At 42.4% G+C, this 251,803-nt stretch overlaps 1 protein-coding gene across 6 annotated transcripts; it reads left to right on the plus strand.

Annotated features, from left to right (window-relative positions):
- Positions 1 to 7,557: 7,557 nt before the first annotated feature.
- On the plus strand, positions 7,558 to 228,669 carry SLC24A2 (solute carrier family 24 member 2). 6 transcript variants are annotated; one of them, XR_012071914.1, is made up of 11 exons: positions 8,311 to 8,396; positions 9,534 to 10,622; positions 141,190 to 141,228; positions 143,804 to 143,912; positions 186,041 to 186,139; positions 189,021 to 189,139; positions 207,541 to 207,681; positions 215,539 to 215,628; positions 220,409 to 220,575; positions 224,671 to 225,182; positions 228,099 to 228,669. XR_012071914.1 is itself a non-coding variant. In XM_031677005.2 (10 exons), the coding sequence occupies exons 2-10, from the start codon at positions 9,690 to 9,692 to the stop codon at positions 224,918 to 224,920; spliced, it is 1,947 nt and encodes a 648-aa protein (XP_031532865.1). In that variant the 5' UTR covers positions 7,558 to 7,660; positions 9,534 to 9,689; the 3' UTR covers positions 224,921 to 225,292. The 6 variants fall into 6 exon arrangements, 5 of the variants coding, with proteins under 5 accessions (XP_031532865.1, XP_072815442.1, XP_072815439.1 ...); XM_031677005.2 differs by lacking the exons at positions 8,311 to 8,396; positions 228,099 to 228,669 and adding an exon at positions 7,558 to 7,660 and having other exon boundaries at positions 224,671 to 225,292; XM_072959341.1 differs by lacking the exon at positions 228,099 to 228,669 and having other exon boundaries at positions 8,311 to 8,405; positions 224,671 to 225,292.
- Positions 228,670 to 251,803: the final 23,134 nt, after the last annotated feature.

Raw genomic sequence — 251,803 nt, forward strand, 5'->3', positions numbered from 1 at the left:
ATATTCTCATTCATTCAAATATATTTATCAAATGCTTATTATACTTAGCACTCATTGTTCTAGGTGTTGAACCATAGTGAACAAAGCAGAAAAAGCCCATGGCCTCATGAAGCTTACTGTGTCCCAGAGAGAGAAGAGAAGCCACCAGACCTAAGTAATAAAAACAGGAAACTATATGTAAAAGAAATGTGCAAAGAACAAGATAGAATTTTTAAAAATTAAAAATAAAATAAGCTGAAATTTTTTTTAACACTAGAAGGGTTAAATGATAATGTTGAGAATCTCCCAAGAGAAGGACAAATGGAGGGAAAAAATGTCTTAATTAGAAGATCAGATAAAGAAGGTCAAAATCAAAATAACAGAGGTTCCAGAAAAGGTAGAGATAATTGAGAAAAGAAAATTATTTTTTAAATTTACACAAAAGTAATTTTCCCAGGTGTGTATGTGTTTCAAGAGCAGAAAATAATGAATGACAAAAGATCCACCCCAGAGCACATTATCGTGAAGTTTTACAATACCATGAGGAAAGGGACAGTCCTAAAATCTTCTCTAAAGAAAAACTAGACCCCATCAAAAAGGACCAGAATCTGAATGCATCAGGCTTCTCTATGGCAACAATGAAACATCCAAGACAGGGAAAGAAAGAAAGGCCTTAAAAATCCAAGGGAAGATAATTTCTAACCTAGGAATTTACACAAAGCCAGACTTCGAACAGAGAATGAGAGGAGAAGACAGACATTACAGACACACAAGTACTCAAAAAGTCTCCTCCCACTTCCCCTTCTGAGGAAGATACTGGAGGCTGTGCCCTAGTAAGCAGGAAAGTAAATATGAAAGAGGATTGAGGAAACAGGGCTTTAAACGCAAAACTAGTGGTAAAGAGAATTCCCAGGATGCCACGCAAACAACAGGCCTAGACAGCTGTCAGTCCACGTGGCCACGGGGCTCCAAGAGTGATGTCTTCCGAGGGGGAACCCCTGAAACCCGTAGATCAGCTGTTATTCCCTTTGTCTGAAAATACTGAGGGGAACTGTACAGTTCTGTCAGAGTTTGAGGAGAATTAGTATACTCTGCAGCTCAACCAATGATTATGTTTGCATAATTCAAAGGACATATTAATTAAAGGATGTGACCATTAATTTATTCAAAATGGCAACACAACTGTACTGAAAGGTTGGGGAGAGGGTTACGTGGAGATGAGCGCTTCAGGGAGTTGCCAGGGGGCAGATATTGTAAGAGGAAGAAATCTTTGTCTTCCATAATAGGAATTTAATAGCTAATATTCAAATCAGAAAAATCAAGTGATAATAAAATGAGCCTACCACCTTGAAAGACAGTGATAAATACCAGGGGAGAAAAATAAGACACCTTAACCCTTTGAAAATGGTTACTTCTAGGGACCAGGAAGCAGGAGTTGTGGGGAGGAAAAAAATGCAGTTTTTCAATATAAGATTTGTAGTAATATTTGGAGTATTTGAGGGGCTCAATATATATCATTTGTCTTCCATCTTGATTCTGAACAAACTGAGAAATACGCGAAAAGGAGTGACAGGTGGAAGAGAAACTATCACTATTACTATCAGTAAAGGCTAATCTGGGGAAATGGTGAGCATGAGCCCCAAACAGACGTACTGACTGAATCCCAGTGTTGGGACAGGGCAGGCCTTGCTGTGGTATCAGGACCCCTCCCCACCACTACACACGCAGACATTATTTGGAGGGGCATGGGTGTTGCTGAACGGACCAGCTTGAGACCCCTGAGCTGGGGAAATGACTAGTGACATTCATTTTACTTTTATGAAGTGAATAAAACAGGTATTTTACTTCAGTATTCAACACCAAAAACACAGGAGCATATTCCTACTGGCTCAAGGCACAGTTCTCTTCTATCCCAATATTTTAATGAAATTCTGAGCCAGAGATAGGTACAGAGAGAATGCAGTTTAAGGAGGAAAGCAGCAGGAGCACAATTTTTAAAGCTGTTAGAAAAAGTGCTCCTTGCTTGCCCTCTGAATGGACTGTCTTGAATCTACGCCTCTTCCCCAGCGAGTCTCCTTTTACAGGTATTATTTTCTTTATTTCCTTGCTGATGCTGCTCTAAGAGACAGAGGGGCACTGCAGAGGTCGCTCAGGAAGTCCCTGCTGGAATCAGGAAGACAGCCAGAGTTTTAGACTGCAGGCCCCTTGATGAAATTGATGACCTGTGCCTCTCATACTCCTCTGAGCCCAGCCTCAGCACTGCACCCACCTTGGTGCCCAGGAACCCTGAGCTGAGCTGCTGTTGCAAAGAGAAACTCAATTTTTGTGCTTCCTGAGCATTTGAGCCTGGAAAAAATTCCTGTTCCTAATGTAAAAATAACAGGCATCCATCATTTCATCTCCTAAATAGATACAAAAAAAGAAGAAGGAAGGAAGAAAGAAAGGGCAGTGATTTGGTGTGTTGCTTTACGTGCTACTGCACAAACCACTGTCAAAAGCAAAGAAGCCTGTACTTGCATCCCTCAACCCTACAGATATTATTTTCTGCTTTCATGGTTCTCATTGAACTGGAAGGGGAGAGCCACCAGCCCCCCTCCGCCCCCCCAAAAAAGAGCAAAATGCAAAGGAAAACAAGATCAGCTCAGGGCTGGGGACCTGAGAACATTTTTTAGAGAACACCAGGATTTTATTTTGATATTTACACCTGTGTGGCTTTTAAATGAGCAAAACGGATCCTCTTAGGAAATAGTTATCCTAGATTGTAGACCAGCTGGTGGTAGAAAAAAATCCACAGGAATCACCTAAGCATGTAACCCCAACAGGAAAAATGCAACTAACTCTTAGTTAGGCAGGGACCAAAAACCTCAGTACTATACATTAATGATTAGTAGAAAGGACTTGGGCTTTGAAGCCAATATTGGGAGTAAATGAGAGCTGCTTAATATTGTGAAACCTACTGAACCTCACTGAGCCTCAGTTTATTCATCTGTAAAATGGGAATAGTAATAGTGCTAAAACTCGTGAGATTGAAAAGAAATAGGTGAAAGCTTCCAGTTCTTGGTAGGTGCATAACATATGTGAGTTCCTTTTTTTTGTTCCAGTTGTCCATCGTGATAGTCATTAATGCTGGCCACCAAACCTTTCCACTCTTCTCGTAGAGCACGTAGAGCAACTGCACTTTCTTGCTCCCCTGAAGATAGATGTGGCCATGCTTTTTGCTTTAGCCAATGAAATTTGAGTAGCCGTAATGCATCGCTTCCAAGCTGAAGCTTTAAAAGCAAGTACGAGATTTGCCATGCATCTTTTCTTTATGACAGCAACTGGCAATGTTCTAGATGGTGATCAACTTGGGGACAGGAGTGAGGATGACACAGCAAAATTCACAGAGGACAGGTAATGTGAGAAACAAAAACCTGTGTTGTTTTAAGGCACTGTGAATTTTTGAGCTCCTCATTACTGCAGCATAACCTGCACCCTCCTGATTGACCCACTCTCCTTAAGGAACTGCATCTGCCGACAACTCATTAATTCATTCCACAGATGGGTACTGGATAGATGCCAAGCACCATGCTAGATGCTGGGAAATGCATGATACTGATTCTTGCTCTCAAGCAGCTCATAAAAAGGGAAAAAGAAGAGGGTCGTTGTCAGGAATCTTTTAAAAATATTCCCCATCGATTCTAATGTTTAACAAGAGTCAAGGTTGAGAACTGCTCCTTTTGTGCACATTGAATCCTCCATATATGTTCTGATTGCCTGCAGATATTGATAACAGAGAAGCTAGAGATTATAACAGAAAGGAGAAAAAAATGTAGTGTGTCAGGGAAGATTGAAAAAAGAGGTGCTTATACTAACAAAGTAAAATCTAAATACTTCAGCTTGTCCCTTTGTTGCCTACAACCTCCTGACTCAACTTTCTCTCTCCCACCTTCCCATCATGAAAAGTTACTAGGATTTTCTTTTTCTTTAGACTAAATGTCAAGTCAAAAACAATGTAAAGTTACTTATTATCACTATCACTCTATAACTAGACCCACTTACTTCTTTTAAAAATCCGAAAGATATAAAATTTAAAAAGCCCAAACAACAAATTTCTAATGGTAGAATTATAGGCACAGTGCCAACCAGGGATATCATTTTGAATGAGGGCACAGGATCCTTCCCAGCCCTACCTGAAAACATGTTATCCTATGCTTCCTTGTGAAAATGATAGTAACTTATTAACTAGTATCCCTTTGGCAGTTTTCATTAAGGTTTTTTCCTGAGGTTTTATCTAGTTTTTTTGTTTGGAACATATTCCTGTTTCTTCATTTTGCTTGATTCTCTGTGTTGTTTCTCTGCATTGGATAAAATAGCCACCTCTCCCAGTCTTGAAGGAGTGGCCTCATGTGGGAGATGAAACTGATCACTTCAGCCCTTCTCTAGCTCTTGGTCGATTGAAGTTTTGTGATTGTCCAAGCAGCCTGTTTATTTTTCAATGGTTCTCAGTAGTTGAGGATGTGCCAAGATTTGTCGGTGTCCCAAAGGGAAGAATCTCAGTCAGCTCCTAGATTTAGGCCGATCCTCAGGTAACAGCTTTTAAAGTAAACAAATATATACAGTCCTATGGGACCACAAGTACAAGCCCTCCTGGCTACCAGTGCCAGGTGATCAAGAGATGTCCCCTGGAAATAGTCACAAAAATTGGGGCTACAGAGGAGTGAATAAGTCCCTACCTGGGAGATCCTGGTGAGCTGTAGCCAGCCAGAGGGAGAGCACACAGACAGCGTGCACTGGCCTGCTTCCCTGAGAACATGTCTGCAGATCCTAGATGTGCACCATACCTGAAGCCAGCCCCTCAGGTTGAAGCTCCAGAACAAGCAAGTAGGGCTCTTCCACAGGAAGACTGGGGAGTGTTTCAGTCTGCTCTCTGTGCAGGGTCCTCAGGGTAGCAGTTTGCCAAGAACCACCTCTCCAATTGTTACAGCCCCATGGGAGCCAGGAACGCAAGGCTCCCTGGCCACCAGAGCCAGGTGATCAAGGGGCATCTCCTGGGTGGCTGACTGGGCACCAGAGGTAAAAACCGGGACACCAGACACGTGTAAAAGGTCTCCTCTAAGAGATGCTGGCGCCCAGGGGCGAGACATAGGGACAGTGTAGAGATGGTGTCCACTAAGGAAGAGAGAAGGAAGAAAGACGTAAAGAAAGAGGGAGGAAGGAAAGAAGGATGAGAGAAAGGGAGAAAGGAAGAGCCTAGAGTTTAAAAAAAAGAAGAAAAAGTAAAAGATGACTCACTGGCTGGAGCAAGGCAGAGGGAGAGTGAAAAGATGGTGCCCATCAGTCTCTGTGGGCAGAAAGCATCCCAGCAGGCCCCCAAATGTATGGCAGTTCACATGCCTGCCCCTAAGGCCAACACTCTAAGACAAGCCAATAGGCTTCTCCCACACAAAGTCTGGGCGCCCTTGCATCAGCCATTTCAGGGCCCTGGGGCAGGTGAGTCCGAGTGCACAAGCCCTTATAAAGGAATTTCTCTGATCACAACAGCTCTGTTGGTTTTCAAAGCTAAATGTTGTGGGGGCTCGTCTCTCAGGTTCTCGTCTTAAAAGTTGGAAGTGCCCAATGTGGGGGTCAAACCCTTCGCTTCTCAGGGAGACTCTCTGGGTTGAGTTCCCTACTGACTGTGGGTCACCACACTGAGGGTATAACTAAAATAAATAAAAAATATATATAAATAATATATATATATATATATACATATATATATATATATATATATATATAATCTTTTTCTTTTAAGTGGGACCTTGTATATAAGAGCTTCTCTCTGCAGATAGCCAGAGGCATCACTGTATCAGGGAAGATGAGGATTGTTAGGCTAGGGAAGCAAAGGCAAGGACAGCGGAAAAGTAAAGCTTAATTGGTTACTCTGAAGTCCATTTTATACAGAAAAGGCAGATTAAATGCATGCTTGTTTTCTTTTTTCTAAAACAATTTCAAAATAATGAGTTAATTCACTCTTGCCCATCAACAGTGACCAATCAACTGAGTTACTTTAGAATCATTGTGAACTTATAGATATAATCATATTTGATATGTTTGAAACAATTGCAATTCTTAGCAATTTTTGGTGCTCAGATTGCTCCATCCTTGTCTAGTGGGAGCCTATTTAAATCGGCTCCTTAGTCTTTCTAAGACACAGACCTAGAAGTAGTTGATAGCTTCTTTACTTTCTGTAAATATTTACAGATAAAAGAATACTATGTCTGGGATTTGCTTTAAAATAATGGCACAGGAACAAGGGATATAGATGAAATACAACTGACTGTGAGTTGATAGTTGTTCAAGCTGAGTGATGGCCCCAGGGAGGGCCCCATACTGTGCTCTTATATTTGAAATGTCTGGAATTTTCCAAAATGAAAAGTAAAGATAAAAAATGTTCAGACTATGATTTCCGAAATGGGACCCTGAAATCCTTAGCAAAACAATAGTCTTAAGTGTCTGTCTTTGGTGGGAGAAAAAGAGACTTCTATTTTCTCAAGACTTCTCTCCACATATCAAGAGGAAGTGTCGAGGTCGAAGTATAGTTTCAGCTGAAGTCAGAGGTAGTGAGCTTTCCAGATATGACTGACATTCCCCAAGTCCCAGGAAAGCATAAAGAAACCCTCCCTAAATGGAAAACAGGAGGAAGCAGGAAGGTAAGGAGAGCAGAAAACGTTTGTTGAAAGGTTTCCGGTCGTGGGACCCTCAGTAGTTCTGGTAGTGGTCACGGGGTGGGGGTGCGGGGGTGGGATAAAAGGGGACTTTCCCCAGGAACCAATCTGCCTCATCTCCACCCACTCTTTGGCCCATATTCTTGTCTCCAATTCCCAAAAAGCCTGACTCAATTTCTTGTGGTCAAGGGGATCTTGCTTTCCTGACAGGGCAGGGAAAAGCGCTGGGCTCAGAGTCCAGAGGCCAGCACACGAACGCTGTCTATGACTCAAAATGACACTATCTTGGGTCTCAGCTTCATCATTCGTGAAATTAAAAGGTCAGCCTGCAAGACTAAAGATCCTTCAGTGTCCCAGCCATCCAAAGCCGAGACCTCAGAAACCCTGGGCCTGAACAAACAATCCTGCAAGCCTTCTGGCCTTTTCTCGGATCCTCTTTCCCACCAGTACGCATTACATGGCCTCCTAAAGAAATATGTGACTGCTGTCACTTTTCGCAGATAATTGGAGAGGAGGTGCCCAGCATAGATGACCCCAAAGTTGGCAGTACTTTCAGGCTTTAGGTATCAGGCGCGTCACCGACCTGTAAAATTTCTCCTCTCTGTCCTTGCTCGCCTGCAAATCCTGACCCCCGACCTCACTGCGGAGCAATCTCCTAAGAGACGGCTTCCCGCGTCGCCTCTGCGCGGAGGAGGCGTGGAGCAGAGGGCGCGGGAGCAGAGCACGCTGCGGCCACGCTCCCCGCGCAGAGCCGGGAGGGAGGGGCGGTGGGGGCTGGGGGGCCGGGCAGCACCAGAGGCGGCGCGCGGGGCTCGCGGCGGCTCAGTCTCTTCCCGAGCCCAGCCCCGGCCGGTGAGAGCGGCGGCGAGCGCGAGCCGGAGCCGGAGCCCGGGCCTCGGAGCGAGGAGGCAGAGGGCCGGAGAAGGCGGAGGACCGGAGCGACGGGCCGCGTTCTGGACCCCGTCGTGTTCGCGTCCTCCTGGCGGATCCCGGTAAGTGCGGGCGGCCGAGCCCGGGCCAGCCGCCAGGCTTGGTGGCCGCAGTGGTCGTTGTCCCCGGGTCCCGGTTGCGCCCATTCCGCTGCTGCGCTGCAGGCTCACAGGTGGCTCCGCGGTGGACATGGGTGCCCCAGGCCCCGAAAGGAGTTAGCTAACTCTCTTCCCTCTGGGGCGCGGTTTCCAAGCCCCTGTTTCTCCCACCCCAACCGCCCCTGCTCCCGGCTCGGGCCTACAGTCGGGGAGACTCGAAGAGGGGCGCTCCCCTTCCCCAGCCACCTACCAGTGTTTGGGAAGATGCCCCAAGCCCCTCCCCAAGCTGAATCCCAGTTCCTGGCTCGCTGGTGGGGCGTCTGTCCTTTAGTTTTATTTTCCTATTAACCCTCCCGGGAAAGTTTGAGACCACACAAGGCAAAGTTGGGGCGCAGCTGAGGGTGCACTTCGCCGGCGGAGGCAGCTCTAGTGGAGTGGAGCGGTGGGTTTGCTGGTCGAGCTTGGCTGGGGCTGGAGCTGATAGCGCACCCTGGGAGTTGAGCCGGTCCCTGCCGTTTGCCCCGGCCAGCATTGTGACGATCCCCGGAGCGCAGTGAGTCGCTTAATCGTTCACGCTAAGCATAGACATCTGCCAGCCAGCCAGAAATCTCTGATGGGTTAGGTTTATCTCAGGAGTAACAGCGTCTCAGCCTGATTTTACTTGTGCTCCCTCTGCAAACCTGAGTTCCAGCTAATCTCTGTAACTAGCGTGTGTTTAATTAGCTTAGTTTACACTTGAGATGATCTCAGCGAATGTCTCTAAAATGAAATCGTTGGTTCAAGAAAAAAACCAAAACCAAAACCAAAAAAAACACCAGTGCAGTGTTTTTCAAGAAAATTTAAAAGGGGAAACTTCGGAATATCAACTGTCACTTCTGGATATTTTACTCTTCTCTTCTGTAAAAGAATGAAAACTGCTTGGGTATCTAACCTACTAGAGAGTAGAGTGTTGGGGGCTATTTTTGGTAGATTTTGTAAACAGAGGTCTTACTGCAGCTTGCATATTATTTATGAAATACACATTTGATCTTTTCAAATAGCCTTCTTGTTAGGAGTTGTTTGATTTACTAAGTTGTTTAAAATATGACTAAAGGTTGTTTTTTTTAAAATAAGCTTTAGCTGAAAACAATGTCTTGATGTTTAAGGAAGACAGTTTGTTCATGTCATCAGAACATTATTTAGTAAACAAATTTTTAAAGGGCTACTTTTCTGCATCTGATCTAGGAGAGGCTTTTCATGAAAAAAAAAAAAGATCCTGAGATCTTTATGTATACAGGAAAAGAGTGCTACCTGCTCCAATACTCAACCCTCCCCAAGTGATAGATTAAGTCAGAAAAGTGTGCCTGCAGCTGGAATTATATAATTGCACCAAAAGAAAATACAGTGAATAATTGTTGGTTGTCAAATAGGTAGATAATTCTAAAGGAAGTGGTATCTTTTTTTAGCACTGGGAATTTATTTACATGATTTGAGGTGGGCTAAACATAGATTTTCATCTACATCTATAAAATTTTTATTCTTAACATAGTCTACATCTAATACTGGATTTACCAAAATGTTTGCCTTTGTACATTCATTATCATAAGTGTCTAATATGTGTTGCATCCCACTCTTAATGCTTCGTGTATTTTAACTCATCTTATCCTCAATTGAATGCTTGGTGGTAAGCGGCTATAATTGTCCTAATTTTTAAAACAGAGAAACTGAGGCACAATAGAATTAAGTAACTTACCCAAGGTCATACAGCCATAGAACAGGACTTTTTCATATGTGCAAAGTTCTTTTGTAAAAAAAAAAAAACATGATTTACTTATCCTTGTGTTTATTTTTATTTAAGCATAAATGTTGAAAATATTTCCTGTGAAGCATAAGAACCTGTGATTGTGGAAGCACCCCCACAAGCACCATTAACTGTCAAGGGAGGAAAAGTATGAAAGAGGCATCCAGTTGATTCTACAATTTGAAGACCACCGCATCCTCCAGAGTATCCAGGATGGATCTGCACCGAAGCACCACCGTCACTTTCCTTGAGAAATGGTGTTCTGATAGGTCACCATCTGGCTGCAGGAGACATTATAATATCAGGAAAAAACTGAAGTTAATTCGAATCTTAGGCCTTTTCATGGGCCTGGTAGCCATTAGCACTGTCCCATTTTCAATCAGTGCCTTTTCTGAGACAGAGACACAGAGCCCAGGAGAGGCCAGTGGTGCCAGTGGCCCTAGGGTAGCACACAGTTACCATCAGAGAACTCTCCTAGATTTAAATGACAATATTCAAGACTACACTCCACAGCCACCTCTTTCTCAGGAAGGCAAATCTGAGAACAGTACTGCAGATCATGCCCAAGGAGACTACCCAAGAGACATCTTTTCCCTCGAGCAGCGCAGAAAGGGCGCCATCATTCTCCATGTCATTGGAATGATCTATATGTTCATAGCCTTAGCCATTGTCTGCGATGAGTTCTTTGTTCCTTCTTTGACTGTCATCACTGAGAAGCTGGGCATCTCTGATGATGTGGCTGGAGCCACCTTTATGGCTGCCGGGGGCTCGGCCCCAGAACTTTTCACATCTCTCATAGGGGTGTTTATTGCTCACAGCAATGTTGGCATTGGCACAATTGTGGGCTCAGCGGTGTTCAATATCCTCTTTGTCATTGGCATGTGTGCTCTGTTTTCTAGAGAAATCTTAAACCTGACATGGTGGCCACTCTTTCGGGATGTGTCCTTTTACATCATTGACTTGATCATGCTGATCATATTTTTCCTGGATAATTTTATCATGTGGTGGGAAAGCTTGCTTCTCTTGACAGCTTACTTTGGCTATGTGGTTTTCATGAAATTCAACGTCCAAGTAGAAAGATGGGTGAAGCAAATGATAAATCGCAACAAGGTCGTCAAGGTGACAGCACCAGAGGCCCAAGCAAAGGTTGGTGGTTGTGGTTGTTTATTGAATGTTCTTCTTGACCATAGCTCTGAATTATGTTTTTGAGATCTACTTTTTTTTTTAATGGGATGGTGTTTGGGGCTGTAATGGAGAGCAGATTGTTTTCTGCAGTTCTTGGATGGCCAGACTAACGTAACCATGGGAAGAACAACTGGAGGGTATTCTGGGGAATGTCTAGTAAGTTCTCAAGCTACTTGCCTCAGAGTAAAGTAAACATAGGTTACATAAGCTTCACAGAGCAGACTCAGCAGTTACTTGTCTCTCATTTTCTGAAGGTAGGCATAATGATTTTGTGAACAGTCTGATTTTCATGGGAAAGTGTGCATGTGCCTTGTAAGTTGCAGGGCTTTTTTTTTTTTTATATATAATGGACATGTGACAGTTATCAAGAATGCTCTCTTTAAAGATGCTTAGAGAAGAAAGTTTATTTCGGTCACCAGAGCTATACCTTTAAGTCAGCAGCCTAGATCCTCTCAGGACTGGTCATCTGAGTGGATCACGGCCATGCTTCTTGGTCCACACAATGATACGTGAGACCTTGACCAGGAACTGATCAGGATCTGTAAAAGAGAATCATAGGAAGCCCTGCCGCCTGCCTCTGGAGCTCGATGGCTCATTTTGCACACCATGATAAACATGACCCCAAATATTTTTTATAGTAGAATTTGAGGGAGTTTTAATGACAGTAGTGGCCATCCTGCTACTGACGTAGGAAGCAAATGGGTAATGAGCTTGGAAAAAACTGATCTGCAAAAACAGAAATTAATTTTTTAAGATAATCAATGGGCAACATCAATAAAATTTTATATTAAGTCAGGTAATGCAGTTCTGATTTTTTTCCTAACATTGGAAGGTCATCTCTGAATGTGATTTTAAACAGAAAACCAAAATACCTATGCAGACTCTTCATACTAACACCTGGGAAAATTCTCATGTATGCAAAAAACAGATGTTGAGTGAAGGGTGAGATGTTTTGTCCAGAATGAAAGAAAATGATATTAATTTAGCATAATTCCTTTATGTTCAAGTTTGATGACCATCCATCATTTCTGTAGCAGCCTTGAAATGGAAGCAAAGCACAGCTGATAAACCCACTAGTAATAGTTCTGTTTATTCAAAAGAGAAGTGTTTCATACTGTGTGTTTTCTAACATTTCACTTAATGTATGGTGGTTTGTTAGAAACTGTAGCAAAAAAAAAAAAGTCATGGTAAATAAGCTCTCAGCTATCCTTGAAGACATAGACACGGTCATCACTGAAGCCCCCTCCCTGATCTAATTTTGTAGCCAAAAGGATGATCCCTCAAGCTGTCTCCTCAAGCCTGACTGCCAGTTTGAGTGGTTTGTATTAGTCTATGTGTTTATTTGAATTAGAATGCTGAGCAATTGCCAAGGGAAAGGCGTATTTTTTAGAGGAAAGGGAATAATTTGGTGGCTTATAAATATCCCAGGCACATCAAGGATAAAAAGTCTTCTTAAGAACTCAATACTTTTTCGTTTTGTTATGCCACAGTGAAACTTCATTAATACAGACTCGGCTAAAGGTTATGTTGGCAATAAGTATGAAACAGAAACTTGCAGAGCAGTTCAATGGTATATTGAAGATTGCAAGGGGATTTATTCTGATGGTGGCGGGGCAGGGGTGGGAGGAGCAGATTTTGTGCATTTAGTAATAACTTTTTAAATATGGTTTACAGACAGTATTTAATCAATTATAAGTCACTCATTAAATCAGCTCTTGGAAGATTTTTTTGTACTGTTTTAGATGACTGTCATGTCATTTTCATAATAATTTAAAACTCAATAACTTAGGCTGATATCCCTTAACAGTTGTTATTCATATCCATAATTTTTGCAGTGCTTAATGGTGTGCATTTTTAAAATTTGGGAATTCTGAATTTACATAATGAGAAAGGAAAGATTATATTTATGACTGTATCTCCTGTTTCTGATTTACCCCAAAAATATGTTAATTGCATTATTTTCCTTTGAGCACCAGATAGCTTTAGTTTATTCCATTTAATCATTATCATTTATTTTGGCATTCTATTACTAGATTGAACTATAAATTATCATGGGACCAGAATTTTTTTTAAACATAGCTATGTGTTGTTTGGCATTCCTCAAAAATGTTAGAACACAGATGTTTTTAGGTGGCATTGTGCATAATGATGTGTGATTTCCTTTAGGAAATTTCACCTTACCAATTTCATTTTTGAATTACTGTTGGAAAAAAATTTTTTCAGCAGTTGATCTTCATCAGATGCCTGATTTCAGAATCTTACAGAGATTTTGCTCTCTAAGCACTGAACGTAAGGTGTCCCAAGGAAGGATAAGTCCTTGAGCATGGCTGTCTCCTCTGATCTGCGAAGTTGCTTTCTGGCTGTATACGCCACCTTACCTACCAAAGTCAGTGCTTCTGTAATATCATCAGAACACTGAGAAAAAGGACCCTAAGCCAAAGGCAGCCGTTGATGGAGTCTTCATAGAGAGAAATGTACTATACAAGATTTCAAGAAGCAAAGTACTAAACACATTTTTAGACAGAACTACCTCATTGTCTTATTTGCACAGTTATGGAGCAGGGGAGTATGGGAAAGTAGAGGAAACATGTTTTATATATTTTTATACTAGTCATCAATGGTTCTTGCTAAAAATTCATCAATTCTGCTGGGCTGTAGGCAATGAAATATCTTTTAAACTACTTGGTTCATAGACAAGTTGAAAGTCTTAATTTGGTTCCATTGTTGATGGTGGAGCATAGAAAAATAGAAAATGTGAACATTTTTCTCATAGTTAAAGCAATAGTTTCCCACTTTATTTAACTGTTACACCTTGTATATGGTTTTTTATTTGATATTATTATTATTATTATTATTATTTCCTTTAGTGATATTATTATCCTTTTAAAAATGTCATGTAGTCATGACTTGGTAAAGAGACTCTGGGCTTTGATTCAGGGAAAAAAGATTTTCACCCAGGTGTGTAATAAGCCCTGTGACCTCAGGGAAGTCACATAAACTCTCTGAACCTCAGTTCACTAATTTGGAAAATGAAAATAATAATACCTACTTCGTAAAGTTGGGAAAATTATTAAATGAAGAAATGAATGGTAAGCAGCTAACGTAGTCCTTGGCAAATGTGGGTTGTTCACTAAGTGTTAGTTCCCTTCCTTTCATCTTTCATTCTTAATTTATCCCGATTTGCTTTTCATTTATTTCAAATTTGAGAATTTCAAAACATTTCTTGAAGATTTTAATTCATGCCAGTCAATCATTGAGTTAAGCAGGCCATTATCTCCCTTAGGGGTGTATGATGTTTGTCATATTGTAATACTTACAAGCCAAGTTCATATACAGTGAATATATACACAGAAGATATTATTACAAACTCCAAGAAAACCTTCAAATGCCTTTGTTGTCCTGAAGTTTTATTTGTAGAATTTTGTTTGAAGTAAGTAGGCCATTGACTTGGGTTTGGAAATATCTATGCTAAGCAGAGATTTTTGTTTTAAGGATATTTTTATTTATAAGTGATTGGGACTCACTTCTAAAAACCTCCCCATAGCTGGTTAGGAATTAATTTGAATCCTGCAGGATGGGAAGCAGTGGAGTTTCAGGGCATCTGGCGTGTTTTGCTGTGTGCCTGGCCCAGCTCCTGAGGTCCGTTGATCTGCTATGGTGTTAAGGCTGTCATTGGCCTAGAAAGCAGCTGTCCATGGTATTTAACTTCTTCTTAGACTTGGCACTGTAATCTGACAGCAAGTCAGCCCAGTTCAAATGAAGGGAATGGTCTAAATAAAGATGCTTAAAGCTGGATAGTTGAAGGCAGGCTACTTAGTTTTAGGTGTGCCTTGCTTTATTCATTTTGTGTGTTCGTGAAAAGTTGTTTGTCAACAGAGTGTTTGCAATGCAATTTGTTATTAATATTCATGGAAAAATTGAAACGGGAACCATGTTATAAATATTCCTTATAAAGTAAAGTTCCTCTGGCAAAATGCTAATAATTATATAAATACAATGTGTAGTCCCAAGCTTGCTTAAGGCGCAGAATGTAAGTTCAATCTTTGTTCCCTCTCCATACCTAGTAGGTAAACAGTAAAATTTGCCAATTAATGTACGAATTTCAAGGAAGGTAAGGTAAGATTATCCTTACAATGAATAAAAGGATATTATTAATTGACAGACTTAGAAACTCTCTCAAAAGAAAGAAAATATAGGCATTAAAATTCTTAACTGTGTAGATACCTGTGATTGTAGTATTCTTTTGAATTCCTGGACCCAATTCCAACATGGGTAGGGGTGGGAGATGCTTCCCATATACCACCAAAAAATTCTCAGACACCAGCAGGGTGTCCAAGAATTTAACTCAGTTCTAACACTGTCTACCCAAAGATAGCATCGGATTCCACAGGTTAAGAGTTCAATCCTGCAAGACTGTGCCCCCCACTACCCCCACTTCAGACGCAAGTCACAAGCCCAGGTTGTTACCTGTACTTCCGGCTATAAGTCAGAGATTCCAATGACCCCCTCCTCAGGCTCAATTAATTTGCTAGAGCATCTCACAAAACTCAGAGAAACATTTTACTTGCTAGATCACTGGTTCATTATAAAAGCATATAACTCAGGAGCAGCCAGCTGGAAGATATGCATAGGGTGAGGCATGGGGAAAGTTCATGGAGCCTCCATGCCCTCTCCAGGCTTGCCACTCTCTCAGTACCTCCATGTGTTCACCCTATCCAGAAGCGCTCCGAACTCTGTCATTTGAGGGGGTTTTATGGAGGCTTCATTACATAGGTATGGTTGATCAAATCATTGGCCATGGGCAAATTGATTTGACCTCTAGCACCTCTCTCCTCCCCCGAGGCCTGGGTTGGGGCGGGAGGGTGGTGGGTAGTTCCAACCCCTTTAATCACACAGTTAGTGCCATTAGCAACCAGCCGCCTTCCTTAGGTACTTTCCAAAAGTCACCTCGTTACCATAACAAAAGATACCTTTATTCCTCGCAACACAGGAAATCCCAGGGGTCTTGAGAACCTTGAGCCAGGAATTGTGAATGAAGACCAAATATGTATGAGAATTATATTCTGATCATCTGAATGACCAAGTATATATTTCTTATAAATCACAGTATCACAAGTGTGTTTGTTGATCTAGGAATACAGTATGGTGCTATTTTCCTTGTTTTGTTTCCCTCTACTTTTGTTAAAAGCAAACCCTTCAGTTATTGAATATGGTTCAGAGAGTCAAGGAGGCACTTTGAGAGACTCAGAAAGCCTAGTGGATTTCAGTACACAGAGGTCAGATTGTCCTTGGCTCTTCCCCTTGCTGCTGTGGCTTCTCCAGCAAGAGTGGACCTAAATGTGAATCCTTGTGGCAGTGTTGAGAGCAAGAAATTATCACATCTCTTCCTCTCTCCTTTTCCCCTCCTCTATCTCCATTTCGTTCTCCTTTTTTTTTTTTTTTTTTTTTTTGGTAGCACTAGGTAATTTGTATTTTAACTGTAACAAGGAATGAGATTGTTATGTTAAGCTGCTCTCTGGCAGTGGAGGGGGGAAGTACATCTCCAGTGTGGATTTGACTGGTTTAGTTTTTCCACTCTTTCATTTTAAACCTTCTTTTGTTTTAAATAAGTCTCTAGTAAATAGGATATAGCAGCATGTTGTTTAATTCAGTTTGACAATCATTATCTTTTACCTGCAAAGTTTAGTTTATTTATACTGATTGTGATAACTATTACATTTGGATTCGTTTCTATCACCCTATTTTATACTTTCTGTTTGTTCTGATCTTTCTGTTTCTTTTTATGATTCTTTCTTGCCTTTTTTGTTTTGGATTAATTTTTTCCCCGAAATCTTCTTTTCCCATTAATAGTTTGGAATTTATACATCCTATTTCTATTTGAGTGTTTACCCTAAAAATTTTAATGTGTATATTTAATTCAACAGAGTATAAAATTAATTAATATCTTTACACTCCTGCTGAACAACCTAAGGGCCTTAGAACATTTTAATTCAATTACCTCTTCCCATTGTATATGATTTGAAGTCTACAATTGAAGTTTTACCTTGATGTTTTATAACGGCATTATTGAAGTATGATCTTCACTTTTTTAACCCTATGAATTAGACATTTCGTTATACCATCAATGTTTTTAGATGTATCTACATTTTTGCCAGTTTTTTCCTTTCTCATTTCTTTTCTCACATCAGACCATTTTTCTATGATTTTTTTTCTTATACTGGCTTACATTCTTTATAAGTTCCTTTACCAAGAATCTGTTAATAGTCTATGCTCCTGATTTTCATTTGCTTAGAGATCGATTTTACTTCTGTTCTTGAAGGATAGTTTTGGTGGGTAGAAAATTTTCTCATTCCACTTTGAAATTATAATAATAATAGTTCCACTGTCTCTGACTTCCATTTTTGCTGTTGAAAAGACTGCTATTGGTGTGAATAGTGCTCCTTTGTAATATGTTTGTCTTTTCTCCTGATTGCTTTTAAGATTTTCTGTTTGTTTCTGGCATTCAGTGTTTTTCTTATGCTTTGCCAGGTGTGGTTTTCTCACTTATTTACCCCTTATTTGGGATTCAGTAGACTTTCTGAATTTGAGGATTAGTGCCTACCACCAGTTGTGCCTCTACCTCATTCTTCCCCTAATGTTCTAAAATTCTGATTGGATATATATTGTACTGTCTCAGCCTGTCCTCCATGTCTTTTAACTACTCATCTTTTTCTGTGTTCCTCATCTGATCATTTCTTTATATCTGCCTTCTACTTTTTAAATTTCTCTTCGATTTTGTCTAATCTGGTCCAGAAATTAGCTGTTTAGTTTCTAATTTTAATTCTATTTTTCATTTCTAGAGGTTTCTTGCGGCTCTTTTTCACCCCCTGTCAAGTTGATTTTCATTGAACTTTACCTGTAGGGTGTCACTGAGGCCTGAGTTCTAAATGTCTTCCAACAGAGTAGACTTTATTTGCTCTTCTGTCAAGTGCCTGTGAGTCCAACCAACCTGGAACCATTCTAACCAAAATGTTGGACTTTTTCTACTCAGGTAGTGTGTGAATTCAGACTCCAAACCCATGGGTGAGCCTGTGGTTAGAAATTCTTAAGGGAGACTTTTCCTTGCGTTTTCTTTTTCAGTATCACTTAAAACCAAGACCAAAATAGGCGCATTCTACTATTTCCCTTTGCTAAGCAGATTTTTTTTTTCCTTATCCACCCACTAAGTGTCAGTCCTTCAGGATTTCTAGCTTACTGGGAGTCGAGGTCCCTAAAATTCCTCCTTCCTATCTAGCCTCATGTTTGTAGCTTCCGTAGTCCTAGTCTCTAGCCACCCCAGCATAGCAGATATCTCAGAGACAAAGCAACACAGACCCCTCTGGATTTGTACTTAGTTGGTGTTCTGGGTTCTAAGTAATCCCTACTTCCTCACTAACATAGTTGGATAATTCTGAAATATATTAAAAAATATATTACCTAACACTTTGAGATATGTAGACTGAAAATGGCTTCTCTGAATGCTTAATCCATCAGATTGCTTGCTGAAAAAATATGTTTCAGACTACTTTGGATTTGTCAAATGACAGTGCATATAACAAAGGATGTTAGCATGTATTTCAATTGTACACTTTCAGAATGTTTGCTACACCCTGACCATTGTAATAAAGCTCCCATCAGCAGATCCTACCAATGGCAAATTTTGAGTCAAATCAGATCTAAGAGGCAATTCTAACAGAAAGTTATATGGGGCCACTTTAAATTGTAGATTTGCCTTTTAAGCAATATTTTTACCATATACTGAAAGTCTATAAAACCACATCAAAATACAAAAAAGAAAATTTAAAATAGTCTGTAATCTTTCCATTGCACCAAAAAAAAATCTGTGCACATTTTTGCATGTATTCTTCAAGACTTTTCACATACACACACACACACACACACACACACTCACACATACACACACATGCACATACATATCTATAAATAAGTTGGAATGATATTAGATATACACAACTTTAAACTTTTATTGACCATATGCCATTTGAATAGTTTTTAACTTAGTTAATTATGGGCATTTCTTCATATCATTAAATGTTTTTCTAAAATATTATTCATTGTTTAGCACTATCATTAAATAGAAAGTCATTTTCATGTTATATTTCACTACTATTAAAAATGCTATAACTAACAGCCTTACACATGAATTTCTGATTTTGGAGAAGCCGAAATTCTGGATCAAAGTATATGAGCTTTTTAAAGTTTCTGCTATATTGCTACATCCTTGATAATGTTGACTATTGTAATTTTAATAGTTTCCAGTTTCATAGGTGAAACAGCATTTCATTGTTTTCATTTGCGTTTCTTTGAGAGGTTGAAAAATACATTTTTTGAGAATTAAATTTTTCATTTATAGGTTGTCAGTTTCCTTTGTGTCCTTTGTGTCAATTTTAAAGTTTGCTGTGATGACTCAAAGATCTCTTACAAACATATGCAGAGAATCACTAACTTTAGCTTTCATCTCTCCCCACATTTCCACACCTAAATCAAGGCAGGAGGTTTTTGCAGTTTTTGTTTTAAACGATGAGTTATTCTGAAGAAGGAGGCCTCGTGACCTAGGAGTTAAGGAATGAGGTTCCCAGGGACTGGGATGTGTCCCAGCCATGTGACCTTTGTGGATCCTGTACCTCCTAGGACCCCTGCCTCCAAATCTGGAAAATGGGAGATTTGACCCACATGACCTAAAAGATTACTTTCAGCTTGTCATTTCTGTCCTCAGAGGCTCTCATAATTACAATGTGGCATACGCTAATCAGGTCAAAGTAACAGTCTAACACGTTTACTGAAAACAAAAGACCAGATTCTAACCATTCCCACAGCACCAAACACTTTTCCTAACTTAGCTTGCATGTAGTACTTTCACTCAAATGATTTAATTGACTTGGCTAAACAGTAATTTTAGCTCAAGCATGCCGTGGGAAGTAGTTCTTCCAGGCAGACAGGAGAACAACTTGCACGGGAGAGGATGGTTTAAAGTTTACTGCAGGACTCTACACCCCCTCAGCTTTGTGGCTTTGGGCAGTGGAAACCCTCCGTGGCAGCTGAATGTGTGTCCCTGGACCGCTGGTCTCTGCTGGTCTCTCCAAAGTCAAGAGAAAAAAGAGATCTGAAAACTGATCTCATGGTTAATACCAAGTCTTTACCACATCACCACTCAGAAATAGATCCTATCTCTACCTGCAGATCAAGAATCTGAGGACCAGAAAACAGAAATGATTGCCTAAGGCCCAAATTTAGTGGTATTAAACTGAATTTGAACTTGGGCCTGTCTGGCTCCTAAATGCGTGCTAGTTCTCATAGTGCTTCCCACTGGACAGCTGGGAATAAAGACAAAGCAAACCTTCCAAATGAGATGCACATTTCATATTAGACTCAGTAAAGTCAATGACTTTCAAATATTTTTTAACCATGACCCCTGCTAAGAAATATATTTCAAATCTCAACCCAGTATATATACACACACGTACCTACACATACATATGTATGTTTACATATAAAATAAATAAAATCTGCTCGAGACATTTATATTTCTTATATTTTTCTATTCTATTAGAAATGCTAGTTTCAACCCTAAAATAATTTTACAACCCACTAATGAGCTGTGACCTGAGTTTTACAATACACTGTGTTAAGAAATTCCCTTTTCATCCTTCTTGCTCTTACCAGGATTGCCCTGTAAGCCTGTGCTAGCTTACTGCACAAGGGCATCTATCTGGTCAAGGGGGTGAACAGGGACAGAAATCCAGACATCAGTCTACTGGGCAAGCTGTGTGTCTGGTGTAGGAATGCAGCTGCCCAGAGAAATAGGTGCCTTTTCTTAATTCCACAAAGGTGCCCTTTAAGCTGGGAGTGGCTTTGCTTCTTACGCTCTCTGGCTCCGACATAGACTGATTGCAGGGTCAGAAAAGTGCAGATCAAAGCATGATGTGCTCTCTGAGGCTTGACTTATCCTTGGTTCCCAATGAGCTTGTCATTGAGTGGGAAAGAAATGTGGTTGAAATAGGGAGGTAAGAAGCAGAGCCCTGACAAGAAGACTGATGCTGCATTTCAATTAGGTTGGTTACCTTTTAGGTTGGATTTGTAAACCAAATGATGCAGACACGGTTCTTGTCCTGGTCAAAAGTGATGATTTTGGAAAGGGTCTGGGCACCAGGCTTTATTAAGGCCTTGTTTACGGCCTTCAAGGATGCACTCAGAATCCTTCTTTGACAGAAACTGGGCCTGGAGAGATGGAGTCCCTTTCATCCCACCCACTGGCTGTCTTTTCCTGGTCCAGGCACTTTCCCTCAAGTGTCTTCTCTGAAAATGAAGGGGCTAGTGTATCTACAGAGTCCCCACTAGCTCTGAAAATTCTGTGCTTCTCTGGTAATGGGACACAAACAAGTATATGTCTGTAATTATGGGCTGCCCAGTAGAAGGGGTGGTCAGGTAATGAAGCCCTGAATTGATCTCCTTCCAAGTACTTTGCCAATTAAGAAGTCCAATTAAAGGGGATTAGTTCCTTCGGAGGGATAACAAGGGCTTCTTTACCCGTCCATAGGACCTTCTTGAAAAGGGTCAAGGTTTCCGGTGCTCTATAAGTAACTTTCTCTTTTCCTACTTGATGGACATTGAGCTGAGCAAGCAGGTTACAGGTAGAAATACTGGTTTCCCCTTCGGCAGCCCAGTCCTCCCACTTAAACTGTCATCTGTTGCCCTAACCACTCAAGCAGGCTGAGCCAGTTTCATTTTTCCCTGCCACCTGAGAGCAATGAAAAAGATGTCGAACCACTTCTGTTATTTTAGGCGTATGGTAGGCACTGAGCATTGGCACTTTGCAGGAACCTGTGACTGTTTTCTGAGAGGGAGGCTGACGGTTAAGGGTTAACACAATAGAATTATAATTCAAGCCTGGGATAGAGTGTGACCCTCTTGGCTGTGTGATCTTGGGCAAGTTACTGAACCTCTCTGGGCTAATTTTTGTTTATTCATAAATTAAAAAGAAAATAGCCTTCCCTGATAGGGAGGCTGAATTTCGATGCAATTGCACAGGAAAAGTGATTAGCAGAATACAGTCCCACATACCCACATATATTCTATTCCTTGTTTCTTTACCTCTGAGTCCCTCCCATGTGCTATTACCCTACCCTCCCCAAGTCCTTTTTCAGGACCTCACCTCACTCCCTAGGCCCTCTTCTCTCTGCCTCCCATGCAGCCAGATGAAGGTACAGTTCTCCAACTAATCCTCAACTAATAGTCAAATCCTCCGTGTTCGGACTTGAACCTGCTTTCCCTCTGTTCTTGCAGAGGATTAAGAGAGAAGCAGTTTCCCTGTTATGAGACTGAACCTCACTCAAGTATGAAATTCTCTCGAGCCCTCCTGTCACTGCCCTGTAAATGTATTTACTCTTTTCTTACATATGTTATCAATATTTAATCTTAGCCTGTCACATCTCCATCCAGTCATGGCTGGGCCTTATGTTGATTTGCCAGCATCAGTTTTTATTGCCTTGAATTCAGTCACTCCCCTTGACTCAGGGACTAACCGCACATGCAGTATTTGGTGTTTGGCTTGGTACCAAGGGTAGAAAGGAAAAGGGCACTGAATGCCCTTCGAGAAGTTGATAATGGTGGTGGTGAGTGTTCATGATAAAAAGTCTGGGCCTGAATCAATCATAAAATATAGTGGCTTATAAACTAAAGTCAAGTGGCAAACAAGTTTCTGATTTAAGAAACAGAATCCGGTAGACATTCTCCAGTCCCCTCAGGTTGCAGGTGTGAGCATCAGGGCAGGTAAAGGCCCTTAATTCTAAAAGCCAGATCACTCCAGCTGTGGCCTCGAAATAGCTCTCTTTACCTTCTAGCATTATATAGTGTTTCTCTCTATTGACTTTTTTATAGCAGTTTTTTTGAGATATGATTCACTCAATAGAATTCCCCCGAAGTGTGCAGTTCACTGGTTTTTCATATATTCAGAGTTGTAACGCCATCACCACTCATTTTAGAATGTGTTCATCACCTCCAAAAAGAAACCCTGTATCTGTTAATAGTCACTCCTCATTCCTTTTTCTACCCCTGTCCCTGGTAGCCCCAATCTCCTTTCAGTTGCTAGAGATTGCCTATTGTGGACATTTCCTATGAATAGTATCACCCAATATGTGGCCTCTTGTGTCTGGCTTCTTTCACTTAGCATGTTTTCAAGGTTCATCCATGTTGTTGCCTTTTTATGGCCAAATATTCCACTGTATGAATACACCATAGTTTGTTGATTCATTCATCAGTTGATGGACACTTGGGTTACTTCCACTTTGGGGCCTTCATGAACAATGCTGCTATGAACATTTGCTTACAAGTTTTTGTATGAATATGTATTTTCAGTTCTCTTCGGTACATACTTAGGAGTAGAATTGCTGGGCTGTATGCTCACTGTATGTTTAACATTTTAGGGAACTGCCAAACTGTTTTCCAAAGTGGCTGTACCGTTTGGCATTCCTACCAGCAATGTGTGAAGGTTCCAATTTTTCTACATCTTTGCTAACATTTGCTATTATGTGTCTGATTATGCCCATCCTAGTGGAGGTGAAGTAGTATCTCATCATGATTTTGATTTGCATTTCCTTGAAGGATGCTGATGTTGAACATCTTTTCATGAGTTTATTGGCCATTTGTATATCTTCTTTGAGAAATGTCTTCATGTTTGCCTGCTTAAAAACTGGGTTATTTGCCTTATTGTTAAGAATTCTTTATATGTTCTGGATGCAAGTTCCTTTCCATATATATGATTTGCAAATATGTTCTCCTTTTCTGTGGAGTAAGGAATAATCTCCTTAGATGGGCAGTTCCTAGACTGGGAACCCCCAGGTCTCCAAGCTGTTCCATATTGTTCTCTAGGCATCCTTCTATCTAGAGTGATTTGGAATCTCTGGATCAACCCTAAAGCTGCCTCTTTCCTTGAGTTGGTCTTGGGAAAAAATTGATCCCCTTGAAGCTAAGGACTGGAGGAAGACTTAGGGGTTGTTTGAGGTCCAGGACTTGTTGCTTATAGCGAATGTGGGAACGGGAGTCTACTTGAACATCAGACCCAGGATATCTGTTGTCTGGGTGCTCCATCACCCTTTTTCACCCCCTCTCAATTCTTCTCTGTATTACCTAAGAGAGTTTCTTGTCATCGAACCCCCTTCCCAACTTACTGTCCAAAAGCCTTGCCAGGAAAGCAGTAGGGCCACAGCCCTTCACTCCCAGATGTGAACTTTGCCGATGTTGCCATCTGGACTTTGGCACTTAACTTTATACATCTTGGTTGTGGGCCAGTCCTGCCCATCCATGCCCGCTGCCCCAAAACAGCCTTTCCCACTCCGGGTTCTAGGAACATCTGCATTCATTTTGAGCAAAGCTTTGCAAGTGTATGAAGCCACACGTAGTGAATAATAACAATACCAGTAATGATCTAGTCTGACATTGTCTAGCATAAATAGTAATTGCACAAACCTGATTAACGAGCACACTCGGAGGGAAAAGAGAGCTCAGCCATGCACTCCTGCTGTGTACAAAAATGTGCAATTGGTTCAGATCTCCAGTGATTTCCAGGGGGTTCAGGAAACAATCGTCTCTCTCGCTGCTAGCTTGCTCCAGCCGCACAGTAACGTGTGGCGTGGTAGACGGAGGTTTGGGGCCCTGAACAAGAGGCTGATTTATTTAAATAAGTTCAGATGTGCCAGGCTGCTCGTTTGATGCCTACTTTGGAGGGCCATTACAAATCTGCTGTTTTCTGCTGCCTATTATTTTAAGTCCAATTAAGTGGATAGCCACAAATAACTCTGACCTTGAGAGTCTCAGCGAAGGTGAGAAGTGAGAACAGGCTTAGGAAACATATGTTTTGGCGTCTTAATGCTCTGCAAGTCACACACACTTAAGGAAAATAAATAGAACAGGACAAGATAGTGTTGTGCTTTAGGAGGAAGCGTTTAAATGCCCTGGGAAGTAGCACCACATGCTTCACTGGTGCGTAGTCATAAACTGTGCTAAAAATTCATCTAACTCTATCTCATTTCGCTGTGTGGCTCTGAGAGACCAGCCCCAGATGAGCGGTATTGCCGGTGACGTTCAGCACATAATCACCCTGGGTTGGCATCTTCGCCAGACACCTCTCCTGAGGGCTGCTTCCTTCCTCTCGGCAGCCCCAATACATGCTTTTGGTTATTTGCTTTTAGTAAAACAGTGCTGAGAGTATCATACCACCATTTCAGTTCAGTTTCTTGCAAATGTGGATCACAAAACAAACCTGCAGTTGAATAGCTCGTTTTAGATATTATCAGTGTGGGGCTTCTTATTTAAATTCTTAAAGTCCTAGAATTGGGTTATAGAGGTTTAAAGAGGTTTTTCTTTAAGCCACCTGCAAAAATCATATTAAGTATTTTGTGATGTGCTACGAGCTCCCCTTCTCTCTTTTTAATCTTAACCTAACCAGTCCAGGACTAAAAGATGCTTGTCTGAGAATCTTACTGACTCACTAGATGGTCATTGTGAAGTTTTCATTTCTATACACCTATTTTTAAATATTTTATGTTTCTACTACCTCACTAAATGCTCCAACATTTCATGAGTTGTATGCATTGATCTGTCCCCAATTTTTTACGTCAAGAAATGGGAGCAGATGGCTTTTCCCACGTCTCATGAGATAGTGTGATAATTAATGAGGTGATGGGAATGGACCACTGTCTGAGCCCACATTCGAGTGAAACCGCAGACACGAACACAGTGGCAGTGCTGAATGAGAACATTAGAAAATGGGATCAGAATGATTTCAAACACATTTTTAGTGTAGGGTTCAAATGAATTGTCTTTATAGAAAGGATTGCTCTCATGTGAATCTCCTGAAATATATTCATGGAGCCAGCTTGAGAGATTAAAGTGCTTTCTGGCAATCTCTATTTGTGGATGTTTGCAGTCCCATAAACTTGGAAGTCCAGTATCCAGACGTCCAGAACAGAACCATGATTCAAAGTCTATGCCAGAAGATCCGTGTTCTAAATTTCAGACACTCAATCATACAGCAACTTCTGGAGACTCTTTATAAGAGTCTGTTTACTTATATCATATACAAAATTCAAGCAAATCAGGCTGCCTGGTTTTCCAGGCCCTAAAGAATTTAGACACAGCAAATGTGATCTCTATGGGGTGTGGGATGGGCAGAGTTCTGAGTTGGGGCAGACCCTTGTGTGCACACTGATAGCCAGGTATGCTACTGGCCTATTCAGTGTCTTTAAGCAGGTTAAAGAAAACTCCCTGCTCTGAGCAGACCAATTAGAAAAGGCACACACACACCCTTCAAGTGTAGACAGCTCCAGAGGTGCAGGACGTGATGAGCGGAAGACATGTTTGTGCAAAGAGAAAGGCGCCATCTCCTGTGGGTGTGCTGATGCAGTGCCCACCAGGACTCATGTCGTGGTGGGGAACAGCTGGTCCACTTACCCCTCCACCGTGCACCTCTGGGCAGTGCACACACACACAGTGTGTGCTGCTACCCCATAGATCACATCGGTAAGACAGCCAGTGTCAACAAGAGACCAGATAAACGATAAAACCATACACAAATAGATCTGTCTGGGGTAACTGCAGGTTCAAAACACAGTACCTCACCTTCTCATGGCACCTGTGGACTTGAAAATGATGTGGCAATTAACGTTGATAATAATCCACAGAAACACTGAGAGCCTGAATTGTGTTCAGTGTGCCTTGTGCTAGAGGCAGTGGAGCTGCTGAGACAGGCTGTAGGATGGAGAGGAATGACCTCCATGATTGCATAATGGGTGACATGGCCCAGGCTGGTGATGACAGTGGCCTGGCCGGGGTGGTCACAACAGAGGCAGTGAGAAGTGATCCAAGTCTGGACCTCTTTTTGAAGGTAATGCAAAAAGCATTTGCTGATGGATTAGATGCAGGGTGCAATAAAGAGAGGAAAATCAAAGGTGATACCGAGATTTTTGACATAAGTAACTGGATGAGTGGAATCCATTAGTTGAGATGGGGAGACTTCAGGGGAGCAGGTTTCAAGTCAAAGATAGGAGTTAAATTTTGGATTTAAGTTTGGGACCTAAATGGTTACACATCTAAATGGGGGTGTTGAGTAGGCAGTTGGAGATGAGTCTGGAACTCAGAGTAGAAATGAAATACAAGTTCAGAAATCATGAGACTCTCGGTGGTATGTAAAGCCGTGGGACTGAATGATGTCACCCGGGACTGAGTGTAGATGAAGAGCAGAGATTGTGAAGGCCTGAGTCCAAGGTTTACAGCATTGAGACAGAAGGAAAACAAGGAGGAGACAGCAAAGGAGCCCAAGGAGTGGCAGCTACTGAGGAGGGAAGGAAACCTGGAGAACGAGGAAGCCAGGTGAAGCAAGCACCTGAGAGAAAAGGGAGTGATTGTGTCAGGTGGTGACCAAGTAGTGTGAGGACAGAGAATTGAACATCAGATTTAGCCATGGTCATGGTCATGGTCATGGGTGATTTAACAAGACCGGTTTTGGTGGAGTGGGTGGGGTGAAAACCAAGGTAAAGTGGGTTCAAGGAATGGGAGAATGGAAATTAGAGATACCTGCAAAGGGGAACAAACAATGGGTACAACCCCGGGGACAATGTAGGGTCTTTTTTTTTTAATTTTTGAGAAAGTGCTGGGGAGTGAACCCAGAGTCTCGTGCATGCTGAGTATGTGTTCTACTACTGAGCGATTCCCCCCATCCCAAGAGTTTTTGTAAGTGGAAGAAATAATAGCACATTTGTGTGGTAATGGGGATGACACAACCAAGTGGGAAGATGCGATGGCGCACAGAGGGGAGAATTGTTGCAGCAGAGTCCCTGAGTTAGTGGGGAAGGGATGGGAGATTCTGGGTGCAAATGGAAGGGCTGGCTTGGATGAGCACCACCTAGTAAGGGTGAAGCCAGGTAATGGCACCGCTGCAGGTAATGGATGAGTGTGTTAGAGGGATTTGTGCAAGTTCTCTTTTTGTTTCTGTTTCCACAGTAAAATCAGAAGCAACAGATTTCCAAAATTCGATTGAAAAGTGCTCTGATGAGTAATAAAAATCATCTGTCGATCACCTCGACATTCAACAAAATGATGTTGTGTGGCTCAGAATGAATTACAAAAATCTGTCCTGCTTGGGAAGCCAAGAAGCAGAGTGATAAACATTAACTCATCTTATCTTAACAGACCACATTATTTTTTTGACAACAGGATATAGCAGGGCATTTATCTGCAATTCAGTGGCCTAAAGGGTAACTTTCTTACTCCCTCAGGAGTTTATGGTTTATGGTACATGGTGTATGGTAGAAACATAGAAGTCAGCGAAATATAACCTTCGACAGGACCGGAGTTTATTTTGTTCACACGTGAATCCCTACTACCTAGAAGAGTACCTGGCAAATAGTAGGTGCTCAGTAAACAATTACTGGATGAATGATTGATGCCAAAACAAGGGCAACCCAAGTATTTTTGCACTTAAAAAGATAGTTGCCAATTATTTTAAGTGATCCGTTTCCACATTCTCAATTTTCATCTTTCAAGTGAGAGTGTCCATATGGCAACGTTGCTGCCTTTTTTCTCCCAACACTTTATTCTTGAGAACTGCCTGCAGAATATTACTTATAGCTCTGTTTTTATGGGATAATTTCAGAGGCGTTTACTCCATAAATTCACTTTGCAGTTGAAAAGCCAGCAGAATCTCTGTGCAGAATGAAAATCTGCTCTCTGATCTTATCTGGTCCAATCTCATTATTAAATGGTTATGGAGATCATAGAGTTGAATGGGTAAAATGCCGGGCACCATCTGTTGGCGAGTTGGACACCTACACTGGGAAGCCAGATCTGGTCGTGGAATTTCAAAACAAGGTCCTCTGGTATTTAAGTTATGCCAACTTGCTACCATGTGGCAGGCATAGTGAGAATCAGGAGCTACGGAGAAGTCTTGTGCTTTGTATTCCAGGTCTGGGTGCCTATTGTAGTTGTCTTTTGTTTGATATCCTTTATAAACAGTAGGATCTCAAAGGAAGCTCATTGTTCTTGATTTCCCTTTGGTTGGCAAGATGAGCATTTTGACATAAATCAATAGGCTGCATCCCGAATGCTGTGCAATCTTGACACAAAATGCTGTGCGAGCACTTTTTGCACTCTTGTCTCAGGAGCCTCAGAGGAAAGGTGCATTGCAGGGTGGGGTGAGCTATTGAGTCAAGGAGAAGAGATGATTTTACCTTGGTAGAACCAGAGGATGTATTATAGTTCCAACTAGCCTGATCAGCAGGAATTATCGACAGACCCCAGTGATTGATGAATAAAATAAATTTTCCTGAAGTATTGAATTGTAGTGCTCTTTAAGAGCAATCACCTTCCTTACTAAAAACAAACCAAACCTGACAAGGGTCTCCCTCCCCTTGGGCCCTCGCGTGCACAACCCAACCCCACTGAACAACCTGAAAGATATAAACTACTCCCATGGGATCTTCTGGTTCCCAAGGCCAACAGAGGGGAACTAGTCTCTCTTGTTCCTTTTTAGCAAGGAGAATTTATTTTCCAAGGAATGTTATATTTTAACTCTTAGGTTTGTTTGGTTTTTAATTAAAGGCTAATGGAAACAAACAAGGGAAGATCAGAATTTCATATGAAATGGTCCCAATTGCAGATTCCAGTACAGCTTTCTGACTCTGCCATCAGGTTATTTATGGTTGTTCTTACCCGCCCCCTTCCAGAAGAGGGCTCAGGTCATATTCATGAGGACAAACAAAGGGTGATGGGAACTGGGGTTGATGGGCCCTGCCTGTATCTGTCTTCTTCACCTGCCTAGTTCAGGCAAAAGGCTGGACTTCTTGTCTGTGGGCACATCATAGGTTCTTTTCTTTCATGCTCTGTAAATGAGTTCTTCCTGTTTGATGTGGAAATTACCTTAACATAGACTCAGTAGTGAAATCTCTTAAGTTTCCCTGATTGGTATGTCTAGATCTTTGTTAAGGTCTTTACTTGGTTGTATGTGATTTTAAGACTAGGAAATTCCAGTGGCTTATTGGGGTATTTTGGATGTTTATTTTAGTTCTGAGCTTCACCTTTTCTTCAAGCTAGTTCTTAACTATCCAGGAGATATTTCTGTTTTGCATCTGTTTTCTAACAGAGAAAAAAATAACCTTTTAGAATTTTAGGTGATTATTATTTAAAGCAAGAAGAAGAGGAAAGAGAGGAGGAGAAACAGAAGAAACCAAATAAAAGAAATTGCTTTAGAAGTTTTTCCTTTCCTCTTTGTAACTAAATTTATGAATCAGTGAAATTTTCTAAGTATTGATAACTTTTTTTTTAATGCAGCCATATATTTTGCTGCGATGCTTCGTTCATCCAAAACTCTCAAATTTATCAACATAGAGTGTGCAAAACTCAGGCCAGACCGCATGCTTGGCTCTCAGGGTACAGAGATAAATGAGATACAACCCTTGCCCTCAAGGAATTCCCAGGTTACCATCATTTGGCCAGTCAGTTGTTTCCAATGTGAGTTGACAAACTGAACACACTGACTCCAGAATTTTGAGGTAAGCATTTCTGTTTTTTAGAGGCTGTAGTGGAAGCCTGGGGCATGGATTCCAAGCTCTAGTTTTGTGCATTTCTGATTGCACAGAAATGCCATTGCCCACTCCCCCCGAAGTCTCCCCTGAAGTTGAGCATTTCCTAGGAGGATACTAGAAATATGGCCTCCTTCTGCATGAAATGAGCAGACTTAGGTTAAGACCTCTTTCAAAGCACATAGTCTGAAATAAAACCAGATGAAATCTGGTTTTCTAGTTGCAGAATCATCTGGAACTCTAGTGTAATCTTTAGTGCTTACCAGAGGTGAAATTCGTTGTCACATAATAACATGGTTGCCCAAGCTGAGAACCTCTCTGAGCCATACTGTGCCGAGACTCCTGACCTGTGGAAACTGAGAGGGAATAAATGGATGTTGTTGTAAGCCTCGATGCTTATGGTAATTTGTTATACAGCAGTAGAAAGCTAATCCACCCACGATAGCAACGTGATATAAATAGCTATCCAAAAGTGTTGGAATATCAATAGCTAAGCTTTGAGTATTTTCAAAGAATCACCATAGAATATTTAAACCCATGATTTTCCTCTTGTTGGAGTCCCTTTGGAATTTTCTTTTTCTCTTCACTTCTATAGTTTAAAAAAAAAGGCTCCTCTGCAGAAGGACGTATCCATTTGTTTATGGATTTGTGCATCAAGTATTTATTATGTATCAACTATGTATGTGCCTGGCACTCAGTTGGGCATTTGGAGATAAAATATGACTGAAACATGGTCAGTGCACACCAGGAGCTCACACAGACATGAAAGCAGATCATTGCACACAGTCTGGATGCTCAAGTTTGAAGGTTATAGCTGATGACACCGGGCACCGGAAGCAGATAGCATTTACCTCCGTGAATTTGCCACGGGCAGGAGCCTGGCTATCAGCCCAGTGGACTCATAACCCTGATTGTAATGGCCCATTGCAAAGGACTTGTCTCTCAGAGGTGGACTTGTATTGCCCAAGCTCATTGTGACTGCTGTCTATTAATACAAATCCAATTAGAGCCCATTAAAATACAATGAGAGCTATATCTCTAAAATCGAAAGGAAAGCCCAAATCAGCAAATCAGAACCTTATTATGCCTCAGTAGACAAGTACATGGAAAACCAAATTATCATAATCAGGGTGACAATCTATTAATTTACAATGAGGAATTAAACTGTCAAGCTGACGGGCCTGACCAGCACATGGACTCTGTCTAGATAACAAAATGGGAAGCCAGATGATAGCATCACTGTGGACTCAAGAAGTGTGGCTTTGCCAAAATGCTTGACAGACTGTCACCACAGCAGGGATGACCTTACTGAGGAAAGAGGGACACTTGCTCAGCCAAGATTTCCTCTACCCTTGAGAGCCCTTGGACAGACCTGGCCAGCTCTGTCTCATTGCTGCACTTAGGTCTCTTGGCTGTATTTCCATACCTGACCACCTGTTTACACGGTATCTCCATGACAGAGTACGGTATAGACTCTAATGTTTCCACTTAGTCAATTGTCATCACTTTTCAGTTCACCTTATTTATGGTTACTTTCTTTTCAATTTGGGATAGTCCTATACTCTTTATTCTAAACTACATTCCAGACGGTCCTCTGGGTTTGTGTTCAGAGATGGCTAATCGGTACAAGTTCTGGAACAGAGATGTGCAGAGGGTTCTACAGGAACTTGGAGCATGAAGAAACTAACACTTATTGAATCCCTACTAAGGACCAAGGACTGTGGCAAGCCTTCTACTCGTATTATTCACGTGATCCGCAATAACCCCATTGTGTAGGAATTGGAGATTAAGGAACTTGCTCGTAGTTAGAGAGCGGGCAAGAAGCAGGGCCAGGGTTTAAGCTCAGGCCATCTGAGCCCAGAGCTTATGTTCTTAACTGCTGTGTTTTGCTGCCGCCCCTTAGTCGTTCGGTCCTCACACCCACTCTGAAGGTTGGAGAGGCGTGTCAGTCTGGGCTTAGTTGCAGAAAATAAAAACCAGTCTATTATCTACGAAAGAGAGGGTTTTAGTGGAGGAAATGGGTGCTTACAAAATCACTGGGAGGGCAGGATGTGCAGGCCGCGTCTCCAGGAATGACTCCCGAACCACACATTAAGATTGACCTGCCAGGATTACTGCTGCTTCTGCCTCGGTCAGGAAGGTGAGGGATCAGGAAGCTGCCATGGGAACTGTGGCATTCTGGCACAAGCTGCCAGTGCCCTGCCTCTCAGTACTTATGATCCGACTCACTAAACACCCAGGTTAATTAAAAAAAGAATTGTCCCCCTGATTGCCAGAAATCATGATTGCCATGATGGCATAGCCTCCACTCTCACCTTCCCCTTCTGAATCTAGTTTGAAAGTCTCTGCTTGGCTAAACCTAAATAGCACCCTGCATCCTAGCTGCAAGGAAGGCTGGAAATGTCATTGTTTCTGACCTCTGCAGTTCAGGAAGGCAGACTAGAAGGAAGGTGGCACGGATCCTAATCACCAGTCCCTTTGTCACTGAGGTGTCCCAGGCTCAGGGAAGGATGTGCCCAAGGTCACACAGTGAGAAAGATGGCTGGCCAAGCTCTCACTGAATTTGTCACACTCCAAGCTCTGTGTTCTTAGTCCTCTCCACTGCCTAACTCAGCCTAGTTGGGGAAGGAGTGTTTACAGGGATGTCTTCATGGAGAAACTGGGTCTTGAAGGAGGAGTGGACTGTGGTTCTGGAAAGACACAGTGAGACGGGGTCTTTGGGAGCAGGTGAATCCGTCCTCTTACTCTGCCACTGATGGTGTGACCCTTTTTTCAGAATTTCAGGAATCAGTGCTGGGGCTTACTGGGGTATTAAAGCTAAGTGGTGAGCTTTCTCACCTATGTAATGTACTTTAAATTGTTCATATTGTGGAAAGGGTTGGGGGCTCCAGTTTCTCCCGTATTTTTTTAAAGCGTGTCTTTCTTGCATGCATGTTCAAATATACGATTTAATTAATCACTTACATACCTTTGTTGCTAGGAAGACTATTTGGTTCTCTCAGAAAAGCTCGGTGGTTGATGTAGGTGGGAGATGCTAGAAGATGCCAGTTGTTAGAATCAGAAAGGACTTGTGAGGAGCCTCTCCTGCCCTTTCAGCAAATCTAGCAAGAGATTCACTCTCCCCATCAAATCTGCATTCAGATGCCACAGGGTGCCTATCCGGATGTAGCCTGGGTTTCTCACTAGGACATACCTTTGCTAGGATAGTAGTTTTGAAGGAATAACATTCTCAAAAGGTGGCTGAGTAGGCAAATACTGTGCTTGGTGGAAAAAATGAGAAAATACTAAAGCCAGGATACGAAATATAAATACTAATACAAATACTGAATGATACAAATACTAAAGGATACTTGAAACTTGGAGGTTCAAATTCCCCTATTACAGTAATGTAATTTAATTCATTCCTTAAAAATAGAGGTGAATACAACATTATAGGAAGGTGGTAGTTTAAAAATAAAGATTGGTTTTGTGCCAGTCTAAGTGATAAGCACCCCATTGTATAGGAAATGGACAAAGTACTTGGGAATGTTAATAGTTTAAGGTCATTAGTTTTTTTTCCACCATGTTCTTAGCTCTGCTCACCAGCACTGAGAACTCTACAGAATAAAGCTATCTCTGTTCTTAAAAGCCTTATTGATTGTCAGCACAGATAATATCCAGGGTTTCAAAAATGCTGGGACTTGGGAATCTGAGAAATCAGGACAGCTGCCTTGGGGGGGCATCAGTTGAGTTGAGACGTGGTTAGATGAGACTGATTCGGCCGTGTGCTCTTGTCCTCGCTGCCTGCTGAGTCGGGACTCACTGGTGGTCTGAGGACATCAAAAGGTGCCCTTTGTGTCCTCATACAGAGCTCTTCTCCAGCTAGCCAGAGTGTGCACAGACAAGGAGAGAATGTGATAAAAAAAAAAAAGTTAATGTAGGTCTAAATCCTGCTCCTAGCACCTGAGGGAGTAGGGGACTCCTCCTTTGAAAGCTGAAATATAGGGATTCTGGCATTTCCATTTTTCTGGCATTTGACATTTGTTCTCATTTATTCTGCTAATACATATAGAGAATTTTGAGCGTAGTACAGCACTTAGGAGCCCAGATTCTGGTGCTGGATTGCCTTGGTTCAGAATCTAGCTTAGCCACATACTATCTACATGAACTTGGGGAAGTCAATTTCTCTGTTTCTCAGTTTCCTCATCTGTAAAATGGGCATAATATTAGTACCTACTTCCTAGGGTGGTTGTGAAGTTTAAATGAATAGGTTGCTTATACACACACACACACACACTCTCACAGCCCCTCTAGAAGTATTAGCTATTATTGTGGATCTGAATTCTTCATTTCTTCCTTCCCACAACTGCATGAAGTAGGTCTTTATTAAGAGTATTTTGCATGTGAGGAGACAGACTTAGTAAGTTTAAGGAGTTTGCCCAAAGTGGCAGAGCTTATAAGGGGCTGAGCCAGGGTCCAACTGCCCGGGACTGCATGACTGCACAGCCTGTGCCAAACAGCGTCTTCAATCACCGTGATGATCATTCTGACATGCTTAACCGCTGAAGACACGACCATGATTTTTTGTCAGCCATAGGGAATCCTCGTCCTTTCTCATTGGGATCCGTCTGTAACCCCTCAGTTCCTGGGCCAGAATTGATCTCTCCTTCAACTGTCTGACCCCACTGTGGCCCCACGTGTGGTTTCTGCTAATACTTCTACAGTAACTCACCTTTCCTACGTCTTTTTTATCTGCCCCGCAAAATCCCCTGCCTTCTTATCCCCATCCTGGGTCAAGTCCTCATTCTTTCTGTGTCAAATTTCTCTGGTTTCCATTCCTTCTTATTTCTTCCCTGGCAAGCAGCTAGCACTGATGTCACATAACCAAATACCTGTCAGGCACACATCAAATAAACGGTTTTAAGGTCAAATTCTGCCTTTTGAAAACTTTCTGACTACATAGCAAGTGGTTTCTGCATTACACATTCTAATTTTGGCAAGGGAATGATTGCAGAGAAGCAGCTGGTGCACCGAGAGAAACAGGACCAGTTCTGTCTTTAGAGAAGATTAGGTGGACTCATAGTGCATGTGCTCAGAAATGTCTAATGCAGCCAGAGCCTTCCTCTGTTGCCTGGTAAAGTGCATGTCCAGGTTGCAAAGGAGCCATCTCCACCGCCCTTGCCACCCCTTATCTCAAGCCATGCGTGAGCTAAGGAAAGAACCGTGGTCCTCCCTTCAGTGCAACATGTCAGGTGGGCCTGGCACAGGGCTCATCTGCAGGAGTCTAATGCTTGATAGGGGACTTAGGGGCAGAGCTATGGGGCCTCCACCGTCAGAGTCTGGGTCCCTCCCTTCCCCAAACTCTGTGGCTTCTCTGCCTCCAACATTGGTTCAGGTTTCTTAGAATGAAGCAAGTAGATCAGTGACCATCAAAGCTGGCTGTACGTTAGAATCACCTGGGAAGTTTTAATAAGCTCCTCCAGGTCCCAGCCCACCAAAGATTCCGAGTCATTGGTTCTTGGTGGGCCTGAGCATCAATATTTTTAAGACGTTTCTCAGCGGCTTATACTTTGCACCAATTTACTAGCCACCGTGCTTTGGCTAGCCCTTCATGTCTTGGCCTCAGTTTCTCCTATCACATGGAGGTAATAATAATACCGGGCTCATCGGGTTGTTATTAGAAGTAAATAGGTAAAATAAAGGGCCTAGAAAGTTGCCCAGCACATAAACACTTCGCCAGTGTTAGCCATACTTTACTGCTGTAATTATTGTAGACAGTGCTTGTGCAAAATCCCAGGTATTCAAAGTGAGGAAAGCAAGTCTCTGACCCTGAAGGTCATAATCCTCCTGGGAAGACAGGCCTGCGGCTCCTACACTCAAGGCACAGGGAGCCCCGGAGTGAAGGCAGGTCCCCGTGCGGTGCGGGCGCGCAGACCAGGGAGCAGCTGAGTCTGCAGTGCAGAAGGAAGCAGCTTACCAGAAGCAGGCCTCCCCCTTGAGCAGGGTGGAGCAGGACACATTTGCCAGACAAAAGCAGGGTAGATGGAAAACATTCCAGGTAAAGGAAAGGTCTGTACAAAGCCCTCCTGACCTGAAAAAGCATCAGGTGACAGACAACTGGCCAGTGGTTTGGACCCATCTGTTGGGGGGGGCGGCAGGGGTGGGGGGATGTGCTTGTTGAGAGGCTGAAAACAAGGACCACTGCCAAACCCTGAAGGACCTGTGTGCCTGCCTGGAGGCAGTTTGGCTTTTATTCTCCAGGCATGAAGAGCCATTTAGGTTTTGAAGAAATGGACAAACATCCTCAAAATTGCACTTTAGAAAGGTATCTCATACAGCAATAAAAAGAGGAGATAAAAACAGGAAATGGCTGTGGGGTGGGGGGCTCATTAAGATCTTTTTGCTGACAGCTTGAACTAAGGGAGGGGGACTCGGGAGGGTACTTGAGAGACATCTCAGAGACAGCCTCACCAGGAGTTGGCATTTGACTGCCGTGGGGTGAAGGAGGCTGCCTGGGGCCATTGGAGTCTTTGTGGGCAGGCTGTAGTTGAGGCAGGAATTATGGGAGGTTGGGGTGTGGTGGTGGGGCGGGTGTGGAGAATAAGAAAGTGAAGTAGGTGTCGAGCATGTTGTGTATGTGAGCCTTCTGGGTTATCCAGGTTGGGAATGTTTAGGTAGAGTGTTCACTGGGCAGCGGGGAGGAAAGAGGGATTGCTGTGCCTCCAGCCTTTCCCGTCTTCCCAGTTAATCTTCCCGTCTTCTGGACATCTGTTCAAACATTTTCCTCCAACCGGCTCCACAAACTTGAAATCAGAGTCATTGTCAAAGATGCCTTCCTTTAAACCGCACTTCCCAACACCGGTCTACACCAGCAGCATCCAACAACAGATCCCCCTTGTCTGAGAGGGAAACTGCGATTCCTCTTGTCTTTGGCTTGAGTGCCTAGAGGGTCTAGCATCGCTCCCCAAATTAGTATCCTTCCCCACTGGGCTTGATGGCAAAGGGTGATCTCAGTTGGGAAAATTTGGTTTCTGGTCCCTATAGCAGAATGTACTGCAGTGCAGCCCAGACTTGATACCGTGAAAGAAGAATGTTGCCAAGTGCCAAGTTCATGGGCACATGAACCAGCTGCTGCTGCATGACCCTGAACCCTAGGGAGCCTCACTTAATTAGGATTGCTAGGTAAAATATAGGACAGTGCATTCAGTTTGAATTTTAGGTAAACAATGAATCACTTCCCAGATACGTGGGACAAACTTATACCAAAAATGACTCTGTATCTGCAATACAAATTTAACTGAGCATCTTGGATTTTTATTTGCTAAATCTGACTACCCTAAATCCAGCCTACCTCAGCTATTTCTTGTAATGTGTAGACTCTCTTCTAATAAGAGAAGATAAGAGAAGTGTTCCCTTCAGCACAGGGAGACCTGGGTCTCCCTTGTACTACATGCGATAAACTCAGCTTTGTTTTGTTCTGTTTTTTAAATCTCTGGTGGTGGTGGTTTTATCTGTTCAAAACACACACACACACACACACACAGACACACACACACACACACACACACACCCCTTAAAAAAAAGACACCCAACTAAATACAAAAATACAGCCAAAATTCAGAAAGGGACATAAACCAGAAGAAATATGTGCTTTTTCTCTATCTCCTTTAGACAAAATCAGTGAATATCAGTGTTTTGCTGGGAATTCTGGGGACCTGGATTGAGTTTATTGTTTATTTTTGTTTCTGTGTATTTAACCTTTCTCACCTAAGTAACCCGAGCTGAGGGCAAGGAACAGAGGTGAGCTGCGTCAGTGTCTGGAAGGCACACGCCGGTCTTGCTGATGCAGGAGAATCTTAAGAGCTTATTGATGGCATCTGGAAATAACTCTGGAGGCTGGCTGTGCCAATCCAACGTGTCTCATCCTGTACCGCAAGGTCTCGGGAGAGGGAGGTAGCACAATCTGGTGCAGCAGCCTGTTTGAGACAGGAGCAGGTCTTGTTCTAATTTGACACAAACCCGCTTCCTCCTGCGCTCTCTCCCTTTGAAATGAAGGGTGGCTCTCACTCTCTCGTGATACTTCCTCCCTTCTGCACCTACGGATGCTTTATTCCTGAGGGCAAGGCCAGCGACATCAGGAAGCTGGGAAGACGTTTTTGAGCTGGGTTGTTTAAAAAAACAAAAAGGAACAACAAAAAATAATTGGGTCTAGACTGCCTAAAGAGGTTGACCAATATTGCTGAAAAATTCCATTAAATTATAGGGGTCATAATTTTGATACTAACTGGCCACATCTAGCATCCCTCATGCAAAGTCCTAACTGCTCAGCTGTGACTGTGCAGAGTTTGAATTCAACATGGTCACAAAGGTACGTCAAAAGTTTTTTCTACCACTTGCCACACTGCATCAACAGAGGACCAATCAGTCTTAAAAATTCCTATGTCGTTCCTTCATGTACTTTTAGAGGGAAAAGAATGATGGCTTGTTGTTTTGCTGAGCATAAAGAAACCAGTGTTTCATGACAAAGAGGGAAATCCGCCTGCTTGTTTGTGAGGACTGGTGGGAGCCAGGGAGCCGAAACCTCAGATCTGCTCCCCTGCACAACGTATTTATATCTGCTTTAGCCGAGCTGAGTGTGAGCCACTGTCTAATGCTAATGGCTTGAGGTATTTGTTTTTAGTAAATAATTCAATAAATACCTTGGGAAGCGCGCATGAAGTTCGCTGTTGCGTATCTCTTTTGTGAACATGCAGCTTTTGTTAAAACAGAAAATAGAGAAACCTATGCAGGCTAAGAAGGAGAGAAGCAGCCGAGTGTCAGCCCTGAGCACAGGCTCAGGAACTAGACGTCTGGAATTCAGCATCCCCTGCCATCTCTGTGCTGTCCGGCTTTGATTAACCTCTTTGTGCCTCAGTTGCCTCACTCATGAAATACATAGAGTTGCGTGCTTGAAATGAATTAATTCAGAGAAGCTCCAGTCGGTACCTGGTGCACAGTTAACCTTCATGCACATGGTGTGTGTGTATGTATGTCCGTGCTGTCATGTGTTCAGTCAGCCTCTGGTGCTGCGCTTGTTTGATCTGTCCTGGGGTCATGTGAAGTAAGTAGAAATCTGAGAGTTTATGGAAGATGTTTTTAACAGAAGTTAATTTCTAGATAAGGCAAGAAGAATTTGCTTTGACTAATCTCGTGAAAGGCAGCTCGGTATGTCAGGTAGTAATGAAATGTTTGTAATTAACTTCTATCAAAGACCTATTACGTGCTGGCCACCGTGCTAGCACTTTATCAGAATCATTTAGTCTTTCTGTACGTAGTGTTACTATCCTTCTCTGACAGAGGAGGGAATTGAGACTCTTAGAGGTTAAGTATATGTGGATCAACTTGCATAATGCAACACAGGGCCATAAAAAGCAAGTTGCACATGTCTATTATGAAACCACTTATGGAAATGTTTTAGACATAGACATATGCATATATGCACATAATGGGAGAGAGAGAACGTAAAGGTGTAAAAAAGTGCACGGGAATGATGAATAGCCAAGGGGGTGAGGAAAGGAGAGAGGTGAATGGGATAGGGGAGGGCATACAGATCGGCATCAACTTTGCCTATAATGTATTTCTTTCAAAGAAGCATCAGTATGGCAGAATATTAAAATCTAAGTCAGGCGGTGGATTCACAGGTGATTATTATATTTGCTTCTTGAATGTCTAAAATATTTCATAATTTTAGAAAGAGGTGGTGTCGGTGACCTGGGGCGTGCCAGCATGGTCCCGGCACACAGCTGACATTGGGCACATGGCATTGTTGTTAGGAGGCTCTTTTCCCAATAAACGCTGTTCTGAAATAAAACTGTTGATTTCACTGTTGGAATTACATTCTGAAGTGAAGACCTAGCAGGTTGGGAAGTCTTACGAGAACCCCAAAGGGGAACTCCGAACACCTCTGCAGACGTTCTTGTTAACCAACGAGATAAACAAGTGTGACTAAATAAGTGTCTATAAATGGACTAAAACAGTGTTCTTCGTTAGAAAGAGCACTTAGCTTGGCCTCCCCGTGAATCTTCTTTAGGCTCTTGGGCCTTCACTTTTAAAATTCCTTTGTGAGTTAAAGAAGTGAGGAAAGGAATACTGGATTTCAGAGGAATGGCAGAATCAGGGAAAAATAATTCTCTGGGTCAGTAAAAACTTTGAAGTTTCCCATTCCATGTCCTTGGGTATATTTTATAATTTTTGACCTGTTGCAGGAGCAGTGTCAGCTGTATTGACACACTACACTGTAATGGTAATGAAGGGTGTTTTTGTTACTGGATTCTATTCCAATCAGTCACAGTGAGCCTACACATTCTCTCTGCCGCGGACGTTGCCTGCGGCACCCGTAATAGCATAGAGATATTGAATATTTTCATATCAGGATTAGCAATTTCCCCTGTCTGTCATGGCGACTAGAAAAATCAGCGAAGCTGATTTCATTTCATTTAGGCTTTGCATCTCCTTTCAGAGTTACTTACAACTTTGATGAACAATAAATAAATAATTCTTTAAATCTTCCATTTGTGGTACCCCCGGAAAGTTGGCACAGGCTCTGAGAACAGGGGAGCTGCTTAACTCCTGACGATGCTGTGGGGTGGAAAAGAGGGCTGCACCTGCACTTAAGTAAAAAGGGTAAAGAAAATGCACAATAACAGATGGCGGAATTCCGGGTAATTTTTTTTATTTTCTTCTGTTGTCTTTTCTGTACTCACCAGCTTTTCTGCAACTAATATAGTTGACTCTTACAAGTAGGGAAAAAAATGTTATTTCTGAAACACAGAAAAAAAGAAAAGGCTGTGATTTCTGTCAGGAAGCCAGATGAATAATCTTAACTCTGACATTGTACTAACTGCGATTTTAAGAAAATCATTTTAACTTCTTATTGCTAGTTTTCACATTTATAAGATGGCCAGATGGTGATAATAAACCCACTTGGTTTGCTCTGCCTAACACATAGGATTCCTATATGCAGAAAGGAGGTGATAAAATGTGAAAATCCTTTAATAGAGAGTGCTCCATCAATGCAGGGACTTTCCCTGGAATGTAGAAGAGGCACTTAAGCTGTAGTACCCACTACCAAAAGCTGGATCAATCCCCATCAGCCAGAATTCTTCCTCCTCCATGGAGTCACCGGCAGGTGTATAATAGGGCAGTGGCTTTCAGACGTACAGGCATCACAGTCACCTGGGGGGCTTGCTAATGCGAACATTGCTGGATTCACCTGAAGAGTTTCTGATTTAGCAGGTCTTGAGAGGGGCATGAGATTTGCATTTCTAGAAGGTTCCGGGTGATGCTGGGATCACTTTGAGAACCACTGTTTTAAGGATATACACACAGTATTCCAGAGTATTCGGTGACTAGAAGCTTCCTGGTGACCTTCAGGAGTACGCTTTCAGCAGAGTGGAAAACATAGAAGTTGGCTGAGGAGAGAGTCATGGACGTGGAAAAGCAGTCAACAGTAAGAGGCTACATGTTTACAAAGTTCTGAGAGCTAAATAACACTTAAATGGGAAGCAGAGTCATATGTTTAAATGAGAGGTTACAGTTGGGGCCCCCGAGGTATTTGACCCACTCAACTCATCTTTTGAGTCATTCAGTCTTTTTAATTAGTGGCCACCATGTAAATGTTACCAGATTTCATATGGAAATCCAATTTCCTGTCTGCTTTTTAAAAATAAGATGTGGTCTGTATTCCCACATGACAGCAGTCGGCTGAACCAAGTGATAGCTGCTCCTTTTACCTGAGGCATATGCCTTGGGGTTAATCAGGTCCCATCTAGCCCTCCCCTCTCTTAAATGACCAGCGAGATCTCTATGAGCCGATGAGTTTGCAGCTGCAAAATTCAATAAAATAAACCTGCATGCTCCTAGCCTGAGGACAGAGAATAGGAGATGCTGTCAAGTTATGATCATGACAGAAGGAAGGTCCAGCAAGGAGGAGATGGAATCAAGGACACAAGTGGGAAGGTTGGCTTGGGGAAGGAATGGGAACATCCATCCTCCGATACATTAAGGACGAAAGGAGAGAAGATGGAAGTAAAGAAAGTGGTATTTTGAATTCAAGATGGTGGCCTTGATCTTCTCAGTGGTAGACAGATCTTCTCAGTAACATGGACAAGACCCTCGAAGGTTTGGCTGGGCTGCTATTCAGTGTGCTGGCCAGTTGGCATGAGGGAGGAAAACATCGCAGCGCAGCTCTCTGAGCCCATTTGGAATGAAGTACCCCATGACTTTCCCCTCCAGCAGCATTGTGCTGCACGGGTACTGAGGTAGTGATCAGGACTGGGGATTAGAACTGAAGAGGGTGAAGCCAGTTTTTCATTTTAAAACACTGAAGAATCAAGCACAACCCTACAGTTTAGGGATGGGTTAATAAAGTTAGGAAGTATCCTCCTTATCTGCAGTCCTCCAAAACAAGATAGCATTCCATTCATGCTGTGGTCCCATGTGCCCTGTAGAGCAAGCATTTTTAGAGCGCCAAGAACTACTGTGTCTGAGTTTCCACGTTTTTTAATTAGAAGAGGCAGTGGTGTGCCTCAGGATAAACAGAACCCTAGAATCTGAGCATAATTTTCCTGATAGGTGTTTTAGAGAGCAGCGGCAGTTAAATAATTTACCTAGCAAGTAATTTAGAACATTTTTATGTTATCAAAACAAGAGCAGATTATGGGATGCAAAAATCCCTCTCTCTTTGTTGGACGTTAACACAGATCTCAGAGAAACTGTGCTTCACAGGAACTGTTCTGGGCTACACACCTCCACTCAGCCCCCACCCTCACCCACCCTGTCCTCTGCTCTGGGACAATGGCAGAGTTCCAGAAATGCTGCTGAAGGAAAATACTTCTCTCTTCTAAATTAATCTCAGAGCACAGTAAATGATAGTTTTTAAAAATGTAGAAAATTGGTGTCACCTGTATTTCAAATACTGTCGCCCTAAAAAGCAGCTGATTAAAATTCAGTATAATTTGTAAGGTGAATTACAAATCAGTGCATGATCAACTTCCCATGAACAGAAGTGATGAAGTGATTGACCCTGTGACATAACCGTAGCAGTAATTACCCAGCCCCGCTCTCACTGCTCTCTTAGCCCCATACCGATTTTGACTTTTTAATTTTGACATGCTGTTGCTTCGAAAGAGAGATGTTAAACACAGAATTCCTCTACTTTTCAAAATGACAGATTGTTCTCAGACATATGAAAAAAAAATCAGAGACATTTAACAAACTTTAAATGTTTTTAAGCCTTTCATTGAAATGAAAGCATTCTCTGGTTTTAATTGGAAATTCCCACGTCCTGTTGGGAATTCCATCTGTTGATAAATGGTCTCAATTTCCTTCCAAAAGCAGCAAGATAATTCCATGAAGCACCTAGAAAAGGTTCCAGCCTCCTTGTGCTTTAAGTCTAGATCATGGGTACAGAGGAGGGAGCAGAGAGCCGGGTAGACATGCTACAGCTCTATTCCATGAGACTGCTATAGGGATTCAGGGGGATGCTCTTGGGAAGGGAGGGATCTTATACACAAATGTCACATATTGTTTAGTAGAATAACTAAGATGGCTGTGTTGAGGATATGTCTCAGAAGTTCACTCAGAGAAGATTTTTTTACACAAAGCATTGATTGGATTTGACCACCCTGTGGTCTAACAAAACTAGAAAAACGAGTTCTTCCATTCCACAGTTCCTAATTCAGGGGAATATCAATCTGTTGCCTTAAGAAGGCTCTAAGATAATTTCTAAACTATTGAGGGCTTCATTTACTGGTTTTACACCTTCTGAAAAGATGGGCCACTAAGAACAGACTGCTGATACGAAGTAGATGAGCCGCCTATTTCTTGTCTTTCATACCCTAGTCCAGGTGAATTTACTAGATTTTTTTTCCTTAGGATAATATCCCACAGCACATTTTGACTACATTCCCAATAAGTTGCTCTCTGTTCTCAGCAGCACTTGTTCATATAATATGCAATTTTCCACTCATCTCCCTTTAAATTAAGTACCTACCGTATAGCTTCCATACACCTATGACATCAGCACTTTGACGGCAGTTGTTTCTGAGATGGAATTTGGCTTTTCTGCGTCTGAATTTCAGTACTGCCATATCAGTTTCATCCACAGTGGGTAGCTTTAAGAGAAATACTGTAAACATGTGAGAGACATGTGGCTTAAAAGCATAGATACATGCTGTCAAAAATTAGCCCATTATACACTGTGCTAATGACTGTATTAAGGCAAAACTCAATTATTTAATTTTCAGTAGTCGTTTAAAAAAGAATTGAGGTAGCTGAATACTCAGATAGTTGAAATTGTTGTTCTGCTTACCTGGGGTGAAAGAGGGAAGGAGAAGAGTTTATTGATTTGTTGTTGTTGTTGTTAAATAAATGTATGCTCAGTAAGAGAAAATCAGTATTTTTATGTCAAGCACAGAGGCAGCAAGGACAGAGCATAACTCTGGAAAGGTTGTATCAGTCAGGATCCAGTAGGAGGCAGAAATCTCAACTGATATTTGAACAGAGCGAGGTTGACATAAAGAATGGTTAACTAGGCAGAAAGTTAATTACCTAAAGTGTAAGAGAACTGTTTAAGGCACCAGGGAGGTAGAATTTCAGGAAGCAGCTGCCACTCCTAGGACTGGGGAAACAAGGGGAAGAGGCTGGAATTATTAAAACTTAGACACTGGGAGGAGGGGGCTGCTGCCCTGGTGTTCCCGTTTTTGAGCAGAGGGCGGTGAGCCTGGTTCTTTGAGAAAGATTCAGCTGCTGGAAAGGGAAGGGACTGCCACCTCTGCTGTGAAACTCGAAGGATTAGGAAACAGACGGGAAGTGCCCAGGAAGTGGGAAGGGAGGAGCAAGTCCCTTCTTCCTTCTTCCTCTTCCAGATTTCCAGTCTCCCTCCTGGTGCCCCTTTTTGGCAGAATCAGAGGGCCAGCTGGCGCATCAGAAGCATGGTTTGCAGAGCCCCATCCACAACTTCAGAAAGCCAGAATATAGAAGGGCAGGTTTGAACTGAATGGTAAACAGCTTAATCACTGGCACAAAATTTTTCAGACAGGGTAAGCTGATGGCAGCAGCAGAAACCAAACCTGTGAGCTCTTAGAAGGAGTGAGGCAGCAGTTGGTGCCAGAAAAGGCAAACGAAACATAGCATCATCTTATTGTCCTCACATGACATTCAGCTTTATCAGTGTAGATTTGAACTGATAAAGATAGAACTATGATTCAGTCAGAGAGGGCAGTAAACCACCAGGAGGCTGTTGTAGGTCTCAATGAATAGTTCTTTTTTTTTTCTGGCCCTTTTTATAATGGAAAATTTTAAATGTACCTGAAGTACAAAGAGTGGTACAATGAACGCCCATATACCCAACACTCAACTATAACAATCATAATTATTTGGCTACTTAGGTTTTATTTAGCCCACTACACCGCCTCTCCATGCCCCCATCTTCCCATTGAACTCTGTAATTTCATTTGCAGTAATTCAGTATGTTTACTTACAGCTTGATGAATTTCCAAAGTCCAACATGCTCATGTAAACCCCACCTAGTTCAGAGAAAAAGACTACTACAAGTATTTGGGCCCTTTTACAGGACGTTCCCAGGTCCTCGCCCCACCCTTTCCCCACCTGTTTTGAACTTTATGTATGTGGGCTCATAGCGTATGTCCTTTTTTGAGTTTGGCTTCTTTTGCTATACATTGTTGGTGAGATTTACCCATGTTGCATATAGCCATAGTTCATTTATTTTCATGACTGTAGGAATTTATTGTATGACTATACCACAGTTTATTCATTCATTCTGCCATTCATATACAGCTGAGTTGTCTCCAGTTTGGGGGCTATTACAAGTGAGGTGTTGCTATGAATATTCTTCTGCATGACTTTTGGTACACACTGGTATTTGTTTCTCTTGGGTATATATCAAGAAAGGAATTTTGGGGGCTTATAATATGCATAGATCCAATTTTAATAAATACCGCCTAACAGTTTTTCAAAGCAATGAGGCCAGTTCTCCTCCTGTACCAGTTCCAGTTACTCATTTCAGATCCTTGCCTGCACTTGACATTGTATTTTTCACTTTAAACATTCTGTCATGGTGTTTCATTATCACTTTAAGTGCCATTCCCTTGATGAACACATTTTCTGATGCTTAATTGGCTATTTGGATGTATTTTGTAAAGAGTCTCTTCAGGTCTCTTGCCTGCATTTATTGAGTTGTCTGCCATTTTTCTTACTGATCTATAGGAGATATACATATATATACTGGATACAGTCTGTTGTCAGACATAAACCTGGCAGATGTCTTCTCCCACTGTAGCCTGCCATTTCATTCTCTTAATGGTGTCTTTGGTAATAAAAGTTCTTGGCTTTAGTGCAGTCCTGCTTATCAGACTTTTTCTTTATAGTTAGTGTTCTTGTGTCTTGTTTAGGAAACTTTCACCTATCCCAGTGTGATAAAGATATTCTCCTATGTTATATTCTAGAAGTTTGTTTGTTTAATCTTTCACATTTAGGTCTATAATCCACCTGCAATTGAACTTTGTTGATAATGTAAGGGTCAAGATTGTTTTATTTCTCTTATTTCCATATATGAATGTACAGTTCACCTAGCACCATTTTTGAAAGGATTATTATTTCCTCACTGCACTATGGTTTCATCTTTGTCATCAATCAAGTGATGGTATGAATATGTGGTTTTTTATTTGTATATCCTTGTGCAAATACTGTATTATTTTGATTGTAATAAGGATTAAGACATCTAATGGTGTGCATTCTTGAACTTTGTTCTTCAGAACTTTCATGGTTATTCTTGGCCTTTTATACTTGCATAAAAATTTTAAATTAGCTTATCAATTTCCAAACTATGTGATAGAATTTTATTAGAATTGCATTCAATCTGTAATTTAATTTGAGTAAAAATGACTTCTTCACAACATAAAATCTTCTCTTCATAGCATTTTGTATCTCTACATTGATTTAGACTTTTTAATTTCTCTAAATAATTTCATTTTCTTTGTAGAGGCTTTGCACATCTTTTATTGGCTTTATTCCTAGGTACATGATTTTTATAGATTCATGCCATTCTGAATGGAATAATTTTTAGATTGTGTGTGTGTGTGTGTGTGTGTGTGTGTGTGTGTGTGTGTGTGATTATATGGAAATGTAATTGATTTGCTAAGTCCAGCTATTAATTCAAATAGTTTCTTTGAATAAATTTTCCTGTATGTACAATTACGTTGTCTGCAAATAATGACAGCTTTGTTTCTTCCCTTTTGATCTGTAAACCTTTTATTTGTTTTTCTTACTTTATTGCACTGGTTAAGACCAATACCTCTTTTAGACCGGCATATCACAAATATATGCTGAACATAATAAACTTATTTTAAAATGCATGGGCCACTCTCTTACTTGGGATCTGTTCCCCTAAATATTCACTTTTACCCTAACGTCATCCATCCTCCAAAAAAAATGGTTTTCCACATCTTTTGCATTGTCTTTGAAGCAAAGGTGATGGCATCCAGATTTGGCAGTTTGTGAATTGTGTTCATGTTTATGAGGGGATCAAACACTGCTTTGCAGTGAGAGGTGGTTGGCATGGCAAAAGCACTTAGGTAAAAGCAGACTAACTTGACAAATCATTCCTCTTAGATAGCATTAATATATAGATTCCTTGTATAATGAAGTATTGTTTCCCATTCTTTGGGCTTCTGTTTTCTTATTTCTCTTGTGCTATTATTTGTAATTCTGGAGAATAGCAAGTTATGCATAAATTAGCAACATTTTTGCAGCAATTGTTCATCCCAGCTGAGGAACATTTTACGTAAGTAGGAAACCATATATATTACTCTTAAATTTGCACACATTTAAGTCTAGACCTAACATATGTGATGCCTCATACTAATTCATTTACTGGCAATATACAATGATACTGAATGCTAGAATAGAAAATATTTTACATGTATAACAATATTTAATGAAATTTAAATTTTCAAAAATTAAATGATAAAATATCACATTTCTTAAGTAATTTTGATTTAAAAATTGAGATTTATTTATTTGTATCTTGGCTTAAGTTTTAATATATAATTTTGCATATTTTAGAAGAAAAGCAGTATTTTTGAAAACAATTTTTTTGATATTTTACATTTTCTTATTTTTATAAAAATATGTTCACTTATGCACTTTGAATACAATTGCATATTAGTTTTTAATCCTTTAAATCATTACTGTCAAGCGTACCAATTGTATGAAAATCTTGACTATAGCAACACAAAAAATTTACTAAAATAAAGGTATAAAGATCATTTTATGGAGTAAATATGTGATAATTGATGGATAGTTCATACCTTTATTTTATGACTTGGTCAAACATGACCAGCTGATCAATAGAGCACCTGATACATGCTATAATCATTCAATTTAATCATCTTTGATATTTTGCCAGTTTTAATTCATGTATAAATATTAGTTTTATACCTTTTTGTCGTTTAAAGGTTTATTTGTCAGGGTAGGAGGACAGGACTATTTTGACAGTTTCACAACTTGATTTGTAATTTTTGCATGTTTATATATGGGGAATGTAAGCCTCCATTTGTCCTCTTACCCTTGTGGCTGCAAATAAGCCTGGGTAAGTCTGGCTGAGACCTCAGGTGCAATGCAGTATAGAGGAAAAGACAGCAGGCATCCTTGTTTATCACAGTCTTCAAATGTTCAGTTAGTTCAGTACTGATTTTTTTGTCTTCTCTTTCTATCATTTGCAGGGAGAAGTACCTTAAAATCTCCCACTATGGTTGTAGTTTCTTGGTTTCTCTGTTTACTTCCGTTCATTTTTGCTTTATATATTTTGAAGCTGTGTTATTCAACACACAAATTGAGCATTGTTACATCATCATGCTGAGATAACACTTTCATTCTTGTAAAATGGCCATCTTGATTTCTAGTAATTCTTCTAGCTTTAAAGTCTACATTGTCTAATTTTAATATGGCTATATCATTCTTCTTCTGGTTAACTTTTGTCTGCAGTTTTCTACCCTTTGCTTTCAATCTTTTCATTCCTTTATACTCAAAGTATGTCCCTAGTAAGCTATGTCTGATGGGATTTTATTTGCAATCATTTGTTTATAATCTTTGTCTCTTAATTTGAGTATGTAGTCAATGTATATTTGATGTAATTATGAATATATTTAGGTTTAAATCCATCATACTATTTTCTATATGTTTTTCCAATCAAATATTCTTTTTTGTCTCTTTTTTGTCTCTTTTTTGCTACTTTTTGGATTAATTATTATCATTGCATTCCTTTTCCTTCCTCTGTTTTATTTTTCTTCTCTTAAAACTATAGATACTACATCATGTGTGCTTAATTTACCAAAGTCCAATATAAATGAGTACTTTTACCACTTTCTGGACAACATTTATTAAGAGCCTTAGACTATTTTAATCAATTTAATACCCTCCTATTTTTTGTGTTCCCACTGTCATGTATTTTAATTCTGAAGACATTTTTACATGACTCAAACTGTCTGGCAGACTTCTGTACAGCCTCTACTCAAATGTCACTTCCTCTGAGAGCCTTGCCTGTATCATCCTAATTCAGATAACCTTGCCCTACGCTTTTCCTCTCCATTCCCTTACTTTCTTTGGTTTTCCTTTATGGACTTATCACCTGAAATGAGATATTTATTTCATTTTTTTTTCTGTCTCTCTCATGAGAATATAAGCTTCAGAAAGTCAGGGGCTGTCTACCTTCCTCACCAGAACTTGGCTCCGTAAATCCATGTTGACTCACAAACATAGGTCAGAGATGCTCACTGGAGACCACAGCCACTGACTCTCAGGAGTGAAGAAAGCAGGGGCCCCCATGGCTTTGGAGAACTGCTATGAACCACACGTCAGAGGATTTTTCTACTAAGAAAACTGGGGAGGGATACTAGGATCACTCCAGAAATAACTCAGTGGAACAATTTCCTCTCTCCGTGGTTTTTGTTCATAACACTTCCTGAACAGTTGTTCAAATCTGGGCACCAAGCTGGGTGCTGAGGACTGTGCTGGACTCCGTGCTGTGGGCAGCAGGCAGCATCCTCTGTAAGATTCTCTCAGGGGTCATCGTGGGAAACGAGACCTGGCCAAAAGGTGTGAGGGCCTGATGGGCTGGATGACTGGAGAGAAGGTTGCAATGAAAGGGAATGGAGATTGTCTTGCTGGTGAGGCACTTAGGGGGCTGAGGGACATCAGGACTTCGGTCCTGCTGCCCTCAGGTCAGCAGTGTTGAGACGTGGTGCGAGAGGGCATCTACAGAGAAGGCACCAAGAACTGGTCCAAGAAAATTCTAAATCCAAAGGTTCTCACTTTATACTGTCCTGATTTCTTCATTGCTGAGACTCAAGAACCAGAGGTCATCAACCCTGGAACTTGGACCAGGGTACCACCCGGAGAGCAGCTCAGATGCGCAATATTTCCTTGGAGCCATATTAGCCGTTTTTATTTTTTAAACACCAGTCACATCTTAAGACTTCCAAAATGTTCCATCCTTATGTGACTTTTGAGTCACTATTTTCTTCCTCTGGAGTGGCTGGGCCTGTGATGGTATAAGGGAAACTTCTCTCTGGCCTTTGCCCATGTCTTAAAAAAACAAAGAGGTCACAGGTTAATTCCTAGGTTTTACTCACAGAATGACAACTGAAAAAAAAAATCACGATTTTTTTTAATAGTTCGGGCTGTATCATTTTCACATTTTCCAGCTCTCGGCCTTTTCTCCAGCCTAACAGGCAGATGGGAGGGCAGCTGGGCCTGCAATAAAAAGTGACCCTGGCGGTCAGTCCTTCTGTTTCATGGTCAGCCCAGGTTGTGTGTATGAAATACAGTTGGCATTTGCAGGCAGAGTAGCTGCAGAGGAAGACGCCGCACAGCTTTGAGAAAGAGATGGGTCTCGGGTTATGATGTTGGGGTTATATCCGAACACAGACCCAACGTTGCCGAAGGCTCTTCATGAGGCTGCCAGCCTGAAGGAGTTCCATGGATGGCTGTGCTCACACCATTAAACAGCCAGTATTTCTAGCATTTCTGCAAGAGCGGGTCTCGAGGTACCCTGTCGCCATTCTTCTAGAAGCTATTTGGACTGTTGGGAGATGAATCCCACAACCCACACCTCTTTAGGGCCAGCTAGTGGAGCTGGAATGTTTATTTGGGCAGCAGACATAACTGGGTGCCCTCTGGGGAGGTCAAGCCCTGGGCTGAGTATAACTAGACAGGTACTCACCCTTATGACCTCATTTAACCTTAGCTAGTTCATCATAGGCTGTATCTTCAAATGCACCACACTGGGGGTTGGAGCTTAGATTGGGGAGAATACAGACAGTCTGCTTGTAATGCTATGTAAAGTCCTCATAAGACACACGTTTTACAGATAAAGAGACTGAGGCTCAGAGAAAGTAAGTCCAACTGAGGGCAGAGATGGAATTCACACTAAGACCTGACTTTAAAATCCATACCTTTTCCAACAGCTAGACCACTTCCTAAACTTGATGCAATGGCTCAATATTGAGATAATAGATAAACGACAAGAATAGTTAAACTTCATTTACCAGTTGCCTTATGTACTATACTGGTTTGTTTTGCACTGGCTTGTTTTAAAATATGTACCTCCAGATGAATCAGTACCACTCAGCATTTGATTATAAAGCAAAATGGACTGAAAAGCATGGCAATTTTAAATATAGTCAAGTGCTTGAAAGATAAGTATCCTTTTTCACAATGTCAGAAGCTTTTATTATCAAAGATAAAAAATAGCCTATGGAATATAGTACTTAAGTGTAGGAAGGAGTAGGAGTGATGGTTTAAAACACTGTTAAGTGTGAATTTAAATGCAGTCATATATGTTTAGAAAAGATATGCACCAAATAATATCTTAAATGTGTTTAAAATATTTAATGTAAAGGTAATATATCCATATTTGAAGTAATTCAAGCAATGGAAAATGTACATATAAATATACAGGTACATATTTTTTAAACATAAATGACTTATGCAACTTGTTTTTTTCATTTAACAGATAAGTCAGATACATTTTCCTGTTGCTACATACAGATTTGCCTCATTCTGTGACACAGTGGCCTGGCATGCCAGAGTCAAGTCGTAACATCACTCATTTAAATGTTCACCCTATTGGTGAACATTAAGATTTTTTTCTACCATCACAGAATTGTAGCCTTAGACATCTCTGCACATCTTTATCCATATGGACAGATACATTATGTAATTTGTCTTGAGGATAAAAGCATGCACATGTTGACAGATATTGGCAAATTACTTTCAAGATACATTTTCACACTTAACCTTTCCAAGACATACCCTGCGTCAATTGTGATGAAATGTTGTCAGAGTTCTCCCTGCACTGCATACCACCTCTCCGGTGACATTTGATCTGAGGCTTGAAGGAAGAGGGGGAGATCACCATGCTGCTGTGGAAATGTTCTCAAAAACAACAGTCCATTGAGTTTACCTGTGAGGTAAACTGATGTTTTACCTGTATTGTTTACCTATAAGGTGAACTGACGTTCACTCAGTGAAATGGGAGTTCTCGTCTCCTTCTCAGTCCTGCGGTTCATTCCACAGACATTTACTGAGTGTCTACTGTGTGGACGGCAAGGTGATGGGCACTAAGGTTGTTCAGGAGCTAAGTGAGACAGATGATCTACCCCAGACGTGTGTGTTTTACTTGTCCTTTCTTTGGTAAGCTTTTTTTTTTTTTCTGGAGAACCTTGACTAATGCATCCTCAGCACGTAAAAGTGTACAGTTTCTTCCACCCCCTTAAAAACTGGATAGTATCACTCTCCCTACTTTTTAAACCAGATTTAAAGGTACTGGGAAGAAAACCTTTCTCCTGCTTTGCAGTCTTCTGAACTCCACAGTGGGCTACTCAGCCCTCTTTCCTCTGGGTTCCCTCCTCCTGTCGTAGTCTGAAGCAATTTAAGGAACCCTAGGTCTGTGGCTCAAGGATTTAGCACCAAATCACGTTGTGCTGCTGATCGGTTGGGCGATTATTTCAATTTATTTTTAAATTTACACACAGCAAAGTTCACTCCTTGGTGTACTGCTTTGCTTTTTTAATCCAAGTCTCCACTCAAACAAACGAGAACAACAAATTGTTGCTATTGAATATGCCTTTAGCTATGGTTTCAATGTCCGTTTCCCTCAAAAGTTCATATGTTGAAATCCTAATGCCCAAGGTGATGGTAGTTTAGGAGGCGGGACCTTTGGGAGGTACTTACATTATGAGGGTGGAGCCCTCATGAATGGCATTATTGCTCTGATAAAAGAGACCCCACCAAGCTCCCTAGCCCCTCCGACCACGTGAGGTTACAAGGAGAAATCTGTGACCCAGGAGAGAAATCCCCTGACCCTGCTGGCATCCTGAGCTCAGACTGCCAGCCTCCAGAACTGTGAGAAATAAATTTCTGTTGTTTATAAGCCACCCAGTCCCCTGGTATTTTTCTTATAGCAGCCTGGACAAACTGAGACACTCTATCCTGTAAGTGAATAAAGTCAGCTAGCCTAGCGTTCTTTGGGCCACTGACAGTACAGAAATTGAGGAACCTTCCAATATCCAGAGTTTCCTAAATCAACAGTCTCTATAATTACACTTATTTTTTAATGTAAATTGTTGGTTACAGCTGTCTCTGTTTTGTATTGAGGTAAGCATTATGTGGCCTTTGAAATTCTTGCCTGCCTCTTCTGAACCTTTCTCCCCTGAGAGTTGAGAACCTTCTATAAACGTTACATGTGACAACTTAAGACTTTTTTTATTGCAACAAAGCAGAATGAATAGAAGAATTTTAATGAAAGGTGTAGTCTTCTGAGCTGAAATGACATTACTTGTCTGAAGCCCTGGAAAATGCTAATACTCGATATATTAAAAGGACAGCCATCTTAACCTCCTTAATGCCCATTTGCCTGAATTTATGAGATATCATTCTTTTCAGTTTGGTATTTTTGAAATTATCCAGCTGGGAGTGAGTCAAATTTTTTTTTCTGTCACTAACTCGTTAAAAATGTCAGTCGTACAAAGCAACTCAAGTGGGACCATCTGCCTTTCAGAAAACCTTAAAAACGCAAAGAGCAAGAGGGACTATACTCTTTGGACCTGAACCAGGACTGAGGAGCTTAGAAAGGAGGGCACGGTGGCTTCCAAGCCCAGCTCCCATGACCCCACTCCATCTCCCCACTTCCTCACCTGGTGAGAATTTGAACCATTTAGGGCCTGGGCTATTTCACTCAGAAAGGGTTAATGATTTTGTCCTCTTAGGACTATTGAGGCACTTCGGGTTAACTTGCTTTCTTTCCCTCTTATGAACTCCCAGAGGTGCCCGTGAAGACTAGAGGCAGCCTGTTTACCCACTGAGAAAGAATTGGGAGTGATCTTGGCTTATGATTTCTGGTTTCAGTACTAAAGGACCATGTTTTCTAATAAATGTAAAACTGATCTGATCTTTGCTTAGAGGCATGTAAGGTAAATTATTATAGGGTAGTTTTTCAGATAGATTCTTCTTTTCCATCCTAAGATAAGTGAATTTTTTAAATTATGTCTTTCAAAAAAGAGTTACAGTAAAATTACCTGAATGCTTAAAAAATAGTTGGAGGAAGTGTGAAAGATGTAGTATTTATTCATCCGACATACAGGTACAGATGTCTGCTGCGTTGTAGCCATTGTTCTAAGAGTTTAGGCTCCTGCAGGGAACAAAGCCCACCCAAATCCCCGCCCTCTTGGAGCTTACCTTCTGGTGGAGGAGACAAGCAGTACAATAGAATAAACAAATGATTGTTTATTTGCATGGGAGGGTGCAAAGTCTATGGAGCAAAATAAATAAGAGAAGGAGGAGGGGAAGTTAAAGTCAAACTCTAATGTGGAAAAGAAATGCCGATTATGAGCAAAGCATGTGATACAAGTTATTTAAGGCCACTTTTCAAAATCTGGATTGCATCGAAAACATTCTGTTTTGGTTTCCTGAGGTAGTGACAAAAATGTCACTGTGTAGAGATCCCTCTCTTGTTTGATTTTACCCACATAAAAATGTCAGATATTTATACCAACTTAAACTAGGATTATATAGCATTAAATCTCAGCAGATTTACTTGATGAGAAGAACCCAGGAGTGGTAAAGCCTGCAGGTACAGAATTGCTGGTTTTACTTTCCCTATAAATAAAGTGATGCGATCTTTGCTTCTTCAATGCTGAAAAAGTTTCACCCCAAATTATTTCAGTGCCTGAATGAAATGGGTACAAGTAGTAAATCTGGGACTGACTTCCCAGAGGCATCCAGCAGGATGATGACCTGCTGTGTACCACCAAACAATAAAATGTCATCTTCTTGACGTGAAGAAAAACCCCACCTGTACCAGAGCATTCATTATAACCTTAAAGCTAAGCGGGAAACTTTCCTTGGTTTGAAAGAAAGGAAAGGCTCTATAATAGACCGGGTTGAATTTGCCTTCGGGTAAACAGATCAATTCTACAGGATGTAAAACTATTCTATAGAACAGTTGGTAAATGGCAGATGAAATGAACTGAGTTAACATATGTGAATTACGCGATCCTGCAATGATTTTAAGTGAGTCATCTGCATGACAACTAGAAGATATGTAATGCCAAATGGTCGTATTAGCCAAGAGGAGTTCGGTAATCATCCTAAAGAGAACAGAATCACATTTCACACTCTGTTCAGTTTGGAGAAGGTCACTGAGATCTCAGGGCTCCAGTACAGCCTTCTCTTTAATTTCTCCTGTGTTAGGAGGAGCGCTGTGCCTTCTGATTGCTGCTTGGAAGCAATAAAACATACTGCAATTTTATTTGCTTTCATACTAAAACAAAATACAACGAATAAACAAAAACAATATACCTGAGAGTAACATGGATTCATGCTAATACACAGAGGAAGATTATCATACTGTTTATGCTTCTGGATTTTACCTTCTTTTTACCTGTTTGGTTGGATATAAGATATTCTTAAAGTTATATTCTCTTCCAGGCAATTAGAATATTTTTATAGCAGTAAGGAAACTGCCTGTTGAGAGGATGTATAATCCTATGCCATGTTTAATGTGAATACCTCACAATACCTCACAGGCCTGAATACAGAAGGGCCAGAGCATAGCAAGAATTGGACTTTCCTTTCCAAACTGGTGTACCTGTACCCTGGAGGGAAATATGAGCAGCTGCTTTGTATCCTGGGAGTAAAGGGAAGACTTCCTTAAGATACGCTCCATCCAGTGCTGATCTGTGGGACCACATCCATTCAGTTCTGCACCTTTAGGAACATGAAGGAGGAGTACATGCTAGCCATCCCCCCAAACTCTCACCCCTGCAACACCACAGTAACAGTGGCCTTCGTGTGTGTTTTAATGCTGCACTCTTCACTCATACAGTCATTTCCTCATATTCTCGTACATACTTCTTTTAAAATGACAAAAATAAATGTGCACATAAAATGCTATGGTATGTATAAATGAAGCCCTGGAAAGATAGTTTATTTGTAGACAGATTACCTCCAAATCTGAGAGCTTTTATCAAAAACATTCAACAGAGTTTGTATGCATTTCATCCTAGCCAAAATAAAGCAAAAATAAAATGTTGAGCCACATTTTCTTACCTAAACAATTTGTTTATTCTGAAGGAAGCATGTTTGGATTGGCATTTACTTGTTTTAGCTACTAAAGAAACAGGCGAGTTGTGTGGAATCACCACATGCAGTATGAAATTAACCATTCATCAGATATACAATGTGCAGGGTCTTCTCCATGGTTTCTCATCCCGGCCACTGTCGACGTTTAAGGCTGGCTCTTCTTTGTTGTGGGCTACTGTGCTGGGCACTGTAGAATGTTGAGCAGCATTCCTGGCCTCTGCCCACTGGATGCCCCTAGCCCCTCCCTAACCCCCACCTGGTACAACCAAATATGCCTCTCAACATTGCAGAATGCCCTCTGCGGGATAAAATCACCCCACCAGTAATATACTACAGTGAATAAGTATAACTACAGTGTAAGACAGAGGTTTTGCAGAGGTTTTGAATGATGCAAACCAGGGCTGTAAGAGTTGTGGCAGAAGATAAGGAGCAAGCTCTTCTAGTGGGGAAGACTAGAGAGACTACCAGGGAGATGTGAGATTTAGCAGCCTCTTGAAGTTTCTGTAGGATTTTAAATTTCATCTGTGGCTTGCTTATTGGTTTCCCTATAGTGGTATCTTTTGCAACTGGTGTTTGTGTTTGAAATATGCCCTATTGGTTTCAAAGATGTTAAAATTGCTAAGTATGCCAAAAGTATAATTGTACATTAATTAAAAATTGACAAAATTCAAGTAATTTTTTAAACTAAGACTGAATTCTCCTCGAACTTAATAATGTGGTGCTTTTGGAATTAGAGCATCTGGAGATAATTGGGTTGGGCAAAAACTTGCTGTTTTCCATTTACAAATGCCACCAAAAAAGCCACTTGGCATTGTTTTACTGAAAGGGAACTAATATAACAGATCTTGTATTAGTAATGTTACTTTTTGGCAGGACCTCAAAGCATGTCAGGTCATTTAGACATCTTATCCTGCCCCAGACTCATCTTTTATAGATCAAAATTCTGCACACTTACCTTTCAAATATTTGTTGAATCTTCAATGTAGTTTTAACTTTGAAGACATCGCCTTTCTCGAAGGAAATGACTTGCTCACACTGTGTCATGTTTGAACAACAGATGTTATCACGTGCTGCTGTGTCAGAATGTCATTCTCTTTGTCATAGCATCGCTCGTTAAGTCTGAATGAGCAACAGTCAGTTACGCATTTAACCAAATGTGTGAGATTAGTCATGATTCTATGTTCACCAAACTTTGTGGCTCTGAGTTTCCAAAAAAGAAGTTGTCTAGGAAGACTTGCTCTTAAATTCTTCTTCAAATGAATTACCGTTCTCTCCCAGGTATAATAATTGTGTCGTATCAATATCACTGCATAGCAAATTAAATTATAAGACTATGGCAGAAGTTGTGTTTGGATATTAACCTTACGTAGTTGTACTGCAAATCATATTATATTATGAGTTAGGTTACTTCATCAGTCAGACATCTAAATAGTTCAATACATTCAACCCATGTAAATTTATAAGTTGCAAAAACTCAATGTGGCCAAATGCCCACATTATCAGAGATATACCTTGTAAAGGAGCCAGTACTTAATAAGTTCTCAAGAAACATTTGTTGAATTAAGCTGTCTATGTTAATTTCTGTCCTGAAGTATGGTGTACAGAAGACTTTTTGGACTGTAAATTTTGCTTCAGTGGTTTGCTCTCACTTTGGCCCTGGGCTTCTTATTATTAATTTTTAACAGAAATTCTCTTAAAATTAGTTTTCAAGGGGAATTCCACGAACAGGACAGTAAATGATCTATCTCTATGTGATTCTGCTCTACTGGAAGGCAAGGTAATAGCCCTAATATTTCTTAGGGTCCCTTCTAGTGCTATACTTGGCCCTAAAGTCACATGGCAAACATTGCCTATTTCAAAGTCTATGTTGTCACAATGATAAGATGAAAGATTCAGTTTATGGCTTTCGATAGAGTTTAAGGGGAGGAAACTTTAACTGTAAATTAAATGGAAGGTGCTAGAATGTTTGGAACGAAAACACCTGTATTAAATATTATTTTTAAATAGGGGAGGAGTACCAGATGTTCTGTGGGTTCATTCTTTTTTGGTGCATCTTATTTCTCTTTGTTGTTAGCAAAAATATGAAGTAAATTAAAATTCCTTCATGTCTATGCAACAAAAATAGAAAAAGAGAGCAAACGGCATGATTGATAAAGCAGCACCTAAAATAATTGCCGTTAGGTTATTTGGAGGTGTATTGTGAATTAGACTGCAGGAATGTGCAGGGTAAAATTGGCATCTGTCATTTAAAAACAATATAACTTATTTAAAAATGGATCCAAGTGCACTGCTTAGATTGACAGGTCTTTAAATTTTGATGATAATTTTATCACTACCACCCCCAAGCCCCAGTATTTTATGTGCCATTTGCTTTGGGATTTTCCTTGAATTAAAAATTGAACAATCTTATTGCAGTGCAGAGAGGATTTCATTACTTTCAGAGGTGACCTTCCAGATTCTATTAGGACAAGAAAATAGCCTTTAACACCGTCACTCAAAACTTATCTTCCCGTACTGACTTCACCTCTTTCTAGCACCTCCAAATACTCTAGAAACTCTTTGACATTTCTCCTTCCCTCTGCCCTTCCTGTGCAAAGTCAGTAATGCATGTTAAGGCTGTTGGGAAGTCTTCTTTATCATTTTGTTGCATGTGATTCTGCCACTTGCATTTTGTTGCCTCAGCTCTTTAAGTTGAGAGTTAATACCTTGAAGACAGGGATTGAATATCCTATTCCTATATAATTTTCTGGAGAGCTTAATTCAGACCCCTGTACCTAATGGGCATCCATAATATTAACTGGTTCTTTCTGATGAAACATCCCGTGACTCCTTTAAAGACTGTCCTGACTTACCATGGGCATTTTAGCTGGTCATAAGAACTGCAGACTGAATATTAATCAGCTAGTCATGGCTCTCCTGTTGAAGAGGTAATAGTGCCAAAGAAGACAAGCCTTTTAGTCATGTTACTATATAACAAGTCATAATATCTTTTTATTTTAAAGTGATACCAAAATGTGTCCAACCCAACATTTTCAGCTCAGCTCAATTAACTTCTCTGAGGACTCATATTTTTATTGTTTCAATAGAATTCCTAATCTCATAAGCTTTCCTAGGGAACATTCTTGAAAACAGTATTTGCTCTAGGATTTCTTAATCTGGTTTTTTTAGCCTAAATGAGTTTATTTGTACCCACCTCTTGTTGTACATGAAACTGCTTAAATACTGTTCCCTATAATTGCCATTTTAATTTAAGCAAAGTCATGTAAAAAGCACATACAAAAAATATAATAGCGTTTCGCAAGTAGTTTCTGAAATGCTTTTTTCCTCTCAGGAGGGGTTGTATGACCAGTGGGATGTGAGGAATTTGGAAACGTATCATGCAAAATAACCTTGTATTAGAAAATAGAGAGTGAAAGGCACACAAAATGAGCCTGAAGAATGAGGTCTGCTTATCTGAAAAAAGAGCAACAAAGCCTCACTAATTTAGTGACTGTTTTTCAGTTATTTGAGGAATAATGACCAATATTTTCTCCATGAATGTGCAGACAGAGATGTTTTAAAAAGGAAATAGGCTTTAGGTGGCAAAGATTAAGATTAAATAGGATGAAAATATCCTCCAAATGAAGGCTGTTATGTTTTAGAATGATTTAGTTAGGAGGACTGTGGAATTGTTTCGTTAGGAAGTCATAAGAATGAAGAAGACACACTGAAATGATGGGGACTAAATGACATTTTAAAGGGCCTCCTACTTTAATGATTTTTAAGATTTCTTTCCATTTATTATTTAATTTCTTTATTAACTTCCCTGATTCCATCATATTTATCATCTCATGATTAAACCTTTTTAAACCTTCATTGTGAAAGAAGGGAGAAGACGTTAATGTTTGGTTTTTTTTGTTGGAACACATATTTCTGTCCCTTTTAGGTTTTTTTGTTTTTTTTTTTTTGCCATTGTCACTCCAACCGAGGCAAACTACTAGCTCCAAAATAAAAAAATAATAACAATTCCAAATTTGCACAAAAACTCCTCTAGGCGGTGTCAGCATAGGGTCAACATTTCAAAATATTTATAGTGGGAAAGGGTGATTGTCACTGAAATCCAGCAGATCTCATTTTGCTCTGGGTCTTTATGAACATGCAGAATTGCTGTTTTGATTTCAAAATAAGCCAGGTGAATGATATTTTAAAAGTGGGATTTTCAGAGTGAAAAATTTGCTGAATTAGATGCTGTTTTCAACCTCCTTTTAAAAAAAAAATTCTTTTTTTTTTTCGTTCCTTAAGTGTATTGTGAAGAATTTTGCATTCCCACCACTTTGGGACAACAGCAATTTCTCTTAAATTTATAGAGGGGAATAGTTGCCAAGGAGTGAAACTTGCAGGATAAAGGATCGGAAATTGGCATTCCTATAGCACAGAACTACACACTCCAGAGTAGAATTACTGGTACCTAAACTAAACAGTTACTTTTATCGAGCCACTGTACTTTGGAAACTTAGAGAATCAAGTCAGGATAATATTAACATCAGGGGAATATGTGATGCTGGTAGAAGCTTTCAAAGATATAACACACACACACACACACACACACACAAACACAAACACAAACACATATACACACACCCCATCCACCCTACAGACAAAAGTTGTTTCAGAACTACAGAAAGAAAATCGAGGACATGGGTTTCTATTTAAATGTTTGCTACGAGTTGAGTCAAGAATACATCGGATCCTCTTGGGCCACACTGAGATGATTTTTTTTTTTTTTAACACACAGTATGTTCCGTATAAAGTATCCCCGTACCACAGACTCTGAGAAGAGGCTCCAGCTTTGTGGAGAATTCTTAAGCACCATGGACAGCTGCAGGTTTCTTCCTGCAATTCTGTAGTTTACCACTTAGGGACCAGTTAACAAACTCAGGGCTCATAATCCATGTGTTCACTGTGAAATTTCACCCTTGCATTTTCCAACAAGGTTGTCTCAGGTGGGCACTTCAATCTTCAAAGGGGCCTTTCCTACTTCCTTGTTGAACAGTTTGGGTACCATCTTCTGCAGGTCCTTTTGCAATATCTAGTAAATTTTTATAGATTCTCAGAGTTGACTTGATGTCCCCAGATCCCCAAATCAGCCACATTCGGTTTTGTTTGGCACACACAGAGGTTTTTAGGATACAGTATAGCAAGGCAAGAGATGCTTATATTGGTCGGTCATGATACTATCAACATAGCTTCTGCAGGTTTATCTCCAGCCTGCTTCACTCTTTTATGTTACGTCCTTGGCCCCTAGAGGAATTTGATTATATGAGCCATATCATAGCTTTCCAGTAGAATTTGGGGGAAATTTAGAGTTGTCTGAAAGACTAGGGACCCTGAAAGATGACCCTTGCATGCTTGAAGTCACATAATGTTGTATGTTTATATGCATGCATTGCTAAACAAAGTTCTGGGTGTGATTGACTCTTTTCTGTGCAGAAGGGGAACCCAAAGGGAGAATAATCCAGCTGGATAATAAAATGAGACAAAATATTCTGAGTCTTTGAGGTGGTTATATGAATTTGTTGAGGTTTGAAGTCCATTTTACTTAATCAGTGAACTTTCTGGTGTTCTTCTAAGAACTTAAGATTTGACCTTAACTGAGCATGAAACTTTCCATAAACCCTTAATTCAAGCCAGGCTGGTTCCTGTCTTTCTCTGCTCTAATTCTCCCTTTCTGGACCCTTTCTCTTCTGCCATTAATGGAGATTTTAGGTGCACATCCTTAAGTACTCTGTTCCTCTCATTCCTCAGCCTCAGCTCTTACCCTGCACAACAAAAGTGTGAGAACTAAGATGTAAAGGTATCTCGAGAGCACTGAGCATCACCTGAGAACACTGTGAAGAACTCAGATAAAACAACCACATCAAAAAGTCTGAGTTCAATGTGAAATAGAATAATAGTGCTGAAGAGATGAGTACCAGGTAACAAACCGTATACAAGGTTTTACGATGTTAGCTACACTTCCTCTCCCACTAATTTGGTGACAGGACTGTTGCAGTAGGTCCCCCTGAGGAATAGTGAGACTCTCCTGACCCCAAGTTTGATGCTGGTAACCAAGGAAAAGCATATCTTATGACTGCAAGCACCAGGAAACTGTGCCTCGGAAACCACCTTCAAACAATCAAGTCTTAGCAGTACATGCCCAGAAGGAAGATTCCTCAGGAACCTTGGCATTTTGGATATTGTGTGAAGAGGAGGTGGAAGGGAGCTGGTGAGACTTTGCAGAGGACTTGATTACTTTCTGCCAATATTCCATGTGACAGCTTATTGCAGACGGGTTTCTCTTTCCTGTACAGCTTGAAATGTGTCAAGGGAAATGTGTCCCACTTTCCTCAGACCAGCTCTAAAATTTCAAAAGGCAAGACACCGGTATAAATTCAGAGAGAGTCATGAGGGAAATAAGTTGATACCACACTTTATAGTTCCAGAAGTTGAAGAGGATCGAAAATGGGTCATCTTTTAATGAGCTAATAGAAAGATGTTCCCACAGTGGGAACTGTTGACCCAAGTATTTGAACATGCCTGAGGTTTATTTCCAGTCCTAGGCATTCGATGACCCTGACACAGGACCGACCGTAAGCCTTGCTGGCAGTAAGGGCCACAGATGCCAGTCTAAGTAACACAGTGAGGCTTCACGGTGTGAAGTCACCAAGTTGTGGCCATTGTCTTCATCGGTCCCACTCTGATTAGATCTTAAAAAATGCATGCATTGTTTTTCTGTAACTGAAGTTTTGAGTGGAATTTTCACATAGTTGAGTCATTGAAAAACAAATTCTTTGACCCTTTTGTGGGAAAGCCTTATCCAGTGTAATTATTGCAGGAGGCTTCCGATGAGTTTAGTCACAGAAAAGAGGAAAAGCTGTACCAAGCAACTGAGAAAACAATTTAAGAGCCAGGTAAAAAATTCAGAATCTCTATCAATATATTGAACCCAGATTAGATGAGCTGGTATTATATAACTTTAGTGGCCATTAGGTTAACTTTCAAATTTAGATGACTTTGTATAGAATTCCACTTTTCTAGAATTCTTAAAAAAAATCAAATAGGCTTTTTGGGGGTTGCTGTTACAATGTTCTTAATGACCTCTGAGGCAAGTATTTTCGCAGCAAGCATCTTTTTATTGATAAACTAATTCCGTCTTCATTCTTTAAAAGTTAGAAGTCCATGGATGGTGCATATGACAATCCTTGGTTAATCAAAGAATCAAATTTACCTAATCATTTTATTCTACCACCATTTCCAACTAAACTGGAGTGTACTGGGCTACTTAACAGGGCACCTCTCTCCCATGGAACCTCTGTGTAGGTCTCTTTCTGATCTAACATTCCCATTTTCTTTTCTAAAAACTTGAGAATAGTGAGTCAGTGCAGTCTGTCCAAGGTTGCAAGGAAATATACTGTGAAGCTTAGAGCCCTTTGGCCTGTTTTCCAGGGTGCTGTTCATTAGCTCTTACCTTCTGATACGGCTTTTACATTTTGTCAAATGATGTGAGTGTACCTCCTGTCTCAGGAAAAGCTCTCACTGTCTCTGGCAAAGTCAACCACTGTAGTTCATCCATTATCCAGAACTCAGATGGCAGATGGCAGACAACTTGAAGCCTTTGGAATAGCACCAAACCAGGTTTTATGGGAGAGAGGGAACAGTGTTGGGAACAGATAAATGTGTGTTTTAAAGAATTCTCTGTCCAGACTTTGAGCAGACAAAAGTCACAATAGTAGTAACTAAGGAGACTTGGAAACCTGGAGATTATAGCCGGATCATTGACCGTCTGGCCAGACGGAGACCATGAACACAGAAGCATGAAGACATGACTGAGGCAAAAGAAAAAAGTTAATGGAAGCAGAGAATATATAACAAACTACAGGCTGGGAAAAGAAAAGAGACTGTGTGGAGGAGAGAGGACATGGTGGCTAAAAGATATAAACACCAAGAGCCTGTGAGAAAGAAAGGATCAAATAGAGGAGGCCAGCAAAGAGATTTATCAAAGACATTTATAGATCTCAGCTGTCTCTCAAGATATGGTTGGCTAAAGGTAGATATCGAGCATCAGCTCTAGGATAACACTGCTGTGGTGAGGAGGATCACATTTAATATAGGGATAAGTCAGATCACCCCAGAGACCACACAGGGGTGTCATTGCATGTGCAATTTACTAGAGGCTTTCACACATACAATGCAGTAGTGGCCAGTGACCATGAGGTCAGGGGCCAACACGTTGCCCGGCATATCGTAGGCCCACGATATGTATGCTGAATGCAGCAGGAGGTGAACTGTCATCACTGTCACCGGGTAGAGTCTTTGGCTGTGGAACATTGGAAGCACGTGTGGTTGGATTGAGGGTGAGTGTGTAATAGGTGGTGCCCTGCATTATGGACTGGGAAAGGCAAAGGGAGACAGAACCTGGGAGTGCCTTGAAGTGAGCGGACCCGGGAAACTAGCCTGATACGTATGTCATTCAGGTGTTGTAGAACTTGTTTAAAAAGGGATTCTCTTCACAAGCCTTCTGATTTTGTAACTGGGTCATACATTCTGTTGATGTACTGTGCAAGTCAATATGCTTGGCTGAATAGAGATACCTCTTTTCTTTCAGTATTTCTCAATAGAAAGAGAGAATGCCTTTCCCTCTTCCACCCCCCTCAATGACCTGCAACCAAAACAATGTGAGAAGACAAATTTTGAAGAGCAAATGAGAAAAAGAATAGATTCTTATTAGTTGACTAAGGCGTAGGTACTTTGGTTTTAACTTTTATCAACAGCCAGCATATAATGCAGCTATATAAAAGTTGTTTGCTATTTATTCTTCAGAGAACACATTTGTAAATAGACTCCCACCCTCTGAGTAACATATAATAGCGTGCTTGGTCACATTTGCCAGCTTCCCTGTGGACCGTGCCTCATTTCAAACACAATGAGGGCAAGTTGACTGTGCCTTCAGGAGCTAGTCTTGGAAATTCTGGAAAATAAAACCTTTATCTTTTAGGGAAAAAGTCCTTAGCACAGAGCTTTCAGAGGAGTCTCGGTTTGATTCCAGAGGACAAACTAATGCACAGATGGATGAATAATACTTCCCAAGAGATTCCATCATTTTTAGTACCATCAGTGAAAGATTATTTCAAATCTGGGTCATACTTGAGATGCTTCAGCTCCTCTCCAGCGAGGCAATTATGGCTCTAACCCTGAAGAGGTGGCGTTGCTGTCTTCAATTATCTTTCTGCCTGCCCATGTATCAACTCGGGTGTTATTCAGAAAGTAAAATGTTCTTATGAAAGAAAATACAAGAAGAATTTGATATGCCCCACAAAAACAGTAGAAAACATTCAAACTTACTGTTCATTAAAATGCATCTTGTAGGTGTCGAGCATTCTGTCCAAACATTGAGGAATGCTTTAAGAAAAATGAAATCTGGCATTATATCTCTGAAAGTAGTCATTTTCTGATGATGGTGATGATGGGGATCGGGATGGGGAGGGGATGAGGCAACTTAGGTGTAGGTTTTCCCCACGTCTTACATAAATTCTTGGAATGATAATTAGGAATTATTCTCCGTACATCTAGTGAAAAGGACATAGATGAGTGATGTGGGTTGCCAAGAGGGCTGACGATAGAGATCACAAACCAGGTTTGGAAGGTTATGATAAGACCCTAGAAAAACAGTAAAGGAGATGATGATTTTTTTTTTCACCCCAGGATGGAAAGGCTACTTTCCATCTTTGATTTCAGCAGTCAGTGTTGTAAAAGGCAGGCTATCGCCATCATGTTTCTGCATGTGCTGCACTCCACCGTGGGAGGAAGTCAGTCCCAGGGCTGCTCTCAGGGACCTGATCCTGAAACCATGACACCTATACTCACCCTTGCTAGTACTTATGCACAGCTTCACAAAGGGACTCCTGTTCATTAGGAAGACCTCAGGTCACTAAAATACACACACACAGTGTTACAGATAGTCTGTCATAAAGAAGAAGGAAGTATTGTGTGTTTTAGAAAGACTTTAATCAGTGAAAACTTGGAAAATGTCAAAGTAGAATTATTTAATTTTTAAAAGTTCTATTTAACGTATTCAGAAGTTATTCCCTGGAGATTCTTGGGAGCTGAAGTGTTATGGAACTTCACTTAATAGCTGACTGGATTCAGGTTTTATTCTGACCATTTAAAAGGATCTACCAGCAGTCAGGAGCTATCTTTACCTCCTTCTCCAAAATGTGTAATTTTCTTGGCCCTTATAATGTCTCTCGAATACTTGCAGTTCTTTCCAGAAGAAAGTCAGCATCTTAGAAGTCAGCCTAATGTATCTTAAGGAATTCAGAAAGAATATAACAGATTTTCAGGAAACTTAAAAAAACATTCAATCTTACAATTAAGTAAAGACTTCACTACATGAATAAACTTAACTAGGGCTGGAATCAGGGTAACACCCACTGAATTGATGGGTCTACATAGTAATGCTAATAAAAGCCTCTTCAGGACACATTTGCAACTTATATGTGTGAAGGACAAGTGCAGGTCTTTAATCAGGCACTTTTCTAATTGTGAGAATGCTTTTTGCTCAATGCAAGCAGATATCAATGCTTATAATGAGTGAGAACATAGGTTCTTGATGGTGTGAAATGACTGTAATTTTAGGTCTCAGAAGTGCATACTACTCATAAATGTGGCTGACAGATACATTCTAAATGTTTTATTTCTGCATTCAAAGCATCCTTATAGAGAAAGTGAGTAAAAGTGTGCCCATTATTAGGAAATTCCCTGAAGCCTCATCACTGCTGTGTATAACAGGCAGTGACGATGTTAATAGCTAAACAGAGTGGAAGCCTTTCTGTTGGTGGCGTGTCTATATTCCCCCAGGATGAGAATATCCTGTCTCTCTTCCAGCTTTCCACAGGGTACCTTCCTCCTTCCTTCTTTCGTTCAACAAATATTTGTAAAGCATCTACTGATTGTCTAGGTTCCAGGTGCTAGGGTTACAGCAGTGAAGGCAGACAATAAACAAAGAACTATCTAATTTAATATTAGTTGGTGGTAAATACTGTGAGGAGAAACAAAACAGGGAAAGGGAACAGAGCAAGACAGGGTTTCTGTTTTAGCCTGGGTTGTGAAAAAGTTTCCCTAGAGGGGCATTTGAGTACAGGCCTAAATTGAGCGAGGAAGTGAATCATGCCGATATCTAGGGCAGTGATTCCTAACCGGGGGTGATTTTTGCCTCCCATGGGATATTTGGCATCTGGAGATGTGTTGGGTTGTCACAGCCTGGTCTGAGGGTGGGAAGGTGCTACTGGCATCTCGTAGGTAGAGGCCAGAGATACTGCTAAACATCCTACAGTGGTTTAGGAAACCCCCGTCTAGAAAAAGAATATTTCCGGCTAAGAAGGAAGTTAATAACCACAGACTTCGAGACAGAAACTTGCCTGGCACGTTTGAGGAAGAACTAGGAGGCTTGTGTGTGACTACAGCACAGTGACAAAGGATATTTGCCAAGAAGAGAATCTGAAAGATAGCTCACAGCCAGGTCACATGGGTAACAGTTAAGACCTCAGCTTTTCTGTTCTCTGCTTCTGCTTCCCACTCTACTAAGCTCCTATTCCACAACTCTCTAAGGAGAACTAGCCAGCTTTGCTAGCAGTTGTCCTAGGAAACTAACCCTGGGTTTTTGTGGGAGAAAAGGGTTTCACCTACTTGTTTACCTAAAAAATGAGTTCTCCCTAGCTGTCTTGTCCAGTGTTGAAAGATCTTAGAGTTGGCTATGCAAAGATCGGGAGGATCAGCTCACAAAAGGTCTAGAATTGAGATAGGGTAGTTACTAGTCTTGTGTGACTATTTGAATTTAAATTGACAACAATGAAATAAAATTAAAAATTCAGTTCTTCAAACATACTGGCCCACATCACAAGCGCTCAGTAGCCACATGCAGCTCTGGCTGCCATATTGGACCTCCCAGGCATGGAGTGTTTCCATGGGCAGTACTGTTTTCAAATCATTAAATGTTAATGATATAGGGAACCTTTGAACTGAGTGGTTATTCTGTTTGTGGGAGATAAGGAAGCTAGAACCAAGAAAGATTAACTGACATGCCTCAGGTAACTGTGTCAATTAACTTTTTGTCCCGTAAAAAGCACCTGAAAACTAAGTAGCAGCTTGAAATAGATCATTCGTTTAGCTTACAGTTCTGTGGCTCAGCAGTTTGGGCTGGACTCAGCGTGGCAGTTCTTCTGGTTTGGGTTGGCTTCATTTATGGGACTGCTGGGTCAACTGCTGAGTTGGTTGGGGGTGGTTGGTCTCAGGTGGCCTCAGCCATGATGCTCATTTTCTGTTCTACGTGTCTGGCATCTCTAGCCAACAATTTTGTTCTGGTTCACGTGGTGGTTATGGGAGGGCTCACAAGAACAAGAGCCAAAAGCCGGGTTTGGAACTCCCACAGCGTTGCTTCTGCTCCATTGTAACGGCCAAAGCAAATCAAACACCAGCACAGATTCAAAAGGTAGAGAAATTGACCCATGATGAGAGAAGCTGCAAAAAATTGTGGCCATTTTTTTAAGTGTACTACTATCCTATAGCTAATAAGTTGGAAATTGGAACTCAAACCCATGTCTTGTATGTCTCGTGGTGGTGTTCTGAGTTTCTTCAGGGTTTTTCCAGTCCGCTTTCTCTGACACTTTCTGAATCTTGTTCCATTAAAACTTATGTCTTTGATTTCCCAGCCATTTAGAAATTTTAAAAAAGCAAAACAAAAACCTTGGATTCTAGCAAATGGTATACTCAATTAGCATTCAGCACACTCTGTCCTATTACCGTATACAGGAAAATGACAGATAATTTCAAGTAAATAAAGAATAGTTTATTTTATACAATATATAGGAAGAATTTTGAGAAAATGTTTCAAACTGTCAGTACAGATAGTAACCAAGAAAATGATCATCTAAAGCAGAGCCTAATTTTGGAAATGGAAACACATCGAGGGAAATCAGGCTAAGAGGCTGGAGCACCTAAACACAAGAGACACTCAGAGTAGGGACAGAATAAGGACTTAGGGTCAGTGCTGCTGTGGTAGGTAGAGGAAGATTGTAGAAGATTACAGCCCCAGGTATACAGCACAGGTAATCAGGCGGACTTAGTCAGCATGGCCACAATCAGTGCTTTCTTGTGCTAGGAATCTCTTTAAAAATTATATTGAAAATCCTTATGAAAATTTGAACAACCTTGTTTGAAAGTAGGTTGGCAGAATTCATTAAGGGACTTAAAAACATTACCACAGTTTTCTCAGAATTTCCATTTCAAGGAGTTCCATCTAAACAAATGCTCAGATAATACACTAACACAGAATGTCCATGAATGTTAATTCCAGTGATGTTATTAAGTATGAAAAATTGGTGGTAATCTAATTGACTGACAATAAAGCAATCAGTAAATCAATTATCATAATCACTAAAAATTAAGTTTTTTACTTTTTTTTCATTAAGCAGCAAAATCTTTACAATGTTAAGTGGAAAAAATGGTCTAATCAGCATAGATAGCTTTATTCTAATTTTTAAATAAATTTAAAAATATTTTTACAATGAAACACAGTTTTTGAATCAGAAAATTTTAAAATTTACTTCATGTCATATAAAATGTTTGAAAACCATTCACTTCTGAGCAGCGTTAGAGTTAAATGCTGTTGCTTTTAGCAAAAGGTCATAAATTTACAGAGGAATAAACAGATTCAAAGTAATTTATGAACTTATCTAAATCCTTCCTAAAGTACTTCTTAAGGATGGTAAATTGATAAAAATGTTTTATTTACTAAATAGAGTTCTATTTAATTTTTTTTAAGTCAAAATAAATCCTGAATCAATCTTTTTCAGAAACTTCAGGGACAGGCTTCAGTTTTATAATCCAAGATGAGAAAATATCCACCCCTTTGAGGATTCGTATTTTTTAGTCATGAGTCATTCTTAATCTTCTTAGATTTACCCACTAATGAATCCAATTTTTTTACATTCACATTTTTCATTTTCATTGTAGCTTTTTTATTACTTGAAAAACTCTACATAGTTAAAATTTTTTAACAGTACAAAAATGGACACAATGAAAAATGTCTCCCAACCCAGAGCACGAGTCCCCCACTATCCCTTCTCACAGGGACACTATTATTTTGTTTCTGATGTACTCTTCCATCAGTAGCCTACTTTGCTTATAAGAGATGATTTCCTATTAGCACTTAGAGATCTCTCAAGCTTCCTAAGAACCTTATGGAGTCCTGGTCTTAAGTCTTGAGCTCGAACTGCTCTCCGTGTCCTGGACTATTTTTCTGTGTTGCTCTTATCCTGACCTCCCCCAGGCTGTTTATGCTGAGACTTTCAGGGACCTCCTGGAAGGGCAGGCTCCCTGGGATTCTTCAGGAGTACAATAAAGTTTCCTTTATTGTCCCCAGACCTTTGGGATGGCAAGGAGGTGACTGCCGGATTTATGCTCGATTAGATTTTTTCAACAAGTGGTCCACAGGGGATCCTAAAACCCTCCCGGGGTGGAGACTTGAGTTTGGAGCTGCTGGTTCTGAGTCTGGTTTGCATCATTTCTCCTCACTGTGTTATTCTCCACTTGCCCACACTGCAGCTTCTATTTTCCTTTTCTGCCCACACACCAGAGATCTTGTTCTAAGCTATGAGTATTCCTCAGTGACGTTGTTTTCTAACTTTAAAAACAAGTTTAAAGAACAAAGTATCTCCAGAATCGCAGAATACAGATTTCGTATTTCTACTTAGTGCGCTGTATGTTACGTGCTTTGATTTCCTTGGTTAGACGCCATCTAAAAGCCCAGGAATCGTCCTTACGTTTCATAGGCAATGGCCCTGATAAGAACTAAGCTCTTTGTAAGTAGAGTTCACCCTTCCTCATAAATTTGCTGAGCTCTTGGTAGTGGATGCCTTAAAAATGTTCTTTAAATGCTGATGGCGAGGGCTGTCAAATTTTGTGGTCTCAAGTCCCCTTTACACTCTTACCAATTACTGAGGACCCCAAGAGCTTTTGTTATGTGGTTATTATCTTTCTGTATTTACCATATTCAGAATTAAAACTGATAAAAATTTAAAGCCCAAGAAAATTCATGCACATAAAACATTAGCCATCAGAGCCATTGCCTCACTCCTGACACTTAGCCTTAACTCCACTGTATGTCTGTGAGAATAAGAACAAAAAAGTTAAATACTGTCTTTTTCTTATTGTGAAAATAATTTTGACCTCATGGATCCCCCGATGGAAATGCAGAGACCCTCATGGATCCCTAGGCTTCACTTTGAGAACTGCTAGCCTGTTGTATAAATTTGAAAGGACTACTGTTTAAGGACAGCTGGATATTTTGAGTCCAGGAAATACTTTTTCCATTGTCAGTGAGTTAATCTTCCCTTGGCCTGAAGTGGCCCGTAGATCTCCATGGAGAGGACAGGGAGGAAGTAAGCATTTATTAAGTGCATTCTCACTGCCTCTTCCATCATCCCCCACTTCCAGTTAATCACCAGTCTCATTCCATTTACAGTCATCCATTTCCACTGACATTGGCCTAGTTCAGACTAGGATCATCTCTCACCTGCTTTAATGCAGTAGCCCTCTAGGTGACCTCCAGTCCTCCTGTCCTTCCTCCTCACTGTGGCCAGAGCGTTCTCCCTAAAACCCCAGACAGACCATGTCTGACCCTGAAGTTCTCCTCTGGAGGGAGTTAAACTTCCTCCTAGTGGTTTACAAGGCCCGTTCATGACTGGGCTTCACTGCCCCCTCCAGTGTCACTTCCCTTCTTTCTCTTGCCCCCGCCCTCTACCCCAAATTCGTATCCTAACCATTTGAATTTTACGAGCAGCTGAACATGCTTGCTCTTTCTCACTCTTGAGCCTGCTTTCTGGAACCTCCCAGCCTCTCCTGGCTAAGACCCACTGGTCCATCAGCTCTCGGTTAAATATCACTTCCTCCAAGAAGACTTCCTCACCACCCCCACCACCCTCCCCTGTGGTTGGGTCAGATACTTCTCGTATTCCCGCGATATCAGGTCCTCTCCCTGTTGTAGCCCTTGTTGTGCTGTAGAGTAATTGTGTTTCCTTGGTTATATCCCTTGAGCCTAAAAGCACCCTGAGGTAAGGGAACTTGTCTGGGATCATTTACTTCCTCTGCGCTCAGCAATTTTCAGCATATGATGGACACACAGTACCCAGTTGTTGAATAAGGAACGAATGAATGAGTCAGTTAGTTCAGTGAGTTTTTTAAGTACTTCCTAATAAATGCTCTTTAATAAATGCTTTCTGTGCATTTAATCCTCTTAACTAAAGGAGATACCATTTCCCTTAGTTTTGTGTTAAAGGAATTTGGACTGTTACTTCTGTTGCCTGAACATCCCTGAAGCTAGGAAATAGTGAAGCTGAGATTTGAATTATTTTCCTACCACAATATGCTGGAAGAAAGGGATCACCAAAATGAGGGGAAACGGAGAGAAATGAATAAAGTTTAAGGTAAATTTTCCAAGAGAGAATTCAGGCAAAGAATCATTCTGACAAAGCAGCTGGATCCTCTTTCAACTTCCAGCTTGCATGGCTGGAATCTCCCCAACCAGAACTCAGAAGAAAGCCACTGAAAATACTTGTTAAGGGAAACTGATCTGTCTCATCATAAGAGGACCTTCCCAGCTGGCAGTCTTGAAAATGTCTGTGCTCTTATAGCTTTATAGTCTTGTTTTATAAAAAAAAAAAAAATTTTTTTTTGACGTATCCCAAGAGCTCCAGGGACTACAACGTGAAGGTTGCACAGACTTATTTCACACCTAGTGGAAAATTCTTATCATTTAATTCTTTCTCTTCTGACAGCACCTTGTCACACTGATTAAACCCCTGTGGGCGGCGTTCTTCCAGTTCAGCCTGTTGGTTCATGTTTATTTTTCCGGAAAGAAGTCAGTGAAATTCTGAAAACAGAAAAGGAATTAAGAATAGTTTTATTGCTTTAATATTTTAAAGAGGTGTGTTCATAGTAGAAAATACAGATAAGCAAACAGAAGAAAATTTAAATCTCCTTTAATTCCACTGCTGCTGGGATTTTGCTAAATACTCTTCTTATCGGTCCTGCTAGCTTGCGCTCAAGCTCTTGCTCTCCCTGTCTCTGTGTGTGTGTGTGTGTGTGTGTGTGTATGAGAGAGAGTTTTAAAATTTACCAATGTAGTGTCATACAGAACCAATTCTTGTGAAATCAGCCTGTTGAATGCCCATTTAATTGCAAACAGCTTTCCATGCCACTAATCATCTACCTCAGTGCTTCTTTTAATGCATTGTGAGTCATTGGTGAACGGTTAGAATCTGGAATCTTAGACCTGGCGCTCCAGACCTACCTCCAGAAACCGCACTTTAACAAATTGCAGGTGAAGGTGATGGGTTGGTTCAAGGACCACATTTCAGTAGCAAAGATTGGCATCCTTTCTGAAGACTTCCAGGACCCCAGTGTTAATGTGTCAAAGTTGATGTAACTAAGGCCCATGTTGTAAACATCAGTTTCCCTGTAAGGATGAGGCACATCCTTGTAAGTATTAGCCCACATCCATCATTATACCCTTAGGAAAAAATTCTGTAAGTAGTTTGCCAAATCAAATGTATTTTTAAGAGAAATAATTTGTTTTTCAAGAGTCCAAGACAGTAATTAATTCCACCTCATAGTACATAAGACTAAAGTGTAGCCGTGGTATTTCCAATCATGTCTGCATTTTCCCCCCCTGCAGTGAACCCAGACCGAGCTTTCTTTGATATTTTTGGTAATTGTGATCACAGTGTTCCTATTCTTTGAAATGTGTTCCCGCTGTCTTCTCTTCAGTTCATCTAATTTTATCCACCCTTTAACACGCAGTTTCAATCTCACTTTCTCCAGAAAGCCTTCCCTAACAGTCCAACTCACAGTGAACTCGCTAAATATTTTCATCGTTTTTCTCTGGGCCACTGAAGTTATCTCAAAGCACACTTATTTACTTTCTTTTGATGCCATTTAAATATATTACTTGGCATCTGTTATCTCCAGGACTAGATTATGAACTGCCTGAGGGAATGCACCTTGCACGTGCTTCACCCAAGTCCTCTGCGACACCTCTCGCAGGCATTTACACCAGGAGGGATTCTGGTGTAGTAGAAAGAGCCACAGTTTGGAACGAGAAGCTCTGTGTTTGAGACCCAGCTCCATCATTTATCAAGTGTGATCAAGGAGCAAGTCCTATATCCTCTCTGAGTAAATGGAAAGAGTATCTGTGCTGCTTACTCAACAGATCACTTAACAAGGTTGCTTGTTGTGCAAATTAAGAGTACAACTTATTATATCATTTCCCAAAATTTAAATACTTCCCTAGAAAAAGAAATCTCAGTTTGAAGCTTACTTGTCTCTAAACTTTATCTCATACATACAGATCTCTTTTGTTCACTTTCCATCTCGAGCTCAAAGACCTTCACCCAACCACAGTACCCAGTAGGAGTTAAGCAGCATTGTCTTGTTTTCACTGCATTTTTTACTTTCGATTTATGGCAAGCAGTATTGGTTTTCTAGTTACAGTAGTAATACAAAGTTCACTTTTTAAATAAACTTACTTAAGTTAAAAAAAAAAGGCAAGTCAGTATGAAGTTAAATGGTTGGTAAATAGTAGAGCATAAGTTAGGAAAACATGCCAAAATCTCATGCTGATGTTATAAAAATGAAGTTTGAGAAGCATCTGACTGTAGGAGGCCAAATTCCAGCTGTAAAGCGATATACATGGATGTCGGGTGTTATTTCAGCTGTTATTAGGTGAACTGTTGCAAGACCAGTTCTGTGGGTGCTTCTCCAACAGACCACTAGGCATAATAAATTCTCAATAAAAATTACCTAGGTGTGATTAAGAATAGACCAAAAAGTCAGCTCTTCTGTTACTTGACATATGACGATTGTTTCAGCGTGCAGAAATAGCCGAAGTACATAGAGAAGAGAGTTTGTTTCTGGTAGAGGAGATACATATAGATGTATAAGTGTAAAAGTTTCTGATAAAGAAGATAGATATAAAAGTAACTGGGTGGCTCCACAGATACCAGTTACAATTCAGAGAAAGTAGAGAAGATGTTACTTGACAATGATCCATTTCTTCTCTTATCAAAAACAATAAATATTCAAGGAGCACCAATTGTACAGAGGATACTTTGCTTGGAAAGATTCAACCAAAGCCTGCATTCATGGGAAAAACAAAAGATTTACTGTGTCCTGAATTAACATAATTACTGCTATTGTATTAGAACTCAAAACAAGTTTACATAGAATTTTTCAGTTAACACTATGACATCTCTCAAAGAAAGAACAGGTCCGTTAATTATGCCTCTATGTAAACAAAGGACATTTGTCAGAGATTAGACTAAATAAGTGATTAGACTAAGATCATACAGTTATTTATAGCCAAAATGAAAAATGAAAGGTTCTGACTCTGTGGATCTCATAGTTTCATCATTGATTTCCATCCAGGGTGGGCTTCTCGGATGCTTTATCTTCTTGCTGCTCTGGGGAGAGTAAATGATTTGACTCAGTGGTTCTAGACATGGACTGTGCGACAGTGGGATTAAACTAAATCATGGGATAAAGATGAGCTCTGGTGTATTGGTTTGAAGACAGCAGAGAGAAATGAACCTTCAGTGTGAAGGATGATGACCAAGCTTCTAATGCAAGTAGATCAGGTTGTGGGCGTGAGACCTGAAGGAGCCTTCTTGAATTTCTCTTCTTTTTAAAATTTAAAAAAAAGGAAAGAAAAAAGCAGGAGAATGCAGTGATTAAAATCTGAAGCTTTGAAGTTGAACCAGCTTCCAGATTCTGCCTCCAACATTTTCCATAGGATCTTAGACAAGTTACTTGATGTCACTGATCTTTAGTCCAACTATAAAATGGGAAGAATAATAGTAATTATCTCACGTGCTTATAACAAGGATTTAATATGGTGGGGGGGAAAAAAAAGAACGTGTTTAGAATCGTGCCTGCCTGTGGTATAGAAGGCCCTCACTAAGAAGATGAAAAGGATCTCTGAAAGGGAAAGTATGAGCTCATGTTTTAGACATTTCAGGCTCCTCTGGGGTTTACAGTCCTGTGTCTGGAATGGAAGTTACTTCAAATGACGGCAGTGCCCTTTAGATCTCATTATTTCTTTGACAAATTGTTATTATCAAAAAAGTTCTGTGCACAACATTTTCCTTCCTGTCTCAAAGACTTCACTCATAGGAGACACCCTACCCCTTTAACTGGCATTCCCACTTTGTCGTCCTAATGTCACATCGGCTAAAACAGAACTCAGTGTCTTTCCCTTAACTCAGCTCCCCTTCTGACTCCCCATTGTTATTCTCCCATCATGGCCCAGCCCATCTTTCTTGACTCCTCCTTCCATCTCTACTACTGTTGGCTTCTCCCCTCATAATATTTAAGTTTTGGTTCCCCTGGAAGCAGACCCCAAGATAAGGCTTTGAATGCAAGTAGTTTACTTGGTCGGTTCAGAAAACACTGATAGGAGATTGAGGTGGGAAGCAGGCAAATAAAAATGAGTAATGAAGCCACCACCTTGGGGATGATTAGAGCTTATTCCTTGGGGGAAGACTCTAGGAGATGATGTAAAACACATGTGGTAGCCCAAACAATGCCTCCTAAAGGTGCCTGTTCCCTAATCACCAGAACCAGTGAGTATATTATCTTGTATGGTAAAAGAGACTTCGCCCCATGACTAAATTAAGGATCTTGAGATGGGAAGAGTATCCTGGATTATCCAAGTGGACCCAAAGTAATCTAAGTGGACTTTATAGGAGGGAGGCAGCAGGGTCAGAGTCAGAAAGAAATTGGAAGTTGGAAAATTGCTGGCTTTGAAGATGGAGGAAGGGGCCATGGGTCAAGGAATGTAGGCAGCATCTAGAAGCTGGAAAAGCAAGGAAATAGATTCTCCCCTAGAGCTCCCAGAAACAACCCGCTCCACTGACACCTTGATTTTAGCCTCTTTTGGACCAAGATTCATTCTGGAGTTCTGATCTCCAGAACTGTTTGATAATAAATTTGTGTTTCTTTAAGCCTCTATCATTTGGTAATTTTTTATAGCAGCAGTAGGAAACGAACACACCACCCAAAGGGCAAGGTGTTTATGTGTTCACTCCCGTGAATCACTGGTGGAGGGCTTCTGGGCATGAGGGTGTTAATTCTTCAGCTCTCAGGTAAAGGGAAGTACAGGCAGGCAGTTCAGAGTCAACCAGAGCACAGCAGAGTGCTAAGATTCCAGGGAAATGGACTTTGGGCCAACAGAGTCAGCCAAAATGTGCCCTTCACCTGCTTTCCTGTCTAATCTGCCTCCATAGTCTTCTTCCTTGCAGGTTAGCCTTTCCAGTCAATCTCCCAGCGTTTTACAGATGAATCTTCCTAGAATAAGCAAGACCTTAAGTGGGTTGCTTCCTTTCTCAAACACCTGCAATGCTTTCATAATGGAAGAGCCTCACAAAAGGAAGCCCAGAGGCCAGGAAATGACTTGCAGTGGATCCCCTGAGCTTTAATCTTGGTCCTTGAACTTTTAAATGTGGGTGTGCAGAAGAAACAGCAGGTGCGCTTGAATATCTATTTGTGGACAGAGTCCCAGGCTTGGCATTCGAAACCTTTGTAGCCTTGAAACATGGATCCCTTAGGTCTGCATTCCTTAGAATAGCAGTAACACCATGAGGAAGTGAGAAAATTGATTTGAAAATGGAGAAGGTTAATTAAAGGAAACATTTAAGACGTGCGGTTGTCAATTGACACCAGAGAAACTGCGCCTGAGAAATTCTGAGTTCTGCACATTTACAGAATGTCACATGTCTATTTAGATAAACCCAGAGTCCAAGGAGACATACTACGCTGAAATTACTTCAGCGCACCAAAAGAAAGGACATTCACCCTTCCTACTCTGCCTGCCCTGATGGGAAGTGCTTAAAATTCCAGAGCCTTTGTATGGCAGACGTCAGGTTCAAATGGCTCCCTTAAAATGTGTCCCCAGTCCTCACACTGATTTGCCCAAGCTGTGCTGACTTTGGACTGCCTGTTGGTCCACACCACTAAAAGGCAGAGAAACAAAGAAGAGAGTCTGTATGTTTTAAACACATCAAAAATAAATATGCTTTAAAATTAGAACAGATAGTTGCTGATGCTGGTTTTTTGTTTGTTTGTGTTAATCCTTGTTCCAGAGTAAGGGTGGGTTGGTGAAAGGTGGAGCCTAAGAAAGGAAGGACACTTACTAACATTGCCCAAGGCGTTCAGTTCACAGTAACCCTCTGAAGAAGGCGGTAATAGTCCCACTTGACGAATGATACGGCTCAGGTTCCAAGAGTGTATGTGATTTGACTCATGTCATGAAACTGAGAAGTCCGTCACTTGGGACTGAGTGTCACTCTGGTTCTGACGTCTGTCCTCTATTCTGTCTCTCGTGTAAGACAGAACTTGTATTTATATAGTGCTTTTCAAAGCATTTTTCTTACGTTCTCTTCAAAGTTCATCTGTGGGGCAAATATCAGTTTCCACATTTTCCAGGTAAAATTACAAAGGTTCAAAACTGTTTTCCCCAAAGATTCAGCCAGTAAAACAAGGAAAGAGGTCTGGGTTGTGAGGTCTTTCCAGACAATTGTGTCCAGACCACAAGGGCTGTGGCTGGGTGACCTGAAACCAGCTGGTAGCAGGCGGTTCATTTCAGAGAATCAGTCTGGTCCAAAGAAAACTAAAAAACACTTAAATGTTCTTTTTTTCCTAATTAATTAATGGAGTCTGCTTACCCCAAATTTGGACAATACAGAATAGAAGAAAATGAAAATTGCCTGTAGTATCACCACCAAGAAATAATCCCAAGTATTATTTTGGTACATTTCCTTCCAGAAAGTGTATTACAGGTGTATTTGCCTACTGTATTCTTAGAAACGTGGGATCATGTTGTGTACAGCTTAATATCCTGGTTTTCTAACTAACATGAGATGATGAGTATTTCCCCAGGTCATTACATAATCTTAAGAAACTGCCTCATATACCATAATATGGCATGAACATAAACTTAATTTACTTAAGCATTCACTTCCTGTTGAACATAGAAATCATTCCTGGTTGTAAACTAGTACACATGATGCTGTGGTTTTTGGTATCTAAACATAAAATTTACATCTCCAATAGCAGTGGGTGAGGCGGCCAATTTCTCCATCTTTAGTGTTGTTACTTTTAAATTTTTGCAAGATTGATAGGTGAAAAAAAATTCTTCTAATTTGCATTTTACAAATGGCAGCCAAGCTGAACTTGCTTCCCCACCTATACTTATCAGGTGTTCTAATCCACACCCAGTAGCAGCAGGTTGGTTTCTGTGCTGCCTCAATCCTCAGAGACCCAGCAGTAGATACCTGGACAATCCAGTATTAAAATAATCCCCAGAACTCCCATGTCGTGCCAGTGCCGGCATGGAAGTGTAAGCACCTCTGGGCAGGAACTGGCTCTTATAATCATCTTTCTTGTCCCTAATTCCTGGCTCTGAGCCAGACACCTGGCAGGGTCTCAACACGTTTGTTGCAAACATTGCAGCAGAACATATGTTCTAATTTTGGCCTTCTGACTTGCTCTATGACTTCTCAACAAGTTAGGTCACCTCTTTTTGTCTCCTTGTGTTCACCAATAAATGGATGAAAGTGTTAGGTAACGTGCTACGTGAAATAAATGCTGGAGGAATGCTGCATCTTCCATGCAAAGAGCTGTGTGTGTGTGTGTGCGTGCATGCGCGCACGCCTGTCACCTGGGCAAGATTCCTTTCCTTCTCCCAGGGTGGAGAATTCCGTGTATATTACAAGCGTGGGTTTTTAGTTCCCTTCCACTTCTCATGCTGATGGAGCCCATTTCATTTTGTTTTTCTTTCCGTTCTCAGAGTTTAGCACAGTGCATGACACATAGGAAGTATCTGGAAGGGAGGAGGAAGAAAGGAAGCCAGGAAGTCATTAATGATGAAAGGATGAATGAATGAAGTATTAGAGCGGGAGGAGATCTTCCAGATCTCATTTTCAAGGTCATCTTCTCGGTTACCATTTTATTTTTGTAAACACGGCTACATTAACACCCTCACCTTATAGGCACTTGCTAGAATAAATTTAAATCACTAGCCAGGGAATTTTAATTTGATAAAAAAATTATCCATATTAAACACTTCCTTGGGTTTTGCTTTGTTTTGTTACTAGTCATGGTCTTAATATAAATATAAAGTCAAGAAGTACAGAGTTTTCACTTTTAGTGGAAGCACACCATGTATGAAACAATGATTAGATTACAAATTTATGTTTTATGTGAATTTTTCAACCATATCAAAAAAAATGATGAAGTTATCATTTCAGTTTCCAAAGATAATTTAAATGAGTACTTAGGAAGCCAATGAAACTAATAATATAAATTATGTCTTTGAAGATCTCTTTTTCCCAAATAACGAACATGCTTATTTTAACCTGCTAAATATGCGTGTTTTTTAATGTTTTACTACTTGCTATATAATATTTCTAAAATGATGAAATACTTTTAGCAAAGCCACTGTAAGGAAGTTACAACTAATCCACTCACAATTTTTCTTGTATCATTTATTTATACGATTTAAAAATGACAGGCTTTTTGTGCTTTTCTCAATTCCCAAATGATTTCCCTAGTTAGAACAAATTAGTGCCAAAGAAAAAGACATTTGTTACATAATTGCAGAAGTTATTATGACAATTGTAAGAGCCTTTGATGCAACCACTTATCTGAGGAACTTAATTCACTGATGAAATCTTAAAACATTGACAAACATGTTGATTTTTAGTTTCTTAGAATTTTTATTGCAGATTATAACTACTAAATGCCTAAAATATAATCATCTTTTTCTTCTTTAGAGATTAGTAATTTTCCTCAATAAGTTAGAAGGAAATAACTGGACATGGCATGTGACCTTTGAGACCCATCTATAAAACTTTGCAAATGGGTGGATGACTCAATTTTCTCATATGCTCTATTATTAGAACAGAAAAACTCAATTCACTTTAGAATGATGCTATAGAGGTTAAATTTAAATTATGTATTTGAAATTAAATTACAGATATTTTTAAAGAAAGCCTATACTTTTTAATTTTCTATTTTAAAGCATGTAATAACTTGAGAGCACATTAAGTTTTCTTAGAACAACTGTATTTTTAGAATTTAATTCCTACTTCATAAATGAGACTCATTACTTTTTACTGGATGCAATATTTTATTTTATCTTTCTGAAGATGTTTCAACAATTTTATGTAATATAATTTGAAACATACCAAAGTCGTAAAAGAACAATAAGCAACTAAACCCCAAATGCAGCTTTCGAAGTAAAACATTATAAAGTGGAAATTCTTTTGTGTATCCCTCCCAGTCACATTTCCTTCCTATCCACCTTCTAGAAGGAATCTCCATCTTGCAGATAGATACTAACTTGCGCTGCTTTACTGATTTAGGCGACAGGTAGGAATCCTTAAAGGATGTATAGTAAAGTTTTAGATGTTTCTAAACTTTATATAAATAGTATCTGAATGAATGGGGTCTTCTGCAGTGTGCTTATTTTAGTCAATATATAATATTGTATTTGTGAACTGTATCTATATTGAAATATACAACTCTGTATCACACATTTTAAGCAATGTATGGCTTTTCAGTTATATGAATAGACTGCTGTCAGTCTGTCCATTCTCTTTTTGGTGAATAGTCAGACTGTTTGTAGGGGTTTTTTGCGCAGGAAAATGGGGCGAGAGAGGATGGTCATGTCCCAGATCCCAGGCAAGTCCCTGGGACGCACCCCATCAAGTGAGAGTCCTTGGCTTCACCAAGGAAAGAATTCAAGACTGAGCCACAGTTGAGTGAAAGTAGATTTACTGAGAGAGACACATACTCCATAGACAGAGTGTAAGCAGTCTCAGTAGGCCAGACGAAGGCCACAAGGTGCAGGGTTGGGTGTTTAGTTTAAAGTAAAAGTGGGTACACATTCCATAGAGTGCAGGCGTCCCCAAAGGCCAGGCGTGGTGTTGCTGGTGTTTATGGGCACGGTTATTTCATGTGCTGACAAGTGGGAGGAGTATTCCAGCTACTTTGGAGAAGGGACCGGGATTGCCAGGAACTGGGCCATCACCCACTTTTTGACCTTTTTTGGGTAGCCTCGGAACTGTCCTGGTGCCTGTGGGAGGGCCATTTGCCGTGCTAATGTATTACGATGAGCGTATAATGAAGCTCAGGGTCTACGGGGAGTTGAGTCTCCCTCCGTCTTGGTGCTGACTGCTGCGTCATTCCTTTAATGGCTGTGCCCTGCCCTCTGCCCTCCAGTCCCACTAACAAACAATGCTGCTGTGAATGATCTGTGCATCTCTCCCCATCACACATGCAGGAGTTTCTCTGAGATAAATCCCTACAAGTGGAATTGCTGGGTCAGTTTGTTCAGCTTTACCCTTTCTGGATATCGCCAAATTGCTTTTCAGGGTTGGTTCTACCGATTATAGTTTTTTTAAGTTTTTGGCATAGTCTCTGTTTCTTCCAATCTTTTTCTCTTATTGGGTGATTTTTCTTATTAGGTGAATGCTTGTTTTCGTCTCTTTTATTGTGGGGCTTTTGTCAAATGTGTGGTGAAGAACCAGCCATCCATATTTGAGGAAGAAGTCCAAAAGTTCATCCTTTGAAGCCAGTTGAAGTCTTACGTGAGTGATGTAGACAGGGACAGGTGTAAACTGTGGGCTTTACTCTAAGATAAGGTTCAACAGCAGCATTACTGGCATTTGGAGCTGGGTAAGTCATTGTTGTGGGGGCTTTTATGTGCCTTGTAGGATGTCTGGTAATTTCCCTGGTCTCTCCCCACTAGACACCAGTAGCATTACTCACCTGTAGTCATATCAAAAATGTCTCCATATGTCCCCTGGGAATGATCCCCTTCAACCCCCCAAGTTGATAACCACTGCTCTAGAATACATAAGGGGCTGGCTGGGCTTTTTATTTGCTTCAAATTTAGGTCTCTAGAAGCCATTTCTCTGGGCTCACTCCCTTTCTCCAGAAGGGCTCCTCCAGTCTCCTGTCCTTGATGGAGGAGAAGCAGAGAATAAAGGCCTGGTACAGCCACTTACTCAGTCCTCTATTTTCACTCAGTGCACCATTACTGAGGCATTTAAACTGAGTGGGAAGTCACTGAACCAATTGCTAGGATAATACTCCATAGGAATACCTTTAACCTATTGGTTGAGATTTCATCATTTATTATTTTCCTGTTTTAATAGGCCATTACTTTCCTAATTTTTTTAAAGATGTTTATTTAGAATAAAAGTTGTAACGATTCAGAATTTTTTTTTAGACTGTCTTGGTTAACCATGTTTATGGGCAATTCTTACAGTTCAACCAATTCATTTTGCCTTAGTGGTATCTTAGTGGTGCAATTCTAATTGGAAATGATTTAATAATGTACATAAATTTTCTAAGAAAGCTTCTATTGACCATTTTTTCTCCCTCTGACATACTTATTTTTTGAAATATTTATCTTATATGAAGAAGACAACCAAAAAAATGTTAATTCTAGTTAATGAATAAAGACACTTGAGTGAGGGGAGGGAGAGGCGAGGAGGGGTGGAAGGCAGGAAGGGAGGGTGGGGGGATGGGGCTAAAAAAAAAAAAAAGGAGGAAGGAAGGAAGAAGCACCTAGGAAATCACCTTTCTAAAACTCAAATTCTTCCTTTCCCTAACACTGTTTTCGGTATGTGAGAAGCATCTTAAGAACCAAACTGACCTTTGAAGAGGGAGAGAAAAAACAGTTCCAGTGCTTATCAGTCTTGTCAGTGTCCTGTTCGTTTTTTGTCCTCTAAATGGACTTGATGCGGGAGAAGAGTTTTGAAGCCTCCTCCTAGTGTAGAGATGTAAAGGGTGCATGAAGGCAGTGCTTTCCTCTGTTGACTTCTTAGCTTTGGATGGGGACACCAGGCAGGCAATACAGTAGCTCAGGAAACTGAGTTGTCTGGCAGCTCCAGGTATGGCTGGGTCTAAGACCGCATCAGGCAAGACCCTTGGGCTTCGCCTGTCTCTGTGTACCTCTTGCCTTCAACATCGCTTTTCTGTCGTCTTCAGTCGTGGGCTCTTTGCACTGTAAACAAGAAGGGCACCAGCAGCTCTGCGTTTTCACTGCATCAGCTCAGCACCCCTGTCTTAGTCCATTCAGCAGCTGTAACAAAATATCAGGGACAGGCTAGCTTATAAATTTATTTCTCAGAGTTCTGGAGGCTGGGGAGTTGAAAATCAAGATGCTAGCAGTTTCCGTGTCTGGTGAGAGCTCAATTCCCGATTCGTTAACAGCACCTCTCGCTGTTTCCTCACTTGGTAGAGGGTTAGGAAGCTCTGTGGGGTCTCCTTTATAAGACAGTAATTGTCATTTATGAGGGATCCACCCTCATGACCTAGGCACCTCCCAAAGGCCCCACCTCCTAACACCACCACATAGAGCTTTAAAATTCCAACATGTGAATTTGGTGGGGTGGGGGACACTAGCATGCAGGACATAGCAACCCTCAAAGGAAAGACAGCTCCTCTTTTCCGGTGGTTCCTCCATCAATTCCAGCATGTAACCAGCTCATTGAAGCTATGGCCAGGAGGTGAGGTACACCGTCTGAACCAGCCTGAGTCACCTGGTCCCATGAAGCTGAGGATGGGGTTCCTCCCCTCCCGAATCAAATCAACTCACAATGGAAGAGAAAGGGGTCCTCCAAGACCGCCAAGGTGCTGCTCCCAGAAAGAGCAGCAGTGGATGCTGGATGAGAAAACATCAGAGCTCGTATAAGGACTTGCACATAAGAGGTGGCCAGAGTAGAAGGCTTTGCTTGTAATGAAGATTCCACCGGTTGTGCCACACTGACACGTCATTTCCCCTTCACGTCAGGGTCTGTGGCATTTACTTCCTGAGAACTATGACAAACATGATGTCATGTATCACACTACCATACTCTGTGATTGAACAAATATTCTGAGCATTACTCAGGTATGTTGAAAGAAGTTCCCAACAATTCCTTAACAACCAGATCTCTCTCACTAGCTCCCCTAACTAGCGAGAATGTCAGCTCAACAGAGCTGTAGCAGCCTTGTTGAGACTAAGCTGAGTAATCTAAGAACCTGACCTTTTGAGAAAAGCTCAAACCTTAAAAAAAAAGAATTGTAGAATAAGTGACTGATGTAGTTGCAGTTTTCCCTTCTTCGGGAAGTCCTAGTGTTGCCACGAGGTTTCTCTCTGGGGAAAAGGTCACTAGCTGGAGCATCAGGAAAGCTGTACCATTTAGGGCTCGGACCACTTAACTAGCTCATGTAATTAAACCACTCAGTGAGCCTCAGTTACCTCATCTGTAAAACGGCAACAATGACGATTGTTTTATTAGATTGTGTTGAAAATGTGATGAAGTAATAATAAGTAAAATGAGCAGGAAAACAGCTGATGTCAATGCAGTCCCTGGTATGTGTTCCTTTTCCTCCATCTCGGTAAGGGCTCTTTCACTGTAGATTTATAGTTTTAATTAAGGTACATTAATTTGTTTCAGAGAATTTAAAGTCTTAAATTTATGTAAGATTAGAACCAAACTACAGTTGATCCTTGAACAACACAGGCTTGAACTCTGCAGGTCCATTTATTCATGAAGTTTTTTCAAAAGTGAATACTACAGTAACTACACAATCTGAGGTTGGTTGGAACGACAGATATGGAGGAACAGGGGCTACAGAGGAACCACATGTATGGAACCACATGTACAGAGGGCCAACTAGAAGTTATACACAGATTTTCAACTGTGTAGAGGGTCAAACTCCCTAATTTCCATGCAGTTCAAGTGTCAACTGTAGTTTATATTATGTACTCAGAGGTAACCCTAACGATTTGCAGTTTAACCTTATGTAAAAGCACTATATGTATTCAAAATAACAGACTAAGGGAATTTAAATTCTGGGATCTTCAAGTCTGGCATTGGGACACGCAAAATAAAAATCTTAGAGAAGGCCATGTATGTTGAGGACAGATAAGAAACCCAGAATCGGTGAAATGATAAAAAAATTTTCTACAACTGCACTCTTAGTGTATTTCCTTAATGAAAGTTATTCACCAGGAACACATTCTGATTTGTATCTTTAAAGTGAAGATAAAAACACAACTTGTTCTAGGGAAATTTGCTTTCTAGTCAGCTGAAGTGCAACTTTTTTAAAACCGGAAAATTCCCCAGTGATTTCCCTCCGCCACTATTTGCAGTCACTTTTAGGAGTAGCTTTCAAATTCAGATTTAACAAAAATGCAATCAGCGTACCAAAAGGGCCCTGGCATCTTATTAGCAATAATTTTGTGTGTTCTTTTATTTTGGTTTTACCATCATTCAGAGAGAGGGATGTTATTCCCTCATTTCACATTCCAAGAAACTGAGTTTCTCGAAAAGTTACGTGACTTACCTAAAACCACACAAGCAGGAAGCCAGAAAGCCCAGATTATCAAGCCCAGGTTTGCCCTGTTGTAAATCCAGGGCTCTCTTCCCAGAGTACTCGTCGAATACTCCACCCTAAAATGAAGTTTTTGATTTTTCACATTTAATAGCACCTTCTTCATCAAGATTTCTACAAGCTGAACAAATTGATTTGCGAGTTATTTATAGAAATCATTTCACCCATCACTGAAAGCAGCCTTCACAGAGCTTTTCAAAAGCATACAAAAATATTGCCTAGCAGGTTAATGAAATGGAAAAAGGGAAAAGAAATTATTGGAAGCTACAGAGTGTTTATGCATAAACACTGGAAGACACAACAGGGGGGTATGGGGGTGACTCCTTACTGAGTTGCCATGGCTGAATAACAGTTAAGTAACTTGGGATTTTTTAGTCATTGTCCAGGTCCTCTCAAGAGGTCTAGGCACCTGCCTGGAGAATCTGTCACTCAAATTACAGGGTCCAAAAACCAGTCCTCTAACATGGGGTATCAATCAAGACAGCCAAAAGAAGTAACTGGTGGGAAACTGAGTCAGACGAGGAGCAAAGGTCAAAGCCAGAGAGCAAGAGCTAAAGTCACGTGAGAGGGGGAGAGAGAACCCCAAACTACAAAGGGAGCCATGAGATGAAAACCTGGATGCTCCAGGACGAGTTGAGAACATGGTGTGGGACACATTGGAGCAGCTGTTTCTGAATGAAGAATGCAGCCAGCGTGAGGAAGTCAGAAGCCCTTTTCTGTCACACCCACTGCCTGATGTGTGGCACCACCCACGCAGGTGAAAGGAATTTGCTTTTCTGTTTGCTTCCTTGTGGATGCTACCTTCAAGTCTTCCACATAAATTGCGACAGACTTTCATAATGGCTTGTAAAACCTAATTAACTTAGGACTGCACACAGAGGTAAAGAATGTCCCATTTTACATGTTCCATACCCCAAACACAGCAACTTGGTTAACTCATCCAGGCTACCATGATGGAGCCAATGTGGAACTAGGTTAGAACTCAGGTCTGCAGTGCCGCTATCTTGTCATCTTCAAGGATGGGTTTTTCCAGATTTCTTATACACCTACCCTTCTCACCATTTGGGTTCCCTAGTGAGAAGAACGATATTCTGGACATCAACAAATATAGAAGAAACTCACCACCCTGGAACCTTCAAAATATAAAAAGCTCACCTTTGCTGTCCGATATACTCAGGGTTTCACCTTCCTTCATTTTTGGTGCTGTCGTGCTCAGTTACAGTGTGAGTCTGTCAACCCTTCGCAGCCACACATGCTGATGGCTTGAGGATATGTGAACGTCTCTCCTTGACCATCACAGACACTGGATTAGACCATCTTGGTCAAAAGGCATCATCGATGCTTCCTGAGTGGAGTTTCTCTCTAAGGACGTCACCCTGGTTCTAGACGGAGACCCTGTGGAGAGGGGGTCCTCTTCCCTTAGGCTCAGCATCCTGATTTCCATGGAGGGGAGGGATCCATGCTTCTTCTAGCACAGATCACGAGGCTAAAGGGAGACTCCCTGCCTATCTCCTGGGCCTTAGATATTTGAGTGAGATGATACAAAAACAGAAAAAGAAAAAAAAAAAAACTTGGGACCTATTGACCTTGTAGAGAGACTGCCCATCAGTTTCTGCTACTGGGAACCCCAGATGCCTATTGTTTCTAAACTTGATTCCTGATTTTCTTTCAATCCAGTGAGTTCTCCCATTCCTTTCCAATAAGTTCCCCTTTTCATGTTAACAAGGAGTTTCTTTTTTGCTTGTAACCATAGTCCTAAGGACTACCCCCCAAGAGGGACATGATAAGGAGCCATAGACCCAGGGAGGAACAGCCAGGAGATTCGAGAAAGCAAAGAGGTATATGGTGCCCACATGCCCACAGCGCATGGCTCCCTGCCTGGTGTCCTAGGCATCAGATCACCCACAGCATTCTTTAATGTTTCCCCCTAAAATGTTTCTTAACTCCTCCATTTAACCATAGGAAAGCTGCTCTGTCTATATAAAATCTCAGTTGTTCGCCCTTAGCTAGATTCCCATCACCCAATACAGTCATCCTTGCTACTTCAAAAGCTGTAATTGGAAGCCTCCAATTAATAGAAGTGGAGAAACGTACTAAACATTGTTTAATTAATGAAGCTTGATTGGCCACATCTTTCGTAAAAAAAATAAAAAGACATTTCGTGGAGACTTTTTAATAGTTCAGAGCGCAATTTCCAATCGGAATGTTGGCTGCTGAGTGTGTGACGCATGTCACTTGATCAGAATGGCTGCATGTGACCAGACCAAATGACCATCACATTCTCCAGACCCTACCATTTCCAGAAAGACAGTGAAATCCTCTGCACCCTTCAAAATACAATTCAACATCTTTGTTGTCTCCCTGAAATCTTCTCAATTCCCTCTGCCGAGGCATCACTCCTTAGCTTTCTCCATTTGCACTGAAGACCTGTATCTCCTGCTTTCTAGTTTTGTCAGTATTCTTATTCATCCATCTCTCCCACTAAACTCTGAATTCCTTGCCTGGGGGAGCTTTACTTTCAGTGTTTTCACCCCAGCGCTTATTATAGTGTCTGACTTACAGTGAACACTCGGCTAATGTTCTTTAAAGGGATTTGCTCTCCTCTCTTTGGCAGATGCCCTGCGCTAGAGCTTTGCCTCGATGTTTGCTAGGAACGAGGCTTGTGAAACTGAACATTCATTGTGGATCCTTGACTTTACTACAACTTCAGTTTGTCTGCGTTTTTTACCATACTTTTTTTTTTAAACCACTGATAACCAGTTTTGTTTTGTTTTTTAATCCATCTCACTCCAAGACAGTCCAACCAATCAATAGAGAAAGTAAACAGAAGGGAAAATGGATGAAAGCCGTTACGTTTTTTGGAGTTTCCCTTTGGGCCCCATCTTCAAAAACCTTCCACATCGTCCATCATTTGCTTAGAATAAGTACAAGTTAGTTTTAGCGATTATGTATTGAAGATCAACTGTAGATGTGTCTCTTTGACCTCAAATTAAAGATGCCTTGCGGTTTCATACGGTGCATTCGTGTGCTTGTGTTTGCTGTGTTCCTCCTGCTCCCTGTACCGCGGCTGGGTCACACGAGACACTGTGCTGGTTCTACTTTGCCACGGGAGCACGCCTTGCCTTTGCGGTTTTCTGCACATTGGGGTTGAGACTGTTTCACTCCTGGGGTTTGGTATTGAAGTTTTTTCCCCTTTTGACATTTTAGTTAAAATTCATAGGAAGGGAAAACAGCTCTAAAGGAGAGGATTACTATTACAGAAAACTGACATCTTTATTCCTTTGAATATTATTAGCAATTTTTTATTGACATACAGTCGATTTACAATGTTTGTCAATTTCTGGTGTACAGTATAATGTTTCAGTCATACATATACATATATATTCCTTTTCATATTCTTTTCATATTCATTATAGGTTACTATAAGAAATTAGCTATCATTCCCTGTGCTGTCCAGTAGAAACTTGTAGTTTATCTATTTTATATATAGTAGTCAGTGTCTGCAAATCTTGATTTGATTTCAGGTGGTGTTTTTCCCATTTTGGTTGACAGAATGGCCCAAGGTTTGCACTTGGCTACCTCAGTCCTGTGTGCACCTCTCTCCTACCAGTCCCAAAAGGAGCGCTGAACGTAATTTTGTGTGTGTTGCCTTACCCATTGAGAATCTTACTCCCGGCCCAGTGAACATTTCTTGATGTCATCTCCGTAAGCCAGCGTTGTTAAAATTAGAACCTCAGGTCAGTAAGTGCTCACATAACGCACAGCCATGATGCAGGATAATGAGCTTCAGAGGCCCCTAGCTAGGTCCCAATTCCAATTAACCTGTGGCAGAGAGATCTGCATAAGAAATGTCAACAATGAAACGAAGCGGGTGGATTTGGGCAGGAGAAATGGTGATAAATTACCCTGGTGGAAGCCATCCATCAGTGCCTGTATCTGTTGCGTGAAGGAACTGTTTTTGCAAACTGGTGTTTGTCACGCCCCTCTCCAATATTCTGTGAACATAATATACTGTTTCTCAGACAAAGGTTGACGGAATGAGTCCCTAGAGAGTAAATAATCTCCCCACTCATTAATCTATAGATCCTTAATGCGTGTTTGTAATGCTCCTGTTGACTGAGAACAGAGGTAGCAGCCAAACTTGCTCCCGTTACATTAGCAGCTTCTGTTACTGCCCACCGCTTTGCATTTTATGGTTGTGCTACATAGAGAGTGTCTTGACTCAGAAACTTTCTTAGCTGAACAGTATGAACCAGGGACAGAGGGAAATGGAGACACCAGGATCCCAGAAAGACCCCATTTCTCTACTGGACCACAGATGGTTCACTTTCTGCACCATGGCCCAGACTGCAGCAGGATCCGGCTGAGGGGTATGGAAGTGAACAAAGGAGACAATAATTCGTGCCCTCGTGGAGATTACATTCTAGAGGAGGAAGCCAGAAAATAAATTAGGATGTTAGCAGGTGAGGAGGACTATGGAGACCCATGAAGCAGAGATGAGAGGCAGGGCTTGCTGGAGGGCAGGGAGGGTGCAATTTGAAATAAGGTGGTCAGGGAAGGCCTCCTTGGAAAGAGTGACATTTGAGCAAAGATTTGAAGGAAGGGAGAGAGATCTGAGATATGCTGGATGCCTGGGGTGAAAAGCATTCCAAGGAGAAGGAGCGAAGTCGGGACTCTGAAGTGTAGCTGGAGAAACGTGAGCAAGGACAGGTGGTGTAAGAGAGGTGATCTGGACCCTCAAACAACTGAAGGGTCTCTGGAAGGGCTTCTGCTCCTGCTCTGAGATAGGAAGCCACCTGGAAGGTTTTCAGCAGAAGAGAGACACGCTCTGACAACACTTTGTACAGGGTCACTCTGCCTGCTCTGCTGAGAACCGGCTAAGATGGGGCAGGAGGAGGGAACCAGGAGACCAGTAAATAATTCAAAGGCTATTGCACTTCTAGGCAGAAAGTGATGGGTCAGGTAGGAGCTGTAAAGTCCTCAAGAAAAGTTCGGATTCTATAAGCATGATGAAATGCGTGCACACGCACACACACACACACACACACACCCCGTATGTTCAGAGTGTTTCACGTCAGCAAAAGTTTCTGAGCATTTATTATGTCAGCTCTTGATAGGAAAGTTTGTCATTAGCTGTACTTATGAGCTTCTCAACATTGTGAAATTGAGGAGTTTTCAGACGTTTTGAAGGCGCGGATCTTTGCCTTAAAATAAGAAAATGAGTCGTGTGAAAGATTGTAGGGGTAAAGGAACCCCAAAGTGGAATTTATCTTCTCATCATTTTAGCTATAAAAATTATGTACGGAAAACTGTCTTTATTTCTCATAATGTTTAAGAAAGTGCAATTAAAGCGTTATTGCTAACTCAGTCACCTTGATGAACAAAATCACGCAAAGAAACTAGGATTTTCAGCAGAACTTCATGAACCTCGGAGAAGTCACTGCAGCAGCATCAGACCTTCTAAGTGGTCTACTTCCTTCATTTCATCGCTGTCCTCAGCCCGTGGGCAGTGGGTTTGCCTGGTTTGGGCCACTCTCTTCTCTCAGTGTGCCCTGACACTTTCTGCATCTGTGCCTTTGTGTGCCTGTGGCTTCACCTGGAGTGCCCAGTTCTCCTCCACTACCATCAGCCTTCAAGACTCAACCCAGTAACCCCCCTTCTGGTAGGGTTGGATCTTCTCCTTTGCTTCCATTACTCCCAGCCACAGCCCCACCCCCCCTGCATCATAGTACTTCTCAGTGTTAATGGATTTCTGTGTCTTGTCTTTCCCTCTAGACTGTGAACTCCCTAAAGGCAGAAACTGTGGGTATCCTTTTTGGGGGGTCCCAGTGCTAGAATAATATTGCCTGGCACACAGTACTATAGGTTGAATTGATGTTTGGCTGAGAGAGCCCATAGTAGCTAATCATTTTATGTTAGTTGCATCTGCAGGAACCAATTAAGGTTCCTACCTGTGGTAATAAGGATAACAACCATTTATTACAAGTATGCGATGTCCCCAGTCCTGAGCTAGGCACGTTGCAAATGTTACCTCATTCAGCCTCCAGCAACCCCATGAAGAGGGATTTTTGTCCCTATTTTCTGGGGATACAGTCCTTAGAAATGACAAAATGGATAATCTAGAGAACCTCAGGACACTACTTCCCTCTGATATATGTAGATAAGTGTGCTGTAAATCTACAACCTATTGGGTTAAAATCTGCCATAATCTGGCCTGTAACAACACAAACTCCAATAACCAGGTGGGTGATTACCCCGACCCTCTGCTGGCCCCTGTGCTCAGTGGGGAGGCTACACTCTTCTCTTGTGGGCGTCAGGGCAGAATTAGGGCATAATTGCCTAGAAGCTCAGTGTACCGCCATTTGTGCAAGTGTTACTGCCTTTACTTATGTAGATTTTGTGACAGCACAGACTGACAAAAATGTGTTATTTTTCATTAACCTCCTAATTCACAACTCCGTATTTTACACAATTGATTTTCATATCCCACTTATCGTATTATGATGCGGCATTCTGTATTCAATTACTTGTAAGAACTAAGAATTTACAGCATCACTTAATAGTCAATTCATATCAATTCTGTGAAGAACAAGGAGGTATTTAGGAGAAAACCATTGTAGTTTCTCTAAAGTAGGCAGTCTCCTAATCCCAGGCATTTCTGTAAATTTTGTTTTAGTGCAGGCAAACATGAGCTATTTAGCAGGAATTAGTTGAAAAGACAAAATATCTGTATTTGTTCATTATAAGGAGATCTCTAGATGCCTTCTTGACGTGCTGTGGTGATGCCTTTGATTTCCTTTGACTAAAAAGTATAATTTAAGAAATGAGAGCAAAAAAAAAAAAAGAACCTTCAGTGTCTATTAAATAAAAATAAAGTATCACACTAGACAGCCAAGTTAGAGAGAAATCAAAAGGCAAGTGCTTTGCTTGGTTGCCTTAATCACTTCACAGGTTTACCTGCCCAGGCTGCTTAGGACATACTGAAGCCTGCAGATGCCCGCAAGCTGGGTGCACATTCTGGTTTGGAAATCCTCCTTCTGAGTCGAATGCCCGCCACAGAACGGGGTGCAATGCTTCTTACCAGAAATAGATGTAGGAGAGGTTACTGAGAACTCCATAGACTGGTGCCTTTGGGTGGTATGGTGCAAAGAGCACAGAAGTTAGGGTCAGAATAACAAATGGAGGCAGAAGCTGAAGGAGTTTCCCATTACTGAATCCTGACTCTGTGCTGGGACTGCCACCTACATCACCTCTTTTCATCTTCCTAACAACCCTGGGAGTCAGTATTATGAGCCCATTATTAGTGATAAGGAAAGAGACTCAAAGAGGTTGAGTCTCATGTGAGTTACAAAGCTCATGTGAGGGAGGGGACTTGAGACCAGGACTGTCTGGTTGAAGCCCCACATGCTTCTTTCTATGGCACAGTGCTGCTTGGGGCCTGGCTCTGTCATGACTGCTCATTGGTTTTTTTCATGTGCATGCGTGTGCGTGTGCGTGCGTGTGTGGTGTGTGTGTTTGTATTTTATGTTTATACCTTTATATACTTGTTTACATACGTTTGTATGTTATACGTATCTATTTGTTTATGTAACTATACTATATAGCCAAACTTATTGTGTCTATTTATACATTTATACTGTAGCATATAATAGATAAAATATAGTCTAGAATGTGTACTATGTGTGATATATACCATATATAATTGAGTACAGTATTTATATAGACATATAAATACGTTTATCTAGGTAATTGCCGAAATACCTGAGACTTGAAGGTTTTATTCACTTTAATTTGGATTTTTCTATAAAAAAACTTTTTAATGTTGTGATATTTATAAAGAAGTCCCTTGGGTTGAGAAATTAATATTATATAGTAAAGTCATTTCTCTGTAAAGCCAAACCTGTTCTTCCTATTACATACCTTAATAGAGGACAAAGTTTTATCTGTTTTATTTGAGATTTTAATCAGAATGAGATTGCTAATAGTAAAATTTCCATTAATCAAGAGCTCGTTTATCTTGTTTTATTTGCTTCATTTAGTCTTTATCTTACTAACCTAATTTCTAATGAAAAATTATTTTCAGAAACTTTCCCCACTAGGTAAAATATACACATGAAAAAAGCATCTTCATTGTGGAGGAAAAAATAGAGAATACAGATAAACAAACAAAAATTACCTATGATTTTACCACCCAGAGATGATCATCACTCATGCAAGAAATACAGACTTCCATGTTTTTAAAGCGTCTAATTTTTAAATGCTATTTTCACTCATTCATACATTCAACAAGTAATTATTGAGCACAATAATTAATAAAGACCATTGTTTAGGAAAACTCCTCGAAAAAGGATCTAAGTTTCTTTTTATTATCAAAACTCCCTGGACACAGTGGATAACTTTTAATGATTGCAGAATTAACCACATTCTAATCTGAGTACTTTAGGCTAATTAGTTTGAGGCCTTGCCGCTGATGGGTGAGTTAAGAGTTTTTATCAGGGATATCAGAAGTGTTTCTTAGAAAGCTGTAAAGTTTATCCAGTGCAGATAAAGTAGGCTTTGCTCTACCACCTGGTGACCTAGGCAGTGAAGGACAGTCTACAGAGCACACAGTACAGTTATCCTCATCCTGAGACATACAAAAGGCTGGGCAGTGTCTGCCTCTTCTCCCCTCCAACCCATTTTTGTGGGCCTGGGCACATTCTAGAGGCCAGCAGAGTCATGATCACATCCTGGCTGTGTTTATTTGCTATATGCTCTTGGACAAATAATGTAATCTTTCTGTGCCTCAATTTGCTCACCTATAAAATGGGAATAAAGTGCACAGGATTGTCATAAGGAACAAACAAAATCTGGTGCAAATAAGCATCTGGCACTTTTTAATGGTAGCCATAATAACTATAGTTATTATTTAAGGAACAAAATCATGCAGGGGAGACCATGAGTTCTTCTCACTTCCTGGGTTCATAGAAAATGTGATTGTTTTAGGGAGTTGGTTTCTATAAGATTACCTTAGTCATAAATAGCTGTTAATAAGTTGTTTTGTGGTCACACTTGGAAGCTCCTATCAGTATCAATATTAGGAACTAGAAGATCAAAAAACCTAACTTATTATGTTTATTTTATATAACCTAATTATATAACATGCCTCCCTATGACCTTAATTCTCACCTGTGCTTAACACCTACAGCTGTAAATGAGGAGGGATCTCAGGACTGGGATCTGATGTTCCTGGTGGTTTCCAGTGGTACCACAAGGAGTGGGAAGGAATGCTGAGGTGTTGGGCTTCTGCGAATGGAGTGATACTTACACTGGGTGCTGAGAATTTAACTGGCGTGTTTACCTTTTGGAGCTCTCTGGGTTTGGACCATCTCCTGAGTGCCTGTCTTCAGGGCAACCCATGTAACACAGAAGATAATCACCAATGACCAGCAAGTGTGGGGTTTTCTCCAGTGTTTCTCAGTGGGGGGCTCTGTGATGGCAGAATAATGACCACCAAAGATGTCCACATCCTAATCCCTGCAACCTGTAAATCTGTTGTGTTGCATAGCAAAGGGGAGTTACGGTTGCAAATGGAATTAAGGTTGCTAATCAGCTGACCATGAGTTGGGGAAGTTACCCGGGCTTCTCCATATGGGACTAATGTAATCATAAGCATTTAAAAGTGGAAACAGGAGGCAGACGAAGAGATTGGAGTGATGCATAGGAGAGGGTCTCAGGCTACTATTGCTGGCTTTGAAGATAGAGGAAGGAGGCCACAAGCCAAGGGATGTGGGTGACCTATAGAAGCTGGGAAAGGCAAGGAAATAGATTATTCTCTAAAGCTTTTGGACAGGTATCAGCCCTGCTGATACTTTGATTTTAGCTCAGTGAGACTCACATGAGACTCCTGACCTACAGGATTGTAACATAAATTTGTGTGAAGTCTCTAAGCTTTTGATAGTTTGTTACAGCAGCAGTAAAAAACAGATACAGGTACCATAAGCATTTTGGACAGCACAGTTCTCCATTACGTGGGACTGCCCAGTGCATTCCAGGGCTGGTACTATCTCAGTGGGCTCTGCCCACTAATGCTAGTGCTGCACCCAGCCATTGAGTCATCCAGCCACCCCCCTGCCCTGCCACACACACACACATACACACGTACAGACACACACAGGCACACACATACATGCACATGCTTTGCATGCACCATAGGAGAGTATACCACTCCTGGTTGAGAGCAGTCTCCTGAACAACAATTCATTCTGTCCATCTTTCTTCTCCTGATTTTGGATCTCAGGGACTCAGACCTGAAGTCCCAGATTACATGTGCCTTCCCCCTTCCTATGGTCTCCTCCTTCTCTCAAACTATGAAGAACAATTATGCTGTATGAGATGCAGTATTTACAGTTGAGCCGGATACATGTTAAGATATTTATTTTCAGGTTACTGTAGTAAGGACATTTAGAAAGCCCCCCATTCTCAGATAGATGTAGAGCAATGACATGAACACTCGTTCACTTATTCACTCAGCCCAAATATACTAAATATCTTTTGTATGCACAACATCGTTTGGGGGCTGGGGCCAAACAAAGATGGAAAAGATCTGCTCCCTGCACTAAAGGTACTCCAGCTTAATTCAGGGAAAAGTCTTGCAGAAATACACATTATGGGAACTGGAAAATTAACCAAAGCCATGGAAGAGAAGGGGTAGCACTGGGCGTGTGTATGTGTTTGTGTGTATGTGTGTGAGAGACAGAAAGAGACAATACTGTAGGTTGCACAGGAGGGGAAACATTATTTCAAACTGGCAGGAGCAGAAAATGTTTCACGAAGTCAGTGGTATTTGCATTAGACCTTAAAGCGAGAATAGGACTTTCACAAGTAGAGGAGAGAAGGGCCTTTTAGGGAGAAGGCGAAGAATGAGCACAGACATGGGGAGATGAATCGTTTTATGCTTTGAAGAAATGGCTCCCAATCTACTGCTTCTGTCCTAGGAAAGTAGCAGAGGGTAGCGCTGGAGCATCTGTGATCTCACACAGCTCTGGGGTCAAATCCTGACTCTTACTTACTGGCAGTGTGATATTAGGAATGGCTTACATGCTCTGAGCCTCACTTTCCCCATCTACAAAATGCAGGGAGATAAGAGTCTGGTGAGATTAGAAAATACAGCAGTCTGGGAGGATGTCAGTTGGAAAGAGATGATACTGAAAAGTAGTCACGGTGGGATGCTGACAGTGAGCAACAGGGATCATAAATCACGTCAGTAGTTGATGGGGCACTTCAGTGGTTGTCCAGGCTCTACGCTGCAGGCTGAGGCATCAGAGGTGAATTAGTGACTGTCTCCACTCCAAGGAGCTGCCACTGTGGCCATGAGGATAGATGCATAAATTAAAACATTATAAATACAGTGGGAAATGTACAAGAATAGAATTAGGGTCCAAGTACCTCGAGGGTACTGAGGTGGCAGTGGATGAGAAGGAAAGGTTCCAGAAGGCTTCCTGGAGGAGGCACTGTCAGAACTAGCAGTGGGTTTAAGGATAGTTCTCTCGGGTCACAAGGTGGAGAACAACGTTTTCAGGCAGAGGGAGCAGCATGATGTGGCTGGTAGACCACAGGCAGCATGGAACAGCTGAGATACTAGTTGCTGGCTGGGCCGGGAGGAGTCTGGTAGGAGGTTCCACAGGAGGAAGAGGTCATTCTGGCAGACTTTCCAGGCTACTCCAGGGAGCTGACACAACAGTCTGTAGGTCTCAGGGCCAGTGAAGGGCGTCACCCAGGAAGAGAGAAAATTTATAAAGCTCATTGGACCACAGTGGAGGATGAATGAAGGACTCCAGAGCCAGAGGCAAGGATACCCTTAAAGAGGCGATTCCAGAAGTTCAGGAACACTTGGTCCAAGGGTCAAACTTGGGGATGGAGAGAAGGAAGGAGATGGAGATGGAGCAATGATCGGGAGGCATCACCTCCAGGCTGTGGTGACCAGTCAGACCTGGGCAGTGAGTGTGGAGGCCCAGGATGGCTCCACGCTTCTGGCTGGATGATGGAATCATTAACCAAGAAAGAGAATGTGGGGGAAAGATCAGGTCTGGATGGGGGAGGAGAAAGGGTAACTCACAGCGTGTTCACTTTTGAACCTTTTTCATTTTGAAACATCTGAGGGAAATACAGAGGGAAATAACCAGGTCGGAGAAGGAATGGCTTTGGCAAGATTTCTGTCATTATTTTAGTCAGTTCTTCCTTTCATTACGACTCTTGAGATTTTATTTTGTCTTTTTATATGCTAACTCATTTAGGCTGTGTTTTTAAATAGCAGGGAAATCGAGTTACACCTCACTAGTAGAGGCATTGAGATTTATCAGTTTCTCAAGCTGAAAGAGCAGATCCCAAGTACACAAATATAAAGCTGCCTGCTCTTTATTAGTTTGTACAGAGTGTTTTATTTTAGATATTTTAAGAAAAGAGTGAATTGTTTGTGTAGCTCTGAGAATGTGCACATAAATTGCACCCATCATGATGGACACACTGTGCTGTGGAACAGATACACGTTCTGGACAAAGAACAGACCCCCACTTAGGGAGCAGTTTACGTCTGAAACCGTGAAAGGCACCACGTAATATAACCTCAGGGAAAAAGACAAGATGCCCTGCATTGAACAAAACTTAATGGCTTTAGTAGCCCTTTAGAGTAGAAAAAAATTTGTTAAGGAAGAGAAAGTGCTATTTTATTACTGGTACATGCTGTTCCCATGAATTGTTGGAAATTAAATATATATCCTCTATACTGCTTGGCTTTAATTCATTTCCATCCCCTTTTAAATCAAAAATGTTCAAATCTCTGCACTAAAAATGATAGATACTTTACAGTATGGACATGGATAAACAGAGCTGGAAACAATTGTTATTTTCTTATGACATTAGAGGGAGCTTGCACAGGTCCTTAACCACTGTATACCACACAGTTAACTCAGATTTTTCTCACGTTTAATTGAGGAAATTAAAACAAGTTCCCCTGTACCTCATTTGAAAATAATGAGAACTAATAAGATGTGTTCAAAGAAGAAAGCATTCTGTTAATTATAAAATATCTTATAAAAGCTAGCCATTCATCATGTGCTTATTACCATTGCTCTGTACATATTTATTTTGTAATTTTTAATTTCCTTTATTTTTCTTAAAACATATTTTGAATCAAAAAATACATATGCATAGTTTTTAAAAATCAACTAAGTGTATGACAAGGTTAAAAAAAGAAGATAATCTTCTGCCCTGCCCTCACCAGCCCTGATTCCATTCCCCAAAGGCAACTACTATTTTAGCTGGTTTTTGGTCCCTGACATTTCCGTCTATGTTTTGACCAATACAGATAACCTATTTTAAAAATTGCAGTAGGGAGGCATATAAACAACAGAAATTTATTTCTCACAACTCTAGAGGCTAGAAAGTCCAATAATAATTTTTTTTTCATTTCAAACCACTTCATTACTTCACTTTTTCTGAACAACAATGGTAAAATCCGTGAAATGGGTCAATAGGAGTAGTATTGTTTCACAAATAAAGAAATGGACAAATAGATGACCTCAGACTATAGTTATGTAGTCAGTGATTGGAGATTGGATTCTGCCTGGGACCTCTCTATTTAATCTAGTGCTTTTGCCACTGGACCTCGCTGCTACTCATTTAAGTGTAAAGTGGCCCACCCCGTCCCCCCAGCCTCAGTACAACCACAGTATCTTTTACTCACTGCTCCCTCATTTCTTTTTCTCTAAATTGATGTATAGTTGATGTAGAATATTATATAAGTAATAGGTATACAATATAGTGATTCACAATTTTTAAAGGTTGGACTCTATATATAGCTATTATAAAATATTGGCTACACTCCCTATATTGTCTCTACATGTAGTAACTCAGCATCATCCTCACTTTTCACAGGTGAGAAAACAGTCATGAGGGAGGTTAAATGATTTGCCCAGTATCTCGTAGCTAGCGTATTGCCAGTCCAGGGTTCGTACTTACTTTTGCCTGATGCCCGTAGAGAATTCTACAACCAGGCCATCTCAGTTTGAGTCCGTCAAGGCTAGATCACTCACAGAGAACTGTTCCCTTCTTCTCTCTGGGGCTTCACCACCCACCCAGTTCCCCCGCCAGAAACCTCGGCCTCCCCACTGCTCGCCCCTCACGCTTACCCCAGCGCCAATGTGTCAGCCGTCCTACAAGTCTGCCTTCCCAGCACGTCTCCGGGTCATCCATCTCTGCTCATTCCTGCTGCCACCATGAGTCCACGCCCCCTCCCTTTCTCCTTGGACAACAGCAGCACGTCTCAACAGTCTCCCCTTGCGCCTTTCCCTGAGGCCACGTTTAGGAAACTCATGTCTGATAGATTGTCACATTGCCCTGCCTACAGTCTTTCGCTGGCTTTCCTGGAGAGCGAGCAGTCAGATGTAGATTCGATTGAGGGCCTGCGATGTCACTAACCCCACGCCACTCAGCCTTGACGTTCTGGGAGGAGGACGGCTTATCTTTAGCACCAGAGAACCTAGGGTTTGCATCCCAGGGGTGTTAGTTTCCTCCACACACTGTGGGGCTGTAAACAACAGAAATGAATTTTCTCACAGTTTTACAGGCTAAAAGTCTGAAATCAAGGTATCAGGGCTTCCTCTGAAGACTCTAGGGACGTGTCCCTCCTTGCCACTTCCTAGCCTCGGGTGGTCGTTGAGAATTGTTAGCATTCCTTGGCTGAAAGCTGCATCACTTCAGTCTCTGCCTTCATCATCATATGGCCGCCACCTCTGTGTGTGTGTTTGTCTGTGTGTATGTGTGTGTGTGTGTGTGTGTGTGTGTGTGTCCTCTGAGTCCAGATCTCTATCTCCTTAAGAGGACATCAGCCTTTGGATATAGGGCCCACCCTAATCCCGTATGACCTCACCCTAACCTGAGTACACCTGCAAAGACCCCATCCCAAATAAAGTCACCCTCACGGGTACCAGGGATTAGGACTTCAGGTTATCTTTTGGGGGGAAACAGCTCAACTCACTATATCACGTTTGCCCCCTGACTTTGCACTTCTTTGACCTTTAGATTTCTCATTTATACAACAGGAATGGCAAATATCTAATTTCTAGGGTTACTGTGAGCAGTAATTGAGATAATGCATGTAAAGTGTTTATCACAGTCTGTCTCACAGAGACTACTCAGTAAATGGCAGCTGTGATTTACTGCCGGACTTTTTCCTCTAAAAAATTATCTGTAAACTAAGCCCTGTTCTAAGTGCACCAAGGAAACTTGCCATTAAAAGAAACCCTGCATCAGACCTCCTGTGAAACAAAGCAAATATTTGTCTCTCATTTATGTTGTTATTCTGATTTCTGTATGTTGACTTTCCTTGTGATAGGATAGATACATGGTCTGTCATTAAAAAAAAAAAATTCAAACTCAAAACATTTACCCACGGGTGCTAATCTGTGTGTGATGTGAGTTCAGACTAAGCCTGCAGAGAAACGGGTTGAGAAAATCCATCTATCCCGCTGTGGGGTCATGATTCTTCTAGGGGAGGAGCCACAGCACTCAGGACAGCAGATGCTTCTAAGGGCAGCCCTGCCAATCTCTTTTGTTTCCAGCTGTCCAGCTGCTTATTAGAAGGGGAGATGGGAGACTGGAAGGGAAATCATCCCTGTTTGCAACTTCAGATATGTACCCAGTACTCTGCTTGCCACCAGGTTTGTTGCTAGAAGCTTCAGTGCCTTGCAGGAGACCTCAGCAGCCCTGGGATTGCCTGTGACAGCACCGACCATGGTGCCAGGCATATGTGCACACAGTTTAATCTGTGCAATTGGGTGACGTGTAGGCAGACTCCAGTACAGAGGATGGTACGGGATTGCTTAATGAGAGAGAAAACAAGAGCCTCGTTGGAAAGCAGGTTGGGCACGGTAAAGGTGTTTCTCACACTCAGAAGCTGGAATTGACTCTTGCCCTCCGACAGCTGGTGGGATGTAGACCCAGGGCTTTTCTACTGGTCTGATCCATCCCTGTGTCCCCAAGAGTCTATTCTGCTGCCAAGTCAGGATGCATCTTCTGTCACTGCCTATTGTGTTTGACAGGGTGGGGCGGGGGAAGATTATCCCAGAGGGGGAATGGAATTAACAGAGATGCCTGCCTGTGCGCCATGCTCTCCTCCGTGATCTGTGGAAAGAGGCCACCTGTGCTTGGGTTTGTTTGAAGCCATCAGAAGGCTACTGCTCTAGAACTTTGTTGTAACTAGGACACCAGCACGAAGATCAGCTTCACAGACAGATCTGGACTGATCCCTCTTCAGGAACTCACTAGCTGTGTGGCCTTGGACAAGTCTTTTGAGCTTTCTGAGCTTCTATTTTCTCATCTGTGAAATGAGGGTAGTGATGCTTCTCTTTTGGATTGTCATGCTTGGTGATGTTGGATTCCATCTTTCCTTTAACCTTTCCAGGGACTCAGCCAATATTGAACACTTAATCATTTACCTGCTTTGTAGGTGATAAATGCAGATTATATCTTAAGTCAGAAACCTGTTTTGTTTCAAAATTATGAAGATAAATTAATACTTTGTCTAGCATATACTCTGTATTGTTCCTCAACTAGTGTTATAGGTGTGATGTTTGATATTAGTGATCTAAAACCAGTAAGACCTGGAACACACACATACACACACAAAACAGCTCATAGGGTGGTTAATGAAACCAATAAGCACATTGATTGTGAGTGTACAATGTAAATCCTGATAAAAGATGTTCAGAAGTAGGCATTAAATCCAATTGATGGATTATCTTTAGCGCCAGAGAACCTAGGGTTTGCATCCCAGGGGTGCCTGGGGCACCAGGGGCAGGGTGCTTTTTGAGAACAGGTGTTATTTTTTAAAGGAGAAGTGGAAGGAGCATTCGGGCAGGAGTAACAGCCTGTACCAAGCCAAGGCAATGTGGAGTGGGTCACCAGGTTCGGGGACTCCAGGCAGCTCAGTGTACTCTGTGGGAGAATCAAAGTGTAGCCCTTAATCTCTGCCCGAGGGCTGGTAGATTAGTTGAGGAGATGTGCACATGCCATGGAGGTTTTACCAGCACAGGGAGCCGTGATCATCACAAACTGAGCAAAACAGACAGAAGTGTATCTCAAAGAGAGAGAACTTGAGCAACAGGCATGACTCTTACTGTGTGCCAGGCGCTACGCTTGTGTCCTCAGAAATCACACAGCTCGTGCTGCACTGCCCAGTCCATGTCTCTGCTGAGCCCTTGAAATGTGGCGAGTCCAGCTGATATGTGCTGTAAGTATAAAATATACTCTAGTTTTTTAAAAAATGTAAATATCTCATTACTAATTTTATTTACATGTTGAGATTATACTAATGTGGATATACTGGGTTAAGTAAACTATATGATTAGAAGTAATCTTACCTATTTCTTATTATTTTGTTTTTTGAATTATCTTTTTTTAACATGTTTGCATCTTTTAATAAAAATCATAAATATTTAATATATACAAGATGATAACTTGATATATATATATATATGTACATAGTGAAATGATTACTACCATCGAGCTAATTAACATATCAGCTCCTCACATGGATACCATCTTTTATGTGATCAGTATGCCTGACATCTACTCTCAGCATTTTTCCAGTGTTTGATACAGTATTATTAAGTAGAGCCATCATTCCTGTTCTTGTTACTTTTTTAATGTGACTACTAGAAAATTTACAGTTACAAATGCAGCTCATGTGATATTTCTGTTGCACAGCATTGGTCTTGAGAGTGAAAGATCTTGGCCTGGGGTAGCAGGGAAGGACGTGGTGCTCTAACACTACCGTGGAAAATGAGGAGGGTTCAGGTGCACATGAAGAGAGGAAGGATTTGTCAGAAGGAGGATGGTGAGTGTGCAGGGTGTGCGTAGGGAATCGCAAGCAGGCCACGCGAGTGGAGCAGGTGAAACGCTCTCATGGTGTTTTGATAAAGTGACTTACGCTGGTCATGCACACTCAGATATGTTGAGATGCTTCATATGAGTGATAAACAGGAAGAAGTGTCTGTCACTGGCAGGAACAATGGAAATTTACAATAAGAGGCTCCCTGATTTTTCACTTTGGTTGGTTTTGTCGTCAAGGGTTGCCCTAGAGGACATTAAAGTTTTATTTTGTGATTAAAGTTTTGGGAAAAAATGAAGGGATTGATGATTCTTGTCATATCCTTTCTTTGAACTTCCTCAGCATAGTGACTTGTTGGAGTTATAATAAATAAATGTGTTCAGGACATATGGTTGAAGGCCCAGGTGCCGGGCCCCCTACATGAGGAGAATTGAGAAATGTCTCTGATCTTTCCTGATGATGTCCTGTTATGCAGCTACTAGATATGCCCCACATGGGCCCTCTGCAAAAAGATATATTGAGCTGACTTCTTCCAACATGGTATTTTTTTAATTCTTGCATTTAAAGTACTTAGAAGAAAGATCCCTGAACATGATGATTTTACAATAATTGCTGACTCCCTAACCATCCAAAGGATGATAAAGCGAGATCCTCCCTTGATACTGTATTGGGTACTTTATCTAGTAGTTTATATGGAAATGTTCATGGTATCAGAGGATTCACACTCAACCACAGGCAGTGTGGTAAGGACTCACCAGTTGCATAATTAACGTCAGTTAAATAATAAATACACAAAGGACACAGGTATGAAAATACATAAATGTGGGTAGATTGCATTGTTGTGCTGCAGGAGGAGGAATTATGAGAAAGGATATTTAAAACCAAAGTGTTTATAATGACAAGATTTTTAGCCTGTGTCTCTTATCCGGCAAACCCACAGAATCCCAAGGATGAACTTGCTCCTGACAGAGGAGCACAGTTTATCCACATATGGGAACTTCTGCCACAATGTTCAAAAACTAGCTTTTGAGTTGAATTACTAGCTGGTAGGCTCTGGGGTCCTAGTGCAACGCCGCAGTGGACCAGAATTCCCATGCGTCTGAGCTCAGCCAGACCTGAGTTCCAAGCCTGGCTTTGCCATTTATTGGTATTTGCCTTGAGGAAATTACAAAACCTCTCTAAGCCTTAGCTTCCCTATCTGTAGAATGGGGTAACAACACTACCTGTCTTAAAAGTGTCATTGTTGCCGAAAAACCAGCCTCTGTACCCCGACAGCTGACTTGAGACTTGGAGGCAGAGTTTGGGGAGAATTAGAAAAGAAGAGCTTTATTGATTTGCCAGGTGAAGGGTAATCACAGCAGGCTGGTGCCTCAGAGACTGTGAGTCCATGTGGGAGCTGGGTCCTAAGGTTTTATAGAAAAACCAGACAGAACAGAAAGGCGACTAGGGTGTTGTCCGGGTTGCTGCATTCTTCTTAATCTTGGTGAATCTACCTGGCATCATAGAGAAACTTTGGAGGGTCTGTTCATTCTTCTGAGGCTATTAGCTTGTGACCACCTTCTTGGAACACAACTTCTGGGTTAAAGGATAAGCTATCCAGGGTAAAGAGTGTATTGGGAGTGGAGAGTGTGATGGAAAGGCTGGGGGCTGTTTAGCAGAAAAATAGCTCAGCAAGTGAAGCGGAGATGAGGTTTGTTAGAGAAAAGACAAAAACAAGTTGCAAGACTTTTAAGTCAGAATGAATTACTAGGCAGCTTTCGAATTAGGAAAGCTGTTTTGTTTTCTGCTTTTTGTCATGAGGGCGCCATGAGATAAGGTGTGTAAAGTCCCCGGTGCCGAAGGTTTGCAAGCTTAGTGGGGGTGGTGTTGTGCCGGGAGTTCTAGTATAAGCTGTTTTTTTGCAAGAGGGATCAGGAAACTGCCTTTCTAGAATGAATTGCTTTTGCCCCAAAGCTTCTAAATCTTCAATTCCGAACACACCACTTTCCCAGCTACTCCCAGAGTAGAGGAGGCATTCTCAAGTAGCGTTGTTCCCATCTTTCTTTCACTTTCTGGCTCCCTCTCACCTGTTGGAGTCACCTCCCCTTTCTTGCCCTCACACCTAGGTTTAGAGATTTTTAAGAATTTTCACATTTCTCCATATCTGGGTGGCAAACACTTTAAATTATTCCAAAGGGGTGGGACGTGCTTTCTATGTTTTTATTGGTGCCCTAAGTCAAAACTGGCCTTCAGTGATCATCAAGGGAAGGGATCAAGTGTGAGGATAAATATAAAGGCACAGCAACATTAAGGGTTAAGTCATCACTAAGAGCTTCCCCCTACTAGTGCACCTACTTCTGTGAATGAGTCACTTCGACTAAAACTAGTGACATCCTTAAGAAGAAATGGTAGAGCAGTAATTCCTTAGACAGCAGCTTCCCCCACCTACTTGCCTGGGGCAGGTGCTGGGGTCGCTGAAGATGGAGGCTCTGAGATGGTCCAGAGGGTGGAACAATCAGGGGATCCTCTGTGACAAAGGAAAACTCTCAGGGCAGTTCCTTTCATCTGTTTGCTTTTCGTTTCTCTTTCATCAGGAGAAATTGTAGCTTGCCAAGTAGGCATCCTACTTGCATTTAAAAGGGATGTGGTCCCCTCACAATTCCCCACCTGTTCATCTTAACCATGAAGATAGGGTCCTGTGGTGTTAGGCTCTGATGGAAATGGAGGTCCAGACCTGCGCTCCTGCTTGGCTCTTCTCCTGATGGTGTTCATGAGACTCGTGGCCGTGTATTTGAAAATCCTGACCCCCGTGGACCCTGGCTTCCACTTGCCTCATTCTGAGTGTATTTGTGCCTCTTCAGAAAACCAGCTTTCTCAAGAGCTTACTCTTCATTGCCACTCTTCCATTGAACACAGACCCAGCTGGTCTCATAGCAAAAAATCAGGCATGTCATCGCACTGAGCATACAGTCTGCAACACTATGCTTAGGCCAAGTGGCATTAAGGGAGTTCATAAAAGAACCGTCTAGGTTTATTCCATGATGTTATTAGTATTATTCCAGAGGAAAGCACTTGCGTCTTGCTGTCAGAGCCCTGGACCCTGCTCCTAGCTTTTTCACCTTAGGAAAGTCAGGACCCAGCATAAAACAGAGCACGCACTCAGAATAAGTAATTGAAGAGAATTTCAGGAAGGGACTGCTTCTTAAGTATAGGTAGCTGGATTCGTTTCTTAGCTCTGCCATAACAGAGCAACACAAACTGAATGGCTTAAAACATCAGAAATCTATTATCCGATAGTTCTGGAGACTAGAAGTCTGAAGTCAAGGTGCTGGCAGGGCCATGCTCCCTCAGAAACCTGGGGAATCTGCCCTCGCCTCTCCCTAGCTTCCGTGGGGGCCGTCTTCGGCATTCCTTGGCTGGCAGCTGCCTGCCTCTCATCTCTGCCTTTGTTCTCCCTGTGTCTGTCTTCACATGGCTGTCTCCTTATAAGGACACCGGTCATTTTAGATTAGGATGCACTTACTCCTTATCTTATAACTAATGACATCTGCAGTAACCCTGTTCCAAATAAGGTCACATTCTGAAGTCCTGGGAGTTAGGAAGTCAACATGTCTTTTTTGCGGGAGATACAGTTCAACCCATAGGGTTCAGGAAAGCCAGCAAAGGTCCCTGTAGCACCTGAGTCCATCCCTTGCCTGAAGGTGCAGTGGACAGAGGGTTTCTGGAGCCCCTGATACCTGTGACTGTAGGAAAGGATGCTTGACGGAGCTGTGCCTTGGGGAGAGAATTGCAGCCACTAGTGATGGGCAGCCAGGCAGGGAGGGAGCAGAGAAATAAAGGTTCTGACCTCTCTCTCCTCCCAGCTCTGATCTCCGGGATCTCCTGCTGGCATCTCCCAGTGATGGTGTCCAACAGGAAGTGTGAGGGCAGGAGCCCACTGGTGCAGTCCCTAAAGGTGGGCCTCCCTGTGCATGGAGCAGGGTGAAGAGGGTGACAACTGGATTTGGAGGGGCAAACAGTAATTAGCATAGCCTGTTATCTTCTCCAAGCCTCAGCTGACCTGTCTGAAAATTAGGGATAATAGTGCCCACCTCATGGGGTCATTAGCTTGGTGCCCAGCATGTAATAATCATAAATGTTTGCTGTCTTCTTATGATGAGTTCCAGTCCTCTTCACATAACCCAGCTTCCGTGCCTCTACCCTATGTATCTGGTGAACATGAGAAGTATAGGTGTCATGTTTGTGAATGAACACCAGTATGCGCAGAGGCGTCTGTCCCAGCAATGCTCTCTGATTTTCCGAGTCATATACTCAAGCAAATGCACTTCAACACCTGGGACCCATACTGTCCAGAGGGCAGCTTGGGCAAAGGCTCAGGTAGTTGCCACAGCAGAGGCAGGACCAATCCAGTGACCAAAGCACGTTGTTTGGAGGACGCTGTGGCTGATGCCCTCAGGAGCAGGACACAGGTAACTCTACTACGAGTAGAAATCATGAGGGTTTCAGACGGATAAGAAGACCGATAGTTCTGCAGTGGGACATCTGAGAGGATTTTTTGGAAAGGACAGTATGGGGGCTGAACCTTGAAAAAGTAGGGTTTGGGCACATGGAGATTGGGGGGCAGGGGAAGCAAGAGCGAAGCAAAGTCAGAGTGCACATGGGACAGGAATAGAGCTGGTGGCATCAGTGGGAGTGGAAGGTAAGGTACAGGACAATAAATAGGGTTGTGGGGGAAATGAGAGTGAGAGCAGTAGCAATGGTGAAGGATCGAGAGTGCCTGGTTGGTTTTCCAGCAAAAGCATGGCACTCAGTACCTGACAGATCCTATGACTGTCTAGCTCCTAGCAGTATGTCGGTCGTGTTCTGAATATAAACTGGCTCTTCTTCCCTCCTCAGACTGGCCCTGTCTAAATACATGTAGTTGTTTCCAGGTCCTTCTGAGACTGAGTTGCAATTATAGCCTGCAGTGGAAAGAGGCAACTTCCGGAAGCTAGAGGTGGGCAGTTATTTGGCCACTGCAAAGGGAGGAAACCCAGAGCCACCAGCCAACAAAGTGTCAACACACAGAAGGCAGCTCCTTGGGCTTTTCAGGAAGGCTGGAGGGAGAGTCGCCCTGGTGGGAGGAAGCCTGGGAAGCAAAGAGGCCCCACAGATCCTGAGGAGATGGAGCAGTGTATACGTGGGTATCGGGGAAGGGGTTCCGCTTTGCCTGGTGGGTGAGGGGTCCTGCAGGACTAGACCCAAAAGAAGTTAGGGGGAGGGAGCAGGTGACAAAAGAGAAACTGAGGCATCTCAACTACCACAGTTGCAAAGAAGTGGGAGGAAGAAAGCGTGGGAGATGCAGAGAGACCCCAGGTGCACATCAGATTTCAAAAGAAGCAAAGGAGCTGGAAAGAAGGTGCAGAAAGATAAGAACGAGGAACATCGGAGCAGGGTCAGTATGGGTGTGAGCTCTGAAGGTGGAAATAAAAATGGGAAGCTTCCAAATAGAAGAAGTGAGAATCTGGGAAAGAGACTGAAGACAGATCAATTCATGGGGAAGGGAGCTTGGAAAAGGATTTCAGAGAGGGTATTGGGAATCACATAGTAATGAGAGAGGTGAAGGGGAAAAGAGAGACTTGAGATGGAAGGGGAAGCAACTAGAATGAAGATGTTTAGACTGGCCAAAAACAAGGGAAGGTCATTCTAGAGTTCTCAAGGCCAAAATAACATAGGTCGTGGTAGCCACAGATAGAGGTCAAAGTCAGATCAGTATAAATTCAACAAAATTAACCACACAGAACAATCCCAATTTCCCAGGTGTAAGTTTTCGGTGTTTCTCTTTTCCTTTTTTTTTCAATTGGTCGTAGTCTTGGCAACCACAGAAACTTTGTGTTCCTCTCTCCTCTTACTATGTGATATCTTACATAGCAGTCTGACTTAAATGGGAGCTCTCTCTGTGGAAATGATCCAGTCCCTGGTTTCCGAGAGAAGCAGTCTGGTTCACATCATCGAAGCTGACAGTCTGAGATCTTGCACAAACAATTCCGAAAGGGCCCACTTGTCATAATTGCAGACCACGTTTCGGAAATCCAGCCTGGAGGAAGTGATCCAGGCTCTGCAGGCGCAGTTGGAACTGTGGCCTCCCGTGATCCCTTTGCATGATCAACTATGGCACCTTCAGATCAGAAAGTTAGACACGCGGTTTTCACGTCTCTGTGCCTTCCTCCCGCGCCCATGGAAGACATCGCTAGTCAGTCTTAGCAGCCTCTCTCAGGGAGCCCGGCCAGATAGGAACTCCACCTTGTCCTCAGCTCAGCAATCTAGACAACCTCCACCCACCAATGGTGACTGATTGGCAGGGGACTTGAGACCCATCTGCCACCAGCCACTCTCCTCATGGATACTCATTGCTTGTGGTCTGTAACTGAGTTATAACCTGTGATTCGTATTACTTGTTTTAGACAAAATAACTAATGTAGACAAAACAAAATAATTTTCAGGGAATGCCCAAGTAGTCCATTAATCTTGAAATAAAATGCCAAATTAAATTCATACAAATTAAAACTCATACATCTGTATTACCGCATCCAATTTAGAAGTTTATAAAAGAGGTATTCATCACCACAGAGGGAAAAAAATTCCTCACAAAGTCCATCCACCTCACTTAGGTGATGTGTGGAAAATGTGTTAACAATTTTCCACTCTTAGTTACTCAGGGTCTTAGATAACCTCTCATACTGTTTGTCTAGACTCAGGCAGAAAATTGAAAGACACTGAGAACACCAGAAGCTGACCCAGTGGCATTCTAAAGATGGAGAAGTAATAGGAAGAGAGGAAGATATCTTCTGAGCCATCTCTAGAAATATATAGAGTATTTTAAAATTCCTTCAGGGGCAGGGGGAAGAGTGCAATGGTAGAGCATGCACAAGGTCCTGGGTTCAATCCCCAGTATCTCCATTTTTAAAAAATACATTCAAAAAATGAAAGACTAAGTTAAGAAAAGGTTTAATTGTGTCTAATATACTCTATTTCCCAAACAAGGAAGTGTGTAATGAGTATTCTTTAGAAAAGTTTCCATCAGGAATGGCACTTGAAGTGAGCAGGCTTCAGTTCTTGTTCAGTGATGGGGCCCGATAAGTAAGGTTTTACTGCATTCGTGAGTGAAGGATTTTCTTTACTATAGATTTTTAAAGTTCCCTAGTTAGAAATTCCAATCACATAAACCTCTTCTAAGAAAGCACAAGGAAGACTCCCCAGTGATGAGGACAGTGATGAGTGTGCGTCTGCAGCCGTCATTCAGATGGGCAAAAGGAACGAGTCTGGGCTGAGCAAAGCAGCTGGATGGCAGTGAAATCATGGAGCTGGGGTGATAAGCTGGGCTGAGGATGGTGGGAGCCAGTACAGAGGATATTCATAGGTGAAGGAGAGAGGATCTCTGCCCTCAGGTTGGTCTCAGAGAATTACAGCTGGTGCAAGGTTCTCAGACCTGCCAGACAGATTGTTTTTAGGACAGTAGTTTACACCAGATTTGGCAGATTTTTCTTTACCTGGAATGAAATTCACAGATAATATGTCTAAGGGAGAGGGAAGATGGAAAATAACCTCCGGGTTCCTCACCAGGGCAGTGAGTAGGCAGAGAAGGGGGACCATCAGCCAAGTGAGGAAAAGGCAAGTCCTGCAGGTGGCTGGAAATCATGCTGTGTCACACAAGAGAAAAGCCCACGATTTAGGAACACTCGGCTTTCTGGGAGTGCATGGGTGCTGCAGGGCAGCAGCCAGGCCACGTGTCCGGAGGACACCGAAGCCAAAGGCCCAGGCAAGACAGAAGACAAACCCATGCCTGTGGACGCACACGGCAGGATGGGTGACTCCCAGCAACGTATGAAAGAGCCAGATGGAAAAGACACGTTCTGTGTGACACCATTTATATGAAAGTCTAGAAAAGGCCAAACTGTAATAACTGGAAGCAGATCTGTGGTGGCTTGGGACTGGGGGTGGGGGAGAGGACTGACTGCTGGGGGCCTGGAAAGATGATGGAAATGTTCTGTATCATGAGTGTGCTGGTGGCTCACGATGTTAACATTTGCCAAAATTCATCAAATTACACACTTAACATGGATGCATTAGATATCAATTATGTTATGCCTCAGTAAAGCTGCTTTTAAAAGTCAGACGTGTAGTCTGATACAGAGATGAAATCACTCACTTAACACCTTGACACTGAGCCAGCAACTCTGAGGACCAGCAGACGAAACTGGACACAAGGCGTTCGGGGACCATCTGGCTGCAGCACTGACTGTTAGGTTGCGGTATTTATTCCACAAACATATGTTGCACCTCTGCTACGTACCCGGCACTGTGCTAGGTCCTAGGTATGTCATAGAGGAATCACAAAGTTAAAGTGGGGACTTGAAAGAAAACTCCAAACTTGACTCCGGGTTCCACATTCTGCTGGCATTTGGACTGTTTTATAGCACGCTTGTCAGCTTGGCCACTTGGGTAACTTCAGGTGGTTAACGTTTCAGCTGGGAACAAAGCTCTCAGAATGAAGAACAGTAATCATTGTTGATAAGTAATGAGGGTACTACATACAAGTTACTACTAATTAGCTTTAGATTAGCGATTCAAAAGGATTGGAATTTTTCTCTAAGCACAAAGACATTTAGTGAGCAGAATCTTAGGGAACAAAGTAGTGTGGGTGTCTCCTGCAGTCAAGCCCTTTACTTGAGTGAGGATTCTCTGGCACTTGTGCACAGAGGACTGCTCAGATGGAAGGGTGGAACCAAGACTTGCAGGGGGAGGAAACCGGGTTCTCTTTGAGAGAAATAAGTATGGCCAGAGAAGAAAGTGGAGTCATACGAAAGCAGCTAAAGCCTCTGGAGTACTTTATAGGAAAACCTGTAAGAATTAGGAAGGCGTAGGTACCACTATAGCATACGTTGTCATCAGTTTGATGATCCCAGTGATTTTTCATGGCCCATTAGCTTGACTCTCAGTCTCCTTATCTGCAAAATAAAGGCATATGATTAGATAGGACAACTCAGTGATTCTTTAAAATCTAATTTTGCAAAATAGTGATAGTTTGCTTACTAGCTCTCATAAAATAACACTCTAGGAGATAAAATAAGACAAAAACAAAACAAAAAAATGGAGAGAGAAGCGTGAGGATAAGGGTAGGCGTGGAGGATTTCCCGCTGGCAAACCGTATGCTCCGTAGTACCTGATGTCATCTCTCCTCTTTCCCAGAAGCACTCGTTGGCCACCATGGGGAGTGATGTTACGGACATGGCTTCTGAGTTAGATCACCTGGGTCTTAATCCTGACTTTCCTCACCATATGACCTTGTACAGGTTCCCCAATTTCTCTCTGCTTCATACTTTTTGGCCTATAAAATAGAAATAATGAGTACCTTTGCCATTGGGTCATTGCAGGAATGAAACTAGGCAGCACCTGTTATGGTGCTTAAAACAGTAAGTAGCACCTTACAAGTACATCGTAAGTATTTGCATCATTATTAGGTCCTCTTGTAGCTGACGCACCTCCTAGTTGGGTACTGTAGCTTTACTAAGAAGGTTTGTTTCACACCATATTGTAAAAGCAAGTGAGGTCACTGGGGCCTCAGATCTGTGCTGCCTGATACTGGTAGGTCCACATCTGAGCTTGATTCTACAGAGGTACTTCTTTTTCAGTTTTCAAATTTTAGAAGGTAGCACATTGTTAATCTCTGAGGCAGGTTGCTGTCCTGTCAATGCAAGTTGACCACTTAGCTATTAGGTCTCTTCAAACATGGAGTATAGCATATAGTTCTCCACTTTAGAAGTATTTCAGTCCTGCCAACGGAATTGACTTCCTAGAAGGCTATTGATGCTGGCACTAGAAAAAATAAAGACGCTCATTTGTAAAAATATCTGTGAATTAATGTCTGTTTTAGTTGTACATCTTTCTGTTGTTTGCTTTCTGTTGTTTTATTTGTGTGTGCGTTTGTGTGTGTGCCATGTTTTGTTTTCTCTGCAGATGGCTTGCCTGGCCATGAAAAACTGGTCTATTCAAGGACAGTGCTCTTTTTAATGACACCAAGGTCATGGTTTCTGTTCCCATTTGGCCAGTTAGCTTTGCTCTTTGCTTCCTTTTGTAGGCGCAGGCTGCTCCCTAATCATCACATCCAAGCTGTCTCTCATGGGATGGGAGGATGGTTGGGGGGAAAGGGCACATTATCAGGGCCGGTTGACAACTGCAGGTCTAGCTGGTGGTAAGCCAGAGGCCAACGTTAGCTGATCGCTCATTAGGTTGTTCTTTGTCTTCATGGGAACCACTTCTTAATTTTCTTTGGGTTGGGTCCCTGCAGAAATCTGTTTCAGGCAGTGTTTCTCTTTAACCGGTAGACTAGATTATTTCAGCATCCATCCTCTTTATTGCCAGAGTAGACTCCTGGGACCCAATTAGTACCATTATTCTTTGTCTTCCGAAGGTATTGCGTCTTTGGTTTCTTCCATTTTCAGCCCTTGAGTCTGTTGCCAAAGAATCTGCTAATGAGAGCTAACATTTATTGAGTACTTACCTTGTGCCAAGCCCTTCTACGTGAATTCTCTCTTTTAATCCTCAAATAGCCTATGAGGTAGAACATACTGTTCCATTTTTTCCAGTGAGGACCAAGGTGTAGACCAGTTACGTTGCCAGTTGTGCACAAATTCAAACTCTTGCAGCCCACTTACAGATCCCATACTCCTTAGACTGGGTTGTGACATTTCCCTGCAAATGTGACACCGTGGACAGAACTAAGAGCTGAGTGATTACTGCAGAGTCACACTGCTGTGAATTGGTACCAGTTTTTTGTTTTTTTTTTTTTTTGGTGGGGGACAGGGGGATTCCCTTTATTGTGTCATCTTTATTGGAGCTAGAGCCAAGATAGCCACCTGGCAAACTGTGCTAATTAGACACGTTCTTTCTGGGCCAGCAGTTAAATCTTATTCCTATGCCCTGTCTGTACTTCTTAGTTGAATCACATGCCACGGTGGATAAGTGGACTGTTGCCTGGACCTCAGAAATAATTTATTGTACAGAGATGCTTGAACACACTAGTACTTGTGACCCAGTGAAAGCCTGTATTTGAGAAATCTCTTGATCTTGATGTATTGTATTCTCTCCAGATGTCAGTTTTGGGGATTTGATTTTCAAATGCTGAAAGAAACCCCACATTAAACTCCAAACATAGTACTCTCCCTAAACACCCACACCCCCAACCCATATCCTGAAGATAGGGTCCTAGTGGCTTAAGAATGGTGTAACATCAGTATTTTTTTTTAACGTGCTGGTATTTCACGTCTTCCTGTTGATTTTTAAATACCCAATGCATACTTGTGCAAGATAATTCAAGCTGCAGATCAACAAATATTATCTTGAAAAACAAACAATGAGAAGCTTAATACTTCTCAATTCTTATAATAAAGGGGAATATAAAATGCCTACTGCCCCATCTCGAGAAACAAAGTTTTGAGGGGGGAGGGTATAGCTCAGTGGTAGAGTATGTGCTTAGCATGCATGAGGTCCTGGTTCAATCCCCAGTACCTCCATTAAAAGTAAAAAAGATAAATAAGCCTGATTACCTCACTCCCCGCCCCCAAAAAAGGAGTTTTGTGTAGCTTGATTCTGGAAGCTCTTCAGCTGTATCTCTAAACCCCTGGATGTTTACAGTGTTTACTAGTTGGCTGATATTTGACACTGATTCCTTTCTAGTATTTAAATGGGTCTGACTGATCCCTGATCTTGAACTTTTCTAGATGATTTGTCCATTTCCCATCATCCACATCTTCTGAAGAGTTGCTGGGGGGCGAGGAGGTGGGGCTATAGTTTGTAAACGACATTGGTAAAATTCACTAAGCCCTCCTATTTTGGAATGAATATCTTTAGCACCAGACAATTTCAGTTAAGCCAGTTCTATTAAATAACGTTGAGTCATTTCCTTCCCTCTTCCAGCTTTCCCAGCCTGCCAGCACATGTGGGTGGCGCAGTCTGTGAAATGAATACAGTCTGACCCTTTGCAGAGATTGTGTTATAAACATAAAACCCAATAACTAACTCTAACCCCTTAATCTTAGAAGTATCCTGTTGCATTGGATGTCCCTCCATGCCATGAATCAGTACCTGCCCAGTTCCCCACTGCCAATAGAATTAAATGATGCTTTTCCTATTCCAAATAATACCCTTATCAATTGTGTCCTATTTTGGGCTTTCTTCCTACAGTAAATTTTATTTCCTTCACTTCTCCTTAAATGATCTGGCTTAATGTCCTTGTTTTGTAGCATTCTGTTAGGTTGGTACTGGTTCTAGTTTTAGCCAATTTGATTCCTTTTCTTAACTTTTTCTCTTGTGTTCTGAAATTCTTTCCATCAGTGGCATCTAACTCTTCTGGGGGCTTGAGTTTTTTAGTTTTTGGTTTTTTTGTTTTCTAATTTGCCCATCTAATCTGACTCTCATGTTTTTGAAATGCATATCCATCTCTGGAAGATTTTTCTTCTTTATGAAATCAAGCCTGGCACTACTGCTTATTAATTGGGTACCTTACGACTTGTTTAACTCCACTGTCCATCTGGAGGATGAAGACAATAGTACCTACCCTAGAGGGTGGTCGTATCTGTTATACGAACTAATGACTTCCCATTGCCTCATACAGCTTATGGCACTTCAGTTAACGTTAGCACCATTTTCGTTTATGAGAACTAGCTCATGGAGCTGTCTTGCCCTTTACTCTCCTTTCTTGCCTCTCGCAACACCCCCATCACTTTCACCAATGGGAGGAGGAAGGCGTTTCAGACTCAGGGTTCACAGTCCTTGTTTGCATATCCACTGTGAAATAGATGTTGGCCAGCTCAAGTGAGACACCCTGTAACCTTGTTTGTCACAGGCTTTCTCTTTGTGCTGCTTGTAAGATCAAGCATTTTCCAACTACTGTGAAATCAAGAATTTTCCATCAAATTAAGGTAGCTAATGATTCTTATAAAGATAAGAACCTAAATTCCTCTAAAGGACTGGAGTTAACAATAGAGATATAAATGGTACCCGGTTGATTCATTTGGTAAGCATTCTTTCCTGCTGATGATAAACCTTGTTTGTTTCCCCCTTTCATCTCAATCCAAAAGTGGTCTCCTTTTGTATATGTTCATGTTGCCCTCCCATTAAGTTAGCTTTTACTGCTCCATTACCCTGTCCCTTCTGTGGTGTTCCTCGACCAGTAGTGCTGTTCTGAGTAGTGCTTGCTGCCTCCTCTCATCTCAGGGACACCTGTCACATGAAAATATAGCCGTGAACATCCACCTCTTCTTGCCCTTCCCACTGCCTCTTATATTTCTAAGTTTAGAGACTTGTTTGTGGTCTTGTCCTCTTTGACCAAAATTTCCAGTAAAGGAGATTTAGGAAACCTCAAGTGGGGTCTTTAGGAAAACCATCTGTAAGTTCCCTGAGATAAAAAGGATGATTTTGAACCAGAGTTTTGACGGCTAAATATTCCCATAAATACCTTTATTAAAGTCTTAGTTTTTCTGGGAAAGGCATAGATGACTGTGACTTATCCTTGTCAAGGAGGAGTTCAAACACAGGAGGGAAAAAGAAATAAAAGTAACCTGCTAAGTCAAGGCAGACTGTCATTACTACTAGGATAGAGGAGTCCTCATGATAAGAAGGCAGAATAAGTTAATTGTACCTAGAGAAGTCTTAGAAGGCTTCATGGAAGAGCTGAGAGTCAAAGGATAGATGGGAATTCAACAGACTTCTGCAGGAGAATGACCCAAGGATAGAATTCCAGACAAGGGATGCAGCTAAACAACTAGCAACTCCTTTCCCTCAGAGTGAGTGTGTGTGTGTACACAGAAATGTGTTTGAAGATGAAGGAAAGAACTGCAGTGACGAATACATGCCTGGGAAGATTGGTTGATGCCATATTTTTAAGGCTGTAAAAGCTACAAAACCTTATTTCTCTCTAAATATGCTCAAGGAGATAATAACCAGGAGGGAGAAAGGGAGAGAATTGGGAAACAGTGTGTTTGTATTGTGTTCCTGTTTGATTAGCACACCCTGGAGAAGTGTGTTTATTATCTATCAGAATCCTTCCGGCAGAACTGCGTGTCTGTCAATTTTATCCCCCCCCCCCCCCCAGTTTGAGGCCCCAGACACGGGTCTATTCCTCACAGCAGTGACCTTTCTTTAAAAGGCAAACCTGGCCTGACATCACTGATGTTTTGAATTCAGCATTCAGAGCTTTAGAGGAATTTCTTTCTGAAGGAAAAAAAGAGTGTGTCTGCCCTGAAGTGACAGCCCCCTGCTTGCTGCCGAGAAGGAAACAGGTTTTTGTGCTCATCAGTGGCAAGGGCAGTTTCAGAGAAGAGAAATGATCTATTGGTGGAGGCACAATTTCTCTTCACATCTTCTTCAAGGGGAGTCCAAGAACAGGCAAGAAATTCAAATGGTTTATGTTTTACTTTGTGAGGAAAAGAGACGCATATGATTTATATGCACCTAAATATACCTGTTTGAGTTGGACAAAATGACTAGAATTCCTTGCATTCTGGCTAACGCTCAGATCCTCCTCAACTGTGTGCCTACCTACAGTGAGTCACTTAATGGCAAAGGTTGTATTGCTCCACATAATTTCCTAAGTGAGTCCAGATTCATTGCCCCATTTACTCTTCCTAGCACCCCTTGGAACGATGATCATCTGTTACCGCTGGGAAAGCTGCAGCCAGAGAGGCTGAGCAGTTCCCAAGATCACACAGGGAGAAAGATGCGGAAACAAGACTCCAAGTGGCTCATCTGATCCAGATCCAGGGCCCTTGGCATTTCAAACAGAGATGCTTCTCTAGGAATGGGTTTCTTTCTCTTTAAAAAGAGAAGGGTGGGGGCGGAGTGGAGGGCAGGATATAGCTCCGTGGTAGAGCAGGTGCTCAGCAAGCATGAGGTTGTGGGTTCAATCCCTAGGACCTCCATTGAGAAAGTAAATAAATAAATAAACCTAATTGCCTGCCCCGCCCCTAGAAAAAGTAAAAAATAAAAAGAAAGGAGTGGACAAGAACAATTCTCTCAGAGGTTTCTTACAAGCCTGCAAAGTTTATATTTCTGATTCATAATGAAAAATTAGTGCAGTCTTCTTTCTGGCAGAATGAATGTAGAGAACTCGAAACTGAGGTGTGGTATGGGCCAGAGCCCCTGGGTGCTTGGGCTCCTGGAGATGCTCCCCCATCACCCGACCCTGTGCTGCCCTTGGCCTCACACGTACTGTCTTCTGAGCCCACCTAGAAAATGCTCATCCGTCCCCTTTCTATCTCAGGCCCCACTTCTTCCACACCCTTCCTTGCCATCATGTGTTAAAGACACACATTTATTTTTTGCCTCCATGTTTGACAAACATACCATGTTTATTTTGTTGTATGTGGAAAATATACTCAGAATTGCAAAATATGTCCCAATTTTTCTCTTACAGCCAGACGCTCACAAACTAAACTGCTAAATCATAGTCCTGAATAATTAATTGTAACAATGCAGTCTACTCTGTGAGGAGCAAAGAAAATTTTTAAGTTAAAAATAATAATAATAATGTCAGGTTTACAGCCAGCCACCAATATAAGACATTCCTAAAGTGGTGGAAATTTCAGATATCAGATCTTTACAAATGACCAGGAATAGAAATTACATTAATACAATAGCTAATGTAATCTCTGGGAGTTGCATATAACATCCAGGCGTTTTTTATGTCCTTAGTAATGTGCCCCCTTTATCTATATCTTGACAGCACATAACTTGAATCCTTAAGTCATTCTTCTCATCAGTGGGAATGAGGAGCATATAAAGAAACTATGTGAACTAGTATGTAATAGAACAGGAAATCTTTTCTCATCTTTAAGTACTGTCTGTTTTTTTATTCTCCTTGTTTCATGCCTGGTCAAAGTTTGTTCTGGAAGTTCCACTCCAAGATTAAAATAGGGTCATGAAAAAGACCCTATTTAAGTAAATGTACTCTTGGACTTAGAGATCACAGAATGAGAATGCTGATATAGTCATTTACATACTAAATTTTCAATGTGAACAAGTAGCATTAATGATGACAAATATTCCTTATGAAGAATCCTGTTTTCAGGTAGGGACAAGTATCCATTAAGCAAAATGTGAAAAATAGATAGAATGGTTCATATTTTTAATAAGCATAAACTTTTTTCTTTTTTTATTATTCTTATTTTTTATTGAAGTGTAGTCAATTTACAATGTTAGTTTCGGGTGTAGAGCAAATCAATTCAGTTATATGTATACATACATACATTTTTTCAGTTTATTTTATATTTCAAGCATATTACTTATGTAAAAATATAGAGAAAATTTACATAAGCTGTGGTCAAATGAGGAAAACAGGACTGTAGTTTAAAATTAAACAGGCTAGAACTAGAGATAGAGAGTAGCCTACTGATTAAAAATGCAGACCTTAGGTAGACTGCCCGGGTTCGGACTCAGCTCTTTTATTTACTGTAGTATCCTTTAGGCAAGTAATTTAATCTTCCCCTTCCTCAGTTTCCTCAGTTTTGCCATTCTGTAACATGGGGCTGAAAATAGAATTTGTCTCACAGGCTATTAGAAGGATTCAATGAGTGAGTCTATGTGAAATACATAGACCCTCCCTGACATAGTAAACACACAGCGTGTCGCCTTAAACAATTACAAACATAGATCAGGTTAGGCCGAATGTCCTTCTCCCTCGGAAGCCAGTCTTCCACATACATTCATTTGAATCCAACTATCCTAATATGTCTATTTGTTTATTTCCAGAAGTGAACGGAAATCAACAACTCTCAGCACCACCTCTCCCCGCCATCAGTCATACCGATACTTCCACCGTCGGTGTTTCCAACACCGCACCTTATTCTCACTGTACATAAATCTTTGATCTTTAGATAAGAGATATTACTCCTGACTAAGCTCCAAGTTCACAAGTGCAGAGTGGAGGGAGACTAGTGTGTTTTCAGGTGTGAGGCGTGTCACAAGTAGTTTATTATTCACAGTGATTAAAGTACCCAGGTTTGTAAATTTATTTTTACTAGTTAGAGTAGTTTCAAGGCTATCCCAGTAACCTCGGCCTCACTCAGCTGAGTTCCAGGAAGCTTCTATGAGGAGGAGGGAGGCAAAGATGTCAAGTTCTGGGAAATCCTTACACTCTGTGGGTTAAGCACATCCACTGGCCCATTGCTATGGCCATGTCACACGATCAGTATCATCCTCACGGGTTGCAGGAAAAGTTAATGTAGAGAACTGCTGTCCTAAGACACATGTAAAGAGTGACATATTTCAAGTGCTTTACGAACTGGAAAGAGATACACAGATGTTCATCATTATTTTTAGTAAATAGAGAAGTCTCAGACATGACGCATCTGCCCCTTCCAAAGGATGCAAGAGTGTTTGGGGCAGTTGTCATGGGACATGGTGTCTATGGCAACAAGTCCATCTTATCCGTCCTCCGGAGCATATCTCAATTATTCACTTGCTGGCCCATCAGCAACAAACACTCCACCTACAGAGGAGTATACCCCAGAGGTTCTGTGCTCAACTTGCTACCATTTTAGGGGCATTTCCACCAGTTACTGAAAGTTAATGATGACGGCAAGTGTGAAGTAGCAGGAACATGTAAAAAAATAAGCTAGAGATACAGCAAAGAAACAAGATTAATGAAAAACATAAGAACAACTGGCCTGAACAATAGGTCCTTTGATCTGTGCAACGGACAGTTTAGTAGATAAGAACTATTAAATCTACAATTTTTATACTAGAGCACCCACTGAATTTAGTAAAGTGCAGGCATAAGTAAAGCACATATTTATAATTTTTCAATATTTAACATTAAGATAAAAATTCTTCATCTCAGTGGGGTCAAAACAGTTTATATTTAGTATGCAGAGAGCATTCAATATCAGTAGTCGCTGAATCAAATCCACTGATTTGGTAAGTGGGGAGATGATTAATGAAATCATTCAGATCTGTATTTAAAAAATTAATACCATCTCTAGAAGCAGGAGCTTGCAATCACATAACATGAAAAGTCATAGCATCATAACCTCATATCAGCCATCCTGAAAGCCACATCGAACAACAACAAATCAAGCAAACAAACTTCATCAGTCTATGTAAACAGGGCCTGTAGACATAGCTGCTAGTTAAGTGTCTTCTGCTGTCATGAACTTGGCTCCCAGAGGAGTTAGCTTGGCACAGTGACGCTGTGGTTTGGGGACACTGCCACCTGTTGTCAACCTTGTGCCAGGCCGTGGATTCTGAGCTGTAAGAGCTGAGCTCTGGCTGAGCATTGTCGCCAATCCTCTCTGCTTAGGCAAGCTCCCAGATGATGGCTAGACACGTCTTCACTGCGATCCCCCTGCCCCCTCCAAGGTCGACCAGATGCACCTCCCAGGGCCCACTGGAGTATTCCTCCGTCTGGTCCCAGATCCAGATGTGTGGACCCAGCACAGGATGTGAGGGAGTGTGTGCAGTAGACCTAAAGCTGGGACTCCTTCCAGCCTCTGTGCCACCTGGGGAGGCCCGGGCACATGAGGAACCTCTCCTGCCTGCATCTTCCCCCTCCTAAAAGCCAAGCCAGTCTCCCTCCCTACAACCTGTCCTGGAAATACAACCCTCCTGTTCACACACTCTTCCCCACCCCACCCCCTACCACTCCAGCTTCTCCTGCCTGGGAAGGGCCCACCCTAGGTGTGTGGGAGCTGGGTCTTTTGTAGGCCTACTGAGGTCAGTGCTGATGTTATTAAAAGAAAAATGAAAACACGTTTGGCAATAGAATTGATGGAATTTGCTGGTGGATTTGGGTGTAAGAGAAAAGAGGAAGGGAAAAATTCAACAAGACTCCTAATTTTTGTCTTGAGCAGTTGGGAAAATGGTAGTGCTGGCCTCTACTAAAAGGCAGGTGGAAAATTAACAGGTTTGGGGAGCAGAAATAAAAATATCCAGTGAACCCATGTTGCTTTCCTAGTGTAAACACATTCATGTTATTTTAATTGTTAAAAAATGTTTAAACATCCTAAAATCAACCAAAGAAAACATGAAGAGGTTTTGTAAGATCTAAGTTTGTGATTGGACTGATCCCAATGGTACAGAGAGGAAGGCCACCTATCTTAATATCTATGAACATGAGCATCTGCCTTGTAAAGTCTGCGCACTAGAAATCCAGCGGAGATGGCAGATTGGCAGTTGGATGTGCGTGTATGGAGGGGACAGAGTCAGGACTAGAGGGGTGTCTGTTGGTGGTAGTAAAGGCCAAGGGTTTGTCTGGGAACAGAAGAGGGCAGAGGACTCGAGTCTGAGGAGGAGAAGTCAGTGAGGTAGAAGGAAAGCCAGGAGAGAATGGCGGGAGGAAGACAGACTCAGAGATGTCCCGTGACGTGTGAGGGCAGGGACGTGGCCACTGTCTTTACTCCAGAGTGGTCTTTGGCGACTTGTGTAAGAGCAGACTCACTAGGCTAGTGCATCAGCCTCCTAACTAATCTCCCAGTTTCCACATTTGACCTCCCTTCAACCTATGCAGCAGCCAAAGCCATCTTTTTAAAACTTAAATCCCATCAGCCCCTTGCTTGAAAAGCTTCATTTGCTTACCATTTCAACTGAGAATTAAATCCAAACTCCTAGGGCTTGGAACTGGGGTGAGGTGAGTGAGGCACAAAATTTAAGCAGGCATCCAAAGTCTCAGTTCAAGATAAATAATGTTTTACTGCAGTGTTTTTTTAAAAAATCAAATTGACAAACTGTAGCCCATGGGCCAGCCGCTGAGTTTTACAAATACAGTTTTATTGGAACCAGGGCCAGTATTAGGGTAAGGTATGTGAGAAAGGGTCATGCAAGTACAAGGTCAAAGCCTGTCTTTATTGAAAATCTTGATCTTCTGTTTATCATGGAATTTGTGGATTAATTTTGATTTTTGAAATACTGCATTTGTGTCACTTAAATTACTAAGTGTTTTGACACCCCCTTAAATTTTTTTTTCTGATTCTTAATTCAGTTTTTCTTTTTTTTTAACATTTTTTATTGATTTATAATCATTTTACAATGTTGTGTCAAATTCCAGTGTTCAGCACAATTTTTCAGTCATTCATGGACATATACACACTCATTGTCACATTTTTTTCTCTGTGATTTATCATAACATTTTGTGTATATTTCCCTGTGCTATACAGTGTAATCTTGTTTATCTATTCTACGATTTTGAAATCCCAGTCTATCCCTTCCCACCCAACACCCCCTTAAATTTTGTGCATGACGCCAGTGAGACATTCGCCTCACCCACATCCTGGCCCTCCAAACCCCATATCTAGACCTAAATTTTCCAGAGGACATATATTGTTTTTATTGTCAAAAATACAAATGTTAGATTTTTTTTAATGTTGAAGCCACCTAAATAAAAATAAACCCAAGGTGTATGAAGACATTTTGCCCAGCAGTAGAGAGAGAAAGGCACCCAACTTTAACATCTAAAAGGGTGAAGATTCAACTTCTTCTTTTCCAAATGGATCTGCTCTCACTTATGCAGTGAGTGCTCCGTGAGGCACATAGATTAATAACAGCAGGAGAGCCATTTTTAGATAAAACTGATGATGCTTTCATGGAAAGGTTCCAGGCAGATTAAAGTTGTATAAGACATAATGCTTTTTGACTGCTTAAATATGTTATGATCATAATTTTATTTTGGGACCTCTTCAACAGAGACAAGAGGTTTCTCTTATTTACCAGGTTATCCACCAAGAGAACCAGGAAACTTTAATTTCTTCATTCCTTAAATAAATTCAAGTTATTATACTGAAACCTGAACAATCTTAGAAATCTATTAACAAACATATTTTTAAGAGTGCATATGGTCTGAGGTTTGATTAATAGAATAAATATTTGTAGGTTTTCCAAGTTAACAAGAAATATTTTCTTTCTCTTGGCCTCTCCCCACCTCTTCCCTCATCACTGTGCTTTATGTTTTAAAAGTTGTTTTGCTTCCTCTGAATAACTGGCTAAATGTATTCAGAAGGGCCTAAAAGCTATTGACTCTCATCTTAGTTAAGCTCTTATGTTATAGGAGAGGTGTCTATCTCAGTTTCCATATTTGAGATGTGAGAATCTGCTGCTGCAAAATATTGTTGTCATTACACTGGAAATTCATTATCCAGACCAATATGCCAGTATGACCCACATGTCTAAACAAGATCATTGGTGAGAAGGACACATAGGTATGTCCCCCACACATGCGCATATCCAAAGTATTCACCTCACTGCTCAGTTGTAATTTCTGTTGTCTGGCTGGATGAAGGCAGTTGTGACAGGGGACAGGTAGCAGGCTAGCCTGGACTGGTTCACATGGTGGCTGGCTGAAATTTTAAGGAAACGTCTACATGCATGCAAGTCCCTTGAGACCTAGTCTGGCATCCTGGCACTTGTACCGCATTCTGTTGGCCAAAGCAAATCACAAGACTAGCCCAGATCAAGGGGAAGGGAAATAAACTCCACCTCCTGGTGTGGGGAAACTACAAAGTCACTATTGGGTGAATAAAGGGAGGAGAAAAATTGCCTGCTTTTTGCAAACAAACCACCACAATTAATAAGAGTGGAAAACCCATACAATTACCTATAATATAGTGGCTTCACCTGGTGACTTTTTAACTAGGTTATAAGAGAGGAGGGAAGAGCTATAGGAGAGAATATTTGTGTTGAGAAAACTACTTGCAAATGCAAAATGACGATTATTTGATGAGAAAATGGAAAAGTTGAAGCAGACTACATTCTCATCTGTCTGGGATAACAAAGACTGACTTGCCCAGTTCTCTGTGGTTCCATGAAGTTGAAATTCCTACCCAGAGCATTTGAGAGATTCAGAATTTGTTCAGGAGTAGGAATTTCAACCTGGCTATCTGTCATCTCTGAGTTTAGGTATTTAATTCTTCTAGTTGTAAGTTTTTATAATTCTTTAATCTCCTGTATGTTATTAAGGACTTGTACATGTCATCTTATTTAATTTGATATTAAACAACCTTCTGAAATAGCTGTCATCTACATATTGTATGAGTAGGAACTGAGACTTGGAACCCTCCATCAGCTAGCTGGAGGCCACAGAGCTAGTTAACTGGCAAGCCAGGGCTCTTTAAAACACTTTCCATTATTCTGTAATGTCATTCCATTTATCTCCTTGAATCATACCCTGTTTGTATTTAATACTTAATGTTAGAAATAAAAATGTCAAAATCTAACTCACTGGGAAATAATTTTTCTATTACAAAAAACGAACAAAACAGAGATTCCTTTAGATGTCCCAGAATGTGTAAATATTTGTGGATCTCCAATTCAACAGAGGAAGCAAGTGAAAAGAAACTATTAGAATCCTCTGCCTAATGAATATCCATTGGCAATAATGATCAATTCAATTTACTTAAACTTGATTTCCTACAAAACTTCTCAAGAATGTGCATATTGGATAAAAAGGGCTCATTTGGAGAAAGTAACCTCTCGTCATTCAACAAAGTTCTCTCTAGCAGCCTGATAGTCTGGACCCTCCCAGATGGTGACTACTTCCTGATCCCATAGCCTCGGGCCTGCAAAGAAAACCTGCTTCCAGGCCAGACAGTGCTAGGTGTGAACCCCAACTTTTATCTACATCTGTAGCCTTGGGCTGTTTACTCAGCCTCACTGAGCCTCACTTTTCCTAGCAGTAAGATGGGATTGATAATGCACAGGGAGCTATAAATATTAAGTGGGATAATGCATTGACAGCAAATGGTTTGAAAGCTAAGTGCTATTGATTTGTCTCTCACCTGCATTTTTCGACAGAAGCTGAGACGAAACAAAGCACAGTAAGCAAGCAACCCCACGCGGGAGCTGCCTTCCCTTCATTATTGCTCATTATCGCTTGTGTGTTCCATGCCTGTCCTCCCGCTTTGAATATTTGTGATAGGAAATGGCATTTGACAGACACGGGTCCTAATCCTGGCCCCTGCTCACTGAGTAACTAGGGTCCTTACTGCCATCCAGTTGCTTCATCCGTCTGAGCTTCCCTTCCTTCCAGCTGCCAAACAGTGGTGCTAAGGGGATGCTCGTAATTCTGCTGATGCCTTGAGACAGCCCTGTAAGAACACCCAGCAGAATACCCCGCACTTCTTTATGCCCCTGTTTTATTCCATTTGGCATCTGTTCTCATTGCCAAAATGGCCTGGTAGGTAAGAAAGGAGACGCTTTTCCTTTTCTCACTTGCTTTGGGTTTTTCTGCTTCTCGCTGCTGTATTTCTTTGAGATGAGCACAATCACGGTTGAAAGCCATGCTGAAGGCTGCCAGCGCCTGGGCAGACTCGGACATTTGGAACAAAGACCGTCAGGTGAGATGGGTGCCTGGTCCCAGGAGCAGACCTTTGGCGCTCTGCCCAGTCACTGCCCACTGAATAGAACTGGGCCCTCTGCAGTGACATTCAGATCTTTTCCCTGAAGAGCTGGAACTAATTGAGAACTTGTCAGTGTGTGTAACCTGCTTTGTGCTGCGTTCTGCTCCAGCTCGCCTCTGCCAGAACCCACTTTGGAGGCATCGGGCTGTCAGTTGCATAGACTAGATGGGTCCTCTTGGAATTCTCCTTTCTGTCGTTTAGCCCTTTGTAATGATATCATCCAGCTTCCAAAGGGTGAGTGTTTTGAAAGCATTAAATCAGTGACTCTTAACCTTTTCAGGGTCATAGACACTTCTGAGAATCTTACAGAAGCTGTGGATACTCATCCTCCTGTCCCTGAAAATTTATATGCACACAAAATGTAACACATAGTTTCACAGATGTCCCAACACCCCGCCCTTAAATCCAGACTGTGGACCCCAAATTCCAGCACTGAGTAGTAGTTATATTTATAAATATCTGGTCAGTATTGTTCACCAGTAAGCTAATACCAAACAAGTCAGGACATGAGTGTTTGTGTCTAGAGCAACTTTTCTTTTAAGGAACCAGATGTTTGTTGATCTGCTCTCATGGGTTGGTGGGATAAGTAAGGAAGGGAGATGGTCTTAACAAAACAGATCCTTTGTTTTACATACACTTAACAGCTAACTAGCCTTGGGGACAAATTGTAAATATGAAAATAATTGACCATGCTGTCAAAAAAAAGGCACCATCAGGAGGTACTAACCTGTTAAGGCAGCATGCACCTATTACATACATACAGAATGCACACACACAAACAGGGTTCTGAATATATAGGAGAAGGACTTTGTTCTTAGAAGATAACATGTGAAATGTTTAGCATGCCATCTGCCACTTACTTTAAAGTGTTTCAGAAAAATTATAAATATATTGATAAAGCAACTACAGAAAATGCTAACATTTATTGAATCTAAGTGGTAGGAATATGGCTATTCATTGTACTACTCTTTAGACTTTCCTGTGTTTGAAATTTTTCATTATCAGAACTTAGAGAATAAAGGCACACATTATTTTGAGAGAAATGTCACCATAAGCACAATCTTTCACTTTTGGACTAGATTTTCTTCATTCAGTCACTGAGCGTCATTTTCCCGACAGAACATAATTTCACTGTATTAGAATCCTGTCTGAAGATGTCCAGCATTACTGTAGCTTAGTAAATAGTAAACTTTCAGTGATGATATCATCCATTATGTGATTGTTATCAGCATTTAAGATGCTCTCTGGGCAGTAAGCTTGTGCCCTGGGACTTGCTGCAAAATCAAGTCTCTAGAGCTATCTAGAAGCTCTCAATATCTAAAGCCAAAGCTTCAGAGCCAGCTGTAATCAGAAAGAAAGCTTTTCCTACAGGATATTCCTCCTGTCGTTCTTCCCTAGTTCTGCAAGAGATTTTTAATGCCAGCACTGAAAATAGTGCTGAATATTTGGCCAAGAGGATGGTCCTGACTATAACATTGGTACTTCCTGGCTCCATTTGACAGTAATGCAGTTAGGATTCCCAGAGGTATCTTTTTCCATTTCTGTTACTGCAAGGCTACATCTGTTCTCAATGGTACACAATTTCCGTTGTGCTACTGACAGATAGCAGATAAGATATGCCCTTGGAGACCACAGCCACTATCTGGAACCAGAAATTTTATTTTGAAGCCTGAACCACCAACATCGTCAGTCTATTACTACTTCATCAGCAAAAATAGAGCACTGTCCTTACTTAACGGCAGATCTCATTTTCACCTCTATTCTTCTGGCTTGCACTTGGGCTTTGTACAAGTGAAAGGATGCATGATGTTGGAAGTAATAGTTTATTTTTTTAATCATATACTTTTTGTTCAAAGCAAGGCTGATGACTAAAGCTCTAGATTTCCTTAATACATCTGTGAAGATCAGATGGATTCCATTTTCTGAATAAATTTCCCTCTGTCCTGCATAGAAGGTGAATTCAGTGTGTGTTTTATGTTTACTTGAGGAATGCAGGGAGAGAGAGAGGCCTCGGGCCCCAGGAAGTACAGTCATTAAGAACACACAGGTACAATTTAGACTTCTTGCATTTCCCCCGCAGTGCCTGCACTTACTACCTGAATGACTTTGGGCAAATCATTTGACTTCACTAGGCCTTCCACTCTTGATCTCTGAAATGGATATAATAGCAATTGGATATCCATAGGCAAAAAAATGATGGATCATGACCAAAACTTCTATCTTATACAAAAATTAACTCAAAATGGATCAGGGCTTAAATGTGAAACATAAAATGAAAAACTCCTAGGGAAAAAATAGGATAAAATCCTCAGGACTTGCACTAGGCAGAGTTCTTAGATGTGCTACCAAAACCCAATATGTCAAAGGAACATTGATAAATTGGCCTCATCAAAATTTAAAACTTTTGCTCTGTGAAAGACAATGTTAAAGAGATGAAAGGACTAATTACAGATGGGGAGAAAATATTTGCAAACCACGTATCTGGTAAAGGACTTGTATCTGGAATAAGTAAAGAACCCTTAACATGTAACATTAAAAAAAAAAAAAACAAGCAATGCAGTTAGAAAATGGACAAAAGATAGGTGCAAACATTTCACTGAATAGGATATACAAACAGAAAATAAGTACACAAAAAAATGTTCAGTACGGTAGGCCATTAGAGAAGTGCACATTAAAACCACAATGAGATATAACTGTACCTATGAGGATGGCTAAAATAAAAACTAGTCATAATACCAAATGCTGACAAGGCAGAAAAACCAGATCACTCATACACTGCTAGTGGGAATATAAAATGGCACAGCCACTCTGGAAAATAGTTTAGCAGTTCCTTTTTAAAACTGAAAATGGTCTTATGACCCAGCAATTGTATTCTTATGCATATATCCCAGAGAAATGAAATTTATTTTTATGCAGAAGCTTGTACATGAATGCTCATTGCAGCTTTATTCATCATAGCCCAAAACTGGAGACTATCCAGATGTCCTTCGATGGATGAATATAGTTGGTCCATGTCATAGAATTACTCAACAAGAAAAGTTGTTGATATCTGCTACAACTAGAGTGACCCTCAAGTATTACACTGAGAAGAAACAGCCAGTCTCAAAAGGATACATATGCATGATTCCACTTACATGACAGTCGTGAAATAACTATAGAGATGGATAACAGTGAGTGCCCGGGGTGAGGGCTGAGAAAAGGGATGGATGTAGATTTAAAGAGGTGGCACAAGGGAATCATACAGTAACGGTACAGTTAAGTATCTTGATTGCAGTGGTGGTTACATGAAGCTAAATGTGATTAAATTGAAGGGAGCAACACAGGCACCGTACACACCATACACAGTCACAAGTAAGTGCACAGAAAAGTGGCAAAATCTGAGTGAACTCAATAGAATGTACATGACACCTTCCTGGTTTGGATGCTGTTCTATAGTGATGCAAAATGCTGTCTTTAGAGGAGGCTAGGTAAAGTGTGCACAGCACTTCCCTGTACATTTTTTAAAACTGCCTGTGATTCTGTAATTATTTTTTTTTAAGTTTTTTGATGTTTCCTAATAGAATCTTCCACCTAGGGTTGTGATGAGGATCAAATGAGCATTTGGCACAGTATCTCAAGTGTAGTTGGTGCTCAGTAAAAGTCAGCAGGGATTTTATATATTAATGGCTGCCTTTGATACCTGATTGGAAGACTGTCTTAGAAGAGAGATTTAAACTAGAATACCATGTTCTTAGTTCCACAAGACCAAGGATTTCGGCTGTTTTGTTCACTGTAGTATCCCAGAACAGTGTAACGCACATAAGGTACTTACTGAATATGGGTTGAAGAGTGAATGAAAGAGTGGTTTTGAAGATACCATGAAGGAAGGTATTTGGCTAATAGAGCAAGAGGAATAATTTGGTAACATCCAAGGTTGGACACAGATAAAAGAGCTAAAATGGCAATTTGCCTGGACCACCTGTGAGAGCAAAGGATAGGAAAGATAAGTGAGTTGAGTAGATAAATTTGAACTGTAATGTGACTCTCATTACCCTAGATTGCATCAGCTTAAGGGGGAAAACTGAGTGGTAACAGTCCTTCTGCTAAACTCCAGCGGTAGGGTTCCTAATCCTTACCATGCACCCTACTTTTCCAGGGTGCCCAGCTGTAGCATGATCAGTGCCCAGTGGAACTGTTCCTTACTGCTGTCTCTCCCTTGAGAAGGGTGCTCAGTAGTGGGAGAGAGAAAGATGAAACAAATAATACAAAAGAATGAACTAGGGAGCAAAGAGGGGGGGACACACAGGGTGTGAGTGGAATCTGGAGGTAGCCAAGCTGTGTTCGAAACAAACACTGCCGAGTCCCATCCCCATGACATGAGTGGTCTTGGTCTCCTCCTGGCCTGTCTTGGGAACAGGAGAGCAGTTCAAGGAATGAGACTGATTCTCAATATTAGCATGTTTTCATTTTTATTGTGTTTAAATTGGGTTTATGTGACATTCATCTGCTTCCTGGAAATTCCAAAGCTAAGTTCAGCAAATCTGGCATCTCTGTTTTTCTGTATGTATAGAAATTATATCAGAGTCCTCTAGGAATCAGGTGCTAGAGTGCTGCCAATGAAATGTCTAGGATCACAGGTTAAAATCTGGTGGAGAATCAATATGTTGTATTAATGAGATTATACTGTACCTAAGAGACCATAAAAGTGAAAAGATATACATATGTCCAAATCACAAAGTTACATTACATTCAATTAACAGTCTTTTGTTCTCTTTGGAGTTCAGGGTTTCTTCTGTTTTTTTTTTTTTAATCTTAAATCTGTGAAACTTTTTTTAAAACAATAATATTGTTAAAAATTAAATCACATCTTCAATTTTATCAGTTTCAAGATGTACTTAGAATATCTAGTGCCCTTTGCTCTATGTTGCTTACAACTTTATAGACACAATCATGTTTTTAATATTCTTTATAGTCTTTGCTAGCTTCTCTCCAAACCAGAATGCATGCTAAATCCAGAATTAATCATAAAGTATGAATTCAGAAGTGATGGTCAGGCCACAGTTAATCCACTAAAATATATCCTTAAATATAACAATTTTAAGTGACCTATTCTTTCTGTCTAGTTAATTTTATGATAATAACATATTTTGGGATGTCACTCATAAAGACAGAGATTTTTGTCAGTTCTAGTCACATTTGTATCCCTGGAACCTAGAAGAATGCCTGGCATATAGTAAGCATCCAATAAATATTATCAGATAAGTATTAAGTGACTGACCAAATAAATTGTCTTTATTCAAGACTGGCTATTCAGAGTCTCCCCTTGGTGCTTCAGTCATGGGGAATGTGCTTATTTCATTTTTGGGTTGTTCTTTCCTTGAAACAAAGAAACAGCACTAGTCCGTCAAGTGTCAGAAATAAATAGAAGATGGGACACACCCAGCTTCCAAATAAGCTGAATATAGACTAGTATCACGTGGCCGCAGCAATAAATGGACCACCAGAGCACCCCACTTTTCCCACCTACCGGTGAGCTATCAACCCCTTAATACAAGTCAATTTGATACATGGATAAATTCGTTTGCTGCGCTACTTAAACCTATGCCAATGTGAAGGTCATTAAAGTGCCTCCATGACCTTCAAGAGACATTCAAAAGAAAATTTATGACAACTGTAGGTAAATCTAAATGATAATGCTGGAAGGGACAAAAGGCAAGAAAATAACCTCTATACTTTCTCTATTCCCGGGCACCAACTTTCTGTACCAAATGAACACAAATAAAATCTGTCGTTCTGCAGTCACCGCAATCACTTGGCAACTATTTTCTGGCTTCCACTGGAAGTCAGAGCTCATAAATAGCCCTTAATATACATAAACTATTTTTACTGTATTTGCAGTTCTAGTGCCTCCAGCCTCCTGCCCACAGGCCACGCCAAGGAAAATTCCACTGTCTTGTTTCCCCAACACTATCTGCAACGCTAAGGCCCAGCTCTGCCCCTTACTGGCTACATGGCCATGAACAAACCTCCATCAGCCTCAGGGTCCTCATATGTTAGAGGGGGTGGGAGTGTTTATAATGCCTGTTATTGTGAGGATTCAACTGAATAATACACGTGAAGCTCTTGGCACATCTTGAGCCTTCAGTAAATATTCATTATTACCAGAATCTGCTTCATTTGCAGCAAATTATTCTGTGATGTGTCCGGCACCAGCATTTGTTGGACTTCTCTTTTAAGTTCACATCATCTTGGACACTCTGTCTTTAGAAGAAATCAGGCAGTCCAGGCTTAATAGATAAGTGCATTGGGGTTCTTTACTAGTCAAAGGAAATTTGTGTGACTAATGGCAGAACCCCACTCAGATTGTGATGATTTACATATCAAATGGTTCCTTAGCAATTGTGAGAATTGCTCAAAAAATACCGCAAAATGTAGTAGCAACAGCTGGATGTGCCAGGGGCAGGCGAGAGATGGGCATGGTAGTTGAGTTGTTAATTCCTAAATTAAGTGAATTAACAAAGGTGCTCAGTATCCTGAGTACTGAAACAGCCTGAGGCAATTCCTGCTCCTCTCTTTCGGTGTATAGCATGGGGAGTAGTATCTTCTGCGTACCTACTTAATAGGAAGGAGTCGATTAATAGGCACTCTAAAGGGGAGATGTAAATACTCATCATTACTATTCATTTAGCCGGTGGAGCAAGCCTCAGAGGAGCTTTGGTTCCTGACCCTGGACCCCACGGTCCCCGTTCTGCCTGGGTGGCCTCGCTCTCTCATGCCACATAGTTGCATCTTTAGTAGCCACATCAGGGACCATGGAGGCGCAAGGTTGCTCTCAAGGCTCTTAACGCTGCCACAATTTGGGAGGCTGGCTGGGTAAGCTGGGTATAGTATACACCCGATACAGCTTACCAACTTAGTGAGAAGCATTTAAAACTCTTTCAAATTTTGTTTGTATTTTACTTTTCCCAGCTCTGTTGAGATATAATTGACATCTCACATCATGTACCTTTAAGAGTTCTACCTTCTCTGAGTCTCCCAGCCTCCAGAGCTTCCTGATCAAAACCAGACCCACTAAGATATACGAGATGTGCGGTGCTAGCCTTGCCTTGCAAATCCTGTATCCTTCAGGCGATGCTGATTCATGGAACAGGGACGTAGTCAGAAGCCAAGTCAAGGAAATATAATCTGTTGTGTCATCACCTCTTCCCTTGGCTGCCAACCTTGGACGTGCCCAGTTAACCATCCTCCAATGTCCTGCGCACATTGCCTCTCACCATCCTAATCAATGGAATTTTCCTCCTTCCCATAGAAGCCACCCTATTCTCTAATCCAGTTCACAGCCCTGAACCTACTTTTGTCACATAGTTTGCCCTTATTCTCCCCTGTGACTCCTAATATTAACAGTATGGATAATAGAGCTGACATACAGTGTTTATCCCAACTTTGAGGACTTTCCAGGTATTAACTCATTTAACCCTCCCATCAACCCTCTGGAATTGTTTACTGTTATTATTCCCATTTGACATTACCAGGAAACGAAAGCATAAAGAGATTAAGTAACTTGTCCAAGGTCACACAGGTAATAAGTGACAAAAATAGGAAAATGAACCCACGCAGTTCTTAATAACTTGTTCTTAATAACTATATGACACCACTTACCCCACGATGTTCCTTGTACAACTCTTTAAAAAGCAAAATGTTGTTCCTTAACTGTCTCTAAGCATTTCACTTCCATTTCCTTCCTTTCAAAGGATATCTATGCTTCTGAAATTTCTTTTCTGCTATCCCAAATGTTTCAAGATCATGGGAATTATTCAGCTAAATCATCAAAATGCTTTGCTTCCAAAATGCTTTGCTTCCATTACCACGCTTTTTACTTAATTTCCATCCTCTCTCTCCATCCCAATGTGTTTCTTTAAAGGAGAGTTGCAAGCGGGTGTTCTTGCAGCCTGGGTGGCTACCTTTAGCCTTTCATTAATCTTTGAGATTCTTACTTTCCTAAAGGACAGTGACAGTGGCATAATTACCCAGCAACCAGTAGTAAAAGTAATTTGAATTTAAATCTCGTAATAATTTCTTCCTTTCAGAATTTATTTAACCCTGTCCCGCTTAATACTTGAGGGAATACGTTAGGGCACAGTAAAGGGAGGGAAAGGAACATGGTTTTGCATCTGATTAAGAAAAGATTGGGTTTCTTTCCTTTTAGATTTCAGATTTGAAGCTTTTGCACCTTTTATGTAGTCTTCTCATAGGCTTTGAGGTTTATTCATCTTCAGCCAGAAGAGAGATTTTGAATGTTTTGGCTAATTACATGTAAATGTATGAAAGAAAAAAGGAGACATCATTTTATACTTCCCTGTTCATTTTTAAATGAAAATCAGTCATTCAAATCGTCCCTCAACCAACCTTTCTAAATTCCAAGGCACTAAAATACTATCAGTTAAATAATGGATTAATGTTTTGGATCACATTTATGACAAAATAATTATACTTTTAGATCCGTTCTTGTAGACTTTACAGTGCTTCTGAGTCCTTGGCATAATGAATCTAGGCTCATTTTACTGGACTTAGTGAAAGGTTATGGTGATGGAAGTTTATGGTTGTTACTTGACTGTTGTGAAAAATTGCCTGTTTTTCCGTATCTGTTGCCAAAGCCACAGGCCAGAAAAGCCACCCCTTATTTTACACACTTGTCTTCTGGCAGTGAAATCTTCCCAGCAACCCATTTGATTATATGATTTGCAGGGGGGTGATTACCAGTCAGAGTAAACCAGGGACTGATTGCTCATGATGCAGCCAAACTCTGTAGTGTTTGCCTGATGTTTATATGTTTGCGGTGGGAGTGGGGGCCTGTATGTGGCATAAGGCTCTGTACAGAGTCACATCAAACTATACTTAGTAGTCAGGGAAATCATTTCTAACCAATGATTTTCGAGGGTCAGAGGAAGAGAGGTGATTTAAGGATGTGTGAATGATTTATAGCGTTAAAAATGCTCTTTAAATGAGCTGTGTGTTCTTTTTGTGTGTGTGTGTTTGGCATCTGCAAAGGTTTTTTTTCTTTTTTTAACATTTTTTATTGATTTATAATCATTTTACAATGTTGTGTCAAATTCCAGTGTTCAGCACAATTTTTCAGTCATTCATGGACATACACACACTCATTGTCACATTTTTTTCTCTCTGTGTGTTCTTTATTTGGGGTGGAGGAATGTAGCACTTGCAAAACACCCACCAAATTGGTAGCCAAGTCCCCATATGTATTGGGGTTTCCACCAGGGAGGACAGCAGATATTAATGGCATCATCTCGGTTGTCCAATTACTCAATTACTTGCAGTAATTAGGGAGGGGGCAGTTTAAATTAAAAAAAAGGATTGAATTACAGAATACTTCCTTTTAAGTAAAAGATATATCCCTCAAGAATTGCTATGGAATACTATGGATTTGGTTTAACAAATCTTTCTGTAACTGGCATAGCCTTTGAACAGACCACTAGGAATCGGGCTCTCAAATTAGCATAGCCCAAATGTAGCATATATTGTTGTGTTTAAGATTAAGGAAATTCTTAAAACCAGAATGCATAATAGGGATACCAAGGTCAACCCTTAAAGTCACATCAGTCCTCTTTTGAAGGAATTGTCTCCTCTGACATCCAGTGGGTTAGAATAAATTTGGCAGATGTTAAATGGCCCTGAAAATAAATTCTCAGCACCAAGGCCAACCCAAAACCCAGATTCTTAACTAAATGATCCAGTGGTTACACACATTTGGATTGTTCCTTTGTCCCTTCACTAGTTATTTTCAGTGTAATTAAAACCCTTTTAAAATTGAATTCCTAACATAATCAATTAGAAGCACATTTCCAGGACTGTGAGGCTGCTTCAAGATGCAGTGAAAGGGAGACTAAGTCAGGTGAGCATCCGGAATTACCAGGAAAAGTGGGCAAACCCCTGAAAATGAGCAGTTACCATCATATGTCACATCACTCATCTCTTTTGCAACAGGGCTACATAAAAGGAAAGTGTGTGTGTGGCGGCATCGGGGTGGGGGGGTGGCTGGCGTGTTTTAATGGCCTCAGCTGCCATTTGTGTGTCTACCTAAATTTACATGTTATAACTTGATGTGTATTCATGTCTACAAATGACACTTGAGAGTAAACCAATGACATCAACTTCTGCTGACATTAAACAGTGGGAAATTTTGTAAAGGATTTCAGACCTTTCTGTGCACTGTTTTATCATTATAAAATCTAGGTACAAGGCACTTTCTTTCCATCTCTTGTGTCTTATGAGCCTCCTTGCTTGTGAGAGAAAAAGCAGATCAATGGAATAGATATTTTTTTCTTCCTTTCAGACCGAAAGACAGGTTTAGGTTTTTTTTTCCTTCCTCAAATATTTTTAAAGTATATCTTTTATATCCAAACTCTCTGCTGGTGATATTTTTGTTCTTATAAAGACCACCCTTTTCTTTCCCCAGTTTCATCCTGTCCCTTTATGTTCTGTGGTATCACTGTGGCATCAATCCCCGCTTGTAATGATTTGCCTGCCGTTTAAGCCACAAGGTGTAAATTTGCTAACTGAACAGGCGTGCTCTGACAGTTAATCTCCATGTGTGTCCAAAGGCTGAGCTGGCTGCACTGGGTAATTTCCCTGGGGGATTGTTCTGTAGAATGTGGGGCCATTTGTTGAGCTGTGTGATGTGGGAGAAGGGGAAATGAAAGGACTGCCAGAGAGAAGCAGGCTCAGACGGTGCCTTTTAGAGCAAAAAAGGAAATCAAAGGACAATTTCAGGTCCACTGCAGTTCCCTAAGCTTGTTCCTGGAACTAGGGAATCTGGGATATTTTCTTATTCGTGTTTTTAGAGAAGTCCCTGAGAGAGGGCCCCAAATTAGGAGGTTATGGCAAATTTAGTAATGCCTGTGGGCTGTCCTTAGAAATTCCCACCAACCTAAATGTGCCGTAGACTTACAAGTCCTTCAAGGGTCTGCAAAAAGTGTTTGGAACCAGAAGGAAAAATATCTGTTGATATTGACTCCAGAATCCAAAAAGGTATCTATAAGAATATTGAGTGTTTAATTGAATGTCTACCAAGTAAAATCAACTTCATTAAGAATTTGATTTAGTCTTCTTAAAAATTACATTACATGTGAAACCAAATTGCAGATTCAGCTTTCTCACTTTCCAAGATTTCTAGCATGCCAGTCAGAAATTAAATGAATTGCACATAGCCAGTCATTTGAAATGCAAAATTATGAGTGCTTTCCATTTTTGTTTTACACAAAAAATGTACATTTCAGGTTGAATATGGGGTCATGTGAGGATTCCTTCTGGGGCCTGTATGGTGGGACTAAAGAAGAGAGTCCAGGGCTCATGAAGATTTTAAAACAATCCTGCCCTCATAAATGCTCCTCTAAGTGTATGATTGGTCCTGAAGACATAGATCAGCAAAGATGCTAATGGGGAAGAGGACTAGAAGGCCAGACAGGGGAAAGGTTCCAGTTTCTTCTTGCTGTGTGCACCCTTACTTGAGGTGAAGTGACAGAGACAGTGGTCTGATCATGAGGAAGATCACAAGGCACCTGTACACCATTGGAAAGACTACAGGACAGTGCCTGGTTCTGTTGAAGAGGGAGTGTTCACTTCAAGTGGGGAAGGTTAAGCCGTCCAGTTGGGGCTTGTTAGAAGAACGCAGTGTCCCCGTGTCTGAATTGCGGTCTCTCCCAGCAGATGAGCGGACCCTCGTGAGCCTTTGGATTTTAGTCAACTTCTCTCAACTTGACAGATATTTCCATTTTAAGAATGGGAAACCTGACGTGGTGGGGCAGGAAAGAAGGTGGATTTTCTGAATTCCATGTGTGATGATCCTAGTCTTTAATTCAAGTGGCCTGATTTCTTCAGGCTTTATTTTATTCACCACATGTGGGGCAGTGAATGTTGACTGCCTCCAAAAGACATGGAATATGACATGTCCTTGTAATTCCAGCCCCCAGGAGTAACCACTAATAAGAGTTTGGTATAATTTTTGCAGAACTTTTTTTCTTTACATATACTGAAGTATTATTCATTTATTTTCCTTTATAAAATGAGATAATAAATAAGGTTTTTAATTTTTTTCACTTAACAACATGTCTTATGTTTTTCTGTGTTAATGTGTACTTACCCCATTCATTGTAATGACCACTGGATTCCACTCGATGGCTGGGCCACAATGGATCTCACTGGCCTCTGTTACTGGGCATTTCGGTCGGCCATTCAACTTTGATCTTTCAAGAGAATGTACCCTGTGCCTAAATAAAGCATTATATGTTGGCTGGAAATATGTGCTTTTGACCCCCAGTGTTGGCATAATCCTTCCCAGGAGCAGAAAGAACCAAATCGTTCCCTGTACTGATGTTTGTGATTAAATGTAAAATCTATATGTGACTTGTTGTTTATTTACTTCTTTGTCTTTTGTCTTTGCCTTTTCCTCCTATGCAGTCATCTACAGCCAGGGACAAGGATGAACAGGCTCTACCGGTAGGAAGCAGCGGCCTTGTCTGTACCTGTTCATGTGCCTGTGGAGAGTGTGGGGCAGGGGTGGGAGGAAGAGAGGCTTTTGTGCTCAACAGATCATCCTCTCCCTTGGAATACTGAAATGGTCTAATCTGCTGGTGTATGTATGCTCTTTCCTATAATTAGTGTCAACTGAATTCTTAAATACAGTGACAAATTATTTCTGGGACTAGGTTTCAAAACTTGAGTTCTCTCTTGCTCTTGGCATGAAAGAGTTGAAAGAGTGAGATATTTCCAAATTCCATTCCAAGGGATGTTGAGCTGATATTTGGGGACAGGGTGGGATCTAATGCTTGATACCTATTTCTTTGTGTATCTGCATGCACCTAATTTGGGGTTGGAGATTTCTTTTGGTTCCATCAAAAGAAATGCTGCATGAGATCTGTATATTCAATCTCTACATAATGCCCCGAAGAATGCTTTAAGTTCTATAAATGTAATCCTAGGCTAATGAAGATCTCTGCAGAAGAGTTCCTTCTGTTTCTCAGAATCAGGACCATAGTAACAGTGATTAAGACAAACTATTAACAACAAACACATTTTCCAGTTCCTAGCCGATTAACACATCACACTTTGTATTGTGCAGCTTGGCAAGGAAATGACCTTCAGAGTTTTTGTGCTCAGCCATCAAACCGTGGTTACATTTCAACTCCACTCAAATATTTTAACCTTGCTCCTAAAATATTTTGAGCCTTAATCATCTTAATCAAATAACACAATGCATTTTAAAATGTTCTAGATTTTTGAGGCTGAAAGGACTAGTAATGAAGATAAATTTGACCCCATTCTTCCTACTGTGGTGCTCAGAGCAAACACTTGAGAGCCCGTAGGACATGCAAATCCAGTACAGAGCTAGGAGTGCAGACCCAGTCTCTCCCTTTGTGACCCGTGATCTGGTTCACCACTGAGACCCCACTAATCCCCTCTGAATCTTCTCCAAACCCTATGGAGTTGGAAATATTATTTCTAATAGAATATCAATTATAATAAAATCACATTTGAAAATTCAGTTTTCTCCATGTACCTCATACTGACATTTTACCCACGCTTCAAGCTTACTCTGGGCTTCACGTTTCTCTCCAAACATGTAGACCATGATTGTTAATAAGTATTCTTTAGAATAAGGGATGTATGGGCAAAAGTTTGGGAAACACTGTCCAAGTTAATCAAGTTAACCAGATTTCTTTTGTGTTAGACTTAGTGGTCTAATGTATAACCTAAAATTTTAAAGGTGGGTTGGTCTAGGGTGGAGCACCTTTTAAATATATTTGGTCATGAAGTCTTTTATGGGACTTTTCTTGGGAAACCCCCTCGTGGATCTGGAGTGTGATGGAATATTTTGCAAAACATTGTAAAGGATTGGAAGATTCCTCAGCGGGATATAGTATTTTATGTTTACCTGACCCTAGAAAAATTTCATGTCACAACTTTGGACCAAAAGTTCAATAAGATTCTCTCACATGACATTACCTCCCTCCCTCTTAAACCTGCCCATCTATAAAGCTCAGCTGCTCTGAAACATCTTCCCCTCGATGAGCGGCACAAAATCAACTGAAGGAGGAGAAAGTAGTTCCTGTTCAGGATAACAATCTGTCAAAATATAGAGAGTTTAGGGTCCTTCTTTATATTGTTTGCTTTTGAAGATTGACTGAAAAATTTTGTTGGCAACATCTCTAGAAGTGCATTCTTCCTCCCTTACTTTTGGGTTTCATTTATTGGGCCAAAGTAGCAGGAGTTTATGCAAAAGGAGTCCTCTTTGGAGTCAGAAAGCTTCTCTGTGGATTCATAGTAGAACATCTTGCTCTTCAGATCTCATTTAACACAGACTTCATGGATTAGAGCTGTGATTCCCAGCATAGAAGGGAGGGACCCAGGAGATGTGCGGGATGTTCCTCTGTGGCACATTGGGGAAATATTAGCACCTCTATCATTTACTTTCTCTATTAGTCTTCAAAATGTTTACTTTTGCAAGTGTTTTATGACATATATGCTCATATTTTAGTATGTCTGGATATAGATCAATGTACATATGGATATAGAGATTGATACATATATATACACTCAAAAATTTTACTGATAGGGTGCACAGTCCAAACATTTTAGGGACCACCCACTGGTTTGGAGAATGGATTCTGAGTGAAGCAGAACCACCATCCGCTCCACTATCCTCTGTTTTTCGCCTGTGTGCCCGGAACACCTCATTTCGCTGCTCTGGGATTGTGTCCTCATCTGTGTAAAGGGAACGATAACAGAATCTAGTTCACAGGGTTCATTTTGAGAATGAGATGAACTAATGGAGGTGAAGCCTACAGCACATTGACTAGCTAAGCTCTAAAAAAAAATGATAGGGATTAATTCCTTAAGGAGGAAAGGATGTGAGAACACCATTCCTTCAGGAGACTTTGAAGGGATGTACTTTGAAAATCTTTGGTTCAGTTTTGTGTGATCTTATGGCAGACTAGGCGAGGACCTTATCTGTAATGCGCTTGCCTTGCGTTTCTGAGAACTAACAGCATCCCTGTCTGGTTTCTCTGCTCAGGCTAAGCCGCGTCTCCAGCGAGGTGGCAGCTCTGCCTCCCTCCACAACAGTCTCATGAGGAATAGCATCTTCCAGCTCATGATACACACCCTGGACCCACTCGCTGAAGGTAAACACCAGGCTTTAGTTTGGGAGCTTGTCTGGAGGGAAAGAGAACGTGAAACGTCTTCTCTTTATGAAACGTGTTTCCACTTGCGTTGCAAACCTGTGACGTCCCCGTGTGCAGCCTCTGCAAGAGGCAGCCCTGGCCCTGTGGTGGGCTTTATCCGCAGCAGCTCAGTTCAGGATCAGAGATTTTTGTACCCAGAGTAGGAGCAGAGGTCTGTTTGCTGATTCTGTTTTTTGGTGCCTGCAGCATAAATACAGTTTGTTACTAGCAGAGAAGACAAGAGAGGTTTCTCTTCCAGCTAGAGTGCTGGAAGAGAATTCTCCTTCATCCTCCTCCTAAGTTTCAAAATGAAGTTGTGTGTGAAGATAAATTGATAATTTGTTCATCTTCAAAAAAAAAAAAAGAGAGAGAAAAGAACTCCATGACTTAGGGCTGTGATTAGTTTTGGGAATGATGTTCACTGCAGAACATTGACATTGTGCCTTTTCTTCTCTTTGGCACTTGGAGGATGGAAGGTGAATTTCTAAGCATCCAAAGAGTGCTGTCTAAGATAACTGCTTAGGACCAGACTGGAAAGGGTGATCATAGAACCCATCACAAAGAATCCACTATTGTGTTCTTCCACGTTTACCAATTCACAATGAAGCCAGGTGTATCATGTTTCTTAAATTGTACAAGTATCCTTAAAAAAACTAATTTTTCAAGGAAGTAGGTATCTGAAGCATCAAATAAATATCAGAGTTAGACCACTAGCAAGGGGTTCAAATATAACCACGCCTCCTGTTCTCCCTTCGGCCCTGAACCTTACAGTTGGGCTAATGTTACACAGGGGCAAAGAGCCGGGGAAGCAGGTCTCTGCCACTGAACCAAACACATGGGATGAGATCATGAAATCATGTCACATAAATCAGAGCTCTTAACCAATATAAACTTTTGCTAAATCATTTCAAATGTTCAAGACATCAGGAAATTCAGATGAGGTCAGAAAATTCTCTGGGACCTCAAGAGCTGCTCCCCAGATCCTGTCTCCCCCTCATTGGACACATACCTTCACCCAGAATGATAAGGGAGGAGCACCTGTCACTGTGGGGTATTTCAGTTATGAAACATCTCCATCTTATACCCCAGAGAGTTGTATAGCTGATGTGATCTTTTCCGAGGAGTCCTCCCTCATAGATCCTGGGTTCTGTTTACTTGGGTAATCCTGAGCCAGGAGCATCCCAGGTGTCATTCCTCTATTTACCAGAGGTCCACTTGACGAGGGAATGAGCCCTGGTCACCAGCCTGCCTTTCTTACCGCCGGGGTCAACCCAGAGTAGTGATCGCAGTGAATGAAGGAGTAACAGGCCAGCCTCCTCCTAGCCGCGAAGCAGCTGTGTGACTTTGGGCAACTTAGAGCCTCTCTAGTACTTGGTTCCTTCATCTGCAGTAAGAGTTACCTTTGTAACTAGCACTTTATAATTGACAAAGCTTTTTCACACCTGTGATTCTATGCCTCATCATAACGCTTCATAACTAACATTATTATACTAATGTCAGAAAATGTTGTACCACCAAAACAGACCTCAAACGTGTCTCCTTCTCTCTCTGCCAGCTCTCTGTTCCAGGCCACCTTTATCGCTTCCTACCTGGTCTTAGCCACTTCCTCCGTTGCCTCTTTGTTTGGATATTTTCCACACAGCAGCCCAAATGATCTTCCTAAGAAGTAAATCAAATCATGTCACTCCTGTTAACCTGCAGTGGCTTCCCATGGCTCTTAAGAGAATTGTGAAATACTTGCCATGGTCTACATGATCTGTCTCTTTCTCCAAACTCAATTTGGCTCACTTTGCTTTAGCCAGACAGAGGCCTTTTCTGTCCTCAAACAGGTACTTCTTTCCTGCCTCAGGGCCTTTACATAGGTTATTCTCCCCCAGCCAGAATACTTTCCTTTCTCCCATCTTCTTCCCCTTTTCCCTGCTTTATTCCAGCCCATTCTTCAGCACTCTGTGTGAATGACACTTCCTGACCATCCAGTTTAAACCAGGACCCTAACCCTCATCTCTGAATGCACTCTTTAATTTTTCTTTGTTGTTCTCATTACAATTTGTGTGATTACTTGTTTATTGTCTGTCTCCCCCAGGACACAGTAAATTTCTAGAGAGCCGGGACTCTATTTACTAATTGTCCCCAAGGTCTGGCAGACTACCTGATACATAGTAGTTGCTAAGGCTCAGAACGATTATGCAGCTTGGCCAAAGTCATGCTTTTGACCTGATATTCACACAATTTCGAAGCCCTCTAAAGCCCCATGGGTTTAAGGTTGTATCTTGGTTATTCTGAGGCACCATCTTCCCCATCCGTCACCCAGAAGAGCCAGGTGAGAAAAGAAATGAACTCTCTTATTGCCTCAACTTGATTATGAGCAGGTGACTGAGTTTATTTATTTTTGGCAAAGCGTGCTATATAGTAATTGAGGACAGATTCCAGAGCCAGACTCTCTCAATCCAAATCCCAGTTCTACATTTACTAGCTGTGTGTCCTTGGACAGGTTACCTAACCTCTCTGTACCTCAGTTCCCTCATCTGTAAAATCAGGATGATATATAATGATGTCTACATCATAAGGTTGTTGTAAATCTAAAGGAGTGAATATGCATAAAGCACTTACATTGCCTAGCAGATCATAAGTACCATATAAAGGTTTGGAATTATTCTGTTTCATTATTTTGAAAAATAATGCAGCGTAGGATTTTTTTTTTAATTTAAAACATTCAAAAGCCTATGGTGAAAAAATAAATCTTCCTCCTCCATCAACCTCCCAGTTTTCTCCAGTCCCCAGTTCTCCCAGAGGAAACCATAGCTACCAATTTCTTGGGGCTCATTCCAGAGATGTTCTGTGCATATACAAATGTGTGTGTGTGTGTGTCTTTGCCCACAGATCTCAACAATCTAAATTTCTGTGGTTTTTGTTTGAGGGAGTTCAGTTTCTGGTAGGACTTGTTTTTGTTCTGCTGTTTGGTGGGAGAGGTTATGCTCTGTGTCTGTGAGGTAAGAGGAAGTGAATCTGGGTTGTCTCAGAGTCAGGCCATCAGTGATTTTCCAAAACACCCGGCCCTTGTAGGGCCATGCTGCAATTAAAGTGTTTGTTCCTGCTGTAGGAAGATGTGCCGTCTGGATCTGGGCACCTACTTCCAAGGTGAAACATCTCCCTCAAAGCCATGGAGTGCTCCAACTGTGTGGATCTGGGAGGACGCTGTGAGTCGTAATCAGTTCTGGACTTGCGTGATTGGAAAATATGGAAAGTACTCTAGTGCTTTAAAATTGCTCCATAGCACGCAGCCAAGAAAACAGATTGCTCTGGTACTTTTCCCCCAAAATTCACAATCATTTTCCATTCCAAGAACATTCCAAGCTCTCGGAAATAGTCATCTCTCTTTTAGTTTGCATCTAATCACTTGAATTCACACATCCTTGTGCCAAACTGTCACCTTTTTGCAATATAGAGCATGCTGGTTACATCACCAGGTTGACGGCGTGAACACTACAGTAGCTTCTCTCCTGCACTGTTGACGTTCCTGGCGTCCAGCTAGCTGAGTCGTGCATTGGCACCGCATGGCATACGGTCAGTTTTCATAAAGGGAAGTTTTCAAATTCGTTTGAAAACATCGTCTAGGACAGATGACCCATGAAAAGTCACATTTCTCTTTGTCTCATCTGTGCCACCCAGGTTTTTTTTTGTCTTCCAAAATCCAGTGGTTGAGCCCTTGCTAAAAGCTTTGATTGGTGGTTGGTTCGGCCTCTGAGCCTGAGTCACAAGATCCTGCAGTGTTTGTGTTTCATTCATCTATTGATATGTAACAAAGCTTCCAAGATTTAGTGGCTTAGAACCACCACCCTATTATTCCTGCTCATGATTTCATGGATCAGGAATTTTGGTGATTCAGAGATCAGCAGGGTGATTCTTCTGTTCCCTGTGGTGTCAGCAGAGGTCATTTGATGTTACTGAGCTAGGAGAGAGGCAGGTTAGAACCACCAGCATAAGTTTACAATTAGTATTTCGCAGCCTGAAAAGTCCTTGGTTTCCGCACCTGTAAAAGGAAATAATAACAGTTCCACTCTTGGAAGTTTATGGTGCACATTCAATACACTAATACCCAAAAAGCATATCACTAGTGCTCAGTGGCTGTTGGCAATGATTTTTCAGTTAAAATTGTGTTCAGTGTCATGTAATAGAATCTAACTGCGGTGGCTTAATTTAACAGTTTTTTTTAAAGACTTTTCTTTTTCTAGAGCAGTTTTAGGATTACAGCAAAAGTGAGAGGAAGATGCAGAGATTTCCCATAGCCCCACAGATTACTACCCGCCCCCATTATCGACATCACTCACTAGAACGGTGCGTTTTTACTGAAGACAGACCTACGCAGACACATTGTAATCACCCACAGGTTACCATAGGGTTAACTCTTGGTGGTGTACACTCTATGGGTTTAGGCAAACATAATGACATATATCCATCATTATAATATCAAACAGTATTTTCACTGCCCTAGGACTCCCTTGTGCTCCGCCTCTTCATCCTTCTCTCTGTCACACACACACACACACACACACACACACACACACCCACCCCTGGCAACCACTGACCCTTTTATTGTCTCCATAGTTTCGCCTTTTCCAGATGTCAGATAGTTGGAATCACATAGTATATAGCCTCTTCTGACTAGCCTCCACAGTTTTTTAGGATTTTTATTTTTCATTTAACTAGAAGCCCAATAAAAAGCAGTTCAAGGCTGGTAATACTGCTCCATCTTGCCATGAGAGACCTAGTCTCCTGTGTCTTTTCATTCTTCCATCCAGAGCCTGCTTCTCTCATTCCTCATCCCCCTAGGAAGGAAGCTACTCCCCCTGCCCTCCACCGCAATCATATCTGTATTCTGAGAAGGATAAGACAGTGCAGCTGTCTTTTTAATCAGGAAAACCTTAGCATCCCAGAAGCAGACTTCCACCTACATCGTATAGGCCAGCACAGGGCTGTGTGACCACCCCAATTTACAAACAAGCCAGAACTGGGCACTCTGCCTCCCCAAACATGGAGCTCCATGGTAGACCCCAGTGAAGGTCGACTGTGTTCCCCTTTTTCTGCCCATCCTTAGTAACCTTTATCCTGTCTTCTCAAGTTCCTGATTTACAGAGATGTGAAATTCCCCTTCCTCCTCGCTTTTAAAGCATTCTCTGATGGTCCATAAGTCCAACTTTTATACAGTGGCCCTGAATTCTTCCCCAGAAAAGGCATGCCTCAAAACTTGTCATGTAAGGATCCTAGTTCCCTTAAAACAGATGAAATCATGTGCCACCTCTGCTCGAAACCATCTCACCAGCAGTAAAAACCCTGGGAGATGCCTTTCTTCCTTCTTCCCTTCCTCCCTTCTTCTCTGCCTCCCTTTTTCCTTCTCCCCTCCTCTCCTCTTTCTCAGCCGTTCTCTCCTTCCTCTCTTGTGTCACTCCCTTTGCTCCACTTCTCTGGCTGCCTGGCAGCAGTGCCTTCTTACAAAGTCCAAACATACTACTGCCTCAGGGCCTTTGCACATGTTCCCTCTTCCCCGGACATCCAAATAGCTCCTGCCCACCCTTTCATCAAGTCAGCCTTCAGATGTCACCTGATGAGAAAGGCCTTACTCAATCAGCCTTTGAAAAACAGCAAAATCAAAACAATTGTAATGAAGCAGAGTTCTGGACCTTCCTTGCCCTGCACTATACTTCTCCATAACCACCATGAACATATTTATTTGTTGTTTGCTTCCTGTCTCTACCCTTGCATCTCCAATAGGGCGGGGCATAGGGCAGGCTGTACTCTATCTCCAGGGCCCAGTATGCACGGATCCCAATCTGTATTTATTGAGTGGATAGAATGAATGCTCTCTTTTGTCACTTTTCTGCTGGAGAACAGTATGTCTCTGGCCACATACATTGTCTTAGTCCAGGCCCTGTCAAAGCCCTCTTTGGTTGTGACCAATAAAGTCCAACTGATGGTTGTCTCTGCAGTAGTCAATAGCAGTCATGTATGCTGTGGCCAACATTGTATCTCCAGCCCCTAGGATGGCGATGACTTGGTCAGTATTTGCTGGATGATTGAATGAATGAACCTCCTTGTAGTTCTGGAGTTACTACTGTGGTGGGAAATGTTTGCTCTTTGCCTCTTGCCTTCTTGATGAGTTCTCCTGTCCACTTCTTTCTCTTTTCTTTCCAAACTCTTTGTTCTTCTCTTATTTCCTTTTTGTGTCTTCCCTTTGATAAACTGTTGGTCCTTTCGTTTGTTGCATTTCATGGGCCTGCTTTCATATGTTCAGAGAATTACCATCACTACAAGATTCTAAGGAGTTTATTGTTTTGACCATTCATTCATTTTACAAATTCGAACACCTCTTAAAATAGCATCACCATGTAATTTGGTATTAAGTTGTGTCTGAGAAGAAAACCGCAAAAGAAGCTGCTCCTCATTCAGTTTTTTTGGATTCTTGGAGTCCCTTCTACAGTTCTAGTTTCTCCTTCCTTGTAGAATTTCAAAATTTAACTGACATTTTTCATCATAACAATAATTTTATTATAAACAGCAAAAGTTAACAGGTAAACGCATTTGATGCCTTAGAAACAGAAAAGGAGGAATAACACTTGCCTAGAGGGTCTGTAATTGAACTGAAGGATTATTTCACTACAGGGCATGAGACAGTTTAGAACAGTAGGTCTCTATGTCGGATATGTGTTTCCCTTGAGGTTTTCAGAATCCTGTAATGAGATGTCAGAAAATGACACCGTGCTCATAGTACGATGCCTTCCTTATTGGCTGCTAGAAAGACAGGCAAATGTCCCTCAAGGTAAATTCACTTCACGTTATCACAGCCAGTCTCTGCTCTTGTCACTTTCCAGCCAATACGTTTACGTTAGGTTCATTCTGATTGGCTGCAGGAATGTCCTGGGAACACTTCCCTTGCCTTTCTGAAGCGGACAGTTTTGCTCCCTCATTTCCTTCCCATTAGCTATTGTGACATTCTAATGCCATCTTTCCCACTGCTTTATCAGTCTGGCTCAGGCAGTGTGAGGTGAGCGGGTGGCTTCAGTGACCTGAATTCTGGGACATCTTGACTAAAAGCTTCACAAATGAGTAGAAACTATCTATTTTTTCATTATTTTCCCAGTAGCCTAGATTATAGGTTTTCAAAGTTTTTTTTTTTCAGTAATAGTGGAACCAGTTTGTTCAAAAGAATTCCCACAGGGAAGAATACATATTTTTTAAATAGTTGGAACTACTGAGAGTTCACTCCTGTCAAATCCTTTAGCAGTGTGCCTAATTCAGTAGCCTTCCTCTACACCAGCCATAGCAAACGTAAAAGAAATAAAGACTCTACTCACAAATGCAACAAAACCAGAAAGTACCACGGACTAACTCTAAGAAAATGTTTAAGAACTTTATAGCAAAAACAATAAATAATCATTAATGAAGAATGCAGAAGAAGATCCAAATAAATGTGGTATATTATAAAGATATCAGTTCTCCCCAAATTAAACTCTAAATGCAACTCAGTCCTAATTGAAATCCCAAGAAGATATTTCATGGGATGAACTTCATAACTTGACTTCTAAATTTATATACAATCAGCAAGAAGAGCAAAGAAGAACAGAAAGGGAAAATATGCTCCCCAGAGCTCAAGCTGTATCATAAAGCAGCAGCTTTTAGGTGCTCGGGTTGAAATATTTGAGAGGAAGGGGAAGAGGCTGGACCCGAAGCAGCTGAGGTCTCCCCAGAGGCAGCCCCTGAGGAATAGGAATACAGTGTGAGCACCGCTCAGGAGGATGGAGGGGCCTTCCTGGAGCACTAGAATCATCTAACTGAAGGAACAAGGCCCTCATCCCCCAAGCAATGAAAAGCGACATTCGTGGGCTGAGCATCACATCACGACAGTGCAGATTAGCAAACCAAATTGGGAAACCCTGCTGATGTGCACACAGCGCTGAGCGGGCACAGAGGAAGCAGCCCTGCAGGTGAACTCTGCTCCCCAGACGTTCAGGAACGTCATCTAGGTGTGAGCCTGAGGGCAGGGCCATCAGGAAAGTATGCATAGACAAAGTGAGCTTTGAGAGTGGTTCTCAAAGCAGGTGAGGAACAAGGGCAGGCAGAGAAGGTGGGGCATTTGAGGCAGTGGAACTGGCCAGAGAGATCCAAGACTATGTTTTGTTGGCCCAACCAAGACGGCGCTGTTTTGAGATGAGCGGGCAATGTGGCTGTTTGCCCACTGAACTCATACTCTGGCGTCTCTCCTGTATAGGGTCAGCTAGGGGTATGTCTACCATACGTGTGTGTGTGTGTGTGATTTAAGTGTAGGAAGCTAGAGACCTGAGAGGATGCTGAAGAGGGGAAAACAAGAGAGTGGGGCTTTTGAAGTGCTCGCTCTGCACCACACCCCTGACAGTCATCTCCTGGGATTCTCCCAGCCGTGGCTGTGGGAATTATTGTGTGTTTTACCTCTGAGGAAACTGAGGTTCAGGGAGGTGACATTACTAGCTCATAGTCACCAGCCCCTAAATTTGACTTCAGAGCCTGAGCACTTCGCACTCACACAGGAAGGACGTCCATCTCCTGTACACATGGCCATATGTCTATTTTGTAAAATCGTTCCCATTCTTTAATATAGACATTTAGTGTTAACTCGAAGCTGACACTGAGATTAAACATTCACTTGCTTGCTGAGTTTTCTTTTTTCTCACCAAACAGCAGGACTTGTTATTTTCCCCAGCTTCTATTTTTAAAAACAGCTTCAATATGAGCTTTCAAAAATTGTCATTTGATCCCAGAAGAAAGTCATTTTCATGCCTGTTTCATTCAAAATGTGGAGAAGTTATTCCTGAAAGGCAGTGCTATGACCTTTCTTTCTGTCCCAAATCATAGATCAGTTTAAATTAGCAGGAAAGATGTTTGCAGGCTGCCCTAGCTGGTAAGTGAATAGGCAACAGGAGTGAAAATCTTCACTGGAGAAGAAGAAAATGCAGTCTGCTGGCCTTGATTTTAGTAAAATGACAGTAGTTTAAATGCCTGGATAGAGAAAGGCAGGCTATTCATGCCTCTCATGGAGCAAATACAGGGACAAGTTGAAACGCTTCTCTCTTTGGGGAATAGTAAAGCATTACTCTTAGATTTGAACATCAAAGAAGATCGAAATTGGATCTTTCTTTGTGTTGTACACATTACAAATAAATTTCTTTTCGGGCATGAAGGGATGTGAATGGACTTACTGAAAAAAATGCTTCTGAGGATGGGAATACGTTTGTGTTCTTTCTCTCCCTCTCTCTCTCTCTCTCTCGCTCAGGTTTGCTTTAAAGCCAAGTCCACAAACTCATGTGGCCAAAAAATTGATGCGATGCCATTTGAGTGTAAACAGTGCACACAGAAAGGAAAAAACGATGAAGCCTCCATAAAGTTACGGCTTCATCTTTGTTCTCTTGAACTTATCACCTGCTCAAGTGATGCAGTTAGAACTCCTGAGGGGGGAACTCAGAGTTCCCAGAGTCAGAAGGCAGCTGTCACAGGAGTGATTACATGGAGGACCAAGGATGGGGGCAGTCACTAAAGGTTCAAAAGCACTTTGATTTTATCAGTGACTGCCCGCTCAGTAAGCAGGTTGATACTGAAATATCATCTGTGAGATGAGGACATTCAAAAGTGTTTTGTCTCAAATGAAACCCTAAAGACACCTCTGCTTGTTGAATCAATGGCAGGGCCTCGCTTAATGGAGTGCAGGTTGGACGACTTGCATTTGGTTCTGAGACACTTTCCTCTGACAGTAGCCAGATCCCTTCCTAGTTTGTCTCTTGGTCTGGGATTTGCACTGTGCTGTGCACTCACTTCTGGATGTTGATCAGACTGTAAAAACAAATCCTCAAGCTGCTGTCAGGGTTCCTTTTCTCTCCTGGTCTCGCAATTTCAGATCCGTTAAATCTGGCCTCTTCACCTCAGCCATTAAGAAGAATTCCCTCCCCCGTGACAAGCTGTCTTTTACAGGTTCTGGAGGAGGGCTCAGGTTAGACTGTATAATATGCACACACACACGTGCACACTCACACACAGAGAGTCCAGCAGCACTGTGGTTTGTAGAAAGCTTTGGGGTCTACATCAGATTGGTTTCTTACTTGCATGTGTGGATTCGTGTATTCATTCATTCATCCACAAAACACATGCTGTTGCAGGCTAATGTGAGCGGTCCCCCTGTTTGAGAACGTTTCCCTTTACGAGTCCCCACTGTCGGTAAGTCTGTGGAGGAACGTAAGCCAGTGCTCAGTGCAGACTGGGTAACTTCCAGAAAACCAACTTCAGTACTGTTGTTGAATCTGAGCGTTAGCAATGCACTTGCAGTAAATATTGTGGCTGCTTCTGTGTGGTGATTTCCCTCCTTGACGTCCCAGGGTGGCAGCCCTTGATCCCAAATAACCAATAGCAAAGGAAGCTTTGCTTCAACTCTAAGGGCTTTTGGCCAGAAACACCATCATCGGCAAGAATTAAAAATCATAGTGAGCCAGTCTCATTCCAGAAGGATCTTTATGATGAAAATCCTCCTCTGCCAGAAGAAAACTTTATTCCGTCGTTCATCTCCCTTCCCATGCATCACATCCCCATTCATGACACATCAGGTCACGCAGTTTCCTATCTAGGAAAAGTCACACATTCTTTTCTTGACCTCAGGTCTATACCCCATCCTCATTGTACTAGTGAGGATTAGAATGTGAGGGGCTGACCCTTGGAGCTTAAAGGTAGCATCTTGCAATTTGCCCAAGTAGACAGACTCTCTCCCCTGCTGGGTGCATTCATGGCGGCCTCTTCCCACTGGACTCATGAGGAGGACAGTAGTGCAGTTGCTAAGCAGACACACTGTGGAGCCAGCCACCTGGGTTCCAGTCCCAGCCCTGCCACTCACTAGTTGTGTGACCTTGGGTAAGTTACTTAGCCTCTTTGTAACGCAGCTTCCTCTTTTGTAGAATAGGGAAGATGGTAGCATCTATCTCTTCAGGCTGTCGAGTGTATTCAACGGAATGCTATTCACAGAGCACCTAACAGTACCCAGTACATCATTAGTTCTAGGTAGGCACATGCCGAATAAATTGCTTTCAGTTCCTTTTTTCCTTGCAACTGTCATATTTTTAGGCAGTTTTCAGTGGTTCAGTAGTAAGTCATTGAATTATCTCTATTTTCCCTTAAAAAGAAGCCTATTCACCACGTACCAGTTTTTCAGATCCCGCCATACCTGTCTAGAAGATAAGATGGGAACTGGTCTTTTTGGCAGTCTGGCTCTTGTTTGGGCAAAAGTTCTCCTGGAGCTGAATAATTATAGTTTCTGTATTTCCAGATTCTCCTCTCCTTTGTACAATGAGAAGGAAATCAATGTGACATGATACTCAATTCATTTCTTTACAAAAAGCCCCAGCTTCATCTGGGGTCTACAGCTTTAAGATGTTTGACAGACTGAAAAAAAAAATTTCTCTTCCCAACATATTGATAAAAATCTGGAAAAGCAATTACTATACTAATTTTTTTAATCCTCCAAAAACATCCTAAGGCCAGTATTTGTGTACTTAGGGGTTAGAAGGTCCTGCAGTACCCTGCCTCCTCCTATATCATCAGAGCTCTGGGTCACTGGCAGGCATTTGTTGCTTGATATAAGGTGCATAATGGACTATCAGTGAAACATATCTTAATTTCCAACCCTGTCTCTGCATCCTGGATTTTAAAATACTCATACAGTCCCGTCAGATAGTATGGTATTTAAGTAGGAGTAATGGTGAATGGATTTACACTTAAGTGAAATTTAGAAGAGCACATGAACATTCTTTCTACTTGAAATTTGATCCTTTAAATTTTTCATGATCTGGGGTTATTGTTTCAGCTGTGATAGTGAGCCAAATATTCAATAAAATGACATCCTGGACAATACTGAAGTATAGAATACAAAATTACAAGGATAGTTTTGACTTTGGATTACTTCCACATCAGTGGCATTAATTTCCTTTGTCTTCCAGTTTTTGTTTTTGTTTTTGTTTTTTTCCCTCAGTTTCATTCTGTTCCCAAATTCTCTTGCCTTCTCATTTTTTTCTCTTAACATTTGCCTTTGGGATAAGTTTATCCATTTTATTGTTTTTCTTCTCCTCTTCTAGGACACTTTTCTTGCATGTTTCTCTGGTACTATTTGACACTCAGTACATCAGAGGGTACAAACTCAGCTGTGCTGACTCAATGGCTGGATATAATTTAGCACTGTTTCTCTCTGCCTGGCAGGCTTTTCTGAATCCAACCAGGCTGCAGGTTGGGATCCAGGAGAACATCCAAGTGGTTCTCTAGCCAGCGTGCAGCATCCATTCTGTGCACCAGTGTTTGTTTGTTTTTCCTTTTTCATCTCCATTCCCAAGATATTGCTACCATTTTGTCTTCCACGTGCTGAGGACACTCCTGATGGCACGCTTGCATGACGCAAATCCTCCTGCTTTGCAGAAGCCATGAAGAGGATTCCAACAGTTGAGGCCGCATTCATTTCCCCTTCATAGACTTCCTCCCCGCAGAGATACTGAAGACAGAATAGTTGAAACTGTGGGGCTGAAACACTAAAATGGAAGGAATCATAGCCATCAGTAGCGAAGGCAACTAGGCTGAGCAAGTCTAACAGAGCACTATTAAATAGAGATTTAATTCAATTCAGCAGCATTTGAACACCTAGAGAGTGCCAGGAACTCTGCTGGGTGCTCGAATTAACAAAATGAGTATGTTGATTCCTTGCCCTAAAGGACAGAAAGCAAGTAGGTTAAGGTGCATTTGATGAGCATATGCAGAAGGGTATACTTGCGACAGACACGCAGGAGAAAGTGACTTACACTAGGGACTCAGAGGGGGAGGCATTCAGGAATACTGCCTGCTGGAGGGAACCTCAAAACTGGGTTCCAAGTAATTAAATAAATGAGAAGACCTAATAAAATTCCAACACACACACACACAAAAACCAGTATGTGTGGGATTTAGAGGTGTATGTTCACTTTGTGTTTTGAAAGCCTTAACCTGGTAATAAGGTGAAAGATGGGTGGAAGGTGCCAGGACTAGACAGTAGGTGGTAATAAAGATTAAGAAACAAGAATTCAAATAAGACTATTGCAGTAACCTCTGATTAAGGCAGGGGCAGTGGGTACGGAACAGAAAAGACAGAGTTGACGATATTTAGGGATGGAATTGTTAGGGGTTCGTGACTGGTTGGGTTGTGGGTGTGGCTTATAGAAGCATCAGCATCACCCCAGCCCTGTAGATCTTAGTCACATGTAACATAACTAAGCTCACATTTCTATCAAAGAGAGCAATGGGCTTGTCTGTATGTGCCACCTTGAAAATACTTTGGGGGAGAAAAAAGGATAAGGGAGGAGAATGAAGTATTTTGCCACTCTTAAGACTGAGCAATAAATGTGTTTGCATCCCCCCTCCCCAATTTGATAAGACGTAATCGGAAAGTAGCTTTTGCCTGATTTTGTAAACATAATCTTTCCGTTTTCAGAGATGCAAAAGTGTACCCAAGATGTTAGATACCATTAGTGAACATCTTAGCTTCTTAACCCCCTACCTACACAAAAATTTTACTAAGAAAACATTTTAGAAACTTGCTGTTAGAAGAGCTGAAACAGGATTTTATGAAATAAGAAATAAATGCCAAATGTTGCAAGGATGGCATCTAATAGTCTATGTTCTTTGCTATTCAAACCATATTCTTTCACTGTCTTTGACAATATCATTTTCTTCCTGTAAACTCATGCTGAATAAATAAGAGATGTGAAAAAAACGTTGAATGTTTAGCCAGAACCCTGAATTGATGCCCATGGAGGCATTAATAATGACAAGTGGAGTAACTAATATTTATTGAATACTTACTATTTGCCAGACACTGTGCTAAGCCTTTTATATAGATTAACTCATTCAATTTTCACATCAGTCCTATGATTCTATTATATTATAACCTTATTATATTGTAACTTCCTCTATTATAGCCATTTTACAGATAAGGACATTGAAAGTTAGAATAGTTAAATAATTTGCCCCAGGACATAAGGGCAGGGACTGATAGAGCCAGTTTAAATCCAGATTTGTTGGACCCCAGAATTAATTCTTTTAACCACTGAATACTACTACTTTCCCAAACAGCTGGAATCTCTTTTGAGCTTTCCTTTCGGAAATCGAAACTTGTATTTTCTCTTTCCCTGAGTTGTACCTTCTTTAAGTAATGCCAACAGTCCCCGTGTATCTGATGTCAGATAATATAAAGGAATATAACATTCATAGACTTCCTGTGGCATAACTAGTCATTGTTTTTGTCATTCTTCTTCTTTAACCTTTTTCTCCTCCGATATAAACTTGTGCAGAGAATGTTAGAACAGAATTCTAATCCTGGGTGGTCACTTACTGGGACTTACTGTGTTAGCCTAGACACTCATCACTCCTGGGCTTTGGCCTAGTCATAGAGTGATGGCCCCCGTACACTGAGAACTTCCAGTGTTCCAGGCATCAGATGAAACCCCTTACAACAACACAGTAAGGAAATTCTGGAATTAGCCCCATTTTACAGACGAGGAAACAAAGACTTTCAAAGGCTAAGTAACATACTGCAGAAGTCACACAGCTAGTAAGAAGTAAAGTCTGGATTAGAAGCCACATCTGTTGAGTCCAGAACTTAGGCTGTGCTATAAGACCTCCTTGTTCCGCATCATGGTGGAAGAACTCCTGATATCAGGTTCATTCCAGTTTTGTGCTGATCAGAAGAATGCTGTGATGGGAGCTCCCTGATGTGTAAGTGTTTAAAGCCTTTAATAGTACCTACCGTATATTCCACGAATATTATTTGCCAATTATGTGTTAAGTACCTGTTATCCTCACCACAACCCTACAAGACAGCTTTGTTGTTCCCATTTTATGTAAGTCTGGGAACTGTGTGTCAGAGAGGTTAGGTAACTTGCACAAGGTCTCATCGCTAGTAAGTGGCAGAACCAGTTGTCAAGACAAAGTCTGTAGGGCTTCAAACTACAAATGATGGAACCGTCACGCTATACCATCACTTGCTTTTCTCTGTCCCTTTGGGAAAAAGAAAAAACATTCTGGCAAAGTATCAGTGTTTAAAATTACCTTAAGATTGTGATGGAGATTTTTAATGATACCATTCAAAGGATACTCACAAAAGCCCGGGAAATCCTTTTTTGAACCACGCTGTTTTGTGTGGTTCTCTTGCCTGCGTTGCTCTCTGTTTTTCTTTAAAAATCCTTTCCAGAAACCTGCTTGCTCCATCCTGTGCTCCCCGCCTCCCGAACCCATCTCAGAGGGAAAGCAGCAGAATAGCACTTCCAGGTCCCATTTTTCTTGCTTGATCATCCAGAGCATGTAAATTACAGCGAAATATGGCCTGAGTCAGCGCCTCACAGGACAGAAATCAGTAACCATTGATATTGCTAAGCAACGCCACAGAGAAGCGAGGCTGCAAATTAGGTGACAAATCTATAAGAAGTTGAAGTATCTGGGGACTCGCTTGGGCATTTCATTGTGAACCATCTGGAAGAGCCACAGTAATGACCACACAGAATTGTTCACTGTTCAAGGATGATAATTCCCAGATAATTATATGGCACCTCCCTGTGTGACCCTAACCTACCTTTCAGAACTTTACATTGTGTTTTTCATAATCCAGATATCTCCCTACAAAATAACTGGGAACAGTTATACCTAGTGGATAAGATTCATTCCTTTCCAAAATAAGATTTTTTTTTAATTACTCTGTTACCTTGTGTGATGGCAGAACTCGATGGGCGAGAACATGCAAAAGAAGAGAGGATTGGCCATGAAATCGTAGCAGCTCCTTTGGCCTGACATGGCCTCAGCCTTTGTGGTCCCAGAGGAGCCTGAGATGATGAGACTCACAGTCTGTTCCTAAGTCAGATCTGAGCAAACTGTGGTACCTCCACCAGGTGAGATAGGTAAGCCTTGAGGGAGACAAGGAAGGGAGCCAGAGTCCTTGACCTTCTGGAGAAGGGCAGACTAGTGAGGAACACTTCCCGCTTCCAACAGTCTAGTTGGTTCCATTCATTCAGCTAATTGGACTAAGCATCCTGATTTTAAACCAAAGGTTACAAATTGATGAGCCAAATATGACCCAGAGTGTTTTTTTTTTTAATTTGGAATTACTTGCCAACATATAAAAACTCAGGAATTTTCACGTAAAAATCCTGATGGCTGGCTTCCCTTGAATAATGAGATCCATCAACACCAAGTCTGCCTTCCCTCATGGAGTGGGAGCTGTGTGGCTGTGGCCCCTTGTTAGGCATGCACTGGCCAATTTTCCATAATCCCCACCACTCCCTATTGTTGTCTCCAGCCCACTTTCCTCACTACACACCTGTGATTCACTGGTGCTTTATCAAAATGCCTATGATGCTCCAGGCACTGGGCCAGGTTCTGGGGATCTTTCTGACTCCTGATTTGGCCACCAGTGTAGTATCAGGATTTCTTAGGGCCTGGGACCTCAGAACGATATCAGCAGATGGACGTCAACAAGGAAATACATCTGGAGAGTGAGGGAGACAAAACAGCAGCAATAACCAACCAGTGTGCCTGGGTTTGCAGGAAGCTGGAAAAGGAAGAGTGAGTATTTCATGCAAGGGCTAGATTCAGAGGGTGTGAAAATCAGGTGATAAATCTCTAAGAGGTAGCTATGTGTGTCTGCACATAAATCCTACTTGAAACTCAATAGCTGTCAGGGGTTACCCGCAAGTTCAGCTCTTTATTTTCACTTGCAAAGTTCTTGCCTTACTTCCAAAAGCCTAAGTGAGAGGTTTTAATCTCGTAGAAGACAAGAAAAAAAGTACTCATTAGCATAGATTTGGAAGAGCCAAATGTGAAAAGAACTCCAGAGGGCAAAATCACCTCTGTTTACACCTTGTGTATGACATGTCTGTGTTACCACGTGTTGGGTACAGCTGTCCCCAGGTAATCCTGTACAATTAGGAGGCTCTTAGGGAAGTTTAAGGCACAAACATCATTCCCCCACAGATTGTCAAGCAGAGCTTCTGCAATGAGTCAGTACTTTGAAAGCTTTTTTTTGAGTGAGAATTTGAATTTGAAGGTTAAAATATTCTTTTCCTTCTGACTTGAACATGAAGTGAGAATAAGCTTGTGTCCTCATTTAACCCCAATCTCATAAAGTTTTTTAAGTTAAAAAAATTGACTTGCCTTGACATGCACATTTGATATAAAAGAATAATGACCCAAAAAAAGCCTTTTAATGGAAATCAATTAATTTTGGTGGTCCCTGCAGCCCTTAGTTTGAGATGAAATCAAACAGAAAGCTTTAAATTGGTCTGTATTAAAAATATCTTTCAATTCAGAATCCATGTTTATTTTGATGAAGGATTTTCACGCACGGAGACGAGAAATGATATTAACCCTGATACCCTGCAAGAGACTTAAAAATTGTATGAATCTACAAATATAAATGTTATGTCTATAGGGAGTGGGGTGGGAAACCAAGAATACACAACTGTCATCCTAGTCATTCACAAAACTTCAATAATAAAAGTCAAGTGACAAATTGAAAAAAAATAAAAGACTACCTCAGGCTAAAATAGTAATTCTGCCAAACATGGTTCTGGAAGTTAGCCAGGACAGCCTTTCATTAAACTGGAAGTTTTCCTTCTGACAGACTTGTGTTTAAGGGAAGAAGTCTGGGGGGGGGGGGGGTGTTGACTTGCACGTGTCAAGTATTGACATTGACATTGGTGCCGACCCGCGGAGATAATTAGAGTTTGAGTAGGATTTAACAACCTCATGCTGAGCTGAATTAGATGTTCCTTTTGGAACAGTGGCAGACAGTGAAGAGAGGTACCAATTATTAAGGATGTCTGCGCCTCCCAACGTAGAATGCTTTCATAGACGTGTTCTCTCTGATCCTCCAAAAACCCTCCTGAGAATAGATGTTTATTGCTCTTATCCTCAGTCTGCTGAAGAGGAGACTGAGGCTCAGAGAGGATCACCCAGCTCAGAAATAGTAGAACCAAGCTTTCAATTAGCTGTCTTCTCTGTCTCACTCTGAAGCACTCTTAGCCTTGATAGTGATATTTTGGTGTCAGCAGTCCAGAAGCCTTAGGCATCAGTGCCCGCCTTCCTATCTTTGGCAAGTCCAGGGAAGTTCAACAAACCAAAGCATCCTAAACCTCTCTGACATTTGGGAGCTGTGTATTTATATGCTTTGTGTAAGAAATGTGAGGAGAGCACGTGATACGAGAGAAGCACTGTTCTAGTTGGGCAGAATCTAAAAAGGAATAAGATCTCTGCCTCCAACGTGCGGGCACCCTAGTTGGAGAGACAGGATTGTGTGCAAATATCAGAAGGGAAGGTGCCCAAGCTGGAACACTGGTGGTCAGGTGAACGAAGGTGCTGCTTTTCACATCCTGTTCCAATGGTTATGATCCATATTTTGACCTTCCCCATAGTTCTGAGACTAGAAGGGCAGGAATGATGAAGAAATTATTTTAAATTCTAGCCCTGACATGGTAGAATATCTTTTGTTGTTGGACAACAAATAATCTATTTAAAACGTCTATAGGTACTGTTGAATTAGTTTTAATAAACCTGTGTAGAGTCCCAAGTTCTGCTCCACACCCCATACATTCTCTTTCACTCTTCCTGGTGATGCTTGTGATAACGAAGCTGCTCATTGATTGCTTAGTGGGTGTTATTATCTCATCTACTCTTCACTGCAGCTCTGTGGGGCAGATACAGTTATGCCCCTTTACAGCTGAGGACACTGAGGCTCAGAGAGGTAAAGCGATTTGCTCAAAGACACACAGCTAATAAGTGGCAAATCTTGGGTTCAAACCTCTACCCTGGCTTCAAAGCCTATGTTCTTAACTTCTATTCGCTACTGGAAAGAATCCTTTCATGGATGCGATATAACCCAGTGTCTGTACACATCTCCTTGATAGGTATTAGACAACTTTACCAAAAAACTACTCTGTATTGAGAGAGCCTTAAGTTTTAGGTCTTTGCACTCAGTTCAATTCAGTATCAAAAATAAAGCAGCTCTTTGATTTAAGAGAATAAACAAGTTAATCGTATTTTTTTTGCATCCACTAACACTTAAGTAATAAAAAATACTTGTGCTCACTGATTTCTCTACCTCTATTCTTCATTCTGATAAAATGAATTCAGCATAGATACGTCTGTTGACTTTCTGTTTTGTATGTCAGAATTTTAAGGCCTGAAAGGTGAGAGGTCATTTTTATGGTGCTACGGTCTGGGGAGACTTGCTGAAAAAAGGGTTGAGAATGCCAAAGATTTTAAAAGCTGAACAAGTCAATACTGGAAGGAGAAATCTGTGTCCATGCCTTTCTTAAGAAAGAAACAAGTTAGGAGCCCAAAACACTAGTTCTTGTTCACAAATTCTTTGAGACTGAAGGCAGGACCCTTCCCTTGACTTGTCAACCAAGAAATATGGACAAGAATTCAGAGGTCCCTTAAAGCAGATAATGATGTTGTTCACAAGGCCTGAAAGGAAGTGGGCAGAAGAATGACAAAGGTTCAGCCCCTCCTAGAGATCTGAGAGCTTGGATGTCTGTGGACCCAGCTGTCCAAATGGCATGAGCAAGTATGGGCACCATGCTAGGCAGCTTTCTCGATCAGCTTAAAGGCTCATCTCAAACACCAACCACTGCATTCTGGGATTTATTCTTAGGCTGTATGACTTCTTAGGGAAATGTTATAGACAAGAGGCACCAGGCGGTACCCAGGATAATACTCACTGCTGATTCATCCCTCTTCCAATCCCGGCTGTCTCTTGCTCAGTTGATTTAATGGCAGTTGCTTGATGGTATTAAACAGCACCCTCTTGAACCTCTCACTCCCTCCCTCCTATCCCAAAGAAACCCAGCTCAGATTGGGCCCAGTTTGAATCCTTATCCAATGGTGCTAAAGGTGCTTGGTTACTCTCCAGGGGGAGTGTGCTTCCTGGAGGCCATTTCCCCTTGCAGGTGAGTTTTCATTCATGCCTCTCAGGCTACTTTCCGTGAGCATCCATGGGCAGTGGGACACCAGCCAGCTGCGTGATGTGCTCTGGCTTATATATGCATATTGTGTTTGTCCTGGTCACATGTCACACCCCTTTTCCTGTGCCCCCTAAGCCCCTGGTTCAAGGAAGGGAGGCATCGGCTCTTGGAGATGCTGTCCCGCCTGGCCCAGGATGGTACCCTGCCCACTTGAAAACATCGGAGTGCTGAGTTCACCGTCTCACTGTCCCACCGTCCTATCTCCGTCAGTGTGAACACCTGCATTCTGGCAGGCTGGTTTCCTTCACATTCTTGTATGCCTTTTCTTTACTAAGCAAGCAACGTGGTTCTCTTCACTTGGGCAAATATTATTTCCTTGCCCTCCTTCCTCACTTTAAGTGCTTTAAGTTGCTACATCCATCACCTGTTGTTATTCAGCCTTTCACTGCTCTTATTCCTTCTCTTCCACCAGCTTTAGCCTCATTTTTCTTACATTCTGTATAGTTCTTGTCCCTCTGCCCCATTCACCACCCCAGGAAGTAGCTAAGAAACAATCTAGGCATCGCCACGGCAGCAAGAATGTGTGAGCTTTGCCAGTCAGCAGTAGATCCAATTTCAACTATGTAAAAATAAATTAAAGGATATGATTATATTTATTTATACCCGCTTCCACGAGAGAGAAGGTAAGAATAATCACATCGGCCACAAGCAGATGTTTAACAGTTTGAGACTGAGCCATGACAACAGGTGTGTGCATATAGAGGTTGCATCTAAAAAGACAGACCCATAAAATGCAATAGTGTATCTTCACTGTGTAGAAAATGGTGTACATGCAACTTTGCACACAGAGCCGCCCACACTGTTTCCTCGGCAAATAAAGAGAATGCCAGCTGCTTATTCTCCTGCTTTACCTCAGAAAAAGAGTAGAGGTTACAAAAAATTAGTTAGCTGATACAATTCATCAACTTACTGCAAGATTATATGCACACGTACACACACACACAAATGCATAGATTATGTGTAAAGCCACCATGAACATGTGTTGATTTATGAAGGTATTGAGATCATTTTAAAATCCCAAACTTGTGCAATGTCAAATATGTAATAGACTGCTGTTGTTAAAATACCAGAAAAAAATTTTCCTACTGAAGGCAATCCCCAGAAATAATTTTTTAAAAAACTTTCTTGTTTTTACACAAAATTGCATTTCTTATTGAAGCACTTGCGTCCTTTGTCATGGATCTAACAATACCCAGTGTAGGCAGGTTTTTGTAGAAACAAAAAAGATGAGGTGATTTTTCTCCCCAGGGCATAATTTTGTATTGGTGTGTTAAAATAGCTTGAGGTAAAATTTTAGGCACGTGGAAAGAGATGATATATAGAATGTATAATATAAATATAAACAGAAGAGTATTACTGTGTTTTAAGCTAGAGCTTCATCTTGCACCCAAAACCCATCAACTATTAGTTAATTCATATGTGATTTTTCAGTAGCTGCCCAAGTTCACGAGCCACAGACACATTCTGCAGAATCACAGGAATGTCTCCTGAGTCTAATTAAGTTCTCGAAGTTTATTGGGAGAGCATGGTTATGACCAGGAAAAATATTTTTAACCTGCTCACACTGTTGCTTCAAACAATCTGGAATTTTCAGATGAACAAGAATGCATGTTTCCATTTGAGAACTGAAGGATGAAAACAAAACTGGTGCTTCCCCACCTCCTCTGTCCCCCAACGTGGGGGGCCAGTCCCACCAGCTGACTCAGAACAGTCGCTCTGCCAGTGGTTTCCATTACAGCCGAATCCTTTGGGGATCTGCACCCAGGAAGGGGTGCTGATTGCCCCCTGGCCCCTGCAGTCTCCACAGCCACAGGCAAGGCCGTGAGCTGGGAGTTGTGGCTGCTCTGTCCCCTGTCCGGCCAGGAGCTCTTCCCGGGGAATATGCCTCCCTCTTCTTTCCAAAGCACTCTGCACCCTCCCAGCCCCTCCAAGCGTGCTGCACCATGGTATTCAGTGTTTCCTGTCTGAAATACAAGATGAGAAGTGAAATGGAAGTTTGGAACCTGGTTTTGTATTTTGGGTTTTCCCAGGTAGCCTTCCTTATTCATCTCTAGGAAGTGGTTCTGTTGGAGAAAAGCTGTGACATGAACTCCATGGCCAGGAATCTCAGCATCTTCAAAGCTCAGTGGGGCTGGACCTTGTCCTCGCGCAGCCCTCTCTCGGAGGTCACCTCTATAAAAATTGTAGGTCTAGGCTGGGCCTGGTGTGAAGCTATCTTTGTCAAGTATTCTGTTTCATCAGATGTTAAAATAACGATGTCCTCTTCTGTAAGGCAGGGCACATCCTACCCCTGGTGGAATAATATATTTTAAGTGACTTTTGAAAACGGGCCGTGAAAGCTGTCTGCCACATGGCCCATGTTTGCACGTCTCTATATAGTTACGATTGCGGAGTTTGACAGTATAACTCTGAATCTGATTAATTAAGAATGTGTAAAAACAAAGTTCTTGCATTACAGCTCGTTCCTTATCTTTGTGTCTTTTACTGTGATGTTGTAGAACTTGGATCATATGGAAAACTAAAATATTATGACACAATGACTGAAGAAGGTAAGAATGATTTCAGAATTGTATGCATTGGCTTTTTTTCATTTTTGGTGTCTGTGGCTTGCCCATTTTATTTTTTTTAACCTCTTTGCATGACTTCAGTGACATTGTGTGATTTATTATTCTTTCCGCATTTTCGTCTAGTTTTGCCATCGTGTTAATTTGGAATTGGAGACGTGCAATACCATGGGCAATCATGTTATTCCATTCAAACGATCCAAACCATCTCAGTTGTGTAACACACTCAGAGAAATGGTGTCAGCAGCGTAAACACAAGCCCACACCCACTGTGCCACCGTTATTTCCTCCACATGCTCACAACATATAGAAACACGTCCAACCAACACTCTTCTTATAATATGTCCTTAATTTCAGAGGGGTGGTTGGTGTATGTTCTGGTGACATTCTGATTTACGCAAATGCATGAGTGATCTAAAGAAACGCCTAGACCCAAAACCAGCTGGAGACCTGTTTCTGATGCAGAGGGCTGTAGGCTCATGTCCTTAGCTCCCCCAGTCCCTGTTGACTGATCCAAGAGAAGCCAGGGCCACTATTCCAGCCAGCAGGATTGTGTGTATTGGGGTTCACACTCTGTGAGATTGGACATGTCATTTTATAACCATGTCCCCTGAGTAAGTGACGTCTGGCAGAGGTTTGTTTTTAAATGTAGCTACTGGTAAATTCCAGGCACTGTCCCAGAACACAGCCTTGCCCAGTCAGAGTAACTTTTCTGGAAGAAAAATGCAGCACAGAACAGCAGTCTGAAAATTTTGTGTTCTTGTGAAGGTAGTTGTCCTCTTGCCCTATCCCCCATCTCACCCCACACGTACCTGTGCCTGTTTAGTAATAAATAGTATTTGTACGTAAAGAAAACATTGAAATTTTCACTTGATATTTACACTGATATTGACAAGAAATCAAAAGGTACCCTAGAAGGGGAATCAGCTAATTTTATCCTTCAACATGAGAGAAATTCCCCCAAAGTGCTGCATATCTTGTTTTCAGCGTCTAGTAGTTCTGAGTTGCCTTAGCTTGCCAAAGATCTCCTAGTTGCTTTGCATGCAGGAAGCAGAACATGGGACAGCCCTCAATAAGAGGAAGCCCCTCCCCAGGCCCTCCCTACTCTTGGCTTCTGCACAGCACCCAGGCCCTTCCTTCTTCGCTACTACATCTGTGCTTTCAGTTAGCCACTGTCATCTTTTCTAAAGCAGCAGGCCATAGTTCGGATCTCAGACTGGGCCCTGTTGTAGCCCAGGGCCCTTCCAACAACGTGGGGATGTGCAGACCCTTGTGCAGTGAGACCCCCAAAGACAGAACACTTCCTGTGAGAATGTGTCCCACCACCAAGGGAATAGAAAGAACAATGCGTGTCTTAAAGGAAGGCTCCTGCCCCGGCTGTCATTTTTAGTCCATGTCTTCCAACCACTTCAATTTTTATTGGTGATTGGCTCAGAAAACCAAAGCTTTGGGACTCACTGATTTTACAGTTTGATCACTTTTCCAGGCATCTCCCAGCCGTCAGCCTCAACCTCATGGCTTGGGTAGCCGATGGGTTTGTTCGCTTGTACCTGAGCAGTCACGACCATCACTTTGTCTCCTTATGCCATCCTGTCCTTTGCCTTCCACCCTTAGCTTCCTGTTGCCAGAGCAGCTTCTGCCTCCCCGTTGCCTCACTTGGCCCTTTTCTCCCTGGCTGTTCCTTTCCTTCCTCTTTCCACATCCATTGGAGCCATCCAAGAGCTCCCTTTCTCCTCCTCCCTGCTCCGGACAATTCAACATCAAGTGAAGATGCAGAAAAGCTCCTTCCAGTCTGGTGACACACTTGATAATGAGCAGCTGGGTTTCTAGGCAGGAAAACAACATCAAAATAATGTCTGGAAGGAGAAGCACAACCAGAGGGAGATTGTGTTCGGGGGCCCTCAAGGGTCACCTGTCACGGTCCTTATCCTTCTCTTGACTTCGCCATCCCTTCATGCGTATCCTCTTGTGTCCTGTTCTTAGCTGAAAATGTATCCCTGTTACAGTGATTAGCTAACAGTAGCTAAGGCAGTGTTTCAAAAAGCATGTTCTATAGAATACTAGCTTCAGATGAGGTCATCAGAAATTTTGCAGCTATCCAGAAAAAAAAGAAAGCAAGATTGAATTTACAGTTAAATAAATGGGACGCTTCTGAGTTAAGTTAAATAGGTTTCTTTACCACGTGACTCGTCAGCGCCTTCAGTATGCACCCGTGCATGGCAGCGTCTACAAGAGTGAATCGTAAAGCGGGATGAAGTTTGCAGTATTTCCCAGACTTCTGCAGTCAGAGAACCCACTCTTCCATGGAGCCTCTTCTGAGACTCTTTTGGAAATGCAGGTTAAGTCATTATCCTTCACCTAGAATAGGAACCTCTGAAAGGTATAAAAGTTTTCTAAACACATAGCAATCCCTCTCGGGCCCTCATAAAAGGATGCTTTGGAACAGGAGGTCCCCGTGCAGCCACCTCAGATTATACTGTTTGGCAGCTGGCTCCATGACAAGCCAGGCTGGCTTAGACCTGATTCTGGGGTTCCATCTAAAAGCCTCAGAACCGGCAGCAGCCACGTGGCTTCTCCAGATTCTTAGGGGCCTCTCTCTCTCATTGAAAATAACAGTAACTGTGGTTTCGATCACTTCCATGTTACACAATTCAAGGAAGTATAATAAAGACGGCGGTGCTGTGGGCAGTGGCCGACTAGCTAGCCTTCAGGACATACCCCCTCCACTTCAGCTTTCTTTCCACAGTTTTAGAAACGCGACCAGCCCTTGAGCAGAGCTTTAGTGTAACTGCCCATGGGATTGGTCACTATTTGTAACTGTTTCCAGAGAATGCTCTGGATGTTGCGTGAGGTCAGCTACTTGCATTGAGGCCTTTTTTTCCCTAAGGTGGATTCAGTGGAAAGATGGTTTACATATACCACCCTTTATCCTAAGAGAAATTGTGTTGACGATTCCTGAGATAGAATTGTCCTGCACGTATTCTGTTCATTTTTTTAAGCACCGACTATGTGCTAGTTATTCTGCTAAGTGCTTTGTTGAAACACAAGATTAAGAGATGAGCAGTTTTCCCATGGAACTTATAGTCGGGGGAGAAATAAAAGAGCCATCACTGAGCCACCAGGAAGCGAGTGGTAAGTGCCACAGGTGCTCAGAAAAAGTTGACAGACTACAGGAGGAGGAAAGATGGCTTTCACCTGGAGGGAAGATTTTGTGGAGAAGGTGACCTTTGAGCTGGCCCCTAAAGGATCAGTAAATATGGGGTGAATTGGGGAAGGAGGCTAGCGGTAAATTCTGACCTGCCAGGCTGAGACGGGGTGAAAGGAGGGGACACACCAGCCCTTACTGGGTGCCTCCCACCTGCCAGGTGCAGTGCTGGGGGCTTTATACATTCTGTGTCATTTAATCCTTGTAATGATCACCCAGGTAGATTTTACTGAAGCTGAGAAAACGAAAGTTCAAAGAAGTATTTTGTTAGATGAGGAAACTAAGGCTCAGAGTAGCAACGTAATTGGCTCTGGGACTCAGGTGGTAAGTTGCAATGTGGGGCCTGAACTCAGGACTGTGGCGTGCCCACACCCTGCCTCCTCGGCTCCACTGTGGCTTGCTCCACAAGGCGGTATGAGGAACCGGACAGTTCAAATTGGCTACCGTGTAGGAGTGGGAAGAAGGGCTTGTTGGAGACCAGATCATGGGGAAGGTGGAACCACAGACCAAGAGTGAACAACAGTGAGCTGTGGAATAAAACGTGCCCCCCCCCCACTTGAACACTTTACCATAAAAAGTTTATTTTAAGAAAACAATCTGCTTACTCTCAGACACTGGACAAGATCATGACATTTTTTTCGAAATTTGCCCCTTCCCTCGAGCCCTTTCCCTCCCTCCCTCATCTTCAGGTGCCCAGCACCTAAACTGAAACAGCTCCATGGGCCACACCCAATCCTCTCTCCTTCCCCAAGCCAATCAGATTTTATCCAGTCACTCATTCATTCAACAACAGTCAGTATGGACCAGGCACTAGACTGGGTGCAGGGCCTGTGGAGATCAAAGACAGTTCTTCGCCTGAAGAATTCATACTCTAGTGGGAGACCAGGCAGAGAGATGACTAGTGTGATGGGCAGACCCGAGGTGCTAGGGGAGCCCAGTGGAAGTGAGGGCAGGCTTCTCAGAAGAGGCCACGTCTGCACCACCTCATTCCTGCTTCCCAAGTTGCTGACTGTCCCGCCAGCTACCTGATACTAGTGTGTTCTCTGGGTAGTAGCTGAGCACCTGCTCTGTATGAGTCATTTTGCTAGACTTGATAGATGAGTGAGCATCACTCCTCCCAGGGCCTGTATTTCCTTCCATAACAAGATGTCCCAGGGATACAAACAAATGACTCTAGGGGTAGTCTTTTGGTGATTTCACATCCCCCACATGGGCACTCATCCCTTTATCCCTTTATCTCCTCACAGACATTTAGTAAATGTTCTTGGAAGAGCAATCTCCAATTGTTACTTAATAACCCATAGTTTAACAATACTATATATAAAACATAAACAACAAGGACCAACTGTATAGCACAGGAAACTATATCCAATGTCTTGTAATACCCTAAATTGGAAAATAATCTGAAAAAGAATATATATATTTATATAACTGAATCACTTTGCTATACACCTGAAACTGTAACATGGTAAATCAACTGTACTTCAGTTAAAAAAAAACCCCACCATAATTTATTTCACATCTGCAGATACCCAAATTTCATACCATTCTCACTCTGGAAAATCTTCAATAAATTGAATTTGGCTTCCTTATTAAAGTTACTTTAAATGAAAACGTAGACAGTTCAAAAGAAAACAAACGTGTGATGGAACAGATAACTTGAAAAGAGAAGCCTTTTCGCCAATGGCAGTTTACAGAGCTACTCATTTCTGCTCTTTGGAGCTAAACATTCATGGACATGTAGGTAGGTAGGTAGGTAGACAGAAATCTTGACTCTAAGGATACACTGCAAAGATGCAATGTATTGTCGTAAACTCATTGCCATTTAACAGAAGCCATTTCTAGAAAAATAATTTCTCCACTACTTAAAAAGTCAATGTTTGTTCACTTGTACAAGGAAAAAAGATAGAAAAACTTGTTGTAATATCAAGGGCAAAAATTATAATGATCTTTTCCATAGTGAAATTAAGGCTACTGTTTCATGGCAATCAATAGCCCATTTACCGAGCTGAAAAATTAATAATGTCTTGTATGAATCATGGGGTCCTAAATTAGGCATGTGACTGAGTTTTGAAAACCCACATTATTTCAAAGAAACAAAAGCTCCCTAAGGTCACATAGTCTCTCCAGTCATTTGATGTTCTTAACTGCAGTGAAATAATCCAGTTCTTTTTCAAAGTGAAATTGAATTTTGGAATACTGTTTAACAGCATTTTCATTGCACAAGAGATATCCTCTGAAAAGGTGGTCCTAAAAAAGGTTCTTGATGCTATCTGTGGCCTTCACATTATGTTTTCCTCCTGGCTTTGAATAGATGAGAGTTTACCCTAATATACCAGGCAGGATAGGTTTAACTCTACATAGCAGAAAATCCAGATTAACACTGGCTTAAGTCAGATGAAAGTGTATTTTTCTCTCAAGTAAAAAAGATCCAGTGACAGGCTATACATGACTGATATGGAAGCATCACAATAATCCAGGACCCAGACTCCTTCCATCCTTCTACTCCACCATCCTAATATATGACTTTCAACCTCAAGGGCACCTCATGGTCCAAGATGCCTGCTGCTAGAGCTCCAGCCATTACATCTGTATTCCAGGAAGGAGGAAGGACCAAAAATTTTTTCCCCAGATGTTCTGCCTTCTTTTTAAGGAGCCTTCCCTGTAAACCCTCCCAGTAAAATCTGTCCGAAACTTAGTTACATGCCTACACATAGTTTCAAGGAAGCTTGAAAATGTAGTATGTTAAGCTGAGTGATTTCTTTGGGTATTATGTCATTAGGAAATGAAAAAAGAATAAATATTGGTAGGCAACTTGTAATCTCTCCACAACAGAGAAGTATCGGTATCGCTTTCATGTAACTGTATGTTGATAGGGAGGATTGAGATCAGAACACATGAAGAACATGTTCTGAGGGAGGGCTGTGAAAGGTGATGGAATCAATGAATTGACCAATGAGATCAAAGAACTGTTGTGATAGAAAGATAGAGTTATGGACTGCTAGCAAGATACTTCAAATCAGGAATTTGGATGTGGTGCAGTTATTGCTAGTGGCATGGTCTAGGGTCTAACCACAGGAGTGGATGGACGGGGTGAGCTGGAGGAAAGGGTAACTAGCTGGAAGTGAGTAGGTTAGAGCGATGAGTAGCTAAGTGTTACCAGGCTCACTCATGTAAACTTACCAAGGATGGTAACATGAGTTATGGTGGAGAGGAAAATAGTAAACCGGGTTCTAGTATCTTCAGAAATGAAGGAAGGGTGACTAGGAAGTCAGATGGGGTAAAGGTGGTAAGGGTTATCGACCTGGGCTTCAAAGAAGGGAGGAGAAATGGTCTACAATGGTGAGGAAGGGGGATGAAATGTGGGGCACCTAAAGAGATGAGTAGTGTCACTGTCAAGGGCCACAGGAGAAAAAGGGCCATCCGGAAACAGCCCCATTTCAGTTGGAGCAAAAAGACAGTGTTCATAGACGAGGTTAAGGACATAGAGATTTGCTGATGGCAGGGCTGGGAGACTGAGTCAGGCCAGGAGTTTTCAGAGCCACTTGGTGATAAGTATCTTGATGGTAATGGATGACCCAGAAGCTGTGCTGAAGTGAACAAGGATGTAGCAGGGGATGGAAACAGCCTGACAATGTTTCAGAAATTCTTTCTATAGCCTCTTTCTTGGGATTGGTCCTGTGGGTAGTTGGCAGTGATAAAGTGAGATCTGTCTTTCCAGGAGAGGGGAACTCTGGGGATACCCTTGGAGTCCAGCTGGGGGCGGGGAAGGTTGGAGAAGGAGATCAGCCTTTTCCAATTCAGAGAGAGAGAGAGAGAGAGTTCAGCCCAGCATAGGAAGACCTTTCCAACAGACATGGCCAAAGACGTGATAGCCTGCCTCAGACAGGAGTGAGCCCCCCTTATTTGGAGAAGCCAAAGAAGCCTCCATCAGAAAGACTTTAAGATAATGGACACCTTAATGTCCCTTCTAGTCACATGTTCAAGATTCTGTCCTGGTGCCTTAATTAAATGCGATAGCAGACACTGGTCTGCAGCCTACCTTTAAGATTAAACCTTCTGAAAACTTGATCTTGCATTCTGGTTAAGCTGCCACCAAAATTGTGGTAGGTGGGTTCCTGGGCCAGAGCATCTGCAATAAAAGGCTTATATATTATTTGATTCAGTTCACAGCCAAACTCTTTATTAATGTGGTTAAATACAGCAAATAATCCATTAGATAGTTCCTATGCAATAGACCCTTAAAAGAACAATAACAAACAAACAAAAATTCTCTTTTAGTTACAAATCTGAACTTCTGCCACAGTAGAAATTTTAAATTGCAAATTAATTTTAACTGTTCTTTTTTATTATAAAAACATTACATGCACACAGAGGTAAAAAGCAAATATTACATAAAGAAAGACAATAAAATTGAGCCCTCTTTCACCCCAGATTCCACTCATTCCTTAGAGCTAACCACTTTTATCAGTTTTTTTTAATATATTCTCTTTCTCTATACAGTGGTTCTATGCCTGGGTTTTGTTTATTAGTATATCTTGAAGATATTTCTGTATCAGCATTTTGTGACTTTCCTCATTCCTTTTTAGCAGGTGCATAGTATTCCACTGCCTGGCTCTTCCATGGTGGGTTAACTCAGTCCCCTGCTGATGTACATTTAGAATGTTGCCATTTTTGTTTATTGAGTTCTTACAGTGCTACATGAGCATCTACTGAATAGAAGATATATAAAATAAATTTCTAGAAATAGAAATGGTGAATCAAAGGATATACTCATTTCAGATTTTGAAAGATAGTGCCAAATTGCACTCCAAAGGAATTGCACCAATTTACATTCCCACTAACAGTGAAGGAGAGAGCCTTAAATAACAAATTTCAATAAATCCTTTGAACAGAGATTCAAACTGACTTCGTTAACAAAGCAGATAAGCCTTTGTAATATAACTACCTTCTAATTTACTTGTTTTTCAAAACCTGAGTTTTTAACCAAAGTTGAGTTAAAAGCAGTGTGCAGTTCTGATCAAAATCTCTGTCCTCTCGAGATGAAATGACAGGGCTATTCCCCCCACACAGAATATCCATTTTCCACCCCAGCACGTGCCCTTCTTGCCTCAAGACCACTGATAGCCCTGTAGAAACTCTGAGAAGTACACATCACGTTTACTCGCTCCCTTCCAGTTACCAAAGCGGGGACCCCCTATTGTGCACAGACACCATTTCCAGTGCCATGTTGTTTCATTCATTCCAGGTTTATGGTTTAACTCATTCAGTCCAACTTTCCATAACCAGAGGATTGTTCTGGGCACTTGAACAGATGCTTTCGTTGAGGCTGAGCCTTATCCAAAAGCAAATAGATGTAACTCACCAGTTATTAACCACATTACTGTTTTAGAGATGTATTCTTCCAAGTCTCTCCCTGGGGCTGGATCTTAGGAAGACAGCAGCCTGGTATGTGTATGTAACCAAACTAACCAGCTAGTAACCAGCATCAGATCTGTGGGAAAGACCAAACCAGCTGTGTGGGTAAATCCACGGTCTTCCTGAAAACCAAGACCCAGGGTCTTCCGACTAGAATACATCGGCTCTTCAAACTTCATTTTGTCATATTTTCATGATCTAAACTGTCAGCAGTAAAAGCAGAAAGATTGGACCTGGCAAGTAAAGGCAGATTTTGCCACATTGCATATGTAAGAGGTGTTAAGTGGCAGCAGAAGGCACATCGTGGATGCTTTTTTTTTTGTCTATTTCTGACATCCCCAGAGCTCAAAATGTTAAGTTGCCTTCATCAGTCAAACTTGAATTACTGTTATTATAAATTAATAATATAATTTTCCACCCCCATGAAGCTTTCTCTTAAAAAAAAAAAAAGCGGGAATCTGTTATACCAGGAGGTTGGCATGTTCAATTAAGCATGGTAAGTTTCTCTTTTGATTAAATCTGAAATGAACTGAATCATCTCATTTTAGTCATGGGCCACTGAGCCTTCAGTCACATTTGGTTAAGAACTCTTAGCAGGTGTAGGCACTTCTGTCACAAACCCATGTTTCAGATGAGATTTATAGGCGTAAGTTTATGATGTAAAGTTGAGGATTCAAAATCGTAGAACATAGGAACTCAAGTTAACTGACAGTTTGCAGACACGTGAAATCCAGGTGACAGGAGAGGACGGCTGTACATGAAATAGTACATGAAATAAATAGTAGCCAAATCTAAAATCTTTCCCTTTACATCAAGATAAATAACTGGGTAATATACAGGCTCATCATAAGGAAGAACTGTTTTGTTAAGTTCTGTTTTTTATGTGAGTCAGAGTTACTGTTCAATGCATGGTTATTGAGCACTTACTATTTGTCAAGTGCTGTGAACAAGTCAAAACCCTGTCCAAATGAATCCATCAGTGTCACAGCCCACTGGCAGAGAGACATACCCAGGATACGTATGGCCTCTGACAAACTGCCTCTGAAGAGCTCCTTCCCACCCCTTAGGTGGCAGTGGGGCTGGATGCTGGCAAGTCCGGAGCTCCGAGGCCCCCTCGGTAAAGTGCTTCTTCATTCGTTTATCTCTTAGATAATCCACAGCGGGTAAGGGATGGGAGCAAGAGGAAGATGTTAAGACCTGTCCTACAGCCCCTACGTGGCTCAGAACGCCAAAGCTGAGAACAGACAAACCCCTTTGAGAATTTCTGTGTGTGAGCCATTTGTATCTGTGTATATGAGATAGAATTGTTCAGAAAAATAAGTTCCTAAAATCATGAAACAGGTGACCTAAAATGATAAAGAACGTTAGCTCTCAACCAGTGTCACCCTCAGCTAAGGTCAGTAAGTTGGCTCTTTTCCTGAAACATTGTATTCTGCCATCTGATACCTGATGTGAGTCTTTTGGTTTGTAAAATTCCAGTTTTGCCTGAATTTGATAGATTTTCAAAAAAAAAGAGTCTCAAAATAGACAAACATTAACTGTAAACATTATTAGACTTTGGAGGTTTAATCACAGCACTAACCAAGAAGAGAGTCTGTTGAGTTTCTTACAGGGTGCTTCCAGATCTTCCTTCTTTCTGTATCGCCCAAAAGAATGTGAACTCTGAATAGATTTGCACCCAGCAAGAACTCCAAGCATGTCTCTCCCTCTCTCTCTCTCCCTCACACACACACACACACACATACACAGACACACACACACACACACACACACACACACACACACACGCTCCCTTTGTTGTTTGTTAATGTTGTTATATTCATAAACACTGAGGACCCGCCTAAGAAGTAAGCACAGAGAGGAGGGCAGATGAAAAACAGCATCCCTGTCCTGGAGGGACCCACAGGCTAGTTGGTGAGAGGGTCAGTGAAACACCTCTGAGGCTCTATGATAAGTGCCAAGATAGGATAGGTTATCTGAGTGCTGTGATAGAGAAAAGTACCACGGTGCCTTGCCAGTCCAAGAAGGGCCCTGGGGAAAGCTTCCTGAAAGATGAGATGCTTAAAGCAGAGTCTTAAGAAGGAATAAGACAAGAAAATAAGTGTGCAGCATTCCAAGCCATGTGAAGGGTAAGTTAGAAGGAGGCAGGCAAGCAGGCAATTCGATTAAAAGCTAGGAGAGCAATTAAGAGGCTGTAGCAACATCCATGTGGGAAAGGTTGTATCTAAAGTGTTCAAAGGTGGACTCAAAATGACTTGGCAACTAATTGGATATGGGAGAGAGGGGTGATCTCTAAGGTGGCTGGAAAACACTGGGCGTGAGGAAATCACTAACCGAAAATTCAAGCAGAAGAGAAGATCCCTAGGAAGGAGGATGATGTGTGGAACTTTGGGGCATGTTGAGTTTAACCATCAAAGGGACTTCCCTGTGAAGATGTTCAGAAGTCAGTCAGATAAGAGGGTCTGGGCCAGAGATCTGAATGTGGGAAGCATCGATTCAGGCAGTGGTCCTAGGTTTCTTGGGAGGATGTGAGGCTGAGGGAGAGGGAGCAAGGAGGGGGCCCAGAGGAGTGGTGACACTTAATGGGCCCTCTCTCGAGTCCTTTAAAATCAAAGAGGATTTTGAGGAGACGAGGAAGGAATATCAGATGCCACTGAGAGATCCAGGCACATGGAAGTGAAAAGTGGCTGAGGGTAGGCTCAGTGCCATGCTGCCAAATGCCAGATGCAGAGTTAAGAAGTGACCAAAGGAGCCCTAAGGACACAGAGGCACCAGCACTGACTGATCTGTCCAGAGGCTCGGCCATGAAGAGAAGGCAAGAGAGAGCAGTGCCCACGGGAAGCCCAGAGTCAAGAGAAATGCTGCCAAGTTGAAAGATGTAAGCATGATTATATACTGAGGGGAAAGGGAAGACTTGAAGATTGAAGATGACTGATTAGTCAGAGTCCCCGAAGAGGCAAGATTGGAATAAAGGAGAAAATTTCGATCTTTGAGATAGCAACATTTGAAACACATTGGAAATCTTCCAAAATATTTATGAAGGCACTCATATTTCCAATGATAAGGTGACCCTATTAGAGAAGATGATAGAACCAATTCACGTGAACAGATTCATTCTTTACAGGAGACCCCAAAGGTCATTCTCACAGAAAATTATTTTTAAAAGCCTTAATAAGGAAATCAGGCGGCTTCATTTCATTATATGATGGGTTTGGCCACCACTTAAGATACAATTATGTAAATATTCTTGTTAATTCTTGTTAATTCTAGTCCTATGATTATGTCTGTAAATATAACTACAATTAAATCTAAATTTAAATTAAAGATGTTAATTATCTTTATTATGTGGTTCATTCACAAAATATTTACTAAAGATGCTTTACAAAATACTTTATTACAACACCAGTTTACTTTCCATTAATGTCAATGCAGTCTTATAATAAATGGTTTTACATGCTGCCTCACAAAAATTAGAAGAAATAATTCAGAGGCTGTACTTCAAGAATAGACTTAAGAATAAATAAATAAACTATGTTCTTGGTGTTTTGTGCAGGATGAGATTATTATTTTTAATATTTTGCTTTTAAGAATAAAGATCAGGCCAGATCCTGTTAGGTGAATAAGGTGCCTAGAGAGAAGTTTGTAGTTGGAAGGGGAGTTTATGCCCTTCAGCTGCTAGGTAGTGACTTGTATCTGGGAACTTACACTATCCTGTTTCCATGCTTTCCCAAGAAGGCTCCCACCATCAGAGCCTGAATCGTAAGTCTTTGTTTCTTGTCTCTCTCTGGCTCCAGGCTGTGAACTACAAGGGCACCAGCTGCATCGATCTTATTACCAAACGCTGTCTGGTTCATAGCACAGGCTCTATTAATATTTGCAGAGTGGAAGATTGTCTGTGACCTGTACTGACTTGGAAGGAAAGCTCAGACTTCCCAGGGGAGCTAATACAGGGAGAGCTGCACTGTAACTTAGGGAGCGCATTGAGGTGCCAAGCACTATGCCGACACTTGTTGACGGATACAAAGATCCAGAGATGGCGGGGAGAAGGGCCCCGCCCCGGGAAGCCTGCCCCCTGGTGGGGAAAGCAGACACGCGGGCAGCCAACTGAAATAAGGGCTGTGCCGGGTACAGTGCCATGAGAATGGTGGATTTCCACTTGGAAAGGAGGGTGTGGATATTGGTAGAGAAAGCTTCAGCTCTGGCCTTCCATGAGACCTTAACAAATGAGGGGTGTCTTCATCCAGAAGGAGAAGCCAAAGCCCAGCTTTCCCCCCTCTGCTCTCTGCTGGGCTCACCAGGCCTCCTCCTCCATCACGCAGGCTCCTTCTGGTGCTCACTTTGTCCGCCGGGGAGGTAGGTGCACAAGGGGGATGACTGATGAGTCTCCCACCTCTGGAGCATGAACGCCTGGTCCACCCCGTGTTCTCCTGTTCGTTTCCTTCAGACAGTTCCTGGGGCTCTACCCAAGGACCCTCAGCCCTACTGGGGCCATGCGCGCAGGTGGACCTGAAAGGAGTTACTTTGGGTCATTAGCCAACAAGAAGTATGTGAGAACCTCATCAACTTGCCTGGAAACCACCAACACAAGGACTGGTTGAGCCCCCCGGGGCCCTGGCGATCCAGCATGAACAAAAGCGATGAAGATCCCTACCCTCGTGGAGCTTGGCTGCTAATGGGAAGCAGCACATAGTCAATAGCTATAATGATTTAGTAAATTAGATGGTGAAAAGAGAAAACAAGCTGGGTTTGGGAAATGCTGGAAAGAGAAACTGCAATTTAAATAGGCTGCTCAGAGAAGGCTGGGTGAGAAGATGATATTTGAACAAGTCCTTGAAGGAGCTAAGAGAGTGAACCCCCTGGGTCTCTGGCAGAAGCACATTGCAGGTAGAGGGACCAGCAAATGCCATGGCCCTGAGCTGGGACAGTGCACGGTGTTTTCCAGAACAGCAAGGAGGCCAGCGTGGCTGGAGCAGGGTAAGTTAGGAGAACAGGAGGGGACAAGGCAAGGTGGTGGAGGTGAGCTTCACTGGACAGAACCCCCCAGGTCATTGGGAAGACGTTGACTTTCCCTTTGACCTAAGGAGCCATGGCAGGATTTTGCAGAGAAGTGAGTGGCGTGATCTGATTGCCTGATCACTAAGGGCCCTGGAGTGAGACTAGCCTGGGGGACAAAGAGGTGAAGGTGGAAGGGGATACTAGCTAGGAGGGCAGCAGAATAATTGCTCTGCTTGAGGGATGGGAGTGGGGATGGTCAGATTCTGAAATACTTTGAAAGTGGGTATTGTGGGTAAGGGGTCAATGACCTGTGGTCCTCAGTGAAAGAATTCACAGGAGACTCCAGTCACAGCACACGGCAAGTTTTTATTAGTAGAAGAGACAGCACAGAGGGACAGGACCTCGGGGGTCAGCAGAGGAGCTGCATTTGCAGGTGGCTGTAAGGGCTTTTTATATCCCCAGGGATGGAATTTTCCAGTTCACAAGTGTGCATGCTCGCTTATTGCTGGAAACCCCCTATTTGCCCGTGAGAAGAAATGGGGAGAGGGTTACTGGTCTTCAAGGTCTTTTGAGTCCCTTGTTTTGAATTCCTCATTCCCCTGCCTGCCTTGCCCTGACCATTCGGTCTCTATCAGTAGAAACCCCAGATTTGCTGATGGATAATATATAGGGTGTGGGAGAAAAAGAGGAACCCTCGATGACCCCAAGGTCGGCGTTTGGCACTTGCCGCAGAAATCCCGTGACGTGTCTTCTTAGACTGAGGATGCCCTGTCTGCCTGATTGGAGTCTCCGCTTGCAGGAAAAAAGACAAGGGATAAACAGAAGGAAAGTTCAGGTGCACTTTTGCTTTTTAAGCTACCTGCCAAGCCATGAACTTCAAAGACAGAGACAGGAAAGGCAGAACTGAAAACACAAAAATAGTTTCAAAAACACTATTTTCATGTGTTCCCTTCTGTTTCATCTTTTCGTTTCTTCTCCCAAACTGAGGTCTGATTGCTCAGGTATGTGTGGCCGCTCCCTTTACATCTGTGTTACTCTTTGACCCTGTCCCTTCTGAGTCGCTGGTGCTCAGAATGTTCCAGGGAGCTAATCTGATCACCCACCCAAAGGGTTCCTGTGCGGCGCTGCTGGCTATGTGGTGGGAAAGGTGTGAAGGAATTTCCAGGGGCTGTTTTAATTAATTAGCTGCAGAACAGAAGCAGAATGCATTTCCTTTGAGTAAACAGGACCTCCGAAGGTTATTTTGCGATGCAGCTTAGAGCTTCTGTTTTATGGCGTTGGGACTGGTTGAGGATTGTGATTCCTGGTTGTTTTTCCAAAAGTTGTTCTTCTTCGCAGTCGGCCCTTCTGCTTTGATCTTTTCCTCCCCAACTTCCCTACCACCCCCGCCACACACACTCCCCTGAGGACACTCAGCTGGCATTCTTTAGCAAATTTCAGACCAAGCTGAACTATGTTAAAATTGTGTACTAGGTTTTGACGTAGGTGCCTCACGATTTGAGCAGAGTGTGCTATTTCTGAGATTTTAAGTATACAAATATCTGTTGCTATATAAAAATACACTTTAAGGATTTACACCGCAACAGAGGATATTTTTTAAGGTTGCCTTAAAACATGTTAAAATTCACCCCTTCGCTCACCTTGAAAAGCACTCAAAAATGGCTTCTTTATCCTCAGGCACAAAGCTACAGTTGTTTCTTAGCTCTGTCCACGCCAACCTTTATGCCAACGTGGAATCCGTGCCTAAAATAGTCTATGGAAGCAATGCCTTTACTGCCAAGGTCTCTTGCACCAGGGCTGCTAAGCCTCCCTTCTATTTTAAATATCAAGCTTTTCATTTTCAGTAATTTGGGGATAGAGGTTCTGTCTTTCACTTTCATAATAATACCAACCCTTTCCGAGGAACAAGTCCGGAGCATTTACTGTATGTCAGAGACCATCCAAATGTGTATCAACCCATTAGGTCTTCTAACAACTATAGGAGCTGAGTGTTCTATTCATTATCCCCATTTTAAAATTCTGAACCTGAGACACAGAGAAGGTAAAGCCCTTGTGCTTCAGGAAGTCTTGAGCCAGCCCGAGTCCTGGTGCAGCCGCCGTGCCCCTTCCCTGTGCTCTGTCCTCCCGGTGGTGGGAGAGAGCTGATCACTGTCTTCCCTACTAAGATGGCCAAGGTATCAGCCTTTAAAACACAGGCGCCACCTCACCTTGACTTCCTTAGTTTCAGGAAGATAAAAAGTGACCCTTCCCCTAATCAGTTTTGGAACTGACTTTGGAGGACTCACTGAGAACTAAACACCAGTCCAGCAAGGCCCCAGGATGCTTACACTGTTGGGCCAGGAGCAGCTGATTCCCCAGTCCTCCCTGTGTGGTGGGAGAGAAGGCAAGATGCCAGTGAGCCTTCCAAAGCAACTCAGAGCCATGTCACCCTAGCCCCTGGGTGTGTGTTGGTTTGGGTTTTTTTCCTCTTATTTACAGAGGTCTCCGGATGCCGGGTGTTGTGGTAAGTCCTTCACACACACTTTCTCACATAAGCCTTGCATTTAACTCAGGAGTCAATGTCATTAGAATTCCTATTTAACAGATGGGAAAACTGAAGCTAAGAAATATTCAGGAACTGGGGGGAGGGTATAGCTCGGTGGTAGAGTGCATGCTTCGCATGCACAAGGTCCTGGGTTCAATCCCCAGTTCCTCCGTTAAAAAACACAGACAAAACAAAGAAGGAGTATTTAGGAATTGGCTGACTCTCGCCCAGTGGAGCCAGTGAAAGAGCCTAGACCTAGCTGCCTCGAAATCACAACCATTTAACCACAATTCTGTGCTGTCCCCAACACACACACACACCCTGCATGGTGCCCTCGCAGCTTGTGGCTTCAGGCTGAACAGTTCCTGAAGATTCCAGGCCTCCCTACCCCCAAGCACAGAGGGTCCCTTTGGGAATTGCACGTTCTGTGCTCAGTCTAGTCCCGTTAGCCTCACCCTCACAGCTTTTCCCCAGGGTGTCCGTTGGGCTGGAATGAGCATGCCTTGCCGGCTAGGCTCTGCCCACCACCCTCAAGGCATTCACCTGAGTGCTCAATTCTGAAGGGGGGGCCTTCAACTGCTGCTTTTCTGGAAATTAATCTCTAAAAGGGAAGAGCCTTTTAGGCTATGGAGCAGCCTGTGTCAGCACTCCCAATGCAGAATGGTTGCCAGGTCCCACACATGAGACAAAAGTTGTGTTAAAGAAGTTGAAGCAGTGGATGGAGGAGAGCTGTTCCCCAGGCAGCCTCTGCAGCTTGCTGCCCGAGGGCTGGACCCCAGAGAAAACAAGTAAGGTTAATCCCTGCCACCTGTCAATAGCATAGAAAATCTGAGGTGCTGCTGCAGTGGGAGAAGGCATGACCCTCACTGGCTTGTGAACACATTTGAAAACCTACGAAAACCCAATTCTGGAATCATTTCCTACCCTGTCCTCCCATCCCTCCTTTAGAGAACTTGGGGAAAACAGCCCATGAGTGATAGTGGCCAACACTGTTCTGAAAGATGTATCCTGGCAGAGCGAGTGGCCAGACCCTTCCGTGCTTGGGGTCCCTTTTGTTATCATTTCTCTCTGGCATTCACCTGAGCTCTGAAAAGATTGTTGGAACCACAAACAACGTGTGATTAACTGGTTTCTGTCAAATATTTTCTCTGCCGTGATTCATGACTTTGGGGCATTACTTGGATTGGGTTAGTTCAGCGTTGATCTTCCCAGGATTTTTGGTTTCCTTCCTAAATGCTTTCTTGCTTTATTACTATTTTATATATAATTTTTAAATAACAATTATTGATCATCTTTGTTTCATAGAGCTGCAGAATGTCCTAAGTTCAATGACTGACCCTGAGTCCACAGAATGGTTTCATTAGTAGACACATCATCTACAAAGTTTCAGACCCCCTTTATCCTCTTCTGGGCTTTTCAGCTGATGATGTGAGGACTTCTTAGGGTCACCTTCCACAGGAAGTACCCCTCTTTAGGCTTAAGGCTGCAGAATGCTGAGAACTGCTCTTCATCACCTGCCTGTCGAGTTTCCAAATCAGACTAGATTTGACAGCCAGGGAAGAGTCTTGTATCCACACTGCCTGGGCAACCCCCAGGCAATCTCAGCTCCCTGCCTACCTCCTCTGTCCTTGAATTCCCTCCTTTTCTCCTTTTTCTTTCCTTTTACCTCCAACTTCTCCTAGTCCCCAGACTTCTTTCCTCTCCTTTTTCTTCCCAGAGTTTTCTTTGGAGATTAAATAGAAACAGCCAAACTCAAAATTCCTCCCAGCGTGGTGAGCCTAATGCTGACCTTCCACATCCCTCAGGATGGACCTCATGGCCATCACCTTGTCCTTCTTTCTCATCCCTTATGAAGCCCAAGCCACCAAACTGATCTATTTTTCTCTGTGTAACATTTCTCTTCCTGCTTCCTTGGAGAGTGTACCTAACAGTGCACATCCATTACGTAGACTAAGGTACTTACATCCTAGAAGCTGTCTTTGTGGGAAAAGGCATCTAGATTTATGGCTAATGGGGCTTGTGAGCAGAAGGGAGCTGTGTCCCACATCACCTTCACCATTAAAGTCAACTGGTCCTGCCCTAGTCTACAGCTCTGTCTTTCCCAGTCGGTTACACAAATCACCACTATGACCATTCCCCAGGATTTCCATCCACCGGACGGGTGGAGTGGGAATGCCAACCTGCCATGTCCCATTCTAGGAGAACAGACTTTCCAAGAGAAACATTGTGAGGTTTAATTTGGTTTGGTTTTGATCTAACCAGAAAAGTAGAATGAGTTCCCCTGCTAAATGCTGCTAGAGAACCCAGCCAACAACAAATGCCTGGTGGGAAAATTGTAGGAGTTGTGATATTTTCAGGGATTCATCATATCTGAAATCTAGGCAATAATCAGTTAGTTTCAAATGAGGCTCCTTTGTGCCTTGAATGTTACCGCAGTGCAGGGGTGGGAATCAAGGATTAAAAGAGGAAGAAAAATGTGCTGTATTTCCCTAATCTCTACACTTTTGCATGCTTTTTTTTTCTGTGCTTGTTGCATGCATTTACCCATTAATTATGTCAGTAATGGAAAAGAAATGAAGCATTGTATCCATGGGACAGCTGTTTAAAATGATTACTTTGAAAACGGTATTTTTTCCAGCACCTTTCCCTGAGGCGTCTCGTCACCAGTAGACATTACTTGCTGTGCTCATTTGATCATCCTTTGCGCTAAATCCCCAACTTGCCTCCTTGATGCTTTAATTGCAGCTGACTCAGCTAATTCGAAAAGCCGTGATGCATGCTCCCGACTCCTTTAGAAACCGCAGTGTTGAGATAAATGTTTGAAAACCAAAGTCAAGTCAAAGGATCCCTAGGTGTGGCTTTCCATGGTCAAAAGCCAGTTCTGGGATGAGCATGTAATTCCAGAGAAATGACTCTGCCTCCAGAGCAATTCTGTTTCTCGAGACCTGTTTTTGAATCTTCAGCAGGAGAGGGAGTTTTGGTGACGATTTGTGCTTTCATTGTTTGTAAGCATTTGGGAGGGAGGGAAGAGGTCCAAGTTAAACCTTTCGTCTATCGTCCCGCAGCTTGAGATTCTCAAATAGAGAATTGGGCTGAAGAATCCACAAGGTAAGAAGGTACCCTTCATGCAGGTCGTGGGGCATTAGGGTTGGGCAGAAAGGAGTGGTCGCTGCTCTAGGGCACCATCACGAAGGGAGCCACGCACCTGCTGACCCAGCGCTTTGCCATTTGCCTCTCTCTTTATCTTCCTCCTCACCTTGTCTCCTTTCCATTACTTTCTCTTACTTCAGGGAGGTTCAGAGAAAAGGCTTCAATTCTCCACAAGATCGCGAAGAAAAAATGCCAGGTGGATGAGAACGAGAGGCAGAATGGGGCTGCCAATCACTTGGGTGAGTCCAGGGAGACGTCCATCCTGTGCCTTTCCTGGGGTGTGGGGAGAGGGGCAGAAAGGAAGGACCCAGCGTGGGGACTGGACTCGGTGCAGACACAGATCCCTGCAGCTCAGCACCCGGGAAGCCCAGGTTTCAAGAAGAGACCCACTTCCCCTGGTAGATACAGGGCATGAACAGGCACAATGTCACCTACGCTCAGGGAACTTTAAAAAGAATGACGTGACTCTATGAGGAATCATATAAAATCAATAAATAAAAATATTTAAATAAATAAATCATTTAAAATAAACAAAATTACACCAGCTCCTAACCAAGCATCTCCACCAAAGAGTAGAAAATCTCTTCAGTTTCAGGAATTGCACACAATCCCACAAGTGCACAAGAAGACACGCAGACCTGTTATTTAATGCTTAACAAAAGGTGAGAGTGTCCTTTCTCAAAGTCTTGCCTGGTAAGCAGATTTTGTACCTATGTCAATGCCCACGGCACTCCCAGTAAGTGACCACATTGTTCACTTGGTCGCTCCTGAACTGAGTGGCAGGGTCCATGTAAGATGACACTGCCTCCCTTTCTTAAGAATTCAGCAGCACTTGCCCGGGTTTCTTTTGGCTGACTTTTTCTGAGTTCCTATATGACCAGATCGTGACATTCAGGCATCTTATTTTAACTTGGAACATGATGTTCCTCCTCTCCAGCCTGCGACTCTAACGTAGCTCTCTAATTCTAAATTCAAACTAAATTTAACCTAATCTGGAATCTATGTTATACACTCTGCTATTCCCCAAGAAACTAAAATTATCTGCAGACAAAATTCAACAGTGTTGCACTCAAAATACATGACATTCCTTAGAAGAGTTTCTGCCTGTCCTGTTGTCCTGACTTCTAGCTCAGGGAAAATCTTTGGCCAAGAAACAGTCAAGATTCTATTGGGTATGAAAAGAAAAACTTGAAGGAAATCAGCTGACATGTTAACCGTCATGCCTGGAAGGTGGCTTCTCATCTGTTCATGTCTGTTCTTTGGTATCTTAACTCCGCTTTGACACCCAGCATCCCGTGCCACTGGGGTCAAGTTTGGCCACTGAAGGCTGATCCAAAAGTTGTATCACTTCAGCCACTAGACACCCCGAACACAATTTTAGTACTTCCCAAGGTATTTAATACTTTTTAGTTTAAATAACTGAACAGCCATCCTAGGAAAAACAGGCATAGCCACACACAGCAGACCATCAAAGAGATAACATCATCACTACTAAACACATGGGAAGATAAAAGAAGTTTCAGTTTCAATGGCTTCTCGTACTGAAATATATTTATGCCTCTGTATTCCACAACTCAATACATAAGTAAACATAAACATTTCCCTAGGACTTCCGCAGTTAGGCTCCTTCAAACCCAACAATTTTTGTATGACTCTCAAATTCTTTGCCAGTGAGATTTTACATAGAAATGTTTAGTTTTTCTGAAGTTGCTAGGGAAAAAAAAAAAAACATACTCTAGGAGCGGCCTTACACTGCCTGTATCCGATAGTGATGAGCATTCCGATACTCCTGGCAGTCCTGACGCTGAACGTCTTCATTGCCTCCTGAAAGTAAGAATCACCCAGCACAGCCTGGGAACCCTGTTTGTTTCCCTCTCACTGAACTCATGGCAAACCTCAGTGGTGCCTGATCACTGATCACCTGTAGGTGTTCCTCTGAGTCCTGGAAAAAAATCTCCTAGTGCAAGGCAGGTGCTGTAATGAGGATCAAAATAGTTTATGCTTCTTGTTTGCTTGCTGTGTACCAGGCACTGTGCCGAGAGCTTTATATGCATTTTCTTTTGTCATCTTTGCAGGCGTATCTTTGATCACATTGTTAGTTGCAGGAGATGTGGTGATACTTTTGTCATCACCTCAGTTTTACAGATGAGGAAGCTGAATTTCAGAGAGATTAAGTCACTTGCTAACAGTCTCACAGCATTTGTACTAGAGTCAGAGTGTGAACCCAGGCCTGTCTGAGATGCTCAGTATCCAAGTCCCAGTGCTCAGCCATTACCCAAGTCACTCGCCAAACATCTCTCATTCAGTAATGATACCGATTTTTCCTCCATCACTTGTTCATCACTGCCCCACCCCCCGTCTCGGCCTTGCCTGCAGTAGGATGCCCGGGTGTGGAATGTTCTAACTAGCATTCTCCAGACCTTTCAAGAAGGTGGGGTTCCCAAGTCTGCCCTCCCCATGACACCTGCACACTGGCAGAGTCATCCACTCACTGAGCCTAAGGGAATGAGAGCTGGAAGCAATGGGCCTTGGAAGTCAACCAGTTGAATCCTCTCATCTCACAGATAAGGTTTCTGAAAACCAGATGAAGGAGGGGACCTGCCCAAGGTGACAGCCCAATGGTGGCAGAGCAGAGCGTAGGACCCACGTCTCCTGAAGCCCTCGCTAATAAATATTCTAAAACATATTACAAAAGAAAAGATCCTTCTATAAAAAATACCTGAGGGATGTGGTCCTGGGTACAAACAATAGTGTGTACACTGGGTATGGTTTTGGTTTAAAAGTGTCTGTGCTTATGTTCTTGAATGGCTAGTTGGTCCGTTTGCCTCGTCTAGAGAATGCAGCCCCTGGGAGCTGATGGGCACAGGAGATCAGACATCAGGCCAGAGGGGATACCAGACAGCTCGTAAAGGAGGTGGACGGCTGAGTACACTGAAAGGCATGGGGGAGAAGGGGAAAATCCTTTGCCATTTGGTGCAACCTTAGCCCTGGCTTTATCACCCCACCCAGACCACTGTCTTCCCCTCCGGGCCCAGCATTTTAGGATGTTCTTTTCAATGTGGCGCTTACCCCACTGACTCCATTTTCTTTCTTTGTGTGTGTGTCTTAATTATGTCACAGAAAAAATCGAGCTCCCAAACAGCACCAGCACAGACGTGGAAATGACACCATCCAGCGATGCTTCGGAACCTGTTCAAAATGGAAATCTCTCCCACAGCATCGAAGCTGCGGAAGCCCAGGTATGGCTTTTTTCTATCACTCTTCCGGGCCGCCGTGCTTGTTGAAATCCTAGCACAGCAGCAGAGACCCTCTGTTCTCCTCAGAGGCCCCAGTTCCCAGCTGGACAGGCACCAACTGGAGTCATTTGTCTTTGTGTGTGTTTCCCAGTCCTGGTCACATGCGTCAAGCCCTTCATTTATTGAATAAGAGCACATATGCTCTAGCCACTGTTTCTCAGTGAGATTGGAAGACTTATGCATCAAAGCCCTTGGGGATAAAAATACAGGTTTCCCAGGCCACATCCCAGACCTGACGAAACAGAATCTCTGAGAAACAGCACCCAGCAATCAGCATTTTAACTCACTTCCCAGGTAGTTCATTTTTTATTATCGAACTGTAGTTGATTTACCATGTTGTGTTAGTTTCAGTTGTACAGCAAAGTGATCCAGACATACATACATTTATATATTCTTTTTCAGCAAGTGATTCTTAATAGACAATAAAGTTTAATCGCTACTGTAGTCTTTCAGGCCAAGGTTAAGGAACAGAGAAACCACAGCCATCACACCTCAGTTAGCCCCCTTCGGCCTTCCCTGTCTCTGCAGTTGAAATTTTTAATCAATCCTCTCTGGTCCAATCCACCATTCAGTGGTGCGACCATTCAAAAGCTGTTTGATCTAATGGTTATAATACTGAACACTTACATGTACCATGTGCCACAAATTTGATGCCGGACGCTTTGCAGATATTCTCACCTTTAAAACTCAGAGAGGTTAAGTCACTTGCTAATAGTCTCACAGCATTTGTACTAAAGTCAGAGTGTGAACTGAATGTATAGGCATTTAGTATCTCCATTTTATAGTGAGGAAGCTAAAACTTAATGAGATGAAGTAGTTAATCAAGATTACCCAGTTTGTAGGTGGTAGGGCTGAGATTTGATCTCAGGACTGTCAACATACAGTCTCTGCACTGTTTCTACAATGCAGCACTGCCTTTGGACCACAGTTGCTCAAAAAACGAGGCAGAACTGAAAAGCAGGTGGTGATTGTTAGATTTCTGGATCTCATCCTCATCAAGTGAATCAGACTTGGAAGGCACAGAGCCCCAAACCTGCATTTTAATCAGGCACCCTGAGTCAGTGTTTTTCAAACTTAAACGTGCTTATGAATTTCCAGGGGGATCATGTTAAAATTCAGGTTGATTTGTCAGGTCTGGAGTGACACCCAGAGTTTACTCCCAGGTGATTCTGATGCTGCGGGTCCGAGGACCACATTTTGAGCAGCACTACCCTAAAGTTTGTGACCCTCTTCTCTAGACAGAATGTTCCCTCCCAGCACCCTCTTCTCCTTTTCACCGGGATACACTCTGCACAGAGGGGGTCTGCGCTCCTTAGAAAAACACATGCTAAGTGTTGCCTGTTGCCTTTATTCCCTGGAGAAATGTGCAAGCAAAGTTTCTTCTTTTAAAGGAAAGGATAAGGACTGTCAAGCACCTTTTCAGATACCTGTTGGCCATTTAGACATCTTCTTTGAAAAAATATCTGTTCAGGTCCTTTGCTCAGTTTTTAATCAGGTTATTTGTTGTTTGCTGTTGAGTTGTGTGAGTTCCTTACGTATTTTGGATATTAACTCCTTATCAGGTACACGATTTGCAGATATTTTCTCCCATTTCATAGGTTACCTTTTCATCTTGTTGATTGTTTCCTTTGCTGTGCTTTTCACAAGGTGTACGTGTATCAAACCATCACATTGTACACTTTAAATGGATATAATTTTTATTTGTCAATTATACCTCAGGAAAGCTAGAAAAAAATAACTAAAGGAAAGGATAAAGAAACAGCAGCTCCTTCTGCCCTTGTCTCCTCTACCTTCCAGGCTCTTGCCCTGCTGCCCAGAGCCCCATGGTCCCTTCACATTAGGTTGGGGGTGAGCTGGCAGAGCAGTTTATGTCCACGTGGATAAGCAGCATGTGGCAGCGGGAGGCAGGCCCCAAGGACATCTGGCTGCCCTTGGGGATGGCGCGGTCACAGGTGCGCTGAGGGCAGCCTCGTCATCGTGCCTCTCCCATCTGGCTGGGAGAGGGACATCTGTGCCCCCATGCCAGAGCATCTTGCTGCGGCAGAGTGAGAGTCTCTACTGACCCCCTCTGAGCAGAGCTGTGCCCCCGGGTCTCACACAGGGAAACAGGACAGATTTGTGAACCACCCTGATACACTAAGAGCTCTAGGGCACACAGCCCTTCAAAGAACCCCCATCCCCACCCCTGCAGCTGCCTGCAGGATAGCCTGGCCGTGAATTCCAGATCCACCCAATCTCACTTTAGTTTTTGCATCTGTAAAGTACAGATAATAATAGTACCCACCTCATTAGGGATATTAGGAGAGTTACATGAGATAATGTGCATAAAGTACTTAGCACAGAGCTGAATGCTGCTATTTATATGAACATGTCCCATACCTACTATATAAACAGCATCCAAGGTGTCCCTTCCCTGTGGGTAAAATGCTCATTGTAGTAAAATGAAAATGAAATACATATACAAAATATGTACATATAAAATGTTGAGAGGATTCAGGATAAAATAAGTAAATAAATAAGCACCTGTGGTAGGTGAGTAATGTGGTCAGGGAGGTCTGTACAAAGTGCTCTGGGAGCCTGCCAGAGGAAGAACTTGACCCTGGCAAGGGAAAGTGTAAAAGCTTCATAGATGATGTAACGTTCAAGCTGGGTATTGATGGGTGAGTAGGAGTTTGTCGCTCAGAGAAGGAGTTGATGACCAAGATGACCCCATGTTCAAAGGCATAAAACCTTAAGAGGAAAACTCATGTTCAGTGATTGGTGAGAAAGCCAGGGGAATTAGAGACTGAAATACAAGGTGAGGAGTGAGGAGAGATCCACTGGGAAAACAAACTGGGCTGAAAATCTTCCACTGTTCAGTCAAAAAATTTTCCGTGTTCATCTAATATGTGTCAGGCAATGTGCTGGGCACTGGAGATGCCCACCCATTCCAGCAGAGCAGAGAGCCTGCAAATACAAACCAAGATATGATTACACAAGGGAATAGGGCCATGAAGAAAATGAAGCCTGGTGACACAATGGAGGACAAATAGAGGGGCCCCTTAAAGTTGGGAAGCAAGGGAAAGCTTCACTAAGGAAGTGATGTTTGAACTGAGGCTGAAATTTAAGAATGCTCAGGCCAAGGGAACACACCCACAGAGAAAGAAGTGAGCTCAGCTTGTTTGAGGAACAGAAAAGTCTATGTGGCTGGAGAGTGGAGTGATGGAGGGAGGAGGTGATGTGGGACAGGAGTGCCAAGCAGAGATGGCCTGCCTTGTAGACCATGAGAAGGAAGTAGACTTCCTTCTAGGACAGCAACAAGCTATTAGATGTTCCCAAATGTAATTTGCACTTGTAAAAGATCCCTGGGGCTGAGTGTAGAGATTGGATTTATGGCAAGAGGTTGTGTAGCAGTAGTGGAGCAAAGAGGTTGCTGTGGGAGCTGAGGCACAGCTGATGGTGGCATGGACCAGTGCAGTAGACAGATAGGGAGGGGAGGAATCATGACGGGCATTGTAAGCACCATCAAGCTGCCTGGACTTCCCCCTTCTGGGAGTAGGGAGCCCAGGATGCAGAGCAGTGAGGCAAGAGCCTATTTGGTTCAAGGATCAGCAAACTATGATTCTATGGCCAAATCCAGCCCTGCAGTCTGTTTTTGAATGACCCATGAGACAAGAATGTTTTTATATTCTTGAAGGTTTAAAAAAAAAAAAGCAGCAGCATATGTGACAGAGACCATAAGGACCACAAATCCTAAAATATTTACTATCTGGCCCTTTACAGGAAAAGTTTGCCCACCCCTAGTTTAGACCATCTGCAGTCTTTCGCAAAAAAAAAGAAGGAAAGAAAAATAATGAGGAAGCTTTTCATGCACTTATATGGAATGATCTTCAATATATGTTGTTAAGTGGAAAAGGCAACATGCCAAATTGCATCCAGGATACTCTATTCATGTAAGAGAGGGGAAAAAAGGAGGGGAATAACCGAATACCATATAAGCCTTTACTTGTGATGCTATTGAAGAAACTGGTCATGCTGACTGCAGAATAGGGGTCTGTGCTAGGGAACCGTGGTGGAGGTAGCCTTCTGCATGGATCTTTCAGTGTAGCCTTCTGTAGCTTTTGAATTTTGAACCAATTAACAGTATTACCTATTCCAAAAAGAAATACAGCAACTAAAATTAATAATGGTTAAATTAAAACAGAAATGGTATGCATTAGTCATTTAAGAGCAGAGTCTCTGAAGACAGACCACATGAGTTCAAATCCCAGGTCTGCCACTTACCAGCTGTGTGACTTTGGACAAGTTCCTTAACCTCTCTGTTCTCATTTGCCTTCTCTGTGAAGCAGAAATAATAACCCATTTCATAGCATTTTTGTGAGACTAGAATACTCGTAGAACAGCTCTTGGCACAGAGTAAGCACCACATAGGTGTTTGCTATTATAAGCAGTACTTAGTAAAACCTTTTTTAAAATTACTATTAAATAGCCCAGATGACAAGACCTCAGACCAAGTATTGTCTGTGGTGTGGATGACAATGGCTGGATGTGAGAGCTGTTTCTGAGGCAGAATAGAGACCATTTGGTAATAAATTGGTCATGGAGAACAACGACAACGACAACAACAAAACGGTTGTGGGTCATGCTGACATTTCCAGGCTGGAAAGACTGCTTAACAGGGAAAATTAGGGCTGTGATTCCAGAGTCAGGGGAAAAGGTGTGAAATCGGAATGCTCAAGCCACCCAAAGCACAGTTTCACAGAAAGGATTCAGTGCCTTTTTGTTGTGTTAGTTTTCTTTCTTTCCCAGTTGTATTTTTATCAAGCTGCATGACGAATGAGGTGTACACCCTGACTTTTATTAATGGAAGTGGTGAGCCCCACACATCACACGCTCACCGCTGATATTCTCCAAGAGTTTAACCTGCCTCGTGTAATAAACCTGCTGTTTTCAAAACCCTATTTACAAATGAAATAACACCTCATTTCTGAGAGCTTCTGTCTGTCCAGACTTTACACTGGCGACGAAGAACATTTTAAAAATAGTCTCTGGCGCAGAGGAAGCCCCTTTACAGGAGGGTTTTTTTGTTTTGTTTTGTTTTGCTTCATTTGTATGTTCTGAACCAAGAAATAATTTGAGTCTTCAGATGTCTGAGTGCTAATCACCTTCTCCCAGTGACTGCTGACACAGTGCTGTCGATCCTAATAGAACTGACTTGAGCTGTCACTGAGAACTGACGGACCTTCCCAATTTTCAATGTTAGGAATTTATCCAGGTTTGAAAGATAATTCAAAGAAATATTATCTCCCACCCAGAACCCAGCATTTTCTTACAGTTTAATTTCGCCAGTCTAGGCAACAGCCAAGTGACTGCACGTGGCCAGCTTGTGCCAGAAAGCTGCCCGCCTTGCTGTGTCCTTGTCCTCCAGGCATGACACATCCACATGCTTCAAATCCATGCTCACAGTCACAGGGCAGAGGGGAAAGTGCCTTGCAAATTTCTTAGACTCTGAAATCTGAAAATCGAACTTTTTTCATGTATTATAATGATGGCTCTTTTTATTTGCAGCTTTTATTTCATTTCACCTCTAAGACTTCTCTCTGTCCTTAGGGAAATTCAAATTGTCCTTGCTTTGGTTCAGGGTTGCCCAGATGCACCAGTGGGGAAACAGATTTATTTAAAATAAGTATATTCCTAGGAGAAAAGGATTGATTGATTGATTGATTGATTTATACACACAAACATACACATACAGATGGATGATAGACAGAGTATAAAATGCACTTTTTTTCTTCCTTTCTCGGTTTACAACTTAAATATCATCTTACTATATTAAGTCCTTCCTTTCTCCCTTTGGGATTTCAGCCGTGACCTATTTCTCCCCCATGTAGCACTAGTCTTCACCTAAACACAGTGCTGTTTTTAAGATCTGCTCTCATAAAGCCTCGTAGTGCTGATAAAAATGTTTGGACATTATGTGACTAAGTAAAGGATAAATAGGAAAAGGTGAAGTGATTGTGATCTTAGATTTCTCTAAAAAATAAAATAAGATGCACAAAGATATCTCTCTACTATTAAATGTGGATCTCTGAGGGTAGTAAAAAAACATGGTTATCAAAGGCAGCAGTTTGTTTTGGATTCATGTTGTTCAAAGTTATAGCTGTGATTTCAGAGCTTTGTCGGGAGGCTTCATAATAAACGTTGGTCAAAAACCTGATAGGGATTTCTGAGATTATCCGAGCAGATGGTACCTAGAATCCACATGATGTCTTTCTTCCTAAAATATTATCTTTAACTTAGCAGATGTTTACGTTCTTAGCAGCAGTAAGGTTTAACAGAGGGTTTTCGAACCTCAAACTCCCCTATTATTCAAAGAGCAAGTATCTCTTCTAAGTGATTTCAGTATAATAGCCGGGTCCACCGTGTAGAAAGTTTAAAAGGAGCTAAGGACCAAATTTCCCCTGTTAATGAGATTATCCAATGTTTTGGAACATTGGTGAAACATAGTAAGAGGATTCTATTCTGGCACTCAAGAAATGGAGGCTTTGGTGGAAAGTGGAGACATGTCTCTTTTTCTGACCCAGCCAGAGTCCAGGGGCAGTGCTGGGGAGACAGGCCAAGGCCTATTGTGAAGGAGAAAGACTATTCAAAGATTCTTCAAAAGACTGGAGTTTCCAAGGCCCAAGCCATGTGAGATCTATGATTGCCTTAGAAAAGAAAGTCATTAGTAGCAGAGAAAAGCCAATACAAACTATAGAAAAGAGCAAAAATTAACAGGGTTTTACCTACTGGGCCTCAGTGCATGAGTCCTCTATCTGGAGGAGATAACATTTATTTCTTTCAATCTATACATATGTTTTTTAAGGAAGTTGAGATCTGGTTCCTATATCTGATGACCTGGACAATATTTACCAACTACTTAAGATGCACTCAGAGGCCTTGTGAACACACCTTGAAATAGATAGATCTGACTCTTGAGTTTCTGCCTAAATTAGAATGTTAACAAAGAATTATATACTCACTTAGAATCTCACTGCTAATAACACCATTTGTCACTGTGTTTTCTGAAGATGTCTGGGGAATGTCTATTAATTATACACATAAGCTACATTAAGGGCTGACTATTAATAAAAAAAGAGTCCACTGTCACCCTGAAAAAAATACTGACATTAATATTACTGTTCCTATGAGTAACTGTAATCCAATTGATGATAAACGATGAGAATGACTTTTGAGTTATTTCTTACGGTTCTCCTGTAGCTTTTATGTTGACAAATCTTTTATGATTTGTATCAGCAGGATTTACGAACCCTGTGAAAAATATACAAAAACCAATTTAGCATAGCAATCCAGAGAGAAATCCGTCTTGTCTGTAGGTTGTACCTCAGAATTATTTGGGCAAAATGCAAAGTGAAGGAAAGTAATTGCATTTCACCAGACTCTCCAAATGCCATTTTACATTAAAATGAAATGGTTTCTTGGCTTCTTGGAAAACTTAGGCCGCAATAGCTTCATCACCAGTCACAGCAAAGCATTTTGAAACCTTGGTTTCAATTCAGAGTCATGTAGAAGCAGATGAAGTTTTTTCAGGTTGCCGTTGCTGAGTGAAACCTTACTTTGTGTTTAATGTACTAAATTCTTTTTTAATATTATTTTTTAATTTTTTGTACAATTTTATTTATTTATTTATTTATTTGGGAGGAGCATAATTAGGTTTATTTATTTATTTGTTTGTTCATGTATTTTAATGGTGGTACTGGGGATTGAACCCAGGACCTTGTGCTTTCTAAGCACACACTACCACTGAGCTATACCTCCCACCTTAATATACTAAATTGATGCTAGTTTTTTTCCCTTCTATATGCAAAACAAACCATAAGATGGTATTATAAGGGGAGTGAATTATTTCCTACCATTAGGCGGGCAGAGATTAATCACTTTTTTAAAAATCTGTATGTAAGCTGTGTTGGTTCAGGATGTCCACATGAAAGGCAACACAAATGTCTCACATGGTGCTGCCTTCCATAAAGAGATGCTTTTTGACTGACCTCTTCTTGACTTATCTCTTGGGGGAGATAAGTGATAGAAACATAGAGATAAGAACAGAGTCAAGAGAATGAAGGATATTAATAAATAATAGAAGGGCAAAGACATTGACAAACTCAGAGAACAAAAATAAAGAGATTTCTCAAAGACTCAATGAAGTATGAGTGAAAAAAAAGAGGTGATTTAAAAATAAATTATAGCAAGTGAACACAATTTATTTCAAAGCCAAAAAAAGACTCAAAAATAAGATATTTTTAAAAGATAAATATCCATATGGCTGGTGTATATAAGTCTGCATGAGCTGCCGTAACCAAAAATCACAGACTGGGGGCTTTATACAACTGAAATTTATTTTCTTACAGTCCTGGAGGCTGGAAGTCTAAGATCAAGGTTTCTGCCAGTTCAGTTTCTGGCAAGGGCCCTCTTCCTGGCTTGCAGAGGGCTGTCTTCTCTCTTTGTCCTCACATAGCCTTTCCTTGATGTGCACAGAAGGAAGGGTGGGTGGATGGAGAGAGAGAAGGAGTAGGAGAGTGTTCTCTGGTGTCTCTTCTTACAAGGGCACTAATCCTGTCGGATCAGGGGCGCACGCTTATGACCTCATTTAACCTTAATTACTTCCTTAGAGGCCCCACCTCCATATATAGCCACGCTGAAGGTTAGGGCTTCAGCATGTGAATTTTGGAGGGACAGAAACCCTCTGTCCATAACAGTCAGTAAGGAGTCACCTTTGCACTGAGTAACTGAAGTTTTCTAAATGTGTCTCTCTGGTTGTCTATCATTGGGTCTAACAATGTTTCTTCCTAACTCTCCTGTTTTTATTCCTGTTTCAAAGAGGAAAGGCAAATGGCAAATGAAGTTGCCCTTAGATCCCTTAGCTGCCCCATCCCAGAACTCTGAGTTTGCTCTCAAAATGATTCACACACACCTTGTTTGACAAGTCCTGAACTATATCTCTGGGGTCCCAAAAATTGACTTTCCCTTGTGTCACTTAGAGATTTTGAGTATGCAGCTTTGGATCTCTAAGACCAGAATGATCCACAATCCAGTAGTGAAGATTTTTATGGGTAGATCTTTTCTATATCTCAATTTTAAGAATGCTGTTCTTGTTCTGTAATAGACATAATGAAGATTGCTGGTATCTTGACCCCACTAATTGGCCAACCAGTTTAGGGAAAAAAAAAATGGAGACGAGATGAAAAGCAGTTACTGTCCCTGAGCCGGCTGGTATCTACGGCGGGAGTTTGTAATAAATTTCTGTTGCTGGAGCCACCCAATCTATGGTGTTTTGTTATGGCAGCCCAAACAGACTAATATGCTGACCATATGGATGATTATGTTTTTTAAAAATCTCATTTTTGAATAGATTCCCTTTGTAGTTAAGCGCTCCATGGAATGTTTCTTGGGAGGCATCTTCTACTTGCCAAATAGATGTTGATTTCAGAGCCTTTCACTGTATAAAAGTGTGACTGTGCATTTTTAGTAATTCTACCTTTGAGAGCCCCAACTCTAGTATTGTTTTTAGCTCTGTGCAAAACACAGAATCAAGGTGTCACAATATTATGAGTCTGCTTGGAAGCTTTGTTTCAGAGAGAAATTCTACTTACAGCCTACCTACTGAAATAAAAGAGCATTTTCTGCTTACGGCTGTGGAATTTTCCCTTTCATCTTATTTACAAAAGGCCTTCTATTTATTCATCTTACCAAAGAGGAAGGTAAATTAGATTGTTGACATCACTGCAGTCAATGAATGCTCAGTAAATGTTGGATGAATGGCTGGATGGAAGGACACAATTATTGTGGTTTCCACTTTCACATCAAATAATTGAATTACAGAATTTTATTGCTTGGAAGTATCATAATTCACCCGGTCAAACTTCTCTCTCCTGGATGTCTTTGAGGAAATTATTCTCCTAAACATTTATTAAAATTAGTAACAATAACTAACCCTTATTGAGTGTTTACTCTGGGCCAAACACTGTTCTAAGTGCTTTTTGTGGATTACCTCAGTTAATTTTGTAACAGCAGTCATGTTGGACAAGAACGTCCTGGAGCAGAAGTGGGTCTTCTTTGTCTGTGAACCCCTTGTCCAACAATCCCTGCATTAGGTAAGGCACTCTCAAGACTTCTTCTCTCCCTGGGAGCCTCCCACGCACGCACCATACAGGCGCACACACCTCTTCACTGGTTCCCAAGGAAACCTAATTGGAAAAGTAAAACATGCCACCTTTCTCAAAGAGAGTACTTTTAATGCTTCAATAATGAAAGAGGACAGAGGTGGGAGGAGAAGCAGATAGTCCCTGTTCAAAGACGATGCTGTTTTGTTTTGTGCATTTTCTTCCCCTGAGGGTCTCCTGGCCTTTGAACACTGAATGCTAGAGTCTGGAAATAACCTGCCTCCTATTTCATTTCTTGCTAAAGTTAGCCTCAGGGAAGTTTATGATTGTAGAGGACTTAATCCATCGCCTACAGTGTCCCCTAGATATTCATTTTAGAAGTAGCCAGTGCAGGATTAGCCACAGTTATGGGAATCAGGGGTGACATCAAGCAATGAAATGCACATAAAATCTCAAGCCCGCATTTTGGCCGTTGGTGTACTTGGTTGTCATCTCCTGCTCCAGCAAACCGGGGCAAAATTTCTGCACTTTTTTCTTGGACAAAGATGCTAAAGAACAAGTCTTTCTTTTACACTTGTATATGAAATCCTGACATTCATTGATATCTTATTAGCACCCACATTCCATTTTTAAATTGTACCTGGCCCCGTGGAGGTAGCAAGGAAGGAGACTGGAGGAAGGAGGGCATCACAACGGCCCCTCCTCCCCGCACACGCCCACATCTGCCTTTCAGTTCCCCTCCAAAGCTGCCCTGGATGTTATAACAAAAATATCATAGACTCTGTGGCTTATTAACAGAAATTTATTTCTCACAATTTTGGAGGCTGAGAAGTGTGGCGTGTCGGGTGACGGTCTGCTTCCTGGTTCCCAGATGGACATGTTGTCACTGTGTGAGACAGAGGAGTGAGCTAGCATCCCACTTATATATAAGCACACTAAATCCCAATCACCAGGGCTCCACCACCATGACCTCTTCACCTCCCGATGGCCCCACCTCTTAATACCATCACCTTGGGGGTTACAATTTCATCGTATGAATTTTGGAGGGACACAGATATTCCATCCATAGCAGACTCAGAGAAAAGGAAAGAATGCACCTAAGAATCAGATATTTCTGCTCAGCTTTTGCAAGAAAGTGGGCCATCCAAACCACTGAAAATTAGTTCTTGTCTTGAGAAAACCAAACAAATCTATGACAATTACATGCTTAGTGTTTGCTGTAGCTAGCATTTTCGTTTTAGCAGGTTGAATTCATTACAAAGAGCTGGGAAGCCTGGTGTCATCGGACATGAAGCACATTCATACCTGTTCTTTTAGGAGTGAGAAAGGGAGGCAGTGTGGCATTTTGGAAGAGCCTCGAGTTGGTGGTGAAATGAGCCTGGCACTGTGACCTTCCTTCAGCATGTCACTTCATCTTAGGGTTCTCCATGGAAGGAGAGGACTCAGTGACCCAGGGCCCTTCCAGCTGTGAAATCCTGAGGCCCTATCTCTTGGAGCCTAAAGCCTCTATTCTAAACAATTGCAGAGATCTGCGATCACAGCTCATCTTTCATGAGCGACCAGTGTCCTTAAGATGAAATGAATGACAAGTTCTTGGACAGGAAGCTGGTCCCACATTAAAACGTTCCAGGCGGCAAAGAAGCTCTGCTTCATAATGACGAAGTATTTAAGGTCTGCTGGGGCCTAAAAGTGCATGAGGTGCCCCAGGACCAGATGCCTTGCAGGTCCCGTGTGCTATGTGTTCTCTGGCTGTTCTAGCATTTCCGTTGACTTGCCTGATGTCACACAGCTAGTTAGTTACAGAGATGAGATTAATGGCAGAAGGGAAGAGGATTAACATTTGCTGGTCCCCTGGTCTCTACCAGGTACCATGCATCCTGTACTTGCCTGAGAATTACTAACCCTGGTCTAAAGATGAATGCCTCCCACATAGTCCAGATATTTCACATGTTTTCTTTCTTTTTTTTTTAATTGAAGTATAGACGGTTACAGTGTGTAAATTTTCTGGTGTACAGCATAATGTATGTATGTTTTCATATTCTTCACTTTTTCCTTTAGTGGCTTTTTGAAAACTTTGTTGAGGGTGACAGTTTTAATATTTTTGATGCTGCCACCTAACCTCATTTCCCAGGCTCAGCACATGTTTTTATGGACGTCTGTTCCCGCTCTCAGCCCCGCGGGGGCCTGTTGGTGATTCATAGCAGGCCCCACACTCCCTGAGATTTGCCGCATTTGATCATCTGTGTGGGCATCTGTGTGGCTGAATGACGTGGAGATATAAACTGATTTTTTATCTACAGATAAAAATTGTAGAAACAGCAACAATGACAAATGTATTAGGAACCATTCTTTTTAAGTAGGAGTTCAGATCACTTAAAATATTCACCTTCCCACAACTTGACCATAGCTCCGAGTTTTAGAGTAAATGCATTATATTTTTATGTAGATGTGTAAGTACTAGCACCGTATTTTATCCAGCATCGTGCCAGACTGAAGGGACCCTCCAGCAAGAAGAGGTGGCGTTCCTGAGTGCTGAAGGGAGTTGTCCTTTTGTGGGGGATGAAGAAGTGAGAACGTCACTCCCAGCCTGAGTCGAGCCCCAGCCGAGCTGAGAGCTGGGCAGATGCAGGCAATCCCCCGAGACTGCTTCTTGTGAACTGAAGACGAGATGTTATTACCGATCAATAGCAGTGAACTGGAAGGTGGCCTATTTTCAGACGCCTCCCTTGTTTTCATTTTAATTCTCTGATAGCAGAGATGGCATTGAAGTGGGCTTGCCTTCACAATGGCGTCTTGCACAGCACCCTTCACAGACAAGGATCAGAAATTGAGTCGCTTCCAAGAAATATTCTTCTGGCTGGAGAGGAAACCTCTGGACTGGTGAGTCAAGCTTAGGCCCCTCCACTGCAAACCTGAAGCTTATTCTGGGACAGACTATCCAGACCAGGTACAACTGGAAACAATGTAAGATGCACGTGCAGAGAAGCTGAACAAATTCTCCTCATACTCGGCCACAAATGGACGGGCTGCTGCTGCTCCTCCCATTCACTAGATAAAGAAAAATTTTTAAAGTTGTTTGCTCCAGAGACTTCCCAGTAGATGCTAACCAATGCCTGGAACTGTGCTCTTCTCTCTTCGGATGTTCTGACAGCCAGACCTTCAGATTCCAACCTTCAATATTGACAAATGAGTCCAAGAAAGTAGTTGTCCATTTGTCACAAGTTCTCACGGAGAATGACATCTCCTCTCCCCTGATTAAGTTCTCCCCAAAATTATGTTAGACCACTGTGGGGTCTCATTTTTAGATCTGCCCCATCTTGTTTCACAGAGATTCAAGTTTGCTTGCAAAAATGATGGAGAAGGATAAAGTGAACAGTTTAGGAAAATTCAGCAAGGGGTGGAAAGGAAAGGAAAGAAGTAAGACTGGAGTAAAGGGGAGGGAAGATTCCAGTGCTGTGATTGATGGATGGGGGTTACAAATTTAGCTCTGAGCTCTCCAGTGCAAAGCAAAGAAAAAAATAGTATCATTTCCCTGGTATTTCTGAGATTTCTCAAAGTTTCTCAAAAGAAGCGTGACTTTTCCTAGCGCTGAGATGTCAAAGATTCTTCTCCCTTGATTCCTCATAAAGAGGACACTGGATCAGCCAGGGTAAGGTTCCGCTATGAGCAATCAAAAACCCAAAATAAGAGTGGCTTACATAAAATAGAATTTTTTGTCTCTTTCAAGTCAGTATAGGCAGCCCAGGGCTAGAATGGCTCTTGACAGGTGTAAGAGCTCAGATCCTTTTGTGCTGTTTCTCCACCTTGTGTTCAAGCTCTGGCCAAAATGTCCCCATTCATGGCCGCAGGAGGGAGGAAGGAGTGATGAAGGAGACACCTTCACCCTTTAAAGATACACCCGGGAAGTTGCCAAGGATACTTCCCATTACACCTCATTGGCCAGAACTTAATCCCATGGCCACACCTAGCTTCCAGGGAGGCTGAAAATAGAGTCTTTCTCCAGGCCCGGGTTAAAGTAGGCTTCCCATCACTAAAACACAAGGCAGTATAGAAGGTTGCTAGGGCTGCAATGACAAAATAGCACAGGTTGGGTGGCTTAACCTACAGAAATGTGTTTCCTCCAGGTCTGGAGGCTGGACACCCGAGCCCAAGGTGTCTGCAGGTTGTTTTCCTGTCGGGCCCCTCTCCTTACAGCTGGCTGCCTTCTCGCTGCGTCCTCACGTGGCCTTTCCTCTGTGCACGCACAGCCCTGGGTCTCTCCACGAGTCTTAATCTCCTCTTCTTATAAAGACACCAGTCATATTGGGTTAAGACCCGCCTTACTGGCCTCATTTTAACTTAATCATATCTTTAAGGGTGCTATCTCTAAATACAGTCACAACTAAGGTCCTAGGGGTTAGGGTTTCAACATACGAGTTTGGGGAGGACACAGTTTTATCCATAACAGGCAGAACAGGTGTTGGGGAACAATCAGAATCTCTTGCATATTCTGCCAGCATCCCCACAACTGGATAAAAAATAAATTCTTCGGAGCCATTTGTTCGGTCTCCCCTTTCAAGTCTGCTACAAATCAAGAGTCCTAGAACTTAGGGCAATGCTTTCTACCTCCAAGTGCTCAGTGTGCACTTGCAGATGATGGTGGTCACCACCCAAGGAACCCCAGCTCGAGCAGAGGCGGGCAGCCAGGGTTCCTGATTCTCCACCACTGACTCTTCCCACCAGGCCGCACTGGCTCCTTTAAGACCTGACAGCCGGAACATCACTATGTGGGAACTTAGAGTCGTGTGTTTTAGTCTCAGATTTTCCACGTCAGAGATTACAAGGCTCTGAAGCAGTCCTTGGCGGCCCCAGTTTTACACAACTCTAGGGCTTCTAACAGAGACCCCAGCAGGTATCAAACTATTTTAAACCCTTGTATCACGAGTCATTTGAATTTTTTCTGGATCATTTTGCATCGTTTCGTTTTTTGTGGACATTCTACGGAAGCTTTAGGAGGTAAGGGTGGGTTGTGGCAAGGTTAAAGCCAGGATGAGACAACTGCAGGAGACGTTGGGAAATCAATGCCCAGCCTCTCCTGGGGCTGGGACAAGTGAGCATGCCAGCAGCTTGGGCAAAGGCAACACGGGCCTCAGACTTGGAACAACATTTTTTTTCACTTTTCTAACTAGCTTGCAAGCTGTCGCCCATTGAACCAGAGTGAGATTGAACTTGGCAAAGACACAAAGAGAATTTCCCCTTAAAATATGCTGACAGCCTCACTCCCCAGGCACCTCACGGCTCCATCACAGAGTTATGTACTTCTCTATAGCTAGACTCATCCCCAAGAGGCCATGAAGTCCCCACGGAGAGCACTGTTTGTACAGACTGAGACACAGTCCCTTCTTCTTGTCCATTTCTGCCCTAGCAACAGCCACCTCAAGTGTAGCTTCTGGAAGCCGTACAATATAGCTAATTGTTTGCATTGGACAGTAGTGTGTTTAGAGCTTATACATCTAAACAGACAATTATTTTCTGCTATTTGCGAGTGGCACTGCCTGCCTGGTGACTTTGGCAGATGGAGAAAGGAGCTAATCCGTAGGTTATAAGCAGAAGGGTTATTGATGAAATGTCACCATCTGTTGGTGTCATTAAAATGATATGAGTCATAAAGAGTTGCTTTCGTTTTTTCTCAGAAAAAGGTTAGCCTAGAGTTTAGAGAGAAGTCACTAGATTGCAGACGGCAGTGGGGGACCAGACTTGGGGGGAGTGTCAACCCTAGAATTGGGAGGAGCCTTGATGAACTCATCAGATCAGCTTATTGGGTCTTCAAGGAGGTGCTGGAATCTTCTGCCTGAGTAAAACCACTTACCTTATATGAGACAGGGTTCTAATTAGGAATGATGCAAAGTCTCAACTCTCCCATGGTCTTCCTGTTTCTAAGGCATCTACCAGGTCAGCGGGGGAAGAAAGTCATTCATTTGGATTGAGGGAGAAAGATCTTATCTGGGAGGGAACAGTTAAAATGCACCTCTCTCCTGCATCCTCGTCGATCCCACTGCACAGAGACTATTTATGTAGCCAGCTGACACGCTGGAGGCTGGTGAGCCCAATAGGGAGTGATACTCTCTGCCTCTGCTACATCTTCTGGGAGGAGGTGGAAGTGGCTCAGAAGAGGGGCCAGGGACAGCACGCCCACGCTTCTGTCAGGGATGGGAGCCCTCGGGATGGGTCTGGGAAGCAGTGGCTGGACCCTCGTGAACTGCGGAGCAGAGGAAACAGCTCTTAGTTTTGTTACTTTTCTCTGTTGACTTCCTCTTTTCAGCTTTGTTGGTTTCTGCTCTAATTTTTATCATTTCTTTTCTTCTACTTACTTTGGAGTTAACTTGCTCTTCTTTTTGTAGTTTCCTAGGGTAGAAACACAGGCTGTTGATTTTAGTTCTTTCTTCTTTTCTGACACACTGCATAGAGAAGAGATGACGAGCATAAGAAGGGTATTTAATGAGAATCCAGACAACCAAAATAAACTGCGCCCACTTCCTCATTCTGCCTTATTACCTAATCCTCTTAATTCCCTCATATTTGCTGCTTAAAAATCTTTCACCCGCTGCCAAGAACATACACTCAAAGAAAAAGAACCTTTTTTCAGTATGGCTTAATATAACTTTTTTTTTTTAAATACTGTCTTTTTAAAATTTGAACTCCTGGAGAGAGTATGGGGGTGATTGTGTAAACCACTACAAATCCTTTTGGCAATGCTAGGGCGTAAGTTATAAATAAGTAAACATAGCACTGCAGTGAGCTGGGCCTCACACCCAGCCCTGCCTCTAGCCCTTTTTCTCCATAGCAGCTGGCCCGAGCCTGGCCCACCTATCGCCGCCTTAGGGAGAGTGGTGCTGGTGGGATTCATTGCTGCCGCTTGAAATAGTGCAGCGTGCTGGAAGCCAGGGCCACCGGGGCGGGGGCGGGGCAGGGGGTAGGGGTGCGGTGCAGGAGCTGTTTGAAGCCTGTGCAGGTTATTTATGTGGTCTCAAAAGGAAGCATCCGTGGAAAAGTTCCTCTTGATATTTTTAGATCTGATGCTTGGTCCTGCTGCGGCAGTTTCATCTGGAAACAAGCAGGGAAGGGAGTGATGGATGCTGCCTGCAGTGCTGTTTTGGACGCTCGGAGGGCCCGTCTGACAGGCTGATGGTCATCCTGCCAGGCCCAGATCCACCTTCTTTAAGTCCCTTTCAGCTCTGGGGTGTCAGAAGCTGCTGACTTCAGCGGGCAGGGAATAAAACACTGGCCGCGTGCTGCCAAGTTACAAAGTCTGAAGTCTACCCCTGGCTCTGCGGCCCTGTGCGCTTGACACCCACAGGTTTAGCGTCTTGCCCTACTTCCGCACTCTGCTTCTCTGCAAATATGATACGTATTTGCATAATAAGCCTTTAGCCGGAGGTGAAATGGTTTCAAATTTAACTGTAGGATTAAACAGGTTAAAAACTCACAACCACTCAATAATCCATGAACTTAATGATTCCAGGGCCAGTGAAGCGAGTCGGGTATTGTTACTGAATGGTTTCTGTGGTGACTTTCAGCTAACCAGTCAAAACCCATGCTCTTAAACTTCTTTAATTAAAAAAAATTCTTCCCTAAACAACAAGGTCCTACTGTACAGCATAGGGAACAATATTCAACATCTTGTAATAGCCTATAATGAAAAAGAACAGGAAAAGGAACATACATGCATATATATAAAACTGAATCATTGTGCCGTACACCAGAAACTAACCCAACATTGTAAATCGACTACAATCAAAAATGAAAAACAAAACGTTAAATTCTTCCCAAGGATCCTGAATCCCGTGGCTTTCTCCTCCAGGAGAACGGAGGAGAAGGACGTGGGCACTGGACTCCTCTCTCTGCAGATTCAGTTTCTTCTAAGAGGTTCATTGACCGTGGCTGGATGCATTCCATTTGAATGACTGGTTCACGGAAGTGAGAACCTGGAAAATGTTTAGGGAAAGAAAAGAAAGCTCTTAAATTCTCATGGCTGAGCGACGTATTGTTTGCTTATGGGGTTCAGGCTGGGACAGGGGTCCTCTGACAAACCTAAAAATCACTCGGATGCAGCTGCTGTGATGACCCAAGAAAACTGATGCGTCTGGAGCCTCCCTGCTGGCTCTGCGGCCTGTGGACATTACTGCCTTTCTATGTATTTTCTCTCTCTCTCTTTCTCTACAACAGACCACAGAGACTGGTGAAGATGAGGAGGACCAGCCTCTCAGCCTGGCCTGGCCTGCGGATCCCCGCAAACAAGTCACATTCCTCATTGTCTTGCCCATCGTGTTTCCTCTCTGGATTACCTTACCTGATGTCCGCAAACCTGTAAGTAAAGCATTTTTGAAACTGATTCCTTGTAAAAAGCACAGCATGGAACAGTATGCATAGTCTGATTCCACTTTTCTTAAAAAGAAAAGGGAGTGACGCATACACCTGCATATACTTATATATCCCTGACATTTCTTTGGACAGATACACGGTGATAGTGGTTGTTCTGGTTATCGAATCTACGTAATGAACCACCCCAGAACTTAGTGATGTGAAGTGACAACCACTGTCTTCTGCTCATGGATCCTGTGGATCAGGAATTCAAATAGGCACGTTGGGGATGTCTTGTCTCTCTCCGTGCTGTCTGGGGCCTCAGCTGGGAAGACTCGAGTGGCTGGGGCCTGGAATCATCTGCAGATTTCTTCACTCATGTTTCTGACACTGGGGCAAAGATGGTTCCCAGGCTGGGCTCAGCTGGGATTGTCTGCACGTGACCTCTCCATGTGACTTATGCGTCCTCACAGTACGGGGGCATCAGGATAGTCAGGTGTTTTTCACGAGAGACCAGGGTCCAGCAGTGGATGTTCCAGCAGCAAGAGGAGACGCCCCACGGGCTCTGAGGCCTTGTCTCGTAAGCCCCAGAGTCACTTCCACTGCATTTTACTGGCCAAAGCCGCCGCTGAGTCTGTCCCGATTAAAGGGGAGGAGACGGAAAGTCTCCCCAGAATATATCAGTGTCGATGGCATGTGACGCCTTTGAGGGGAGCAGTTTCAAAGAATCAGCAACCTTGTTTTAAAACCACCACAGCGATGGCCTCTGAAAAGGGGAACTGAAGGTCCAAGGCAGAAGGGTGACTCACATTTTGTTGAATATTTGTGAACGTGAATTATTCATTCAGCTCAAAAAGTAATTTAAAGAAATGCATTCATATCGTGCAAATGCCTATGTGCCTGGTCTGCTCCCTCCGGTATTATTATCATCACCATAATCAATATTATTATCTACCATTATTATGCACTGGGTGCTGTGAACACAATGCCGTCTTGTAATCAGCAAAGGACAATCTGAATGTAGATCAAATCAAAAGAACACCCTTCCCCTGTCTTTTTAAACTGGGATCTTGGGCCATTGCCCCAAGGGGTCAAAGAACTAATAAGAGATAAGGAGAAGCAGCTCTACTTTTTATTACAACCCTACACACACATCCTTATTCAACAGAAGTGTGTACCTGCTATGTATCTCACTCTGGCCTTGGTGTTTTCCAAAAATGTTATAGTAGAATCTCAGGAAACACCTAATATAAGAATAAATATAAATATATATGCATATATATATTTGGCATAAGTAGAAAGAAACTCAGGCAAAGGAAATTAACTAGCTCCTGCCCGGTCACGTCCTTGGGCACACAGCTGAGATTCAGACCCAAGCCCGTGTGACCGACCACACAACTTGGGCTCTTCCTTGTATTTCATGGTGCCAGAGGGTAGGAATCTGAAAACATCACTTCTAAAAGCATTTGGATCAGAATGCTGGGGTAACATCCAGCATGGTTTAGCATATGCCTTCAAAAGCCCCATGATGATCCCACTTTTCCTCACTTGAAAAACATTGGAGGAAAATCCTGTCTTATTGGCCCGACCTAGAAATAATCCAATCTGATAGAGAGCCTTGTCTTGTCAAATACAGCCAGGAATGACCCCTCATGTAAGGACTCCTGACATTAGAAGTTTCCAAGGAAAGGATTCATGTAGCAGGTGTGGCTCACTTAAATCAATATCTAGGGTTCTTTGTTCAGGATGCTGTTACAGAGCATCTGCTCTGTGCAAAGGCCTGGCTTCCTGGAAACCTGCAGCCAGATAGCTGGAATGTGTTCAGTTTCGTCTTGGCTCACATCACACTGACATTTTTGAGACGTGCATGCTCACATCCGCTTACTCACTCATTATCTCTCTCTCCCTCCCTCCCTCTTTCTGTCGCCATTGCTCTGCGGTTTAGCCCAATGCTTTTGCTTAGCCCAGGGAGGAAAATCAGGGAGACAGACAGGGTTTTCTAAATCCCCACAGCAGGCCAGTGTGATGTGGCCCAGAGTAGAGGGGGCTGATTGGCTGATAAGACTGACGGATGTCCACACACAACCAAAGAAGCAACCAGGAAAATGTGCAGGAATGGGAGGACGTTGCCAATGACTCAAGGCCCTGGGCTGTCAGGTTGAGTGGGACTCTTAGAGCAAGGGCTAACAAAGTGCTCGTCCCCTCTGACTGAACTGATAGGTCAAGGAAGCTGTTAGGGAAGGTCAAAGTTCTCAACAGCAACTCCTGGGCAACAAAGAGGACCCCACCACGGCAGTAGTCACATGGATGGCAACAGCTGCTTGGGCTGATGCTATAATCCCAAGGGGAGCAGAGCAAGAAAATGCAGCTGTACACGCGCTCCTCTGCAGTATCGTTAACTGGTCACTCGCCATGAAACGTGCCGTGAGAGCCAGCCTCAGCAGCATGGCCTGGGGCTTTTGCTCACTGCCCCCACCCAGGGCCATCCTTGGATGGACTGGGGGTTTTTTTCTGTCTTATCTGAGTGTACCATGTGTGGTTCCAAGCAGAAATGAGACTTTCAGGTGAAACACTGGACGTTTCTAGATTTCCTCAGCAAATATTTATATATGCCAGGCATCAGGCTTGTGCCCTAAAGATCTAAAGACACAGCAGTCCCAGTATCCTTTAAGGAACTCTAAACTCAGTAGAGGAAACAAAGCATGCCCACGTAGAACTACAAGGCGAGATTGCACAGCTGTGCTAGTGAGAGCCGCGAGACTCGATCCCATGTCTCCTGCCTCCAGAACATTCTCATTCTAGCATGTAAACTACAGTGGCTTTTCCCACATGACTCATGAGCTGTGCAACCTTGGGAAAGTCACTTTTCGACTCTGGACTTCACTGTTCCTCCTCTGTGAAATACAGGGGTAAAAGATCTCTAGGATGCCTGCCAGCCGTGACCTTCTGTGATTCAGGAAAACATAAAGAGATAACCATCAATACAGTATTACTAATTTAAGGTGACCACATATCCAGTTTGCCTGAGAAAGTCCCAGTTTACTCTCAAAGCATACTGGTTTGAGTTATATTGTCATTCTTTGCATATGTGAAATGCCGAATGAAAGCATACCAGTTGATACAAAAACCATTAAGTGGTTTCTTGCTCATGCTCAGCACAGCGGAGTTTCTTTAGGGTTGACCTTGTATCAGTTAGCTTTTGCTGTGTAACACACCACCCCAAAACTTAATGGCTTAAAACAACAAGCATTGTTTTTAGCCCATAATTCTATGAGTTGACAATTTAAATGGGGCTCAGCTAGACAGTTCTGCCACTCTCTTATATGTCTGGGGGCCAGTTGGCCTAAGGGTATGTCACCTGGAACACCTTGTCTCTGCTCCACAGGGTCTCATCCTTGAGCAGGCTAGCCTGGGCTTATTCACATGATGGCCCAGTTCCAAGAGCAGCAGGAATGAAAGGCACAAGGCCCTCTTGAGATCTAGTTTGGAACCTGCATGCTGACACTTCCACCACATACTGTTGGTCAACGCAAGGCCTAAGGCCAGCCCAGATTCAAAGGCTTGGAAATAGACCTCATCTCTTCCTGGGAGGAACTGCTGCCACTGGGGCCTCTGGAAAAAAGTATCCAGGGAGAGGAAAGACAGGAGAAAACTAGTAATTATCAGTAGTTTTTGAATCACTGATGTAAATGAACATCCCAAACTTTGACAATAATTACAAGGAAAACATGATTTTTTAAAATGTATACACCTAATTTCAGGGTAAATAGTACTCCCTCTTGTTTTTATTTCCATGTCACTTATATGCAAATTATATGACAGTGTTTGTTGCATTACGCACACTCCCAGCTCAGATAATGAACATGGGCTTCACTCTTGTAATGTTCTCAAATTAGTAGCTTTGTTTTAAAAGTAAAAGAGCTGAAACATAAACCTTAGCGAGGAACACGCCTTTGGGAAAATTGAAAATAATGAAGGAAACAAAGACCCCAAAAGTCATATTTTCTCATGGCCTCGGATGGGTGTTCTTACATAATAGGAATGCAACTAATGAGATATCAAACCATGGCCCATCAAAGCTAGGAAGTTACCTGAGAACCCAGCTAGGCATTTGCAGTTTCTGTCACTCATCAGCTCATTCACCAAGTATTTGTGTCTACTGTGTGCAAAGCACGGTTCTAGAACAGATGAAGTGATTGAGGCCCTGGAGGTTTAGTAACTTATCTAAGCACAACCAGCTAGTAAGAAGCAATGCCAAGACTCTAGGCCAGACCTCTATAGTTACTTTTACCTCCCTGAGTTTTAACTTTTTCATCTCCTAAAAATCAAAATGAGGTTACTGTTGTCTGGTAACAACTGCCATTATTATCTGAGTACTTACTATGTGCCAGGCAGTTTTCTAGACACTCTATGTGCATGAAATTCTCAGGACAACTAGATATTGTTATTCCCCCCATTTTATAGATGAAGAAACTGAGACTTAGAGAAATCAAATTACCTCAGAGCACATCGCTGGTAACTGGTGAGCAAGGATTTCAATACAGGTCATAAAAATCCAGAGAACACACTTTTAATCTTTAATAGGATTGCTTTAGAGAACTTTGTTAAATATGTATGCCCCAGAACCTTGCACAGAGGAAATGCTCAGTGAATATTTGTTGAATTTAAATAAGTAAGGAGACGGCCAATTTATGCAACCAGCTAATGTCCAGCAACATTTTTTAAGCCAAGAAAATATCACTCTGATGTACTCAAAGCTTCTAATGAGAACATTAGCTGTCAATTATATAAGGAAACCATTACACTGGGAACAAAATGGCCGGCACATGGACACAATTTGCTTTTTGCTAATTGGTATGAGGCCCATCCCAGCAGATGTCAGGCTCAGCCACCATCACTAACCGTAAATTGACATGTCAGACCTTGGCTTCAAGCGCTCTTCCTTCCAGTGAGACTGGTAACTAAATAATTGTACAGGTGCTACTGGGCAGTGGTGTCTGTAATAAGACCACAGAGTCCAAATAACAGGGAGAGTCCAAAAAGAAATGAAAGAAGAAGGAATTACCTGGGCTGTGAGCTTGTAAATGGTAAGGTAGTTTGACAGTCGGGAAATGGTAAGGTTGGTCTGACTTAACCGAACTGTTGATGCTTCCAAAGCAGGAACAGTACGGGAGGCTGGCTGAGGCAGATGGCTGTGCAGCTGGAATGCTGGTCTATTTTTCCCTGATGCTCTTTCTTTTCTGACAGTCAGAGTATAGGCTAGTATTATGCTGCTGATGATGATCATTATGTGTCCATAGCTGGGTACATTTTGAGCATTATTGGCCCTATCTTTCTTTAGGAATGAGTATAACCTAGAGCCCTAAGATCTAGGAATACATACTGTATACTCGGATGGACCTAGATTTCAGTTCCACATCTAGTTCAGGATCTGGGTACAGAGTAGATGTCCAGCCTTTGCTTAACCCTAGTTAATGATGAAAACCTGAAATTTTACAAAGAAAAATTATTCTTAAACTTTTCTTTTTTCAGTGAGTTCCTAATATGACACTAGTTACATGTAGATGTCCTTAATTACTAATTGGCTTCTTCATGAAGACTCATAAGCATCAAATTTTGAATTAGAGAGGTTTTCACTAGTATGTTGATTTGAACTTAGTTCCTTTAACTCCTAGTCTGATTACTTACTTTCTGCCTTTTGATTCAGAATGTTCTATGGTTCAGGGATGATATTTGAAAGATAAGAAATATGTTCAGCTAATTTGATTCTGAGTTGTAATGTTATTATCAATGAACAAATGGTAAGGTACCAAAAAAAATTAAATAATAATAAAATATTGGTTAGTACTTAGTAAGAGATGTAACCTGGAAAGGGAGCAATCTATGAAGTGAGGACTCTACTGGGATATCTAGGCCATGTGCTGTGTCATAAAGTGTGGAACCGGTCCTCCACTCCCCTCTCAGGATGCTTTGAGTCAAGGCTAAAGACTGGCTGCTACTCAAACCACGTGTGTGGCCCCACAGCACGAGAGGGGCCCTTCTCTTCCTGGTGACAGAGCATCACTGTGGGCGATGAAACCCTCATTGCATCTGGGATCCTGAAACAGTGACTTGTGACCAGAGGAAGAGAATGGGGAGCCTAATCAGATAAATGCCTTGCCTGGGGAAAACTTGATTTCTTAGCACAGGTATTGCCAAGGCTCAGGGAACCCAGTCTCTGGAATCCAGCTGAACTCCCAGCTTTAAAGGAATTTGCTTTCAAAGTGAATGTCTCAACCTCCACTTTGAAAAACTGATGACTTTTTTTTTCCATAACCCATTACAGCGCTCAGATCTCCTGAAGGAGTCTGAGTCTTTGGCTGAAATATTCTCCTTCGAAGGAAAGAAGAGGGGAAGCTTTTAAGAATAATGTTGTGGCTACTCACTGTGGTCTGATGCTGCCCCCAATTTAATCAAGCCCACTAGGCTTCCAGACATCCCTGCTAACTAGTGGCCCAAGAATAGCCACAACCCTTAAAAGAAAGAAATGGGTACTATGAAATTTAACAGAATCATGTGAATGATCATGAAAACATAGGCTGAAAACCTGAAATCAGTAAAGAAAACGTAAACCATTTGGAGCGACAGAGACTGCGTTCATCGTTATAGATATGCAAAAGGTTACCACGTACGAGTTTATCTTGTCCTTGTAATGAAGCTCTCAAAAGTCATGGCAGAAATGTTCTATGTGATTGCTCAAGGTCGCCCCTTCAGACAACTGAGATGGCTTTCAACCAATTCAACCCAGGATTGATTTCTCTGGACAAAATTGGATAGCATTATGAAAGCAAAAAATGAGATTGTTCCTCAAAGTGGAATGCTTTGAAATAACAAGTGTTTGGCAGTAATAGGTGAGAGACTGTCTGAGAGCCTTCTGCCATCTGAGCATGTTGCAAAGGATCCCAGTTTTGCAAAATGGGCATCAGTAGGACACCGCTACCATCCAGTGAAAGCGTGGGTTTCCTCGTAGTGGGATGGATCAGAAACACTGCATTTGGAGTGCCTGATTTGGGCTGATGTTCAAAAGAAACTTTAAAAGTGCTCATACTCTAAGCCTGAGATTGCACAAAGCCCAGTGCTAGAAGCGTGATTGGATGTAACACAGTTAGGGGCGGAGAACAGGAGAGAAAACATTCCTGAGACTTCATTCTGCACCCACTGCCGAGAGCAGCGCAAGGGGGCATCTGCTACCTGTGTGTTCGCGTGTAACACGCTGGCCATCCGGAGACTGGCCTCATCAGGAATCTGTATTGACTGTGGGGACGGCTTCCGTGTGGCTTTTCCTCATAATTCACGGGACTGTGAAATGAGCCAGTCTAATTTTTGAAGCTGTTGATCCTTCCGGTTAAATGTAATTAATCCCATAGGTTTTCCAACATATGGATTGTTAGGATACATGGACTGAAACAACAGAAACTGATTCTGATAAAATTGAGGTGAAGAAAGAAAAGGAAGCAGAAGAGGGGGAGGGATGATATGGAGGAGACAAGGGACTGAAGGCAAGGCTGAGAAGCCAAGGCTTGGAGAGAGCAGGAGCAGAGAGCATCCGAGCACCCAGCAGTGGGAACAGACGTTCTCTTCAAAAGACTTTTCCATCTCAGGAACTAGCTTCACGGTGATTTGGCTTCCACCAATTTCCCATTCCCAAGAGAAAATCTTAATGTCCTGGCTTGACCAAGGGTGGGTCCGTCATTGGTGTTGAGTGTTGTTCTACCAAGCCCATAGGCAGCGGGGGAGAGGTAGCTGCATCGGTGGTTTTAGCTTTGAGTCATCAGCTCACCTCGGTTAGCACTCACCCTCTCCCTCTCCCTGGTTCTCTTTCAGTCATCAAGGAAGTTTTTTCCCATCACGTTCTTTGGCTCCATCACCTGGATCGCAGTGTTCTCTTACTTGATGGTCTGGTGGGCACATCAGGTAAGACCCTGATAGTGGTACGCATCTGCCTGGCTTTTCTCTTGGTTGCCAAGTGGATAATCAATATGTTTGCTTTCTGAAACTGTCGCAAGAATATTGTATCTTCCAGGATGCAAGGAATTTACTCCCCTTAACTCTTTGCTTGTCTCCTGGCCTTTCCCTGTAGTGTGAGTCAAATCAGCGTAGCCTCAGAACTTGTGGATGAAAGGCCATGCTAACTGCTTCTTGTCCTCTGCGGCCTGAAGCCAGGCCAGCCCAGACCTGGAGGAAGAGCAGGGTTTTGCCAGGCTCAGCGGCACTTGCTTTCTCTTGGGCAGCCACTCACCTCATGATCTCATCAAACTGGCTCTTAGGAAAAGACCTGGAGACAAAGTGGTCTCTTCCTTGGGCCTCAGTTTACAAAAATGATAATGTGTTTCACTTTTACTGCTTTTAACTCAGTACCTATCATGACGCCCATCAGTACAGTAAACTCTCAGGAATTGTTTGTTGTAACATATGAATGGAAAAATGAGATTCAAAAGTTTTATGTTCCTCCGGGGAGGGTATAGCTCAGTGGTAAGCACATGCTTAGCATGCATGAGGTCCTGGTTTCAGTCCCCAGTACCTCCATTAAAGAATAAATTTATTTATTTATTTATTTATTTATTGCCTCCTCCCCACTAAATAAATTTTTTAAAGGTTTTACATTCTCAAAAATACTAATGGTAACCATTATTGATTGAGTGTGTACTACAAGCTGGGCAACTCACATCCCTCTGTCCTTGCACATGGGTAAAATTTGTCTACAGTGATGGTTGCACAACTCTATAAGTATACTAGAAACCATCATACGCTTTAAATGGGTGACTTTTCGGGTATGTGAATTATATCTCAATAAGGTTGTCTTAAACATGATACCACTTCACAACCATTAGGATGACTACAACCTAAAAGACAGACAATGCCATGTGTTGATGGGGATGTGGAGAAACAAGACTGCATACACTTGTCTAAACTCACAGAACTGTACATTGTTTTTAAAGAGTGAATTTTACTGAATATAAAATTATACTTACTGTATGAAAATTACACCACAATTTTTTTTAGAAAGAATATATAGCATTACTAACAAAATCCAGTGGAAACATTGGCTGATAACCCAAGCATTATTCCTACAAGATATTTTATATTATTCCTGTCATAGTTATTTTACTGACATTTGACTTCAGATTACTTTTCCTTGATGTATTTCCAAAAGTCATTGGCCCCCTGAAGAAGTTCTCTTTGCCCCAAAGTCATTATTTTCTACATTCATTGAGAGACGTTTGCTACCAACACCCGGCAGAAATCATTGCAGGTCAGCTGCTTCGCAGGCTCCAGGTTTCCAACCTAAAAGGACTGTTTGCCGTTTATAACATACATAATGGCCTTTCCTAATAATCATTTTTATTCTTCCATGTACTGATAAAGAAAAAAAGTGGCTTTTTTCACTTGCCAGAATATATTGTTTCCTAGATATTTCTCTTTAGCCATCCTAGAAAACATCATCGTATAGGATTTCATCTTTTTCTTTACTTTTTAGTAATTATCTTAATTCTGCAATCTTGTTTCCTTTTGATTCTCTTGTAGGAAAGCACAAACAATGTGTAGAACAATAATAATTACCAAAAATAAAAATAAAAAGTACATAAGGAGAAACCTTACTTTCCAGTAATGGATGAGAAGTTTCTCTTTCTTTTCTCCAAAGAAATACTTCTGTCTTTCAAAACATTCAGACAGCTGATCAAAATAGCAGATTCTGTTCTACATCTGTAGCTCTAATCCTATTGTTCGTACTTTTGAACTCTGAAAGCTATAAGGATAACAAGTGAATCATTCAGTACCCAGCTATTTTGTTACCCACAGTTTTACCAATAATAAATGCTGTTTGATACTATTTGATGCAATTATTTGCCTACTGTTTGGCCAAAAATAAGTGCCCTTCACATAAAACACTCTGCACATATTTTCCTTTAGTTTGGGGGGTGTTTTTGTTGGTGGTGGTGGTGGTACATTATGAATCTTCATCTTAGTAAATTTCATGGGTGATGAAAACCTGTGACTAAAATCTATCCCAAATCTTGTTAATTAGATGTTTATTCTAAGAGTCACATATAACCGTGTGTCTTGTTTAGCCAGTATGACATTTTTGCAGATCCTGATTAAACCAAGGCAAGGAACTGCATCTTGGAATATTGGAGCAGTACTGGACATGGATTCTGAGTGGCCCCATTACTTATTTCTATAAGAAAACAAAGGAATTCCCCCCAAGAGACTGCTGATGTCCTTTCTAGCTCTGAACTTTTCTGATGCTCCCCAATTTGATCAGAGTGCCATCCTGTCCATGCAACTGTCCCCTTGCCTCTGACTTGCGAAAAGCCAGCTTCAGTGCGGTGTACTCAGAGTGAGCTTTTGAAGACTAGTTCTCCTTCAGTGAAAGCGTTTCTAGAGCCACCCAGATTCATCAGAGGTTTGACGTACGGGAAAGATTCTGTATTATTCATGTGATGTCCCACATTGTCGACTGACCCCACTAAACCAGCTCCTGTCCCTGCTGCCAGACCCGAGGGTTGCACTCCCAGTTGGACAGGGAAAGGAGTAATGTCCGAGTTATCATAGCTGCTATTTATTGAACATTCACTTTGTGCTTGACACTATTTGCTATTTGCTTTATATGCGTCATCACATGTCATCATCCCAGCAGGTCTGAGGGTGGATATTATTATACCCATTTTACATAAGAGAAAAACTGAGGCTCAGGGAAGTTGGCTGCTGTGCACCAGGAGTGGCCGGCTAGGAGCTGCACCCAGGGCTCTTTGTACCCCATGCCAGCACTCTTAACCAGACCACCATAATACCTCTCCCCAATTTCCCCATTCTTCTGTCAGTAGTGGCATTCAAACTCTGAATATAAATTTCTTTAAGTCACTGCTTTAGAACTCCAAGAATTTAAATTATTAAGAATATATTAGGTAGATTGGAACATATTGAGGGTGACAGTTACTTAGTCAGCATCTTCAGTCTTTGAAAAAAGGTTTCAGTCCAAATCTAACCCAAAAATGTCAGCAAGGAGAATATTTTGCTTAAATAGGGCACTCCTGTACAAAACTTTTCCTAGGACAATCAGTGAAATGCTAGTAAAATCACCTAAGTATGCAGATTGATTTGTTTATTCAGCAAGTAGATACTGAGAGGCTACTGCACACCAGGCTGTGTTCTGCTTGTCGGGGAAACCATGGTGACCACGGCCACGACCCTGCTCACGTAGGTGTTACTTTCTAATGGGGAGCAGTGAATCCGTGCACCACGAGGACAGGTAAACCAGTTCAGTAACCAGTCTCTAGAGAAGGCATGACCATCAGAATGAAAATAACTCCACACTATGCTTTTAAACTAGTGGGAACCAGCCTATTACTTATAAATTGAAAGAGAGATTTAGAAGTAATTCCACCCTATTCCCCCAAAACCTCTATCCTTACGTGCTACATTGGTCCTTCACATTTTTTCCAAAAAATACTGGACATTATCAGGCAGGCCATTGGAAACCAAATTGAAAGTTTTCAGACTGCAGTTCTGAACTCCAGAAAATACATAAAGCTTTTAAAAGAAAGACCGCAAGCTGACAAACAAGCACCAGGAAGTTGCTCAAGAGCGGAGGGCTTGCACCTAAGATCAGACCTCCAAAAGTCATCGGTCTTCAAAGGCAAAGACCCAAAGAGTAACAAATGCTCCCTGTCACTTTGCAATAATGATGTACTGTTCACAAAGGGTCTTCCCATAAATTATAATTTAGTGTTCACAGCCACCTTGTAAGGTTAAGTATTATCATCACCACTTTATGGCTAAGAAAGTGAGAATCAAAATACAATTAACACAGCTGTACATTATATATGATAGTTGTTAAGAGAATAAATCCTAAGAGTTCTCATTATAAGGAAAAAAAGTTTTCTATTTAATTGTGTGTATGAGATGATGGGTGTTTACTAAACTTATGTGATACTCATTTCATGATGTAGGTAAGTCAAATCATTATGCTCTACACCTTAAACTTATACGGTGCTATGTGTCAATGATATCTCAATAAAACTGGGAGGGAAAAAAAGAAAGATTAAAGACATTGCCCAATTGGTTCAGTTAGCAATAGATCAAGTACTTAATAAATGCCGGAGCCAGACCTTGGACCAAGGTCTTCTGATTCTCTAACTGTTGCTTTCTCCATGGCTGCCTTGCTGATTTACAGTATTGTATTACCAAACCCAAAAGCCCTCCAAATCAAGTTTCCCATGGAAATGGTATCATCTAAGAGTCATTGTTTAAGAGTGGGCTGCAGACACGAGGAGATGTTCAGGAAAAATGAGGACACTGGGTGTCAGTCCTTAACCTTCGATGGTAAATCTGCTTGAGGCTTTGGTGCTGTTGTCAGGCAGTGGCCGCTGGAGCCAATGACCAGTTGGCATGTTCAGCCCTGGTCCTCTGCTTCCCCTGCCTGGCTTTAGTAAAACCCAGGTAGGCACTGGAGCCCTCTGTAGCTCTTTTTTGAGATTATGTATTCATTCTTCGTGTGAACATTCCTGATCTCTCAAGTCTGGATGTCTTTCAAGTCAAAAATCCTCTCTGGCAACCATTCTGGCATATTCCTTGTTATCATCTCAACACTCAGCACAGCACAGAGTAAGAACTCATCAAAAGTGAGTTGCATTGAAATGTTAGTGGTTTTGTGGCTTCAAACACCCATGTTTGTCCCTGTCATGGCTTTCAGGTTGGAGAGACAATTGGCATTAGTGAAGAGATTATGGGTCTGACCATCTTGGCTGCTGGGACATCCATCCCTGATCTTATCACCAGTGTCATAGTGGCCCGGAAGGGGCTCGGGGACATGGCTGTATCCAGCTCTGTTGGAAGCAACATTTTTGACATCACTGTAGGGTGAGTACAGATAAGTTATACAAAGGTGCACAACAACTCCATCCCTGTCTTTGTCTTCTTAGAGACTGTGAAGACATGACCAGGACCTCAAAGCCCGTAACCAGCCATTACCAGTAGAAAGTAAAGACTGGGAATGTCATTCAGTTTCCCCGACTCCATTTTTCATTTTCAGAGAACTTTATGAAGAATAAGTTATCCCTAGACAGGCAGAAACACACACTTGCATACAGAGTGGGTCATACAGGAAATAATTTAAGAGAATTTCACCTATTAAATGGCATTGGCTACATGTTATGAATATTCAGCATTCAGATGTGACTGAGATACTCTGGTAGTTTTACTGGGTTTTTTTCCCCCATGTTCTAACAGACTGGAACAAACATAGGCCCAGGAAAAACATCGCATCTCCTTCCCTGGAAAATGCTGGCAGATTTGGAATTATCATTTCTCTCTCTGTGCTGGTGAACATAGTCTAGGTGTTTTGAAAGTCAGAAGATGAGACCTGTTCTTACAGTTAGGCACACTGAAGTTCTCAATATGAATAGTCTGTAAAGTGGATCTGATTGGGGAGCAATGCTGTTATTTCTATCACTTCATTTAACTTGTCCAAAGTAAAAGTGGTCTGATAAATTACCCAGAATGGCAGCCCCCTGAGAAAGTAAGACATACGGTATTTATCTTTATGTTCCCACAAGAGCGGGGCTCTTGGCACTTGAATTTGGAAAGCCACTAAAATGGATCTACTTTCTCACTGAACATGTTGAATATTGTTCTCTTTTATCTTTTCCATTCCCTCATATACATAGTAGTTTTCTCATCATCTACCATGTGCACTGTACACACATGTGTATCCGTTTAAGCCACACAACAATCCTATGAGGTATTTACAATCATCCCCATTTTCCAGATAAGGAAACTGAAGGGCCCACAGTTCACACAACTAGTGAATGAGATAGCTGGGATTTGAAGAGAGTCTGCTCTCAACTCAGCACTATCTGTGCACAAAATCCTGCTCTGAGCTCCCCCTGTCTGAACCACCTCTGAGTTCCAAAGGTGCCCTCTCCTACCATATTCTCTTCCTTTGCTGGCACCTCTCACTCAAGCGCCCTTGCTGCTTGTCTGCCTGGAAAACTCCAACTTATCCTTCCAATGTTAACTCAAATCCTGGCTTCTCTGATTCCCTTAAGCCTGCCCTGGGGGCTCGTGCTTCTGTCCACTCCCTGTGTATCAGACTCCTGTCATGGTCCTGCCTGCTAGACTGCGAACTCACCAAGCCTGATACAACGCCTAGTGCATGATAGTGGCTTGACAAGTGTTCGTACAGTAAATAGATGGATGGATGCATGGATGGATGAGTGAATGAGTGAATGAATGCCTGAAAAGGTGTATGTTTTAAAGGAAGGATGTCCCTAGTATAAAGTGTTCTTAGTTCCACTGCCTACACATTTAGTTTTCTTGGTCAATCTCTTGTAAAAATAGAAAATACTCCGTAGTACAAAAAGATAAAACCCTACATATTGGGGAAAATTACAAGTGTTCTATGAAACATATGTCATGTTTTTGAAAAATATTCTACTGAATTCCAAAATGCTTTTTGTTCATTGTTCTTAAATTGCATATATCTTGAAGCCTAAATGAAAGGTTAAAGAAAATCACCCCTAATCCTACTGAATAATCAGCTTTGACCTCCTGGAGGGCTTTTATTTTTCAATGTTATAGCCATTTGTGTCTAGTACAGAGTAGGAATATATTAGTAAACTAGTAAATCTACCAGTTTTCTTCATAGCTCTCACAGTGAACATTCTCTGGCTTCAAAATATTCTGTCTTTTTGCTTTTAGTTTAACCATTATCCTTTAGTAGGACCTTTGTATTTTTTCCAATTTTCTAATATTTTGAGTGTTTTATGAACACTTTTTTGTGGAAAAATCTCTTTGAATTATTTTATTAAAGTAAATTCCTTCAAGAAATATTGGTGGATTAAAGATTGTAAATGTTTCAGTGATCCCTGATGTAATACATGTTTCCAAAAGCTCTTCCCCAAGAGTTTATATCAGTTTACAAAATCAATAGCATATAGTGAGTGTAACAGTTTCTTCAGTCTTGCCAGTTTTTTCTTTTTGCTTATAAGATTAATACATATTCAAGGTAAAGGATTTAGAAAATACATATGAAGCATAAATACATCTAGAGCATAAATACAAACCAACACCACTCCTTTTTAATTCATATATATTTTACATTATTGAAGTTACATTGCAATTTGTATGTGTATCCTTCATTTTAAATATAGAATCATGAGTATTAGCCTGTATCATTGTAAGTTTATGATTTTTAATAACTACATAACATTACATTAACTTAATAGTTTGCTATTTAACTAGCTCCCTATTATTAGAGATTAAAGTATCCCTACTCCAAATAACACTGAAATGATCATCTTTCAGAATAAAATTGCATCTGCATTTCAAATTATTCCTTATACTTGATCTCTGACAATAAACTTGATAGGTCAAAAGGGGTTAAAAATGTCATATCCCCCAAAGGGTTTTTACCTATTTGTAGTGCTGTAAACCACACCTTCACCAAATTTCACAAATTGAATGTGTGTGTGTGTGTGTGTGTGTGTGTTTAGCTTAATAAGAGTACAGTGGGAGGAGACGGGAAGAGTGTGGAAGAAGAGTCCCTCAGCACAAGTGTCATCACTGCTCTTGGGCGCTCCCCTCCCCTTCTCTGACTCTCCAGTGCTGATCACAGGATGCCAGGGCTGCCCCCTCCTGCTGACAGCTGGAATTACATCTTGCTCCCTGAGCTGCCCTCTGGAACTCCTCCCCTCTTGCCATCGCCCACTTTAGTAAGTGCCTCCTAGCCAGGCTGTAGTGGGCAAAGCACCTATACTGATTGTTGCATCAGTCACTTCCCAGGTTACCATATGCACCCGGATGGAGCCTGCATGTGCATGTGTGAAGTCCCCGGAATTCAAAGATGGATAACTTGTGGGCTCTGCCTTCACAGGCACTGTCTCCAGCAGAGGGGAGAGGGGTGTGAACTCACTGCCCCTTTCACCACACTGCTTCTCTCCAGCTATTTGCTTTTCCTTTGGAAAACTTTGTTTCGAAAGGGCATCTCCTCTTCCACATCCCTGATGCTAGATCAAGGCTAAGTCTCCCTTAGCTGTCTGCTGTGCAGAAGGCCCAGCCGGCTGGATCCGTGGCTCCCTAGTCATCGTTAGGCTCAATGGGTAGAACTCGGTGGCATCTCACCTGCCACGTGGAGATCCACGTGCCCCTGAGTCATGCGTCCCCAGCCATTTCCTTGCCCACAGAGTCCTCACCCACTCCTGGGTGGACCTGGCAGTTGGCTTTTCTAATGTCCTTTCAGGAGTCGCCACTCTGGATGGTTAACAAAAGATATGATCATATTTCAAAAGCCAAATGAAAAGGGAGAGAATGGGTATAAAAATACATAATAGCATCTTTAAAAATTTCATCACAAGCACAAGATAGTCTTCCTCAGATCTTTCAGAAAGACCCTTTTTAAGTCAGAAGTTTATCCCATCTTTTCCAAAATAAACTTCAGACTATGTCACATCATGGCCCCCACCATCCACATTTCTTTTCACTTGCTCTTAGATTTTTAATTAAGTCATTGCTATTCTCTCTCTCCATTTAAAAAATAATAGTAATTTGGCCATTTTCAACACTAATTTCTGTATCTTTTCTCCATTTATTGTCTCCCCCTCTCACCCTGCACAAATCCTTCAGTTCACCTCTCTGGGGCTAAATCCGAACTAGGAAGGAAACCAAAAAATTATTTCAAACCAGATTTAGAAATCAGCTGCAGCAGTCATGTCTTTGATCTTAGTCAACCTTAGAAGAAATTCTCTCTGTTCTCCCTAATTTGGTCGGGAAATAGATAAAGGCTTTTAAAGTTCACCTGGCTTCCTTATATGACTTCCTGGGCCAACCTCGCCCGAGGCACCGTGAGCCTAGCAGGACTCTCCATTCGGATCATGGATCCCGAAGCTAACGTTCCATCACCTGCCTTCTTCGGCGCGTCTGACTGCTCCCCCGTGTACCCCGCCTCTCCCCTCACAGGCTCCCACTGCCCTGGCTCCTGTACACCGTCATCCACAGATTCCAGCCCGTGGCCGTCAGCAGCAACGGCCTCTTCTGCGCCATCGTCCTCCTCTTCATCATGCTGCTCTTCGTCATCCTCTCCATCGCCCTCTGCAAGTGGCGGATGAACAAAGTGCTGGGCTTCATCATGTTCGGCCTCTACTTCGCGTTCCTCGTGGTCAGCGTCCTCCTCGAAGACAGAATTCTTGTGTGCCCTGTCTCCATCTAACAGGAACAGCCGTATCTTGAGCCAACAGCATGGATGGCCCCTCCCGGCTCTGGGTGGTAGGCTCCTTGATCTCCGGAGAAGAGGCAGCTGGCACACAGCCCTGGGCATGTCGCGTGTCCCTCCTGGCGGATTCCGGAGGGGTGGATTCTCGCTGGGCCCACGCACTTCGCGGGCTGCTCCCGTCTGTGCCTACTGAAACGGCTTCATGCGAGAGACGGGGAGAACCGACCTCGGGGGGCTTCCGTCCCCGCACCGCTGACAGGTACTCCTTGCTGGTCAGAGGTAACGTTCCTTGTTACAATGCAAACAATGACGGAGGCAATATATATACGTGTAAAATATACATATTATATATAGATGCACATGAACACACCCCTGCCTGTTCCTGTAGTGTACCTCTTCCTGTAAGTACACCTATAGAGTAGTACATACCTGTATACAGACACAAAGAAGGAAAAATTATATATATATAAAATCGTATATATATATATATATAAATACAACTGCATCTTTTCAGGGATAGCGCTAGTATATTTATAGTACCTATCTGAAGAGGGGCATCAACCTTCGGTCTGAGCTTTACCTCTTAAGTGCAAGAGGTGAACTAAGAGAATCATTGCTGTGACCTTCAGCTGACCTTGGACACCCTGGGATTCTGCCTGGTAAGGTGAATATTTTCAGAAAACAAGTTGCAGGAGGGAGGGTTGGGTGGAGGGGGTCTGTAGGGACCCTGAACAGAGTCCTCCAGGACATTCCCACAAGCCAAACCGGGAAGACCATCCGTCTACCCCAGCTGGGGTACACGGAACCCACAGGGTTGTTGGGACATTCAGAGGTGAAAACCCAGACTGGGTGGATACTGGTTTGGGGCACAGAGAGGTGACCAGGGTTGGGTTTGGGGCTTTTTTTTTTAATACTTCCCCAGCATGCAAGTAGAAAATGTAATTGCAAACCAAATTAGTGCTCTTCCAGGACAGCAAGACTACATAAACTGAACCTAGATTGTCCCAACGCATGTCCTGTTATCATCAAAAGAAGGGGGCAAGTTTAGCTGTGACTGTCATTTAGACATATTTTGATGCTAAGGGCTCATATATAATCAAAATATCTGTCGAGAGAGCCTGAATATGCACTGAGAAACACCATCCAGTAGAGGTGCTCAGTGGAACTTGCCCCCGAGTGGGAACGTGAGGGCATAGTTTTTTAAATCATCTTCCAGTGTGGTCGTAAAGGGCTTCAATGACTGAAGAAATCATTATTCCTCCAACCAGTAGAAAGAATTAAATTGACTCAGATCAATACTGCTTGGTTTCAGGCAGCTGCTTGGAAAGTCGTTTGCTCTCTAGGAAGGTTTCTGAGTCCTGTGTCTAGTGGTGCCAGGACCAGGATTTGGTTAAAGCCCATGCTATGCAGGTGTCTCTCCTGCCATCAGGGCCCCACCTGGGACTCTTTCTAGCTTCCAGAGGAGTCTGCAGACAGCATTCAACAGCTTCTTTACTCTGGCTTCCAGCCAGTCACTCCAAGGTTTTGATTTCCAGAGCATTCATAGGACATTTTCATTTCATTCATTCAGTGCCCCCAAGTTCTATTTGACACCTTGTATGATTCCCCAGGTCTGTGTCTATAGAAAATAAAACTAGCAGGGAAAAAAATTAGGCAGACTGAATTGGTGAAACATAAGCAGAGTTTTTCATTTCCCCAAGTCATTTCCTTAAAGTCAATTGAAAAAGTGGCGGACGGCCCATTATTCTATAGCCATCCTGCATCTAAGTTAGCACATACTGCGTGTGGGGAACTGCACACCTGTCTTCTTCTCTCCTGTCTGTTGTGTCACTGATGCTGCTGTGACTTTGTGGTGAGCACATACCTCCTAACACAGGGAGGCAGGATGCCGAACTCACAACTAAATAAAGAGGAAGGGGGACCTAAGAGCCCTGGAGCAAGTTCAGTATTCCTTCCACAAAACCTCAGCTCACTGCACGGAGCCTGGCAGCAACAGGCAGTGCCCACCGTGGCGCTTCTGAGTGGCCGCCATCTTGGTTTCAGTCTCTCCAACTTCGCAAAGTCAAGAGTTTGGTTGTCTGAGAGAAACCCATGTCTCATTCATCAAGGGCAGGATTTTGTGTTGAGGCAAAAATTTGTGCTGTTTCCTTCAAGTGAAGAATGAGTAGGTGAACATTTAGTTAACTCTGGTGGTTTTCCCTGTGCGTTACTTGAAGGGGAGCAGAGTTGTTTATTGTGTGAATATGTATTATTGACTGGTTTATCAATTTGAAAGGTGGTTTGAACAGGTGACTCTGACTCAACTGCAGATAGATTCTGTAAAAGCAGAAAGGATGCGGGAGGTCCGGTGTAGCTTGTTCCTTTTCCAGCTTCCCCGTGCTCTCCCTGCCCCCTCACTCTTTCCCACTCATTTCCAGCTCACAGTGGAGACTCATCTGAGCAGCCATGGAGCATTTTACTTGCCTGGGAGCTTCCCTTCCGAGGGAGGGTTGTGGTCATTTGTGACAAGTTGCGTTTGAGAAGACACTGTTTCCCAGCCCAGTTCCCACCTCAGTGGTGTGCAGTGTTCCCTCACTGGCTGGTCTGCAGGCACCCTCTCCTCGCCACTGCTTGCCCTTGCTTTTCCTCTGTAAAGTGTCTGTGAGGTTATGTGTTTGCCTGCCTTGGGTAAATCCAGAGAGACGTGTACGTATAGAATGCAACCATGGATTTTTAGGGAGGGAAATAGATCAGTGGTAGAGTGCATGCTTAGCATGCATGAGGTACTGGGTTCAATCCCCAGTACCTCCATTAAAAAAAAGAATTAAAACAGTGGATCTTAAAAAGCATTTGAATCTTTAACATAATTATAAGAATCTTCCACAATGTGGTTTCCTGAGTAGATCATCTCTAATGCCTTTCCTGCATGCCTGTGTAGATACATATATAAACAAATGTCTTCATACCTGATCTATATATACACACACAATACCACTCACATCATCGCCCTCTGATCCAGTCACACTCAGGATTCAAAAGCAGGAGCACTGAAGTGTGCCTTAGTGAAGGGAAAGGAAAACTGTGTGCACCAGCGACCCAAGGGAACATTTCTTCCTGATCCCATGAGGTTTGGTCTTTGCCCAGGTACAGGCCAACAGACACATATGCACCCGCCCCATGTATTTTCCTGCCCCAGGAACAGATTTGCAGCCTTATGGAAATGGCCAGCCAGTTCCCTAACGCTGATACAGAGGCAAAGAATGCACAACAGCAAAGCACAGGGGGAGAAGATTCAGACTACAGATACCCTCTTCGCTTTTCTGGAGCAGAGTATAAAATAATAACAAAAATTCAAAAGCCAGCCTCCTACTGTCCAATCTAAAATAAACGAGCTGTGCCCAAATGGTTCCATTTACCTGCAGCGAGCCCGGTAGGTCTTGCTTGTTGTCACCTCTCCTGTCAACCTGGGCCGTCTCAGGACAGGAGAGCAACTTGGCTCACGCTGAGAATACCCAGACAGAACCTTCTAAATCGCATCCGGGAGTGCGCACGCTGAGTCCAGCTGCGCTCTGAACCGGACTAGTTCCTGAAGAACAGAAGCTGGAGATTAGATGGTGTTTATGCAGCTTCCCGGACCTAAGCTGAGCCAGGCTGTGACAGATCAGGAAAACACAGTAACTTACAGAGACGAAGGACGAGGGTTGTTTTATCAAACTGGTCGATGCAGCAGAATTTCCTAGCGCCTTGCCCAGGAGATTATAAAAAGACACAGGGACTGTTTCATATTTGGGGAAAATGCTTTGTAAGGCTTCTAACAGGTGTCAGCTGACAGGGGCCATTATAATTTATTTTCTCGGGAAGACGTGAATCAGGTGTTTGGAGCCCTTTCAGCAAAACACAGCTGCCTCGCTGATGAGACATTCGATAATATTAATGCACATCATTGCTGGGCAGGGAGGAAGTTGGCAGACTCCCCACCGTTGCTCACAGCTCTTCAGCTCCTCAGTACCATGGAGAAAGGAGACGAGCTATCAAGGGAAGCCCCCCTCCCAGACGGCCTTAACAGAAAGCTGAGCAGGGAAGTGACAACAGAAAGAGCTGCTGGCCAGATGGGCAGCTGGAGAAGGGGGACTCATGTTAAACGCTCCGCTGAAACTGCTGGATTGGGATGTCTGATACGGGTCTGACGACCCATCTGAATGCAGGCATCTCAGCCAACGTCAGTGTGCTTTCTTTCTTTCCTACATCTGCCAACACACACTCGTGCACACACGCACACACACGATTGTGAGGGTGCCATGCTTCCTTACACCTGGACAGATTATTACTCCAGTAATTAAGTGTCTATACTGGAAGTGGCAACTCTGTTCTAGAAAAAATAAAGGGAAGCTGTTCTCAAGGTGATTTCTGGAGAAATCAGCTGTCTCCTGAAAGCTTGTTACAGAGGCTAACGCTCATTCTTGCTAAGCCAGTATCTTACATAACCACCTGGCTTAATATTTTTAAAAGCCACATCCTCAACTCCTATACATCCCTTCTCAAGACTGTCTTCAATTAGTAGGTACGGGCTTGTCGTGAAGAGAAAGTGAAAAAGCAAAGAATGAGGAGAGATAAGAAAGGAGAAATTCATTTACTTTTACTAAGATTCCCAAAAAAGCAAGTGTCGCATTGATATATATCCCTGTGTAGTTTAAAATAATTACAAGTGTCGGGCTTTTTTTTTTTTTACCCAATTTACATAAGCCTATATAGATTCCCAGATAAAAATATATTCCCTTCTCAAGAAGGCCTTGGGAAGAAAGGTAAGGGGCCTCCACTGCCTATTTAAGTTCTCTCCTTGCCTCTGTAGCTTTTATGTTTCACTTTTAATCTCAGCGTCCCATTCTTGGAGATACCTTGCAAATGAGAAAAGCCAGGAAGGGCACACTCACAGCCAGCTCAACGCCATTACTTGTCCATAGCGCATCACAGTCTTTTTTTTTTCCACTTCACTGGGAGCTTTGAAACGCACGGGCTGGGAGAGTCCTTCTGTAGGAGGGGGGTCCGAGCATAGATGTTCCTGGTATAACCCAGCTCCACCACCTCTTCACATTAACAACCATCAGTGTCAGGGAAATCTTCCTTCAGGTTAACCCCAGCCCTTCAAGGTGATGAGTTCACCTATTTTCTTCTTACTGGCAGAGAAGAGCTGCACTGGGGCCCTCCTCACTATTTACCCCCGGCAGAGCTGGGAGTCTCTACTAGGTGACCCTTTATCTATTTTCATCAAAGGTATCTTTAGATTTTTATTTCTGAGTCTTTTTCTTCAATCTGCCTAATAATTTTTAAATTCTTCTCTACTAAGTCTTTTAGAATGCCATATGTTGCTCTGAAATCTTGGAACCTTTTGACTAATCAGAACACAAGGATAAAGTCTGAACAGGGCTGAATGACAGCCTCAAACCCAATGCTTTGCTGTCTTTTTATGCAGCCCTCTGTGGTCCTTACCTTTAGAAAGTCACACTTCATTGCTACTTCACATTAACCTTGTGTTCCCTGTGACTCCTGTACATTTCTCCAAGACGTTCGGATGAAGGCAGTGTGTATCTCAGCTTGGCCCCGTGCACTTGGATGGGTGTGTCCTGCCTACCATGAGCCCCTCTCCATTGGGCCTTATTGAGTCTCAGCCTGTTTCTTTCCAACCCCAACTTCCAGCTTTCCAGTCCAGGTTGGGCCTGGTGCTTACTCGCCTTCCAGGTTCTCACCACCAACCTCCCCACTTTACTTGGGCTTGGCAAGTCTAATGAGCATTTTCTCACATCTCACATCTCGCATCTTCACATTAAGGTGAAGATTCAAAAATGCTAGACCCCTGCCCCCAACAACTTATGTCTTGTGTAATTGACTACTAGTGGTAGGGGAAATCCCTCCGAACTGATACCAAGATGTGTACAGAATTCACAACCACAAGAGAGTGAGTCACGGAAGTACCTTAAGAGCATCAGTAGGCTTCGACTCAGCAGGTACTACCAGGCACCTGTCCTCTGGTGAAGAGTGTGAACACTGGGTGAGGCATCGTCTGGAGGCCTTGGTGAGGTCAAGCTCAGCTGCTTCATTTTTAAGGTCCTAATCCCATACTCACAAAGGCCCCAGAATGGGGGAGACACCACTGGAGATCATTCAGGAACTCTGGACTGCACTTACCTGCACTGACTTACCAAAAGGAATTTGTATTTTTGCTCTCAGTGGGAAATGGGAGAAATGGTTGGACCACCTCTCATCACCCAGCATTGCAGCGCACTTAACTTCCTCGTGCGGTGGGTTGGGTGGGAATTGTAAGATTGCTAATTGAGGTCCTGGCCTGGGACAATGGGCTACAGTTCTCCGGGACAATGGGCTACAGTTCTCTGGGACAATGGGCTACAATTTGCTCCTGGATCTAGAAGTAACTAAGGCCTTGGGACTGACAGAAAGCACTCAGCTAACTGAAAGAGTACACTAATTTTTTTAAATCGTGTCAAAAAGAATAATGAATGAAGTCTGAATCCCTGAATAAAATAATTTTAAGGCTGAAATTACATGCATGAATTAAGGATAGATAATTCCTTGCCATTTAATTAACCAAATCTCCAATTCGCATCAGGATAAAACTGAAGGACAATGGATGCCTTTTGGGTTTTTTAATTTTTTAATATTGCACTTTATAGTACTTCATAAGAGACGATTGTCTTAATTAAAGCCATAAAATACCAGTAATACATATATTCAGGGCTTCTGAATACAGTCAGTCAGTAAGCAGTCCATGAGTCATTCCTCTTTTGTATTGTTTGTTGTAAATTGGAGTTTATCTGTTCTATTTTTCAAGGCGTACAATTACTGTTCTAGACAATCCTAATCTCCAGATAAAATTTAGGTGTGTACTTTAATAAGACTAAAAATCAGAGAAATGGTTCATTTCACAAAAGCACTCTTCACTCTCAAAATAGCTTGTTACACATTTCCTTTAAATAGCAAGTTCTGATGCTACATTGAAAGTATTTCCTTTTTTAAGTTACAGATTTACTGTTTTCAGGAGTCCATTTGTTATATAAAGCAAGGTTCACCCATATGGAGAGTGAAATGGATAATTAGCAAATATTTACTTGGAAAATTTAAGGTTTATTTGAGTTTATATAAATACAAGACGGATCTAAGAAGTTCCCTTATAAAAATGGCAAGTAGAGATACACAGTTTATCAACTTCTTATGCCTAAATTACAAACCTTCCTCGGGAGGACTTGTAAAACAGAAGACTTCATAATGTGTTGGGGTTTTTTTTTCCCTTTTCTGCTAAAATACTCAATTTCTGGCCTCCTATGGTAGAATACTTACACACATATACACATAGATGTTCCCACAACTCAAAACTTCTAATGTTTCACTCCATCACAACTGTTTATATGATTTGAGTGAAAGCTGAAAGAATGACTAAAAGGCACTAAGCCTAGAAATCGCCACCTCCGAGGTACCTAAGTTGTCAATGTAGAGTAAATACATGTGTTAAATTGAACGACCCCATCAACTTTATGTTTAAATGGCCATTTGCCCTAAAGAATGATTGTCTGGAGCCAGAGCCAATGACGTTTTGATGTTTCTGTTTGGGGCTGTTTTGTGGTCTGAAGCATTTCTCCAAAGGGCAGAAACTCCACCTGGAAGAGGGAGCCTCACTGGCAGATAGTCCTGTTGAACCCTGCACACAAAGTTTATATTTGTGTCCTGCATCTAGCCTGGATGCTTTTCTTCTGCTCCAGTTTTCAAAAACTCCAGAAGCAACAGCTTCCATCAACAAGAAATCCACAGTCTCAAAAGAGCCATAAGAGGAGTGAAAAGTAGCTTCCTGGTTTAATGAAGTGGCTGCTAGAAGTAAAGGAAAGGTTAATTATACTACTTTTGTTCTTCGCATATTGTTAAAACAGAGACAATGTTGTCAGCATTGACCCCAGCGTAGGCATTTGCCCTTAACTTGTAAACTGTTTTTTGGGCACGTTAATTACAAACATCAGAACGCCATTTTTGTAAAGGATCTTTTTAGGGATAGATGTCATCTCATGCTTCCTGTCTGCCTCCGTTTTAAAGAAGTGTTTTAACCTCTATCTTGACCCCTCCAAGAATCCAGCTGATGCACTTCCAAGTTACTTTTGTCATTTTGTGTGTGTTTTGTTTGTATGAGCAATTTTCACTGGATGATGAGATGTATGGAGATTTTGCGTCGGTTTATTCTCTGTGAATATGTCTGTACATAGACCGAAAGCTATATTTATTTGTACATAGGCTGTTTGGATTAATGTGTTTCTGTCACATGGACTTACCCTGATAAAGGGTACTTCTTCACTGTGTTCATGTTACACTTTCCACACCTTTGTGCTTCTACTACTGATAATCAACTCATAGAATATCTCACTTTCTGTAACTAAGTCTCCTCGGTGTGAAAAGTAATAGTAATAAAATTATTGACTCGAAGTGTTGTTTTGCTTTGGAATAATCTTTACCTTCAGCTAATCAGGATCCTCGGAATCTCAAGAAATTGACACAGCTGTGGAAGATTCACTGCAAGGATTCAAAGGAACAGAAGGACAACAGGAGTTACTGTTAATTATAACTACCATTACTGAAAAATCAGCCTCGCACCCTGAAAAACAAATTCAAACTCAGAGGCAGAGTTTTGGGAGCAAAGAAGAGAGCCGCTTTATTGCTTTGCCCAGCAAAGGAAACTGTGAATCCATCCTGGGGTTGGGGCTTGGTGATTATATAGGCAAACGGGACAGAGATAACGAACAATAGAGTCTTTTACAAAAATTTATCTTATGTCGCAGGAACTTCTGGTGGTCCGTTAAGTAGGTCGTTGCTCTGGGTCTTGGTGTTATCAGGTCTGATCCCTCTGGTGTCAGCGGGGCTGTTGGAGGATCTGGCCATTCCTTCAGTGTTACCATTTCATGACCTTTCTGGAAAATAGCTTCTGGGTTTTGAATACAATGGATTCAGGATAGGGTGTAAATCATAGCGTTGGGGCTGCTGAGCATGTAATCATTCAAGCAAGTTAAACAATAGCAGTAACAAGGAGTAAAACCAGTTAGTCAGTCAGGAAGAACTCCAAGAAAAATTAATCAAGCTGTGAGCTGTCTTAGCATCAGGGAAGCCATCTTGCGGCTCCTTCACTGCCACTTGTGACGTGCTGGCTAATGTCGTTTGAGCTTTTCAGTGTCTGAGGGAGATTTGTGCACTGAAAGGACTCCTCTAACAACTGGATTTTAATTAATGAAATATACTGAAAATTGTAAATTCAAAAGCCTAGTGTTCCCTAGGCCTTTAAATTTACTTTAGAAGTCTTATATAAATCTATTACTTCTAGATAAAAATAAGAATTCATACTCATTGTTTTTCTTTGATTACACTCAATTAACTGATAACTTTCAAAGATTAAATTCTAAATAACTAACCCAGTTTATGAATTAGGTTCCCTCAGGAACTTTTACACATTTAACATCCCTGACTTCTCTCAAACACCTCAAAAGCCTGACAGACTTACAAAACTAAAAACAAAATCTTCCTGTGCACTTAGCAATTCCAATCAATCTATCAAATTTGAATAAAACATAGTAAACTAGGTTCTCCAAAACATTAAAATGCCGTTTACAAACTTAAAAGTTTACTACACCTTTAAAACTAATATCATAAGTCTAATACGATTACACATTTCAAATTGTACTCAGAGCATCTAGTATGCCAGATTGATTTCAGACACCTTAAAATACAAATACACACAAAATATCCCAATGATTATAAAGCATTCTTAAATCATACCAAAGTATTAATACTATGAATTTGACTTACTTTATTATCTCTGTATTTCAACAGTGTCTTCCCAGGCTTTAAAAAGTCACCCCACTATTGAGCAGACCTCCCACCTCTGGGAGGAAGAAACGATTGGGATCAGAAAGCCTAGCCTGGCTGAAAACGGCACATGAAGACAGATTCCACTTCAGTCCAGGTGTCAGGCTCGTCCAGGACACGAAAATGTTTGAGGCACACCAAAGTCACCAAGATTCCCAGAACTTTTGGTGGCCTTAGGAATCTGTACCTACAGATAACATACAGAAGTACTAAACTTCTGCTGGTCAGTCTTGCCTCTAGGGCCATCTCATACATTAAACACAATTTGTGTATTTCTATAGGGACAGACCTAAGACATTGCCAACCCAGAGTTGGCGAACACTTGGTACATTACACCACTCATGCTCCTTCACCCACAGCAAGCATCAGTGATCAGTCACAGAACCATTCCCCACTACACTGTTACAGCCGAGCGTTGCAGGCAGCCACCACCTGGCGGTCCCAGCAGCGCACAAGAGGAAACCAAAGTGCCGTGTCTTAGCCTAATCTATAAATGAGGACATGAGGACAAGATGAGCAGTGTTGCTTTCCTGGGGTCCTACTACAAAGCAGTAGAGCTGGACATAAAGGCCTGCTTTTTGTTTTGTGTGTATGCTTTGCTGCAACTTTGCCAAACCCATCTGCGGTGTTACACGTGTTGCTGTTTTATATACCCAACCACGAGGCACAGAGTCCCAGGGGGAGGGTTTGCCACTCACAAGGCAGAGGAGCTAGAGGCCTGTGGTAAGACTTCTCATTTAAAGGGCGTAAGTTAGGTCATTAGTTAGGTTATAGCCAGTGAGTAATAGCAACTTCTAATTAATGAGAATCGTGTAGGAAGAAAAGAAAGGCTTTTCCTGCTGGGACTGAATAATGGAATTTACAGTAAATAATGACAATCACCTCAGGGACAAAAAAATAAATAAACCGATGCCCAAATTTGGTCACAAAACTGTTGGAAGTTATGCATATAACTTTGTCAGCTGCCAGCAGCCAGTGACCCACGTCCTTGAAATGGAATCAGGTCAGGGAAGGATGTAAACGCTCTGGCTTTCCCGTCTCCTCTCAAGAGCTTGCTCAAATGCACAATCAGTTCCCATGGGAGTTCCACTGGCCCTCAGGGAAAAGGAAAAGAAAAATGTTTTCCACAAGGGAAGTAAAGCTATTTGTTCCCCCTTGGCTTGATGCAGGGATGGCCTTTAGAAGAGTCTGGGAGATGAGTGGAAGACCTTGTCCCCAACATCCTCAGATTCCTCCTCCCTCCCTGGACTATTGCCTAGAATCTCAGTGCCTTATCTGTCCTGCTCAGGGATTCTCAATGAAGAGGCAGCACCCAAAGGGCATATTAGAAACAGCTGGGGGCTTTTCAAACTCCACGGGTCAAACGCGGCCCCACCCCCAGCTGCCCTCTCCCGCCTCGCCAACATGGGCACTCCCAGGTGAGAGCTGTAGCGAGCTCTCCGTGTGCAGCCTCAGTGTTCCATGGGGAAAAGACTGAGACTCCTGCTTAGCTTAAGGCCCTGATCCCTGTGGAAATTGTAACTGGCTCTAGGAGGAGTCCATGCCTTGTAGTTTCTACAGATGACCGGGGAGCATGCCTTGTGTTCGTGGTCAGGACCTGCAGTGTGCCAGGTGCAGGTGTCAGCACTGGGGGCGCAGAGGAGGGTGAGTTCCAGCCCCTGTTCTCAAAGACTTCGTGGTCTGCAGAGGAGGACAAACACATGACGGCTATAGGCCTTGTACTAGAACAAGCAGCCTGGAGGGTGGTTAAGAAGCCAGGCTGCCCAGGTTTGAATCTCAGCTCTGCCACTTAACCAGCTGGGTGACCTAAACCTCTCTGTGCCTTACTTGCCCCATCTGTAGCCTCATGAGAATTGTTTTACATGCTTTAAATCTGTCAATGTTTATTTGGAACACCCTAGAACAGTGCCTATCATAGTAGGCAATACACCCCGTTGGATAAGTGAGTGCTGTAATTGGGCGTCGTGATGCCATTGGAGCTCACAGGACAGCCTGATTAAGTCCATCTAGGGGTTCAGGGAAAGCTTCAGATAAAGTATGACCCCTGAGCTGGGAGTAGACTCTAATGAGGAAACGCTGACACAGATGTTAGCATTCAGCTCTGTGCTCTCAAGACCAGGCCCCTTCTGCCCCGGGCCCCTGGGTCTGATGTTAATGTTTCCCTGGAATCACTGCGAGCTGACCTCCCCCCAGCAACGGAGGTCGGAGGTGGAGGTGGAGGTTCAGGCAGTACTGCCCTGAGCCCGTTTTAGCATCCTGGGTGATGAGTGTTTTCTGAAATGAGCTGTTCTGTAACAGGTCTTGGATCTAAGATGTATCACATCTTGTGTCCTTTCCTCAAGGACAAAGTTCACTTAAGGACCTTGGGTCATGGACAGGGTTACTGCATGAGGGTCCCAAACTGCATGGAGTCCTGCCACCACTGCAGAATGACACCCCCCTCCCCCGCCCCGCCCCAGGAAGGTCAGAGAGAAGTCCTGCGAGCCCCAGGAGGGAGGATGATCAGGAGGCATTGATGATAGGGCAGGTGCTGCTTGTTTCGCAGAAAGAAGATAAATTGAAGCTCGCGCGCGTGCGTGCGCGCAACAGCCCAGCGAAGAGCTGAGCCTGCGTGAGCGCACACGGCAGAGAAAGCGCTACAGAAAAACCCTCCTCGGAAAGAAGGCTTTTAGAAATATGCAAAGGGTGCTTCTCAAGAGAAGGGACATTTTTCCTGTTCTAAAGCAAGAAATCTTAGTAACAAATCTAAAGAGCCGTACCTAGTCTCACAGGGAGCTAAGCAGGGCCCTTTCCTGCATCTTTCTGTCTCTGTGGAGGGAAAGGGAATGGTTCTCGAGCTGCTGAAAGAGAACCTTCCCCCCTCCAGTTGTCTTTTATTTTCTCCCTTTCTGTTCTAAAACAACGAATCTAATAGAGCTTTACCTAGTCTCACAGGGAGCTAAGCAGGACTCTTTCCTGCACCTTCCTATCTGCGGAGGGAAAGGGAATGGTTCTGGAGCTGCTGAAAGGGAACCTTCCCCACTCCAGTTCTTTCTTCTCCCTTTCTGTTGGAGTGCCGGCAGGGGGATTAGAAACCTCCTGTTGGCTGCTCTGACACCTGCCCTAGTTTGGCAGGAACTAATCTATTGGGAAGAAACCGACTCAGCTTCTTTCTGGGAAGAAGCATGGGGGTGACAAGAAAGCAAAGGAGAGAATGTCAGATCAAAGCAGGCCAGCGGGGCAGCAGGCCCCGGCTTCCCAGCCTCCTGCCCTCGCTGAGCATTGCCAGATGCCAGGCTGTGGGGAGAAGGCGCTGCCTCCATGCACCCCAAAAGCAGATGGGGTCCAGCCAACACCACTGTTGCTGCCAGGCCTCCTTCCTGGCCATCTGTTGCCAGGGCAGTTGGGGGGAAGGGGGGGGACTTTAAGAAGATCTTCTAGAGGAGACTGCCAAAAAAGGGCCAGGTGGGAAGAGAGGGGCAGGGCTGACGACCCACACTGGAAAAAAAGCAAGCGGGAAGGTCTGGGCGCTGCTGCCCTCTGCAGGCCAAGCGGTAGACTGTGAAGGTGGCCCCAGCAAAAGTCTCCAGCTCAATCTGGGCGGTATCTGTTTCCTACCAGGAAGCCTAGGAGTAACAAAAAAGAGACAGGCTGGCGAGGTCCCGGGGACCAGCTGCAGCCATAGTATCACCAGGGAAGAGCAGAGGGTGAGCCGCCTTAGGGCAAACCTGACGGCCTGTGGGGTTTCTCACCTAAATGCAAAGCGTACTGACACCTTCAGAGGGCTTTTTAAATGCGTGCGGGTGATTTGGGGTTTTCCGGTGACTCTGGAGCACCCCTGGCATTTAAGGGGCGTAGGCCAGCATTGCTACATGTCCGCAAAGTGAGGGGAAGTCCCGAAGGGAAAATCTTTCCACTCAAAATGCCACCTGCTCTCTTCCGAAAAATACTGATAAGACCTGGCCTTGCTGGGCTTCCCCATTTCCCAACCCTGCCCCCATCACTGTTTCTCAAAAACAGGGACTCCGGGACTCACATATGTCTAACAACACCCGCAGTGCCTAGTTTAAGAGAACTCATTGCCATCCATTACAGGCAATGGCTGAGAGAGTAGAGGGGGGAGCTATCACGTGTGTGCCGAAGAAACCAGGACCACAAGGCTGAGAAAACCAGGCTCTTCTAAGTTCTACTGAGTTATTGTCAGCACTGCCTAAAAGAACTTTCCGTGATGAAAATGAAATGTCCTTAATCAGTGGCCACTAGCCTGCAGTTGAGAAGTAGACTTAGTTACTCATTTTAAACTTAAATAGCCACATGTGTTTCGTGGCTAGTCTGTTGTACAAGGGAGGATTGGTCATACAGTTTTGTATAAAAATGCTGTAGTTGGAAGCTTCACCCAAAATAATCCTCAGGGGAGACACACACACACACACACAATGTTGGTACAACTAGCAATTAATCATGCTATTCATTAATCTCTTCTAAATGGAAATGGTGACAGATTCTTAAGTGTCAGAGTTAAGGACATACAATTAATCCACTCAGTAATTCAGATTTAAAGAGGCTTGCCTTCTTCAAATGTTGGCAGCCAGCAGAAGCCAGGGACGGCAGCTCCGAGTCCACCAGCTAACGGACTGAATGAGGACAGTGAAGGCAAATAGGAACATTTCAGCAACTGATCTTTCTCTTCTCTTGCCTTTAGAGACACCCTGTCCTGTTTCTTCTAATCACTGTTCTTCTAAATGTTAAGAGAACGTAATCAAATGTTTACACCACAGAGTTTGACCCCTAGCGATGAATCTAGCCATGACTCAGTGCTGGGCAAAGCAGTCTTCCAAGATGGCAGGCTAGAGTAGGAAGCCCTCTGCTGAGAAAGATGATGGGGCACGTCACCTGGTTAGCAGCGTTGGCATGTGTCACTTGGCTATTCAGTGCCCACTTAGATTAGAACCCCAGCTGCAAGTACCCATCTGTTTTAGTAGATCTCAGAACAAGTGAAGGACTTCCAATTAAGGGAGCACTTGAATAAGACTTTGTCTCCTCTGGCCAGCAAACAGGATCCACTGGGCGCTTCTGCTCCAAACCTCGTTATTTGCCCTTTGAATTCCCCGAGCCTGGGCCCCGGGGAATGCAGTAAGCAAATCAGCAACAGCTGAAGTGAAGACAAGCCATATCAGCATTTTCTGCAAAACTGGGGCCTCAGTCAAAACCCTGAGCCCGCAGAAAAGGGGGTGGGAGAAGCAGGTGATGAAAATGGAGAGTGGCGGGGCTGAGACAAGCTCCAGAGTGACCAGGAGGATTGGAAGAAATTCCGAAAGTTGACTGTCACGGCCCACGCAGTGTGAAGCAGCACAAAATGAGGAAAGATAAACAGCAGATGGGGAAAGAAAGAAAAAGACTGCACAAAACAAACACCGTTTTCTTTCCAGAACAACATGGGTCAGAAATCCAGTCCATGCTCTGCCTGGTGTCCTTGCACATGCTGAGCGACCTTTGAGGGCAGGGCTTGTCTTGAGTGGGCCCACAGTAGACCCTTCAAATACTAATCAGTTTGAAGTCATGGAGACTTTCTAAGCTGGTGCCTCTCAAACTCCGGTGCATAGACAGCACCTTATGATTAGTTAAAACAGGTCAAAGTTTGAATTGTTATTTCAGTAGGTTTGGGATGAGGCCTGAAATTCTATGTCTAACAAGTTCACAAGGAGGCCTACGTGCTGGTCTCTTGGACAACACTTTTGAGTTATAAGCCTTTATTTTTCCCTGTTGGTCACAAGCCTGGTCACGAGCTAGCTCACTGGGGTGGGAATCACACCTGGAAAGGCAAGGACATCAGTCTGATCCCCGTCAGTGGGGTCTCTCTGGTCCACGGCGGCAAACCGAAGCCACAGCTTCAGCGGGTGACTGTGGGCCTTTGTTAGACGCACGCGCCCTCCGGACCAGAGGAAAGCCCGGGGGAAGGGCTGCCCGTGTGACAGCCGGGCGGGTGGGGGGTTGCCCTGAGCGACGTCCGCGTTGTTCTGTAGCTCTAACCCTGTGCTCTCTCCTCCCCAAAGTCCTGTGAGCCCTAGTCCCTGGCTGTTGATTTTAGAATCACTTTTAGACGACGTCACTCAGAAGCAGGATTACAAACTGGTCCTGTCCCCCGGCTGACGAGCTGATGTGGAGTTGGGGGCCTGTGCAGCGAATTTGAGGAAGAGCCTGAGCCCAGGTTGTGGCTGTGCTGGGAGCACCGCCGGGCTGGGTCAGCGGTGCCTGAAGTCGGGGAGAGATGGGGACAGCGGCTCAGGCACACTAAGCAGGTGGTGACGCTCTTGCAGGGAGGCCTGTCTTGCCTCCTCTGAGAACCCAAAAGGGAGACGGGTGGGCAGTCACGGGGCGAACCCCCCAGCGCCCCTCGGTGCACACTCAGTGCAAAGCCCCCCACGGGGCCACGACCACACACTAAAGAATCAGGCCCCGGGTCCCCTGAGCCCAGTCCTGTTAGGGACACTGAGAACATTCCTCGGGTGTCCTCTCCCCCAACTAGGCTGGCTGCCTCCCAAGAGAACCTGCACTCAAAGGGCTCTCAGTAGGCTGAGCATGGCAGACTCCACACTTTTTGAGAAAACTAATTTTCAAGAATCAGAAGACCTGAGTTTTAGTCCCGTCTCTGCCACTTTTAGAGAAGATATATGACTTCAGTTTCTTTCTCCATAAAATGGAATTTAACCGGGTGGCCTCAAATTCCCTTTGTACTTGTAGGCTGTGGAGACTGACCATCTCAGGGGAAATTCAAACAATAGCACGAGGTGTCCATCCACACATCACAGCTGCCCTCCTTTCCCTTTATGGCAAATTGGATTTTTTAAAAGGCGTTTTGGTCCTTGGTTAGTGAGTAACTGCTGTTTATACCTCAAGTTCTCCAGGAAGTTTATTCCACGTGAGAGAACTAGGTTGGCAGAGAGCTGGTACTTTCTGCCTGACAAAGAAAGATGAAGTGTGAAGGTCCTAATTCAAAGTTTCTGGAACTGCTCTCTTGAAAGTAAAGGCAATGATCCTCAAATGCCACCTGTGTGAAAATGACCTGGGACAAATACCAAGGTCAAGGGGCAGAGGGTAGAGTGAAATAACATTTTTAACAAGAATGATGCCCCACCCCACCCCCATCCGTGTGATTCTTACATGCACAGAAGGTTGAGACCCGCTCGCTGGGGCTTTCTCCTCCCCAGTGGTGATTCACTTGGGGTAGAGGTTGGGTGGAGGGGAGACTGCTTCACACACAGCTGTGCTCAGACAGCAAGCCCTGGGAGATGATTTAATTAGGTGCGTCTGGTGTTGGCTTCAAGGTTGCCTACTTTCACAGGTGTTTACTGGTTGGTGGAATCAAAAACAAGATCCTCAGTTAAGAGATCCTACTTTATGGCTACGGCTTTAGCTTTGGCTTTATTTTCATTGGTTTCACACCATGCATTTCAACAAGATGATTTTCTGTCTCCAGTTGAAGAAGCACGTGTGTGTGCAGATACAGTGTGCTTCAAAAAAAACCCAGGCGCAGTTTGAATGCTGATCATATATTTGAAAGGCAGACATGCTATCGTAGACTCAAGTGTGGGATCTGACCAACGGCTCGGCGGTCGTGATATTCACGTGTACTCTGACCACCTTCTACATTAAATAGCAGAAGTGTTACAGTATCAGCATTAAACCGGGTATTTGACTCATCGAAGTGTTTTAATTGGAGTTACTAGATTTCCATGATGTAAAATGTAAAAACGTTAGAGAAAGGGAAAGAGAAGAAAGGGAAGGAAACAATTTGATAGCACTTACCACCATTTTCTGTCTCTGGCCGGACTATGAGCTATAAAGGGCAGGAGAGAGACTATTTGCAAAAAAAAAAAAAAAAAAGTCATTATTCCTCTGCCTGTTCCCAAGTCTCTTGGCCATGACTATCAAGAGGTATTCACCCTTCCCTGGAATCTGGCCTGGACTTGTAACTTGATTTGACCAATAGAATGACTAACGGGACGTTATGTCAGTTCAGAGACTAATCCTCAGGAGACCTGGCAGGCTTCCACTCATACTCCTGGGGCCTGCGAGACAGCGCATGAGTCAGTCCAGGCCAGACTGCTGGCGGGGGGGGGGGGGTGGGCAGAGACAAGCCATCCTGGCTGAGAGAACCCCCCAGACCCGCCAGCCTCAGCTGACCCGGCAGCTGGTTGCAGACCCCACGTAAACTCAGCCAAAACCACAACTGGCCAGCAGAACCTGGCCCAAATTGTTGACCTGGAGCCCTGTAAACTTAAATGCATAGTTTTTGTTTTAAGCCACTGTTTTGGGGGTGTTTGTTACATAGCCAGAGGTAACTGATAGAGCGGGGCTTGTGTTTGTGTTTTGTTCGTCTTTATCTCCACCCAGCACGGTGCTTGGCACAATGTGACAGTCGATGAATAAATGTTGAGTAAGTGAATGAAGAAATGCACAGGTGGATGTGGCTGGGCCCGATGAGCCTTTAAGTGCTTCACTGCTCAGTGTACCGATGGCTAAAACGGCATCCATCCTTGAGCCCTAAAAATAGGAACACTTCAGAACTCTGCCTTTCTGACAGCAGCGGTGTCCCTGTTATTAAGTAACAGACAGGAAACTGGGTACCCCCTGCTCTGAAGTCTGAGGCACATGCCTATTATTCTCTAAAGAACTCAAACCATTAATTACTTTTTGGAACTGCTTCCTCTGGAAATTCACTTCCTTAACCTATCTGCAGAGCAGCCCTGAAATGCCGACTCCCCACATCACAGAAATAACCCCCCCCGCAGTGGTTTGTTCCCTTCTGCGGAATTACGGGCTACATCCCCCCGGGGGCATAATCAGGGGCTGTGAGAAATGGAGTGAGGTATCTGAGTGTGCTCGCATGCCGCCTCCAGAGCCTGACAGTCACCAACCTGCTGTTCGTAAAAAGAGCTAAGTCCATACAGGCCTGGTAAGAATTCAGGGCTGCCGCGGACAGCCAAGCATGTGGCATGTGCACATCAAGGTCCACGACCAAACCCAAAAACAAGATGGAAGAATGAAAAAATAAGACCTTAAGAAATATCTTCACTGCATATTTGCAACTGTACTTAATGTTGATAAGCTGTTACAGCTGCCATGAACAGGATGGAATTCACGTCCTGTAACTGTTCAGTGTGACAACAGGGCTATGTGACTGCTGCTCTGTGATGATTCAGCTTAATTTTTTTGTCACCCGTCTGTATCTGTAGTATTTGTGAAATCTTCATTTATACCTTAGGCCTTCGCTTGGATGGAACCTGTTTTATATGTAAACATTTGTTATTAGGATTCTTTTATCATTGGCCTGTGACAAAGTAGTACTGTCTCCCCCAAAAAATCAGAAAGGAAGACAGAAAAGATAACTCATCTAGGTCTTGTTGGAAGAACTTCATGCAGAGCTCAGGACCTCTTGAGCCTGCTTAGGAGGGAAGGGTGTGGAGAGGTCACAAACATGACGTATGTGCACAGGGGCCATGGCTCCTAAGGTAGCTTCTAGTCAGAGAAAAGGCTGGCGAAACAGTAATGAGAGACCCATCTTGGAAAGTGCATGTGCTTTGGGAACAGATCAACAGCTGCAGAAAACTTTACTGGCAGCCTGAGAAACATTAGTTTCCTTTGACCCTTCCAGGACTAAGGGGGATTGCAGACCTCAGGCCTCCTTGTTCTGATTCTGCTGGCTGAGAATTTTGAGCCAAAGATGATTTTCATGACCAGGGCAATCACCCCTACATCCTTATTTCTTACCCAGCTGATGAGAAAAGAACAGAGGAGATGGAATACATAAAATATTGAAAACCTGGGGCTTTTCTTCAGTATGGGGACAGGAGAATCATAAAGAAACCACTGAGTACTGATAAGGGTGGTAAATGCTATCCAGGCAGCAGTACACAGAGTTCTAAGACAGCGCCTGTCATGGGTTAAACTGCTGGCTTGGGTGACAGTGGGGGCAATGTGAATGTCGGTCAGAGGAGGTCATGCTGGAGTAGGATGGGCCCTTAATCCAATGTGACTGGTGTCCTTATTAAAAAAAAAAAAAAAAAAAAAGTGAACCTGGACACAAACACCAGGGAAGAACACTGGAGAGGAAGGCAGAGACTGGAGGACACTTCCACATGCTGAGGAATGCCAAAGGCTACCAGCAAAGCACCAGGAGCCAGGGGAAGGCATGGAGAAGAGTCTTCCTCATAGCACCCCCACACACACACAAAAAAGCCGAGCTGTGAGGTCACCTTGATCTCAGACTTCTAACCCTCGAAACTGCAAGACAATGGATTCTGTTGTCTAAGCCACTCAGCTTTTGGTACTTGTTAGGGCAGCCCTGGAGAATCAATACAGCACCTAAGATTCCTGCCCTAGGTATCCACATTCTGAATAATTCCCTGTCCCTGAGTGTGAATGGGACTTGTGAACATAAGATATCACTGCTGTTGTTAGGTTAGGTTACCTGGCACAGGGATTCTGCAGATGTATTTAAGGTCCCCAGTCAGGTGACTTTGAGTTAATCAAAAGGGAGGTCCTCCTGGGTGGGTCTGACCTAATCAGGTGAGCCCTTAAAGGAAACTGCCATTCTCTGAGAGTTCAAAGCATGACAGTGCAAGTGCCCACAGAAAGGGCCGGGAGGCAAGGGGCTGAGGTTGGCCTGTAGGAACCAGGAGTATCCTCAGCCAACAACCAGCAAGAAAACAGGATCCTCAGCCTTTCAACTACAGGAACTGAATTCTAAATAAGCCTAGAAGGAAGCATAGCACTCCAGATGAAATAGCAGCCTGGCTGACACCTGGATTTCGGTCTTAGGAGACCCTGAGCAGGGAAGCCAGCTACGTGACATGCTTGGATTTGTGACTACGGAGCAGGGAGGCAATAAATAGATGGTGTTTTAAACTAAGCTGACAGTATTTTGTTATGCTGCCATAGAAAAGTAATACAGATGCCAAGCTCTAAGCTTGAGAATAATTATTTTGAAACAACCAAAATACAATATTGTGTGTGGGCTTTTTTTTTTATTATATTCATCATAAATAGAAAAAAAGAAGACTAGCAAAGCTCTTTGGATTCCCAGAATGCAACAGGGAAAAGAAAGTTTTCAAATACACTAAAAATAAGTCTAATTGCCATCCATTGGTAAGGAGCACTCAAAAGAGGTCTTACGTATCTGAGGAAGCATAACGAACCCACCCCCTCACCTTTCAGGCTCCAAATACATGTGTGGCTTAATAGGAGGAGGGGAAGAAAGGAATTTTCTCCTTCCCACTGTTACCCACTCAGAAGCAATTGGTGACAAGGAACAAAGAAAGCCACGTGACTTCTTCTTCTATGGCCTGGCAGACGAGCCTGGTAGGGGAGGGAGGGGACCCTGAGAGAGCCTGCATCTTGGGAGTAATTTGACAGAAACCAGGCAGTCCACTGACAGTGGGCAACACTGACAGACTACTTCAATGGATTTCTAGGCCCAGCTTCTAAATAGTCTTCCTGTGCTTCAGTGTCTGTTTCATACTTGACCAAGAGAATTGGGAGCCTAGAACACAGAGTAGCAAAGTTGTCATGGGATTAAATGAACTAGTGTACATAAGGTGCTTGATATACACAGCACAAGCATTCACTAAATGTTGGCTACTATCTCATAATCCTCTCTTCTGACATCTCTGCTTGGGCACATGGCATCATTCTCTCACTACCTGATACTGGGGTGGGGAGGGGTAGGCAGGCTAATGGCCCCTCAAAGACACCCACATCCTAATCCCCATAGTGAACATGTTAGGTCACATGGCAAAAGGGGATTAATTAAGGTTGCCCATGGAATTAAGATTTCTAATCAGCTGACCCTGAGAAGGTGCACAAGTGCAAGGTTTAAGAGAGATGTGAGTTAACGAGAGGTGAGGTGCCTATTGGACGTCCAAATAGATGGCCAGGAAGGACTTGGACCTGCAGGTCTGTCACTGAAGAGAGGTGGCTTGGACTATGGCGCCAGAGGAGGGAGGCGTCCACGTGCACATACACCCCAGCTCCTGGGAAGGTGTGGGATGGGGTGTGGTTCCTCGCTGTGGCCACAAGATGACGCTGTCACCCAGCATTGCTTGGTAGTGGGTTATCTTGATTATTAGCTGCCATTATTGAGCACTTACTATATGCCAACTGCTTCTCTATACTTTGTCTAGTCATTTGTTTTAATAGGACACTTGAATTTGATAAGCCCAACTTGGTGCCCACCTACACAAAAATCTTTACCTCCTTTGCCATTTTGAAAATGAGGTTAGTTCTCCTTCCACAAAGGATTTAAACTTAAGAGTTCCCACTATACCTGGGCCCAAAGAGGTTGCATAACTTGGGAGTTTTCAGATAATTATAGTGAGTCCTGGGATGCTTCACAATTGGGAAAGGCCTCGCTTGTGCCATTGACAGCGATATGCTGAAAGGCCACTAGATGGCAATATTACTCCAGGAGTCTCACCTGGTCCCTCCCACCCCGGCGGCTAAGGCTTCCTTTGTTCATGGGCATTCATCTCTAGCAAGTGTCATCAAGGTCTTTGCGCATTTTCTGTCCCCCAGGGCCCCTGGCCTTACAGTCAGCCACTTTGCCATCAATACAATACAAAAAGCCTCTACTGACTTTATTGCTATTTGTTACCTTTCTAAAAATAGCATTATGGTCTCTGTGCTCAATTGTAAAAGCAGCTGAATCACGTTTTGTTTTAGTGAGAAATATAAACTAAGCCAAAAAAAACCCAGCGGAGGTTGATCTTTCCCTTTTCGTGAGTTAATACCCAGAAAGACTGGCCAGGTAAACTGAGTGCCACCGGGCCTGCAGGTGGTCAGAGAGAGAAGTGCCCAATTGAGACAAAAATAACTCCCTAAACTGTGGGGAGGGGCTGCCAGCCCCCACAAGGTGGGGCAAGAGGAGACAACCCCACCCCAGAGAGAGTGGAGGAGGAAAACCCACATATATTAAAAATCTTATGGAAAAATTCAACATAAAAGCAGAATAGCACGACAGACCCAGACGCGGTCTTGAGGCATGTCTGAGTCTGTAAACCAGAAAGAGTTTTGAGGAAGAAGTAAACTCCCAGTTGAGGGCTCCTAAGGCCTAAGTTCTCAGCCCCCTTGGTGTCCCGCTCTGGCCCCTCAGTGTCAAGTCCTCAAGAGAGAAGGGGGCTGGGGTTGGAGTGCTGGTCTTTGAGGGCAGTCGGGGAGGCTGAGCTGTGGAGGTGTACCAATTTCATCACCAGAAAGGGTTTGAATCCTCGCTTAGTGTCCTGCCACGGGCTGCTTTATCTGGGTGGCTTCTAAGGACATCTGAATATCCAGAAAGTTCTGCGTATGGGCGTTTTCCTAGGGAGAAGTCCCACTGCTTCCATCAGATTGTCAAAGGGCTCTGCGGTCACCCCTCACCCTGGCCAGAAAAAAAGTCTAAAAGGCTAGTTGTAATGATACTGCTGATCCAGTCTTTCTTCTCTGATGGTCATACTAGTCTTAAATTTTTTTTGAGGCGGAGGTAATTAGGTTTACTCATTGTTAAAGGAGGTACTGGGGATTGAACCCAGGACCTTGTGCGTGCGCTCTACCACTTGCGCTATACCCTCCCCCCTTAGTCTTTTAAATATTATAACCTCCTGTTTCCCAACTCAGATCCAGCTGCTTGCCTCCCAGAAGTCAGTGTTGGTTGGAAAGGAAAGGTTGCTTTATTCAGGAGGTCAGCAACCTCGGAAGAAGGTATCCAAAAACCAACTCTGAAGATTCTGCTCAACCACGAAAGTTTTTAAAGGAGAAAGGGGAAGTTAATTGTAGTTAATCATTTGGGGAGGGGGTCAGAGTCTCCATTATCGTCCACTCTGCGCAGACTTTATTCCGACTGGTTGGTGGTGAGGTACAGGCGGTGTTCCAGGAATCTTGTGCTCAGCCTGAAGTTACCATCCTCCACCTGGGTCGGGGCCTTAGTTCCCACAGAACTCAAAGGTGTTATGTATATACCTTGAGGAGGAACCAGGACCCTGCTTTGATTGCTGCACTATTGTTTCTTGACTGCTCCTCCTTTGTCTCCGCATTCCCTCGTTCCCTCCCTTCCCTGATGAGCAATTGTTTGAATCTGCCCGTTGGAACTCAGGGAAGGTCAAGGAGGCTGAATGAAGCCTATTTCCTATAAACAGGGAACACAGAAAGGATTTGTATCCGGGAGGGCCCCACAGGACCCTGCGCCGTGTCACTACAAATCCTTTAATTAAAAACATTTAAAAATTAAGAAAAATAGGTAGATAAGGAATTTTCCTGCTAAGCTCATTTACTATTTCCTGTTGTTAACATGATTCTCTTTCCAGTGACTGGATGAACTCCAGCACAGAAGAGTTGTTTTCTCTATTTGAGATTTTATATCCATATGACATAATTATAGAATTGTCAAACATAAGCTGCTTCTAGGTACTTTATACTGGAAATATGTAGGTGGATGAATTTCACAGCTCTGAGAAGAAACTAACAATTATACTAATTTTAAGTATGTTTAGTAACAGTGATACCCAAATTCATTAATAAATGAACTTGAGCAAATGTACTTTACAATACAATCCAGTAAACGCATTTTTCACTGCAGATATTGCAGAAATCATTTTGGAAATAAACACAAACATAGTCATTCACAGAAAATGCCACTTATGGCTTTAATATCAAAGGTAGCTATCACGGTCAGTTCACAAAAAGAGCATAAAGTGCAAAAGCTCCAATTCTAAAGGCCTTAAATCACTCCCATGGCAATGCAATTAAATGCTACCACAGCCAATGGGCGCCACCCTTACACGGCACACCCTGTATGAAGTACAAAACAAGGCATGTCTGAAAACACTCTGTGCTCTGACTACATATTGTGGTTACAAAATAGTCTTAAATCTGGTGTAACATATAAGGAAAGATATAATTCAAACAACTAATCCCTTAGAGTAGGGGCCATTAAAAAAGTCTGTAGGAGAATGATGTCTGTTTAAAAAAATCCATTGAGAATCCCAGCCTGGCCGGAGATGTCTTTGACCAGCTAGACCAGCAGCACCAGTTGAAGAGCTGGCCAGCCAAGGTTCCCAGTTCACTTGGGGAAAAGGAACCATGAGAGGGGCCCGGCCCAGCAATCAGCCCTCACCTGTCCCCCGAGATGGTTCCATGTCAGCCCCAGGGGATAAAGAGCCAGGGAAGGCTCAAATCCCGGTCCTGGAGCCTCCAACAGGGCACCAGCTCAGGTAAGCATGGTGAACTAGTGAGAAGGTTTTACACCCTGAGAAATGCAGCAAGGAGAATAGGTGATGGGAAAGCCTGTGCTTGATGACCATCAGGCTTAGTCCCTCAACATAACGCCTTTGATCCATAATGAATGTTTTTAAGCACTCTTCAGAGGGACAGGCACAGAGGTCCCCCAGAGTGTGGCCTATTACCAAATAGATTCAGATAGCTCACCCCAAGCACCTTAAATATATTCACTGAAGTGCTTGTTTTCTATTATAATAAAGGGGAGACAATGTTTTTTCTGAAAATCATCAAACTCTATAAAACAAGAATCATTGACTTAAATGACCACTTGGTAACATTGTTTTCTAATATCCTAAATCCAGTTCCTGTTGGGTATTGATCTTAGGCAAATTCTAACCAAGTATCTAATAGCCATGCTGAGTAACAGCCATGACCTAACTCCTAAATATCAAATCGCCACTTCCCTGAATTGGGGCGGGGGGGAGATTCTTGATTGCACATCAATTAATGAAATAAGCTATTCATTTTTTTAAAAATCTGAAAACATCAAAACCTGTAGAACCATATCTTTAACATCTAAGTGCAGAAGCAGATCAAAGAATAGAATTCAGTTCATTATTTCTTAGGGCCATTCACGTGAGGCTCATTAAAAGGGAAGACTCAGTAGTAAGTCTTAGAATCCAGTGATGAACATTCAGTGTATAGCTAACTCTAGTATATTCCAAAACCAGCTCTTCATGAGAAATGTACAACTGGCATTTATATTCCATTTAAGCTACCAGATCAACTGTCAGCTCTAAAAGATACCTATTTACAACTATACTGGGGGGGAGAGACAAGGAAATAAACAAAAATATATTAACAATGGTTGTCCTTGAGCTATAGAAATCGATTACTTTTTCTTCAACTTTTCTGTAATATCCCCATTTTCTTTAAAAAGCATGTAGTGCTATACATAAAAGCATTATAAATATAAATGTAAATATCAATATGAATGATGCCATAAACCTAACTTAAAATCAGACTGGTGTAGTCCTACTCCCTTGATTTACCATCCCATGCTGGCAAGCGATAGTGATTTCTGTTCAGAAGTAGTTATGTTTTGTCTTCAGATATACCCCTTTCCTTCTCAGCCCTCATCCCTTTAAAGCCAACCTCTAGAAAGGCGTTCTGTTTTTCATAAAGCATTCCTTCTGAAACTGAGCTTAGTCATTGGTCTTATCAAAGAGGGTCAGAAATAGTTTATGAGTTAGGGTACTCCCTTCCACCGGGCAGTCACATGTTATCCCTATTTCCGAAGGACACTGAGAACCTTCCGGAAGGGCAAGGTCAAAGCTTTGGGAGCTGGAATGCTGTCCCCCAGGGAACAGGCCCTTCACACCATGGGGAGACACGGTCCTCCTGAATGGCTGGGACCGTGCTCCCATTACTGAAGAATTTTCAAAACAGAAATTAAATCTCACACACAAAAAACATTTCCTACACTCTCGGCTTCTCCTTATTTACTTTGCCACACTAAAAAGAGCTGGGCTTAAGATACGTCAAAGCTCCCTACTTGGAGCATTTTTATACTGCAGAATGGGTAAAAGCTGAGAACAGACTCCTTGCCTGGTGGGTCAATTTGAAGTAAGGACGGTCTGACACTTCCCTTTAAAAACAAAAAAAAATTCTAGCCTTGAAACCCAAACAACTTAACATCAGTTTTCCAATTCTCTTCCACGAGCCACCAAGGCCTCAGAGAGGTACATTAGAGGTTCCATACGC

Source organism: Vicugna pacos, chromosome 4, assembly GCF_048564905.1.
Source record: "Vicugna pacos chromosome 4, VicPac4, whole genome shotgun sequence".
NCBI lineage: Eukaryota > Metazoa > Chordata > Mammalia > Artiodactyla > Camelidae > Vicugna > Vicugna pacos.

Bases quoted from the DNA above. Each gene is read 5' to 3' on its own strand.
- SLC24A2 (XM_031677005.2), top strand. From the start codon at position 9,690: ATGGATCTGCACCGAAGCACCACCGTCACTTTCCTTGAGAAATGGTGT. The intron at 10,623-141,189 runs GTTGGTGGTTGT...CCTCCTATGCAG, and splicing joins CACCAGAGGCCCAAGCAAAG to TCATCTACAGCCAGGGACAA. The intron at 207,682-215,538 runs GTAAGTAAAGCA...GTTCTCTTTCAG, and splicing joins TACCTGATGTCCGCAAACCT to TCATCAAGGAAGTTTTTTCC.